The 204,916-nt window shown below is 48.0% G+C and overlaps 1 protein-coding gene across 1 annotated transcript; it reads right to left on the reverse strand.

Annotated features, from left to right (window-relative positions):
• Window positions 1–56,231: 56,231 nt before the first annotated feature.
• On the reverse strand, window positions 56,232–203,621 carry SYT6 (synaptotagmin 6). Its single transcript, XM_074977514.1, has 8 exons — window positions 203,548–203,621; window positions 166,551–166,643; window positions 104,280–104,610; window positions 98,430–98,988; window positions 69,050–69,170; window positions 67,069–67,240; window positions 66,233–66,383; window positions 56,232–57,126 (listed from the first exon to the last, which is right to left on the reverse strand). Exons 3-8 carry the CDS (start codon window positions 104,447–104,449, stop codon window positions 57,055–57,057), a joined length of 1,245 nt encoding a protein of 414 aa, XP_074833615.1. The 5' UTR covers window positions 104,450–104,610; window positions 166,551–166,643; window positions 203,548–203,621; the 3' UTR covers window positions 56,232–57,054.
• Between the last annotated feature and the right edge of the window lie 1,295 nt (window positions 203,622–204,916).

Genomic DNA, 204,916 nt, shown 5'->3' on the forward strand with positions numbered 1-204,916 from the left:
CCCCACCCCAGTGTGGAGGACAGCAGCTAGCATGGGGATAAAAGGGAAATTGGCCATGAGACCCCCCAGTCTGCTAGGAGAAGAGTCAGGGGACCTGTGATGTCCATTCCTCCGTTTGACTAGGGGTCATTCAGCAAAGCACCTCCCACAAGGGCACTGGAGCACAGACAGGCGTGGAGCACACAGTGCAGCCTGAGCTTGTGCACAGCCCCTGGGCTCTTACATCTCCTGCCTAGATTCCTGCTGGCCTCAGGGGTCAGAAACAACCAGCCTGCTCCTGCTGTACTGCAGTGTAAAAACCACATGCCCCTTCAAGACCAGAGCAGGGACTCAAAGGGCAACATGTTCTAATTAGGCTGTGGGCCAGAGCAACAGCTTCAAAGCAAGGCCAGGAAGAATGCCGGCCAAGCTGTTTGTGCTCAGCATGCAGCTGTTTGCACAGTAGGGGTGCAGGAGCCACAGGGGAGGGGACTAGCAGGCTTCCTTGGCTGCTCTGGTGGGATCATCTCACATCAAGGCTTTATCTCCTCCAGTCTTCCCCACCAGTGTGGCTTGGTCAATACTAGGGCAGGTAGCACTGTCCCCACTGCATCATTAAATCTGCTCACGGCATTGGGTGGCACTAGCTGACCCGCGGCTCTCACTGGATGAGCTTCACCGCTGATGGTAAGTAGCAGCTGGGAAAGGCCAGTGCAAACAGCCTGTGGGGCATCATCTCCCCACAGCTGCAGCCAGCTTTAGCATTTCCATGTTTTGGCACGCATCTCGTTGATGGGCCCTGAGCCCAGGGGGCTGTACATGTCACAGCTAAGGGCTGGTGAACTATTTATGGGGAAGAAACACATAGCTGTGTGCAGCTGAAGGGGACAGAAGGGCACCTGGTCATGACCCCAGCCAGGGAATCATAGGCATGATGGTGCACAGGGGTGTGACCAAAGTGAGAGGTGTACCCATTTGCGTCCACTCATGGGTATCTAAGAACATCACAGGCTGCTGGAGCCAGGCAGCTGAAGTGCTGGCCAGTGATCCTGTATTGGCCAGCAAGTGAGAGCTGCCCCACTAGCACATACCCTGAAAGTGTGTGCAGGCATACACACACATTTGCCACACACCACACTAGGAATGCACATGTGCCTCCTGCACTGACTAGGGGATGTGGATCTTTCTCGCTTTCGGAGGAGGTTGATGAGTGCCTTTTCCTGCTCACCATGAGAACTGGAGCACATTACATTACAACTCCTGCACATTTCCTGGAAGGCTGGTGAAATAACCTCTCTCCAGTGTAACCTAGATCCCTAATGAGTAAAGTTTGCAGCAGCTCCCTCCCTTCTGTAGGTGATGGACTCACTGGGGCCACATTTAATTTGTTTGTTTGTACCTATAAAATATAAACCACTTACTCACAGTCTAGTCTTTTGTAATTTCATAAAACGGAATGTGAACTGCAAAATTGCTGACTCTTAAGATCACAATGTAAACCCCTTTTGCATGATTTAAGTATCAAGCACTGAATCTATCCCAGTCAGGAGGTAACAGCTGTTTCTCCTTTGTAGTGTTCTCTTATGATGAAAAACAGTGTGAAAAACACTGATTAGACCGCTTACAAATGTGCTGCAGCTTGTTCATGGCTCACCCATCCCCTCTCTTTTACTGGCAATGACTAACCATAAACCATCAGAGGAGCTGGCCATGTAGTGCTAATTCAAATGGCCAAGAGTTGTTTGATGCCACATAGGAGCCTGGGGGAGTTTGGATTGGATGGGGAGGGGACCAGACTTTTCTGGGCTAGAGTTTCTATTTTTGGAGCTTCACAATAGTCAGACAACTCCTATTGTATCAGACAGGTAGCTGTGTTTGTCTGTAGCTTCGAGAACAACAAGCAGTCTTGTGGCACCTTGTAGATGAACAGATATTTTGGAGCATAAGCTTTCATGGGCAAAGCAAGACCTGCTTCGTCAGATGCATGGGGCGGGGGTGCGTTCAGAGGGGTATTTAAAGAGTGGGGTCTATTCAGCAAGGTGGAAATGGCCCAGTAGCAACAGTACTTATCAAAAGAGGAAAAAACAAGTCAGATCAGACAGGGGGATGTGAGCCTTTGTCAGAGTTTAATGGGGCGCTATTAGCACCCAGAGCAGAGACACTGCCTTTGTCAGCTGCAAACCACTCCCAGTCTCTGTTTAATCCATGGTTAATGGAGTCAAATTTGCAAATAAATTGCAGCTCAGAGATTTCTCTCTCCGTTTGATTTTTTAAAATTTTGTGGTTTCACCCTTAAATCTGCCACTCAGTGTCCAGGGAGATTGAAGTGTTCCCCCACAGGCTTCTGTACATTACCGTTCCTGATGTCTGATTTACGTCCATTTATTCTTTTACGGAGAGACTGTCCAGTTTAGCCAATGTAAATTGCAGTGGGGCATTGCTGGCACATGATGGCATATATTATATTAGTAGATGTGCAGGTAAAGGAGCCCCTGGTGGTAGAGTTGGTGTTAGGTCTTGTACATATTTGTCTCTGTCTAATGTATCTTATTTTATCTTATCTACACGCCTCCAGCTTCCACCCAGGGCACACCACACGATCGATTGTTTACAGCCAGGCACTAAGGTACAACCGTATTTGCTCTGGTCCATCAGACAGAGACAAATATCTACAAGACCTTTACCAAGCTTTCCTCAAACTACAATACACACCTAAGGAAGTGAGGAAACAGATTGACAGAGCCAGACGGGTACCCAGAAGCCACCTGCTACAAGACAGGCCTCGCAAGGAAAACAAGGGAACGCCACTGATCATCACATACAGTCCCCACCTAAGGCCTCTCCAGCGCATCATCAGTGATCTGCAACCCATCCTGAACAATGATCTTTCACTCTCACAGCCCTTGGGAGGCAGGACTGTCCTCGCCTACAGACAGCCTGCCAACCTCAAACAAATCCTCACCAGCCACTACAAATCACAAACCAGTGACTCTAGGCCTGGAACCAGCCCCTGCAACGGTCCTCACTGCCAACTCTGCTCACATATCTACGCCAGTGACATCATCACAGGACCTAACATCAACCACACCTTCAGGGGCTCCTTTACCTGCACATCTACTAATGTAATATAGACCATCATGTGCCAGCAATGCCCCACTGCACTTTACATTGGCCAAACTGGACAGTCTGTCCATAAAAGAATAAATGGACCTAAATCAGACATCAGGAATGGTAATGTACAGAAGCCTGTGGGGGAACTCTTCAGTCTCCCTGGACACTCAGTGGCAGAGTTAAGGGTGACAGTTCTGAAACAACAAAATTTTAAAAATCAAATGGAGAGAGAAATCTCTGAGCTGCAATTTATTTGCAAATTTGACTCCACTAACCATGGATTAAACAGAGACTCGGAGTGGTTCGCAGCTGACAAAGGCAGTTTCTCTGCTCTGGCTGCTAATAGCTCCCCATTAGACTCTGACAAAGGCTCACCTCCCCCTCTCTGGTCTAGCTTGTTTTTTTCCTCTTTTGGTAAGTACTTTTGATACTGGGCCATTTCCACCTTGCTGAATCGACCTTGTCAGCTCTGGCCCTCCCTCTTACCGGGACCCCACCCTTTAAATACCCCTCTGAAACCACTCCCCCCCCCACTCACGCATCTGATGAAGCAGGTCTTTGCCCACGAAAGCTTATGCTCTGAAATATCTGTTAGTCTATAAGTTGCCACAAGACTTCTTGTTGTTCTCGAAACTCCTATTGTGCAACTCTAAAGTGACCACGAGACCACTGATTGAGTCCCCACTCAGAGGGGAGAAACCTGTGCAGCTGAGCTCCAAGGGCCATTGAAAAGAGATCCTGTCTGTAGTAAGCGAAGGGGACAGTCTCAAGAGAGTTTGCACAGCAGCCAGCTCAGTCAAGCGTAGGCAGAGCTGCTGTGCTCTGAGAAGCCTATATCCCTATTAAATTCAGGCCAGCACAGGAGCAGCCAGCCACAGACAGGGAGGGTTGAGTAGCGTGCAGTGTTCAACAGCATCTTAGCTCCTGAGTGCTTCAGGCCAGAGATACTCCTCACCACTCAGAGCCACAGGCCCTGACGGCTTTAGGTGCAAGCATCACACTAAACTCTAGCATGAAGCAGCCTGCAGTGACTCACCCAGCGAGGTGTGTACATGGAAAAGGCGTTAAAGATGCCAGGGTCCCAACTTGTAACAGCTGAGAATCAGTTCAGCAGATACGGCCTCAGTGCTAGGTCCTCTCTGGGAGCTAGAGACCAGCTCAGAGAGCCAAGGGAGAGGAGAGTCTGCTGCACTGTGTGGCTTCATTGTACTGAATCCACAACAGTGTTACCATGCAGTCAGGTACCAGTCTGGCTTGTGTGCTGGAGTGGGCAGGACACTCTGGGCATGGCACGGTCCTGATGTTCTCTTCACCATCCCGAGCTCTCCCTAGCAATCCAGGGGAAAGAAGGGCATCCTAATGCCCAGGGCACAGTCAGCATGGCTATCACTATTCAGAATGGTGGTTTTAGCTGAGCAGCATGGCAGATGGGACAGAGGAGGCCCAAGGGATGGTTGTGGGCAGGGTGGGGCCATTCCATGCACAGGAAATGCTGTATATAGGGCTAGCATAAGGGGTGTGGGAAGAGTGGCACTGGGGGGCACTACAGGATGTGGGGGATGTTTCAGGCTAATAGGTGGAGGAGGAGCCTAAGCTTTTCTCTGGGCTTTGCCACCAACTTGCCATGTGATCTTTCGCTACACAGTCACTTTTACTTTCTCTACTTGGTGTTTCTCTCCATTCCAGCATTCAGGGTAGACCTCACCAGGACAACTCAGCGAACAGCTTGTGCCTAATTAGCCTTGCACACTGGTTCTGCACATACTGCAGGACAATGCGTAAGGTGCCCCACCAGTGTGAAACCGGATGGGCTTCAATGCTAGCCTTGCAATGGCATCTACACGGATATGAGAAAAGGGTATAATATTGGTTGGTTGTATGAAGTGGGCTTAAAATACACACTTCGACTGTAACTGGATGGTGTGAAAAGTTCAACTCATGTTGTGAGTCAAGCAGAAAAATTTTCCAGGTGTGACAGGCTGTGTGAAGTGTCACATTAATTTCCAGATCAGTAGCTTTACAATAGCAGGAATGCAATTGTTAAGAAGCTGCATAGTTGTAAATAAGCAGGCTGACTGATTTCTCTACCTGGAGTTAAAATAGGTGGGAAGTTAGTTTAATTCTGCACCCTCAAACACCAACGTAGAAATGGGCAGAGTTCATCAGATACCATTTTAGTAAAGGTGAATAAAAATCTCTCTCCTTTGGGAGCAAAGTCACCTGTGGAGAAGCCTGCACAGCACTTAAGCATCACTTTTGAATCAGTCTGATGGCGGGATCTAGTTGCCCCTTCTGGCCTTAAAAGCTCTGACTCCATGAACTCTCCCCTCTTTTCCCGATGCTGGCCAACGATGAGAGCACTTTAACAAACAGTGAGCTGGTGCTGTAGAAAAAGTGCCAAAACAGCCGGCTGTTGTGAGCATCCCTGGTGAGCAATCTGCCTAACATCACGGGCCCTACCAAGGTTGAGGAGGAGATTTGTCACACCACCTTTTAGTGTAATCAGCACCATGCACCTTCACGGTCTGCCACAGAAAACACCTGAATGACAAAAACAAAGTCAAACTAAGTTTCTTAAAAAACGAAGTAAAAGGTCTCATCTCCCTTGCCATAACACACTGGTACCATGATGGGATCGTATCCCTTCATCCAGAATAGGAAAATGTACTATGTGTGACTATCCATGTAGCTGTACTGCCAATAATTGCAATCCAGCAGATTAGCAATGGAACAGTGAGGATTTACTGCAGGAAGTTTACAGGGAACTGGAGCAGTGGGTTAAATCCAAAGAGGGAGTAGGAACTCCTCAGAGCTGTATATAAGGAGATAGAGATTGTGTGGGAAGAAACCTCCAGCAATTAGCGCCGGATAAAAAAAAATTTGAAGAAAGAAGCAAAACAATTTTTAATAGAGGAGCTAATCCCAAAAGGGGGCTGATGTAACACAGTTAGATATTCTGTGGAAAATTGTGGGGTTGGGGCTGAAAGAGCAAAAATAAATCTATAAGGTACATCCAAACAATTACAAGGGCAGCCATAAATCTGTCCATGACTGGCTTAGTATGAGGCACAGAGACCCTTACTGTCACCCTCCAAGTTGAGTAGCTTCTTTATATGGTAGTTAGAAGTGATGGTTTCCAGAGAATTTGGGGAAAGAGGCCACGGAGGAGCTCTGTCGCATTACAGAGAGGTAGCTGTGTTAGTCCCTTGTCCAGCACCCTTGGGTTTTGTGTAGAGCATTCTCTAACCCTCCCAAATGCTTACAGAGAATTTATTTTGCACAAACACTTAAAGGCAGCAAAAAGAAAGTGGAAAATCAGCCGCAGCTCACGATTAGCTTATGAAAAGCAGCACTCAGCCAGCACTTCAAAATTTCCAAGTGCTTTACAAACATCAAATAATTAATCCTCACAATAACCTTCTCAGCCCCAGCTTTGCCTGCTGAAAAGCACGTCTACAAAAATCATGTTGTGTCTACAACTGTGTTTTCATTCCAGTAAGCCAATCTGGCTCTGGGGTTACATAGAGCAAACCTACCTTCAAGCACCCTGTGCTGGAAAAAAATCACTACTGCCTTAGAGTGGAAAGAGGCACCCACCATTTGAGAGATAAGAGCAGATGGGACAGATGATGTCAGGTCACACCACTCAGGTTGCCTGGGACTGGACACATCACTTAGCAAGGATCATGTGGATTCTGGAGCCTGGAAGAGCTGTCTTGCTCAGCTACAGTTGGGGTTTTATCATTCAGAAGAAGAGTGGTGAAAAACTTCAAAAGGAAAAGGAAGAAGTATTTTCCTTTGGTTGGTTGATTGCCCCATGTGCTGCATGGCGTTAAACCACTGCCATATTCCCAGGCACTGGATGGGCACCCTCCCACCTTCCATCACGTGACAGAGGCCCCAGGGCCAAGATACGCTCTCCCTGCTGCCTTCCCACTGGTTGTGGGAAAGAAGGGTGTGGGCTGTGCCTGAGCCCCATCAGAGGCAAGAAAAACATCTGGATCTCTTTAAGGTGGACACTTCCCAGAGGCTGTTGCTGAAACTTGTGCTCAGGAGCTGTGCATTGTGGGTGCTGGCTTCTGGGCAGACAAAGATATTGCCCAGGCCAACTGTTGCCCGGACACGTCAAATGAGTGCGGACTAAGGGGAAGGAGGCTGCACGAATGGGGGAGGTTGGTGCTTCCTGCTGAATTTGGTAAGCCCTTTGCGCATTCGCTGGGTGAGCGGGGGACATAGATGGCTGTCCTGCAGGACCCTTGCCAGGACCTCTGAGGAAATCTACAGGGAGGGCTCATGGATACAGTGGAGGAGTCTCTCTCTCTCTCTATCAGAAGAGTAACTGGATTCCATTTGGCTGCTTTCTCCTGGCAATCGCTGCCACAGTGTTGTCCACTGAGTGCATTGTGCTGGATCTGCCCCAAGGGGCACTAAGGCCAGTAAGCTGCTGCCCTCATTTCTTTGAAGTGAGTGATGTCACCTCATGGCACATGGTTAGAGTCTCTCCCCCATTTGGGCTGGCATAAGCAGATCCCATCCCAGCAGCCTAGTTCTTAATTCTCTTTGCCTCTCTGCAGGCTGCAGCGTGTGTGCCTTGCCCTTCAATCTCCATCCTCCCAGAACCTGGGTGGGCCTAAATCACGCAACACATTATGTGACCTCAAAGGAAAGGCAACTCGTGCCAGTCAATGCAAACCAGCCCTTGAGAGCATCAAGACCATGTCGCAGACTCCTGGCTGTGCAGATTCCTTCCTGGTAGTGCCACAGGGCTCCAACAAGGCCATGTCCCAACAGCTGGCCAGACAAAAACTATTGCCACGCTCTGGCGCGTGATACTTTTAGCGCTCGCAGTGTGCAGCCTGCCGGGTTCAGAGTCACAGCTTCATGGGCTCACTGGATCTTTTCCTGCCCATAGTTGCATGGATGCTATCGGTTTTAGTCAGGCTGGAGGCTGGTGTACAGCCAGGGCGTGGCTGTAAGGCCACATTGGAGATATAGGTTTGTTCCACCTCCTGTGGAAGGATGGAGCAGAGAGAGTGGAGGGGGCAGTTCTTGTGCAGAACTCAGAATGGTGCTAATGCATTTAGCAGAGTTGATGAGTTGTTTGCTGCTCTGCGGACATTTGAGTACAGCTCTCATAGCTCCTGGAAGCTTCTTGGTTCATGGCCTTTGGCTCTTGAGCAGCAGAAGAGAGTTATAAATCATGTCCTGTTCAGAGCTAGGGATTGGGGCTTAGGGTTTCTGGCTTCTGTTCTTTCCAGAGCGGCCTTGGGCATGTCACAGCCCCTCTGTGCCTCAGTTTCCCCAGCTGAGAAGGGCTGAGGTGACTCTAACTGTCTAGGTTCATGAAGCCTCCAGACTCCTGAGATGTTCTAGACCTGACCAGGATGCAGAGGAGGATGGTTATTCAAGCATCTGTGACTTGCAAACTGTTACTACTAACTCCCTTGCATGGTGACAAGTGTCAGGGAGGTAGCCGAATTATTCTGTATCTTCAAAAACGAGAAGAAGTCTGGTGGCACCTTATAGACTAATTCCAAAATATCTTTTAGTCTATAAGTTGCCACAAGACTTGTTGTTTACTAACTCTCTAATGGCCCCAGTAGTTAAAAAAGGCAAAAAGCCCCAACAGAGAGGCTGAAAGCAGGAAACTCCAGGCTCAGACTGAAGCAAATGGTAACACCAATATATATCTGATAACTTCTGCCTCTTCAGCTATTTCCCTGGGGAAGCTACAATTCCTATCAGTTTAAGAAGGCCGGTGTGGCACATTTGCTGGCTCATATACTCCTGGCCTCCAGAGCCATCTCACCTGAAATGCTTTGACTGGATGTCTTTCTATGAGGTGATATTTGGCTCCCAGTTCCTGAGCAGAGAGCTCTAACTCATTGTCCCTTTCTGAAGAAGGTGCGTTCCCAATGGCCCTTAGCTAGCCAAGACTTATGTGCATTTTCCCCTTGGAGCTGGTGTTGAATGCAGCAGTTCTTGGGTATCTTTGCATCAGTAAATCAGCCCTACTCACCAGCAGGGGCTAAGCAAACAAAGCGTTTGTTCCACAACTTCTGCAAAAGAGACCTCAACTGCCTTAATCTCAAGAAAAACAACATATAAAAAGAGACAAATATCACTATTAAAAAGGAGATTCTCCCTGCTCATACAATTATCCCCGTGTTGTTTTTCTGCAGCAAGGCAAAGTGGTGGTGCCTTTGGTCACACACTTGTAGTCAGTAATTTTTTTATCCCACCAGAAAGAGTTTCTACTGTAATTCAGTTTGACAGAAAACTATAAAGGACAGGAAAGCTGAGAGAAAAATGCATTTGAATTGCCTGGAGAATACTCAAAACAAGAACAGATTTGTTCATGAAACAGAAAACCAACCAAGGTTCAAAGTGCCTGGATGATGATTCAGAATGAGCATGTTCTTATTTAATGCAGGCTAAAAACACATGCCTGTTTCAAGTATCAACCTGCAATTCTTCAGCAGTTCTTTCACTGGGTTTATGATCTAATTTACCCTCAGACCACTTGATTCTCATTGTAAGTAACAGTGCTTTTTTTTGTGCCAGTACTGAGCACTGGCACCTCAGCAGCTCCAGCCATGGGCTTCACCAAGAGGGAGATGGTGGGGAGCCAGCTGAGTACCAGCTCCTTTTCTTTTTACAAAAAAGACACTGTTAAGTAACACAGTAGGTCTTGTGCAAACAGCAGATTTCATATCCTGTTGATATTTATCAATTTAATTTTTCACCTTTAAATTTCTGTGCCATTGAGGAAAATCAAGGTGGTGCCATTGCTTCAAATTAATAGAATTAGGTAACACAACTGTGATGATCTGGGAAATCTGGTTGATACTATGAGGATATTATGAAATTGCTGTAATATGGACTAACTATATGTAATCCACCATTTGCTGCAAAAGCAGTATCACATACCTCCAAGAGCAGACACAGTGGTGGGTTGCTATAATGCAATGGTCAGGCTCTATACCTCCCTGCAAAGACACTCGTATTTGGAGAAAACGCGTAAGAGCAGAACAAAGACTCCAAGATATGGTACCTTTAAACAACACAACAGTCGGATGCAATGGGAAAAGAACCACAGAGCCACATGGGGTGCTTTAGGCAGGAGTGGGAAGGGACGGGGTGTTTTTGGAGCAGGATGTCCTGTTTAACTGCAGACCAAATAAGATCAAAGAAGGCTTTGTGTTTTGGAACGTAAGTCATGAACTGTAGGGGAAGGGCACCAGAGCCCCAGACGACTCTGACAAGGCTTATGAACTCTGCAAGAGTGGTAAGGAAAATGAGGCAAGGAAAACACAGATGGGTATTTATTATTTCATCTCTCTCTCTCTCTCTCTCATACTGTTCATAAAATCGTAGAATTCTAGAGCTGGAAGGGACCTCAGGAGATCATCTAGTCCAGCCCCTGCCTAAAGCAAGATCAATCCCACCTAAATCATCCCAGCCAGGACTATGCCAAGACAGGACTTAAAAAACCTCTAGGGATGGAGATTCCACCACCTCTCTTGGTAACACGTTCCAGTCCTTCACCACCGTCCTGGTGAAAGAGTTTTTCCTAATATCCAACCTACACCTCTCCCTGTGTATCTTCAGACAATTGCTCCTTGTTCTGTCATCTGTCACCATTGAGAATAGTCTCTCTCCATTCTCTTTAGAGCACCCTTTCAGAAAGCTGAAGACTGCTATCAAATTGCCCCCCAGTTTTCTCTTCTGCAAACTAAATAAGTCCAAATCTCTCAGCCTCTCGTCATAGGTCATGTGCTCCAGACCCCTAATCATTTTCGTTGCCCTCTGCTGAGCCCTCCTCAGTGCGTCCACATCCTTTGGGTACTGGAGGACCCAGAACTGGGTACGATACTCTAGATGAAGCCTCACCAGAGTCGAGTAGAGGGAAATAATAATTTCTCTAGATCTGCTGGAAATGCTTCTCCTAATGCACCCCAATATGCCCTTAGCCTTCTTGGCTACAAGGGCACACTGTTGACTCATAACCAGCCTCTCCTCCACTGTAATGCCTAGGTCCTTTTCTGCTGCACTGCTACTTAGCTAGTCGGTCCCCAGCCTGTAATAGTGCTTGGGATTCTTCCTTGCCAAGTGCAGCACTCTCCGTTTGTCCTTATTGAACCTCATCAAATTTCTTTTGGCACAATCCTCCAATTTGTCTAGGAAACTCTGGACCCTATCCCTACCCTCCCATGTAGCTACCTGACACCCTATTTTAGTATCACATGCAAATTTGCCGAGGGTGCAATCCATCCCCTCATCTAGGTCATTAATAAAGATATTGAACACTACTGGCACTAGAACTGATCCTTGGGGCACTCCACTTGGAACCTACCACCAGCCAGACACTGAGCCATTGACCACTCCTGCTGGGCCTGTCTGGCAAGCCAGTTTTCTATCCACCTTACAGGCCAAGTGAATTCTAGGGACCAAGCCAGAGATGCTGCAGAAGCCTGCAGATGGCCCTAGTTTCAGGAGACGCATATTTGGACCATAGCATCCCAACTGCCAAGAGTTGCCAGACACAAGATCTGCACCTGGAGCCTATGCCTAAAGACCCAAAGCCAGGGGCAATGCTGACTACCACCCTACCTCAGCATGCTAACAGCACCTAGGTTTCAGCATTTGGATTCACTCACTACCATCTGGCAAGTTCCTAGCAGGGGAGAGCATCAGATCTTTGAGGGCATCTTTCTCAGAGGCAGATAAGACTGAGCAGGACAAATGAACCCCTCAAACTCACCTGTAGGTGTTGCAGTCCAACACACACAGACTTCAGCAGGCAGGTAACTTTAAACTGCCCATGGTGCAGGCCCAGATTCCCATATGCAGCTGTGCAATGCTAGGATGAAATATCTTGGGAAGAACAAGCAACTCCATACACTGCCTACTTGCTGCACAGCCTGTTGGAGGACTTAACTCACTTCAGCCCCCGGGGTGCAAAGGTGTTGGGCTGCCCTTCAGCATGGGGGTGATTTACGCCTTACCCAGCACTGCCTGACCTCTGTGTCAAGCTGCCTGAGAAAGCTGGCACAGAAAAGGCAAAGTATTCAAGTCCTATATGAAGTAAGCAAGAGAACGTTGTCTATTTATTAGGGCACAGTCAGTGTCCCTTCTCCTGCCAATGTGTCTGTGACCTAGTGTTCCCCACTCCTTCCCACAGGCAGCAAGGCCAATCACATCCCAGAGTTTTCCAGTCCAAGGCTCCTCTTCTATGGAAGGAATAGAGTAGGGGAAGACACACCAGACATTTGCCCAGCCAACTCTGTTACTATAGTAAGGTGCACAAATAAGTACTGATGCCACTTTCTATCATCTACTCTGACCCTAGGAGAGCACAGGCCAGACACCCTCAGCCACTGCTTCCTGCACCCAGCCTGCCCCTGCATTCTGAGCTGTAGCACTCCCTGTAGCCAGACACCTGGGTGGCAGCAAGGACTCAAATGAGGCAAAGCCCACCAAGCACCTTGGTGCATTTCAGTGGTATATACGGCTCACTTCTGGGGATAAATGCCCTCACTGCTGAAAACTAGCACGCTGGTTTTCATCTGAGTTTGCTGAGCTCCAGCTTCCACATTGGAAGGCCTCAGAAGTAAATGAGCTTTTGAATTACTGGTCTATCTTGAACAAAATAGCTCAGCAGCACAGCAGCCCCCAGGTGGCTGGGGTGAAAGAAGGGTTCTAGCTCGTAGTATTGCTAGTGAGGTGCTAGAAAATCATCTGGGTTCACAGGAGAACAAAGGACAACAACAGAGCTCATTTGGGTATACCCCATCCGCACATCTGTCAGAGCAGTTCCCCTTAGTGCAAGGAAAGTGTCTGATCCAGAGCACTGCTCTGCGCCATTGCCCTAGGAACTAACGGCTCAGTCAAGGCCCTGCATGCAGTTTGTTGGTGCATGAAGTAATTAAATCCCTGCTTTGCACAGCACTGCACTTTAGTGTAATATTATCACTTTCAATAATGAAAGATTAGTGGAAAATATGTTATGTGGCTACCCCAGTTGAGTCTTTATTTTCCTTCTGGTGTGGCAGCTCCTAGTGGTTTAATTGCCAAATATTTTATCTCTAATAAAAGCCTTTGTAAGTAATAATCCCTTTCATCTCTTCTCTGCAAATACTTTCCTTTGGAAGGCTCTCTGCCAAAGCACATTGAGAAATTATTTACTTTAACAGTAGGGGAAGTTCTTCCAGTGTTATTTTTTTCTCATTTTTGTCTAATTTTCAAGCATTTCTTTCCTTACTTCTTTGAAAAGCTCACAAGGGCTCACAGATGAAGTGAAATGGCCTTGCAATGCTGCATTAGAAGGAAGGGAAGCAAAATTAAAAGTAGGCAATTTAAACACATGTATTACAAAGATGCTATTGTAGTGAAACAAGGATGGGGGATAATTTCTCAGTTTAATTCTTCCTTAATGGCTGGTTGGCAAGTATAATCACAGGCTTTTAGCTTCAGATAGGTACTTCTGCCCACATAACATCTGGCTGGAATTACAAAGCAACAATGCAGTCTATCACAGCTCCATACAGCACAAGTGGGAGGATACTCTAGCTCAGGATGAGCTGGTAGGTGTCAGAAGACACTCACTTGGCAGCAGGTTGGGCACAGTACCTTTGCCCTTTTTATAAAGAAAAAAAAGAATAAATCACAAACCCATAAATTCTGCAAGAAAGTTTTTTCACATCCTTCACAAAAGCAGAACTTCAGAGACCTGGGAATCTCTCTCCCTCCAACTTTTTCACACTAGCATGAGCAGAGTTGGAAGTGTCCCCCTCCCACACCTCCATCCCAAGATCTTCTTAGCACGACTGACACACCCATGTCTAAGCCCGGGTTGCTGTGAGGACCATGCTAGGCATCATGCTTGTTAAGACAGATTGCTCCTCAATAAATCTCTGAGCACAAGTCCAGTCAGCCTCAGTTCTGTTATTGCTCATGTGAACAGAAAGCAGAGCCATGTGCAAATGCACGGGTTAAGGAGGTCCCCATCCCACAATGCCCTAGCTACCACAGAAGAGGTCTCTCTGACAATCTATCCAACCTCCATTCCATAGCTCTTTTGCCAAGAGTCATTTTATCAGGGAAAACAGACTGTGTACTTGGGACCTGGCCTCCTGCCATGGATTACCAGGGGCATTTCTCCTTTCAGAGCCACATTCTCCTTCATCTGATGTGAACCAGGGCTTGTTCCTGTAAAAATACCAGCATCAGGCTGCCAGGTGCATTAAAACAGGGCAACTTGCACCCTCCTCCCTCCCCCATTTCAATTTCTGTGAGAAAGTGTGAGCTTGCAGAGCCCCAAGATGAGCCTGTGGCCAAGTTCCACCTCACAGAGAACCTCCCTGGGCCCAGAGAACCTGTTCCAAAACAGGCCTTTGAACGTGAAATAGTATTTGAGCAGCAGTGAACAATTGCCTTTGGTGTGGTCACTGGACCTGCTTGATGCTGAGCAGCAACCCTCCTGTTTGCTCATTAGCTGCATCCACCTATAGCAATGGCTTAGCACAGTGGTTTGCAACTTTGTTGCAATTGTGAACCCCTAAAAATTTTGAATGGCAGCACAGTCCTCTTTGGAAACCTTGCACATTTCCCCTGCACCCATGGGTCTATGAGCCACCAGTTGAGGACCACTGCACAAGAGAGGCCCTGGAGGACTGATCCCCTTCAGCAATAGTTCTTGGGGCTATTCAAGGACCAGACCTGCCAATGGCTGTTTTCCCAAGATGGCTTGCCTTTGCAGGAAAAGCCAGTCTCAGCCCAGCTGTGCTGATATGTGACAGATGAGTGCAGTCTCTGGTATACTCTGAGATCATCTGCACAGTTCAGTGTAGAAGCTCCTCTCCATCCATGCAGCCCAGGACCTCATCTGGTTAGGCAGAAGATCCCCACTCTTAGGGAGAATACAGGGCAATGAGCAACTTTGCAGCAACAGGTTAGGTTCTCAGTCTCTGAGCCGGGGCCAGACCCCTCAGTTTAAAGGGCAGAACCCAGCATCTCATCGCTTCTCAGTCTAAAAAGAACTGTCCCCTATCACAGCCATGTGATGACAGGAGAACAAAGACTTGCTGCTTGTTCCAAGATTGACCTAATGTTGCCCAGACTCTAAGATGTCCCACAGAGTGTTTTATCATCATTGGCAATGTGAGTCCAGAGCAAATGATTAATGGGCCCAAGTTGTTCTATTGTTTAGCTCTTCCTGCATGGAAGTAAGTGGGATCCTTTGATTCTCAGCAGTCAGAGTCTTGCTCACCCACCTCTGGCAATACCTACTCTGCAGGGCTAACAGGAAGACATGCTGGAGCAGAGAGACCCAAAGGACACACAGGAAGCAGATGTGTGGAGTGCAAAGAAGGTATTTAAAATAGTCACTTTCCTGTCAGCACTTGCACTTGGATTTATAGTCTGTAAGAAGGCAGGAGACTTTACAACTGTTTCTTGTCTCATTGGCCTGCTGCCAATTCATCTCGCCTAGGAGTAGTCTGAACTCTGGTGTGCAGTTTTCACCGATGAGAAATTCAAGACCAAGCTGAACATGCTACACTTGCTTATCAAAATTCCCCTGATGCAGCTGGAATTCTCTTATTTGGAGCCAGAGGAAATAGTTGGGAAAATGAGAGGCAGAAAATTGTGGAGATGTAAAAAAGCCTTTCAGCTCTAACGAGAACACTTGCCACATAGCTTGGAGAGGAAGCTGGGCACAGCACATCCACAACTGGGTAGAGACTGGCATTTGCTTCCCTGACGGATTCTTCTCAGCCTTTGACTAGCTCCTCTGCCTGAACCTTTGACTAGCTCCTCCGCCTGAGCTCCCCTGCCCAACCTTCCTCCAGCCACTTCCCAATATTGCATTACTCTTAGCATCCAGCATAACTGGGGCATCTCCCTCCCTTGCTTTCCTCTCTGTTCAGCAGCATCACAGAAACAAGGGTAATACCAGACCGTGTGTGCCTTTCTCCCTCTAACAGCCCCACAGACAGTGCATTCTCTGCCTCCACTGGCCAGGTCCAGCGCTGCACGTTAGAGCTCGGCCGCCCTCATTCAACTTCCCTTCTGTACCCTGAGGTCAGCTGTCATCTGACTGAGAAGAAGAGAAGTGGGTCTTTACCCAGTCTCTATCCCCAGCCTCTGAGCAGCTAAGAATGGTCATCCATTAAATGCTTAACAGTGGTAAGGGCTGCTGGCATGAAGTAAAAGAGTTAACAGCCTGCTGAGACGAGCGAGCAGCACATATCCATGCTAACAGTGGATATGGGCTCCCCTCCCCCTGCAGTCTGAACAAGTAGGATTTGCTAAGGGGTTATGGGGAAAGGAACTTCCACTCCCCATAGACGTCCATGGGTAGAAAGACAGTTGAGCCCCTGCATGTCCTCTCCACAGTGTCTTATACCCCCTGCTCGCTGTGCACGACCACCAGTGTTTCCTCTGCAGGTAGCAGTCTCTGAGTCCACAGCCTATGGCATCATGCGGTCTGCAAACTTGGGTCTACATCACATACTGGCTGGAACAAGAGCTGAGTAGCTAGAAGACCTACAAACTTTTGTTTCTGAATAAATGGAAATATAGATTCTGCAGGAATGGAGGGGGTCCCTGGAAGCTGCAGGGCCATTAGTAGCACAGTCCAGCTCTGTCCCATCGCTGTACATGGCAGGGTTTTGACTTGCCTTCTGGTGTCTTTCTGGTCTTCAGAATGCACTTTTCCATGTCTCTTTGTAAAGAAAGTTTTAAATTCCAAATATTTGCATCCAGAGCTTGTGACCCCATCAAAGAACCATTGCAGTGTGCAGAAGGAAACAATCTTTCATTATTTTTGGACAGTTTCAATTACTTGACTGAGAATTTGTAATGATTTCCATGCTTTTATCACAATGGATTATGCTGCATAAACTGTTTCCAATTTGAGATAACCTAATTGCATCTCTAGTCAGAAACTGACACCAACAGTTAGACAATCCTTGCCATACGGTTTACATTTAATTCTGGAGCAAGGTTTCATGCAAGTTCAATCTGAAGATTTTTATATTTTATTTTTCGTTCAATATTTTCACTTTTGGAAGACATGCGAAAACAATGTTGAACAAGTCATTTTTGGCAGTTGTTTAAAATGTCCCTCCCCTCCCGACAGCTCAGTTCTTCATCTTCATTATGGGGCCTCAAACCCAGTCTCTAGCATCTGGAATTGGTAAACACTTTTTACAGCTCATTTTCTCACAAGCTAAAAGTTCTAAAGGAATCACAATTCTCCCTGCTGTGAGGAGTGTTGAGAGCAAACTCTGGGCCTTCTGTCCCTGTTGTCAGCTCCTAGGCCCTGGCTAAGTCCATTCTTTTTAGCAACAAGACCTTCCTTCTCTACCTGGAACCACCATTCACTTTAGTCCCCTAGGCCTAGCCATGGGCTCTCCAGCACTGCCATGCCTGAATATTCAGGACCCATTGGACTGGCTTTAAAATCGTGAGATTTAAATAAATCATAAATCTTCAGATCGTTTACTGACTCTCTGTTTGTTGAACCTTTCATTTGCACTGAGCACACTGTCAAGTGTTTTATGTACCCCTTGTGTTCCATTAGAAAACCAAACTCAAAGGAAATCCTGACTTTCCCAAGGGGAGAGACCTTCTCGCAGTTCACATACCCATCTCTTGCAAAGTCTGTTCCTGTCCCAGCAACTCTCCTCTGTTCTCAGACCAATAGAAGCCAGGACAAGTCTCTCTCCTGTATCCACCCTTGGCTAATTTGCTCTCTCCTAGGCTAGAGACCAGAGTAGCCCTGAATTATTGTGAGGCTCACCGTCTCTTTGCCAGCAAGCAATGTATAATTCTTTCCCCAGCCAGACTTCTTCCAAACTATATGTTTTTATAAAACAAACTCCTGGTCACAATTGTCCAGTGTGGTCGTGCATCTCTACCAGAACGGTGCTCAGATGCCCAATCTGCTCCTTTGATTTCAAACAGTGCAGCTGCGTGCATGTGCTCTTTTTGGGCAACAGTGTAGACCCTCCAGTTAATCGACACTACAGACCTCGGAGAGCCCCCAAGAACCACAAAGCAAGTGAGGTACAAAGGCACTGAAGCCAGGTTTATTGTCGTTCACGTATGGTCTCCAATGCCCTCGTGAGTCTCCAATACGACTCAACAATTTACACAGGTACATGCATACACCGTGACAATGGACATGACTCAGCTGATGGTAAGGGGGCTCCATCATCTCCTAGCTCACTCGACACAACCCTTGTTACACACACTTTTATACACAGGTATAAACAAGTTACGTATCCAGGTACAACCCCCTCATTGTAATACACTGACACCCCTTAATGTAACTAGATCTAACCATTAACTTGGGGAATAATGGTGGTACCATCAAAACAGTATCCATCATGCTGTCATTAAGACCTGTTCCTCAACTTGGGTTGGAATATACCTGGTGATGAGCTGTTATCTATGGGGAGGGTATGAGGAGTGTGTGGTACTAAGCAGGATGTGTTTATGTGTATCACTAAGTGCTTGACTCTTGGTCCTTTTAGGTGTTTTTATGTGATTTTAGGCCCTGTGATTTATCAGTTCTGTCTCTTGCTGCATTCCTGTGAGCAGAATCTACCCAGCACAGTTTTTGCTTTAACTCACCATTGTTCAGGCTTGAGGCCTTTAGCTTTGCTGTATGTTAACAAAGCATTGACTGTTGTCCTCAGCATTTAGCTTTACATCAAGCCTCTCAATACTACACTCATCCCCACTCTCTGCACACACCATATCCACATGACCACTGGAGAGAATGTCCTCCCCTGATAATGACTATGCAGTGGTGTGTGGCTTCACTCCAGTGTCTGACTGAGTCTGTGAAGTCCCTTGGCAGGGCACCCTAAAAGCTGTCAGAAATTCATACTAATGTTGCTGTGCGGGACAGTACTGCAGAGGAGGGCTCTCACTTATACCAGTTGGAGCTGAATCATCCTGCAATATGGAGGAGTCGGCATTTCCTACACTAGAGTAATGTACTTTCCAGAAGGGACCCTTGTACATCCTATGGGCTGCAATACAGTGGCTTTAACCTGGCAAAACAAAAAAGCAGTCCAGTAGCACTTTAAAGACTAACAAAATAGTTGATTAGGTGATGAGCTTTTGTGGGACAGACCCACTTTTTCAGATCATTGCCATACCAGAACAGACTCAATATTTAAGGCACAGAGAACCAAAAATAGTAATCAAGGTTGACAGATCAGAAAATATTATCAAGGTGAACAAATCATCTGCTCTCTGATTTGTTCACCTTGATAATATTTTTCTGATCTGTCAACCTTGATTACTATTTTTGGCTCTCTGTGCCTTAAATATTGAGTCTGTTCTGGTATGGCTATGGTCTGAAGAAGTGGGTCTGTCCCATGAAAGCTCGCCACCTAGTAAATGATTTTGTTAGTCTTTAAAGGGCTACTGGACTGCTTTTTTGTTTTGATAGTATACAGACTAGCACGGCTATCTCTCTGTTACTATTTAACCTGGCAGTTTACCTTCTCCCAGGCCTGTCTTATTTTGATGCTGGAGAGCCCACACCTCTGCTCTATGCCCCCATCTGTCATCTTGGTGAGAGGCAACGGCCTGGGTTAACCCCTTATGCACTGGAGTTTGTGGCACACCATTATTTGGTCCCAGAATGCTCAGCATGATTGGAAATCAGGCACCAAAGGAAGCCAGAAGCACAGGTTTAACCCAGTGCCCACACCTGTGGAAGGTGGTGGAACATCTGCGAGCAGGAGTTGCCCTCATGCAGAGTGACAGCTGTCTGGCTTCAAGCTGTGTGTCTGCCCCACACAGACCCCCTTCTCCCAGCTCAGCCGCATGAGCACTGAGCTGCACAAGGACTTTGTTCTTTCCAGTTTCTTCTTTTCAGTGAAACCATTTCTTTGGAGATTCTTCTCTTAATACCTTGTAAAGACCCAGCTATGAAAAGCTTAGACCAAAGGCATTTGTAAGCAGAACAGTAACTGTCAATGGATGAGGAAATGTGTTAGATTGATTTAGACAAACATAACTTTTCAATTACCCAGCTCCAAAGCCATGTGTTATGACAGGGCTGGGAATATGCAGAGGTGAGTGCTGCCCGTGAAGAAAGAAATCCCACTGAAGAAAACACAAGTTCTTTTTGCACCAAAACGACATGCAAGTGAAATCAAAGTCAGCTTGTCCATTAACCCGATTGCTGAAAAGCCTCTATCACCAGCTGACCTGTTCTCCTACAGAAATCCCACAGGTGAGAATCAATAAAGGCTAACGCAGGGACTTTGCTTCTCTGGCTACCTAGAGAGTTCCACTATGAAACAGGAAGCCAGGCCAGCTGTGGCCAGCCATATTCTTTAACCTGTAGTGACACTACAGTAATAGAGCTACAGCATGGCCACTCTATACCACCCTGGTTCCAATGATATTTACACTCTTTGCCAGGGCACCGGTTGTTCTTCAGCTGAGAATCAGATCCAAGTTCCTCATCCATGGGACAGAGAGCATCTCTGAGCCAGGCTAGGCAAGTTGGCAGGTAGCCATGCAAGTAGGATTGGGTTACATGCGCTACACAACACGCTGGGCCTTTCTGTAGGGTCCTTTCACAAACACCACAGCTGGGCTGTTTTCAGCCATGTCATCCCTCCAGGCAGATGATTATTGGATGCTCCTTTGACCCTCACTGGCAACTGCCCAACAAAGAATCATGCTACTGCATTGGACATGGTTCCTTCTCAGAGTACCGGGGCACAGAGGTCCCAGGTTGGGCTACTGCCAAAGGCAGAACAGCTGATGAGTTCCTCCCAAAATGGTGTGTGTGCAAGCTGTAGTTGTTACATCATTCTATCATGCCCATGTTCAGAGAGACAGTCCAGCTCTTGGAAGGCAGAGAGCATCCAAGGAAGGCTGCCCATGCCACGTGAGCCCTGCCCTCCTAGGCAATATTGCAAAGGGACCATCATTAATTACAAGACCCTGGAGACTTTCTCTGGTACTGCCTTACAGTGTTCTCTGCTGCCTCTGAGAGGCTGGCCCAAGTGCAGGGTCTGGGCTACGTGGAAAAGGGGAGGGTAAGTCACTATGTCCTTCTGAGGGCCTGGCGCATGTGTTGTTCGCACTGCTACCATTGTACTAAAATATATTCTTTAAAATTCCTGGGGAAAATACCCTAGTTCTTTAACCACCTGAGACAGAGGGAGCTCCTCCTTCTGTTCCTGCGTACCCAGCTGAGTAACTTCACTTGTGCCTCTGGGTCTCTTGTCCTCTGGAGACACTTCAGCCTAGGTCACCTCATTATTCCTCCTAAGGACCCTGTGCATGCTGCTGAGGCCCAAGCAGTCCCCAGCAAGAAGCCCTTCTGGCTGGATGGAACAAGTCACCCCCCCATGCCTGTTAGGGCACACCATTTGGGAGTCTGAAATTTGGCTGCTAGCTGCTAGGAAGAGCTAACAGCATTGGAATGGATTTAGGAGCCCTCTGCTGCATTTATGCAGTAGAGGGAAAAAGGTGTGGACATAGTTAAAATAAAAGGCTCTGGTTGGCTTATATCATGCTCATACTGTTATCATTGATGAGTCTGCATAGTCTCTCTTCACTAGCTGTTGTCTGTTCACTGAAGACAGGGATATTGCTCAGCAAGATGAACTGTCTCCTGACTAGATTATCATTTAAACTCACAGTGAAGAAAGAACTTTAAAAGCAAACAAAACCCAAAACAACCAACTCAGCAGGAGCTGTGCTGCCAACTCTTTGGAAATCCACCATTTCCTCTGGCTGGTGCTCATAAGGGCTCCATGTCTGACATGGGCCATGCTCTGAGGGAAGTCACATATCCCTTCCTAGCACTGCCTACACCAGAAACTACTATCTGCTCTGCTCTGTGTTCGTTTAGGTTCTGGGGGAACACACAGCAAAGTTCCTGGGAAATGAGAGAGCTTTAGGATTCCAGAGAGCAGCCACAGATGGGTGTCCCTCAGACTGAGAAATGTGAAGCAAGCCTAAGGACTGAGCTGGACCACCCATTGGAATGGCATGTTGGGAAAATATGATGGACTCCTTTGTGACACTCCGTGCTGCTACTTGAATGCACAGGGCTGGCGGCAGTGGCTGTAGAAGAGGCACCTTATTAACTTCACAGCTCAAGAAGTGAGAGACGTAGATTCAAGCTACTGTTTACATTCAGCAGAATTCTGTCTCCTGGAAGGGGTCAGCCAGACCAGACATGCTGAAGAAGATTGGTAACAACCAGGGATGACCGAGAGCATGTTTGAGCACAACAGCTGTTTGTCCAAGGGAGAAGTTTATGCCAAAGCTGAAAGCCATCCAGCTCTATGAGTATGAGCTTCCCCAGAGGCCTTATTGCAGAATTGTATATCAGCAGCAAATGCGCAAGTCAAATGCTGCTCCATCCCCTTTGTACACGAGGTATCCTAAAGTGAGAGTGAGGTGTGCTGTTACAGAAGGGCAAAGGGATGGCAAAAGTTAATTTGCCACAAAAGAGTTAATGACACGTGGGAGACATGAGATCTCCAAACAGGAAATCAAGAGAATTAAAAAATTAAACTGAAATTTAAAAAAACCCAGAGGAAAATGAGAACAAAGAAAGAGAAATGTTAATACACGAGCTAATTTGCAATGAAAATCACATCTATGCCTTCTGGGATGATTTTTCTTGATAAATGTTGGTTTCCTGACCATGACTATCTGGCTTCTACAGACTTTTTAGTATTTTTATTTTACTGTGAAACAAAATCACTTGACACTTTGAACCCCAAAGCACCATAACAGGCAAACTGCATGCAACCTGCAGCTGTGTTCTGGAGTGATGTGAATGCAGGTGATCACTCCATGCATTTTTTTGAATTGATAACTGTCACTTTAAATGAAAAACTAGATTAACTCCAGCTGAGCCAACTGAGTTGCAGAGAACAGCGAGAAGTCCTGTGGCACCTTATAGACTAACAGACATTTTGGAGCATAAGCTTTCGGGGGCAAAGACCTGCTTCATCACATGCATCAGTTGCAGAGTTATCTGCAGGCTCCTGATCCCTCACAGTCTCTGTTCAAGCCCTCTTGAGAAACTGAAGGAAGGAATGTAAATTAAATCTACTCTAAGGCGATGAGAGCCAATACATTCTGTAAAACTTTGTTCTCACCAGGCCTGGGTATTGTATCAGGTTGTTTATTAATTGTCCATTTTCCCCCCTTCCACTATTCTAAGTGAGTGAGATAATTCCACAAATATAGTTTTGTGCTTCCATTTACCAAGGTCCAGAGAAACACACAGCTGGAGAAAATGGGAACCACACTAATTAATACTGTGTCACAACCTCTTTTGATACTTCTGTGAACTCTCCATTTCAGGAAACTAACTCGAACATGATGGAGTCCAGGGGGCTTGAGGTCATGGGCAAGGCCAAGGGACTCCTGGAAGTATGAGGGCACTCATTCAGGACATGCCTTCACGGGGGTCGGTACCAGTGCAGTGCAGTTCACAAGCCCATCCATGACCTGGAGACGTGTGTGACGACACCCAACAGCACAGGCTACTTTATCAGCCTGGGACATAGGGCTTATCTACACATAGCGCTAGGTCGATAAGCTGGAGGTCAATTTTCTGGGGTTCAATTTAGTGGGCCCACTGTGAACCCACTAACTTGAACAAGGAGGTTTCCCCCGTTGGCCTTGGTACTCCTCGCAGTTGCAAGGAATAAGGGAAGTGAACAACAGAGTTTCTCCTGTCAGCCTCCTGCTGGGGGGAAGGCAGAGGAATTCGACTTATGCTATTCGCATAGTTGGAGTTGCATCTCTTACGTCGACTTTCTGCCTGAATGCAGACCTGCCCTTTGAGAGACTCCCTGTTTCTGTCCGTGTCCACAGACTCCAAAAAGCAACTTGCTTTTGTTCAATAAAGCAAGTTCTGCCTCCTCTTTATTGCCAGGCCACAGCAGCATTGACACAGCACTCGTGTGCATTGCAGGTGTGGGAACTCAGCAGACAATGTACTTATTCTGAATCCGTGACGAGGAACTCAGATGGGGCTGGCGCTACATGACAGCATGGTGCTGACCACACACAAGTCAAGGCCCTGGCTGCTTGTGCTCATTGAAAACATTGCCATATGTATCATGGATTTGGGTGCTAAACCTGGTGACATGCAGGAAATTGCTTTCCACCTCCTTGAACTCCACTTTTAATGAAAGATGTCTTGGGCTGCCCTGTCTGAAACCTTGAGGTTCACTCTGCTCGCAGAGCAGCAGATGAGATGACTGTATGATCTGTGAGGCCCTGGTATGCATGTTTCCGATAACCATGGGAATTCCTTAGGTTCCATCTTCAATTTTTGCTAGTAAACACAATATTTGCTATCTGAGAATTTTTACACCAGCTCCCTGCAGGCCTTCCATCCCTGCAGCCCCCAATAGGATGTGCTGACTGTGTAGCTTTGCAGAGACATGGGCTGAAAGAACAAATACCACGCTCTCTGATGAAAGAAAGCAACTTTAGCAGCAAACTCCAGGAGCAAACATCCAGCTTTGGCCTGTGGTTGAAGTAGCCAATGCTGTATTGTTCTTCAGATACAATGTGCCCATTCTTTTCTCTTCAGGTGGCAGAAGTTAATTTTACATGGATTGAATCAGAGTTTCTGGTGGCGCAAATAGGTATAGCTCTGCTAGGCTATGGCTACACTTGACCAAAACTTCGAAATGGCCATGCTAATGGCCAAATCAGAGAATACTAATGAGGCGCTGAAATGAATATTCAGGGCTTCAAAAGCAGGCTGCCGGACACTGCACTTCAAAAGTGCCGCGTTTTGCTTGTGCACAGCTCATCTACACAGGGGTCCTTTTCGAAAGGATCCTGCAAACATCAAAATCCCCTATAAGCTGAAAGGAATAAGGGGATTTTGATGTTTGCATGGTCCTTTCGGATAGGACCCCCACGTAGACACGCCACACGCGAGCGAAACATGGCACTTTCGAAGTGCCATGGCCGGCAGCATGCGAATGAGGTGCTGAGTATTCATTTCCGTGCCTCATTAATATTCTCCCATTTGGCCATTAGCATGGCCATTCGAAGTTTTGGCCAAGGGAAGACACGGCCCTAGTGTCACAAATGGTTTGCTTGTTCAGCCACTGTCAATATAAATTTTGGATGCCTCTTTGTTTAGGCCACAGAAGAACTGATACTATTGAATTGTTTCTGGGTGATAGGGAGGGAGTCACTTTCAACAACCTATGGTGAAACCATGCTGCACATTCAACACAACACAGCCCTTATCCTACCACCTAATGTTTGGGCCAAACCAGTGTCAATCTGGAATAACTGTTGACTGCAGTGGTGTCACTCTGGTTTCACACTTGAGTAACAGAACAGAATCTGGCCCTATGAGTTCATTTTATTGCAGCTCTGCAGGCCAGACAGTCAACACAGAACTCCTGTCCAGGAAATTAAGCAATTCAGAGGCTTGACAGAGCAGAGGCACAAGGTCAGAAAAAGCAGAGCACAGGCTAGGGTGACAGTGTACAAAAGCCAAATGGGGCTGCCTCAGGGCCCCAGTATGGCAAACTAATGGGTGACATTGATGAGCTGGTTTGACTCCAACAGACAGTGCACCTTAGAAGAATGCAGAGCTGTCTGGAACAAGCTTTGGTGCAGAGCATGATATCAAAATTAAGCACACAGGAGAGCTCATGTATGATGAGTAGAAGCAGGCAAGTTAGTAAATCCCTCCTTACAGCTCTGATGAAAGTCTCTCTGGACTTCCTATTTCCTTCTTAGCACCCTTCTCTCTCCATGCCACAAGCTAACACTGAAGCTGTGAGTTAAACCCCTTCTTCTGGCGCCAAGACATGGACTTTTTGCCACAATCTTTCAGTTTGGCTGAACTGTAGCAGGAGCTATAGGGGAACACTAAGAGCCTTGTTCTTCTAGATAATAAACTAACACCCCCTGTGGGGATAAGGTGCTTTCCTGCTGCTCTATAGTGCCCCCAGGAACAAACACATCCACCTTTAGTGTGCGTCAAGAAGTCCTGCCGTGAGGCATTGCAGCCTCCAGGCAGCTCTCCAGGGATGATCAAAAGATGTCATTCTTTTTAGTTTGTTACTTACAAATCTATCAAAGGCTGAGCTTCCAATGTAAGTCAAGAACATGTATGGATAATTAACAAGATACAAGGTAAACAAGATGAAGTTTAATAAGGACAAATGCAAAGTGCTTCACTGAGGAAGGAACAATCAGTGTCACACATACAGAATGGGAAAGGACTGCCTAGGAATGAGTACAGCCGAAAGGGATCTCGGGGTTATAGTGGACCACAAGCTAAATATGAGTCAACAGTGTGATGCTCTTGCAAAAAAAGCTAACATGATTCTAGGATGCATTAACAGGTGTGTTGTGAACAAGACACGAGAAGTCATTCTCCCGCTCTACTCTGCGCTGGTTAGGCCTCAGCTGGAGTATTGTGTCCAGTTCTGGGCACCGCAGTTCAGGAAGGATGTGGAGAAATTGGAGAGGGTCCAGAGGAGAGCGACGAGAATGATCAAAGGTCTAGAGAACATGACCTATGAAGAAAGGCTGAAAGAACTGGGCTTGTTTAGTTTGGAAAAGAGAAGATTGAGGGGGGACATCAGAGCAGTTTTCAGGTATCTAAAAGGGTGTCATAAGGCAGAGGGAGGGAACTTGTTCTTCCTTGCCTCTGAGGATAGAACGAGAGGCAATGGACTTAAATTGCAGCAGGGGAGGTTCAGGTTGGACATTAGGAAAAAGTTCCTAACTGTCAGGGTGATCAAACACTGGAAGGAATTGCCAAGGGAGGTGGTAGAATCTCCATCACTGGAGATATTTAAGAAGAGGTTAGATAGATGGCTTTCAGGGATAGTCTAGAAAGCGCTTGGTCCTGCCATGAGGGCAGGGGGCTGGACTCAATGGCCTCTCGCGGTCCCTTCCAGTCCTACTCTTCTATGATTCTAAAATAGAAGAAGGAAATATTATCATGCAGATCCACACATGGAAGGGAGTAATGTAATTTAAAACCAAATCTGGTTTTCATTTGCACATGTACAGATTCTAGATGAATTATTGGGTTTAGAAAAGGACTCTATTTACATCCTGTGGATTTCTGATTGGAGACCATTTAACTCCTCCGCACAGCAATCTGCAGTAGAAAGCCACAGACTCTGTTACAAAAGCTCCCCCCAGGAAGGGAAAGCACAAGCATGGGTTCAGGGAGAGGAACTGTATACTTGGATTCAGAAGGTGGTGTTTCATGTAGAAAAAACATATTTCACTGCTGTCCATTTTTCCTCCTCAATCGCTGACCTGTGGCAGTGCCCCACAGAAGCTGCCCTCCTACCACCCCAGTACATCCCTTGCACAAAAGATCAGCAGCAGCTCAAGGGACAGTCTTTTTCATGTGCATCACAGGAGTCAGAGAGGGAGACACAGACATTCCAGTGGAGATATTGTCACCAGGACTGGAACAGATTTTAGCCCAATGTGAGAGAGAGCGCTAGTTCAATCCCTTAGTGAAGTATACCCAGTGGGCTCATGCCCCACCCAGCGCTCTCACTGGCTGAAACCCAATGTAAATACATCTTGAGAGCCAGCTGCAAGAGTTGAACCAGTGCCCCTTGCCAAGCAACTGCTCACCATTCCCTAGGTTCAGCTTTCTGCTTAAATAGAGTAGAGCGAGGTGAAAACTTTACTGAGCCATTATCTGGAGTATCAGTCATTGTTTTTCTTGTTGCTTATTCAGTATCCAACTGAGACCTAACCCCTGGCAACAAGAAATTAATTTCTTCTCCAGGAAAAGTACTGAAGCAGCCAGTTAACTGCCAGCAATCTGTGGACATTATTGTCTTGTCTGATATTTCTCATACATCTGGCTTGCCTGCTAGCATCTTCTTTTTGTTTGCTAGTGCACCCTCAGAAGTTTCTCCTCCTCCATCAACCATCAGATAAACTCCTGTAATTTGGGCCTTACCCAAAAGAGATTTTCTGGGAGTCACAAGGTTATTTTAGGAGGCTTGTGATATTATCAGTCTCCTGTGCCGCCTTCAGGGCTTGGCAAGCAGAGAGGGGCATCTGCTGACTGTGGCTGTTGGTGAGAATCCTCATAAGGTTGGGAGGTTGTGTGTAGGAGAGAACAGGCCTGTCACCTAGGGCCTTCTGGAGTGTGGCATCCTGGTTAAGAATAGGTTGTAGGTCTTTAAATAATAACAATAATAACCTTTATTAATAAAGACCTTTATTAAAGACCTGAAACCTATCCTTAATCAGGATGCCACAGCTGACATTTTAATGGGGTGGGCCATTCTGTTAATGACTTAACAGTTTGCACTTCTATACTTTGCCAAGGACGGAGGGAGGCACCCAGGACTGCAATGGCAGGTGCTGTGGTGGATAGGAGCAGGTGTAAGGGGGACCATTGCAGCCATCCAGTTGAGCTGTGGCCAGGAGACAGAGTGGGGACTGGGAGGATGGAGGGGGCATTGGGCCAGAGCTGGTTTTCTCCATGGCCAGCCACAGCCGTAGGCATACCCAGCATAGGGCAATACTAAATTTCGGGCATCACGTGCCCCAAATTTAGGGGTGCCCTATACAACTGTGTATGCTATGTATACCTAAGGACAGCCCTGCCTCCCATAGCATAACAGTTGGTTGATCTGTGTGGCAGCTGTAACATCATCCTCTCTATAGAGCCTGCTATTGTTGATGTTGCCCCAGGATGGTGATTCACGTAAGCGGCACCACATGATGCGGCTTGTTCAGAATGTGTCAGTTTTTATATTGATTGTTTACAGGTTTAATTATATTAGATTTCAAATGGTTCCTGCAGGGCACCGAGCACCCTGGCAGGGCAGCATGCTATAAACATCATTGCTGTTGCTAATGAGACGAGGCAGACTTCTGACTTGCTCTCCCTAGCTGAGTGAGCCCATGTTCTCTTTCTTCCCTTGCTTCATTTGTTCAGCCCTATTGTATTGATATAGATGGATTATTGGGGCCCCAGGTGTTCACATACCCCAGTAGCTGTCCAACATTAAACCGGATTGGTCTGGCATTCACTGCACAGAGACAGATACTTGCATGGTTACTTGGTTGCTAATCTCTCCCCAGCACTCTGCTCTCCTCGCCACCCGAGCAAGACATGGCAGGGCAGGGCTGAGAGATGAGAGTTATAAATATGCTGCCCGGATTCAGCTTATCTTTGGAGAAAACATACCAATGAAGATGTACATTTGAAGGGGATTTGTTCAGGTTCTGTCACAGCTGCAGTGCAATGCGATGGATAAATGTGTGGTTCATGTAATTTAATCAAAGGACTAGATAATAACCCTGTTTTCCATCAGACCTGAGTGACAAATATGCTTTCTCAACTGCCTGCAATAGGAAACTGCTTGGAGAATCTCATTATCTGGATCCCTGATTCATATGATTACACCTGAGTCAGTTGCTGATTTACTGTAGCTCTAAATGTTAAAAATCTCAGCATGCGAGGACTCAACAACTAATGCTGTGATCATCTTGAAATGAATGTGACTTAGGGTATCCCATTTGAAGGCTCTTAACACTAGACTGCCAGAGCTCTAGCAAAGGTATCACTGCACTCCTCAGTGCCTGAGCCACAGAAGTGCCAGGACGATCCAGCACTCTAGTCCTGTAGGAGCCACTGCTTGAGCTCTCCAGGGCTGGATTCTGGTGCTGCCCAAGACAGCCACTGTCATAGACATGCGGGGGGAATGTTTCCTCCTCTCGTCCAGTGGGCAAGAATTCCAGGCGTCCCTGGCACCAGGCCTGTGCACCCCTCAGATGCAACATGATGGGCCTCAGCTAAGCTTGGATGGTTACATGTTGCTCTGACCCTGAAGCTGGCAGGGATGCTGGGGTCACGTGTAAATGGGCCTGACTCCCAACCCAGAGGTCACCTTCTCCAGCTGGGCATTGGGCTCCCCTCAGGCACTGGGTGAGAATAGATAAATCATATGTTGGTGACAAAGAGAGTTATTTCAAGCAGGCTTTTAACGATGCATTCGATGTTCTGCTAGTCTACATGATAAGAAATCATAATGGCTGTTGTGTTATTAATTAATGTACCCCACTCTAACAAGCAGTCTCCAAGCACTGGTCTATTCTCTGAAAACATGCCCCATAATTCAGATAAATCTTCAAAATCTAAGTCTGTATCTCCTGGCTTACAGGTGCGCTAATAATTCTTTTGTCTTTCAAAGTGCTTCTGGAAACTATGTAGAGAGATATGTCTATTCTGGGTACTGTGTGCTGAGCTCCTTTTGTATCTTAGCTCATCCCATTGTAACTTAGATCCTCAGCAGAGTCTGGAACTTGTCTTGATTCACAGAGGTTTTTGTAAATCTGAATTAACTGCTACATCCCCTTCGTAAAGGGGCAGAGCCCAGAGACATCTGAATGACCCATCCCAAACTCATCTGTCCATTACAAGTTTAACTCTGTATCAAGGGGACTAATACATTACTGCTTCACTTAACCATTTGTGATTTTGGACCATCATAGCAGCAATCTTGACATTGCCATGACTATCAGTGACGATCTGCTGGCTCCACACAAAGCTGGTTGCGGGGGCAGAGTTGTGAAAGTATTCATCATGAAAGGTGGCAGACACTTCAGCTCATGCGACATTGCCAGGCAAACTCCATCCCCTCAGGTCTGGGAAACGACATCAAAAAGCTCCCTCAACTCCTGCATCTTGCAAGCATCCTACAGGTGATACTGAACATACTAATCCCTCTGGCTTTCCTCTTGTTGGAAAATAAATTATCTTGGCTCATGCTTGCATAATGCCATCGGTATTTCAAAGTGTTTTACTTGAACTTGTGTTTGGGCAGGAGAGAAACCACCACTTTCTGGGCCAGAGTAAGCACCACCTATTAATTCCTCAGGCAAGTTTGAAAAACTGCTACTATTTTGATATGCAGCTTTGTGGTGAGGGCACAATGCTTTGGCCATCTCATCTCCAAACACCATTCACACAAATCAACAGCATTGCAGAGGGGCAGGTTGGCTGCTATAATGAGGCTGGTGCCAGCCTATACAGGCTCTCTAATGTAGGATGTAACAAACACTCATGGTACCATGACAGTTCAACCAAGCTGAGGAACACCCTGTCCCAGCAGCCCCAATGCCATCACTGTTCTCCACAAAGTCAGTGATGTGGGAGGGTCGAGATGAATCAGCCTCCATGGCCCTCAGTCAGTTTTCTCTCTCCTCGCTGTAGGTTCATTGTTGGGGACACACTGTGTCAGATGTTGGAGCAATTGCCCTGTACTGACACAACTACACAAACATGCATGGAAGGGGAGGAAGAGTGCCTCCCCCAGCTCCTCTGTAATGTGTGGCATAGCACATTACAGGATGGGTTTCTGAGCTCAGTTATGCCAGTATAGTCCCACTGGCTTTAATGAAGTCACTCCTGATCTACACAGGTTGGCAAGAACAGAATTAGCACCCAGTCTGAGCCAGAGTCTTCCCAATGTCAGCATGCTGCAGTGACCCACAGCTCCAGCTGACCGGATTTACAACTAAATGGTGGAAAATCCAGGCATGCTGGTCTCAGAGCTGCTCCCCACAGCTGTGTCCTGATAACACCTTAGTGACCGTCTGTGGAGGAGGCTTTGGGACACTCAGACATATAGAGCATACTGATGACTCCCCTTCTCTGCATCATCTGAGGTTTGGTGCTAGGCATAAAGGCAGCATCGCATGGGCAGACCCCCACAAGGGCACTTCCTTGACGAGTAGTTCAGCCACAAACTAAAGAGGCAATGCCCATGGCCAGTGCCCCAAGGCACTGAGTCTCTGTAGGCCCGTGGTCAAAAGTGCAGAGCAGAATAGCTGTTTGCCAGGCTCTCCTGGAATAGCTGGAGAGGTGCATTATCCTAACTGGCTCCCTCGCTCTCAGGGCTCGGAAGAGTTGCCTGCTGGAATATTGTTGTGCAGGTGCCCAACCTCTGGTAGGTACTGAAGAGTGTGTAACTTATGCAAAGCAGCTTGGCACATGTGTGTGCAGAAGGAAAGACACAGACTGATTCCTCAACGTTTTAATACGCTTATGCTTCGCATGAAAAAGCCTCCCGAGGCTCATAAGGGGTTGGCTACCAGAAAGTCCTTTCTCCCTGATGAGAAGGGCTCTCTTTTCATCCCTTCAGCTATAAGTATAGGCATGTTTGCTTGAACTTGGTTTCATTTCTTTTTTTGAATGGAACAGCTCCATCTTCAATGGAACATTCCTGCATTCATGTTTCATCCATTCAATAATAAATGTCAAATGTATAACATTAATTCTCAGCTACTTTCAGTTTGCCTGGGCATGCTGCTCCATGTTGTTTGGGAACTGTTCCTGGCTGGCTCTTCTAGTTATGTCAAGGCAGGACTTCCAGATGTGTCTGTCCTTCCTGGCTGGGACAATTTCAAGGACTCTCAGAGAAACACAATATACTACATAGCATGCCACGTCTCCAATTTGTTTCACTAGTAGTACAGCCAGTCCTAAGTCCCTGACTCCAATGCATGTGAAAATCTGGACAACAACTCCCAGGCCTTCTCCTGGGCCAAGCAAGATGATAGTCAGATGGGAGCTTCCACAGCTTTTCCTCTGAAGATGGATTTTTTGAAGGGTTCACTTAGAATAACGCTTCCCTTTACAGACCCACTGATGCCAGTGTGTGTAGGTAGCATCACCTCTATCCTTCAGGGGTGCTTCCTGTCCTTTTTTCCAGCTATTTGGGAAATTCAGATTTCTGCATCAGCCAAAATCTTAGTTCATGTTGGAAAATAATGCATTGTTTGTATCAGATGTAAAAGCTCATGTCAGCCCCTGGGGCTCAGACAAGCTCCTCTGGGTGCTCTCTGTCAGAGCAAGTGAATGGCAGCCCTCCTGTCTGACCAGACTGGAGACTGGCCAGTGACACTGTGCTTAACTAAACCCCTCACAATATTCTTCCCTCTCTCTTGAAACTTACACCATATTATCATGTGTTGGGGAGCAGAGGCAGCAACATTTCAGCAGTGGGTGAAATGAGCTCTGTACACAAGAGCTTGTAATCAATTTGCAAAATGCCTTGAGCTCTCTGGCTGGATGATGGTAAACCTGAGCCCTTATCAACAGGAAAGGAACAGATCCACCCCGAAATCCACGACAAATGCAGCTGATTAAGGGCAGGTTATATTGAACTCCTGACCTTGGTACTTAGACTTAATTACACTGCGAAGGATAGTCACACACTTTTCCTCTTCTCTAGGTTAAGACCCACCATGCAAGCTCTTTTTTCTGGGTGACTGGTGCTTCTGGGTAAGTGTTGAGAAGTAAAAACAAGAAGAAGTCCTGTGGCACCTTACAGACTAACAGATATTTCAGAATATAAGCTTTTATGGGCACAGACCCGCTTCATCAGAGGTAGTTATCCAACTTGGTGGCAGGACAATGCCTGTCAGGGCTGCAAACATTATTAGTATGAGAGAAAGCGGATGGACAATTCTTTCTGGTCTCTGGCCAAGAGTCCAGGGATGGACAGAGCGCTGCCCAGTCTCCTACCTCTATCCAATTAGCTCTGCCAGAGGGGAACACAATTATCCACATAAACAGGCCTCAGGATGAAAGCAGAGGCCCTGTAGCAGGGCCCAGCACACAGTAATTAGAGCCTTTATTAGATGAAGAAGAGAAATTACACAACAGCCAGAAAGGTCATCTTGATTTTCATAATGACCACTGCCTAGAAAATGCATTTGTGATCTTCTCTAGCAGGCAATGCACAGGCTCAGCTGAACCAATGCCCTGAGTCGGAGCAGGGCCATGGGGCTAAGTGGACAACTTAGCTGAAGAGTGCTGCAGCCACCTTGCAACAGAACTGGTGAGGAGAAGATATGTTGTCAGTGTGAAAATAAATGGGCAGCTAGCGAGGCCTGGGTACGAGAAGGTACTCACTCCAGTAACACTTGTGTTTTCTGTGACATCTGCAGAAAGTGAGCTTAGCAGCTGCTCAAACATACAGCAAGACATCAGTCTCCTCTCTCCAACTGCTAAGAGGAACTCATGCCATTTATTTCCCCACCAAACCCAAGACCACTACACTGTGGAGTAGGAATGAATATGCCCCTCCCACCTCACTTCAGAACATTAGACCTGGCTGTATCTAAGCAACCCACCCTCATTCAGGTGCCACCTACTTGACATCAAAGCCACTGCAGCTGTCAGGGAGCATTGCAGAATCAAGAGTGCTCACCAGTGTTATTCAAGATGCCAGAGTAGAAGTGAGAGGGTTAGGATAGCCCACCAGCTAAACTGACCCCTCCCAGCAGGGAGTGCAGTAACTGTGCCAAATGGAGCCTGGGAGAGTGAATACTGGCCAGCACTGGATGGAGCGTGGGGGAATATAGTAAATCCATGGAGCCACCAAGCCATTCCCCACCATTTGCCTCCTGCCTTATTCACTTGAGCTGAGTTTGGCCTGTAAAATATTTATGGAGAACACCGTGATTGGTGCACAGACCATCATGAACAAGCTATGTTCTGACTAGTTCTGTAGTTGGAATGGCAGATATCCAATCATAGGTCAATAGTGCTACAGTCTGTGAGTGGCCTATTGTCTGAAAAATTTTCATGTGAAACCTTCAAACAACAAACAAACCTCTGTAAAATCTGTGAGTTCTTGATGGGCAGTGTAAGAAGAAAAAGCAAAACTGATTTCATTGGGGTATTCCTTCCACATGGAAACAATAACAGAAGTTAGATATTTGTTGAGAATCTAGCACAATGGGCTTCGATAACTAGGTGCTCTTTCAATACAAACAACATCAAATAGTTCCAAACTCAGATTCAGGTGCTGCCGTTGCATTAGTAGAGGAACAACAGCCACGCCGCTGCAGGCAGCATGTGTATCCACTTATGCTTTGGACCATGTAAAAGAATTTATTTTCCCATGGATAGAAAAAATTAGCAGGAACACTGGTGCCCACTATCATTAAGAATTAAGCATGAAGATCCTTTTTTGTGGGGAGTGAAACCCTCTATGAGAACAACAAGAAGTCCTGTAGCACCTTATAGACTAACAGGTATTTTGGAGCATAAGTTTTCATGGGCAAAGCCCCGCTTCATCAGATGCATGAGTGGGGGAGGGCCAGTTTCAGAGGGGTATTTAAAGAGAGGGAGCCCTAGTAAAAGGGAGGGCCAGAGCTCACAAGGACTGTTCAGTCAGGGTGGAAATGGCCCATTAATCAGTAGTATACATCAAGAATCACCCTCTATGAATGCAGCAAACCCACATGTTGTGGAGTCTGACCTCTAGATTCATTGAGATGTGACCCAACAAGGCTGCCCTAGAGCTGAAAGCCATGCCTGTAAATCTATCTTAACAGTGCAAATGTCAGGCTTAGTGTTTGGGGTTTTTGGCATGTAATAGTTTACTAAGCAGCATATTAACTGAGCACTAAAATCCAGGAGCAAGCCAGCTAAGACTGCAGCATTTGGAGGAATTTGGCAGAGCAATAAGAGAATCCAGTTCCATTTTTAAAAACAAGATTAATTTTATCCCAGAGTATCATCAACAACTGACAATTCAAAAAAGTCATTAGTGCTCTTCTTCCCATCCTTTGTGGCAGGTAGACTCATTTACTAAAGCATTTTTAAATGAAGAGATGTGTGATTGCTAATGGGAGATTAGAAATGAGCTGCTTGCACTGAAAGTAATTCACCACGCAGAAAGTATTTACATATATGAACTGATTACTGGGTTGTATCTCCCATGTATTGGTTTGCTACATGTCTCTCTGAGCCCACAGTGTACAATGCCAACGTGCTGTACAGAGGGCATGGGGGTTCTTCCCTTCCTGGCTGCTCACCCCACAGGACTTGCATCCCTATGACTTGTAGTGGCCCACACCCGCAATCCGAAATTTGAAATCAATGCCCAGGTTTGGGGTCCATCAGGATCTCCCGTTAGTCTCAGAGGGGTAGCCATGTTAATCTGTAGTTTCACAAACAGCAACCTGTCCTATAGCACCTTGAAGACTAACAAATTTAGTCTGCGAATCAGGCATGCTGGGCAGCAGATCAGCCCACAGAACAGCTGGTCCCAGCATGTTTGTCTCCTGAAGTGTGAGAAACCAAAACCAACTCAGGAAGGACACAGTCAAGGGTCAGCCAAGGGAGAGAATGATCTTATGTCTGAGGAGAGGCAGAGGGGAAGGAATTGCTACATCAGAAGCATACCCCATCGGAAACCTGTGAAGACCAGTCATCTTACTTTCCATATGGACTTGGGGGAAGAAGCGTTATGTTGCCAGCTGTGGCACCCCCCACAGCCCTGCCATGTGGCTTTCACAGGGCTAGGATACTGAAGGACTTTCAGGCCAGAAGGGACTACCATGATCACAGAGCCACAATGTCCCCTAATGTCTGCATGGAAGAGTTCATACGCATGTACCAAGCACTAGTGAACACTGTCTCCAATTGTTGTGCATTTCAAACACAGCCCAATGAGAAGTGATTTGGATGCTGCCATCCAGGATGCGAAGGGTGAAGGCTCCATTCTACACCCTGATTATTTCTGTGACATGGCCAGATGTAACATTTCGATAAGCACTGATTCTATAGCATGGCAGCTCTCAGACATGGAAGAATCAGCAAAGCTCTCATGGACTGCATGGGACCTAACTTGCTGTCCATCATCTCCCTCACAAGTTAGCGTTTGGCTGGCACGGCTTAGGTGTCAAGACGACAAAATATGGCGCTTCCTCCTGTCATGAGCATTGGCCTGCTAAACCCAGCATTGTGAGTTCAATCCTTGAGGGGGTTATTTGGGGATCTAGGACACCCAAAAAAAATAAAAAGAAAAAGAGCTGGTGCTTGGTCTTGCCAAGAGGGTAGGGGATGGGACTCCATGACCTCCCGAGGTCCCTCCCAGTTCTGTGAGATGCATATCTCCATATTTACCCTGCTGGGAATGCTGGGGGGCGAGGTCCGGGGAGGGAGATGTTGCTCAGTCAGATGCACTACTGCAGTCAGGGGATAGGCACCATGCAAATTCTTGGGAGGAAACAGTCTCTAACCCTAGGGCTCATAAGCAATCCAAATAGCACAATAAAGGGCATACAACATAGAAGCAAAGTGAACAACACAAGCTCTTTGCAGTTCACCTGGTGCCCTGGCTGAATGTAACTGCTCTGTAAATCTGGAGCATGATGGCATTACAACGGAAGTGCTTCTGAGAGTTAAGGTAATCTCCTGTCTGTGTCCCTACTTGCAGAAAGTCTTGCTCATTATTTCCTGTGATTCTCTTGGCCCAGGACCACACACACAGGCATGCAGCTGGAACTCAGGCAGCCTCTAGTAACTCATCTTCCAGGCTCGCTATGCAGACAAGGGATGGACTCAGGTCAAGAACAGATAGCCTCCCAGCTCTGCTGAGTCCATGTCAAAGGAAAAGCTCTTCTTCAGGAAACTATACTGAGAGATTTATCTAGCCCTGCTTTTCTACTAGCTGTAAACCAAACCCCTATATTATGTATAACTAAGGGGAGTGAGGGAAGAAATGGGCAGTGGGTGCTTGAGGCCAAACTGCAAGCTACAAACTGCTGTTACTGGGGTTTGAATAGCTATGGGTTCATGGGGCAGCCAGATTTATATTTCCACTGGTTGCCAGCTCTCCAGGATTGTTTTGGAGTCTCCAGGAATCAACGATTAATCTTTTAAGGTTGTGTCATGTGAGGAAACCTTTAGGAATACATTCAGTCAAAACTGGCAGCCCTCTTTGGAGTTACCAGGCAGGCGTAACCAGGTACTCAGCAAGGCCCTTGCCCTGCAAGCTGGCTCCGCAAGGCACAGCTCCCAGGCCTGGGGATCCAATTTGTCACATGTAGATTTAATTTTGAACCCCTCTACTTCCCAGCTGCTCCACACTGCTGTTCTCTCCACACTGCTGCCTGCTCTCACATGTAGCACATATTCCCTAGTGCTCCACCCACACATGCACCCTCAAGCACAGGGAAGGTACCCCAGAGCTAGCAACTGTGGTCTGGTAGAGGAGCATGGGGTGAGGCAGCCCTATCATTACCCTTGCCCAGAGATGTGCTCTTAGTTACACACGTTCCATCCGGCTGCCCCCAGATAGTTTGCACTAAAGAACCCCAGCCCCGCAGGTTAAACAGCATGGCTATATCTAGACTAGAGGGATTTGTTGACAGAGTGGCCTTGTCAACAAAACCTACAGAGCATCCAGACTGCTAAGTGCATTCTGTCAACAGTAGGTCTGCAGAGTGCAGCACTTTTGTCAACAGCCATACCCCTCTCATCATGAGGAAGAATGTCACTGCTGATAGAGATCTGTCAATAAAACACTGGTCTACACATTCGAGGGGGCCTTCTGTTGACAGGAAAGGCCTCTGGGATGCTGTGCAACCTTGTCTGCTGTGGTTCCAGGTGGCTGTTTTGTCAACAGAGCGACTGGGCAGTCCAGCCACTCTCTGTCAGAGAAGACTGCTCTTTCCATCTGCCCTGCCGTCTGGATGCACTCTGTCAACAGAAGTTTTGTCTCGAGGTATCTTCCAACACAAACTTCTGCTTTCAAATTGCTGTAATCTAGACATAACCCTTGTGAACAGACCTAATGAAGCAAGAAGCCTCTGTCTCTGCTTTCTCAGAGTGTTCCTGGAGCTAAGCTCTGGTGCATTGAATCCAGTGCTCTAATGTGAGAGCTTCCCTGACACCTGCCTCCTTTCCATTCAGAGTCCCAACCCTGGCCCCTTCTCTAGTCTCCCCTGAACCGAGCTCTTCCCTTAACTCAGTTGGTAAAAGAACCTCTCTAGCAGAGGCTGCAGTGCACAAAAAAACCCCACAGCCCTACCCTCAACCCATCACAGATTGCAAAATGTGCCTTGTGACCCTCCCTATATAAACTGCCCTGCATCCCAGTCTGCAAAACCTGGAACATCCTGCACCTGTGCTGACTTTAACCCAATCCCAGCCATTAACCATTTGCAGCCTGTGCTCCTAATGTACTCTGCACTGTGCCACCCCTTGCTCTCTAGTTCCCTAGGATTTTTACCTGGGCACCTTTCCTCTGATGTACAGGCAATATTAGCAGAGATTGGGCAACCTCTGTTTACGTTACCTCCTCTAATTATCTCATGTTGGTTTGTGAGTCAGTGTCCCAATCCACCTCATTAAGAGACTAAACTTCTGCCCCACTTATAATGCCCATCGTTAGATTCCTAATTACACAGAATAATTGGCTGGATTCCCCATGATTAGGATTCAGCCGGGAAGGGATCCAGCTATCACAGCCCACCTGCTTCTTGTACATTTGACCCAGTTCTCAACAAATATTCCTTCAGCCCTCCCCTACAGAGGAAGCAGGCCCTAGTGGAGGGGTTGGCAACCAAAATATCAAGAACAGCTGTTTTTTCCAATTTGGCAAAAACTTCAATAATTCAAGAGATGCAATGCAGATGAATTCAAGACAGTCCTTAATAAATAATGTCAAACCAGAGTTTTTGTAACCCCTGTTTTAAAAATAGTTCACACACACAATGATTTGTAATGCGATACAGGTTTACTGCAGGATGTTCACATACTTTTTGCATACTCTATTTCCTCACACTTTACTGTGTATGTTTGTACCACTGTCCTCCTGACTGTTACTTGTGAATCTTTTCTCTCTCTGGAGGATGCTGGGGGAGTTATCCCACATTTCGAGATCACACAAATTCTTTGCTACTCAGATGTGAGTTGTTCATTTTTGGGTTTTTAGATGTTCACTGTTTATTGAAAATAATTAGTAGGGTGTTTTTTTTTTCTTTCATTTATAGTGTTGGTAGCCACAAAGAAGTCATTAAAGAGCCATATGTGGCTCCAGAGCTGCAAGTTAAGAGACCGCTGCCCAAGCGGATGGAGTCCCTGAGTTTAGTCACTGAACTCCTGTATGAGCTAGAGCAGGGGTTGGCAACCAAAACAGCAAGAAAAGCCTTTTTTTTAATTTGGTAAAAATTCAATAATTTAAGAGCTGCAATGCCTGTGAATACAAGATGGTCCTTAATAAATAACATGAAATCATATTTTTTGTAACCCTTATTTTCAGAAGAGTGCACACAGTGATTTGTAATGTGATGTGTTTACTGCACGATGTTTACAAAGTTTTAACATATTCTATTTCCTCACAGTTTACATGTGTGTCTTTCTACTATTATATTCCTGACTTTCACTCCCAAACCCACTTTAATTAATGCCAATTTTATTTCACATTTAATTTCAGTTTTCTTTCTTAAAATACACGTTGCCCTTCACAGCAGGAATGCCAAAAGCTTCCTTTTCCTTTTCAAAATCAAGATTTTTATTACAACATGATCAAAACACAGATACAAAGCACAATGCACTGCACATAGTGAAGAGGGAGTTATCCAGTGTTTCAAGATCACGTATCATTTGCAATTTAAATCTGAGTTGTTCACTGTTGGGCTTTTAGACATTCACCGTTTATGGAAAATAATCAGCAGGTTTTTTTACTTTGCAATTATAGTGCCCAAAGGCACAAAGAAGACCTTAAAGAGCCTCATGTGGCTCTGGAGCCACATGTTGAAGACCTCTGAGCTAGAATGAGCTCCTTGCTCTGCTCCCTCTGTACTTGTTTCCCCAAATGTAAAAAGGGAACAGTGACAGTGACCTACCTGTATAAATGAAATGAAATGCATGGATGAAAAAGCCTGCATGTGCAGACATTACTGTAATATTTTTAAGGCACTAGATAAGCCCTTGTGGTTCCTTCCTCAGATGTTCCGATCTCCATCTGAGCTAACTGAGCTCAGATTTCTAGCTTCAAATTGTGAATTAGAGGATCTACTGTTCACTAGCACTGAAGAGTTGATATATTAACACCCAAGCATTACTCTCCCTCTTACCCACTGCCCCAACGCTTATCCAATATAAGCAGTGGAATAGGTCTGCTATTATGGGGAACTTTCCTGGCCTATCCAACACCAGGGCGGAATTGGCGAGTAAAAGGATCTTAATCCTTGTCTTCACTCCCATCACTCAGAGTCCACCTGACCTTGAGGGGTCCTCTTGCTCCCCAGCACAGCTGGGCCCCCTGAGGGCACTGGTCCCCCAATCTCATTGTGGTCATTTAGGACAGTGGCTAGGGTGTCCCCACCGTGTGGTGCTCTCCCTGCCCCAGCCACGTCTCTGACCACTGCTCACTACGCACAGGTCACTGCAAATACGAGTGATTAAGCAGCAACCCAGGAACACTAGGAGGCCATATGGGCCACTTAAAGGGAAACACAGCCTGTCGCCCCTCTGTGGGCCTGGAGCCGCCACAAGCAGCCCTCTCTGGGCGACGGGGGAAGTTCAGCCTGCTCCTCACATGGCCCGGCCCCCGCCCAGGCCCAGGCTGTGCTACAGGGACGCCGAGGGGCAGACACGTGCTCTGGCCGTGGCCACACGCCCTCAGGCGCTAGCTGGCGGGGCCCTTCCCCCACTCAGCCCCGTTGAGGTCACACACACACACACACACACCCCAGTCTGGCCTGTGAGACCCCTTGGCTGGTGGCCAGCCCCTGCGCTGGGCCCTCTGCCCAGGGTCGCCCTCACACCGCCCAGCTGCTCACCGTGCGTGGCTCCGGGCCCGGCTCCTGTCTGCCTGGCTGCAGCTCTGCCTCCAGCGCCGCTCCCTGGGCGGCTCCTCTGGTGCCTCCAGCCGGGCGGCTCCGCTCCCCACCCGGCCCTGCTCCTCGTCCAGCTCTGTGACCGGCCCGGCCCCGCTCCCTGCGTTCCCCTTAGCTCGGCCCTGTGCACACGGAGGACGGGCCCCCTCAGCTCCTGCCTCCCTCATTGGCCTGCTTGCCCTGTCAATCAGAGTGACCTGGACCATTGGCCCAGGGGACCGTCAGTCTCAGGCTCTGGTTTCCCATTGGCCCTGCCCCCATCCTCTGTGTGGAGCAAGAGCCAACTCAACGCCCCGCCCCATGGGTGTCAGTGAAGGGCCCAGTGCCCCCTCCCGCCAAGTCCTCTCATAAGCAACCTGCACACAACCACGTCAGGCACCCTCCGGCCCTGTCCCCCGGCTGTGCCCAGCAGCAGCGCCTCCTGGCAAACGCGGCACACCTGCCATCTTGCTCTAATCTCGGGCACTCAGCTGCTAGGCCTGGAACATTGTCTTGGCCTGCGGCACTAGCTGGACACAGGCTCTGGGGTCGGACTCAGCCCTGAACAGGGATTGTCACTTCATGCTTGGAATGTCCCCAGTGAGCCCCAGGGAAAGGGGGCTGGGCTTTGGCCCCAGTCACAGGAGTGGTGGCTGGGTGACTAAGCCCCTGCCCAGGACAGGCAGTTCTACCCCTTCGGGCAGTTGGGGCCAGCAGCCTTGGTGTCCAGAGGGCTTTGTGAAAAGACCTGTTTTAGGCACTGATGGGGAGATGCGTCAAAGTCTGGTGAGTTCTCACGCTTCTGCTGATCCACTCCCCCTGCCTCACCTGACAGGATGCTGTGTCCCTCCTGCTCAGCACGTTTCCTCAGCTCAGCCTCCGCCTGCCTCAGGCCACAGCTCAGAACTGCTTGGGCAGAGACACGTTTTTCTCAGGATGAACAGAAGCATCTGTTCAGAACGCCTCCCCATGCCTTCCCTCCCATTATGGCAACATGCCAAGCCTTGGCTCCTCATTCACTGAGCCTGACCCTGCTCACACAGAGAGGTGGCTGTGCATGCAAAGAGCCATACACAATCAACCCAAGCAGCAGCACTTCCTCAGCTGGGCCTACTGCATGGCTGCAAAGTGATGGGAGACTGGAGGTAAAGGGTTGGCTATGTTGCACTAGGTCATGCTGGCTAAGGCTGGAAATTTACCAAATTTGCTAATCTGACTCTTCACTCTGGAACAGTGATTGCATTATGAACCGTGGGTGGACATGGTTATTCTGGAATAAACGCTTAATCCACTTCCAACATGGATGATTATTCTGGACAAGCTATATTGGTCAGTCCCAATCGCAGGCAGGCTGTATGTCTTCAACACCCCATGCCAGCTGCATTCCAGTAACTCCCCGCCCCAGCCAGCCTCGCTCAAGTGAGAGTGGCCCCACTGCCAAAGAACACGCAAGTGGCACAGAGAACGTTAGCAGCTAACAAGTTGTTCTAACTCAACCTGCAGCCTACGCCCATGGACAGGCCAGCCAATATGAATTCAAAGCACCACCACACTTGGGAACGTGGACAGGACTTGAATTAGAGCCAACAGTTGAGTTATTCCTCGATTTAACGTCACAGTGAAGACAAGCCCAGGGCGGTTACCGTGGTACCTGAGGTGAGACCTCTTCGAACACTCTAGCTTTAGTCCTCATTGCTATCTTTCCCAAGGGTGGCTGACTGCTCTAGGGACAGATTCCAGGGATTCAGGCAACCCAGAACGTGGAGATGGGACTCAAGGGAAGAAAAACTGGGGGGAAAAAATCTGATATCCAGAAGTGAACTGGACTTGCCACAATTAAAAATCCTCCCTCCTCCAGCTGTTGTTGGCCCTCAGTAGCAGCATTGTTCACTGTCCCAGATCACCTGGGGGGAGGGGCAGAATTTTTTGTTTCACACATGGTATAGATACCTCTGGCCACCATGCTGCTGATGTTCCTTCACACAGCACAGTGATGCCTTGGCCTTGCTGAAATGATTTATCTGTGTTTTCTATTTGTTGGTGAGAGCGTTAATTCAAGTACAGGGCCAGATTCGGCCTGCCAACCTGCTGGATATAGCCTGCAGGGGCACCAGTCAGCTCCCGGCCTGCCCTGTCCCTGCTCATAACATGAGAACGGCCATACTGGGTCAGACCAAAGGGCTGTGCAGCCCAGTATCTTGTCTTCTAACAGAAGCCAATGCCTGATGCCTCAGATGGAGTGAAGAGAAAAAGCAATCACCAAAGCAACCCCTCTCCAGACATCCATTTCCAACCTCTGACAAACGGAGGCTAGAGATACCATTCCTACCTATCCTGGCTAATAGAATTTATCTAGTTTTGTTTTGCACCCTGTTATAGTCTTGGTCTTCACAATCTCCTCTGGCGAGGAGTTCCACAGGCCTACTATGCACTGTGTGATGAAAAACTTACTGTGTTATTTTAAACCTGCTACCCATTAATTTCATTTGGCGACCACTAATTCTTTTGTTATGGGAACAAGTAAATAACTTTTTCTTATTCAAATTTTCCACACCAACCATGAGTCCATAAACCTCTATCATATCCTCCCTTAGTCTCTTTTCTCTAAGCTGAAAAGTCCCAGTCTTTTTAATCTTTCTTCATATGGCTCCTGTTCCAAACCCCAATCATGTTTGTTGCACTTTTCTGAACCTTTGCCAATGCCAATACATCTTTTTCTGAGATGCGGTGACCACAGCTGAATGCAGTATTCCAGATTTGGGCGTACCATGGATTTGTGGAGAGGTAATAAGATATTCTCTGTCTTATTCTCTATCCCTTTTTAAATGATTCCTAGCTTTCTGTTTGCCTCTTTGACTGCTGCAGCACATTGAGTGGATGATTTGAGACAACTATCCACAATGACTTCAAGATCTTGCAATGCTCAGAAAAGCCGACTGGGGGGGCTTGGTGAATGCTGAGAGCCTGGGGGCGGCAGAGAGGATTTCCATACTGCCTCCACCCCAGCAAAATCTTGAAGCTCCATTTGTCCAGTTTCCAAACAGGCAGGATGTGATGTATCCCTCCCCAGACTCGGCATTCAGTTCACAACAGTACACATGGTCCCTGCAGCTGCTCTGAGGACATGCAGGGGCATGGCTGGCATGGACCATGGCTAAGGAACCTGCTGAGCTGCTAGCCTGGAGTTGCCCAGATAAGTGCCTCCTGGCCAGAGCCTGCCTTCATAACCCCAGCCCTGCCCCCTGACCCTGTTTCTGCACCCCAAACCCATGTAACACAAACCCTCTGCACCCCTACCCCTTCTCAGATCTTGCACCCCTTCCAACACCCCTCATCCAGGTCATATCCCCTTCCCTGACTTTGCACCCCAATCACAACCCAAATCCTTGCATTCCTTCCTGCACGCTTGCCTCAGGTCACAACCCCCTCCCAGACCCTGCACCCAATCCCTTACCCAAGGCCAGAACCCAAACCCCTGTCCCCCCTCCTGACCACGGTCCCAGGTCACAATCCCCTGTACACCCTCTTTCACCCCTCCTCCAGATCGGAATCCTCATCTGCCCCATACCACCTCCCAGACGCTGAACAGCAATCCCTTGCCCCAGGTCACCACTCAAAGCCTGCACACCTCTCCTCTCCTAGGTCACAACTCCCTCACAGACCCTGCAACCCTGCCTCCCTCATATACCTCCCTAGGTCAGAATCCTCTCCTGCCCCCATACCCCCTTCTGGACCCTGCACCCCTTTCTGCACTCCATTCCCTTGCCCCAGGTCACAACTGCATCCTATATCCAAACTCCCTCCCAGATCCCATACCCCATCCTGCACCCCAACCCCTTACCACAGGCTCCCTTCTACACACAACCTCCATCCCAGACCCCGCACCTCCCCCATTAATATCAGGAAGCTTGCAGCCCTTGAATGCTTACCAAATTATGGGAGTGGCCCCCATGAAAAATGATTGCTCACTCCTTTTCTTGGGAGTAACTCCAAGTCTGTCCCCTGAATGTCGCAGCACTGTTTGGAAATGAGAGCTGTCTGAAGTCCCTGCTTTGCTAGTGTGCAGGAGCTCTGCAGTTATAATTACTGCCTGTTGTGACTTGGGAGGCCACCTGGTGTTTGGCACTGTCATAGGTATAGGAAATTGAGGTTTCTGTGAGCAGGAATGTAGGATTTCCAGTGGTGGGTGAAGCCCTTAACCCACAGAGTCTGGCATCCTGCCTCCTGTGGTGCCAGACCATCCATTTACTCCATTAACACACTACCTTCTCCACCAGCTCCAGCAACTGAGCTGTACAGTCGGGCAGCTCAGCTTGGGAGGAGTTGAAAAAAAAATCTTCAAAATGCCCCTGTCCAGCTGTATCATGTCTGATGCGCTAGGCAGTGTTTCTTAAACTATGTCCAGTGGAACACTGGTGGTCTGCGAACAACTCACAGGTGTGCTGTGATCATTAGGAAAAATACACTGATGGGAGCTATTTTCTGTTCTTTAAACCAGATACAGTGTTACTTCTTCATTACTTTGACACTTGATTAAATTACTGATTTTTTTTTTTTTTGCTGTATATGTTGATGTTTGGTGTGGATTTTTTTTGATTTTTGTTTTGATCTGACAAAATTTTTGAAGAAAATGTTCATAGGTGTTCTGCATAAAAAAATAATTATTGTTTGGTTTTCTGTGGTCTCCAAAAGTTCACAAAACACTGCTCTAAAGAGGCTGGCTGCTTTACACTTGGGCTCAGCCAGGCATTTCAGCCTCGCTGGCAGAGGATCACAGAGGAACAGGGAGAAATGTAGGTTGTTTGTTTCCATTTTATTTCATACTTGACAAAGCTGCAGGTTAGGCTCATTGCCGTGGGTGTTTTCTATGGTAATGGAACATATACTGTATTAAGACTGACACTGAAATGTATTACGTTTAAGAAATTATATTTTTGAATTTTCCTAGACTGGAATTAGGAGTTAAGTGGAAAAACACACTAGCCAAAGATAGTTGTATGGTTAATGCCCAGTTTTAAAATACTGAGACTCTCTAGAGACACTCATGGAATTGGCACAAAAGTGTACAATTATTTTACACATCTAGTTACAGGAAATAAACATTCCTCATAACACAGCAATTCAAGTAAAATTGCTACTATGAACTGAGGATGTAAGACACAAGAACGCTCTCATGATGTTTAATGCTGTCATGTACTAAGTGCCATTCTCTGCAAATCCAGCCGGACAGTAATGATGATTGACAGCCTGCTTCCCCTAGGGCCACAACCACAAGAAAGTATGACCTTACCACAAAGGAGACCTTAAATGGTGCAAGCAGCCAAGTTTCGTCCCTTTTCAAGGGCAGCATTGCTTCTTGGGCAATAGAACAAGCCTATACATATCCTTCCCTTCTGTAGAATGAGGCATGAACCACTTCAGCCTTAGGTACAGATACAGACAGCAGCTGTTTTCAGCAGGGCCTGTGGATAAGGTGGTGATACAAGACCAAAGCCATTGCTGGGACTGCCTACAGAGCAAATATAAAGGCTAAAGTGAGACCCAGGCCATTGAAGTCCTGACTGAATGCTGGAAATAGTAAGGGCAATTTCATTCCAGCTGCCTCTCATCATGTGCATGGATTGCGGAAAGTGTGACAGCCATGGGCTCTCTGCACAGCATGTGCCCTTTTGATGCATACAGCAAAAAAAGCACAGTCCAACTCACCTGCACACTGTGCCACAGCATTCCCCCATGCTCACAATGCAGCTAAAGCTAAAAGGATTGGACTTCGCATGCTCCATGGCTCTTCTCACCGGGGCGGGCTTTTTCCTTTCCAAGGTTCTGCCTCTGGCCCCTGTAGTTTCTGCTGTGGAACAGATAAGAAACAACCAGAATGTTCCTCAGACAGGGGAAAGTATCTTCCACTCCCTGCTAACGCCAGCAAAGGGCTGAACCATTTTTGGTCACCCTCAGAAAGCTCTCCTGAGCAGAGTGCAAGCTTGGAATACGTCCCTCTGGAAAAGGAAGGGGTCAGAAAGTCAGACAGCAGCAGAGATCAGGGTTCATGACAGAACCTGTCACAGCCTTTAGCTATGAGTTGGCCTCTGCTACCTAAGCGATCAGACTCAAAGATCACAGTGGCCTTCAGTGAACTCGGAGTGGCTTCTGGTAGAATAACATCCAGGTTTCTGGAGAATAGACACCTATGACTGGGCTTCTGTTCTAGTAGAAGTCCATGGGTAACAGACTGCTTAGAGCTCTGCTCTGGCAAAGCTCTGGGCTGGCTTTGGAAACCACCCAGCCCAACCACAACTAAAATAAGCAGTCCTGTAGCACCTTAAAGACTAACAAATGTTTTTATTAGGTAATGAGCTTCCACGGGTAAGACCCACTTCTTCAGAGTCTTACCCACAAAAGCTCATTACCTAATAAATACATTTGTTAGTCTTTAAGGTGCTGCAGGACTGCTTGTTTTTTGTGCAGCTGCTGACTAACAGAGACCTCAACATGTGTAAAAACACTGATTACACACAGGGAAGATTCTCTCTCAAGTTGCCATTCTTGACTATTTCAAAACTTTTCTCGCTGCAAAATTGAGAACGTTAACGTGTGTCAGAGAGCTCATCCCATGCCTGTTTACTGCAGGAGGTGAGCTTTGCACCTTCCTCTGAGGCAGCCAGTGCTACTAGCAGAGCCAGGAGACAGGACTCAATGGCTCCCAGCTCAAATCCAGTCTGGCAGTTTCTCTATTCCTATTGGCTTCAAGGAAAAGCACATGTGCAAAGTGCTTTGCTAGGTCAGGGCCTGGAATCCCAACTGCACAGCCTCTTGTGAGGCACCTGCCTTTTCCTCGCCCCTGACACGGCAAGCAGACTTTGGAACTGTCCCAAATGGGCACTGATGCTGGGCTTGTTCTCACTAACCAGCAGTCCCCAAAGTTGTGTGCAGGGAAGGAGCCGCATTACCAAGACTGCAGCTACAGGGTACTAGATAGTGGGGCATGCAGTCACTGTGTGGCAGTGCTGCAGCTCATCTTTTGTATTGATTGCTTTGGTCTCTCTCACATTACTGTACAGAACTTTCATTTATTTCTTAAGGGCATGTAAAGCCTCTGTGGCTGCTCTGGCTCCTTTTAAAATTTGCCCAGTTCTGTTGTCTAAAATCAGGGCTCAAAGGCTTCCTTGCGACAATAACTTGGAGGACAAGCTTCCAATCCTTGGCAGGTCTTGGGTTATGGGCCTTTAGCAAAGCTTTTTGGCACAGCATCTGTCCTGGAATCTGGCAGCTGGAGGAAGATAGCCAAGCTTCCTTACTAAAAAGGCCAATTTCTTTAAAAAGCAAAAGAAGATACTGTGATGAACTAGTCCTTGGAGGCCCACAGACAGAGACCAACCAGCTAACCCAGTAATTGTCAAACAAGTCTTGTGGATGTGGGGAAGCAGTATAAGCGGTATATCTTGACTTCAGTAAGACTTTGGATACTGTCTCTCATGACCTTCTCATAAACGCACCAGGGAAATGCAGCCCAGATGGTGCTACTGTCAGATGGGTACACAACTGGTGGTTGCAGTCAAGCTGGCAGGACATATCAAGTGGGGGTCCTGTAACAATCTGTCCTGGGTCCCATTCTATTCAATATCATTGTCAATGAGTTGGATAACAGCACCGAAAATTTGCAGACAGTACCAAGCCAGGAGCAATTTCAAGAATTATGATGGACAGGATTAGACTTCAAAAGGATATTGACAAAATTCAAAAATGGGTTGAAATAAATAGGATGAAGTTCAATAAGGACAAATGTAAACTACTACATCTAGGAAGGAATAATCAATTGCACAAATAAAAAATAACTGCCTAGGAAGGAGCACTGCAGAAAAGGACCTCTGGATCGTAGTGGATCACAAGCTAAATAGGAGTCAGCACTGTCTTAGTGTTGAAAAAACAGCAATTGTTCCAAGAGGCTTGAAAGCAAGACAAAGGTATTAATTCTTCTGCTCCACTCAGGACTGATAATGCCTCAGCTGGAGCATTGTGTCCAGGTCTAGGCACCACATTTCAGGCAAGACCTGGACAAATTGCCCCCTCCAGCAGTATCATGTCTCCATGGGAAAGCAAGAAAAAATGTTCAGGGTCTATAAAACCTGGCCTATGAGGGGAAGTTGAAACAACTGGGTTTGTTTAGTCTGGAGAAGAAAAGACTGAAGTGGGCCATGACAACCTTCAGGTATGTGGCTGTTATGTACTATTTTTTCCTCTCAGGCCAGGGTGATTGCTTTTGGCAGCACTGGCTAGTCAGTAGGCCCGCTGGCAGCGCACCCAGTGAGCTGACTAGTGGTCACACAATTACTTGCATGACAGTTCAGGGTGCCAACTAGAAGCCTGGCCACCCAGCTAGGTAGGCAGCAATTGGCTGGGGTGTTCATTCTCTGGTATAAGCAGAGCAATTAGATCTGCTGCTTTGCTGGCATTCTGTCCTAGAGGTTAGCATGCAACCAGCTCAGGCCTCAGAGTAGGGGCTTCATGCCCATCCTGCTTCACAGGGTCCCAGGGACCATGGAAGTGACAGGTGAGCTGACCACAAGGTTAATAGGGAAAGGTGCAGTCTCTGCCTCATGTCCTGGCAGCACAACTGGACCAAAGTCTTGTTTGTATGGGCTGCTGCCTATTGGATCCTGCTGGTGTTGCTCCTTTGCCACTGGGACCTGACTTTCAGTCTCATCATTGAGTGGACCTTCCTCCAGTTTCTCCAAGGGGGTCTTCCATCTCTTGGGACAGTAGACGAAGCTGAGGGCTCAGCTCCCTGCATGAGATATTCTGCTCCTTCCCTGGTCCAGCCCCAACCGAACGTCAGGGCCTTGCTCTTACGCTGCCTGCCCCACCTCGCATGTATGTGTGTGTGTGAAGCAGTAGGCAGGGCTTGTGGTGCTCCCTGGCAGGGAACTAACCCCCTCTGTGGTGGAGGGAAGCCCCACACTGCCTCAGTACTTGTTGGGTAGGAAATTGTTTATCTTATCCATGGAGGACAGGGCAGGAAGCAATTGGTTTAAATTGCAGCAAAGGAGGTTAACGTGAGATAATGAGAAAAACTTACTGTTGGGGTAATTAAGCGCTGGAACAAATTACTTAATGCTACAAAATGTTATGGAATCTCTGTCATTGGAGACAGGTTGGACAAACATCCATCAGGGATATTACAGCTCAATGTTTCTTAAGCTTTCTGAGACCATGGAACACCAAACAATAATATTTTTAATGCAGAGAACCCATGAAAACTTTCTATAAAAAAATTGTTGTCAGACCAAAAGCAAAAAAAAACCAAAAACCAAAAATCCCAAGCAGCAACATATACAGCAAAAACAAACGAGGTAATTGAATCAGGTATCAAAACAATGAAAAAGTAACATACCTGATTTTAAAAATAGAAAATATATACCGAGTGCATGCTACCAAAAAAGTGTCAGGCGCTCGCAGCACACCTACCAGTGTGCTCACGGAACACCAGTGTTCGGCGGAACATAGTTTAAGAACCACTAGTACATATAATACTTAGGCCTGTCTCAGTGCAGGGGACTGGCCCTGCACCCAGTTAATTTCATAAAGCTCACTGGAGTTACTCCAGAACTGCAGCAGGGTTTGAGCTTTGAGCCTTAGTCTTACATACTTCATGGCCCCTTTATAAAGCAGTAGTGTAGCTGCGGAGTCAGGCTTGCAAAGCTGAGTTTGGAATTACATTAGCCGTGCGTCTACACTAGCCGGCTACTTCGAAGTAGCTGGCACAACATTAAAATAGTACACATCGCGTCTACACATGCCATGAGCTATTTCGATGTTGAAATCGACGTTAGGCGGCAAGACGTCGAAATTGCTATTCCTATCTGATGACGGGAATAGTGCCCTACTTCGACGTTCGGCGTCAAAGTAGGGAGCGTGTAGACGAGCCACGTCCCGCTACGTCCAAATAGCGGGGTCCTCCATGGCGGCCATCAGCTGAGGGGTTGAGGGATGCTCTGTCCAGCCCCTGCAGGGCTCTATGGTCACCGCGTGCAGCAGCCTTTAGCCCAAGGCTTCTGGCTGCTGCTGCTGCTGCTGCTGCAGCTGGGGGTCCATGCTGCGTGCATAGGGTCTGCAACTGGTTGTTGCCTCTGTGGATCTCATGCTGTGCAGGCCGAGTGTGTCTGGGAGGGGCCCTTTAAGGGAGCGTCTTGGGGCTTTGCTGGCCCCTTATTTCGATGGGGAGCACTTGTGTGTGTGGACGCGCCGCATTTCCTTCTGGGGCAGCTCCTTTCGACGTTCTCTGGAGCTACTTCGACGTTGAACATTGATGGCACCAGCCCTGAAGGCTGTGTAGACGATACGCATCGAAGTAGCCTATTACAATGTTCTTACGTTGAAATAGGCTACTTTGACGTCGTGTGCTAGTGTAGACACAGCCTAGATGTTCCTTACTCTGATTGTTAGCTGCTTTTAAAAGAGTGTGGTTGTGTGAGGATGAATTAAATCAGCTGTAGTTATTGGACATGGTTCTTGCCACAAAGCACTTGGGAATTGTAGCTGTAACACAGGTGTCTCACTCTCTCCCGTGTGTCTGAACACTAATGTCCCTATACATGGTGCATAATAAAGGCAGCGTTGATGGCAGACCATGTGTGTGAGATGCAAAAACCTATGTTCAGACTGAATGTTTAGATATGCCCAATGTCTTCTTGTGTCTTTCCAGACAGTCCCACAGGTGCAGTTGGTAATTACGCTGCACTGCAACACCACTTCACCTGTTTTCTAACCTTAAGCATGGCTCTGAAGAACGGGAGCCAAAGAGAAGAATGAGTGTGCGGTCAGGCCCAGGGCCTTGGAACATTTGGAAGGGTTTGGTGAGCTTTTTTCCCTACAGGGAGTAAAATTAACCACTTGTGGCTGTAGTGCTGCTTTTGCAAAGGTGCCAGTAACTGGAACATGTACTGTGAAGAGTTGTTGTGCAAAGGGTGGGTGCCATCGGGACAGTTGCCCGAAGGGCTGAAAGGGTAATGCATACTTTGAGGAGTACTTAGCAGAGCTTTGATCCTGTTCCTACTGTGGGGGGCTCATAGAGTGCTGGGCTGGGGGTGTTAGTCAGTAACGAGGCAGCAGCCTTTCAGCACTACTGCTGACTTGCAATAGTGAAAGGAAATTGAATATCTGCATGAAGCAAGGATTAAAAATAGAAGCCAAACCCCACAACTGTTTTGACTAAGTCCCAGCTAATGAGAGACATGACTGAAAGGCAGTGATTTTAGAAGTGGCACCAAGCCCAAGAAGTGAGGCTTAAGGAAGCAAGGATTGAGTGACAGAGTGATTAATACCTTGTTAGATGACAGCATCTTACCATCCATCTGAAGCTGGATGCCTGAAGAAGGGCCTCACCGCTTTTTACCAACAGTGCAGGCAAGCAATGGGAATGGAATGGGGGGTACAGTGGATTGAGCAGGTGCAGTTCATGGGTACATGGGAGTAGGGAGAAGAGGCAGGGCAGTAACAGTCTTGGGGAGGGTGGGGGGAGCCGTGTGAAGTGGGGTCTGGGGGGGAAGGGGTGGCATGGGGGCCTACAGTTCAGGCACCAATAACCCCCTACGTTTAGGAAGATTTCTCCGCTCCTGGTGTAGCCACACCTTCAGTGGCCCCAGAAGGCCCACCAGGGGTTAGCTGCATGCATGTGTTGCAGAAGATGAATATGATCTGAAAGTGGTGAGAGGCACTTTTTTAACCTCTGACAGTGACCGTCAGCAGGATTAATTCAGCTTGCAATGTGGCTTAGAACACAACATGGTCATACTGGGTCAGACCAAAGCTCCATCTATTCCAGTATTCTTTCTGCCAACAGTGGCTGGGGCATTAGGGGAATGAACAGTGCCGGGCAATTTAGCAAGTGATTTACCGGTTGTCCTGTCCCAGTTGGTGGTTCAGGAACAGCCAGACTGTGAGGTTGTGTCTGGCACCATCTTGGCTAATAGCCGTTCAGGGAGCTGTCCTACATGAAGTTATCTAGTTATTTGAAAACCCAGTTATAGTTTTAGCTTTCATATAATCTCCTGACAATGAGTTCCATAGGTTAACTGTGTATATGGTATGACAATACGACTTCCTTCTGTTTAGAACCTGTCATCTTATCATTTCATTATGTGCCCTCCAGTTTTTGTATTATGTCAAACAGTAAACAGTGCTCCCCTGTACCCTTTCTCCACTCCACTTAGGGTTGTATACCCTCCCCCCTCCCTAACTGTCTATTTTCTAGACTGCGTGTTAAGTCAGTCTTTCCACTCTCCATAATGATTCAGCTCATGAGACACTATTCGGATCTATTAAAACACTTTCCTTCTACAATGAAAAAAGATGAAAAAAGAGCCCTCTGTCAGCTTGACAGCAGATCTCTCTCACCAACAGAAGCTGGCCCACTTAAACCTATTATTTGTCAGTCCACTGACACAATTTGTTTTAAAAAGGGTAGCAGTGAAACTGCAGCAGTGGTGCACAATTGAGTGTGGTGACTGGTGCTCTAGACTGTTGTGTCCAGGGAATAGCCTACAACTGCCTTCTGGGCAGTATGTCCTTTTGAATAATGTCCTGAGTATTGTAGAAGGAAAGTGTTTTAATAGATCCGAACATTGTCTCACGAGCTGAATCCTTATAACTGTGTGTCACGACTGACTGATCTGAATATTTTTGACGAATATGTATGTCTTCGCCGAGGGAGAGGGAACCTTTGTTTGGTGAAGCACAAATACCCAACTTCTCATAAGACCTTGTATCTTAAATCTCTACATATGCCACGTGCTACAGGAGCAAGAGCTCAATAAAAATTTTAATTTGGAACACCATTTTTACTGGCCCAGACGTGTTTCTCTTGGGAAAGCACTCACAGTGTCCATGTCCAGATGTCCAGCCACTCAGCGCATACCTAGAAAGACCCTATGTGAGTTAAATTTGACTGGAGACACCCTGGTGAAAATGACACAGTCCAATGATGTTGTCACGAATGGTGTAGCTGTGTTGCTCCCTGAATGCTAGAAGGACAAGGGGCATGAGGTCAGATCTTTTATTATTCCTTCACCAAACAAAGGTTCCCTCTCCCTCAGCGAAGACATACATATTAGTCAAAAATATTCAGATCAGTCAATCGTGACACACAGTAGAAGCTGGTGCGAGTGTGACATTCAGTATAATTGAGTCTGCACTGGAAATTGTGGTTGCTGGGCGTAGTTGCTTGCTAACCTGACTGAACATATATGTACACTGATGATTGGAGAGGAAGGGGATGATTGCCCAAAATTTGTCAACCCTAATTACTATTTTTGGTTCTCTGTGCCTTAAATACTGAGTCTGTTCTGGTCTGGCTGTGGTCTGAAGAAGTGGGTGTGTCCCACGAAAGCTCACCTAATAAATTATTTTGTTAGTCTTTAAAGTGCTACTTTACTGTTTTTTCGTTTTGTTTAATACCAGTGAACCAAACACCATTCATGTATTTAGCAACTTAGAACAGAAGTCTCAGAAAGTCCATTTGCTGATAAATACCAACTGACCTTGTGAGATTCAAAAACACTGTGCACTGAGACACAGTAAAAGCCTTTTCTGGCTCTTGCAGCCAATGGAATTAGCAGCCCTTCATTATGTACACCATTGACTTACTTGGGTTTGAGATTTTAAATACTTTTCTTGTTAAATAGCTGCTTACAATTCATGGAAAAAATGTAAAGTAGGGCTGTCAATCAGTTAACTTGAGACTAATGCAAAATAAATGACCTAAATAAAAGAACTTGTGATTAATTGCGGTTTTAATTGCAATGTTAAATTGGTATCTATTGTTTAAATGTATTATAAATATTTTTGAACATTTCTATATTTTCAAATATTCTGATGTCAGTTACAACACAGAATACAAAGTGTACAGTGCTCTTTTTATGTTACATTACAAATATTTGCCCTGAAAAAAAGGAACAAAGTAATATTTGTTCACTTCACACAAGTGCTGAAGTGTAATCTCTCCATGGTGGAAGTGCAATTTACAAATAGAGGCTTTTTTTATATAACTGCACTCAAAACCAAAACAATGTAAAACTTTAGAGCCTGTGAGTCCACTCAGTCTTAGTTCTTCAGCCAAGTACAAAGACAAACAAGTCTGTTTACATTCACAGAAGATAATGCTGTTTGCTTACTTACAGTTGCACCTGAAAGTGAAAATAGGCATTCACATGCCACTGTTGTAACCAGTGCTGCAAGATACTTACGTACCAAACCCCTAGCTATTCATTTACCCATTTCTGCTTCCACCACTGTTCCACAGGACATGATTCCATCATGAATTTTAATAAATAATTTATGGTTTAATTAAATTGCAATTAAACACAACTTTTAAAAAAAAATCTCACAATTAATTGCAATTATTTTAAAATATTGTTTTAATTTAATGTAAAGCTTTTTTTTATTTAAAAATGTGTTTATATTTTTTGTGCTTCCCCATACTCTCACTGTGTCCTACTATACCCATTTATGAAATAAGATACCGTGTTCATGCAAGACTTTCACCTGCTCCTGAAATGCATTTCCCATCTCACATCACAACCCTGCTTGGGGGAAAACAGTCTTCCTCACTCCACAACAGACAAGTGACATCACGGAGGAATGAGCAGCAGGAACAGACAGGCTCTTAAGTAACTGTGTTCATGCAAATAGTCCTACGGAGACTATAAATACAGAAAATGGGTTGTTATCCCTGAGGAATCAACAAATCATTAGTACATCACAGAAGGAACTCTGGGGGTACGCACAGCACAAACTTTGAACGGCTCATGAACATTTCTACATGAATAAGAAACCTGGAACATGTGGCTGAATTCAGACTGATCACAATAATAAAGAGCTGGTCACGCGACGTCTAATCAGTGCTCCTATTCCTATTTTCCAGGCAGAAAATGCAGCCTCATGCTTCTTTTCCCCCATGCTTCTTTCTCTGGGCATGTCAATGTTGTTCACACAAGCTCCACTACTGGTCCAGCATTTTACAGACCAAGCTTGCAGCTCACGTTTTGTTCCATCTTCTTCCTCTAGCAGCAGATCCATAAAATACAAGTCACACATATTACAACCTTGGGAGACATAACAGACCAAGACAAATCTGACAACAAAGTGTTTCTTCTGCCTGTACCTACACTGGAACAACTAAGCCCAGTGCATCTCACTGCTCCTGCTGCCACTCAGCAACAAGTTGTTCAGACTGTAGGACAAGTGCAAAAGAATTTGTTTAGTCCCATTCTAGTCCACTGCTTTGGTGGCTCACGGTGTGGGGGGTGGCTTGGGAGACGGACATGACCCTTGGCTGTCGAAGCTCGCTGCTCGGCCTTGCCACTGAGGAGAGAGAAAGCAGCACATCATTCTCAGTAAACACTCCCCACCTTCCCTTGTCACAACTGCTGTCTTACTTGCCACAGACTCATAAGCTGCATAATTGGGTTTAGTTTATGACTGATTCCATCATTTGGTCATTAACACCACCTTGGTGGCCGCAATGCCTGCCTGACACTCCCTACGGGAGGTTGCCAGTGCATTTTATTACTTTTATAATCCCGCAGCCCTGAGGCCAAGACTGTGAGCACCATATAAATCACGCCCAAGAACCTTAGCTTGATAAATTTTGCCCTCAATTTACCTTCCCTTTGTTTCCCATTTTTGCATGTAGCTTTTTTAAAATATTGAACTATTGTAAAGTTAATTAAATCACTGAAGTAAAACCAGATAAAGCATCTCCACAGGACCCAGCACCCCAGTACCAGAGTCATTTTTCAAACTGAAAATCAGATCAGACCTGGGATGGATGGGCCAGTTAGGAAGTAGTAAAAACTTCATTGTCAGGGACTTCAGACCATAAATTACTAACAACTGGTCTTGGAATTATTAGTGTAGTTTAAAACCAGTATCACTTGAACTTGAGGTCTCACGAGTCTCTCTCTCTCTCTCTCTTTTTATTGCATGCAAATGACAAATTACATGTATCTCCCAAAGACAGAACAGAACATGATATTTCCTGATGCACCTTCTCCTATCTCCTGTTGCAGTGCCGTCCACACCAAATCAATTCCTCCTCTCCTGAGCCACCAAAGATCTTTATATGCAAGTATTAGTGCTCACTGGGCATGAAATTCACATAACAGAGAAAATTAACCAGCTGATCTGTATCTAAGTGAATGAATCCACCCAAAAGTCACACCCTGACTGGTTCCTTGTTTCAGGTCAAATGTGCAACATGAACGTTACACTGTTTTGGAAGCCCAACGTTCTCAACGATCATCCAAGCACTTCAATCACCCTGTGTCACAGAAAGAGCTTGCACAGAACCTTGAGGAATCTGAGAGGTACAGTCAGTCACTTAAACTCTTGGAATAATGGTGATACTAAATTCCAGAGGAAGTGCTCCTCTGACCCAGTGTAAACCTTGGAAGTGGTTGCATCTTCTGCCACGAAGAAACAAATGTGGTTCCATACCTGGCTGTGGATCTCATGTCCACATAATCTCGCTGCAGCTTTAGCCCCTGACTGTCTGGTAATATATTCCATGCAAAGCGGGTGGAAAGTGGAGGTGCAAGGAGGCAGACAATTCAGATTCACTTTCATTTAATATCCACTGTGCACAGGTATAAATGGTGATCCAAGGTGCAAGTCAGTAGCTGGTCAGCCTTTCACCCATCACTTGCTACCCTGGAGCCAATTACTCTTCCGTATGCAGTTCTCTCATGGATTCTGTTATGCCACCAGCTCAGAGCTATGGACTCTTTGAATAGGATGGCTGGCTCCAAAGTTCCTGTTTCAGGCACATCATTTGAACATGCTCTCTGGCTTTTAAGTGCTCACTCACTAATTCTTCTCTTGTTTTTCACTTCAGAAAATAAATGCTGCTTTGGCCCAGGCCCTTCTCTGAGAAAAATGATTCCTGGGGCATTGCGGTGAGCAACCATAGAGAAATGCTCTAAAACCCTGCTGCCGTGGGTCATTGGCACTAAAAGCCAGAGGGCTGCAGGCAGGACATCAGTGCTGTACAGGCCTTGGGCTGGCGCCTTGCATGAAGGGAATTTCTCAGATTCCCCATGTGTTCTGCAATGGGCACAGTGCACCTACCTGAGAGGATCTGATTTGGTAACTCACAGTTAGGCCTGGCCAGATTGCGAAGTCTCCAGCCAGTTCTGAGTCAGTCACGGGGAAAGACCCATCCTAACTTGGCTCTGCCTTTCCAGGGTACACTCTCAACACTCAGATTAATGTGAAGCTGCTTACCTCAGATATCTGTACAAATATTCATTCTGGGAAGGCAGGAGGCAGAATTGGGGAGTTAAGGGTCGTCGTTTGTTCCTCTTCCAAGAGGATGGACGTTGCTTGTGTTTCCAAAGCAATCCAATGCACAACAAAGTGGGTATTTGATTTAGGATCAGCGGAAAGTACTGCATTACGAACTAAGAATTGTCTCTCGGATCTAGGGTATCTCATTTGTCAGTGCTTTCTGCCTGCTTGTTCACTACAATCCCAAGCTCCAGAGGAAAGCATGATGAAGATGTAATCTCAGTGGTAGAATTACCTATAATAATGGGACATCTGAAGTTAGTCTAGAGATAAGTTTTCAAGGGAGTTGAGGAAGTGCCACTGCAGCTTTTCTCCTGCTTTTACCAGAATAATGTTATCTATTCTTAACTGTGAAAGAAGCTCTAGTGAAACCAGGTTCAAGTGACCTGTGCATCCTGAGAAACCTCAGGGTATCTTCCTTCTCTTAATTAGAGAAGTGAACCATTCCTTTTGTAACAACAGCCAAGTTAGTGTCAGTTATTCGAAGGTCAGACAGAATCAAGAGACTAGAGGAAATTGGCTTTGCATATTCTTCATTATGGGCTTGATCCTGCTACCAGTGAAGCTAACAACTTTTTTCTGGAGAAATTTTAAACAAAGAAATACCCAGTGTTGAATGTTGAAGCTCCCTTGTAACGTTGGAGGCACATTTTATTTGGGCTGGTGATGTTACTTGGTGCTCTGTAAGAGACAAATTCCACTTCCTACTATTCCCTTTAATGTTAATAAAATACACTGATTTTTAAAAATCACTTCCTGTAAAGAGGATCTTTCAGTGCCAAAGTTGACCTGATGTATTGAAGTATTTTGAGGGAGGCTGAACAGCATGAGAAAGGAATTGGAATGGCTGAAGCACATCTAGTACTTCAAGGTAAAGCTCACCAACTGAACTGTCCTGGGAGAAATGGATCAGCGTGTTGGTTCTTTACGCATGTGCTGATGATTGTAGGAATGGTGTTTAGGGTACCAATTAGCACAAAACACTGCAAAGCAGGGTTCTTGGGTTCTATTACCAGCTCTATTGTAGTTGTTAGTGTGAATGTGGACAAGCCCCTGAAATCTGTCTGTGCTCATCCAAAGAAAGACGGATAACATTTCCCTACCTCGGAGGTGACTGTAACTAATTAACTAATTGAAAGTGCTTTGAGATCCTTCAGTGAAAGTCACAAAAGAAGTGAGAGCTTCCCATTTGCTGGGAGAGAAACAAGAGTGAACCCAGCTACACCTCCTGACAATGGTTGGTTGCAGAACATGGCTCTGTGGAAGAGGGAAAGAGAGAGGCTCATACAGACTCAGGCCTGATTCACCGTTCTACTATGCCAGGGATGGGCAGCAACAGCCTTGGAGGAGAGGAAACCTGGTGGGGGAGGGGGAGAGGGGCAAGGAGTGATTAATTCATTTCCTTAAGGAAAGAGTCCTTTCTAGCAGGGAAAATCTCTGATTGCTTATTTGATGCCTATCACCTTGCTCTAAGTGCAAAGTGAGTCATGAATGCTTTTTAAACAAACTTCTCCCCCACTATCCAAACAGGGCTGGTGGGGTGCAGATTAGAAAATGTGTGACAATTAGGAAGAAAGTCCACATTGCCCAGAAAAGAGTGACCTCTTTAGTTCACACATGTGCAGTCAAATTGGGAAAGAAATGGGCATGACCAGGAGCTTTATCTGCAGAGGAGGGAAGGAAAGGCATACAGACCCAAATTGGTTAAATCACTTCAAAGATTTCAATGGTGACACAATTTTCTGTTTTGCAGTTCAGCTCACTTTAAAAAAGAGAGAGAAAGAGAGAATTCAAGCTGTCTGAAATTGGCAAAGAACTGTCACATGACAGATTGTTCCCAGGACGGGGAGGAAAGGAAACAACTGCCCCGGGCCTGCTGATTTTAAAGGGCAAAGGGCTTCCCGGTGACACCACTGATACTGCTGTGGTCAGAGACCTGGGCCCTTTACACCACCAAGAGAGCCCCGCACAGCACACTCCTGGCAGCTCTGAGAGCTACTTGGAGTAGATATGGCAGGCTCCTGATGGTACTGAGGTTGCATGGAGGAAGCTAGCCCCAGTCCTGCCCCTCCCAACCCAATGATCTGCCCCTTCCAGGACACAGAGTTGCTCCTCGCATTGTCAGGAGCCCAGGAAGCCTGTCAGCTCCACAGATTGGTCCATTTCTTTTCAAAGTTGCTGCTCTTCCCCATCATTAGAGGAAACACAACTGGGGGCAGAGAGGCTGGAATCCAGCACTTGCATATTCTAATGGAAGCTTCCTAATAGTGACGTTTCCTGAATAGCCTGGTCATTATTGTTTCACACAATAATGCAAAGTAAACTTGTCCAACCCCAAGGGCAGGACAGGGAGAGTTGCTCTACTGTGACAAGTCACATCACCCAGGTGTTTTCACCAAAGGATCATACAACACAGGTGGGGCGTAGAGAGTACACTGCACAGTGACAGCTGAAACAAGAATACCGAACATTCAGAGTGCCTCAATCTTAAGAAATGGGACTAGAGAGCTGAGCTCCCAGCTTTGCCAAGACTGCACGTGATGAGACCTCAGTCAATCAGCTGCTTCATCAGAAAGCTCAGCTGCCCACATGTGACCTGAAAAGGCAAGTTTGTGGGCCTGCTCTGGGAGGGGCTGCTTGCCAGTTACAGGAGAAACCTTTTGTTTGCTACTCCACCTCACTTTGTGTGAACTGAAGTATGTGAAGGTGACAAGAGATAATGCACAAAATCACACTACAGCCCTTTAAGGCATGTAAGGAAGGGAATGTGCAAGGATGAAGCAGCTAAAGGATTACAACTTGCCACCAGAATTCATCAAGACTTGTATTTTGACTTTAACATCATTAGCCCCCTCTTTTACACAGGGATTGTCTCCTTCTGACCTCCCAGAGACCCTGGGTAGGAAAGCAACTGGCGGTTTCAGCAGGGGAAGGGGAATGGCAGAAGGCCGGGAATGCTCTAGAGGGAGATCAATCAAAGATAACGTGACCCTCAGCTCTTAAAACACTGTAGCTATATTTACTGCAACAGACAAAAACCATTTCCCCAAAAACTGCTGCTTGAGACCCTGGAAAGCTTTTTATTGTATTGTGTTATCTGTTTTCAGATGTGCTCCTGTGCACAAGAGTTACAAATAGGTGGACTAAAAACTAGATACATAAATAAAAAGGACCATTTGCTTGCTAGCTTGGTGCAGTGGGTTGTGTCAGGAGTACAGGATTGGGTGCTTGGCTTTTCTAATTGTTTCTTTGAACTGCTCAGCATTATAGTGAAATGATGCACTTGATTTTTTTGTTTTCAGCATGTGTGTGGCCCAGCATTGGGCTGTAATTTTCATGTTACAGGGCCTTTGTCTCAGGTATATTGTGACTGTTTCTTTTGAATTTCCTTGTACATAATTGAATTTTTCCTTGTTTGTCATCAGAAATTTCATAGGAACTGAGCCTTGAAACTGCAACCCGGGTCTTAAATTTAATGGAACAAAATCATGCCAACTACCAAGTGAGCAATGATTCTATGCTTCTGAGTCAGGTGTGACAGTGGTAACCCGGTGGTGTACAATTGCTACTGATACTGCAGAGCTTAAGCTTCCTGGCTAATGGATCACTGAATGCAGCCCCTAATTCCCAGCCCAGCAGCCAGGAGTAACTCCCATGTTCCTGCCAGAGCAGACAGGAGACAGGGGGACTATGTGGCATGCTCCAGCTTTAGCATGAGTGGTATATTTCAAGGGCCCTACCAAATTTGCCATCCATTTTGGCAATTTCACAGTCCCAGGATTTTAAAAATACCAAATTTCATGATTTCAGCTATTTATGCTCCATCCTTTCCCTGCTCCTGTCCCTCTCCATTCTGCCCCTGCTCTCCCCATACCCTGCCCCTTCCCATGGAAGTGCCTTGGTGCTTCCAGTGCATGCAGGATTGTCCCTCTCCTTTCCTCTGAGCCACCCTTTATGGGTGACAAATCTGAGGGACTGTCTCAGACTGAAGTATCATGAGAGGAGGTTTTGGAACTAACTAATAGGCTAAACAGTCACAAGTCTCCGGGACCAGATGGTATTCACCCAAGGGTTCTGAAAGAACTCAAATGTGAAATTGCGGGACTATTAATGGTGGTTTGTAACCTATCCTTTAAATCAGCTTCGGTACCCAATGATTGGAAGACAGCTAATATAACACCAATATTTAAAAACGGCTCTAAAGGAGACCCTAGCAATTATAGACCGGTAAGTCTAACGTCAGTACCGGGCAAATTAGTAGAAACAATAGTAAAGAATAAAGTTGTCAGACACGTAGAGGAACATGATTTGTTGAGCAAAAGTCAACATGGTTTCTGTAAAGGGAAGTCGTGTCTTACTAATCTATTAGAGTTCTTTGAAGGGGTTAACAAGCATGCGGATGGGGGGATCCAGCAGACATAGTATACTTAGATTTCCAGAAAGCCTTTGACACGGTCCCTCACCAAAGGCTCTTATGTAAATTAGGTGGTCATGGGATAGGAGGAAAGATCCTTTCATGGATTGGGAACCGGTTAAAAGACAGGAAACAAAGAGTAGGAATAAATGGTAAATTTTCTCAACGGAAGGGGATAACTAGTGGCGTTCCCCAAGGGTCAGTCCTGGGACCAATCTTGTTCAACTTATTCGTCAATGATCTAGAGAAGGGGGTAAGCAGTGAGGTGGCAAAGTTTGCAGATGACACCAAACTGTTCAGGATAGTCAAAACCAAAGCAGACTGTGAAGAACTTCAAAAAGATCTCAGCAAACTGAGTGATTGGGCAGCAAAATGGCAAATGAAATTTAATGTGGGTAAGTTAAGTGTAAGGTAAGGCACATTGGGAAAAATAACCCTAATTATACATACAATGTGATGGGGGCAAATTTAGCTACAACAGATCAGGAAAGGGATCTTGGAATTATGGTGGATAGTTCTCTGAAAGCATCCATGCAGTGTGCAGTGGCAGTCAGTAAAGCAAATAGGATGTTAGGAACAATTAAAAAAGGGATAGAAAATAAGAAGAAGAATAACTTACTTCCCCTATATAAAACTGTGGTATGCCCACATGTTGAGTACTGAGTGCAGATGTGGTCTCCTCACCTCAAAAAAGATATACTGGCATTAGAAAAGGTTCAGAAAAGGGCAACTAAAATGATTAAGGATTTGGAAGGGATCCCATATGAGGAGAGGCTAGAGAGACTGGGACTTTTCAGTCTAGAAAAGAGGAGACTGAGGGGCGATATGATAGAGGTATATAACATCATGAATGGTGTGGAGAAAGTGAATACAGAAAAGTTATTTACTTGTTCCCATAATATAAGAACTAGAGGACACCAAATGAAATTAATGGGTAGCAGGTTCAAAACTAATAAAAGAAAGTTTTTCTTCACACAGCGCACAGTCAACCTGTGGAACTCCTTACCAGAGGACGCTGTGAAGGCCAGGACTCTAACAAAGTTTAAAAAAGAGCTCAATGAATATTTGGAGGTTAGGTCCAGAGATGGCTATTAGCAAGGGGTAAGGTATGGTGCCTAGCCTTTTGTCAAAGGTGGGAGATGGATGGCAGGAGACAAATCGCTTGATCATTGTCTTCGGTTCACCTCCTCTGGGGCACCAGGCATTAGCTTCTGTCAGCAGACAGGATACTGGGCTAGATGGACCTTTGGTCTGACCCAGTATGGCCATTCTTATGTTCCTCCCCTCCTCTGGAGTGGTACATCTTGGGTGTAGCATGAGCTAGGAAGTTCATGCTGCTTTTGGGCCACGCTGCTGTGGGGAAGAGGTTATGGGGACTTCCCTGCATGCACTGGAAGCAGTGCAGCACTGATGATGAGTCAGAGGGCTGATACTAGGGTGTATGTATGACCCCTCGTGCACCTCCCATGCGTTGCATATGATGAGTTAGGCTAGGCCCTGCACATTTCTCAGAACAGCTCACCTCACGAAAAGTTACTACTATTGTCATACACAAATTCCATACCCAAGATGCCTCTGTGTCCAATTCTAGTCTGACTTGCATCACTGTTTCACTACTAATTTCATGGGAGTCACTCCTGATTTACAGGATTCTAAAGTGTGTTGGTGACAGAAGATCAGATTTCAAAGCCAGTTTCAGCCCACTGCTGTGATCCATGGAGTCTAGAATCTGACCTCCAGGACAGCTCAATCTCCAACACTTCAGAGGACAACAAAATACTCCTTGGGCTAGTCATTGCGCAGTGCTGCATAACGGGGGAATGTTGCCCTGGCCATGCCCCTGGTCCAGATCCTATCGCCTCTATTGCTTTAGCTGGTATAGCTCTGCATGGCGGCTTTACTGATCATAGTTAAAGTGCAACTGATGCGTCTGGTGCCCTACAGGTAGACAATGGCACCTGTGCCCCCAGAGATTTACTACCCAGATTAAACAGATAGAGAGGAGGCTGCATAAAAAGGGGAAGAAATGGACAATGAGGGAAATTGGCCTGCTTTTCAAAGTTCAGTCATGACATGGAGTGAGGATACAAAGGTGCAGTGAAACCTTCTCATAAGATGTTTGGGGCAGTTACATCTGCTCTGTTTACTCTCAGAAAGGCTCGAGGATGAGTCAACAGAAAAATCTTTAAAGGGCACAAATTAAGCCTAGAAGCATGTGCTGTGCTGGGGCTATTTATTCTGGATCACAGCAACGTTCCTCCTCCCTGACTGTTTTCTCTCAGATAAAAAAGGAAAACCACAAAACCAAACTGCTCTGTAAATGCCACTCCTTTCCACCCCTGCTTGCCTGCCCAAGGACCTATTTTAAGCTATAGTCGAGGTGCTGGTTCTCTGGGGTTCACCTCCGGCAAAAAGCTCATTCAGCCCATCTAAAACTCCCCAGGTAACAGAAGCATTTCACATTCCTTATGTAACCCAGACACCTACTGGCTGTGGTGCACTGTCCTACGTAGTGGCACTAAAATCACTTAGAGGGAGAAAATACAAGTCTTCTCTACAGCCTTAGCAAATAGGCCGCTGGCTTTTATCTCCTGGGGGAGAGGCTCATGTACTTAGCTGCAGAGGTCCCAGATTTGGTTCCACCTATGGTATTATAACTTCTAACAGTTCAGCCATGCAAAGGCAGATGAAGTAAGTGACTTCACGCACCTCCTTGAAGGATTTCTTCACCTCTACTAATGGGTGCCAGTGTGCAATGGGTTTGCGAGGGTATGCCAACATCTCGTTCCAGTGGTCTCGGCCCAGACCCTCTGCGTTGATCCCCACACGGCAAACTCCAATGATCTCATTATGGCCAACTCTGAAAGGCAATGAAAAAGTGGTGTAATTCTCTTGACTTCAAAAGGCAGGTGCACATTGCCTATATGGCCATACTGCCTATAAGTACGGGCAATTTCCTATGGACTGCTAAGACAGTATCTTATTGTCTTGTGCACAATGGGGTCCTGATGGCAGCTAGGTGCTTGGGAGCTATGAAAATAAAAATATACACCATGCTTGTTTTATCCAAGCATGGGTCTTTTGGTATGCTGTATGTGGGCTGACCACTGGACTAGGTCAACAGGCAGGATCCCAATGGACATGTGTTCTCATAACCAAGGAGCAAGTGCTTGGGGCTCACTAATAAACAAATGCCTCAGACACTGACTGCTACACTTTAGGGGTAGCGGTTTGCCCTTGAACAGGGATGGTGGCTCAGATGAAATGCACTCAGTACTCTACAGCTACAAGGCATAATTCCACTCACTGAAGGAGAAAATGACTTAAAAGCAAAGAAAGCGGTTTGCTGTACTCATGCTTCAAGCAGCACACTTATCCATAGCATTAAATATACACACCACTTTGTAATGTATCATTACATGATGCATGTTGACCCAAACCACTTCTGCAATCCAGGCAGCTATACCAAGGTGATTTGTAACAGAGCAGGAAAACTCATGCTGAATGGGATTTTCCCTTCCTTCTGGCATCCAGTGCCCACCCACCTATCATAATCCATGACAGAGATAAGCAGGCTAACTTGATCCATGTTTTCTGGAGGAATGTCAAAGATTATCGCCTCATTGTAAGTAGGATTAAGAGTGTTTTTCTTTATGGTGGTTTTCTTCTTTTTCAGTCTCCGCCCATCACAGAGCAGAGACACCTTCACATATGGATCTGCAGAAGAAGGGAATGAAAAACGTAAGGTTCATGGAGAATCACTGTGTGTTAACAGGAGGTAAATACAATGCACAATCACCTCTATGAGTCTGTAAAATGCTATTCCAAGCAGATAGCTAACTAAGGAACTTCACCCATTTCTTCTACCCACAGATTTCCAATTCCCATCCCACTGCACTAGCTTAAGGCTGAGTAACATAGGCAAGCAGAAAGATGAGATTAAAAAGGGGGGTTAATTTTTGCTGAAAAAAATATTTAAACAACCTGATTTTCCTACAAATTTGTAGGGCCCATAGCACAATGGAATTGAACTGAATCTGAAAACGCAAATGAATGGGCAAATACAGAAACTTCAGAACATTTTCTGAAGCAAAACAACAACTTCAGCTCTTAAAGAATGGAGTAGAAATGTAACATGGCCACCTTTACTGAGTTCTTTTCCTGTCAAAGGTTTCTTTCTCTCACTCTCTCTCAAAACAGACTAATTAGATAAAGCAAAATGCCTCTGTAGCTTAGCCAAAATTGTCCTATTTCTAGGAAAGTTTCCATAATTTGCACATACAAGCTAATTGTCTAAATGACATGGCTGCATGTTGAGGAAATAAATGGCTGGCACAGTAGAGGCCTGACAACAAGAAGTGGAATTTAAAGCCCTTTTTCTCAGTGTGAAAGGGCCTGGGAAAGAGGAGGAGGTAGGGCAGCCATATATCACTTGTTTCGCCAGTGGCTGGTTTTGGCAGAGTGCCTTTTGCTATGCAAATCTCCATGCATTTTGAAGTTCCGGTAAGCAAGCAGCATGTTATCACAGAGCAACTACACTGCTTTCCATCTGAAACTGGGATTCTCAGGCATTTCAACCTGTAGCAAGCTTCATTTGAGCAAAAGTTCTATTCAGAGAGCTCTTTGTTAGTGTTACTGTTTATGAAAAGGATTGCCAGCAGAATTCAGGTATTCCATATAGACCCCTAGCTAAGAAACTGGCTTTCATGTTAAATGCCAGAGTTTGTGCATAGTGAGTTCCAGGCAAGGTTTCAGGTTTTGGAACTATGAACTTACTAAAACCTTGGTCGGTGATCAGATTCACACTTTAGTGCTGGAGGCAGCATGTGTAGCACAGCTATGGGCAATCTAGGCTACTGAGTGGGCTGCATGAGTGGCCCTCCTTCATCTCAATGGGTTGCAAGACTGTCATAACCAAGATGGCCTCTCAGGACAGGGTCGATTTGCTAACTGTGCCCGCTTACCTAGAATTTATGGGGTGGGCTGACTGAACTGTAGCAGTGCTCTGACTGGCTGCAGAGGGAGGGCATGGCTCTCAGTGTTAAAGCTGTGTGCAATCTGCACGCACCCCACTGCATGTGTCCTTGCTCTACTCATGTGTCACTTTATTAATACCCACAGGAAAAAAACCTGCACAGACCTGTTTAGGGTTATGGGCAACAATAATCAAAATGTCTTGTGGGCCACACGCAGAACTCCAATGGGCTGCATTTGGCTCATGGGCTGCAAGATGCCCACCACTGCTGTAGCAGAATTCCTGGTCACATACCTGTGCTCATCATAAATCAGATTATTGAGGCAAAACATCCAGATTCTGGCATCAAGTGGCTAGCTCCCCAGTATCCCAGGAGTTCTGAGAGAAGTTGGAGGCCTGGAGGGATGCGTCCAACCTCCAATCCACCAGTACCCCTCTGTCGCAACTGGTGCTACAGCAGAGCATGTCCCACTGAGAATTAAGACCCATAACTGCTGGGGGAGAGAAAAGGGGATGAATGTCACTAATTCTTTGAGCAACCACACACCTACCTGAGTAACCAGTAATGTCCATAGCTTTAAGATTCCTGCATTTAATGACTGTTAAGGTGAGGCGACCTGCAGTTGGCAAATAACAAAGGGAAAACATGATCTCTCCTAGGTCCACACTTTCCTTTAATAAAAGAAGAGACAGACCATTAGAAGTGTATAAGAACCAGCCAAGCATCAATGTCTGTCCTAGGCATTTTCCGCTTATTTTACCCATCTTTTCTCTGACTCTGCAGAACTGTTCCACTGCTCTCTCACCTCCAAAACATTCTGGTGAACACGTTTTCAATACCAACAGTGCACCAGACTTAGATATCGTGGACTAAAAAGCTTCCTGTTCTCCTGAGTTAATCTCTGTTGGGGAAGTCAGCACTGTTCAAAACACCTAATTTTGCAAATATTCTCTGCTCAGCCTATGTTTCTGGTGAAAACCAGCCAGCTTCCTGCTCAAACTGCAATGAACCCCAAATTTCTCAACCTGAAGAGAAGAAGAAGGGCAAGGCAAATCAACTGTTGTTGAACAGCAATCTTTCAATAGGCAGGCCTCTTTGGACAGCAGGCAGACTTAAGAGTTAGTTTGAATATTGAACAAAGGCTTTTCCTCATCTGAACCACTTTGCTCCCATCCTTGTAGGTTTACCATGTTTGAATGTTCAAAAAAAGAGAACATCCCTGCAAGGGGATGTATCTGCATCAGTACCTACCCATTCATGGCGTATTAATGTGTTATAATATATCTAGTACATTAATACAGTGTGAGTGATACAGACACACACCCTCTCAAAGGTGTCTTCTTTTTATATGGATCTGAAGAAGTAGGTCTGTCCCACGAAAGCTCATCACCGAATAAAACATTCTGTTAGTCTTTAAAGTGCTACATTTCTGCTGGTTTGTTTTGTTGGAGTACAGACTAACACGGCCACCTCTCTGTTACTCTTTTTGTATGGTAGCCCTGCATTCTGTATTGCTAATGGATACAAAAGGGTCAACATTCCTGCCTCCTTTCTTCGCCCCCAAAACACATGCACACACTGTTCACACCCTTACACTGGTTTTTTAGTCTCTTAGCAAAGAGTCAACTCATCTGATTCTGGTAAATACTGCCCAGATAACTGCTGTTCCAGTGTCATATGAATAACTTCCTCTAGGTGAATAACAAGAAGTTTTGTGCCACCTTATAGACTAACAGATGTTTTGGAGCATAAGCTTTCGTGGGCAATGGAACCCCTCCCTTTTTCAGGCACAGCCTCATAAATCTGCCCTGCCACCTAATTACACCATGAAATGAGCCAGGAACTTCTGGACTCCCACAGTTGTGGGGATGCAGGGGCAGGACATTGTGCAGAGGTAACACAATCAGCTTAGGAATCCTCACAGACTGGATTCTAAGTCAGTGGCTCAGAAATCCCATTTTAAACAGATGCTGTAGCTGGGACTCCAGTCGATCGGCTGACAGCAGGGGCAGCCGTTAACAATCTCAGCCCCTGCCAAGCAAGACTTTTGCTGGCTAATATACAGCACCCTAACCGAACAGAGGTGCTGCCTGGGCCCCTAGGCCCCCGCCTCAGACCCTATCAGTACTTATCTGCTTCACGGCAGCAGCCAAGCTCAGGAGCCCATTTTGCTGGGCACCGCCCACACTCCGAGTGAGAGGCGGCGCTCTTCCACGGAGCACAAGGCACACACAGAATGGGAGGGGAAATGATTTGCTCAAGGTCACCCAGCAGCTCAGTGGCAGAGCTGGGAATAGACCCCAAGTCTCTTGACGACTCATCCCGTGCTGTGACCACTCACCTGGGGAAATGCCCATCTCCATGGCAGCGACCCTGGAGGATACAGCTCACTCAGGGCAGGACTGCTGCACACTGTGCTATCTGTCAGTCTCATTAACGGATGTGGCACTCCACTGCAGCCAGCCAGCAAAGCACTAAGCACCCGCACCACAGAAAAGCTTCACCTGTCACACAGGTCCCACACTTTCTGGATGTGACATAAGGTGATTTTCATTCTTCCTCTTTTGGTTCCACTGGGCTGGGATATCATCTTGCTCTAGTGCTGTATCATTCGGAGAACTCCTGTGGGGCACCATGTGCAAACCTGCTATTAGCTGGGACAGGGCTCCTCAGGGAGCCCCAGAACTGCCCTGTGTCAGGGTGGGGGCGCTGCCCACAGAACAACACTGCTCTACCCGGCTCAGCTACTCGCCATCGGCTGCAGATCATAGCACTGCATCTGGTTTGGTTTTATCTGAATGAGCACATTATAAAGTCTGCCTAATACCCAGTATTTCTACAGTGCAGCCCAATTCCCAGTTGGGGTTTTTAGCAGAAAAGTTCATTCTAATCAAGTCTTGTGATCATGCTGCATTATTAATGGCTGTTAGCAGGAAGCCCAGCTCTTTGCAGATAGTGCTTCTACAGGGCCACAGGAAAAGGCTGCCAAGGTGACAATCATAATTCAATCATTTTCATTCATCAGGCTCTGCTCATTCCCTAGGTCTAAGGCCAGGAGCATCCAAATCTCGCTGATTCTGTACTCGTGAAACTGGATGGGAAGAAATCTTCAGGCTATTTCTAGCTAACCCTCACCTGCAGAGCACACAGAGCTTGTTAGCTGCTCTAGGTGTGCAGGGGAAAATGATGTTTTTCAGTAAATACAAGGAAAAGGAGTGAAGATATCTTGCCATTGGAAAAAGTTCAGAAAACAGCAACAAGAATAATTAGGGGTTTGGAATGGAGAGATCAATAAAACTGGGACTTTTCAGCTTGGAAAAGAGATGACTATTGGGGATATGATAAAGGTCTATATAATCATGAGTGGTATGGAAAAAAGTGAATAAAGAAGAGTTACTTACTCCTTCCCATTACACAAGAAAGGGGTCACCAAATGAAATTAATAGAGGGCAGGTTCAAAACACACAAAAGGAAGTATTTTTTCACACAACACAGAGCCAGCTGGTGGAACTCTTTGCCAGGGGATGTTGTGAAGTCCAAGACTAGTTAAAAAAGGAGCTAGACAAAGGATACTGGGCTACATGGCCCTTTAGTATGACGCAGTTTGGCGGTTCTTATGTTACAATATAAGAAAAACGGAGCAAAAAGCCTGCCAAGTACTACAGTTTTCCTCTTACTGCCTTTACATTCCAACCTTCCCTTTCTCTGCTATGGGAATGCCAGGCAGCAAATTTTCCAGTCTGCCAGCCTGCTCGTTGTTTGGCTCACCTTGTCAGTCTGATCATTAAAAAGGAATGCCATGTTTTTGCCTCCCTTTTATCCCAACTAGAGAGGCTTTATGTGACTGGAGAGTAGTAGTAGCTCTGGCAACTCCAGACAGCATGGCTTTGTGTATGTCTGTAGGAAATTTGTGGAGAGAGGTGCCCATATGCTGGTAATGAAGAGGAACATGTACTTGATCCACAGCCTAATGCTTCTGATTTAATTTCTGAAGAGCCACGTGCCTGCAACTTCCAGATTGTAATTAGCTTTTCAAAGGCTCTTGCTCCTTAGTAATGGCGATGGTGGGAGCTAGGGCAGGATCGCTGCAGCAGGAAGCCTGCTGTCTTGGCTTCTTTCTGGAGCTGGCTTACTGGCAGACCTGAGAAGAGCACAGTTATCTTGGAAGCAGCAGAATAGCACTGGCAGAATGGTGACATCTCCTCCTTGAAGGAAGGGACCACTGGCAGACAACAGCTTACTGCTGCCGCCACTAAGACACACCTTATAGGGTTAGACGCCAGGAGCTCAATCTATTACGTAGCTTACCACAGAGGAGGTTATGGGCTGCCTTGAATATAGTCTATTAGCAAACTGACCCAGCCTTACTTGGGTACTTAAGTGAAGTAATGTTTTTTGAACCCAGACCTCCTTCTCCATCCCAGCTCCTGCTGGGCCACGAAAAAAGCTACTGCCTGGCCACAGCTTTTTCCTCCAGCCATGGCTCAGCAGGAGTGGAGGGGAAGAGCGGAGTTGAGGCCACAGCTTTTTCCCAGTTCCTGTCCCAGGGGCAGCAGGGGGACCAGGCCCACATCTTTTTTCCCCGAAACCTAACGTCAATGGCTTTCCCTTGTATGAGAAGGCGGAAGCTACAGCTTCATATCCAAAATATAAAACGATATTACCAAGAAAGCACCAAATCTGCAGAGGCTAGTGTATAACAGAGGTGGCCTCAACAGCCAGCCTTATGGATTGATGGTTCCTAAATGTAGTTCGGAGACAGTGAGTGTGTCTGCTTCCCCACTACTACAATGGGGCCCCATCTCCTAGGGATGTGATGAGGCTTAGTAAGTTATTGTCTGCAGACTGAGAAGAGTTTCCAAGTACTGATTATTCCAAACTTTGAAGTTTGGCTGCCAGAACCTGCATCCATCCCTCCTCCTTTGGATGGCTGCAACCGAAGACTTCGCTAACTTAAATTCTCTTGTCCCTAAAAAACTCGTACAAGGGAAAGGCACTGCTCAGTTTTCTCCCTTCTGAACACAAGCAGCAGGAAGGACACATAAATGTCCACTGCTTCTAAAACTCACTGGGTGCATCTACACTAGCTGGCTACTTCGAAGCAGCAAGCACAACGTCGAAATAGCACGCGTCGCATCTACACGTGCCGTGTGCTATTTCGACGCTGAAATCGATGTTAGGCGGCGAGATGTCGAAATCGCTATTCCCATCTGATGTTCAAGGTCGAAGTAGGGCGTGTGCAGACTATTCGCGTCCCGCTACTTCAAAATAGCAGGGTCCTCCATGACGGCCGTCAGCTGAGGGGTTGAGAGACACTCTGTCCAGCCCTTGCGGGGCTCTATGGTCACTGCGTGCAGCAGCCTGTAGCCCAGGGCTTCTGGCTGCTGCTGCTGCTGCAGCTGGGGGCCCATGCTGCGTGCACAGGGTCTGCAACCGGTTGTCGGCTCTGCGGATCTCGTGCTGTGCAGGTCAAGTGTGTCTGGGAGGGGCCCTTTAAGGGACCGGCTTGGGGCTTTGCTGGCCTCTTATTTCGATGGGGAGCACTTGTGTGTGTAGATGCTCCGCACTTCCTTCTGGGGCAGCTCCTTTCGACGTTCCCCGTCGCTACTTCGACATTGAACATTGATGGCACCAGCCCTGGAGACGTGTAGACGATACATGTCGAAGTAGCCTATTTCTATGTTCTTATGTCGAAATAGGCTACTTCGACGTAGAGTGCTAGTGTAGACGTAGCCACTGTCTGATATTTGTAAAGTAAGTGATGGAGAAACTTGCGGCTGTCCACAGGCAGTGGCCAGCCAGACATTTCTATAGAAACTCTACAACTCAAGGTCTTTGGTGTGGACAGCGAAGTGTTGATGGGAATGTGAGCTTCAGCTGTGCCAATGCAGAACTGGGGTTTGTTCTGAGATATAATGATCCCTTATGGTGGGCATTTCCTTGCTAAGAGGCTCCAAGCACACCTGGACTAGAGGGGTGTGAGGGAACTCAGCACAAACATATCTGGGTTTCCAAATGTGATGGGCCACTGTGCACTCCAGGGTGGCTGTTCTCTTCTTGGAGGTGCCATATTTGTAGCACCCATCCACTGTGCGTATCTGAGAGAAGAGAATTTTGTTGTTCGCTCTGCAGAGCAGCCGTACACTGTGAGAGCACAAGCCTGGGCCCAGAGGTTCTTATGTGAGACTCCAATACCAAAGGCAGCCCTTGACTCCTCCAGACATGAAGGGAGTAAACAGACCCAACCTAAGGGCAGGTCTATACTGTAGGGGAAGGTCGAATTACGGTACAAATTCCAGCTACATTAATTACCTACCTGAAGTCGACATACCTTATTGCGGGCTTCCGTACCATCTCCACTAAGGGAGGTTGAAGGTAGCCTGCGCTCCTGTCAACTTTCCTTGCTCCTAATGGGGCCAGGAGTACTGTGGACGACAGGGACGCCCTGTAAATTCAACTTAGCAGATTTCCACTAGGCATGCTAACTTGAACTCTGGAAGGTCAACTGCAGCAGGGTTGATCTTACCTGTAGTGTAGATGTTCCCTGCGTCGCACTTTCAGTTCAACGGTTCACTGGAGTTGAAGTGGATATATTTGGATGCTCCGGGCAACTGTCCTGATCCCTTTGAGCACATGCAGGACTAGACTCTGGTACCTTTACTCACACTACCTAGCCTTTTACTCCACCAGATGCATTACTGATTTTGGGAGAGTTTTCCTTCAGACTGAAATCTCATGGGCAGCCCTTAGCTGTCAAGAGAGTACAGGGCCTTTCAGTCCATTCAGGACAACATACTACTTGATTTTGACAATATTTGCCCATACTTGAGCTTTTCAGCTGAGCAGTTCAGAGGGGCTTTCTGGGAGACATAGAAAAGTGCACTGTGGGCATAAGTTACAGGAAGGGGTTATTAAGAATGACAAATGCCCAAGGCCGTTGGCTACTCCATGCTTGGATTGTAAAATCTACAAATTACTGCAGATTTCCCTTCTCAACAGCACAGCCTCAAAGCAGCACTGTATGGTGCACAGCTCAAACTACAGTCTGTAAGCAACATGACTTCACTGCTTTATGGGAACGTTGCGGTAGCAGCAACTCCAGAATGTGAATTTACCACCTGCGTTCCATTGTTCCTTTATGTATCATGGAAAAGCCTGATGCCAGACAGGACATCGCCTGGAAGAGATGTGAAAGCGGATGGCCCTTTATTTCGTGCATTTGCTGGGACATGAGTTACTGGGTTTGCTTGAGAGAATACAAACTGTCCAATATATGGCTGATCTTACAATTCCCGCTAAACAGTTACTTCCCTTCGTCCCAGGGGCAACGATGGGCCCAGTTCAGCATGAGAACAAAGAGAGTCAGAGGAGGGCTTCCTGGGAAGATCCACTTTGATTGTGCATTTAAGATTGCACCAAACCCAGGATCCTCACTGAGGGCAAAATTCACCAGGCTTCTGCATTGCTTCTTGTGTAGTCAGTCCACATTCAGCTGTGCCTCGATGCCAGCATACATTTCACCCTGGAGAAAGCTGCCTACACAATCAGCTTCTCTTTTCCTTGGACACCTGTAACACCATCTTTCTGCAGGTCCTTCTTTGAATCTTCAGAAGGAAGAGTTGAGGTTTTCTGCATTTGGCTAGAAGATAGCCCACAACCTCTCTTTTCTCAGTCATGTACAGGGAGTTGTTGGTAAGAGAGCATTTACTGTATCCAACTTAGGTAAGCTCACCTTAACCAGAGCAATGGACTTAACTTACCTTATTCAATGTGTTTATAGAAAGGTGCAATTAAAGTTGACTTAATACTGCCCTTTTTCAAACAAAATCCAGCACATATTATGTGTGTTTTCACATTACAACCTTTCATATCACTGCAGAAGCTGGCACTGTTTGTGGTAAGAGTCAAAATGAGACAAACTGATTGCGTCAGACTGAAGTACAAATTGCAAAAGCATCACTTTCCTGTTTACACAGAATTCTGTGCTAGGATACTGGCCTCTCCGTGTCACAGACCCAGAAAAGCATTCCTTACATCATCATATCAGGACCTCCTCAGCTGCACAGTAAGAACTGACAAGCAGGGTGGAGGGCTGCACTTAGAAAGAAAGTTCTGATGTTCTTTGAAAAGTCACGGAAGAAGTGATTGATTCCTGAAGACCAAAAAAGAGCAAACATAGTGCCCTTCTCTTTAAAGAGAAATAAGGAAGACCCAGGAAACTACAAACCAGCCAGTTTAACTTCTGTGCCAGGAAAGATATTGGAACAAATAATTAAGGAATAAATTTACTGACATCTGGAGGATAATAAGGTGATAAGTAACAGTCAGGGTGGATTTGTAAAGAACAAACCAACAGCTTTCTTTGATAGGATAATAGCCTTGTGGATAATGTGGACGTTTTAGACATGGTATAACTAGACTTTAGTAAAGCATTTGCTACCGTTTCATGTGACCTTATCAATAAACTTGTGAAATACAATGTATATGGGGCTACTGTAAAGTGGGTGCATAATTGGTTGCATAACAGTTCTGAGAGTAGTCATGCTGGAAGGGCATAACAAGTGGAGTTCCACGAAGATCAGTTTTGGGACCAGTTCTGTTCAATATCTTCATCAACAATTTAGATAATAGCACAGAGAGTATGCTTATAAAGTTTGCAGATGATACCAAGCAGTCGGGGAGGGCATTGCAAGTGCTTTGGAGAAGAGGATTATAATTCACAGTTATCTGTACAAACTAGAGAAATGGTCTGAGGTAAAGTAGGATGAAATTCAATATGAACAAAGGAAAAGTATTCAATTTAGGAAAGAATCACTTTCACATATACAAAATGCGATGTGACTACTTAGGAAGGAGTACTGCAGAAAGGCATCAAGGAGTCATAGTGGACCACAAGCTAAATGAGTCGACAGTGTAACACCATTGAAAAAACAAAAACAAAAGCAAATATAATTCTGGGATGCAGCAACAGGAGTGCTGTAAGCAAGACAGAAGAAGTAATTCTTCTGCTCTACTCTGTTCCGATTCGGCCTCAGTTGGAGTATTGTGTTGAGTTCTGCACATCACATTTCAGGAATGATGGGGAGAAACTGAAGACTGCCCAGAGAAAAGCAACAAAAACGATTAAAGGTCTAGAAAACATGAGTTATGTGGGATGACTGACAGTACTGAGTTTGGTTAGTTTGGAAAAGAGAAGACTGAGAGGGGACATGGCAGCAGCTTTCAAGTACCTAGAAGGGTGTTACAAATAGGAGGGAAAAAAATTGTTCTCTTTGACCTCTCATGATAGAACAAGAAACAGTGTGCTTAAGTTGTAGCATGGGAGGGTGGTTAAGCACTGGAATAAATTGCCTATGGCCACTGTGGAACTGGCACCATTAGAGCTATTTCAGAGCAGGTTAGACAAACATTTGTCAGGAATGATCTAGATAGTGTTTGGTCCCACTGTGAGTGCAGGGGACCAGACTTGATGTCCTCTCAAGGTATTCCTATGAGTCTAGTTTTGGAAGTGGGACTCAAAAGAGATTTGGGTTCATGGTAGATGATCAGCTGAACACGAACTTCAAGTGCAATACTGTGCCCAAAAGGACTTTGAACATGAAAATAAGGAAATAATAAATAGGTAAAGGAAGACTGTATTTTCTCTGTATTTGGCACTTGTGCAATCATTGCTGGAATGCTGTGATCGCTGGGATATCCGCAATTCAAGACAAATGTTGAAAAATTGCAGAGTTCAAGAGAGACTTCAAGGCTGGAGTAGGGTTGGAAAGCTTGCATTATACTGAAAGATTAAGGGTGACTGGAACACTATCTACAGGTATCTACATGGTTACCAGAAATTTGAGAATAGAAGGCTCTCCAGTGTAGCAGAGGAAGGTATTACAAGAACCAGTGATGGAGGTTGAAGCTAAACAAGTTAAGACTAGAAATATGGCACAAACGTTTATCAGTGAGGGTAATTTACCATTGGAACAACTTACCAAAGGGTGTGGTGGATGCGTGATCACTGAAAGTCTTTATACCAAGATAGGATGGTCTTCTAAGTGATCTGCTTGCAACAGGGAAGTCGTCTAGCCTATAGTTATGCAGCAGGTCACACTGGTATCACAATGACCCCTGGGAATGAGGGCATGGAACAGACAGTGAGAAGAACCCAGCTGAACAGAGAGAAGGCACACAAAGCCCTCAGCAGCATGATAGGGAACATTCACTCCAATACAAGCCTGGTGCAACATGGGAAAACACTGGGATTGGTGCCAAGGGCTCGGAAGCCGCTTGTTGCTGAATGTGAATCAGCTGGCTAGCAGGATGAAGAACTGAATTCAGAATGGACATTACTCTGAAGTTTCTTGAGTTGTGAGGAGGTGCCGGGGACGACAGAACTGTAAGCAAAGCCTCCAAACAAAGAATTTTGCTTTAGTTTAGAAATCATTCAAGAATTTGCAAGATGGACAGGTGTCAGGCAAACCTTATGATCTGACAGCCCTGAATTTGAACACTCTTCATGCATCCAGCCCTTTGCCTAGAATGAAGAAACAAACATACCTATTATGTACTAAAGCTAATCCCTAAACTCAGATATTTCTGTTCCAGAATCAAGGTCGGAAATGAGTGACAGAGCTCGAACTGGTGTCTGTTAAATGGGTTTTACTCTGGAAGAAAAGATAACATTGGATGAGACATTAATGGATCATTAACCTGACAGAATTCAGTCTCTCCCTCTTGAATTATATAACTGATATACCCAGGAGTTTCACTATTAAGCTAGCCTATTATTCTTTTTTCCTCTATAATTTTGAAATGAATGGCAATATATTATTATGCCTGGCATAATGGAATGTATATCAGTGTGCCCCAGATATGTATTTCCCCTTGCTCTTAAAAGCTGAATATTTGGAACAGAAATAAAAAGTAGCCTGACTCCGATGCTACAGCTCTGAATCACAACTCAGGTTAACCCCTACTTGCCTCCTCAGGCATACGCAAATCCCTTCAGAGCACAACACTCACTTACTACTGTTACAACCAAGGCACTTGTCCTTTCCTGTGCTGTTGCTCATATTGAAATGATATGACATGTAACGCTCAGTGAAGAACATTAGCACAGTTATACGCTGTATACTCAGACTACACCAGCTAATACCAGATCTTCCCTTAATCCCCTGCCAAACTGGTGGCATTTGTTTCCTCTGTTCCCAGAATATAGAGCAGAGACAGGAAAAGACAATACAGAATGTGAGCACTTCAGCTAAGGTCCTGAGTGCAGCACAGAGGTGTGGGCTGCTGTCTGTATAATGCGATAAACAAGGAAGAGCTCCTTTTTACAAGTTGTACCTGCCAAAACTGAGATTCTCTGGTCCAGCAGTCACAGCCCTGCTTGGTACCTCAGTTCCTCTGCCTGTACACTAGGGATAATGACAGCAACCTCCTCGGTAAAGCACTAGGTATTCTCATACACCTGCTCCAAGAATTATCTGGGGGCAGGTCCCTGGCTTGCGTTAAACAGGAGGTCAGACTAGGTGACCCCAAACATCCCCACTGGCCTTGAAATCTATGACATCCACTATCTAGCTAACATCGTTACAGGTAGCAACAGCCCCAGTTTTCTCCACTTCCCCAGAAGTGCTTTGCCCAGGATGCCCACCTCTGGCAGTAACAGCGTGTCAGATATTGCAGTTGATGCAGTATATTTGGGGAGACACTGTATTGAGTATGTATCCTTGGGGGCCAGGGATTGCATATGTGATTGTGTTCTGTGCCATGGGGCAACCAATCACAGCTGCCTTCAGGAACTAAAGCAATGGAAATGTGAAACTCTCACAGTATAACAGCCTCCAAAGAGGCACCACTGCTGGGAAGTTTGCACATTCTCCTTCAAACCAGAGACTGGAAACCAAGGAAGGATTTCTGGCATAAATATGGACTAAGGGCCATACTTTAAATCAAACAAAATGGACAGGGGTTCTGTGGGGCCCCCAGCTTGAAGCAGGGGCTTTGACCTACTCAGGCTCCACATCACTAAGGAGACAAAGCAGATGCTGTTAGCATGAGAACTGGAATTTTTAGTGGTTGTATGCCTGTTCTTTCTAATGCTTTTCCCTTAAGTAAAAAGGTGCTTGCCTAGAAGAAGCTGTTCGGTGACTTGTCACTGCTGGCCTTATGCATTCCTAGACTGTGGACAGAAAGCAGAGCTGAAGCGCTGACCTGTAGGGAGTTTGGCTTGCTGGAGCCATCACAGGCTAAGGCAGGAAACCATGCAGACTGACAACCCTTCTGTCAGAAGATAGAAAGGAAGGTGTCCCCACCCTGTCAGGTGATGGCTGTAGATAAGAGACTGCCTGGGAACCTTGAAGGAGGGAAAACACAGGAGCAGATACCTTAAAATGGTGATAAAAAAGGAGCTTTAAATTGCTATAGTACATATACTCTTTAGCCTCTCCTTGGAGGCTACACTAAGGAGGCCTTGTAGTAGCAGATGCGTTAATGGGTTTGAAGATGTTTAGTAACATCTTGAATGAGGCCATCAAACATCTATAAAACAGTTACAGGTGACAGGCACCAGAACAAATTCAAAGTGTAATCCTAGAGGTCTGCATATGTTCCACAGCCCGTCTCCAGTGCCCTCTGGTCATGCTCTCAAAGGCACTTCCACCTACAGATCTTGTGAACATCTGAATGAAAGAGACCCACCCTTCAGCTAATATTTCACACTCTGGTTTGCATCCTGTGCCAAAATAAAGTGCTACATAAATATTAGCTGAGCCTCAGACCACTTTTGTGAGGTATGTAAGGGATACACCAAATATTAACAAAATGCAGCCACTTCTAGGTGGCACAGATCAGCAGTTTAATAGTCCCCAACTACAAGAATCACTGCAGAAACATGTCTGCATTGTTTTCAATGTTATGTGCATACTAGCTAGGAGGGGATCACATTTTGCAACTGCTAATATAGGTTAGAATAACACTGCGGTGCAAGTCATAGATATGGGACTGTCCTTATAACATCAAGGACATCAGTTGTGCTTATTGCCCAATTCCACATACTGTAATACCATCAACCAAAGCTGGAAGTGACCTCAGCTTCGCTTTTGCTTTTGGAAATCAACACATGTGTAAAGGGATTATGTCCTGTCCTGCTGTATGCAAAAGCCCCAAGCCAGGAGGCGTCTCTCTCAGGAACTTTATGTCAATTACTTTTGCACAGCCCCCACATCTGTAAGCTCAGCAAGCACAGATTTGTTAGTGATTCAGGTTTTCTCAGACCAGACCTATTTTCCTCCATTTGTTGTGTAAATTGTAAGTATACAAACTGCCAGGAGCAGGAGCACAATTACACATCATGGAAGTGCTGAACTAGTCACAGAACATGTGTGGATTAACCTGACGCATGCATACTGGAGTAAATGGGGCCAGAGGAGCTGCACTGAGATAAATGCAGGAGAAAAAAGTAACTAGCTGCAGTAGAAACAGTAGTTAACTGTGCATTAAGTAGCTACATTTTTGCATCAAGTCATTAGTGAAAGCTACTTGTAAGGGCCAAGCAAATTCTGGAATTCCTCTGCCATGCTGGCTCCAGTGGAATCATAAACAGCTGGTTCCTGGAGGAAATGGCAGGTGTTTTGATAAATTACAGTCCTTTTCTCTTCCTGGTTTCTTCTGCCACCAGGTAATCTGTTATCTGCTTCAGCTCTGTCAGGACCAGATTAATGTCTCTCACTGGCCCCTTGGCACTTGGGAAACAGAGAAGAAAAGCAACTAATTATTGCATCACTTACCACTTCTTGCTCCTGTGTTCTACACCAACATTCCAGGGCACCCAGAAACACTCATTGTTCATCAGCCTGCCCTGCCAGATGTGTGTTGTAATTGTAAATCCAAATGCTCACGTACCTTTGAGGCCAGCCCATAATCCCTTCTCCAGCCCTATTGTCTACTCCACCTTCTATATAGGAAAAGGTGTAGAAACAGGGCACTCCAGTTCAGCCAAGAAGAAAAGAGGAATGCACAGTGAATAGGTGCTCTGGGAAGAGCAAGCACAGGAGACATATCCCAGAGTGTGTCATGCAATAACTGCAATTACAGTTAGACATTTTATCACCATTGGTCAAGAAAGGGGGCCAGAGAAAGGTCAGCAAAGGGGAAAGAGTTTAGGAGGCATAATCCAAAGCAATATAATAAGAACATAAGAACATAAGAACATAAGAATGGCCATACTGGGTCAGACCAAAGGTCCATCAAGCCCAGCATCCCATCTGCCAACGGTGGCCAATGCCAGGTGCCCCAGAGAAGGAGAACAGAAGACAATGATCAAGTGATTTATCTCCTGCCATCCATCTCCTGCCCTTGTTATGAAGGCTAGGGCACCATACTTTATCCCTGGCTAATAGCCATTTATGGACCTAACCTGCAAAAATTTATCAAGCTCTTTTTTAAACCCTAATAGAGTCCTGGCCTTCACAGCCTCCTCGGGCAAGGAGTTCCACAGGTTGACTGTGCGCTGTGTGAAGAAAAATTTCCTTTTATTAGTTTTGAACCTACTACCCATCAATTTCATTTGGTGTCCCCTAGTTCTTGTATTATGGGAAAAGGTAAATAATTTTTCTATATTCACTTTCTCCACACCATTCATGATTTTATATACCTCTATCATATCGTCCCTCAATCGCCTTTTTTCCAAACTGAAAAGTCCCAGTCTCTCTAGCCTCTCCCCATATGGGACCCTTTCCAAGCCCCTAATCATCTTAGTCGCCCTTTTCTGAACCTTTTCTAATGCCAATATATCTTTTTTGAGGTGAGGAGACCACATCTGCACGCAGTACTCGAGATGTGGGCGTACCATAGTTTTATATAGGGGAAGTATGATATCTTTTGTCTTATTATCGATCCCTTTTTTAATAATTCCTAACATCCTATTTGCCTTACTAACTGCCGCTGCACACTGCGTGGATGTCTTCAGAGAACTATCCACTATAACTCCAAGATCCCTTTCCTGATCTGTTGTAGCTAAATTTGACCCCATCATGTAGTACGTGTAATTTGGGTTATTTTTTCCAACATGCATTACCTTACACTTACCCACATTAAATTTCATTTGCCATTTAGCTGCCCAATCACTCAGTTTGCTGAGATCTTTTTGTAGTTCTTCACAATCCCTTTTGCTTTTGACTGTCCTGAACAACTTGGTGTCATCTGCAAACTTTGCCACCTCACTGCTTACCTCATTTTCTAGATCATTGATGAACAAGTTGAACAGGATCGGTCCCAGGACTGAGCCCTGGGGAACACCACTAGTTACCCCCCTCCATTGTGAAAATTTACCATTTATTCCAACCCTTTGTTTTCTGTCTTTTAACCAATTCCCGATCCATGAAAGGACCTTTCCTCCTATCCCATGACCACCTAATTTACATAAAAGCCTTTGGTGTGGGACCGTGTCAAAGGCTTTCTGGAAATCTAGATATATTATGTCCACTGGGTGCCCCTTGTCCGCATGTTTATTAACCCCTTCAAAGAATTCTAATAGATTAGACAGAACGGGAATGTTACAGCTCCAGAGCAGCATAATCAAGTGCAGTGAAGAAAATCTAAATGAGCTGAGAATCAGGCCCAGCACGTACAACCCATGGCCCTGTTACACAGCCAGTGGGGTACATGAGATTAAAGAATGCAGTGCATGGAGAGCTAGAAGCTGTAGTAGTGGCCTACCATCACAGAGCCAGTTTGCTCCATCCAAGCATCTGGCTGTCCACCACTGACCTGCACACAGTCTCAGCCTAATCACATTCCTCTCCTGGATTCTACTGAATTAGGATAGAACACAAGACAGATGTAACTAGTTTGCTCAGCCATGACAAGTGCCAGCTTCCCTTCCCAGCACACAGGCTTTGCTCCCCTAATCTAACCCAGTCCTCAGAACTAGAGAGCCAAATCTCTGCCCCTGTGGACTGGAAAAGGCTGTCATTTATAGTAGCTCTGCCTCACAAGACCCAGTCACCTAATCTAGTTGCAGGCTGTACTGAGGTTTTAACCCCATGTTGTGAGTGCTCTGTAACGGAGTGGAGAATTTAGGGTGACCAGATAAGAAATGTGAAAAATCAGGATGGAGAGCAGCAATAGTGTCCTATACAAGACAAAGCCCCTAATATTAGGACATCTGGTTAATCTAGAATGGCTGTATAGATAGGCTAACGTATTTTGGAGCATAAGCTTTCATGGGCAACGACCCGCTTCATCAGATGTATCTGACAAAGCAGGCTTTTGCCCATGAAAACTTATGCTCCAAAATATCTGTTAGTCTATAAGGTGCCACAGGACTTCTTGTTGTTTTTGAAGATACAGACTAACAGGGCTACCTCCCCGATACTTGTATAAATAGGGTGCTAGTGGATGGCGAACAGGAACATGGAGCATAGCTTCTGGGTCTTCTAGGACCCATAACTTCTGTTTTTGTGCACTACAAATGGATTCTTGTATGTAGCTCTTTACACACTGTTCTTGACACCCTTTGCAGGCCCAGCCTGCCCTGTGACTCCTCCTAATAATATAGTCTGGTGTGCAATGTGTTCTGCTTATGGGAATTTAAAAAAAAAAGTGAAACCCCAACTGCTTTTCTAAACACACTGGTATTGCTCAGACGGCACCAAAAACCCCACTCTGAACTAATCAGAAAAATCCCCAGTCCTATTGACCATGGTTAGAAGTTTTTTATTTCATGCATCAGGCATACAATCCATTTTGGATTATATTGTCACCCCACTGCCTTGTGGGTTATCCTGGGAAGGAGAAAGGCTAAGGGAGTAAACCCTGACAGAAAATCCGGAGTGGAGTCTGAAGGCGGTTCGGTGTCAACTTCTGGCACTGTCCCGGCAACTCCTGCAGCTGAGCTGGTACCAGACGTGGAGGTGATCCTCTCCTTTGGACTATATCAGTAAAGCCGAGAGGGGGACACTGGTGTCTGGGCAGCCCAGAGTCTCCATAATAAGTGCCCAGGCTCGCGCCCAGAGAGGTACTCCAGCATCGCTGAACAGCGTTGCATCAACATTGGAGGCAACAGATACCGGTTATAAGCTCTTGCTCGACTGGCGTAGAGAACGAGCGCCAGGGGTTGCCTTCGACAGTGGGAGAGATCCTCGCATCTCACTGGACAGTCACTGCCCGCCTCAAGCTGGGCAGCCCCCAGCCAATAGGGTACTGTCCCGCCACAGTTCACCTGCCTCACTGTGTGCATGAGGCTTAAGGTTCCTGAACCTGACAAGTGACTGAAATTTGGGCACCAGGCAAACCAATAAGAAAATCAACAAGAAATGAGAAACATCAACAATTTAAGCTTGCTTGCTGGAATGTGCGGACCATGCTGACCGTCTTGACTGAAGATCTTCAGGCCATCAATGACACCCGAAAGACCGCTGTCATCAACGAGGAACTGAAGAGGCTCAAAGTTGATATTGCTGCACTGCAAGAGACGCGACTCGCAGATTCGGGATCTCTAAAGGAAAAGGACTACACCTTTTTCTCACAGGGTAAAGCCCAAGAAGAACCCAGAGAGCATGGTGTTGGCTTTGCTGTCAGAAACACCCTTCTACAAATGGTGGATTTAGTCATGGGCGGATCAGAAAGACTTCTTCGGATCACGCTTCAAACTTGCGCCGGTCCTGTCCACCTGATCAGCGCTTATGCTCCAACCCTGTACACCACACCAGAAGTAAAAGACAAGTTCTACGACGTGCTTAGTGCTGCTGTAGCGCAAATACCTGCTCATGAACAACTGTACATCTTGGGTGACTTCAATGCAAGAGTTGGAGCTGATTGGGCCTCATGGCCTTCCTGCTTAGGACACTTCGGTGTGGGAAAAATGAATGACAATGGACAGTGTCTCCCTGAACTGTGCACGTACCACAATCTGTGCATCACGAACACATTCTTCCGAACGAAGCCACAGCACAGAGTGTCGTGGAGACACCCACGCTCGAAGCACTGGCATCAACTAGATGTGGTCATCACTAGGCGTAATAACCTCAGAAACGTCCTTCTGACACGCAGCTATCATAGTGCTGACTGTGATACAGATCACTCGCTAGTTTGCTCCAAGCTCAAGCTGAGACCCAAGAAGCTGTACCGCTCTAAACCTGCTGGAAGGCCCTGCATTGACGTCAGAAAGACGGCAAACTCGGAGAAAGCTGAAAAGTTCAGAGAGACCCTCCAGGAAAATCTGCACAGCGGCCCTGGGGGCGCCGATGAGACATCCAAATGGCAACATCTGAGGGATACAGTTTACAACACGGCCTTGTCGGTGTTTGGAAGAAGAGCTAGAAACACGAACAACTGGTTCGAAGCTAACTCCGATGAGATGATTCCAGTCATTGAAAAGAAGCGCGCTGCACTCCTGGAGTACAAACGCTCACCGAGCCAGAGTACCCAGCAAGCACTTAGAGAGGCCAGAAGAACAGTACAGCAGACAGCCAGGCACTGTGCCAACAACCACTGGCTCCAGCTATGCAGCAGCATTCAGACCTGTGCCGACTTTGGTAATCTCAGAGGAATGTACGAGGGTATGAGGAAGGCATTAGGACCCACCCAGAACAAGATGGCACCTCTGAAATCCAAATCTGGTGAAGTCATTGCTGACAAAGCCAAACAGATGGAGCGCTGGGTTGAGCATTACTCCGAGCTGTACTCACGCGAGAACGTTGTGGTTGACGCAGCCCTCGATGCCGTCGAGCTCCTACCAGTAATGGACGAACTGGATCAAGAACCGACTGTGGATGAACTGAAAAGAGCCATCGACAGCATTGCAGCAGGAAAGGCCCCTGGTCAGGATGGTATGCCACCAGAGGTAATCAAATATGCCGCGGACACACTCCTGGAACCCCTACATGAGCTACTGTGCCTGTGCTGGAAAGAGGGTGAGGTTCCACAGGATATGCGCGACACTAACATTGTAACGTTGTATAAGAACAAAGAAGACAGAAGCGATTGCAACAACTACCGTGGAATCTCCCTCCTAAGCATCACCGGTAAACTGTTCGCTCGCGTCATTCTTGGCAGACTCCAGAAGGTTGCTGAGAAGGTGTACCCCGAATCACAGTGCGGATTCCGCGCAGAGAGGTCTACCGTTGACATGGTCTTCTCTCTAAGGCAGCTGCAGGAGAAGTGCAGGGAGCAAAGAAAGCCACTCTATATTGCCTTCATCGACCTGACCAAGGCCTTTGACTTGGTCAGCAGGGATGGTCTGTTCAAACTGCTCCACAAGATAGGCTGTCCTCCACGGTTACTCAAGATGATCCAGTCGTTCCACGAAGACATGAGAGGAACCATCCAATATGACGGAGCATTATCGGATGCTTTCAGAATCAGGAGCGGCGTCAAACAAGGATGCGTGCTTGCTCTGACATTGTTCGGGATCTTCTTCGCGCTCCTCCTGAAGCATGCCTTTGGATCTTCAACAGAGGGCATCTTGCTGCACACAAGATCTGATGGGAAACTGTTTAACCTTGCAAGGCTGAAAGCTAAGTCTAAGGTGCGAGAAGTCCTCATCAGAGACATGCTGTTCGCAGACGATGATGCTGTAGTGTCTCACACAGAAGACCAGCTTCAAAAACTGTTGGATCAGTTCTCCAAAGCGTGCAAGGACTTTGGGCTTACCATCAGCCTAAAGAAGACAAACGTACTCGGTCAGGATGTTGCTGAATCCCCAGCAATCAGCATTGACAACTATACATTAGAGGTCGTCCGCGAGTCCGTTTACCTCGGGTCCACCATCACTGACACCCTGTCGTTGGACACTGAGCTAAATAGGAGGATCGGAAAAGCGGCCACAACTCTGTCCAAACTCAGCAAGAATGTGTGGAATAACAACAAGCTGTACACTCACACCAAAATGCAAGTCTACAGAGCCTGCATCCTCAGCACCCTCCTTTATGGCAGCGAGACTTGGACCCTGTATGCCCGCCAGGAAAAGAGGCTGAACATCTTCCACTTGCGCTGCCTCAGGCGCATCCTTGGAATATCATGGAAGGACAGAGTGACCAACACCGCCATCCTCGAGCAAGCTGGAATCCCAACCGTGCACACCCTCCTCAGGCAGCGTCGACTCCGCTGGCTTGGCCACGCCCACAGGATGAATGATGGAAGGATTCCAAAAGACATCCTGTATGGCGAGCTAGCCTCTGGCAAAAGACCTCCCGGACGCCCCCAGTTGCGCTACAAAGATGTCTGCAAGAGAGACCTCAGAGAGGCAGACATCGAGCTGGACAACTGGGAAGAACTAGCACATGACCGCAGCAGATGGAGGCAGGGGTTACACAAAGGCCTTCAGAAGGGCGAGATGAAGATCAGACAGCTAGCAGAGGAGAAGCGAGCACACAGAAAGCACAATAAGGACTTGCCAGACACCCACTACATCTGCAAGAGATGCAGCAAGGACTGTCACTCTCGTGTGGGTCTTCATAGTCACAATAGACGCTGTAAATGAAGTCCTCAGTTGAAACTTTAAAGGGCGCGATCCATAGTCTATGCAGACTGAAGGATGCCTAGATACAATCCATTTATCACTAAAGAAGGGGAATCTGGGTCCCTCTACTGTGACATAATTATCACTTGAAATTGCAGTTGTAAGGTTGTGTGTACACTTGCATTTTTCTTTTGAAAGAAGCATGCAAATGAAGGAAATAAAAACGCAAATGAGGTGCAGGTTTACATATCTGGTGCCTCATTTGCATATTCTTCTTTCCAAACAGCCTCTTTTGAAAGAAGAAAAGCAGGGTAGACTCAACTCTTTCGAAAGTAAACCCATCTTCGAAAGAATCCTTCTTCCCTTTTTTATGGGAAGAAGGGTTTTTTCGAAAATTGGGTTTACTTTTGAAAGAGCCACATCTAGGCTACATCTACACGTGAAGCCTACATCGAAATAGCTTATTTCGATGTAGCAACGATGAATAATGTCTACATGTCCTCCAGGGCTGGCAACGTTGATGTTCAACTTCGACGTTGCGCGGCACCACATCGAAATAGGCGCTGCGAGGGAACATCTACATGCCAAAGTAGCACACATCGAAATAAGGGTGCCAGGCACAGCTGCAGACAGGGTCACAGGGCGGACTCAACAGCAAGCCGCTCCCTTAAAGGGCCCCTCCCAGACACAGTTGCACTAAACAACACAAAATACACAGAGCTGACAACTGGTTGCAGACCCTGTGCCTGCAGCAAGGATCCCCAGCTGCCACAGCAGCAGCCAGAAGCCCTGGGCTAAGGGCTGCTGCACACGGTGACCATAGAGCCCCGCAGGGGCTCGAGAGAGAGCATCTCTCAACCCCTCAGCTGATGGTCGCCATGGCAGACCCCGCTATTTCGAAGTTGCGGGACGCGCAACGACTACACGGTCCCTACTTCGACGTTGAACGTCGTAGTAGGGCACTATTCCTATCCCCTCATGGGGTTAGCGACTTCGACGTCTCGCCGCCTAACGTCGAAGTTAACTTCGAAATAGCGCCCGGCGCGTGTAGCCGTGACGGGCGCTATTTCGAAGTTAGTGCCACTACTTCGAAGTAGCGTGCACGTGTAGACACGGCTCTACACTGCTTTTCTTCTTTCAAAAGAATATGCAAATAAGGGACCAGATATGTAAATCTGCACCTTGTTTGCATTTTTATTTCTCTCATTTGTGTGCTTCTTTTGAAAGAAGAATGCAAGTGTAGACACAGCCTTAGTATCCAAGTGACAGAATTAGCAAGAAAAATATATGTGCTGGAGAAAGGTAAAATGCCCATGTGTTAGAGGACTAGGTCTTGTTGATGCATGTAATTTATGCCAAATGATTTCCTGCTTTTTCTCTGGCAAGAGATTAGATATTTATTCCACTTAGATGTGCAGAATACTAATGAGTGATGTCTTTAAGTCTTGGTTGTTGACACTAGACTTCTCTTGACTAGCAAAGAAATCCCAAATCTTTTCAAGCACAGTGTAAAAGAAGCAGTGACAGCTAAATGTTACTTGGACAGAGGGGATATGTGATTAGACTTCAAGAATCTAAAGAATTATTATCACAGAAGATGCAAGTTGTTGTAAAAGAGTTTGATATACTGATCCCACTCAGAGCTTCCTCCGTGATTCCTCTTGCCTTAAAATACCAACTCTCCCAAAGAGCACTGCCTTCCAAATGGACAAATACATCTTAGTCTAATGGCAAGACAAAAACATCTTAGTCCCACTCTCAGCATCAACATTCAGCAATGAGATAGAGCAATACATACTAGAATCCAGTTAAGTGTTTTCACCTGTCTTTAGTACGTACAGACGAGTAATTTGGGAGTTGAATTTGTAGCCTCCCAGAATATTAACAAGGGCACTTATTAAAACTCTGGAGCAATTCACAGCATATCCTGTGCAGCTATTAGAACCCCTGTGGCTTCCAGGTCTTGACTGAAGTCCAACGACTCCCAGCCAGAGAGATGAGGCAGGCAGATAGCCTGAAAATAATAGCTGCTTCTAAGCTAGGTCACTGAGCTCAGAGAGAGAATACGAATGAACAGGGTTGCATAAGTGCTTAGCTTTTTACAGAAATGTTGTAAGTTTCTGTTCCAGTTATCCTGTGCAATATCATCTGCATTCAGCAAAGGCTTAAACTGTCCTGTTAGCAGCTTTACTCTCTCCCTCTGCAATGTAATGCCTCGGTTCTTACTTCCATTAGGTATGCTAATCACCAGTTACAGTTGTATTAGTCATTAGCTCTTGGGAAGAGTCATTCTCTACTTTAATGTTCCCAAGCTCACAAAGTGGTACAGCTGATAATCTACCCCTCTTTTGTCTCCTTTTTCTCTCTTAATGAGGTGAGGACATACAGGGTGGCAGTACCACACATTCTACCGCGCAGAAGTGGTTTTTTATTTCTTTCCACACAGAGGCTATGAAATGATGTGTTCAAGTGGGGTCAGATGAAAATGAATGTTTTGATCAGTTGTGTAATTTACAGCAGATTCCTGAAAGTGGGTTTGAGGGGGAGGGACACTTCCAGAAACAGGAGAAGAGATGATATATATGATCATGTACCTGTTTTACTACAGAACACAGCCAAGACATTCCTACAAACATAAAAATAGGGCTTGTTTTCATCGTATCTCTAACATGAAAGGAATGAGAGCCATTATCAGAGGTGTGCATTCAGGTTCAGATTCACACACTTGCCTCAGGCATAGTCTGCATATTGTGCTTCACATAGGCTACATCTACACTAGCCCCAAACTTCGAAATGGCCATGCAAATGGCCATTTCGAAGTTTACTGATGAAGCGCTGAAATGCATATTCAGCGCTTCATTAACATGTGGGCGGCCGCGGCGCTTCAAAATTGACGTGGCTCACCGCCGCGCGGCTCGTCCCGACAGGGCTCCTTTTCGCAAGGACCCCGGCTACTTCGAAGTCCCCTTATTCCCATGAGCAGATGGCCATTTCAAAGTTTGGGGCTAGTGTAGACACGGCCATAGCGTTCAGCCCCAAACAAGCCTGACTCTTGTAGACTCTATCCATCTGCAGTATACCCTCCGATGGGCTGTTTGGAACAGGACTCTGATTAAAATGTCACTGTTATTGGAGTCCATGCAGCCACTGAGTTCTTACACCTAGTGACAAAGTGACAGAAAACTGAAGTTGGTTTTCTCTCGTGGAAAACTTCACTCAGTTTAATACAAATTAAGCATTTTTGTCAAGAAATCCCAGTGGAGAGGTGTGATTCTTCATTACTCAACAAACATAAGCTCCACAACCCTCCCAAGGCAGTGATGGGATTCCTGGTTGCAATTAAGCATCTGAAGCTAATCTTGCTACCCTATAACAAGAGTGGCCAGCAATCTCCCTTCACTGTTCTGCCCTTTCCTTTGTGAGTCACTGGTGCTGTGATCCCTGGGGGATGTTCTGTTGTGATCCCTGGGGGATGTTCTGTTGAGAATGTAGAATGGGTGACCCACGGTGTGAAATGGGAAAGGATGCGGCAATGTTTGGCTGGACAAAGGGATTCAGGTGCCTGGCTGGCCAGGCAGGGGCCATTCCAGACAGTTGTCTGGCTCCTCTCTCGTGGTTGATTCCAATCAGCACCCCTGGAGTTTAGTGTAATGAGGGCAAGGAGCACGGACTGGAGACCATGTGACGTGGCATATAGCACTGCTAGAGTCACACAGCCATGTAGGCCGGTTCTTCCCAGTTGTGGATGTGCATGGGCCTGGCTTCTCCTCACTGCCAGCATACACAGACAAGATGGGGGAAATGGCTAGAAGCCATTACTGGAAAAAAGTGAGCAAGGCTTTAAATCTTCCACATCACAGGTTGCACATCACTGACATCCTACAGAGGCTGTGAACTGTGATGCATCACACAGCATCTGCTTCTGAAAGTGCCACAGACTGCCGCCGAGCCTGTTCCTCAGAGCACCAACTTCAGCCCTGCTCCCAGCATGGCCTCACTGCCATCAGCTTTACCCCATGGGACATGCTGACTCACTGCATATCTGGCAAAGATGCATCAGAAGTGTCAGAGTACTTCCCTTTTTAATTCCGCTCCCCCAGAGATGGTGCAAGCATCCACTGGCTGTACAAAGCAGCCTCCAACTCAGGTCAGGATGGCCAGAATAGCTGTGGACTGGAAATAATACAAACACATGGCAAGCACAGCTCAGTCATCCCTGTCTAGCAGCAGCTCCCTGCCTGTGATGAGCAATGGGCCTATGGCAGTTTTACGCAGCTCATCAGCAGCACTGATTCTTCACAAAACTTAAACCCCTCAGAAGCCCCTGACCTTGGCCTGGCTCCCTACCAAGAGCTTAGCCTTGTGAGGGCCAGTGACTGCAAGCGAAGGCTTGTACAGAACGTAGGCACACCTGTCGGAGCCCATCTAACCCCACAGACACTTCCAAAGGCAATACTAGACTTAGCAGGGCCTGTTTCTAGGCAAAGGGAGACCTTGAAAGGAAACAGTAACAGACAGATAGCCCTGCTAGTCTATATACTATCAGAACAAAAAAAGCAGTCCAGTAGCACTTTAAAGACTAACAAAATAATTTATTAGGTGATGAGCTTTCATGGGACAGACCCACTTCTTCAGACCATAGCCATACCAGAACAGACTCAATATTTAAGGCACAGAGAACCAAAAACAGTAATCCAGGTTGACAAATCAGAAAAATATTATCCAGGTGAGCAAATCAGAGAGTAGAGGGGCGGGTGGGGGGGAGGAAGTGTTTTAAGAATTAGATTAAACCAAGTATGCAAAAGAGCCCCTATAATGACCTAAAAAATACCCATCCCAGTTCAAACCATGTGTTAATGTGTCAAATTTGAATATAAAAGAGTTCAGCAGCCTCTCTTTCCAGACTGTTGCAAAAATTCCTCTTCAGTAAAATGCAGACTTTCAGGTCATTAACAGTATGGCCCACTCCATTAAAGTGCTGGCTGACAGGTTTGTGGATCAGGAGTGTTTTTATGTCTGTTTTATGCCCATTAATTCTTTGTCTAAGAGAGTTTCAAGTCTGTCCAATATACAAAGCATCTGGGCATTGTTGGCAAATAATGGCTTATACGATGTAAGTTGAGGAATGTGAGAATGTGCCCGTGATTCTGTGAATAACCTGGTTAGGTCCAGTGATGGTATCTCCAGAATAGATATGTGGACAAAGTTGGCAATGGGCTTTGTTGCAAGCAAAAGTTCCAGGACTGGTGTTCCTGAGGTATAGACTGTGGTAGTTGGAGAGAATCCTCATAAGGTTGGGAGGTTGTCCATAGGAGAGACCAGGCCTGCCATCTAGGGCCATCTGGAGTGTGGCATCCTGATTAATGATATGTTGTAGGTCTTTAATAATAAGATGCAGTGGTTTCAGTTGGGAGCTGTAGGTAATGACCAGTGATGTTCTGTTATTGGCTTTTTTGGGCCTATCTTGAGTAGCTGGTCTCTGGGTATTCATCTGGCCCTGTCAATTTGTTTTTTTATTTCTCCTGGTGGGTAGTTCAGGTTTATGAATATTTGGTAAAGATCTTGCAGTTTTTGGTCTCTTTCTGTAGGATCAGAGCAAACGCGATTGTACCTAAGGGCTTGACTGTAAACAATGGATGTAGTTGTGTGTGCAGGATGGAAGCTAGAAGCGTGCAGGTAAATATAGTGATCAGTGGGTTTCCGGCAGAGTGTAGTACCTATCAGGCCATCCTTGATTTGTACTGTAGTGTCCAGGAAATGCCTCTCTCGCATGGAGTAGTCGAGGCATAAATTGATGGTGGGGTGCAGATTGTTCAAGGCTCTGTGGAATTCTTCCAGAGTCTCTATACCATGGGTTCGAATCATAAAGATGTCACTGACATATCGTAAGTAGAGGAGGGGTAATGGGGACGAGAGCTGAGGAATCGTTGTTCCAGGTCAGCCATAAATATATTAGCATATTGTGGGGCCATGCAGGTGCCCACAGCAGTTCCACTAATCTGGAGGTATAAGTTGTCCCCAAATCAGAAATAATTGTGGGTGAGAACAAAGTTACAGAGGTCAGACGCCAGACTGGCTGTGGTGACATCAGGGATGGTATTTCTGCTAGCTTGTAATCCGTCTTCATGTGGAATATTAGTGTACAGAACCTCTACATCCATGGTGGCAAGGATGGTGTTGTCAGGAACTTTTCTGATGTTTTGTAATTTCCTCAGGAAGTCAGTGGTATCTCGGAGATAGCTGGGAGTGTTGGTGGCATAGGGTTTGAGGAGGGAGTCCACATAACTGCATAGTCCGGTGGTAAGAGAGCCAATACCTGAAATGATAGGGTGCCCAGGGTTTCCAGGTTTGTACATTTTGGGAAGTAAATAGAATAATCCAGGTTGGGGCTCAGATGGTGTGTTTGAGTCAATAAGGTCCGAGTAGCAGCAGGGAGTTCCTTCAGTAGTTGTAATTTCTTTTGGAATTCCAAAGTAGGATCAGCAGAGAGAGGTCTGTAAAATTTGGTGTTGGAGAGTTGTCTGGGTGCCTCCTGTTCATAGTCTGACTGATTCATGATGACAACAGCACCCCCTTTGTCAGCTGGTTTGATTATAATGTCTGCATTATTTTTGAGACTCTGGACAGCATAGCTTTCATCATAGTTGAGATTGTGTCTCATTTGGTATTGTTTGTGTATCATGTCAGTCTGAGCACGGCTGTGGAAGCATTGTACATACAGATACAGACTTTCACTACGACCGTCAGCAGGAGTCCACATAGAGTTCTTCTTTTGGTGTTGGAGGGGGCGTCGAGAGAGTCAGAGTGTTGTTCATAGGTGTGTTGGAAGAATTCCTTTAGACAGAGGCAGCGAAAGAAGGCTTCAAGGTCACCACAGATTTGTGTTAGTTCGTGGAGGAAGTGGGGCAGAAGGAAAGACCCCAGGATAAAAAACTGCTGGGCTGAGTTGGTAGCTGGAAAGGTTAACAATATTGTTAGTTGAGCTGTCCGTGTTGTAGTTGAAGTATCCTGAGGTATGAAGTAATTTAGAAAATGTATTCTCTTTTCTTTTTTGTAGGAAGTGGAAGTGTGTTTTATAAATTTCTTGTCTAGTACAAGTAAAGCCTCATTCTGTGGGGTCTTGCGTGGATGCCTGATTGTTGATGAGAATTTCAAGTTCAGAGAGTTCATTTTTAATCATCTTTTGTTTATTGTAAAGGATTTTGATCAAGTGGTTTCTCAGTTTCTTAGAGAGCGTGTGGCATAGATGCTCGCTGTAGTCAGTGTAGTACATTGATTGTAATGGGTTTTTCAAATTTGACACATGAACACATGGTTTGAACTGGGATGGGAATTTTTTAGGTCATTATAGGGGCTCTTCTGCATATTTGGCTTAATCTAATTCTTCACTCCACTCCCCCGTCTTCTGCCCCCTGCTCTCTGATTTGCTCAGCTTAATAATATTTTTCTGATTTGTCCACTTTGGTTACTATATTTGGTTCTCTGTGCCTTAAATATTGAGTCTGTTCCGGTCAGGCTCTGGTCTGAAGAAGTGAGTCTGTCCCACGAAAGCTCATCACCTAATAAATTATTTTGTTAGTCTTTAAAGTGCTACTGGACTGCTTTTTTGTCTTGAAAGGGAAGTTGGCAAGTGATTCCTGTAAAAGGCTAGTGCTGTGTAGGCTCCAGCTGCAGAACTGACTCCAGCAGTGAACCCAAACTATGCCAAATATCAGGGGGCACTCTGAGGGAGCAAGAAGGAACCATTCTCTGGCTCAGCCCCCTCTCCCCTGCCCAGTCCAGGGAGTCTTCACAATAACATCTGGCCAAGCATTCTGTGAAGGTAGAGAGGAATGTGACTCAAAGCCCAGCCCAGACATTACCACGCATGGCTATGAACCAACAGAGTCCAAATGCTTTTGGGGGCCCTCTAACTAATGAATAGTAACAAAGCTTCCCCAGGCAGGGCTCCTTGTAAGAGTTGCCAAAGGCGGTCACAAGTGACCAGTAATTTCAGGTTTCTTAGCCTTGGAGGATCATGAGGTAGGTGAAATCAGATCTCCTGAAGGTGTCTCAAGCTGGGCTGCCAAAAAATGAGGTTCAGGAAATTACCCAGCCGTGTACCTTAAAGAAGAATTCCTGGCTCTCACATGCTGTGCAATGCAGATGCCAAGCAGCTCAGGAAAAGTCCTACTGCGGGAAAGTGCTCTGCACCATATCCCTGTCACAGCCCTGACACTGCCCCAGTATTGCAATCGGTAACAGTATGTCAGTGTCTGCTCCACCTGCACTGTGCACCCTGGAACCCAGCTGGAGGCACCAAGGGTTTAGTAAGGAGGTTACACACAAATGCTGGGGAGCCACCAGTCTGGCAAGGAGCATTTGTTATCAAGCCCACACAGGCAAACAAAGAGCAGGATAATGTGCTTGGCTTGGTCAGTGCAGCACCCAAGTGACTGGTCATTCAGAGACAGCAAAGTGCTGGCCTTTAGTCTCTTTGTGCATTACTCAGAGTGCTATCTTGGAGACAGAGGTTAGAAGACATCTCTGTTTGAACAAAGGAAGCTCCTAAGGGGACCTCCTCTCCCTCTCCTGGCCCTGTGAGAGGCTGCACAGGGCACATACGTGGTACTAGCAGCCCGTTGGCCTGACCGGGAGCACAAAGGAGGTGAGTCAGAAGAGCTCTATTGGGAGGGTGAGTTGCCTGTACATTTTAGACACTGGGCCTTTTCCTCATCTCAGCTCAGCAACAGAGCAGAGTTAGTGGAAACTCAGGATCAATAAGCTCTGTAAACACTGGCAGTAGACTAGCGCTCAGGTTTGTAAGCTACAGTTCATTCATTATATAGCTGCTCCGCAGGGGCGCTATCTGAATGGCTGTACGTTTTCCTTCAGGCATGTTCTGCTTTCCCAGCTACAGGAGCTAACACATTCTTTGCCAAGCCATTGATGGACCTACCCTCCATAAATTTATCTACCTCCTTTTTGAACCCTGTTAAGGACCTGGTCTTCACAACATCCTCTGGCAAAGAGTTCCACAGGCCTGCTCTGCACCGTGTGAAGAAATACTTCCTTTCAATTGTTTTAAATCTGCTCCCTACTAATTGCATTTGGTGCCCCCAAGTTTTTATGTTATGGGAACAAGTAAATAACTTTTCTTCAATTTACTTTTTCAGCGCTAGTCATGATTTTATAGACCTCTATCATACCCTCTCCTTGGTCTCCTCTTTTCTAAACTGAAAAATTCCAGTCTTTTTAATCTATCCTCATAAGGCCCCTTTCCAAACTACTAAACATTTTGCTGCCCTTTTCTGAACTTTTTCTAAAGCCGAGATAAAGTCTATGGCACAGACACTTCATGAGACAAAGATACTCCCTCTCCTGATGAGGGTGGCTAGATAGACTAACTACTTAAATGTCTACAATACTGAAGCACCATATCTGCACAGATCCCTACCCATCCAAAGGCCAGCAGGGCTCCCCTGAAGCAGATACTCACAGTTGTTGCGTACTGAATGTCTTTCCAGATGGAGGTTTCCCGGGAAATGTCTGAGGCCTCAAAGAGGTTCTCCAGGATAACCTCCCCTATCATGTCATGCCTGGAGAATCTGTCGAAGTCAAAGACACTCAGGTGGAGTTTTCTGCTGGTCAGCTCCTCATAGGGCACTGGAAAGTGGAAGGACTCCTCAAAGGTGGGGTTCAGAGTCTTCCTGTGGACACGTGTCTGGAACTTGCGCTTCCTATCAGGCAGGAGATAGATCTTGACGTAGGGGTCTGAGCTGCCACAGAAATCTTTGGCCGGCAGATCAAAGGCCTTGAGGATCCGCACAATCAGCATCTCATTCTCATAGTCATATCTGAGAGTGAAGTTTATTTTCCCACAAGTTTTTGCTGCCTCCTTCTTGGGGTCCTCAGAGTCCACAGATTTTTGCTTATAGAGCTCTGGTTTAATCCTGCCGATACTGGTCGGCTGCTCAGCGTCAAGGGGCGGGTCTGTGCCATAGTCCATGCTGGACACATGCATCTGCCGAGGCAGGTGCCTCTTGAAGGAAATGTGCCTGCAGGGGGAGAGGACAGCTGTATACTGTGCCTGATGCATTCCCTCTGCTCCCTCCCAAGACGAGCCCAAGCAGAGCTGGCAATGGAAGAAGGAGGGGAACATGGTGTCTCATGCTGTCTGTGGGGAACCTCAGAGAGGGTTATGGCTGGGGCATCAGGCTCTCTTACTGGATCAGCAATGGTAACATCCCAGCCTAGACTCCAGAGGGAGCATCTCACACAGACAAGTGCCTACAGAATGAGGAGCCCAGATAATAAGCAGAGGTCTAGGGTCCTTCCACTTCTCATTTGCTCTCCCTCCATACACCTGCTACACAGATGCAAGCAAATACACACTGTGTCCACAGCAGAGCCTACAGGCTGGGAAGACACTGCAGCTCTCTTGTTTTCCATTGCCAGACCCTGGCACTAAACTTCCTTCCTCTCAGAGAACTCACAGCACTATGAAAACAGAATGAGCAAAGTCAGGGCTAGTTAAGAGAACTGCCTCTGGGCCCCTGCTGCACACAAAGGTGCCCAAGAAATGCCAGCTGGGCAGCAGAACACGCAGACCTGGCAGGTTGGGCCCCCATCTTGTATGGAAATTTCTCCAGCCCCAGGGGACCTCAGCACTAAAAGCATTTCATGCTGCTTCAAATGCATTTTTCACATTCCAATACGATGGGAAGTCCAGGTTTCCCAGGACAAGGTTGTCTAAACTGTGGGATCCTATTGGTGCTATTCACATGGTCTTTGCAGGGCTGCAGAATCTGCCCGAGTGAACTGGCTGAATCCCCTCAGCTCTTCCTTTTGCTCTGTAGCTAAAAAGCCTCGAATTCAAGGAGCCCTTGCCTGATCACCCATAACCTGCCTCACTCCCAGAGCTTGGCCTGGTCCACACAATGCTGTGCCTGCCACAGCTGATGCTTCGGTTGCCCTGTGGGGTGTGAGTGGCTGTGTAACAGCACAGCAGGAATTTCTGGGGTGGCAGGCTAGGTTCTGGGGAATCACTTGAGTAGGCACAGCTCATTAGACACTCCCTGAGTGGAGATCGGAGCACCTTTCTGGCAGAGGGCTCTAGGACCTGAGGACTGTGGAGCATCCAAGCCAGAGGGGAAGGCTGACAGAGGGTCATGGAGCTTGGCTTTGAAATTACCCTTTGTTAACAAACCAGGCCCCAAAGAAGATAAATCCTGACTGGAAGTGGTACCGAGAAGGACTACTAAGCCGACAGGGAGAAGGGAGAACTTGACAGAATTAGCTTAGCAGCACAACGGCTGACAGGGATTCAACAGCCCTCTGTAAAGCACATCAGAGGAACCCCAGAGCTGGCAAAATGCTGGTTAAGGGAAGGACAGCTGAGGCACAATAAATAATGACACTCAACTGGCCAAAGTTAATTTGTGACTGGAAATGAGGGGACAGTTCCTCACCATCAGAGGAGTGAGGCTCATGAGCAGCTTCCCAAGAGGAGCAGTGGGCAAACCAGTTCATCAGCTTTACCATGGCTCTCAGGGCTACATTTATGAACCGGGTTACGTGACAGGGCTGCCACCACTGTAGGGGACTGGACTCAGGGACACAGGAGGGTACTTCCAGTCACTAGGCAGAATCTGGCCTCCACAGTGAATGTGTCACGATTGTGTGGAGCTGGGTGGGGATCCCACCTGGCCCCAGGAGAGTGCAGAATGAACCCCGCCATTCGTTCAGATAGCACAGTAAGGCATGCTTTGGAAATGAACCCAACAACAATGTATTCTCCAGCACTTGTCTCTACCCTACCTGCAGCCTCAACACACCCACAGCAGCTCTGTCCTCTACAGAAACCTCTCATATGCCTGATTTGATCATTGAGATGCATTTGTTTAGGGATTCAAGGATACCCTACCATGTAATACTTGCGAGGCAGCCGCCGAGAGGACAGGGCTAGCAGCTTGATCTCTGGTTTTGATGTGCCATTCAGGGGGGCAGAGCTACGCAGCTATGATATGACAGGATTAAGGTGCACAAAAGAACTAGGGCTGCTGCTCACGGAGCCTTCTCCGCTGAGTGAACTTGGAGCCCGGAGGAGTTTGGAGTGGGTACGACAAAGACCAACGTGCTGCACGTCTTTCTTGGAGGTTTGTAAAGGAATTTTTCCATGCAGTTTTGCACATCCCTACATCTGAGGAAGGTGCAAGAGGGAGATGAGTGACAGTAACACACCTTCCCCATTAGCACAAACACCCCTCGGTAACTCATGGTCAGGGAGAAGTTTGCTAATGGAGTTTGCCACAGATTCATGTTTAATTTTTTTCTCTTTTATACCTTGGGGGTGAATTTAATGATACAATGGATGATGAAAAACTAGTGGGGCTGCCATAATGTGGGCAGGCTCAGACAAGCTATTCTCCCACACACTCAGCCTGATGGAGTTTTTACCCTCTCTTGGGCACGACATGCTGGAGAAGCAGAGGTGTGTGTTTGTGCATGCACCGGGAGGAAGGATCCGTGCAAGTGTGCAGTGTTTGTGTGCGGGCAAAGATGTGCCGTGGGTCTGTGTGCCTGAGCTGCCTGAAAAGCAATGTAATTAAGTCACAGTACATGGACAATTCCAGCTGTCACCAGCCAACTTTTAGTTCCTCTTCAAACGTGTGTCCTGTGATCCAGCGCAAGTAGTGTTCTGAGCAACAGCTGCACACCCTGTGGTGCTGCCTGCTGCACTGGGGTTGTGGTCAGCGCTATGGCTGGAACACCTGGACTCTGCTTCCTGCCCTAGTTTCACAGACTCCGGAGGCAGGGAAAATGTTGGATTCTGTGTCAGATCAGCCATCCAAGGCCCGTCTGTCTGATCTCTAACATCAATGACTCTCATGCATAGGGCCTTTGGGCTGTGGCTGGGGCAGCAATAGGACACTGGCATGCAGCTGCTCCTACAGCTAGCCAGCATAAGAACATAAGAATGGCCATACTGGGTCAGACCAAAGGTCCATCCAGCCCAGCATCCCATCTGCCAACGGTGGCCAATGCCAGGTGCCCCAGAGAAGGAGAACAGAAGACAATGATCAAGTGATTTATCTCCTGCCATCCATCTCCTGCCCTTGTTATGAAGGCTAGGGGCACCATACTTTATCCCTGGCTAATAGCCATTTATGGACCTAACCTGCAAAAATTTATCAAGCTCTTTTTTAAACCCTAATAGAGTCCTGGCCTTCACAGCCTCCTCGGGCAAGGAGTTCCACAGGTTGACTGTGCGCTGTGTGAAGAAAAATTTCCTTTTATTAGTTTTGAACCTACTACCCATCAATTTCATTTGGTGTCCCCTAGTTCTTGTATTATGGGAAAAGGTAAATAATTTTTCTATATTCACTTTCTCCACACCATTCATGATTTTATATACCTCTATCATATCGCCCCTCAATCGCCTCTTTTCCAAACTGAAAATTCCCAGTCTCTCTAGCCTCTCCCCATATGGGACCCGTTCCAAGCCCCTAATCATCTTAGTTGCCCTTTTCTGAACCTTTTCTAATGCCAGTATATCTTTTTTGAGGTGAGGAGACCACATCTGCACGCAGTACTCAAGATGTGGGCGTACCATAGTTTTATATAGGGGAAGTATGATATCTTTTGTCTTATTATCGATCCCTTTTTTAATAATTCCTAACATCCTATTTGCCTTACTAACTGCCGCTGCACACTGCGTGGATGTCTTCAGAGAACTATCCACTATAACTCCAAGATCCCTTTCCTGATCTGTCATAGCTAAATTTGACCCCATCATGTAGTACGTGTAATTTGGGTTATTTTTTCCAACATGCATTACCTTACACTTACCCACATTAAATTTCATTTGCCATTTTGCTGCCCAATCACTCAGTTTGCTGAGATCTTTTTGTAGTTCTTCACAATCCCTTTTGCTTTTGACTGTCCTGAACAACTTGGTGTCATCTGCAAACTTGGCCACCTCACTGCTTACCTCATTTTCTAGATCATTGATGAACAAGTTGAACAGGATCGGTCCCAGGACTGACCCCTGGGGAACACCACTAGTTACCCTCCTCCATTGTGAAAATTTACCATTTATTCCCACCCTTTGTTTTCTGTCTTTTAACCAAATTCCTGATCCATGAAAGGATCTTTCCTCCTATCCCATGACCACCTAATTTACATAAAAGCCTTTGGTGTGGGACCGTGTCAAAGGCTTTCTGGAAATCTAGGTATATTATGTCCACTGGGTGCCCCTTGTCTGCATGTTTATTAACCCCTTCAAAGAATTCTAATAGATTAGTTAGACACGACTTCCCTCTGCAGAAACCATGCTGACTTTTGCCCAACAATTCGTGCTCTTCTACGTGCCTTGCAATTTTATTCTTTACTAGTGTTTCTACTAATTTGCCTGGTACTGATGTTAAACTTATCGGTCTATAATTGCCAGGGTCTCCTCTAGAGCCTTTTTTAAATATTGGCGTTATATTGGCCGTCTTCCAGTCATTTGGTACCAAAGTGGATTTAAAGGATAGGTTACAAACCACTGTTAATAACTCTGCAATTTCACATTTGAGTTCTTTCAGAACCCTTGGGTGAATGCCGTCTGGTCCTGGAGACTTGTTACTATTCAGCTTATCAATTAACTCCAAAACCTCCTCTAATGTCACTTCAATCTGAGTGAGTTCCTCAGATTTTTGATATTTGATTGATATTTCAGTTCCACTCACCCAGCAAGTCATGCTATGAGCAAGAGAAGCAAGGAGAGAGCAGAGTCTAGTTTGACAAAGTACTGAGTCACTGATTCTTCCCTCACCACCTCTGTGCTGTCACAAAATTGACGTGGTCACAACATATTGACAGCTTGACACAATGAGGCCAAACCACAGTATCAGGGTTTGAATCTTTTACTTTTAATCAAGAGCTCCTCATAAGACGAGTATAACATGTCATCTGGTTCAAAACCAAGCAAATCTTTGGCAAACACTCCAGTATGGGGATGAGAGTATTTCCTTCAGCCCCACTGGGGTACATCTCTGCCTCAGGCTCTGCAACATAGTGCTTACATGTCAACAGCAAATCGCAGTTAAGAACACAACCAAGGCAAGGCAGTGGCTGGACACTGGATGTCTGTGTTATCGCAGCTTCTCCATAATCAAACAGCATTGAGCCCCGGGTGTAACTAGCCTGTTAGGTGTAAGTTAGACATGTACGCTTAGCTAGAGTTGCTAAGGTAAAGTGAACCCCACTCACTGAAATGAACATGCCATTTCAGCCAAGCATGCACTGCTGGTCTGCAGAGACCCACACTGTCTCCATGTTGCACAGAGCACAGCATAGCACTCACCTGGTGGATGATGTTGGTTCTGTTGTTTGCCTCTGCAGCCGCGTGTGCCGCATGATGTGGTCTTTCATAGACATCTGGACCTCAGCTGGTATATCCGGTGAGGTGTGGCTGATCTTCACAGCTGCTTCCAGGAAGGCAAGTGTGCCCGTGTCCTTTGCCTTGTCGGCCATGGTCTCCTGGTTGTAGGCTGCCTCACTGCGGGAGATGTTAGAAGAAATGGCCTTGTTCCTCCAGGGCACCCAGCACAGCTTCCAAAAGAGAAAGAGAAAAACTGCCACCAAGGCGAGGCCACACACAATAACTATCACTGCAAGGAGGCTGATGGAGAGCTCTAAGGGCAGGAGGGTTGACAGTGACACACAGGGAGCAGGAGGGGCGGGCGGAAGAAGAAGAGAAGAGAAAAGAAAAGATGCTTGTGAGAAAGTTGTAAGATAAAATGAAAAAAAAATGGTCCAAGCTGGCTTGTCTCATCTACCCTGGGCCCTGCAGTTCCACAAGTGACAGGTAAACAATCTCAGTTCCCTGCCGAGTGCTGGACCCAGACAAACTGCCTTGGCAGGACCAAGAAGGGGGCTACAAAGGTGCCAGGCAATGGTCATCTCTGCCTTGAATGGGTCAGAATGCTCGGAATGATTCAGCGGTAAATCCATGTTTGTCTGGTTAACTGACATGATCAGATACTGAGTTCGCTCTTGGGCTTGTATCCCTAAGAGTGGCTTAGCCACAACACTTACCGCAGAACAGCCATGGGACCAACGACCTTAAATAAACTGCCCGGGGGAAACACCTTTCTGCTGGTGTGGCAGAACATGCCTTCCACTGCAAAACACAGGCTCTCCGCTGGGCTCTTAAAAACCCACTACCACAGCTCTGAAAGGAAGGCTGGTTATTGTCCTGTTAAAGCACATCTTCCATCAAGCTGTGCTCATGGAGAATATAAATCCACAGGCTGCTGACACAGTGAAATCAAACAGAGAAGGAGGTTTTACAGACAGCATTGCATGTTCTCCTCTGCATTAAACGACACAGGCAAAGCAAATGGAAAGCTCACACTCTCCTCTAGCACTTTCCCTTATATGTTGTAGGTTTCAAGTTTTAAATCTCTCCTCTGGAGAGAGAAACAGCTCCCAGCAATGGTGGAAGAAACAGAATAGGGGAAGAGAATGTACATGACATGGGGTTTAATGTGATGCACAGTATCTCAGCACAGGATAGTACAGTTTATTTTTACATCACTTTTTGCAGCATAGTAATGGACAATTCATTGTTATAACGTTGTAGGAAGAGTCCTCCCCATCCCCTAGGTCCTAGCATTTGGCACATAGAAAGAGAAGACTGCCCACTCAGCATCGATGTGTGCACTGGGACTTGGTGAGCTGAGCTAGGTCTGAACATGGAGCTGCAGAGAACAGGTCCTGCCATTTTGGATTTGAGTAGGCAACTGCAGCTTTGTTCCCCTGCCTAGCTGAGCGGCTTGTATTTGTGACTACTAAAGCCACACTCCGGGAGCTAGCCAGCATTTGCAGGTGGAAAACAGGCAATGGAGAAAATGTCAAAGCTCCAAAATGTAGTCAGAAGTGCCCGTTGTCCTGTGTCAGTGCAGCCATTGGACTCTGGGCTGACATGCAGAAAATAAAACTCACGCTGTCGCTATTCAAAGCTCTCAAGAACTGGGTGGGCCAAAGTATTGTCCTGGTGTTACAGAGATAAACACCCCCACCAAGAATACCACAGACTAAACAAACCATCAAGTTACTCAAAGGAATATACCAAAAGCATGTGCTGGAAGTTCAGACCAGCTAGTGTGAAGTGGAACTAACCAGACTCAACCAGTGGGGCTAACCAGTAGGGTACCTGCCGACTTTCCCACACAGCACCGCAGGGGGCTCTGAACTCCTTGCCCAGTTCTCTTACACCACACCTGCCTGAGGAAGATCAGCATTCTACTCTGCCGAAGGGGTCAGCGCAATGCAGCCAGGGTGAGTGCAGGAGTGGAGGCAACCCTTGCAACCGCCCCCTCAACTCACGTTGCTTGGGGAAGGGAGGAGCTCTGGGTAAACGGGTGGAGCAGAGGCAGGGTGGGGCCTGCAGCAGGAGGTTGCCCTGGGTTCCATGGCGTAGGACACTGGAGGAGGGGTTGCCCCAGGCCTGCTGCGGATGGCCCTGATGGTGGGTGACTGCAGATAGAATGAGGCACTGAATGAAAAGGCATGAGGACAGCACACAGAGAGAAGCTGGGGCTGATCAGAGCCCTGCTTAGAGTCCCCGTTCAGTGTGTTATTTTGTCTCTCACTGGGCATGCCGCACACAAGAGACTGTTTTCAAACCAGCCCTCTGCAATTCCCAGGGTTAATCCCACCAGGCCTGCCCAGAGAAAGAACACAGAAGGCTGCCAACAAGGGCACCTTGTTGAGTCCAGTGTTGTTACAGGGTTCACAGATTACGGACAAATCTTAGGCCCTCTTCAGGACAGCATTGAAGCATGGACTTGCTTTTAGGTCCATCCTGCAATGCTACTATTTACAGGTCAGCTTGCATTGAGGTGTCTTCTGCCTTCTGTGCTCTGGGATGCACAGTGGCCAGAAAGCAAATAGGAGTCCCAGATGTTCATGAGGAAGGCCTTGGCATCGGGAGGAAGACCAAAGGTGTGTCTGGGCACTCCAGCCACCGTGCACAGGTCAGGGCAGTGATAATTTACACTGGAGCCTGAATCAAAGCACCACAGCTGGCTCCTCACTGAGCAGTCCTCAGGAACTCAGCAACAAGCTGTTAACATAGACAGTCACTAGACAATGATACGCCTGTGTAAATCCCATCAATAGCAGCTGGAATTGGGGCCGCAGAACAGGCTGACCCACTCACCCTGAAGTAAATAGAAGCCTCTCCATGGAGTTCCAGGAAGTTTGGAGCAGGCTGATGTGAAGAGGAATGCACAACTCTTTGACATCTACACTCACTCCTGGCTGTTCGACTGGCTTAGTTAACCACAGCATAAGGGCATGAAAAGAAACCGAGTGTTTCTGTGCTGAGGGAAGCACATAGCAAAATGTTACAATTGATTTAAAAAAAAAAAGCCTATTTTTTGCTGGTCAAGACTGAAGTATGTGAGCATAAATTCATTCATTTGCTATTTTTGTTTCAATCAACATACAGCCTACATCTACACTACAGCGATCTTTCAAAAGAAGTTCTTCCAAAAAAATCATCTTTCAAAAGAGTGCATGCACACACAAAAAAGCAGATTGAAAGATCAATCCACTCTTTCAATAGAGAGCGTCCACACAACCCCCACTCTTCTGAAAGAATGGGACAGGGATTGAAAAATCTGGCACCATGAGGATTGCTATTTCAGAAAAAGGGCCTGCAGAGGGTCTACAAATGCTTATTTTCCCAAAAGAAGCTTTCAAAAGAAGGTACTCTCCCTGTCCTGGGAGCAGAAGAGAGCCTCTGGAAGAAGAGCCCCAACCTTTTGATTTCGGATCTAAAGAGCATATTTTGTGTGCAGATGCTCCATGTGTTCTTTTGAAAAAGGGCCAGATTTTCTGAAAGAACTTGCTAATGGAGATGCAGCCATAGTATATGAGTTTATAATACCTGTTTGCACTATACTTGTATGTAGATAATGCCAACAACTTCTAAAAGGTTCCTAATTCATCCCAAAACTGCAATTTAAAAATAAATCACTCATAATTGGTCATCAGGGAATAGAAGCTGCTCTCATTTGGTCTTTATTTCAGTTGTTATAGAAATAAGCCGTCAAGTATGTCTCACCATAGCCGCGTCTACACGTGCACGCTACTTCGAAGTAGCGGCACTAACTTCGAAATAGCGCCCGTCACGGCTACACGTGTTGGGCGCTATTTCGAAGTTAACTTTGACGTTAGGCGGCGAGACGTCGAAGTCACTAACCCCATGAGGGGATGGGAATAGCGCCCTACTTCGACGTTCAACGTCAAAGTAGGGAACGTGTAGACGATCCGCGTCCCGCAACATCGAAATAGCAGGGTCCTCCATGGCGGCCATCAGCTGAGGGGTTGAGAGACGCTCTCTCTCCAGCCCCTGCGGGGCTCTATGGTCACCGTGTGCAGCAGCCCTTAGCCCAGGGCTTCTGGCTGCTGCTGCTGCAGCTGGGGATCCATGCTGCATGCACAGGGTCTGCAACTAGTTGTTGGCTCTGTGGATCTTGTGCTGTTTAGTGCAAGTGTGTCTGGGAGGGGCCCTTTAAGGGAGCGGCTTGCTGTTGAGTCCGCCCTGTGACCCTGTCTGCAGCTGTTCCTGGCACCCTTATTTCGATGTGTGGTACTTTGGCATGTAGACGTTCCCTCGCAACGCCTATTTCGATGTGGTGCTGCCCAATGTCGACGCTGAATGTCGATGTTGCCAGCCCTGGAGGACGTGTAGACGCTATTTCGATGTAGCGTGCACGTGTAGACGTAGCCCATAAAACACAAGGTCTTCCATGACTTCAGTTCCCTTGGATTTCATGTTTTACTTTAGATCTCATCATAATTGGCTCTTTGATGTTAAAGGCTAGGTAAAACCTATAAAACATGAAGGGGATTTAAATTTTCACCTTGACAAAACACCTGAATCTAAACATGAAGTGAAGAAAAACACTTGGTTGGTGTAATGAGGGGAAGCTGTTCATATCACTTGCCATTTGGGAAGACAGCTGCTATCAGATGTACAGGAGTTTTAAAATCAATTGAAACAAACAAGCAGTAATTCTCAAGCAAGTATCAAACACACAACATGACATCTGGATTTCAATAAGCTAGCTCCATTGTGATAAAGAAACCTCCTGAGGAGATTCAGCTTTTTGTGGTTCCCAGTGTTCCATGTATCCGAACTGTAATAACCTTTAGGAGCTGCACCTCAGTTGAATTACTGCCTAGGAGAGCAGGGAAAATGTCTGAGCTGCCCACAGATAGGCTGCTGTAAAGGAGGCATGTAAAAGCTGCTGTGAGTGAAGGGATAGGGCATGGAAAGAATAAATGCCCACCCCATGCCCTGAATACTGCAAACCTCCTGCCCTCAACTACTCCTTTTGGTAGGGCTGTGAACAATCCATGTCTGAGTTCAGTTTATCTTATTTGAGCCATTGAAACTAGAGCGTAGGGAGAAAGTGTGCATCACGGGCTGGTGAGTGAATGGATTTAGTCTCATTTAATAACAAACAGAATTGCAAAAGACAGATGGTGGAGCTTCCTCAGCTAATCATGTTCTCAACATCATAGAATTCAGCGACACCCGTTTTCTGTATTTTCAGCTAAGTCCTAAATTTTTTTCTTGGGGTTCTCAGTGTCATGAACAGCAGTATAAGAAAGCACAAGGAGTTGGGTTGTTTGAACATGTGTTCTGTTGCTCTATTTCTAGCACTTTCCTTTGCAAATGGTTTTTGAAATGGAGAACAGTTTTCCACTACAGTTCCTTCAAATCTTTAATCAGATGTCTCTAGCCCTATGACTAGAGAGATAACTACAAACACACAGCATATTAGCATCAATGACAAGGAGTTACTATATGGTGCATCCCTGGAAAACATCTTTATTCTTATTATTCCTATGATTAGCAACAATTAGCTTTGATAGATAAATGATAAAAGGACTTTTTTTTGCTGGCTCTGACCTAAGCCTCTAGGGCTGAAACATGGGTATGCATGTCACCCGGCAAGGGGAAAACAGAACCAAGAGAACACATCCTCAGCCAGCTCAGCTGTCCAACTTCATTTGTGAATACCATGACAGGAAGTTTTAAAAGGAAAAGTTACAAAATCCAACAGCCCTGTCTGGCTGCATTCAGGAACAAGCTGTGTTTTGGGTTAACTGTCAGTAATCATCATCACAATCACTCTCTTTCATGTGTTTTCCCTTCCTTTGATTATTTAAACTACAAGAAAAATATGCAGAGCTGCAATGCAGAATCCCTCACAGATGGATGTGGCTGTGTTGCAGAAAACTTCTAAGACATTTCTGTTCATGCCCTACCTAGAATATATAGAACTCACAAATCTGCTAACACACCATAGATGTTAATGAAAAGCTTCAGAAATAACGAATCATCACTTCTGAAAACTTGCTGCCCATTTAAGATGGCTCCAAACCTCTCCTTGCTGAGCTGGTATTCACCAGCTATTGTCAGGATTTAGGAATGCTTTTCTGCATGATCTCCAAAATCCTTCTTCTGGCAGCTCACCTAAAACAAAGGAGGGAGGGACCAGCAGCTTACACATGGGCTGCGTCTACACGTGCACGCTACTTCGAAGTAGCGGCAGTAACTTCGAAATAGCGCCCGTCACGTCTACACGTGTTGGGCGCTATTTCGAAGTTGAAATCGACGTTAGGCGGCGAGACGTCGAAGTCGCTAACCCCATGAGCGGATGGGAATAGCGCCCTACTTCGACGTTCAACATCGAAGTAGGGACGTGTAGACGATCCGCGTCCCGCAACATCGAAATAGTGGGGTCCTCCATGGCGGCCATCAGCTGGGGGGTTGAGAGATACTCTCTCTCCAGCCCTTGCGGGGCTCTGTGGTCACCGTGGGCAGCAGCCCTTAGCCCAGGGCTTCTGGCTGCTGCTGCTGCAGCTGGGGGTCCGTGCTGCATATACAGGGTCTGCAACTAGTTGTTGGCTCTGTGTATCTTGCACTGTTTAATGAAAGTGTGTCTGGGAGGGGCCCTTTAAGGGAGCGACTTGCTGTTGAGTCCGCCCCGTGACCCTGTCTGCAGCTGTGCCTGGCTCCCTTATTTCGATGTGTGCTACTTTGCCGTGTAGACGTTCCCTCGCTGTGCCTATTTCGATGTTGGGCTGAGCAACGTCGAAGTTGAACATCGACGTTGCCAGCCCTGGAGGACGTGTAGACGTTATTCATCGAAATAGACTATTTCGATGTCGCAACATCGAAATAAGCTATTTCGAAGTTGGGTGCACGTGTAGACGTAGCCATGGTGTTACAATAAAAGTGGATAAAACATCAGCTTGTTTGAAGATGACATTGGATTATCTGAGAATAGATTTATCAAACAAACAAAAAAACCCGCACTTATTCAATGGAGTTGGACCGTAACTGAGCCCATCCCATGAGTCGTAAACTGGTACTTTAAAATTTTATTGGCCCATATTCTGTTGGTGTAAGAAACAAGCTTTGAGCTTACCCAGACCTCCTCTTCCGCTCACCTGAAGCAGGAGGAGCATTGATGAAGAGCTCGAGGTAATCTCCAAGCTTGTCTCTCTCCCCTCACAGCAGTTGGCCAGTAAAACATATTCTCTCCCTGCACCTTGTCTGTCTACTAGCCTCTGATCAGCACAGCTACAATACTACGTTACTTCAAAGATATGTAGTGTTGGACAAGGCGTATCTTCAATAAAGTGCTTTAGTTTACAATGGAAAGCAAACCAGAAATTCCTTGACTAAGAGAAACTCCAGGCCAGGCCCTGAGGACAGAGGTTGCTAGGCTCTTCCTATCATTGGAGTAGATGGGTGTGAAGGTTGCTTTGGAGAGGCAATGGGAACAAGAGGTCATTCTAGCTTGGGGAAAGGATCAGCCTGTGTGTTTGTGTCACCCTGCTGTACCCAGCACTTTGGAGCTGCCTGCAGGGGACAGCTGAGGTCTGGAGGTCATCTCCTCCTGACTCAGAAGCTCAGCACACACAGTCCAGCCATTTGCCTTGACAAACAGTTCCCCAGGCACACATGGGAATTCCCCGGAGTCTACCCCTTGTACAGCAGTTACGGTGCAGGCTGCAAAGCCCGCCTGGGGAAATGAGCAGTTCACTGCTTTCCGAGAAATCTGCTCCACAGAGAAATTCACTTTTTCCCCTTCGGAATGACAGTGAATTGTTAATTAAGGCAAACGCCTCATCTGCCGTATTGAAAACTCATTACGGGAGAAAAGCTTATACAGCGTCCCAATAGCCAAACACAACAGATGCTGATAGGAGAACAGCAGGTAAAAGAGACATTCAGACTGGATCACCCCCAGCCAAAAGGTCTCCTGTTCCCAGGGACTTATCTCACTGGAAGAGAGAGCACTTTCTTGGAGAACCTGCAAGGCAGTGCATGCTCTTTAGGGTCATATTTCCTTACTCTTAGGAATGCTACCAAGGGGTCCTAAACTGCAGCTGGTGTCTTGCTACTTCTTGCACCCACTACTCCCTGCCCCTGCCGCCATTTCAGGAGGAGCTGCTGTTCTGGCTTCCCTAACCCTTGGGATCTGCATCCATCGCTGTTGGCCAGGTTACCTGACAGTCTGGCTACCCTCTCCCCATGTTCATACCTTCACCTTGAGGAGATTTCAGGGGGATTTCCACCTCTATAAAAATAAACTACATGTGCACCATACAGTGGCAACCCAAAGTGAGTGTCTACAGCAGCCTCACTGGAGCTGTGATGACTGACCACAGGAGAGAACCATGGACTTTCAATTCCAAGCACAGGCTGCTACCTTGGAGCTAAAGCAGTAACCTGTGGGCAGGCTTTTAGATCCTTCCTGGACTAGCCACTACATGGGGCTACAGCACCCCACGCACCAGGGCAGCAGCTATGGCACCACGATGGTACGATACTGGTACTGAAGATTATACAGTACAAAGCCACCCAAGTTAAATGGTGGAAGAGGAGTGAACACTGGCTAACGGGAAATGTTTACTGGAATGCCTTGAAATGCCTCAGCTGTTTGCTGGAAACATGAGGAAATCTCGCTCACATTTGCTCTGCACCATGGTGGCTATGCTTGGTTTTGAGATGGGGAAGAGGGGGCTTTTACTGGGTGGAGGAGGGCAGGTGGTACAGAAGAAGCTGCTGCTCAATCAGTGTCTGTCACTGTTTATGCAGCAGGAGGAGCAGTTAAAAAGAAACAGAGAATTTGAGTCAATTTTGTCTCTGATCTCCCGCCTTGCATCCTGACGCTACAGAAAACGATGATTCGGACAAGTCCTCTGAGCCAAGGAAGAGCTGCTGGGATCAGCTCAGTGCAGAAACACCACTGGGTGCCCTTGTTTTCGGACAGAAGTAGCTCTCTCTTGGACAGAGCAGGCATGGGAGAGAGGCCAGAGGTACATGCCTCAGGAATGGTGCGTGTTGTGTGAGGGCAGCTAGAGCCACCCTCTGCAGTTGTGGACACGTGTCCCTTTTGCTCTCTCTCTTCAATAGATGCAGCACCATGCTGTGACAGGTGCACAGAGCTCTCGGCAAGCCCCTTGCACACAGGTTGTTGCAGGAGCTGACCCTTTAGGGGCTCTGTTTCTGTACAGCTGCTAGGAAGCTCAAGTTATGCTGAGACCAATGTGTCAAACTGCCCAATACCTCCTGGGGCTGCCTGCACCAGAGACTGATCTCAGAGGGCACATTCTCTCCCCAGAGTCACTTCCAGCCAGACCCAAACCAAACCAGCAACATGAAACACGCATTGCTCTTTGCAGAGGCCGGCATAGCTCTCGTGTCTGCTGCCAAAGAAGCAGCCCAAGTGAAGCAGCTCATTCCAGATAATCCCACAGCGCCAGTGGGCTGGAACCCCAGTACAAAAGTCAATGTAAATTGTTCCTCCAACCCCATGCCAGCACCAGGTGGTCTATCTTGCCCCCTCCCTGACCCTCCCATGTGCAGCCAGTGGCCTTACTGGGAAGCATCGATGGCAGACTGGCATCCCATCCATGTGCTGCCACTCAACCACAGGCTGCCACTGAGCACAAGCCTGACCTTGGCTGCAGCACACAGTCCTAGAAGAGGAATGCCCATTTGGAGACCCTGGCAGAGACGTACCTTAGTCGTTCTTGTGCTGGTGTGAGGAAAAGGGGGTCTGAGATGCCTGCAAAACGCCAAGGGAACAGCAGCAAGTCCAGAGCCCCAGAGCACTCTCTGCTTCCTGGGAAACGGAGCATGTGATGAGCTGATGCTCTAGCATGCCCTGCACAACATCACACTGCCTGGCCGGGTCAGGAACAGCAGTCAGTGTGAGAGTCACACAAGGGGCAGGTCAGAGAATTCCCCCTAGGGAGCAGGAACCTGGCTCTGAAGCTTATGGATCGGACAGCAGCCACCCCCAGGGTCTCAGCTTGGTGGCTGCAACCTCCATCCCCGGTGACATTAGGATAATGTTTGGTTAGAGGCTCATGCACTGAAATGTCCTATAAAGAAAACTCTCTGCCATTGAAACAGACTATAGCATTTAATGAGTTCAAAGCAAAAGAACCCTGGGGTAATGTAACAGGGTTCTAGAGAAAAGGCGTCAGAACCATTTGAACTGAACGAAGGAGCTCTCTTCTCTAGTAACAGAGAGGTGGCCGTGTTAGTCTGTACTGCAACAAAACAAAACAAAGCAGCAGAAATGTAGCACTTTACAGACTAACAAAATGACTTATTCAGTGATGAGCTTTCATGGGACAGACCCACTTCATCAGATCAATTTCATTTCCCGTATCTTCTCTACTTATCTGTAGCCATCCTAGAGAATTATGTTCCTGCCCTTGATTTCTCCAGCAAGCCTACAGTAAAACCAACTGTTCAATCTGTAGAAAAGTTTCCTTTCCCTAGTCCAGCATTTCCCAAAGTGTGGTCCACAGCCCAGCACCGGTCTTTGGACAAAAAAATACCAGTCCTTAGACAATACAACTGTTAAATATATCTGTTAAAATTCTACAGGTTAAATTGTAATTAAGGTAATAACAATAAGTTAGGCACTGAAGTATTTTATATCAAGATTTATATTATTATGTACTATTATTATTGTGAATAAATAATAAACAGTGAAAATTTATTCATTTTTCATTCTTTTTTTTTTTTGCGTTTATATTTTTAGGCCGCAAAAAAGGTACTGAAAAAAAACAGGTTCCAACTATATAAAGTTTGGGAGACCCTGCTCTAGTCCATCGTGTGGGCCTTTTTCCAGGTGGGGTGCCCAGGAGGTTGAGTTGGACCCTACAAACAGACAAGACACTTTGGAGAATTCCACCTTCACACAAAAAGCAAGTCTGTGCCATTTCCAGAGGTAAAGGCCTGGTCTTTGTGTTGGGTTTATCAAGCCCCCTTCCCTCTCTCTCTTTGCCTCTCTTCCCCTGCTCCCCCGCACTCCCCCCATGCCTTCTGAAGCACTGGAAAGCTGCTCATCAGTAAAATGCTTTATTTTAATTTCACCTTGGATGGAAACATGTGAGGAGAATACAGTGTGATTAAAATGAGGTTTTTATGTCCCTGATGATTTTATGCTCCCCAGGTTTGAGTTACCAGTGGAGATAATTAGCAGAGTCCAAACAGAAAAGGAATTAATATGCCTGACAAAGCCCTGATTACACCAGTTTATTCACTGCAAGACAATGCTGGGCTAATTGTGGCAACACTGACGCCTATTACTTTGAAGTAGCTTTCACCATCACTAAGAAGTTTCATAGCTGATTCTTAACCTGATGTGAAGAATTCTACTGACTCTAACACTGGCTACTATAATTTAGCTTTTCACCCAGTCCTCCCTGAGAGAGAAAATAAAATAAATGTGCCAGCTCACACAACACTGTAGAATCTCTGGGTCATTCTGGCCCCATGGGAAGCTGCCTCCCAGGGACTGTGGGGTACCTACTGGCCATGCAACATGCTTTTCCCATTACAGCTGGACTGTGTGAGCACAATGTGCCGAGCACGATGCAGAAACAGTTTGGTTGGTGGCATTATGCTGACTAAACTTTTACCAGTACCACTTTCTAGCTGGCTTGGGCTCCATGTGTTGAGAGAGCAAACAAGCAGCCATCTCCCGAGAATACTCCTCACCTAGTAACCTTGCAAACAGCCTAGAGAGATGGGGAAAAAAAGGCTTTGTCCAGGGAGCAGCTATGGCTGCAGCAGTCCAACTTCAGAGAGTCTGCAGAACTGAGTGGGAGCTGTGCTGGCATGTGAGAGCTGCCTGCTCAGGGGCACCAGACTCCCATTTCCTTTGTGGGGACGTCATAGGACAAGTGAGATGATCTCCAGTAGCTCTTTATTAACACGCAGCCTCAGAGCCCTTTGTTTTGATGTGATTCTAAAGCATTTTGCTGCTTTCAAGTCAACGAGACTGATCAATAAAATCGTTAGCATAAGACAGCACCTTTCAGTCTGCCAACTCTGCAAAGAAGTTAACTAATTAGTCTTCCCAAAAACCTGTCAAGTGACCTTGGACAGCACGCGTCATTACAAAAATCTCAGGAAGTGGGTCAGAACCTTGGCTGCACTGTGCTGATGGGAAAGGGTTCCAATATGGAAGCCAGCTGCCACCACTGCAGACATGGCAGAGCCACGTGGAGTCATGTGAATGCGTCTTGTTCAGCACTTTTCTGGCACAACAGCAGCTAGGAAGAGGAATCAGTACCTCTAGAGCTTTTGGTGGCCAAACTATGGGGGGTTTGAGTGTATGGCTATGAGAGAGGCAAAGATGCTCTTCTGCTATGGCAGCCTATGCGGGACACATGCTGATGGCAATTTGATTCTTTTTCCTAAGTACATCACATCTGAAAAGCTGGATTTTGCAGTCTGGCCAGATGCATTGCTAGGAACCCCAAGCACAGATGGGTTAACCAAAGAGGCTCACGTTGCATTTATCTGGGAAGTAACCCACTTGGGCCTTCCATGAAATCTCAGCTCTTCACAAACCCTGGCCATCTGAGCTCTGCCCTGCAACCTGCACAGAGACCGAAGGAGGTGAGGGAATGTGGGACAAAAGCAGAATTTTAAAAAGAGGAACAGGACAGTAGCCCAAGGAATAGCAATTAGAGAACACATGGGCAATAGGGGGAAGCAAGAAGCCAGCTTGGACTAGCTCTGGAAAGCTCGGGGGCGGGGGTAAAAGCAATAAGAAAGGAAGATCTCTTTTTACCAGGGCATTTAAGAAGAAAATCTTTCACCTTAGCCTCCTGAATGTGGAGTTCCTGCTTCAGGTCCCAGAGGACTTAGTCAGGGTGAGCGGCTTTCTCCATGTCATCTCTCATGGCAGCTGTTTGTTGGCATGAAACTCAGGTGCCAGTCAGCCAGCGGACAGTTCTGTGGTTATGTCCTTGGGCTATTTGTTTCCATTTGGATGGTGTCTTACTGCTTCAGTAACACTTCAGATTAACTGGCCATGTTCTCTGGGTGTCTGTAAGTACAGAAATATCTCCTGAAATGTTCTAGAACTGCAGTCTTATATCTCTTGCGAGGCCTTCCTTGATTCCTTTTGCCCTGGGAGAGTTCACCGTAGAGGAGTTGCTTAGGGATTTTTGACTCCTCCATTCGTATGACATGCCCTGTCCAGCGAAGCTGGGCTTTCAGAATCATGGCTTCGATGCTTGTGGTTCCTGCTCTGTCCAGGACTTCCAGGTTCGTAACTCTGTCCTGCCATCGAATGTGCAGTATTGACCTCAGGCTGCGCATGTGGAAGCGCTCCAGCAGTTTTATATGTTTTCTGTACAAGGTTCAAGTTTCACAGCCATACAGGAAACTAGTCAAGACTACAGTCTTGTACACTTTCAGTTAAGTGGACTGTCGGATATTGTGCTGATTCAACGCTCGCGCTTTCAGACATCCTAGTGCCCGGCTGGCCTGGCAGATTCTGGCATTGATTTTTTTGTCAAGGGAGCCATCATTGGCTATCACACTGCCAAGGTACTTGAACTCCACTACTGTTTTTAACTCTGTTCCTTCACTAAAGATTGAAGCGGGGAGAGCAGCAGATCCTGGAGCAGGTTGAAACAGTACCTCGGTCTTTCCTAGGCTGACGGTCAAACCAAAGAGGCGAGTGGCATCAGCAAACTCGTTGACGACGAGCTGGAGATCAGATTCCTTGTGTGCCATAAGTGCACAGTCGCCAGCAAAAAGGGCTTCCAGGATGAGCCTCTCAGGCGTCTTGGTTTTAGCATTCAGATGATGATGGTCGAAAAGTGACCCATCAAGTCTGTATTGGGCTTCAAAGATGAGCCTCTCAAGCTCCAGGTCCCTAACTGCGTGGCTGAGGACGCACGTGAAAAAGAGGTTGAATAACACTGGGGCCAGCACGCACCCTGGCTTCCCACCATGGGATATCTCAAATGGATCTGAGGACTCGCGATTTCAAAGAACAAAGCCAGTCGTGTCATCGTGGAACAGGCATCTGAGGTTAACGAATCTTCTCAGGCAGCCAAGTTTCGACAGGATAATCCACAGGGCTTCTCTGCTGATGGTGTCAAATGTCTTGGTCAGGTCTATGCAGACAGCGTACAGATCCAAGTTCTGCTCTATGCACTTTTCCTGGACCTGGTGAACAGCAAAGATCATGTCAATGGTGCTGCGGCCTGGGCGAAAACCACACTGTGCCGCTGGTAGGTTCTCCTCTGAGATGCTGGTGATCAGATGGTTGAGGATGACTCAAGCCAAGATTTTCCCAGCAGTACAGAGAAGGGAGATACCCCAGTAATTTCCACAGTCAGCTTTGTTGCCTTTTTTCTTGAAGAGCGATGACTGTGGCATCCTTAAAGTCTTTGGGCATGTTTTCTTCTTCCCAGATGCTGATGAAGATGTTGTGAAAGCCTTCAAGTGACACTGGTCCTGCCACTTTGAAAATTTCAGCAGGGATACTGTCCATCCCAGGGGCTTTGCCAGAGCTGGTCTGGCTGATTGCCTTTTTGACCTCACCCATTGTTGGGGGCAGGTCAAGACTGTCTATTGTGGGTTTCTGAGGGATCTGGTCGCACAGGGTCAACAATGGAGGGTCTGTTGAGAAGGTTGCTGAAGTGCTCTCTCCACCTATTTTTGATGCTGTTCTTCCTCAGAAGGGTCGTGCCATCTACAGACAGGAGAGGTGTAGTATTTGCCTTTGAAGGTCCATGTACAGCTTTGATAGCACTGAAGAACATCTTGGAGTTCTTGGTGTCAGTGTAGTACTGGACTTCATCAGCTTTACTCTCCCACCACTCATCTTGCATTTTTTGAAGTGCCGTTTGCGCCTGGCTCTGAAGGTGTTTGAAACAATCACATTTGGAGATTGAGGACTGATCGTTTTGCCATAGCAGAAATGCGTTCTGTTTTGCCTCTAAGATCTTCATGGTGGTCTTGTCATTTTCATCAAACCAGTCTTGGTGAACTCTCTTTTTCAGTTCTAGTGTTGACTTGACTATCTCCGTCACCAGGGTTTTGAACTGGTCCCACTTTTGTGTTGGGTCTCCAGTCACAGGTCCATGGGACAACAGCACTTCGTCAAGGCAGGCTGAGAATTTCTCACGATGACCAGTATGTTGCAGCTTCCCGATGTTGAAGGAGGGTCTGACAACCTTGAGCTTCTTGCGGTGCAGTGGTGTGATGTGCAGCATACGGACTGATCTGATGAGTCTATGATCAGTCCAGCACTCAGCTCCTCGCATGGCCCTGGTGATCTTAACATCTCGAATGTCCCGCCTGCAACTGATGACATAGTCAATCAGGTGCCACTGTTTTGATCTCGGGTGCATCCATGTGGTCTTGTAATTTATCAGCTTGCCTGAAGAGAGTGTTGGTAACCGGCAGATCATTTTCTGCACACAAGCTCAGCAAAAGGCGGCCATTGGCATTCATGTTACCCATACCATGATGCCCCAGCACCCCTTTCCAGATCCTAAAGTCCTTACTGACCCTGGCGTTGAAGTCACCCAACAGGAGAAGCTTGTCACTAGGAGGAGTTGCTTTCACAAGATGGTCAGGGTCTTCACAGAAACTTTCTTTTGCTTTGTCGCTGCTAGTCAGTGTGGGGGTGTAAGCGCTGATGACTGTAACGTGGCAAGAGGTGTTGAGGGGGAAGTGGAACTTGATCAGACGCTCACCGATGCAAGTTGGTAGGTCAGGAAGCTGGTGCAGAAGTGATGCCTTGATGGCAGGTCCCACTCCACGGATTCTGCCTTCATTTTCTGGCCTGCCTTTCCAGAAGAAGGTGTAACCTCCTTTTGGCTCACAGATGGATCCTTCCTCTGCCAGCCTGGTCTTGCTCAGGGTGGCTATATCAATGTTATAACGTGCCAGTTCTCTTGCTACGAGGGCCATTCTTCTGTCAGGCCTCATAGCATTCTCCCTGTCCAAGAGGGTACAAGGATTCCATGCTGCAAATAGCATCTTTCTTTTAATTGTTTTTTGACCGCTGTGAGGGTAAAACTGCCAGCTGCGGCACGCTGGCCATTTTGGTTGGGACAAGCAATTTTTGGGACACCTTTTCTAGTCCCCTCCCTTATTTTGAGGGGGAGCAGTGCTGTTCCTAAGAAAGGCCTGCTCAGTTACCTCGGATGCTGCTGAACTCCTCTGTCATCCCGGGGTCAGAGTTGAGTGACCAAAGTCCACAGGCCACCTACATGCAGGTTTGGAGCTACGACTCCCAGTGGTCACCTCCACCTGTCGCTTCGCCCCTCCGACATCGTCGTAGGACTTTGAGGTAGACAGAAGTGATGAAAATGTGCAAAGAACCTGTGCGGGAGAATGTTCATAGTGGAAAAGCCATTGCACAGGGGCAGTTCCACTCTCTCGACCTCAGAAGCCTGGTTCCAGCGATACGAAAAGTCATCGCGCTGGGACTTCCTAGGCTGCAGTGGATGGCCATGCCATCTTTGGTGCCTTGTCATGCCCTTCGCTCTCCACAGAGCATTGCAGAACTGCCTTCCTGGTCGTTGGATCTTGCTGTTGATCTCATCCACCCAGTCCACCAGGGACAACTTTGCATGCTGGGATAGGCAATTTCCTATCTCACTGCAGGTTTCAGTCCTGCTGGCTCCCCTCACCTGGTTTAGCCCACTTGTCGAAGTGGTTTATCGGGGTGTGGCCACTGCATGCTGCAGCTTCTTGGAGGCACAGGTAAGAGCTGGGTGCTGGGGGGCACCAAAGGTGCACTAACTGCCCCTAAGAGACACGACAAGTCCCCACACCAGAGGTGCTACCCCTCCCTGGACACCCCACACGCCCCTCTGTGCTATTAAGGCATTAGGAAATGCACTAGTTCCCACTGTCCCACCGGTGGCATAAACTCCATGCAGACCCTAGTCTCTTGTGTCTGGAGTTCATCACTGCGGTTGCCGAGCAGTCACTAATGTAAACCCATTGGCTTACACTGGCCTGCAAAGGAGAATGCTCCCGAGATTTCAGACAATGACAATGCATATTGCTTTTGTTGCTACTTGTAGAGGAGAAGGTAGTGGGGAATTACAGACATCAAGGGACAGGAAGACCGCCTGTCTTGTCTCCCAAGGAGGCTGAAGAGGAGTGCATGGCAGAACAGCACATGCAGTTCCTCTAATGTTCATCACTAGAGAAAAATATTGGCGATAAACAAAACTGTTCCTCGACACACCCTGGCAGTCCTGAGTACTCATTAGCCTGTCACTTTGCTTGGCATTTTTCTGCAGAGATGAAATGCACAGTGCCACTTAAGGAGATGAAATTCACTAGGAGTAAACATTTATGAGACCTAGGGTAGGGGCATCTGCGCTGACGTGTCTGGTACTGCTTGCTCTGCTGATGCTCACACAATGCTGGCTGTTTTGCCGTGCCTCTCCTCTGCTGCTTAAAGGAGAAGTCTGTACCATGGGTGTTCCTCATGTCACTTTTTGTGTGTTCCAGAGGAGGTTTCCTTCCACACACGTATCTGCCATCGTGGCAAGAGGCTGTCTGTTTGCCTGTCTGAGATGGATGTACCATCATGAATTTGCTGGCTGCATCTCCATTTGCCTTGGTTACCAGAATGGTAATGGCAGAGCACCCTACTTCTCGCACTCTGTGGGACGGAGACATGATTGAAGCTGCATTGGCCACATTTTCATTACAAGCCTTTATCTGCAGAGATCATCAATGCTAAGCAAGACTTTGTTCTGGAATTAGTCTGGAGGCTGGGCCAAGAATTAAACAGTTTATGCCAGTCGGAGCATAAGTTTGGAGTTTTTCGAAGGACAGAAGCAACAGACCCTGCCCGCATTTTGCCAGTTCCAGAGCTATGGAGGGGACCTCTGACAGGGTGTACCAATCCCTCACTGAGCAGGGGAGTGGAGGCAAGGCCTGTTGGGTGGAAAAGGCCCCACCCCCAAGGCCCTGCTGGTCATGCTCCAACTGCAGCCCAGGTATAAAGGCTATTGAAGCGTGGCATTGGGGCCTGGCCAGCAGCTGAGAAGGAGCTCTTGGCGGAAGCTGGGAACAGCTGCCCGAGGAGCAGCTGCCACCCATGAACCAGCAGCAGCAGCAGCACCACCAGCAGCCACTGCCACCCAAGGAGCAGTGACAGCAGCAGCTGCAACAATACTCCAGGGTGGTGCAACCAGAGCTGGAGCGATGCAACCACTTGGAGACAGGGTAGGAAGCAGCCCAGGGCAGAAAAGCAGGAGGGAACCCTGGAGCTCAGCGTGTTGCGGTAAGGATCCCTGCTGAGCTGGTGGCTGGGGGTGACACACCCACCACCAACAGGGCCCTGGACTGGAGCTCGGTGGTCAGTGAGGGCCTGAGCTCCCCTATCCCAACCCCTGGGACCCCCCAACAGAAGGGGGAACAGTGACGAGGCTGTTGGGCCTGTGCAGAGGGACTTGGCCACCAAGGCCTGCATACTGTGACTCTGCCACGGAGGCCGAAATAGGCAGCGAAACCTGGGAACTTTGACTGAGCCACGGAGGGCGGACCTTGGCGGTCAGGCTGCACTGCCTCGATGGCGGGGCGAGGTGTACGGACCTTGGCGGTCAGTCTGCGTTCCCCCGATCGTGGGGTTCAGGTGCAAAGGCAGCTTAATTTATAATGGAAACTGACTCAAGTCTGCAGTCTGATTCTTGGGTCCTGGCTGGTGGAGTGAGACAGGGAAGGGTTTAATGGCTGAGTGAAGTGCCAAGGATCATAAGGACTGAGAAGCACAAGGAGTCTGTGCTTGCTGCATGAGTGAAAAGCCTCAGTCTTATCAGGCTCCAGCCAGGAAAAGCACAGCCAGTGAACCCTGGGTTTCTCCAACATGTCTCTGCTAAACAGGAATACCAGACAAGTGGCAGAGTTTGGTGGGGAGCGCTAGGGGGAAGGAGGGGAAACACTGAATGTTCACGTCACCTAGCAGGATGGGAAAATCAAATCACAAGCATCAAATTAGCCAGTCTTTAGACACTTTTAATTGGCAGGACTCTGCCTCTGGCGTGAGCAGAATACGCAGGACAGAGCAGATAATTGCTGGATATTGTTCTCCATGTGATTTGGCTCTGTGGTCTGTCCCTTGGAAACACTGCAGCTACCCGCCCCCCGACTCTTTGCTGTGCATTCCCACCAATCAGTGCTTCCCTTTGTTGTTTTACACACACACAGAGAAAGTGCAATTTACATCTTTCGGCGCAAGACAAAGAGCTTTGTTTCAGTTGTGAATGTCTCCAATATTGCAGGTCATCTGTCTCCCAAAGGCTTGGGGAATAGGCTTCCAGCTTAGGCAGACTGTCTGGCAAAAGAAAAGCAAGCTCCCTTCCTCTTGTCTCCACCAGACGCATGCTGAAGCATTGAAAGGTTACATAACCCTAGTATGTTTACAGGGCCTGTATCAGATCATGGCTGACAAGCCAAAGATTAGCAAGAGAAAGCAATCTCAAATCTGTTCTAACACGAAGCTTCAGGCAACAAAAGGAGAGAGGAGAAAGTTCAGCACTGAGGATGGCATGAAATGTGTCATTTTTTAATCTGACAGCAAGGGTTATAGAAAAGTCACAGGCTAAGTGATAAGCACATGGTCGCAGTTGTGTACAATAAAAACAGAAAGTCCAGTGGCACCTTACAGACTAACCGATATTTTGGAGCCTAAGCTTTCGTGGGCAAAGACATGACATACATCTGACAAAGTGGGTCTTTGCCCACAAAAGCTTAGGCTCCAAAATATTGGTTAGCCTGTAAGGTGCCACAGGACTTCTCGTTGTTTTTGCTGATACAGACTAACACGGCTACCCCTCTGAAACTTGTGTACAATGAAATTCCTTTAAAATACAGAGACAGAAGGGCTCCAAGTGTAGCAGGTCCCTGCCAATTCCTCTTTCCACCCTGTGTGACGTCCCAGGCTGCATCATGGGCTGGGGGGGAGGAGGAGTTGCAATGGATTTGTACTTGAGGCCGTTGACCCACTAGGTAGTAGCTTAGATGAGAGCTAGTGTGCGTGTGTCTACATGAGCTGGGACCACTCCCTGCTTGAAGCTTAGCCACAGCCTTAGCCTCCGTTTCCCATCTGTGAAGTGGGGATGGGACCTTGCCTGTCACACAGCCATGTCGTGAAGATAAATCCCAGAATGACTGTGAAGCAGCAGATACTTCTCGAGCAGAGCTTAGACAAATACCTACCCTGAACCAAGCAGCCAGTTCAATGGGTAGCCACGCTTGCAGAAAGGCAAGGCTCCTACACAAAGAATACAAGGTATGTGTGAATCAAGGAGTCACACTTCCATGCAAGGAACAAGAGGTTACAGTCCTGATAAGGACCCTGCCTTTGCCATCCTGGCAGTTTGGTTGAGGTGTGCAAGAGGAGAGTTTTTAGTTGCAAGATGTAAATTAAACAATATCACCCCATGGCCTCAAAGCCCCACAAACACCTACCAGACCCCAGCCCTGAAAAGCACTCCCTTCCAAACCATGCCAATGCACTGCATACACTTCTTCCTTGCAGAGAGGATGAGACACGAACACCATGTGCCACATCTTACTTAATTCACTCCTGGAAGGTGCTCAGATACAGAGGAATGTGGTGGAAGAACCTCTAGTGAAGGGAAGCAGCTAAATAAAAGGTAAAAGATCCTTCTCCCCAGACCCAGGGAGAACACAATTCCTCAGTGATTTAGGGTGTTTTGTCTTAATCAGCTGCTCTCCAGTGGGTTATAAATCTAGCAGTAACAGTTGCAGCGCTTTGTGCTTAACAGATGCCAATCTAATAAGCTATTATAAACCATGCTGAGCGTAATTATGATGTGGAACTGTGTGCTAACCCCATGACATTTTCTCATAATCTGCTGCAGCAAGATCTCTCAACGAGCCCGTAACACTGCACGTAGAGGGCTGATGCTCTGTCCCTGGCTCAGGTGCAGGGATCGAGATGCAGGTGAACTTCACAACCTTCCTCCTGCAAAATGCCCCATACCCTTTAGAAGGCTCACGCCCCCATGGAGGCTGGTAGCCCTTTAGTCTGTGAACTCTGCTGGAAGAGGAGCACAGCGAGTCTCTCTGCTCAAGCTGTGTGACCTGGCCAGGTGGCCAGAGGACAATTCTGCTACACACTAATTCATGAGGTGTTGAAACCTGTTTCTGTTCCAATGTGGAACAAAAGCAAAACCTTTTGATCATTTTCGCAGAAGAAGCACTTCTGGATCCACCTCGGGTCTCTCTCCCTCTCTCTCTTTGGAGGTGACCAGAGCCCAGGCCCTTGGAAATCTTCCCATTGAAACACAGGCTGCATCTACACTTCCCTTGAAGGTCGACAGCTCTTACGCAATTTTTGGTACACCAACTGTGTACTAAAAATTGACTTTGCAGCTGTTGACTTCTGTGCCTGTCTTCAACGCCAGAAGGTCGACGGGAGCGCTCCTCCCAAGCCGTGTCTACACGTGCACGCTTCTTCGCAGTAGCGGCACTAACTTCGAAATAGCGCCCGTCACGGCTACACGCGTCGGGTGCTATTTCGATGTTAACATCGACGTTAGGCGGCGAGATGTTGAAGCCGCTAACCCCATGAGGGGATGGGAATAGCGCCCTACTTCGAAGTTGAACATCGAAGTAGGGCACGTGTAGCCGATCCGCGTCCCGCAACATCGAAATAGTGGGGTCCGCCACGGCGGCCATCAGCTGAGGGGTTGAGAGACGCTCTCTCTCCAGCCCCTGCGGGGCTCTATGGTCACCGTGTGCAGCAGCCCTTAGCCCAGGGCTTCTGGCTGCTGCTGCTGCAGCTGGGGATCCATGCTGCATGCACAGGGTCTGCAACCAGTTGTCGGCTCTGTGGATCTTGTGTTGTTTAGTGCAAGTGTGTCTGGGAGGGGCCCTTTAAGGGAGCGGCTTGCTGTTGAGTCCGCCCTGTGACCCTGTCTGCAGCTGTGCCTGGCACCCTTATTTCGATGTGTGCTACTTTGGCGTGTAGACGTTCCCTCGCAGCGCCTATTTCGATGTGGTGCTGCGCAACGTCGATGTTGAACGTCGACGTTGCCAGCCCTGGAGGCCGTGTAGACGTTATTCATCGAAATAGCCTATTTCGATGTCACTACATCGAAATAAGCTACTTCGATGTAGGCTTCACGTGTAGACGTAGCCCCACTGACCTTCTTTACTACCATGAGGCTCAGGAGGAGTTCCAGGCTCAGCATTGACCTGAAACATGCCGTTTCACACGTGCACGAAATGGCACTCCTGAAGATCGACCTGCAGCGGTCGATCTTCTCTGGTAAGCGTAGATGTAGCCATAATTTACACCTAATGCAGACTTGCAAAATTCTCTGACTTGGATGGAAGAGCACGACAGCAACGCACTTCACCAAAACTGTGCTGCCTGCTGCCGAGCTGGGAGGAAGCCTGCTGAGACCCACAGTGGGGCAGTGCCTCCCAGTCCTGGCAGGCTGCAGGCTTCACCCAAGGACTTCCCCACAGCTCTGCCATTAACTCTGTTTAAGTGCATGCATTGAAATCCAGCCAATTGCCCTACTCCTGGGCGATGCCCACCGCTTGTAATCTGGACAAGGGACCTCAATGCCAACTTCCCTGGGTGCCCCAGCGAGCTGCAGCAGGCTGGGGCCAGTGCTCATGCCCCTGTCTGGCATGGAGCTTTCCTGGAGAAGTGCTCGGGACAAGGCTGGATTGTGGGTGGACTAGAGCCTCCTGAACTCCTGTGCTCAGGCTCTGGAGCTCACATTTCCAATCAGGCCTGACAAGCAGGGGAGCCATGGCACCATCCACACCTCTAGTGCAATGCCCAGAGGACATAGGAGTCATTGTGGGAGCCCCAGGGGTCTGCACAGGAGCAATCCATGGCTGAGCATCAGGGATAGCAGCCTGCATGTCAGGCTTCCCTGGGAAGCGGTGAAACCCCCACAGCTTGGGACAAAGACCTCATGGGATTCTCCCCTCTACCATCTCCTCCTTTGTGATGGGGCCTGGCTGGAACTGCATGCTGAGGGAACGCTTTTTAACCAAGTGCCAAAGGACAGGGGCTATTCCTGCTCTCAGTGCCTCCCCCAGCGTGGGGGCAAGGCGGAAGATCCAGGAGAGGGGCAGTTTGGTTCCAGGTGAGTTTAGGTCACCATGGAAGCGCCTCTCTTGATTACCAGGCCTGACTCCCTAATGGCATTTGCTGGACTGTGTAAGAGTGACTGACACTCTCTAGCTGTGTCTACACGTGCACACTACTTCAAAGTAGCGGCACTAACTTCGAAATAGCGCCCGTTGCGGCTACACGCGTTGGGCGCTATTTCGAAGTTAACTTCGACGTTAGGCGGTGAGACGTCGAAGTCGCTAACCTCATGAGGGGATCAGAATAGTGCCCTACTTCGACGTTCAACATCGAAGTAGGGACCGTGTAGACGATCCGCGTCCCGCAACGTCGAAATTGCTGGGTCCTCCATGGCAGCCATCAGCTGGGGGGTTGAGAGATGCTCTCTCTCCAGCCCCTGCGGGGCTCTATGGTCACCATGGGCAGCAGCCCTTAGCCCAGGGCTTCTGGCTGCTTCTGCGGCAGCTGGGGATCCATGCTGCAGGCACAGGGTCTGCAACCAGTTGTCAGCTCTGTGTACCTTGTGTTGTTTAGTGCAACTGTGTCTGGGAGGGGCCCTTTAAGGGAGCGGCTTGCTGTTGAGTCCGCCCTGTGACCCTGTCTGCAGCTGTGCCTGGCACCCTTATTTCAATGTGTGCTACTTTGGCGTGTAGACGTACCCTCGCAGCGCCTATTTCGATGTGGTGCCACGCAACGTCGAAGTTGAACATCGACGTTGCCAGCCCTGGAGGACGTGTAGACGTTATTCATCGAAATAGCCTATTTCGATGTTGCTACCGATGTTGGCTTCACGTGTAGACGTAGCCTCTGTGAGCTGCATAGAAGGACGGCCCCAGCCCAGCTCCAGGCCTGCCAGCAGGAATTTCTGTAAATGTGGACTACTCCCATCCACAGCAGACCCTGCCCTTCTTCCTCCACACGGAGCTCTCCAGCTGGCTCTGACCCCCCACTCTTCCCTCCAGCCAGCCTCACCCTGCCTCTCTCCCCCAGCATCTCTGACACCAGCAGCCACACTCATGTGCACCTGGGTCCCTGCTGCCCTTCCCCTCTCCCTCGTCCGACCTATCCTGCATGCTGGGGTCCTGTCTCCTAGATGCCCTCATCCCCACACGTGCACTGGGGCTCTCCTGACAGTGTGCAGGGCAGTTAAGAAGTGTTCCCTCTGAGATGTTCCATCCTTGGACAGGTTGAATTTTCTCTGGACAGGTTAAAATTACTTATGTGAAACAGCAACACAGACGTAGCGTGTGGATGTGTACCGCCAGTACTAACCACATCACAGATATAAATATAGATTGCAAACAGTCCATAGGTCTGGAAGAAGATGTACTCAAATAAGGGGTAATTAAGAAGGAGCGATGCTTACAGTGTTTATTTTATGGAGCTGAATAAGAAGAAACTGGACACTACTCTCAGAATACCTGTATTATCACCTTTTCTAATGCCTCAAGCTGGCAAACACACCACACTGCACAAAGCCACACAAAGCTGAGGTGGAGCACCATGGGGAAGGCCAAGGTGATCGCCTGCAGCTGCTGCTGCTGCTGCCGCCACCGCCACCCATCCCCTGCCCCAGGCTGGTCGGGGAGAGGGTCAGGGTGGAGGCAGAGCAGGAAACGGGGCGGGGGGGAGGCCCCAGGGCTAAGGGGTGCAAACACACACCTTGCATATGCACACACATTGCCACATGCAGCCTGAGCTCTGTGCAAGGACCACTGCTTTCCTTGATCCCGGCTCCCTGCTCTGCACACCCTGCATCGGCCTGCTTGGCAATGCAGCATTTATGGAAACTGTCTTTTTGGTAGACAGACACAGGAGCTGCCTTCAGGCTCAGCTGAGGGAAGGAAAACTTTCCACTCCTGCTCTGTAGGGCTGGCTCCTGTTCCATGTAGCTGCTGTTCCTATTCGCTTGTAACAAAGGCAGAGCTGTGTATCACCTCTCCAGGGTGTTACACAGCAGCGGGACTGCCAGATCCTGGAGAGGTACAGACAGACGCTGAGCTTCCTTTCCCCTTTTCTAAATAGCTCTGTCACTCTGTGCTGAGCACCATAAAATCCCATCCAAAGAAACCTTTCAGCCAGAGACCAGATACAGCATTTTGGCCACTAGGGCAGCTGCTTGTCCCCAGCATACGGACAAACCACACTGTGTTTCAACAGTAAATGTGTTTCCTTGTATCAGCAGCAAACCTGGGTGGAAACTCAGAACAATGCTTTACAGTCCAGGAGGCATGAGGATGCTGGGCTTTCTATGCACTCACTCCTCACCCTGGATTTTCTGTCCGAGCCATGCTTCCGGTAGGTATGTAGAGAACTCAGTTTCTGGCAGCCTGCCTGTACTCTCTGCTGCAGAGTCTTCTCAAATGTTGCCAAACACATGCATACTGTAGCATAACAAATTGAGCTAAATTTCAAGGTGCCATTAACTGGCACCTACCGCTTTCAAATACTTTGCACTCCCTAGAGAGTAACTTCCTCTTTGCATCCCCTGTCTACAATTTCATTCACAAGAGCTCCAAATCTCCCTCCCCACTTCGCCCCCAAAGGATGCCATTTTGCAATGTGTAAGTCTAATTAAAGATACGCCAGGGTGCAAAGAAGAGAGGATTCCTGCCTCCCCCTGAACAACTGCTATTCATTAGTGACTATTAGATTAGTGAGTTCATCAAAGTGAAATGATGACGTTTCTTGCAGACCAGTCTTGTGTATACACAATTCCCAGGTAGAAACAGCACCAAGCATTGCCTCTGACAAGAAGGAACAGGAAAAACATCAAATAGAACAAGGACAGCTGCCAAAAAACGTCAAAGGAGAGCAAGGGTTTTGTAGGGAAAAGACGAAATTGCACCTAAATATGTGAACAGCAAGAAAATGAGCAGGGACAGAAAAGCAAGCAGGAGTTAAACTGTAAAGTTAAATGAAAAATTGTGCCAGACAATGAGCTCCGCTGCTGGTTTTGTTGATGTTTATGTATCTCTCACTGATACATGCAAGCATGTGGGAATGTGGGCATATCTGTGTGCACAGCGGGCAGGAAAGTGCAGCATCTACTACACTGAGACTAGTTTAACAAGCACAGGATACAATGCACAAACAAACAGCTGCAAAGAGAAAATCACCAGCTCCCCAGTTTAATTCTGCCCAACAATGGAGAGGAGGAGAGAAAGGGTTTGCTGTGATATGAATTAGTTAAAATCACATGCTTGATCTCAACACAATCAAGGCAAAATATTTGAAAGCAAAAGGAAATATTTCAAAAATGAAACCCCTGAGACAAACTGTGCTACTGCAGAGGGGGGTTAGCACTACATTTAGAAAGGAAACCAAAATTAAGAAAGCAACTTTGGAAGTATGGACTTACCAGTCTTCTGTTCGTGAGCCTAATTCCTAGCCACCTTCTGCAGCCCACTCCACACACAATTAACACTGGCAGAGATCTGGCTGGCTGTTTCTATGGAGTTTTAGACTGATTCCTGACTATGTATGAGGCTACTGCAGCTGCTCTGGAATAGGCTCTGAGGTACACAGAGAAGTCCACAAACACAATCGGGCTCATTGTACAATTTCAGGAGCGATTCAACCAACAGCAATCAGCCAAATCTAAACCCACATCTGCACCATGAAACACTACCAACAGATGCACGCCACAAGCCTCTGTGTGTGCATGTTATTTACATGTGCAAACAAACTACATGTATTTTGGCAAGTATCAGAGAAGTAGCCGTGTTAGTCTGTATCTTCGAGAACAAGAAGTCCTGTGGCACCTTAGAGACTAACATATTTTGGAACATAAGCTTTCTGACAAAGCGGGTCTTTGCCCACGGAAGCTTACGCTCTAAAATATCTATTAGTTTCTAGGGTGCCACAGGACTTCTTGTTGTACACGGATATTGCTACATATGCAGGTACACATACAAATATGAATATTCACATGTGAATACAGGATTCAATATTGTCTCTATTTGCATGTCTCTGATTTGTGGGTTTAATAGTCTTTTAATGTTGTTTGATTTCACATGTAACCTACAAATGTAACACATGCTATGTTTGAACCTGGGACCTTCAACATCAAAAGAGAGCCCTCTGTTATTTGAACTAAGGGAATAACTCCATCACCTAACACTAGCAGTAGGCTCTTATCCAACATGTGGAGCAGCCAATAAAGGCGAATGCAATGTACATTTCACAACTGCGTTATACAATATGTTTATAAAATTGGTGTCTGTCCATGTGTCTCCCCATCTGCTCTTTGTCTCTAGATCAGGGCAGGCAATAACATAGCAGCAGTTCACCAGGGTCAGCCCCTGAAGGGCTGCCGCCGCTCTACTTACCTGCACCTTTGCTGGTACATGTGCTTGCAGCCCTCATTGGCCACAGACCAACGCTCCTGGCCAATGGGATCTTCAGAGAGAGGCACAGACTGGGACACCATTGGGCAGAAATGGTGAGCTGTGGCCAATGGGAGCTGCAAGTGCCCATACCTGCAGAGGTGCAGGTAAATACAGCACTGGTTGCCTGCCAAAGTGGATCCAGCCTGCTGGTTGATATTTGCCCACCACCACTCTAGATGCTACTCCTCACCCGCCTGAGCACTGGAGATGGAAGTTTAAACAAGGAAGGAAAATTCAGATGAGCTTTGGAGGGTTAGGATTCACTGGGCAAGGCATGCTATTGTGACGTCTTGGATTGAAATCCATTGTTAACAGTTGCTCAAATGAACCCATTATGCCCCATGCACTAATTTGATACACACACCTGCATTTCTGGAGCTGTTGCAAGAAGTACTAAGTGACATCTCAGTTCTATGTAGCTTTCCCAGAAGGTCTCCTACTTCATGTACTGTCTCATGTGACATTTTTTCCCCAAAAATTTCAGAGGCAAATTTTCCACAGAAAACCCCCAAGCAACAAGTATGCCCAGTGGAGTCTCTGCAATACATAGCTATACATGGGACCACATGGCAGCAGAACAGGGACATTCACTTCCAGGTGTTTGTATCAGTAACTGTTGGCCGGCTGTCCAAGGTTTGCTCCCAGTCCCTGGAGCTTCTGCTGGACACCCTCTGGTCTACACACAGGGCGTACCCGTAAACAGGAGCAGGGCCTACGTGGACAAACATGTGCTGGGCCGTCTGTTCTCATTTCTAAGCTCTGCCCATCCTGCCATTTCCTTCCTCCTATCTCCATGTTGGTGTTGTGGGCAGGGGCATGTTTTAACCAGAGTGAGCCTCTGTTGAGTGGGTGCAGGGGAAAAGGGAGTTTTCAGGCAGCTTGGCTGTGTGCTGTACTGGTGCTAGAACTCAACCCTTCTGGGTGGTGACTTCCTTGCAACTATCTCGACAGCACCTCACTATCTCCATGAGGCAGGGACATAGCTAACGTGAGTCATCTGAGGCAAAAGAGCAGCTATTTGGTTTACACTGGGTCATGCCTGCATGAGTGCCTGGGTTGGGACCAGAGCCCAGAGTCCCGGCTCCCAGGCGGCTGCTCTAACCTTCACACCAGATTCCCTCTCAGAGGGAGAGACAGAAACCTGCAGTTTCAGCTGTCTGTTCTTTGCTCTAGCCACCAGACAACGTTTTCCCTATACACACAGCCCCCTGCCAGCGTCTAAGCTAAATAGCCAGTTCGTAGCATGTACTTCCCATTTTATTCCACTGGGTCCCTGTCCAGGACTTGACTCAATTCTCACCCCTTTGGACTCACACTCTCAATGTTCTGATGGGCTTTCCAACTCCTCCCCCTCCTCCTCCACCACATCCATTTGTACTGTCTGCCTCAGACTTGCTGGTGACCCTGCTTTCCCATGGGCAGGCCTGCTGCCAGAAAGCTCCAGGTTATGCAGCAGCATTCTGATGCCTGGGAACCTTGTCAATGTACATTTGTCAAGGCCAGAGAAGAAAGGACTTTGCAGTACTCAAGATACGAGATGATGAGATGCAGGACAAGAGTTCTGGCTGGGAGGGTGGATAGGAAAGACCATGCCTATGCAGGAAGAATTGTCAAGATTTAGACATAACCTGGAGGTGAGAACTCGAGGGATCCACGTCAAATATGATGACCCGGTTATGGGCTTGTCTGCCAAGCAAGAAGATGGCATTGTTCACAGAGACTGAGACAGACAGACAGATACAACAGTTGGGATTTACAGCCTGAACTGGCCCCACTACGGAGCAGAGCCTGCAGGATGTCATGCAGCTCCTGAAAGATGCTGAACTGCTGGTGCACAGCACTGCACAGCATCAGGCCCACTATTGGTTCACTGCTGCAGCTACAGCATCACATGATGTGTTCAGGTTGCAAAAAAGGGTTGTGGTAATAAACCATAAATCAATAGACACTTATTGTCAGCAGAGAATCCACCTCGCAGTCCTCGAGCAGCTTGCTCAGCTCAGCTGCTGAGAGCAGCAAGAGTGCCAGAGACCTTTACAGCCCACAGCCCATTTCAGGAGCACAGCTCTGACTGCATTGTGGCAGGCCCATTTCTGAACACAGCAACCCCGGGGGGACTCGTTGCCACGGTGTACATTCCGCAGCCAGCATTTTCATCAATCAGTGTTCCCCAGGCTGGCAGGAGCTGCCGCAACAAATGCATCGAACACCAGCTGCACAGCTGTGTTTACTGGCAGGAAAACAGGTTAACAGAATAACTGTCTGGCAGGTGTGGGGTGAGCGGCACAGACTTGATACAGACAGGTTTTTTCCAGCTCTGATTGTGACACTGTGAAAGCCCCATTGCAAACAGAGACCGTAACTCCCAGAGGGGGATTTTGATTTAATTCGACAGTCAGCACCCAACGCTGCCTGCTCTTGACACAAGCAAACACACCCCAAACATGTCATGGACCAGGCTGCACAACAGACCCACAGCATCACAAACTCCATGTGCCCCCCAGGCATGCCCCTATCTCCAGCAGGCTTCAAGCCCTCTAGTTAAAAACCTCCAGCCTGGTGCCAGCAAAGCTGTGTTGCTCCCTGGGGTGAATGGCATGACAGCAGTGTAAGGCTGGAGGAGCCTAGTAGGGAGGCTGGCAGGCTAGCCCTGAGCTCCACCACACAAAGAAGGGAGGGCACATAAAGGCCAGGCAAAACCGGGGCCCCTGCCCCTGCGGACACTCCCTGGCAGAGCAGTTCCCTGAGGAAGTTTGGGAGCAGAGGAAAAGGCGAGCCCCCCCGGTGAAACATAGAGAAGTTGCTCACCTGTGTAGTAACGATGGTTCTTCGAGATGTGTCCCTGTGGGTGCTCCACAGTAGGTGTCGGGCTCGCCCTGGCGCCGCAGCTCGGAAAAGCTTCAGCAGTCTCCGTCGGGTCGCGCATGCGCCGATGCACATCAGCTCTTCGCGCGCTTACGGTCACATGTGCGATCCGGTCCCCGCCAGTTCCTGATCAACTGCTCCGGACGCCCCTAAAAAACACACAAACAGAGCTCTGAAGTGGGGAGGAACGGGTGGGTAGTGGAGCACCCACGGGGACACATCTCGAAGAACCATCGTTACTACTCAGGTGAGTAACTTCTCTTTCTTCTTCGAGTGGTCCCCGTGGGGGCTCCACAGTAGGTGACTACCCAGCAGTAACCCCCCCCGAAAAAGGAGGTGGGTACCAGATTTATGCGCAGCTTGCCCGTGAAAGGACTGCTGTCAACAGGCGCATATCCTCATCAAGCATCCTGTGCATGGCGTAGTGCTTGGCAAAGGTGTCATAGGAAGACCACGTTGCCGCTCTGCAGATATCTCTCAGCGCGATGCCTTTGAAGAAGGCCGTTGACGCCGCCATCGCCCTAGTACAGTGGGCTCTTGGCGGAACTGGCAGAGGAGTCTTGCAAATCTCGTAACACAGTCTTATGCAAGACACAATGTGATTTGAAATCCTCTGTGAAGATAGCGCTTCTCCTTTTGACCTGGATGCAATGGACACCAGGAGTCTGTCCGTTTTCTGGAAAGGTTTAGTTCTATCGATGTAGAAAGCCAGTGCCCTTCTTACGTCAAGTAAGTGCAACTGCGCCTCTTCATTTGAGTTGTGAGGCTTAGGATAGAACGAGGGCAGCACTACCGGTTCGTTGATGTGAAAGTCTGAAGAGACCTTCGGAACGAAGGCTGGGTGTAATCGTAAGACCACCGCTTCTTTTGAGAAGATCGTGCAGGGTGGTGTGGACATTATGGCCATGAGTTCGCTCACTCTGCGAGCTGACATGATTGCCAGGAGGAAAGTCGTTTTAATAGTAAGTAGTCGAAGAGGGACCATAGCCAATGGTTCAAAGGGCGGTCCTGAGAGGGTGTGTAGAACTAGGTCTAAACTCCATGACGGCGGTATTGGTTTCCGAGGGGGGTACAGATTCATCAACCCCTTTAGGAAACGCGAGACAACAGGATGGGCACATGTGGTTGATCCATCCTCTTCATGCCGAAACGCTGATATAGCCACCAGATGCACCTTTATAGAGGATAGCGAAAGTCCGTTTTATTTGAGATGTAGCAAATAATCCAAAATCGTAGGTATGGTGGCGTCCTGGGGTATTAGTTGCCTGGAGGAACACCATTCAGAAAAATGCAACCATTTGTGCTGATAAGTCTTTCTGGTGGAAGTTCTCCAACTACATTCAAGGACTTGTATTCCCTCTGAGCATGTAGTCTCTAAGGCGCTTAGCCATGGATGAGCCATGCTTGTAGCCGAAGTCTCTTCGGGTGTGGGTGCAGTATTGACCCCCGAGCCTGAGTGAGAATGTCCAGTACTGTTGGTAGGGGAAATGGTCGATGTTGAGCCATGCGCAAGAGCAATGGGAACCACTGTTGCCGGTCCCAGGTTGGGACTATGAGTATCATGCGTGCTTTCTCCCTTCTGGCCTTCTCCAAGACCTTGTGTATAAGTGTCATGGGAGGGAACGCATAAAGTAGAGGGCCCTTCCATGGGATCATGAAGGCGTCCCCCAAAGACTCCTGTCCCATGCCCGCTCTGGAGCAGTATTGGGGACATTTCTTGTTTTCTCGGGTGGCGAACAAGTCGATTTGGGGAAAACCCCATCTGTGGAACACCTGGTGAAGTAGGTCTGAACGGGTCTGCCACTCGTAAGTGGGCGCAAAGTGTCTGCTGAGTTGGTCCGCCTTGACGTTGCGGACCCCCGGTAGGTATGAAGCCTTTATGATTATATTGTTGGCAATGCACCAGTTCCAGAGTCGGACTGCCTCTGCACAAAGCGTACGAGACCTGGCTCCCCCCTGTCAGTTTATATAAAACGTGGTGGTGGTGTTGTCGGTATTCACGCCGACTATTTTTCCGCGCAGATAATTGTGAAAATGCCTGCACGCATTGAACACTGCCCTGAGCTCTAATATGTTTATGTGCAGTGTCTTCTCTGTGGGGGACCATAATCCTTGAGTGGTTTTGTTGTCCATGTGAGCCCCCCATCCCATATGGGAGGCATCTGTTGTAATGAACACAGTAATTTGCGGTTGGCGGAAGGGCACCCCTGTTAGGAGATTCTTGGGGTTTCCCCACCATGTTAGCGAGCTTCGTGCCTCTGTTGTAAGTGACACCCTCTTGTGGACGGTGTGGATTGAGGGTTTGTATACGGCTGCCAACCAATGCTGCAATCCTCGCATATGCAGCCTGGCGTTTTGCACCACAAACGTGGTGGTTGCCATATGCCCCAACAGTTGTAAGCACGTGAGAACTGGAACAGTGGGGCTGTACGTTAGTAGTTGTATGAGAGATTCGATGGCACGAAAAACGAGCCTCGGGTAAATACACCCCTGACATGACTGAGTCTATCCGAGCCCCTATAAACTCTATATTTTGCGTGGGGTCGGTCTTTGACTTTGAGAAATTGATGATGAGGCCCAGTGAGGTAAATGTTTTTGTGGTGATGTGCATCATCCGTAATACCTCCGCCCGGGAAGTTCCCTTTAGCAGGCAATCGTCCAGGTATGGGAAAATGAAAACGCCCTGTCTGTGTAGGTATGCTGACACCACCGCTAAGGTCTTGGTGAAGACTCTGGGTGCTGAAGAGAGTCCGAATGGGAGGACTCTGTACTGGAAATGATCTGCGCCCACAAGGAACCGGAGGAAATGCCTGTGGGCTGGATGAATTGCGATATGAAAATACGCATCCTGTAAGTCGAGGGCTGCAAACCAATCGCCATGGTCTAGTGCCGTGATTATTGAAGCCATCGTAGTCATTTTGAAGTGCTGTTTGCATAGGTACTGGTTCAGTGCGCGTAGATCCAAAATGGGTCTCCACCCTCCTGTCTTCTTTTCCGTCAGGAAATACCTGGAGTAGAACCCTTTGCCTTGGAATTGTTCCGGTACTCTCTCCACCGCCCCTATGAATAGGAGGTGGTCCACCTCCCGCCTTAATTCCGGTAGGTGAGAGGGGTCTCTGAGAAGGGGTGCGGTGGGAGGATTTGGTGGAGGTAAAGACTGGAAGCGGATCGTGTATCCCGTGTTTACAATCTCCAATACCCACTTGTCCGACGTGATGCTTTTCCATTGTGGGTAAAATGGCTTGAGTCGGTGATGGAACATGTACTGAGATTGGCACTGAGGTACGGTCTTGGCGTTGCAGCCCTCGACACACCTGTCAAACTTGCTGTCTTGCACTTTGCCCTGCGGAGGCGTTGCCCTGCTGAGGCTGGCGCCTAGGGCCCTTATAATGTGTTTGCTGATGACGTCCCTGATCATACCCCCGTTGAAATTGGGTACGTTGCTGTTGGTAACCATAACGGCATTGCTGAGGATAAAATTTCTTCCTTCTGAACGGTGGGGTATATATCCCCAAAGTCTGAAGTGTCGCTCTGGAATCTTTGCTCGAGTGTAGGACTGAGTCAGTCGATTCAGCAAACAATTTTATTTTGTCGAAGGGGAGGTCTGCAATTTTGACCTGTAACTCCTTTGGAATGCCGGATGTGTGAAGCCATGACTCTCTCCGCATTACCACTGCAGTGGCCATGGCGCGGGCCGCTGTGTCCGCCACATCCAGTGCAATCTGCACGCCCGCTCGAGAAGCTGCGTAGCCCTCTTGCACAATTGCCTTAAGAATTGGCCTTTTATCCTCCGGAAGGAAGTCCATGAGGGCAGTAAGCTTGGAATAGTTGTCGAAATTGTGATTCGACAAATGAGCGGCATAGTTGGCCATGCGGAGCAACAGAGTAGAGGAGGAGTAGGCTTTTCTACCCAGAAGATCCAGCTTCTTCATGTCCTTGTCCAATCCCCCACATTTGTACTGGGACGATTTGGACCTGTGTTGGGACGATTCAACCACTAGCGAGTTTGGCTGTGGATGACTAAATAGAAATTCCATACCTTTCGCAGGGACGAAGTACTTTTTGTCCGCTCTTTTGTTGGTAGGAGGAGCGGATGCTGGAGTCTGTCATATATTAGTGGCTGCCTCTATGATTGCATCGTCCAGAGGAAGAGCAATTTTAGAAGAAGATGGAGGCCTGAGGTTTTTAAGGAGTCTGTGGTGTTTCTCCTGCACCTCCGCCACTTGAATATCTTGGGATTGAGCTACTCGTTTGAACAGCTCCTGGAACTGTTTCAGGTCATCTGGGGGACAAATGTCTCCAGGGACCACGGCCTCGTCTGGCGAGGATGAGGAGGCATCACTATGGTATCTCTCCTCCAATTCCTCTGGATCCTGGCTGTATTGATGTGATTGCGTTTGTGGAATTTTGAGATGGGCTTCAATGCCTTTAGACCCAGCCTCTGATTGGGGAACTCGTGGTGTTCCCCCCGGTGGAAGCAGAACACTCTGGCGTTGAGGGGTGGTCGACGGGGATCCATAGTGAGACGTCGACCTCCTATGCTGACACCCTGCATAATGATGGCGGTCGCAGCAACAGGGACAGGGGCCCGGCAATGGAGACCTGGACCATGACCCAAGGATGTAAGGGTGGTGCCTGGAATGTCGAGACCTCCCAGATGATACCGACATACGAGGAGAGCCTCTGTGAGAAGACTCGTAGGGATCTCTGCTAGATGATGGAGAAAAGCGTGCAGACCCCTGGGATGGACTCCGAAGAAAAGGAGAAGGACGTCTGTGGCAGGCTGAAGGTGTTGCTGCCCGTCGAATCTCCGGTGGTGATCGTGGTGACAGAAGCAGCGCAATTACCTCAGGAGAGGGGATGCGGTGCCTGGTCTTCGTTTTAGCCTTTACCCTCTCGGGTGGTCTTGTCGGTGAACTTGGTACCAGAGCAGGTGTCATGCTGATTTCCACTGCTCCCGGTGCCGTTGTTGCCGGTGCCGTCGATCCCGGTGCCGTCGTCCTCGGTGCCGATGTCCTCGGTGTCGTCAATCCCGGTGCCTCTGGGGAAGTCTCGATCGGTGCCGCAGTAGCCGGTGCCGGACTGACTAGTGCCCGCACGGCTCTCGGTGCCGTCTCCCCTGTAGCTGCAGAGCCTTGAGTGGTTGCATGCGCCGCGGCTTTACCAGTGGAGGAAGCCAGCGTGCGTGGGCCCTTTGTTACACTCGTCCCGCTCCTAACAGTAAGGGGCAGGGATTGAGTAGGCGAGGTTCTTCTTTTCTTCTGCGCAGAGGAGGTCAAAGAGGCAGCCTTCCTCTTGTGCGGTCCTGAAGAGCCCTCCGCATGCATTGAAGTGCTTTGTCAACTAACAGCATCTTCAGCCTCATTTCTCTATCTTTTCTAGCTCTATTAGTCAACTTGGAACAATGGGAGCACTTCTGGGGAACGTGCATCTCCCCAAGGCACCGTATGCATCTGCTATGGCCATCCGAAGCAGGCATGGCCTCCCGGCAAGATTCACACTTCTTAAAGCCGGGGGATGGCATTGTTAAAACTTAACTCTGAGTCCTTAGGTGCTAATAGCACACTTAACAGTCTGTTAGGTGATGTTAATAACCGTTGGCCTTTGAAGGCCGACAAACAAAAGCAGCAGGCCCGCCCGGAGGCGGCTGCTGCGGTTTTAAGATAGTCTTTAACTTTTAACAACTTTTAACAGAGTAACTAACTATAATAACTATAGAACTGCTAACTATGAACTGTTAAAAACTATTAACACGAGAAAAAAATAAGATTTGTCTGTCTCAGGCATTGGAGCCAGAGAGGATTCCGTCTGCAGCCGTTAGCGGTTGAGAAGGAACTGGCGGGGACCGGATCGCACACGTGACCGTAAGCGTGTGAAGAGCCTACGCGCATCGGCGCATGCGCGACCCGACGGAGACTGCTGAAGATTTTCCGAGCTGCGGCGCCAGGGCAAGCCCGACACCTACTGTGGAGCACCCACGGGGACCACTCGAAGAAGAAACCCCCATTTCCACACACTTGTGCCTGGCTGCAATTCAGCTGGCCTCTGACAGGCTCTGCCTAGAGCCACTTGGCCTGTCCACTGCATGGCACTTCTGCTCTCCCATGACGGGATTTGCATGCTTCATGTCAGCCATATCACGGGGCATGGTGGGATCTGACTGGAACTGCAGATGGGAACAGCCTGGGCATGAGATACGGTATCCCTGCAGGCACCCCCAGAAGAGCGTCCAAACACACCTCATCCCAGGGTTTGTGTGCATAATCCCCTGTAGGGCACCACTTCAGGGAGTGCAGTCACAGTGGGGGGTGAGAGCTGACTGACCGGTGCTCATGTCATTCTGGGACACCACCCCAAAGCAGGGGGGGCTTTATAAATTCTACAGCATAAGGCACACTGGCTGCAGCTAAATGACCCTGGAGCCCTCCTTTCTCTCAGCTGGACAAGCCATTTTACTGTGGTGTGAGGGAAACAGGACAGGAATGAGACCCCCTTCCCCACAGAAAGCTGCACTCCATGATAGGCATGAGGAAGTTTTGCCCTTCAGCCACTTGCCTGATCAGAAATACACCCTCCTGCCCTCTCTCTGGCACCGAGCTGCCAGCCAGCTCTGGAGAAGAACAACTCCTGGGCACAACAGTAATACAAAAATTTAATACTACTAATAAATGGTGCGTTACGTACCGGTCTGCGGGAGCCTGCAGAGGTGCTGTCTTAAGAGGTGCAGCAGATCCCTGGCTTAGCCAGTGTGAGGGCAGGCAGAAGGAAAACATTGCCACGATGCACAGAATCATGGAAGGATATGGCTGGAAGGGACCTCAGGAGGTCATCTAGTCCAGCCCCCCGCTTCAAGCAGGATCCACCCCAGCTAAGTCATCCCAGCCAGGACCTTGTCCAGCCGGGACTTAAAAACCTCCAGGGATGGAGAATCCACCACCTCTCTAGGCAACGCATTCCAGTGCTTCACCACCCTCCTGGTGAAGTAGTTTTTCCTAATATCCAACCTAATCCTCTTCCTCTTTAACTTCAGACCATTGCTCCTTGTTCTGCCATCTGTCACCACTGAGAACAGTTTCTCTCCATCCTTTTTACAGCTCCCCTTCAGGAAGTTGAAGGCTGCTATTAAATCACCCCTCAGACTTCTCTTCTGTAAACTAAACAAGTCCAAATCCCTCAGCCTCTCCTCATAGGTCATGTGCTCCAGACCCTTAATCATATTTGTTGACCTCCAATGAACCTGCTCCAACACATCCACATCCTTTTTATACTGGATGTCCCAAAACTGGACACAATATTCCAGATGTGGCCTCACCAGTGCTGAATACAGGGGAACAACACTTCTCGAGATCTGCTCGAAATGCTCCTCCTAATGCACCCTAATATGCCATTAGCCTTCTTGGCTACAAGGGCACACTGTTTACTCATATCCAGCCTTTCATCTACCATAACCCCAGCTCCCTTTCTGCTGTACTGCTGCTTAGCCAGTTGTTCCCCAGCCTACAACAATGCTTGGGATTTTTCCATCCCAAGTGCAGGACTCTACACTTCTCCTTGTTGAACCGCATCCGATTTCTTTTGGCCCAATCCTCCAATTTATTCAGGTCACTCTGGACCCTATCTCTACCCTCCAACGTATCTGCCTCCACCCCTAGCTTAGTGTCATCTGCAAATTTGCACTTATTTCTGTTAAGCATTGTCACTTCCAGTCTCACGGACAGGTTGTAATTCTCAGCCTGTACACTCTCCAGGGCAGGGACTCTCCCACTGCACATCTGTTGAGCACCCAGCACAAGATGCTTCAGTCCCAGTTCCAGAGGCATACAAACAACAGTGGAGAGTCTGCACTTCTCTAGGTCTACTTCCCAGTATCTCACAGTGCTCTGCTAACTTTGAGCTTTGCCCTGCCAGAGGAAGGGAGGTAACACAAATATCAGTCAGCTAATGTGCCTATCAAGAGGGCATCCTAGTGCCCCGATAAAGATGAACAGGTATTTTAGGGTTCACTTCTGCCAGAATTCAATGCAGCTGCCCTTGGGAGGACTGATCTGAGCTTTCTGACAGCTCACAGCACAGCAGGATTTCCAGATGGAGCTGCAGGGGGAATCGGAGGCAGGAAAAGCAAAGTGATGATCTCCCTGGCTAAATCCCCATTTTGATCCCTGATTTTGCTGACTGTCTTAATGACCTGTTTGTAGTGCTCACCAGCAACAGCCTGCAGAGCACCTCTGCTGTGTAAATACACTGCAGAAGGGCCTGGGAACACACTGCAGCTGCACTTACCTCTATCCATTGAATAGGGGGAAGCAGCTGATAGAAAATGCTAAGGGCACAGAATGCAAGAGTGTCTGCTCCTACATACTCCAGCACCTTTCACCCACACCCTAAAGCACTTTCACAAAGGACCCTGGCCTCCAAGCCCACCCAACTCCTCTGTGGTTATCCAGAATTAGCACTACCACTTGGGCACCAATCAGTGGGCTCAGTACACATGGCCCTGGCCTGCCTCAGGCAGGGAGTAGGGACCAGTCAGCAGAGGCAGTGGAAGCAGCGGTTAGCGTATGCCCTCTGCTCTTGTTTTGGTCTGCTTAGAAGATCCTTCCCCACAGCCTGGTTCACCAGGCCATAGCTTGGCCCTTAAGCACACTGAACTTGGACCACTCCAATGATTATCCAACAGAGCTTTGAACTCTCGAAGGGGTATAGTGCTGCAAAAAGTTAAAACGGGTCAGACCACAGCAAGGAAAAACTGTGTTTCTCCCCACTTGTAAACTAATGGGGTTCTAGGGGGCTGATGGATAAACATGAGGTAGCTATGTGCTACTGTAACACTAGTCAATAGAATTAACATACAGGTTCATAGCACAAAGCAACAACATACACACACGCGTGCGCACACACACACACGTGTGTGGAGAGTCCAATGCAGCATGCAACCTCTCGTAACATGCACAGGAAGGATCAATTCATTGCAGGGCATGGAGCCAGTGCAAACTCTGCTCCTATGCATGTGGGGAGCATGCTGCTGTGATGGGAAGTGGGGCAGGAGCAGCAGCTGAGTGAAAGGAGTTTGCCTGCTCTGGGGAGCTCTCACCCCTCACCCAGCATCTCCTGCCAATGAGAGCAAAGTCCAAGTCCCCTTTGCCTGCTCACTGCACTGCCCTGGGGACACAGACTTGTTACCTTGCTTTGTGCCAAAGGACCCATTCGCTGCATGGTGCTCTGCTCCAGCAGGAGGCTTCAGGTTCTCTCCTGGCACAGAGCAGCACCAGTCCCCAGAGCCTGCAGCTCAAAAGTGAGTGCAGTTAGTGCTGGGCAAGTCTCAAAGGGCCCCAAGGGCCAAGCGGGGTCAGAGAACTGTCTGCATACTCCTTGGCATAGAAACACTTGTGGGAGTAGCATCCCCAGCACTTCCCAATGCCACTCTGCTTGGAGGCACAAGTGTCACCTGCTGGGCAAGAGGTCAGTAATTCCACATATGGACCAAGCCACAGAAATTTAAACTGTCCCACCCCTGAACTGACTCACTTTGCATTCATTTAGCCAAGTGCTTGTTGTGCTCTACAAAAACACAGAAACTCCTGTAAGCACCTGAAAGAGAGAGGTCATTTCAGGCCTGCCAGCTATCAGTGCAAGTGCTATAGGCAGGAGAAAGATGTAGACAGATATGACGCCTGGCAGAACATTTATGCACAGCATGCACAGTGCACACATGCAAAGCAGGAGACAGGCCATAGAGCCTGACTGCACTGCCTATATGCTGGTGCCTCACAGAGGCTGTGTTAACACAACCCTGTTCAATGAGCGCCTGCCCTGGCCAGCCAGTTCCAAGTCCAGCTTCAGGACCAGTCTGCAAGCCTGGAGGGATCTGAGATGTTCTGGACAAGGATGTATTTATGTAGCAACAAATGCCACGGGGACCCCCAGATACCACCACCATGGAAGTATTAAATAACAACAATAGCAGTGCTTTAAACTCTGATTAATTGTATGAAAGAACAAGAAATAAGGCAGCAAAATACAAACCCTCCATAGGATCATGCCACTTGAATCAATGAATGAATCTGGCCCGAGAAAGCTGTGTAAACTACCTAACAATCTGGGCAGGCTGAGTACTGATGATATAAGAAGAGTCTCTTTATAGCCGGTAAAAGACTCAGCAGCTGACAGACATCGCTGGATATAGATTCTGCACTTTCAGGGTAATGTGCTGCATTCCAAAAAAGGAAATTGCTAAAATACAACATTATAGTCTCAGAAGAGGTTGTGTGGTTGAGCTCCCAAACTGTGGAGATGGGGTGCAAGGATTCCTCTGCAATGAGATGCTGAATCTAGAAACCCCTGGAATAGTAGGTAGGCAGAAAGGTGCAAGAAATTCACCTCACTTCAGGGGTGAAATACTGTAACCCTTTCCTTAGCTGCACTACCAAGGCTCAGCTAGTCTCTGAAATGCCCATGAGTCTCTCTAGTGTGAGCCGGCTGGCAGAAAGAACTGAGCACAGATGTAAAACTACCACTGCATTTGCTATTGCAAGCAAACAGATGAAGTCTATTAAACACCTCATAGATAAACAAACAGATTCCAGCCCTTCCTGTCCTCTTTAAATGGAGGAATGGATAAACACTTTAGGCTACTCTGGTCTTTGAAACCACTTCTGTGTTTGCTACAGGTATCTCACTTGTCAGCATGACAGGGGACTTCCACAGAAACTTGCACACACAAAGCTTCTCTGCTGCAGGGCTTCCCTTCTCCAGTCCCATTCCAGCTATCCTTGCAGCTGGTCTCTCCAGAGCTTCTGACTTGCAACAGTTACTCGGAATTTCCTGGCAGAACATGACAGCAGAACTACAGGGTGTGTCTAAATGGCAACACATACACAGATATGGAGATAACCCGTGGACAGAGGTGCAGCCCCTCAGCTCCTTGCTAGGGCACTTCCAGTGCTGCTTGTTAGACAGCTGGGCCAACTCCACTCCCTTTTTCCCACACCAGCCTGCCTTGGCTTTGCTGCATGGTAGTTCTCTTACCTATAGGAAGAGTTCAGGGCAGGAGTTACTGTACCTGGTTCCGAGATACTCAGACGCTGGTCGGAGGGCAGGAGGAGGAACTCTCTGCAGGTGTCCAGATCCAGGCTGGGCAGGCTTTTCTTTCGGCACAGGCCAGCAACAATCTGAACTGCCTTCTGACACCGGCTGTCCTCCTTGGTGGCACTCATCTCCCAAAGTGCATCCTTCGCTTTCCCCCGAACTAGCTGTCTAGGAAAATCCAACTAGGGAAAGAATGTATTTATCTCCAGGAAAACAGTGACATCCACTCCGCCCCCTGGTGCTCCTCCGCTGAGCCCAGCTGCACACAGCCCCTTCTCCGAGTTAGGGCTTGACTGCCAGAGGGCAGCTTCCTGCAACCCAGGCAGCTTGTGCTCTCTACTGCCAAGGCTGTGCCAGACAAGGAACCTCCTACCAAATTCAGTCTGATACCTTCCACGCTACATTGTAAAGCTGCAGCCCAGAGCGTGCTTTTTAACTCATTACTTGCCGCACCTTCTCTCTCAGCATTTGAGGAGACATCTCCCCTGCCCAGGGGCAAAGCTCAAAACCCAAGTGCTTCTCTGCAGAAAACTGAGCATTGGAATCCTCCAGCTAGGAACAGCTTGTCACCACAAAGAGAGGAAAGCAGAGAGAGTGCTGTATGCACGCTGCTTCCAGCCGCAGAAAGCAACACACAGAGAAAAACAGGTTTAGCAGCATAACCGTGCCAGGCTGTGGACAGCGACAGGGACTGGGGCCGTTGTGCTCTGTACTGAGATGATTTCTTTTTAAGATATGGTATCGCTTTTGGATGCTTCATGTAATTAACAGACAGGTCATGCGGCATGACAGAGCTACTCTGTGAAATAGAAAACACATTTGTCAGGCAGGAGTACAGAAGCAGATCACATAATGATGTAATTACAATTATCCTCAGTGGACTCATTTTTTTGCTGCTTCTGATGCGGAGCCTCTAGTGCAAACATAAATGAAGGTGCTGGAGAGAGAAGCAAAGTTAAGCTGGCTGGTGTGCTAAACCCACATCTCCCACTAGGAACAGGAAGTGTATATGCCTCTATGCCACTGAACTTGTCCTCTCTGGTAAGTACTTGCTATAGCTCTCTGAGCAACAGCACAATGCGAGCCCCAGCACAGGGCTCTGCAAATGCCCACACACACGTCAGACACCTGAGCAGCAGTATTTCCTCACTCAGCAAACTAAAAGATATACTCTCACCAAGTATAAGGGGCTGCAATGCCCCTTCCTGGGGACACAGATAAATTGGCATCATTCTGGCAAATGACACTACAGTTGGACCAAGGTGGGTTGCATGTCAGGCAAGCATTATTACACATACAAAATACACCTGCAGTGGCAAGGCAGTCTGGCAATGCAACAGAGCCTAGGAACACGTGGCCAGTGCAATGTAGGTCAGACAATATGGTCACACCACTCCCCTGTGGCGTTACAAATCTACAAAATGAAAATAAACCTGAACTGTCCTACCCCGTGGTGGGGCTGGAGAACAACATAGCCACAAGCACATGGTCATGGGCAAACATCCTGGGCCGTAGGCACAGGAATAAAGAGTTTATCTTACGGTTCACAAAGATTATCATCATGTGACAGATAACACAGGGGCCAAGCACCCTCCATTGCTTGTCATATGACAGATCACCCAGACCCCACTCCATGGTCTGTCATGTGACTGATCACACATCCCATCATGTGTCAAGATCCCATATACCCTTCCCACTTTACTGACCTGACATGTGACAGATCACACAGTCTCCTTCCCCTTGTCCCCCAGCCTGCCACTGTGTCTCCCTTACACAGGCCTTTAAGTCCAAGCTTCCATTAGTGCAGCTGACCCGGGCCCAGTGTGTCCTTAGTCCCTGTGCTCTGTATCAGCATTGCTGACTCCCACCCAATTGCTTATGCTCCTGAAGTGCCAGGCAGCTGTGTGCACTAAGCCCCAGCAGACTTTGTATGGCCTAGGTGTAAGCCTTAAAACTGTCTGTATCTAGGGCTCTACCTGCTCCTGTCACTGGAGTATCTGGACTCACTATCTTTAATGGATATAACCACCTGCTGTGAGTCAGGTGCAGCTATTACCCAGTGCAGAGGGAAACAAGCTGTAGAGACTAAGGGAGGTGTCATGTGACGCACCACCAGGCCTGCCTGCAGGCCTCAGAAAGCAAGAATGGAAACTTCCATGCCTGCTATACTGTCTGGCACAGCCTTGAACTCTGCAGGTGTAACAGCAGGTGAGCTTGAGCATCCCTGACAGGTCTCACTGGCCACAGCCCCGTATCTGTAAGTGAAAGCAGAGAGCTGAAGCAAACAGCCCTGACCCCTGCTTTCCCGGTGGGAAGGGAGAAGTGGTGCTGAGCCACTGGGCACACACACACACTGGTAAACAACTAAGATATAAAGATTCGGGGAGCCCCGCCCCTAGCTGAGTCTCACCAGGGACTTCCAGCCTCACAGTTGCCCCAGATTCCCCCAGCTGAAGCCACATCTGCTGCAGCCCTGGTGTGAGCTATTCCCAGATCGGCACTCCCCGTGGCAGAAAGGACATAAGCATTCCAGGGAGCCGTTTACTTCTTTTAGTACGGTCCTGTCACGCTTGTCGCTTGCTGAAGTGCACCCTGTGAAGTGCACTAGCAGGGGAGCAGTAAGCTTAAAAAAGTACATTACCCTAACTGGCTCTGTGTTGAAGCAAATCCCATAATCCTGTCCCTCTTTGGCTTTGAGAGCTGACAAGTGGTACCCAAGACCACCTGGGAGCATGCTGCACAGCTACTGAACTAGTGCTCTCCCTTCTAGCCCCTCACTCGTGGTGGATGGTTGCCTTCGCTTGCCACCACCCTGGGGTGGATGATTGCACGAGTGGAGGGAGGAATATGGAGTCTCCCCATTATTATTGCCTCAGCTGCTCTGTGGTGGAGCTTTCAGCTGGACGGTCAGGCCCCACAGTGCTGGCCGCTGCCTAGAAAGATGTAAAGGACATTTCCTGCCCCAAAAAGCTCATGGGTTCTCAGACAGAAGATAACAGGTGGAAACAGACAGACAGACAGACAGTGGCAGAGGACAGCATGGGCTGGGTACAAAATAAGGAACTCTGGCAGTTCTTAGCCAGTCAGAAGCAATGATCAGAGTTTGTCAGGAAGGCGTCACCTGTGCACATTATGTCAGAGGGAAGATCTGAAGGGGACTGAAGAAGGACAAGGGGGTGACTGCAGATTTCAACTGGGAGCTTTTTTCTCATCTGAGCCATCCTTGGAGAGAGCCTGACAGCTTTTCTTCTCCCGGACCTAGTAAAGCTGGTGCTGGATGGGATGAGACATACAGCAGGCTGGCAGGGTGCCCTACACCTGCTCTAGAATGAACCTTTCTTGAGGCCTGGCCTAAAGAAGAAAGTTACATTGGTTTTAAAATCCATTTAGTTAAACCAGTGCAAACTGTGTGGACACACTAATTCCAATTTAAGAGTGGCTTGTTACTTTAGCTTAAACTTGTTCCCACCCCACCAGCCAGGAGGCCACCCTCCAGCAGCAAGAGGAGAGCGGGGGGTTACAATCCCCTGACACACACATCCGGGCTTGGATAGAAGTTCTGTCATTTGGAACATTTATTGTATTTTTTCACTGGGCTGAGTAAAACATTGGAAAACAGGCCACACCTGCTCTGGCCCCTGGACAGGACCATTTCATTTCCTAACTTCTCTCATCCTCTGTCTCAAGGACAAATGAAGCTATCTGCTGATAGGGGCCCCGTAGAAAAGGCAGGAAGTGCCCAATGCTGTCAGGCCACTGGGGAGCTCGTGGACTGGGGAGTTCCTGGCCTAGAAAAATCCTTGCTTATTGCAGAAAAGTTGGCATTTGCAAACTCCTGTAAACCTACCAGAAAAAAAACAAGCACAAACCCTTTCACTTTCCAATTCAAGAGCAGCTCCTGGGGGATGCCCAACTATTTCATACATCAAAAATGCCATCAGAGTTAACGAGATTCCCAGAGTGAAAGGACACATACAAATCAGGCTGCCTTAGAGCATAGTCAAGTCCATTAAACTGGACAGTTAATCCCCAGCATGGCAGGTTAACAACTCCCTCAAAGCCATGCCATATGGGGTCTATAACAGCAGTGAAAACAGCCTCAGACTGAGGTGCATGGGCCAACCAAGTGCTGCAAGAGACACTGGCTGTGAGCTTCGCATGTAACTGTGCTCAGGATTGTCAGGGGTGCATTGTTCCCTGCTACACATTTAAAGCATGTGGCACCGTCACGAATAACTCCATCCATGTGGAGAGCTACCATCTCACCATGGCAACGTGATACCACGTTCCAAGTGCCCTGCCTGTGCACTCGCTGCTAAGACTGTGGTACAGTGCTTAGCAGCTAGCATACTTCATAGAGCAACGAAGGGTCCTGTGGCACCTTATAGACTAACAGAAAAGTTTAGAGCATGAGCTTTCGTGAGTTAACTCACTTCTTCAGATGCATCTGAAGAAGTGAGTTAACTCACGAAAGCTCATGCTCTAAACTTTTCTGTTAGTCTATAAGGTGCCACAGGACCCTTCGTTGCTCTACAGATCCAGACTAACACGGCTACCCCTCTGATACTTCATAGAGCAAGACACTAAGCACTTCTCAGGTCATAATCCCAGTTGCCTTGACAACACGAAGGACTCTGTTTATTGAGAGGCAGAGTCCTGTGGCTAGCCACACACAGACACTGCTAATTAGCTCAGCCTCCCAGCTGGAGCAGCACCACTGCCAAGGGCTCCAGGAATAGACGCAAGATCAGGGACATGTCAGGAAGAGTTTGCCACGAGCAAAGGTAAGACAGGATGTTACTGGCACCAGTGACCTGCCAGGGTCTCTCAGGAGCACATGGAACTCTGTAAACCACAAAGGGAGCCCAAACTTTGTAACACCGGACACCTCACTGGCACTCTGCCAGCAGCGTTAACAGTCCATGTAATTTGCATTGAAGTTTACGTAACAGCCTCCCTAAGCCTCGTCTTTATTAGCCTGTTGGAAACTGCACATTACCCACACAGCTTGTCTGTGTAACCAAGTGTTCCTGCTCCCAGAGCCCTACCACCACTCCCCAGGCTTTGCAGCATGACATTCATTAGACTGTATGCTCTTTTGGGCAGCTCTTGCTTTCCTAGGCAAGTGCACAGTGCCAAACACAGGAGCCCTGACCCAGATAAGGGGTTCACTCCCCTCCCCACCAACCTTGATAAATTAACAATAAAGTTCTCTCCCAGCAGGGCTGCCCATTCAGCATGGGATGCTCTCAGTGCTGCATTGGGGTGTACTGCTGTTTTCCATGCTATTGGGCATATGCCTGGGGATGGAAGTGGAGAGGCGCAAGAAAGTGAAACCAAATACTGACCTGAAGAAGTGGGTCTGTCCCACGAAAGCTCATCACCGAATAAACCATTTTGTTAGTCTTTAAACTGCTACTGATTCAGGGGGGACATGATAGCGGTTTTCAGACATCTTAAAGGGTGTCATAAGGAGGAGGGAGAAAACTTGTTCTTCTTGGCCTCTGAGGAGAGAACAAGAGGCAATGGACTTAAGCTGCAGCAAGGGAAGTTTAGGTTGGACATTAGGAAAAAGTTCCTAACTGTCAGGGTGGTCAAGTACTGGAATAAGTTGCCAAGGGAGGTTGTGGAATCTCCCTCGCTGGAGATATTTAAGAACAGATTAGATAGATGTCTATCAGCGATGGTGTAGATAGTGGTCGGTCCTGCCGTCGGGGCAGGGGACTGGACTCGATGGCCTCTCGAGGCCCCTTCCGGTCCTAGTGTTCTATGATTCTATGATTCTACTGGACTGCTGGCTTGTTTTGTTAGAATAGAGACTAACACAGCCACCTCTCTGTTACAAACACACTGTGTAAGGAAAGGGTTAGAAGAACTGCCACCCACTTTCTGGTCTCCTGCTTTGTGACAGGATAGTGCAGGATGGGACAGGGTCTCAGAAAATGGTTCTGCATTGCAACCAGCCAGAGACCCACTGGCTTTCAAAGCCTCCACAAGACAATGTGCACACCACAGGGCATGTCAGCAAGTCTGTGGCTCAGAGCTGTCTCTCTTCGATGAATGGTGGCTGTGCCTCCAGGGCGTGCAGGGCTCAGCCCTCATCATTTTAAAGGACACAAACATGAGTTGTACTTGGTTTTCTTTGCTGGCTGTGCCATCGCAGGGCTGCAGCAGACAGGGTATACGTATGACCACAGAGCTGGCTGCAGTAGAAGGAAACGAGACAATATAGACTTGTTATAATCCATCTGCACTCAGTACTCGATCCCTCTCCATTAGCAGCTCTCCTCTCTTCCTTCTGAGTCAATGGCTTCCACACACTTGATGTCTTTCCATTAGTGGGCTAGCACCTTATACTCTCCTTAGTGCTCAAGTGGACATGGGCCGGTAGCCTTTGCATCAGTTATTATTGCTAGCAATCCCAGAATCTGGAGCATCATGTAGACAAGTAATTAGGGCAGGGGTCAGGGAACATTCTCTGGGGCTTCCAGGAAAACACTACGCTCTCCAGGTTGATCTGAGCTACACACCACCACCCTGGAGCAGCACGGCACGGCAGAGGTGGAACATGTGTTGGCCTTGTCAGTTGTCAACTAGATCTATGGGTTTTAGGCCTAAGGCTAGATTTTGCTCTGAAGCCATTTTAAACAAGAGCTGCAGTATCCAACCTTAAGTTACATCTTGTGCTATTCATGAGCTCCTGTGCAACTGAGGAGGAGGAAAAGAGGCAGACTGTGCTTTAGTTCAGTGGTGGGCAACCTGCAGCCTGAGGGCCACAAGCGTCCCATTGGGCTTCTACATGTGGGCCACCAAACATTTTGTTTACTGGGCTCATGCACACTGGTTTCTCCCTGTGTCTGTTTTTAACTACTGGTATTACTGAAGAGACTCACACATAAACCCAGGGCACGTGAAGTGAGGTGTGTGCTGACTGCACACAACGTAGACTGTGAGAGCCATATGCTCCCTCTGCATCCAATCAAAGCACTGCTGTGGTACAGTTGGTCCACTCCGCAAATTCTAGGTACACAAACGCAGTTAGCACAACTACGCTATCCCGGAACAGCATCTTGGTTTCAACAGTCCTGCAGGCCACTAAGATGGAGGACGGCCACTCATGCTGCCCACTCACTAGCCTAGATTGCCCAGTGCTGCCTTAGTGAATGCATCCCAAGGCAACTGGGGCCCCTTCCCAGTGACACGGATGAGTGTCTCACATGTCCTTTTCTTAGTTTGTTTCTGGGAAAGAAGAGGTTGTACCCACGCGGGAACGTAAGAACAACCTACTTGGTGACCACACTGGAAAATCCTGCCCTTTTCTTTCAAACCTTGCCATACCTACCTCACCTCTGCATCTGTCCCAGCTCTTTCCCAGCAGCCCCCAGGATTAAGTCAGCTTCCAGCTGCGTGCAATGGCTGAAGGCACAATGAATGCTCTCTGAAAGAGACATTCAGACATTCCCTGGAGCACTAGGCAAAGCAGGGCAGGGGGCTGGACTTGATGACCTTTCAAGGTCCTTTCCAATCCTAATGTTCTGTGACAGCATCCAGACACTGCCACATTCCCACAAACCCCCCCAGCCCAATACTGTTGCTGCAGCAGAACCCAGACCTGTTCTCCCAAGCCAAGCTTCCCTTCTATAAGGTAAACCATGACATGGTATCAGATGTCCTCCCCAGTCCAATGTATGAGCCCAGCAGATATCTTCTCTGGCACTGCATTGTTCCCAGCCCTGGTGTGAGGTATTCCAGGATCAAGGATTTAACACATCTCTCAAACACAAAGTGAAAACTGCCTAGTGGACCCAGGTAACCTACAGAAATACTCCGTATGCAACTGTCAGATCATCAGATAATTTTAAAATAATCTCTGCAGACAGGGCTGCAAAGTGACTAATGAAAAAAAAGCTCTGGATGTAACTTGCACTGGGTATAGGGCTGCACAAAAGACTAAAGACAGCCATATTCATAATATTGCCAGAGAGAACAGGCTCACATGACTGGAGTTTTTCTTCCTTAAAATAATACAGGAAAAATAAAGCACAAATCATACAATGAACTTTTGAAAGAGTATACAGGCAACACAGAACCAGTGATCACACACGATGGCAGTCACAGCCAGTCCTACTTAGAGTTCATTATCATCGACACCTTGCAGTGTATGTTTCCTGGTACAGTTGAGGAAAAACAAGCAGTGGTTACAAAACCCACCAGAACAAGTTGTACTCTTGTTACCTCCCACTCTGACCAGTACGGCTTTATATTTTGAATATTAATGAAGGAGCACTTTTAAGAAGCATGTTGCTGGCACTCTCAGCTGACAGGTCACCATCTCATCCCGCCCAGACAGCTGTGTGAGGCACCATCACTGATTCAGTCCCAGGTGCTGCCTCTCTGGACGTTGCTGGGGAGGCCCCTGAGCCTCCCTGCAAAGCTTGTTTGTACATAACAAGACTTTGACCAAACAGGTCTGAGTGCAAAGTGACAGGACAAAGCATGACTCCTGCATTGGAACGGAGGCCCAAAGGGCTAGGGAGACCAGGAAGAGACTCCTGGGGCATGATGAGTCAGAGATAACCTGAGCAGATGGGTGGGCAACATCCTTCTCTGTCTGAGATGCCCTAGGGCACATGCTGGCACCCCTGTCCATTCCAAGTACCACAGAGTCATGTTTCAACAGCTTCCAGGGCATACAATGATGGGAAAGAACAGTAAGTTTCTTTCCTGCATCACCTACATTTCCAATGCAGCTAATGCCATCCCATATTGTTTACAAGACACAGGGTGTGGCTACACTAGCACCCCCCTTTTGAAAGGGGGATGCTAATGAGACACTTGGGGATATGCTAATGAGGCACTGCATATTCACTGCAGTGCCTCATTAGTATACCCCGAAGTGTCTCATTAGCACCCCCCTTTTGAAAGGGGGCTGCTAACGGAGACATAGCCACAATGGCACAAGATGTGTTTGGTATGTGTCAGTACTCTTCAGGTGTAAGGGATCTTGTCACCAACATGGGACAGGAATGGCTTCCTGCGTGGGAAGCCATTCATGACATATATTTGTCCACCTCATGCTGAGTTTCTTCAAGAAAACATCATATTTTGTTTGCCTTTGGATTACAATTTCTTTGAAGCTGAATTTCTAAACTATCAGAGGATGGAGAGGGAATGGCAGGGTTTGGTTCTGCCAGTTCTTACTAGTATTGTAATATTGTTGATTCTCTCCATTAATATGGTAATTGGAAATGGCTCCAAAATGATTCATCACTTCTGACAGTGAAAAACTACTCTGATCTGGGTCTTTTGGCAAGATCAACGTGCCATCTGCGTATAAAGGGAACATGCATTTATGTGCACTTACAGATACAGCTTGGATATGCAGATGTGCTGGGGTGGCCCCTGCCTGGCTCAAAAAAAGAGATGAAACCAACATCCTCACTTAATCCCATCATTTGGCAAGTGGGAGGAAATTACTGCATTTCTCTCACTGGACCCTGAGCTTGAACCCAGGAAAGAATCCTCATCCATTAGACACTGTGGAGTTTGGAGCCAAAGCTGACATGGGAGAACAGAATGTTTAAATATACATCCCTGTGCTCTGCTCTGGTCTGGATTGCAGCGGAGAGCAGGGCTCCCTGTCAGCTGAGAGCTTAGTCGGCTTCCCAGGAGAGATTCAGGTGCTTCCCAGCTGACTGGTCGAGCTCTCACAGCTGTCCACACACAGCGGCCTGTGTTTCTATTGCTGGGGCACATCAGCACCTGACTCAGTTGCCTTAACAAAATTTATTCTGCAAATGAATGCAAAGAAACTAGAGGACTACAATGGAGAGTGATGTTCCTCTGACTGCTCAGGCACAGCAAGCTTGGCTGGAGTGTAAGTGTTCACCATGTATTCCCTCTCATCCCAGAGGTACTGGTCGCAGCTGAGTTTTACACTTTGAGCCAGGATTCACCCTCTTAGCTGGGCATGCACAAACAATCTGTCTTTTTGGACTGATGATGAGCTGGGTCCACTGTGCCAACAGCTTACAAAAGCCTTATGAAATCTCTACTTACTACACAAAACAATACTAAATACACAAAGGAAAAGCCACGCCCCCCAGCCTCCATGCCAGGGAACATTTTCACCTACTACCCACTGTCTGCCCTCTCCATGTTGATTTAAATGAGAGCAGTTCTCTTTCTAGTCCAATGCCTCTGCTTAGACCTCTTGGCTTCTAGCAATGTAAAAAAAAAACAAAAAAAACCTGGTGGGGAAAAAAAAACATGTATTCCTAACAGCTGTAGCCTAAAGTGACAGCATCTTGATTGTGCTGCAAGCAAATGGTTAGAGGTGCTCTTTGCCAAAAAACATCTCACTTATTTTCTCTGCATGGCAGGTGTGGAAATGGAACAGCTGTAAAGGCCAGAGTGGTGGGGGGGCAAGTGAGCCCCTTAGGCAGAACTCCACTTCTTAGTCGGGGAGGAAAGGTCATTCAGGCCTTATTTCTTTGGCTCAGTGAGTGCAGACAGAATTAATGTCAGTGGTCTTTGGCTCCCCCCACCTCCTAGGGGCAGAGAGATGCCTGGAGGATGGATTGGGATTTGGTAATGAGAGTTTGGGGAAATTATGGGAGCAGGTCACTTACCCAGTCCCATGGCTACTTCCTGGAGAATGACGAAGTGGGTTAGTTCCAAATGATTTAATTTTTGAATTTAACTAATCAAATCAGTTTGGACCTCATTGTGGTCTAAATTCTTCCTCCATGAGGCTGTAGCAGGCCCAAAGGTTGCTGTGCTGCTCTCAGAAGGATTCAACCAGCCTTACATAAATATTAATGCCACACAGTAATGGTTCCCTTGTTCTGAAACACATTGCTAAGCTGCTGCTTTTATGGTCTCATTTCATCCCCCCACCCCCTCTCTCTCACAGCCAGCAGACAACATTACCAGAACTGCTGCCTAATTTGTTTTATCAAGGTAACACTTCTGACAGCCAGGTTTTATTGGTTGTGGACAGAACATGGAAGATAGATTATTACTTTATTACTAAATACAAACTGTAAAACTTTGTTTGCCAGTCTCCCCAAGCTGCTATAACTCAGGAAGAGCAAAGTTGTCAAGTCCTCTGACTCTCTTCAGTAGCAGTAAATCTCTTGAGAGCAACAAAAGATTTTAGCCAATGATTCCATCAATGTCTTATGTATTAAGCCCACCACCAAACTCACCCATGCTTAGCTCTGCTAATCTGGGAGGCTAATTGGCAAATCAAGGCCACATTTCAGTGAAAAGCTCTCCTCAGAGTGCAACAATGGTCACATGAGAAAAGAGACTATCTGCTGCATGAAGAATAGGATATACAAGCACATGGAAGGAGTGAGAATGCCATTATAGCTAAGCAGGAGGGATACTCTCACCTCAGACATTGTGTTCAATTCTGTTGTTCAGAAGATAAAGTGCAAAGAGAAAGGGTTCAAAGGTAGGTAATGAAAATGATTGTGGACCTGGGAAGACTTCTAGAGAAGGGTCAACTGAAAAGAGTCGCGATATTTAGTTCGGTGAGAAGGGGAGAAAGGGCACATAATGGAGAGAGCAGGACAGAAATGGTGAGCCTGCCCACCGTCGCAGCACAAGGAGAAGGGGATTGGGATTGAAAGGCAACAAACTGAAAACCCAGTGAAGGAAATTCTTTTGTGTACAAAGGACAAATAAGGTGTGGAACTCACTGCCACTAGATAGCCCTATAGCCAAGAAGAGAGCAGTATTCAGAAAAAAAACTGGACATATCTATGACCAAATCAAAAATTTCACAGCTTTTTGAGCCATGATACAGGTGCACAAGGTCTATCTACCCTCCCTGCTTCAGAGCCTACACAAGCACAAATGGCTGGTGTTGGGCCAATAGCTGTACCCTGGGCAAGTTATTCCACAATTATCTATAGGAAGATTCTTGCCCCTTCTTCTCTTGCACCTGGAGAGCTGGACTACAGCCTGGCTAGCATGGCAATGCCTGTGCTTCTCTGTTTCTCTTCCTTGAAGAGCGCTAAGAAAACCGACAAGAGCCAAGGTGTTCAGACGTGGGCGTGACCCACCATTCTATGACACCAATGAGTAGTTTTTTGGCTTGGTTCTCTCCCCCTCTCTGGTGGGTTTCAGATGACCCAGCTCTCCTTCCTGCCTCAGGATTTGTCCATGGTACTGAACGCCCAGCTGGTGTGCCACACAGCAAACCTGGGCACATGCTCAGGCACCAGGTGTGTCTTCACACTGTGGGGTAGTCAGCCATACCTAGGCCATCTGCACCTCCCGTATTTCATTCAGCAGATACGGGTAACACTACCAGGCCGGGAATGCAGGCGAACAGCGCTGGCACACTACAGAGGGGAGCATTTGAACCTCAAACTACAATATTTTCGGCACAGCAAAGAAGACCAGCAGAGCATGTTTCTATCTGACTCCAGAGCCAAGAACAACAAACAGACAAAGGAGGGGCCACTATCTTTCCCTGCCATGTTTATGAAATGTGGGCCACCTTCTAGTTATTTTTCCACCACTCTTCCATTTCCAGCGGAAACTCAAAGAATGAAAAGAACTCTGCTGCTACTAAAGCCAACACAGAAATACCGGCACAAACCCTGAACTGCCGAGAAAGTTGCATTTAACTTCCCTTAACATTTCCCTGGGAAAAGCAAGCTGGGAGTCTTTGCCACCCTTACTTTGTCAGCCTCCAAGAGGATCCTGGAGCTGAGAATTCCTGCTTTCCTCTCTGCTCCTGAACTGCACACACTTGCAGGACTTGGGGCAGGTATGCAAAGTGACATTCAAAATCATCCTCTCATGCAAACAGAATCATCTCACGTAGTCATCTGCTCACCAGGGTCACTGCAGGCAGTAGAGCTCACCTGACTGGCAGGTTCCTCGGGAGTTCCAGCTTTAGTGCAGGTCCTTCCTGCCCAGTCCTCCCCTGCCCAACTCACATGTTCCAGCACGAACAGGTATTCCACAGATCCGGAGCTGCACTGTTACCATCATGTTTAATGCTTCTCACATTTCAGAATCCATTCCCTCTAGGACTCTACATTCCATGTGGGGTTCCCCACTCAATGTGGGGGCCCATAGGGAGAGCAGCACCCCAGCAGATAGGAACATGGCAGATTCTGATCAAAAGGCATTTCCTGGGCTTATACCCTATCCCTATCCACTCCTCTCAAAAAGAAAGCGTTTGTAAAAATGCCTGATAAACTATGTTCAGTTGCATGATATTCTTCAAAAACAGCTGGGCTTCTGGCTTTGCACCAGTTCAGTTAAGATTCCTGTGTGTTACTAATACACAGAGACTCAAGAGTAATCTTTATTTCCCCTTGAAGAAAAGGTCATGCCTAAGTAGTGTTGAGGGAACACTGCTCCTAAGTAAATCCAGCATCATTTTATTTAAGGTGACTTCTCTTTGGAAGCACGCAGGACAGATTTCCCACCAGAGGCTCTCTGTCCACCTGCATCTGTGGGAGACGAAAGGACAAGCTTCAGTAGATATGAAAAGTTTAGAGCTGATAACATTCCCAGGGTGACCATTCACCGACATTTAGTGGCATGCCCATCTCTACTCCTGGCATCGTGGCAGCCACATAATATTCCCATGGAAAGATCTGAATTCAAATCAAGCGCTCTTTGGCATCACAGGGACTGGAATCACCGGCAGAGCAGCATCACCATCCATGTCTGGTCAGCCCCAGAATTTACATTCAGAGAAAACCATTTGGAAGCATCATTGCCAACTTTCAAAGGAACAGGAACATTTTTAAACTCTCTCTCTAATAGCAGCACAGAAGAGCAGCTTTGAGGAGCCATATTTGCAAGAAGTGATGAAGCCAAAGCTTCTGATTTGAGCACTACATCATGCTGGGAACAATTTCCAGATATAACAATTCCTTTGGGAAGCCCTGAGCTGTAGCTTTGACTGCACATCCCGTTATCAAGCCCCAGCAAGCCCTGTTGAGTCTTAGGAAGGGTTTCAAACCAGCCACACATGCTGCTCTGGGGTTTATTTCCACCCTGGGGTTAGGAACGTAGGAATTGCCAGGCACCCAAAGCCCATCTAGCACCGTCTCCTGCCTCCAACAATGGCCAGAAGCAGCAGGAGCAGAGCCCTCCCTATGCCCAAAGCTCCATCTAGACCCACCGTCTGTGTTACTGTTGTCACGCTATCAGTGCTACCAGAATCCAAGGGCCATAGCTGGGTGGTTGCACTTGGGCATAATCTCACTCTCCAACAAGGGTTATTAAAAATTTCTAAGGAAACTGCTGTCTTGGCAATATACCCATTGCATCCTTCCCACGTCCTTTGTGTGCATCTATTAGACAGAACTCCTTTAGGCAAGGGCTGTGCTTTCCTTTCTGCCTGGAAAGTGCCTAGCCCATTGTGAGTGCTACCAGAAACAAATACATCCTGAATGGCTCTAGCACACAGTGGTGGGCCTGGCGTAAGCTGGTGACAATCAGTTCCTTTGAAGATGAACCCTCAGACTAAGCAGTATTACTTATGTGTGATGTCTGCATCTGATGGGGAAAGGGAGAGAGGTCAGACCTGATTTTAACTGTGTAAATTAGGAGTAGCCACACTGAAGCCAATGGACCCTGGACAAGATTGGTGCATGTGAGATCACAATGCAAAGCCACCACTTACTACATTCAGCTTTACGATCCAGCACAGCCCCATTCCATTCCCTGACTTTTGTCAAGATGGCGATGGGATTTCTCCAAAAATCCACACATGTGAAGGTGCCAGTGTGTAGGCAGATCTCTCCACCCATGCAAAGAACACCAGGAATGTCCATTCCATAGGGCAGCTTGGGCACCAGCACAGACCCCACCTAGAATCACAGGCTGGAAGGGACCTCAGGAGGTCATCTAGTCCAGCCCCCTGCTTCAAGCAGGATCAACCCCAGCTCAGTCATCCCAGCCAGGACCTTGTCAAGCTGGGACTTAAAAACCTCGAGGGGTGGAGCATCCACCACCTCTCTAGGCAATGCATTCCAGTGCTTCACCACCCTCCTGGGGAAGTACTTTTTCCTAATATCCAACCTACTCTTCTCCTTCTGTAACTTCAGACCATTGCTCCTTGTTCTGTTATCCGTCACCACTGACACCTGATGACTCTTCACTCTGCTAGACCACAGTCCTTCCACTGACCACCAGGAGGAGAGGCAGAAGGAATCTCACCTACCTGAGCATGGAACACGGGCCCCAAACAGAAATGGCACAGTCTGCCAGTTTACCAGCTTCTACCCACTAATCAAGCCACCTGGTCAATACCTGGGATGATGCAGGAGTTAAAGCTGTTTCTATCTCTACCTTTGTTGCCCACAACTCCTGTTAGGCTCTAATTCCAGTTTCCATGGAAATGGCTATAGTGTAGGACTGACCAAAACCAGGACCAGTGTTGGAGAAAGTGCCTGGGTAAAAGTTTTTCTTGCCTGTCTTTCTGCCCAGCTGCCACTCTGTAGTGTGGGGCCTGACAGCTGTTAATCTTAGTTTTAGGCTGAGCCCTAGAAGGGCCAGTTCTGGCAAGCAGCCAACAGATTAGGGGGACCAAAGATCTGAAAATGAGTCATGTGTTAATTTCAGCCCCTTTGATGCCCCAGAGCCTTCAGCAACCTGTTATGAGCTTGAAGCTCCAAGCTGGCAGAGGTGCTGCTATCGAAGTGGGGAAAGGATCTTCTTGTTGATCGGTTTCAGTCCGCAGCCCATCTCTGCAGCAGTTCAGTGCCAGGGAACTGCCCTGATATCAAACCATTTAACAAAGGAGAGAGAAGTTGATGCAAGGAAGGGAAGAGGGGGGCAATTGCTGGCTCATAGTTCTCAAGGAGGAGACGGACTCAGGAACTGGCCAAACAGAAGTGCCTTATCCTCTGCCCCATCACCCCAACCAATCCAAGCACAGTCTCTGTCATTGCAGGGGCATTCCAACTACATGTGCAACCTTCCCACTCTGTGTTCCCCACCTCACCACAGCACACTTCGCTTTTGGAAACTCGCTGCAGTCAAAAGGACTTTCACTGACCTCGGAGGATACATAGCAATAGGTTTGGTTTCAATAGAGCAGAACGATCATTTCTCAAGGAAGTGGCAGCTCATTCAGTAACAGATCAAGGGGGCATACCCTCAGCACATGTCAGCCCAAGTACATTGTTCTATTACCTACAATGGAGGGCTGCCAAATCACCGTCTCAGACAGATGCACTGAGATACTCCTCTGTGGGAGGCCAATCGCCATGTGCCTCACGCAGACAGGGCTGGATGGGGAGGGCTCACCCCAGCAGCCCAGGGTGACAACATCTCCAGATCCAGTAGTAATATGATTGAATTATTCTCCATGCATGCTCATTTCTAATGAACAGCAGCAAATAAGGCAGCCAGACAAAGCCAGACTCTGCTCTGACATTAAAAGGCCGCCGGCATGGATCTTGAAGAGGATTAGATCGGGTGTAACTGGCTGGAAGAGTGAGCTGATTTGACATATCCATGGCCAGCCAGCAGCATGCTGTGTGTTGTATCACTTGATGTAGAATGGGGCTGGCAGAACCTGGGTCAACAAAGAGATGTTCCCACTGCACAGGGCACCATGCTCGGGAGAAAACCTCTTCAGGGAAAGGTGCTGGGCACATGTTCTAATGAATCCTATGTTCAGCAGAGGAGAAAGGTTACTCACACAAGCTATGCATCAGGGATGCTCTGCAATGGCTGCAGGAAGCACAGGATGCCAGGAGACTTTCTGGAGCTCCAACTAATCATAAAGGAATGACAAACTCTTTGGCCTCATTGACTTGGCTGCCCCCTGCCCAATATGCTGTCTTTCCAAAAGGGATTCAGCCCCGTTTCTTTGTTTGAGTAGAAATCCCCGTTCTTTTGCATTTCACAAGTTCTGCTGGTGCCCAGTGGAACAGACACAGGCCATAACAACAGAGGAGCTGATAGTAGCAAAATTCTAGCCCTCTCCAACGATTAGCACCATTTATTATCTGTGCAATAGTAGTGAGGGCTCTGAGCAGGCTGGGGCTCATGAAGACAGATACTATTCTTGGATAGGAAGAGGACTGTGTCAGTAGAGAAAAAGAGGGAGATTCTGAAAGGAACCCAGGTCTGTTTAGAGCCTCATTAGCTTCCCAGAGGCCTGCGTGCTCCTGGCACTGACAATTTGAAAGTCAAGAGGAGTGGGGAGGCTTGGTGCCCTGGAAAAATCACCTTCAAGGAGACTAAATGAGGATATTGGGCAATCAATGGAGGAACAATATGTGCCTACTTTCTAGATGAGGCAGAACTAAGATCCAGGGCTAACTTAGTAACATGCTCAAGCCTCACTCTAAAGGATGGACTAACACAGGATTCAGTAATGTGACTCAACTCTTGTGTCCAGAGACAGACATGAACAAGTTTGTTCTCCTTGTTCCCAAGAGGCAGGGCACAGGTGACTCAGTTCCCACTGGATGGCTATAACATTGCATCAGAGGCAAGGGTCTGACTCTGACCTCAGCTGGAGTAGTGGGTGCTAAGCACTTCCAGCACCTAAGTCCTTCTGTCCAAGAGCCAGCATCAGCCACGCATTAGATCCCAGGGGTTTTGGTTTTCCAGGCCCATGCTCAGGCCCTGCCTGTCTCAACATCACAGCTAGCATGCGTTCTCTCTAGAGTGGCTTGGCAAGATTTCTCACTGCATTGAGTTCTGGCTGCTCTCCTGATGCAAAGGAAGGCTGCTGAAATCCCAACATTCATTCAAATGACAGCGCTGAAGAGGCCCCGTCTGAGCACTGAAGACTTAATCTCGGATTTGTGCAGAATTAAATCAAAACTTCTGCAAACATGAGAGTGCAACACAGCTGCCTAGCACACAAAAGTGACTCCAGGCTCAGGTGCAAAGGAGCTTGATCATTGCAGGTGTTGGCACTGAATGTCTGAGTGGCATTTGTACCTCCATGGACTCGTCTCAGGCACTGCAGAGAGAGCCTAAGGAGGGAGCAGTAACCCAACCCCCATACTTGCTGGGAGCCAAAGCAATGCACTGCACCAGACCCAAAAATTTGCCACTGCATACTTGTTCAACAGCACTTTGCAACTTTGCAGCTGGGGCTCTCCAGGTACTTTACAAAGGGTGGGGAGGAACGAGCATCCTCTCCACTGGACAGAAGAAGAAACTGAGGCATGGGGCAGTAATGTGACTTGCCTCAGGTCACCCAGCAGGCCAGCCACAGAGCTATGCATAGATCCCTAGTGTCCTGAGCCCAGCTGCAGGCTGTGCCGGTCTCTTGACCACAGCCTGGAGGGGAATGGTGAGTCCCACATGAATCCTCCATTGTTCCATCTCATCATGGGGCTTGTAAGTACCTAGATGGCAGGTCAGTCTGCTGCTGCTAGAACTGTTGGTACCACACCATCCCTGGGGGTGAGTGGAGGAGGCACATCTCTGTCCAGCAAAAAGACTCTGCCTGCCCAGCCCTGACAAGAGCCCAGGTGGGGCAGGAGGCCCAGAAGTCACAGACATACAACTCGGGCACTACTGAGATGCTTCAGGTCTGTGTATATTTGGGCTTGTTGCTGCAAAGCTGGAATTTCTCTGTCAGCCCTACCTCTCCCAGGCTCTGCACAAACCAGCTGCCTCCGAATCCCACCAGATGCTGGGATGCCAGAGAGAGGTGGATGCCAGAGAGGTTCTACTCATCAGTTTCATGGATTTGAGAGTGGCGGTTGTATGTGGGGGGTGAGCCATGAGCTGAGTATCTGAGACCCCAGTGCTGGTAGGAGATGCCTGTCCAGACTGGGTGGTAGCCGTGGGTTGCCTGTGGGTGAGAGGATGTTGGCGGTTCCTGTGCCATTCACCCTAGGTGAGATGGGCTGTGCAGAGGGTGAGCGCTGAGCCAGCCCCTCAGACAGGCCAAGCAATGGCCAAACAGCTGTTAGGGCAGAGTTGCACAAGGCCCTGACTTGAGGGCCAGCCCCACCCTTCCCCAAGCCTCCCACTGCTTGGCCTGTCTGAGGGGCTGGCTCTCCTGCTCTGAACCACTACTCCTCAGAGCGCGGAGTCTGGGGACACAACAGGAGTGTACGCGTGGGGAAGCTGGGGCTCAGGCCCAGAGAGGCAGACACAGGAGACCATGAGCACTGGAGCAGCCTGTGGCCAGATGCTGGGGGCAAGTGTGAACCTACAGAGTGCCTCATGGTCAGATGGGTTCAGTGTCTTTGTGTTGCCCATACCTGAACACAGACTGTGAACTCAGCGCTCACCCTCTGCACAGCCCATCTCACCTAGGGTGAAGGGCACAGGAAGCGCCAACCTCCTCTCACCCACAGGCAACCCACGGCTACCACCCAGTCTGGACAGGTATCTCCTACCAGCACTGGGGTCTCAGATACTCAGCTCATGGCTCACCCCCCATATGACCGCCACTCTCAAATCCATGAAACTGATGAGAAAACCCTTCCCATCAACCCCACCTCCAGGGGTAATTAATAACACAAATGCTGAACACTAAGATTCCAGCCTCAAAAACAAGTTGCGTGTTAATTTATGCTGCTGCAAATACTCAGTGTGCCTGGAACGGATCCAGGACAAACTTCTGTAGGAGTATGGTTTGGCTGGGTTTGCTACTGGGAGCCATGGAGAGAGACTTGGATTGCTGATGCCAAAAGGCCCACTTCCCAAGTCTTGGAGGCCACAGGCCTGCCCCTGTAGAAGTAGATGTGTCCCCAGGGGCTAGCACACGAAAAGGGTCACTTTCAACAGACTTGTAACAGGCTGGGGTGCAGACTCGACTCTGTAGATCTATGACAAATGTGGAACTTACAACAACACAACATTGCTTCCTAAGACTGAACACTTGTTCACATACGAAAAAAAGAGAACTTGGAAAACTGCAGAACAGCACCACTGCCACTTGCCGTAATAATATATTTTCAAAATATACAAATCATTTTTCTTCTATGAAATGATAAATAAATTACCCAGTATGGTGCTTGCCTTTGATTTCATGATCTGTGCACGCAAACAGGACAAGCTACTGGCTACAAAAGAATTATTCTCCTCTGAATGCTCCATATTGTCATTCTCTGTTATCTTCACTTTACCTGGTGTACTGATCTGATTAAAACTAAACTTGCAAGACAATCTGTCTTCACTGACAACAAGAAGCCCTGTGGCACCTTAAAGACTAACAGATATTTTGGAGCATAAGCTTCTCGGATACTTGTCTTCACTGAGTGGCTGATACTTCACCATTTACAGAGGGGAAACACAGAGTGAATTATTAGGTATTTAGAGGATTTGTGGCCTGTGACGTATTCATTATTTGCTGTTTACTCAAGTTGCCAGTACCTCTGGCTCTCACTGGCCATTTGGAGACCCCTAGGAATGTTGCTCTTTATGCAGTAGTATGTCCTCAATGGAAAACTGTGACAAGCAAACCACGAGCCAAAATGGATCCATATGCAAAGAAAAATTCAGACTCAGGGAACCTCGGCACCACTGGAGAGAAGGCAAAAGGGGTAATTAGGGGTCATTAGAGACAAACTACACTAAGACACTTGGCTTTAGAGGCATCTCTCTTCCTTTGTTTTACGAAGTTACTATATGAAATAAATAGTCCAGACCTGCAAAGAGATGCCTATAAAACTGCTGCAATCACTCACCTGGTCTTTCTGTCCACACAGCATGCTTCTCTTCTTAAAAAGCACATGGTGCTGTGGAACAGCTGAGTTGGTGTCCTCACAGGAGGTCACAAGTAGCGCACAATACACTTACTTCATGGCTTTTAGCCCAAGGGCTTTGGCTGGAACTTCTTCTCTCTTGTTCACTGGCTGAACTCCACAGGTCTCTCTCAGCTCTATGACCTTCCTGAAAAGAATATGCCGTAACTGAGATATATTTCACGCAATATGACTTATGTAAGACACCACCACAGAGTTTGCCTATTGCTCATTCACTATAAAAGAGTTCAAGGAGCATTGCCGCACAGCAAGGCTCTCGCTCACTGAATGCGCAGGCCACAACTCCCACCATTTTACTGTACCACTATTGTAGTGGACACAATTGTGTGACAATTCATTCCCGAATTTTCATCATTCCCAGAATGCAGGGTAGCAAAAATATCTGATTGACGAGGGTAGGAGATACAAACTACCTACAGAGAGACTTGTATATTTTATAGTGATAATAAAATTATGTATAATTATGCAAATACCTTAGGAAAAAATAAAACTGCAATTAAAACTTTACATAGATAAGAAGTTGTTTGCAGTGGTTGTGATAAATGTGGCACTGCAGCTTGCATGGATAGCACAAGTGAAGATCAAGTGATAAGTAATGTAAGCTGAAAAGCGGGAAGCATAACAAAAATAGATAACCATAACTTTAAATGGGCACGGGTCAGAAAACAGCCAGCTATTCATTTAAAAGATGAAATGACAAAACTGCAAATCCAGCAGAGTCTCCTTAGAGCCCCTCTCCTAGCAGGGGGAAGTTTGCTTTGGGGACTACAAATCAATTTTCTTGTAAGTAATTGTAAATTTCCCTGAAGCACTCATTAAAGTGACAGACTGGATTCTTACAATGTGAACTTAATGGGTTCTGTCTGTGCTGTGCGTCTGTTCCAGACTTATAGCTCCTATGGCTCCTTCTTTTGCAAACATACTAGGACAAAGAGCAAAGGAGAAATGATCTACATTTGAGGCCTGCTGAGAGGGGGTTATCCCCTGGCCGGGAGAGAAGCACACACACCAGACAGCGCTTATCAATTTGCACAGACTCAGTCCAGCCAGTATATTCTGTTTTCAAAAGCCAGAACAGCTCCCCTGGCCATGTACTTCCGCAGGTCCTTTATTCAGCCCCATTCTCCTGAGCAGGCAGCTGCAGCTGTGCTTAACCAGATTAGAGTTGCTGTTTTCCAGTCCTATCCTGCTGCTGCTGCTGAAGTCAACAATGAGAACTCCTACTGACTCTCCCCTTGCAGGAGCTGCGTGCAGGAGAATGACTGCAGGATTTTGCCTCACACTATCCCAAACACAAGACTTTACCATCAGTTGCTGTAGGAAGGTGGTGGCTCAGGAGGATGCTGATAGCTTTGAGTTTATTTAAGTGACCATGGAATACATCACCAAAATACAGTGGTAGAACTTGGGCAAAAAACACTAACTAGCTGCTATCACTTATCATCCTACTCTTACTGTATCATCCTCATCATCAACCATGGGCTCAGTGCCCATTGGTGTCCAAAGCCTCCCTCACTATTTCCTTTCATCTTTCCCTGTCCAGTGCAGAGTGTCTTAGTTTCTGCAGTCTAGCTCTGCAGCAGTCTATTATATCATCTACCCATTCTGTGTGGGGTCTGCCTCTTCTATTCGAACTGTCCATTATGCTGAATACCAGGGTCTTGGCTTTTTGTTCATTGTTCATTCAGCAGATAAGGCCAAATAGCTGTAACTTCCATTGTATGACCTCCTGCAGTAGGTTCTCTTTCAGCTGTCTCTTGCTAAATAATTCCTCATTGGTGACCTCATCCATCCTATTCTCAGGATCGTTCTATAGCAACTCCTCTCGAATGCCAATATTCTTCTCTTTGAATCTTTCGTTATCACCCATGTCTCACATCCATACAACGTGCTGCTGATTACACATGTTTAAGACACTCAGCTTCATTCCCGAGCTAATCACTTTGCTTTTCCAGGTCTTATCCGTCACCTTCAAACTTGCTCTTGCTTTCCCTATTCTAGTCGCTATTTCCTTCTTACAGTCTACATCTTATGTCACATTGCTCCCCAGATACGTGAACTTCTCTGCATTCTTTAGTTCGATCCCATCTACACTGATCCTCCTTCCTACTTCCTTATCTGCAAATACCATTGTTTTCATTCTATCAATGTTTATGATCAGGCTGTATCACTTCCCTTCCTCGTTTCGCACCTGCACTATTCTCGCTAGCTTCTCCTCATCTTCCTCAATGATAACTATGTCATCTGTGAACCTCAAGTTGGTGATTCTCATCCCATGCACAGGCACCCCTTCTACCTTTCCTTGATCTTGTCCATTGCTCTCTCTTTGTGTGTGATGAAGACACTGGGTGATAACTGATCTCCTTGTCTCATACCTCTACTCGTTCTAAACCAACTTCCCAACTCTGCACTTTCTCACCGCTGCCTCCACATTGTCACTAATATCCTTCGACAACCGTATCAGTCTGCTATCCACTCCATACAACTCCAACGCTGCCCAAGTCACTTTCTGATATATACTGTCAAATGTCTTCTGAAAATCAAGGAAGCAATTGTAGATGTTCTTGGTCTTTAGTTGAGCTTTCTCCATTATCAGTCTTAGTTCCAATATCTGCTGTATGGTACTTCTGTCTTTCCTGAATCCTGCCTGGTCATCTGCTAGATGTTCTTCTATCTGTGATCTCAATCTCTCCATCAGTATCATCATCAGCACCTTGCCTAGGTGACTTGTTAGGGCAATTGTTCTGTAGTTCTTGCACTCCAATGCCCCTCCTTTCTTGTGCATTGTCACTAGCATGGATCTTGTCCATTCCTTAGGTGTCTGCCCTTGTTTCCACGCTATATTACACACATGGTGTATTTCCTGAATTGTACTTTCTCCTCCATATTTGATCATCTCTCCTGTGATCTTATTTCCAGGGCTCTTGTTGTTCTTTAGTGGTTTCACTGCTCTTTCTACTTCCGCCTTCAACATATCAGTCTCACTCTCGATGCTTGGAGATTTCAGTTCTTTGACCAGTCCCCCTGAGACACTTGGGTCCAACTGTGCTGTATATAGACCAGTGCAATATCTTGTCTGTTGTATTTCTTTTTAGTGACAGGTCCCAGAGGTGCGATACCGCGAAGGATGAAAGACAAAGACGAACATAGACAGCAGGGGGCCAACAGTTCTATTGTCTGAAGGCCCTGAGTTTATTATTGTCACAGCTTTTATAACCAAGTGAGAGCACATTATTATGAGAAAAGCAGTCAGCTACAATAGCTACAATAACTGGCTCAGCACTACTATCTCTAAAAAAGCCACATCAACCCTCCCAGTCCTTGAACATGAACTCTCAAAAACACCTAATCAAAACAACACAGCTCCTGGCGGCTTGCCTACACGAGAGCAGGTGTTCCGTCTAGATGCCAAGAGCCCAGCCAGGCCTGGGAAACATGTAGGAGGGAGAAGGCAAAACTCCTTCACTTGTCCATCACTGCACAACCTCCTCCTTGTTCATGAGCACCTCGTCATTCTCATCTTTGATCGCCATCTGCTTTAGCTACCACTTTCTATTAATATTCCTGATCATCTTATACACATCCCTAGGCTTACATTCATCATAATACCTCTCTATATCATCACACTGCTTCTGTAACCATTTTGCCTTAACCATTCTGGCCCCTTAACTTGTTGCATTTCACTCTATATTGCTCTTCTACCCTCTTGGAAACATCCCTTCTGATCTTCAGTGCTCTCTTCTCTTGGACCAATTGCAGTGTCTCCTGCATAATCCCCTTCTTATTGATTTTCTCTTCTTCTGGAACCATCTGCTCAATTGCCTCTTCTATTGCTGTGGCTATCCCTTTGATTCTGTCATCGAAGTCTTTCTCTGTGCCTGCTTTGCTAATCGTCTCTTTGAACGCTACTCTATACACATTCCCTATCTCCTCCTTGACTGGCCTGGCCACGTCTCTTCTTTTCTTGAACTGTGTCTTATACTTTCTCTTAGTTTCATCTTGATGCTCACAATCACTAGATTGTGGTATGAGTCTGTATGTACTCCTTGGAAATGTCAGCATTGCTGTACTGATGTTACCCAGCTTATCATCAAGATCATGTCTATCACGTTTTTGGAATTCCCAATGTTTGATCACCATGTCCACTTCCTACAGTACTTTTGTTGGAATCTCGTGTTGCAGATCACTATCTTCTGCTCCGCATCAAACTCTAGTGGTTTCTCACTTCATTCATTTCTTTCTCCACATCCAAACCTTCCCATGATTTCTCCCAACCTTCATTATCTGTTCCAACCTTCGCATTCCAATCTCCACCAATGATCAACACATCTCTCTTCGGTATCTCCTCCAGCATCTTTGTCAAGTCTCTATAGAATAGCTTGATCTCTTCCTCCGTACTGCCCACCGTGGGTGCATACACTTAAACGACTGAGATGTTGAATGGTTTTGCTTCAAATCTCACAACCATCATTCTTGCACTCACCAATTTGTATCCTAACAGTGCTCCTCTAGCTCTTTTGCTAAGAAGGAATCCAGCTCCAGCTTCATTCTTCGTTTCATTCCCCAACCACATGACTCTGCAACTGCACACCTTTCCTGATGCCATCCAACACATCTCCACTAGTCCAAATATATCTCATCGTTATCTCTCCATGGCCTTTCAAAGAAACTCTAACTTTCCAGTCACCCACAGTGTTTGGATGTTCCACATTCCAACTGATAGTATACGATAGCTGTAATTTTCTTTCGGTAGCTCTTACCGTATGAGGATCATCAAAACCTCTTACAATACATACTCAATGGAGTTCACATGCTGAAAGAAATCTTTCCTTATCCACCTGACTTTCAAACAAGCCCCACCGTGCTCATCACCCAGCCTTGCCATGCTCATCACAGACCAGATGCGTCAACTTAAAGGGACACCAGACTCTGCCGGAAGAAATCCAAAAGCTGTGGGCTTATCACTGTTGCTACGATGGCTGATACCCACACAACATACCTTCCAAGATCCATGAAAACCATGAATTCAATAGAGCCACTGGTTTTATGGTTCATTACAGTTTGTAATAAAAGCCACCACTTGCTATACTTTAATTACCTGCTTGCCCTACATCATGTATAAGTCTCTTCTCTTTAGCAATCCAGCTCTCAATTGCCCTCTTCATTTTAAGAGGTCACATGTTTACCTCTGTGCTTAAAGAATCTGCCTAACTTGTACATTGCTCAGACACTTCAGTTTCCCTCCCCAAACCTTAAGAAGAGCGCTGTGATGCTCGAAAGCTTGTCACTTCCACCAACAGACATTCCCCCACATACCTCATCTCTTTCACATGAGAATATTTTATGAATGTGCACAGTAATAGACAGAGTACCTTATGGTTATGGGGGGTCAAACACGTGTCTCTGGCACAGTCTGATAAAAGAAACCTTGACCAGGCCACCATAACAACAATGCTTTTGTTAGTCCACTCTGACGAAGGCACATGGTTTTCCCCACTTCAGAGAGATGGCAAACCCATCATTTTTCTTCCAGGTTATAAGAGGACAATCTGAAAGTAATGGAGCAGGCAGTAATATTTCTGTACAATCAAGACTTTCATTTCTAGGCACAACTCCAATAATGGCTACAATTATATGAAAACTAACACTTCCCCAGTAACAGAGTCCATCTTTCCTTCATCCATCGTTTCTCCATAATAAGTCAGAACTGGCCAAGCCTACATCTCCTGGTTTAGCAGGCACTTTACAGCATGTCTGCCAGCATTTTTGTGGTTTTGTGACAGTATTATGTTAATTTAGCTAGTGTTAGTGACACAGTGAATTTTGTGTTGTAGTTGCTGTTAAATCAGAAGCAGTATGTCTCACAAATGCAGCAGTACATTTCCATTCTACCCATCTATCATATCTCAACCCACTTCACTTGTAATTTAACAGGGAATTTTATGTTCACATATATCTCGTGCTCTGAGATACATACTAATTGGTTCAGTGATATTTAGAGAAGTTTACTAAGCTCATGGTTTCATTTATTGTGTGATGGTTTAACATTCTTGAATGAACAAAGCCCCTAATTATAAAATATCAAAATAGAAGGAACTCCAGTAGTTTATTTTTTCTCTTATGGCAGCGTTTTCCAAAGCGTGGCATGCGTACCACTGGTGGTAAGCAAAGGATTTCAAGGGGTACATGGCAGAAAATAAAATACTAAAAATCAGGAGATAAGCACTCAGACAGCACTTGGAGAGGGGGTATGCCAATATGGCCAAAGTCCCAAAAGGGTTAAGCAAATGATTTAAGTTTAGGAAACACTGTCTAACAGCATAAAGACAGATCCCTCCACAAGCTGACCAAGGTTGCTATAGCCAGTCTTCTACTGCTCACATAAAGGGATAGATGCATCTCCCACATTGGCTGTCACTGGGAGCCCTGCCTGTGTAGAGGCAATAGATCTAGTCCCATATTAATGTTACAGGTTTGTCTTAAACATCTGACATAATAAGATCGTCTTCCTGGTAAGCAACATTCCATCTCTTTCCCTATAGAGTTAGGAAGCTTATGGCATCGGTTATTCCACCAATCAAAAAACAAAACATGACTCTGGCTTTTAAAAGATCCAGCTCTGCAACATAAGCCCCAGAAACTGAGGGGACTTGACAGCCACAGGACCAGCCCTAAATCTCATTTTATCAGCCTTCACTTGGCAGCTCAGCTAAAGGGCATGCTGTCCTGAAAGTGGTCACAGTGTCCAAATAAACACCAGCAGATCTTAAATTGGTACAATTTTCCAGAATGAGAGTGGAGGAGGAGGAGCAGGGGAAGAAGCAAAGAGAGAGATGCACATACTTAGACAGATCCCCACTTCTTCAGGTAACCACCATGCCTGATCTGCAGCCTTGGAGTAGCTTCCTCACTAGCTCAGTGCTGGTGCAATGTCTTCTCTAAAAATGCTGAGAACAAAAGATTCTTCTGGGGATTTAGGAACTGAGATTCCTTTTTTGGTTCAAGGACAAGCAACTTCAGTAGATTTTAAGGAAGCAGCTTGCCACACTCCAGGACCATGGTGGTGCCAAGGCTGGTGATTCAGTCCAAGAGCACTCAGTACCTGGACAAGGCGGATTATTTGCACTGTGGCAGCAAATGGAAGCACCAGGCCACAATGTGTTGGGCCCTGTCCAGGCAAGGATGGCCCCCAGAGCATGCAGTCAGAGAGAGATGGCGGACAGCCCAGGAGAACACAGTGCAGAGAGTAGCGATTTGCCAGCATCACAAGAGTCTTTATGGCATCTCATCTCACCTTAGCATATCCCTGCTGTCATGGGACTTGGCTGCTCTTGATTTAGCAACCTCCTAAATACTCTTGTTACCTGCTTTCCCCAACACTATGCAATCTTGTCACTTCCAGTAAGTGATGCCCTGTCTCTGGGAAGCAGCAGGTAGGCCTAGCTACCAATGGTGTCTGTAATTTTTTTCCATCCATGGGCCAAATAAAGTTTGTTATGTGCACCAAGGCATATGCAGATGTGCACCACCAATAGAAATACATGCTGCCAGCTGTTGGTGCTCTGCTCATCAGCTGTGTAGCTGACTTCCTAGAAAGAAGTACTGCAAAAAGGGATCTAGGGAGCATAGTGGACCACAAGATAAATCTGTCAAGTATCAGAGAGGCAGACGTGTTAGTCTGTATCTTAGAGAACAACAAGAGCCGTGTCTACACGTGCACGCTACTTCGAAGTAGCGGCACTAACTTCGAAATAGCGCCCGTCACGGCTACACGCGTCGGGCGCTATTTCAAAGTTAACTTCGATGTTAGGCGGCGAGATGTCGAAGTCGCTAACCCCATGAGGGGATAGGAATAGCGCCCTACTTCGACGTTCAACGTCAAAGTAGGGACCGTGTAGTCGTTGCGCGTCCTGCAACGTCGAAATTGCGGGGTCCTCCATGGCGGCCATCAGCTGAGGGGTTGAGAGATGCTCTCTGCAGCCCCTCAGCTCAATGGTGGCTGCGTGGAGCGGCCCCTTAAAGGTCCCCTCCCCCTCCCTTCCTGTGCAGGAAGCTGAGAGCACGTGCAGGCAGCAGCCCAGACATGCGGCCAGCCTGCACGTCCCTCAGCAGCCACAGGACCCTCAATGGCCGCCCGGCAGCCCCCCCAGCGCCCCCAGGGGACACCCCTCCAAGGGGAGCCAGGGCAGCCAGCCCAGCCAGGTGGGCAGCCAGGCTGGGAAGCGGCAGCGGGGCCCCTCCTGGACGGAGGCCGAGCTGCAGGACCTGCTGGGGCTCTGGAGCGAGGAGGAGGTGCTCCAGGTAATGGGGAGCAAGAGGCGGAACGCGGATGCGTTCGCTCGGCTGGCCGAGGGCCTGGCTGCCCGGGGTCACCCTGCCCGCACTCCTGATCACGTCAGGAGTAAGGTGAAGGAGCTGCGGCAGGGTTACTCCCAGGCCCGGGATGCGGCCGGCCGATCTGGGGCCGCCCCCGTCACTTGCCCCTTTTACAGGGAGCTCAGGGACATCCTGAGCCCCCGGCACACCTCCTCCCCTCCGGTCGCCCTTGATACTTCGGCCGACGAGCCCCAGCAGGCCCTGCAGCCGGAGTCCGCCCCAGAGGTAAGCCCCGCACCCCGGGGGCCCCCCCCAGAGCCCACTCCCGGGCCATCGCGGCAGGAGGAGGAGGAGGGGGGGGGGGGCTCCTCCTCCGCAGAATCCAGGCTGCAGATCCTCCTCCTGCCATCCCGGAGCAGCAGCCGGGCCTCCGCCCCCTGGGGATCTCCGGACCGTGGGAGTGGACCGACAGGTATGTACCCCCCTCTGGTGGACACCCCTGGGCTTGAGGGGCGGGGGTAATAGATATGTGTCCAGGGCCCCCCACATGCTCACATGGCCATGTCCCCAAGGACAGCAGGGCCATGTCCCCCACAGCAGTGCATCAGCCCCTGCCCCCCCCCCACCCCGCACGACAGTGCCATGCCCCATCCCCGGGGCAGGGGGGAGCGGAACCTCGAGGGGCCCCCGGGAGGAGGGGGTGGGACACCCCGCAGCAGCAGCAGCAGCAGCAGCAGCATGTGATGGAGTGGGGGGAGTGCAAAAGGGAGACTCAGGCTAGATATGAGCAACAAGAGCCGAATAGCTCCCAGGGGCAAAGGATGATCATGGGGCTACAACTGGCATGTGACACCTCTGCCCTGAACAAAGAGGAGGGAGGAGCCGTTCTGGCTTTGAATGGGGGGGGGGGCCGCAGGTAGAGGCTAGGGGAAGGGAGAGCTGGAAGGCAGCCAGCCTGAGGAGGGGGAAAGCTACACCCCAGAGGGGCACCCTTTGGGGTCTTCTCCCCAGGACGGGTTGGAAGGACTGTCTCTTCTGACAGCTGGTGCTGTCACTCCTGGGAGAAACTGGGCATCTGTGGCCTAAGAAACCTCTCCTGTCAGACCCTGCGGAGTGAAGTGAGAGTCGCTCCCACCAGGGGACGGGGTGCAGTGCAGGGGGACCCCTGAACCCCATCCATCACAGCAGCATCTCCCGGGGACGGGGATGGGGAACCTGCAGCACAGGGCTGGGGGGACAAAGGCCACGGCTCGGGGCCCACACTAACGCCTGTCTCCATTCTTCTTCCCCCCCTCCTCTCCTGTGTCCCGCCCCTGCACCATCAGAAGGGCTGGAAGAGAGCGCCGGCGAGGCGTCACTCATCCCGGAGACCCCTCCGGGGCCATCGCTCCAGGCAAGTCCCTCGGCCGAGGACCGACTGGTCCCACGGCGGGCTAGACGGCGGACCCCGCGCCACCACCAGCCGACGGCAACAGACCCCCAGCTGCTGGCCATCCACCGTCGGCAGCTGGAGGTTGCGGAGCAGCACCTGCACCTGCAGGAGCGGGAGCTGGCCTGGCGCCAAGAGGCATGGGGGGCCTACATGGAGACTTTCAACCGCCTGGTGGACTACCTGGCCCCCCATGCCGCGCCGGCCGCCGCAGCGTCCACCCTGCCTGCTCCACCCGCCGCACCACCAGCTGCTCCGCACGTCGCCGTCCCGTCCGCCGTCGCCCCGTCACCCACTGCCGAGGGCCGGAGCGCCGAGGGACCCCTGGAGCCAGCTGAGACTTGCCGGGCATATCTTCCGGTCCGCCCCGCCCCCAGCCAGCCCCAGACAGGGCTGCGGCCGCAGCAGGGCTCCTGGCCGCCCATGCCCAGTGCCGGACTTTAGGGGCGAGGGGCCCGGGACATGGCCCCCCCCCTTGTATATAGTTGGGACTTATTAATTTGTGCCCCCCGTTTGCCCCATCCCCCTCATGTAAATAGTTCTCCCCTTTATCATCCCTGGTTTTCTTTTTGTTAGTGAACAAACTTTTTTATTACTACTGTTTTATTTGTACATATTACTTTGGTTCCACACATTGTATATAGTTTGTTCTTGTTTTATTTAGAGTTAAAAAAAAAAGTTCTAAAAGAAAAAGCAGTTTAAGTTCAGCCACAAGTGCGTGCTGTCATTTGTCCAGGAAAAGTGGGAGGGGGGTGCGGTTGGGTGCTCCATGCTGTGGGCGTTGGGGCAGGGAGTGTGGTGGAGGAAGGGGTGGGCAGTGGGGGGCCTGGCAGAGTTCACCCCACAGCCTCATCATCAAAGTGGGCCCGCAGGGCCTCCCGGACCTGGGTCCCTTCGGGGTCCACCTGCCGACTGGGGGCAGCGGGTGGCTGCACGTCGGCCCTGCCGGCCTCCACAACCCAGCCCTGGAAAAAGGCCTCCCCCTTGCTCTCCACCAAATTGTGCAGGGCACAGCAGGCACCCACAATCAGGGGGATGTTGTTGGGGCCCGCATCCAGGCGGGTCAGGAGACATCTCCAGTGTCCTTTCAGGCGGCCAAATGAGCGCTCCACCACCTGGCGCGCGTGGTTCAGGCGCTGGCTGAAGCACTCCTGGCTAGCGGAGAGACGGCCCGTGTACGGGTGCATGAGCCACGGCCGGAGGGGGTAGGCCGCATCTGCGATGATGCAGAGGGGCATGGTTGTGTCCCCCAGAGGGATCTCCCGCTGGGGGATGTAGGTCTCCGCCTCCAGCCCGCGGCACAAGCCCGAGTTCCGGAAAACCCGGGCGTCGTGGGTGCTGCCAGGCCAGCCCACATAAATGTCCTGGAAACGGCCCCGGCTGTCCACCAAGGCCTGGAGGACCACTGAGTGGTAGCCCTTGCGAATGATGTAGCGTCCTCCACTGTGATGTGGGGCGCGGATGGGGATGTGAGTCCCATCCAGAGCCCCGAAGCAATTGGGGAAGCCCAGCGTGGCAAAGCCCGCGATGGTGGCATCTGGGTCCCCCAGCCTCATGAGCCTGTGCAGGAGCATGGCATTGATGGCACGCACAACCTGCAGGGGAAGCACATGGGAGAGCACCAATGAGGGGTGAGCAGGGTGTGTGTGGCCCTCCCCTCCCCTGCCCTGCCCTCCCCCCGTGGGTTCTCTTACCTCCATGAGGACAGCCCCGATGGTGGCCTTGCCGACACCAAACTGCTGTCCCATGGATCGGTAGCTGTCTGGTGTGGCCAGCTTCCAGACAGCGATGCCGACCCGTTTCTCCACAGGGAGGGCACGCCGCACGGCGGTGTCCTGGTGCCTGAGTGGGGGGGTGAGCCACTGGCACAGCTCCATAAATGTCTGCCGGCTCATCCTGAAGTTACTGAGCCAGCGGTCGTCGTCCCACTCCCCAAGCACCAGCCGCTCCCACCAGTCGGTGCTGGTGGGGTAGCTCCACAGCCGCCGGTGTGTGAGGCGGGGGTGGGGGCGGGGTGCTGCAGGGTTGGGGGTTGAGCCCTGCTGCCCTGGGGGCAGCTCCTCCTCCGGTGTAGCAAGGAGGTGCTCAGCTGCCTCCCGCATGGCATGGATCAGGGAAAGCCCTGCTCCTGCCGGGAGGGCTGGGTGGACCTCTGGCTGCTGCTGCTGCTGCTGCTGCTGCTGCTGCTGCTGGGGGTCCATGCCTGCGTCGCCCGGGGTCTGTGTGCCTATGGCTCCTCAGACCGCATGCTGTACAGGCTGAGTGTGTCTGGGAGGGGCCCTTTAAGGGAGAGGCTAGCTGTTGCCCTGGAAGCGCTAGTCTGCCCTGTGACCCTGTCTGCAGCTGTGCCTGGCATCCCTATTTCAATGTGTGCTACTTTGGCGTGTGGACATTCCCTCGCAGCGCCTATTTCGATGTGGTGCTGCGCAACGTCGAAGTTGAACGTTGACGTTGCCAGCCCTGGAGGACGTGTAGACGTTACTCATCGAAATAGCCTATTTCGATGTCGCTATTTCAATGTAGGCTTCACGTGTAGACGTAGCCAAGAAGTCCTGTGGCACCTTATAGACCTACAGCTATTTTGGAGCATAAGTTTTCGTAGGCCAATGCACGTACAACTGGCTCTGCCCACAAGACTGATAAGGAGACTCTGCAGTGGCGGTTCTCAATAGGTCAGCCCTGAATAGCAACGACTTGCTGTACAGAGTTTCTTCAGTTAATAGCGACAGAGCATCACCTAATAAAATATTCTGTTAGTCTTTAAAGTGCTACGTGACTGGTTTGGTTTTTTTTTGTTTTTCTTTGGTTAATTGACTCTTCTATAGGACACACATGGGATTTTACCCTCCCTGGTCCCCATTTACTCCAAGGTCATGGATAATCCTATTTAAAGGAGTTTCCTGCCATGTACATGGTAAGGAAGTTTGCTGTTACTGGGAGTCTACACTGTATGGTCCTTTGGAAGAGTGAAAGTAGAACGACTTTCCAGCTTTTTCCAATTCTATATGCCAGAGGCATGGAAAAGAGGTGATTTACTCTACAGTTTGAAACATCTGGGGGTCTCTGCTCTCACTAGCCAGCGCAGGAAGTGGAGAGCCTGAAGGACTGTACATGCTACTGCATGAGCACTAACCTCCTCATGTTAAGCTGGCTAACCATGAACAATGTGCATGGTGCTGCACAAGCCAGAGAACGAAGCACACCCATGCCCTTACGAGTGTACAGGACAAGAGAGAGACGTGAAGGAAGGATGCAGATACTCTGGAAGTCAGTTGAAGAATCAACTCATCCCCTTCCTCATAAATTTCCTTGCCCAAGTGATTCACTTAATTTCAAACCCCAAAGTATCACAGGCGGCAGGGAGAACTCCCAGGACACTGTAGCAGAGCCACCTGGTCTGCTCTGTGTCTCCAGGCTATGTCAGACCCAGCGAGAGCCGGCATTCAACTCCTGGTCAACAGCCAGGGTGTGGTAGCACAAAAGGAGACTCTACGGCAAAGTCCTCCTGGGACTCAGTGGCCTTTCTGCTCACCTCCCTCGTTGGCACTGATGCCCCTGCTCAGGAAGAAACACTGAGACAGGGAAGGTGTTTATTGTAATGTAACTCCAGAAGAACAGGGGACATTTATCAACAGGGAAGGTGTCGCAGCAGGATGAGAGAGCTCAAACTCCAAGGTGGCTGCAGCAGTCACTCCACCTTCTCTGGCCCTAGAACTAACCAGTCACTTACTCTGTACAGAGACCATACCAGAAAGCATGATGTCATGGCCAGTTTTGCCTCAGGCCCAGCCAACTCTCACATCGGCACCTGCCCTGGGGAAGGAGCACAGCAGCCGGCTCAGCAGTGACTTTCCTGAGGCCTTTCAAGGCCTTCAGCCTCATGTTTCATGCCCTGCAGTGCACCTGAGTCATAAAAATGGCGGTCTAGAAAAGTGGATACTGACTTGCAATGCAGGCCCAGGAAAGCCAGCTCCTCTCCCTGCACCACAACTCAGGTCCTAAAATCCCTCAGCCTGGCTTATCGCCTTCATGTCCCCAGGAGCACACTCCCTGAGATACCTTATAGACTAGCAGATATTTTGGGAACATAAAGTTTTGTGGGCAAAGACCCACTTCGACGAACACGAAATGGGTCATTGCCCATGAAAGTTTATGCTCCCAAATTATCTGTTAGTCTATAAGGTCCCACAGGTCTTCTAGTTGTTTTTGAAGATACAAACTCACTCAGCTACCCCTCCGATACTCCCTGAGATGGCATTCACAAGCCCTGCTAGGCAAAGGGGAGCATGCCATAAACACCCAGGCCAACTCACCTGTCACCAGGCAGCTCTTCCACAGAGCAGAGGTTCTGCCGCGTGGTAGTGACAGGGGAAATATTCTCTCTTCCCCGTCTGGCTCCTGGCTCCTCTTGGGTGGAGTCCCGGGGCCCTGCTGATGTTCTGCATTGCTCTGATTTTTCCAACAATGTTATTTGCAGAAAGTCAGCCCCAGAACTGCGGGAGCGTGAGAACACTCCCTTAAACTGGGGAGACCCCACTGTTGAGTTGGAGGAATTTCTTTGAGCAGCCTGTCATGAATTATGAATCCCTGACCTTTCCCAGCTTAATTAACACTGCAGGGCAAGGAGGGATACAGCTCGAGCACAGCTGGGTGCACCAGGCTCTTGAGGAGTCCAAGAGTTCGCTGCAGCTGGGGCTGTTTGGAGTTCGGAGCTTCCACTTTCATCTGTGCTTAGTGGCAAGGTAAGGGATTTGGAGAGCTCAGCTGCGCTAGGAAACCGACCACTAGTATTCAGGTCACACACAGGGCACTGGCAACAGGTGGTTGGCTGTTTGACCTTTGGGAGAAGACTCACTGCTGATTCCCAGCCCACCTCCACTCTCTTGCCTTGGCTCACACCACAGGGATGAGGCCATTTCAATCAGAATAACTTTGTGCAGTTTGAGGTTGGTAAATGCAAGTCCCTCCAGGAGTCACAGCAGCACAAGCCTCTCCAGCCCAACTGAGGAACAGAGCCACCTCCATCAGCACAGAGCACCTCTTCTTCAAAGAGCAGGAGCCTCTTTCCACTTGAGGGCCCTTTGTCACATCCATTTGCATTCGCTAGACCACATGCATTAAGCTGAGAGGCAATGCAGGGAGGACCCTGGGCAGGCCTGGCTTCTGCTCCCAGCTGGGGGACCTTGGCTGAGCATATCCCCTCTCTGGACCTCTCTTTTCCCTCCTGTCTTGTCTGCTGAAGTCAGGTGCTCTGGATGTTTGTGCAGCACCCAGCACACCCCATCCCAACAGGAATTCTTGGCGCGACTGGCTGGGCTATGTAGATGACTGGATGGACTGACTTGGCTGCTGGCCATAGGGTCTCTGGGCTGTAATCTGGAGTGGGAGGGCTCAGGTCCCGTCCGAGCCCCTGGCCAGGGTGGCATAAGTCCCAAGGCGGGGACAAGGAATCGGAAAGTCCAGGCAAAAGTGAGAGAACAAGGGGAAAGACTTGAGAGTCAAAGGCTCTCATGAGGACATAGGACTGTTTATGCTGGACCATCAGTTATCCCAGCAGGGCTGGACCACCTCACACCCTGGCCAGAGAGCTGAGTTGTGGGAAGAGAGACCCCTGCGACAGAAAGACTGCCAGTAGGGGGAGCCATGCGGTGAGAATTGCTATGACACACAAGGCAGTGCCAAGCACATGCCCCTTCACATGCTATATATGGCTAATGTCAGGAAAGCACAATTACCACCCTGTTTGGCAGGTGGTTGTTTGAGCTGAGTTACAAGAGCAGAGGGGAGATAACAGAGCCAGGCACACAGCAAGCAAGAAGGTAGCTAAGATTATCTGACCAGAAACAAAAGCCTGAACCCTGGTGGTTACACACCAGCCAACTCAATATCTACCATTGTGCATGCATGCACGCACGCACACAAATTTCCCTACTTTAACAACAGGGCACAACCCTGTTGGCTTGCGGGGCATAGCTACTCTTGCAGAAAGGAGCCACGCTGGAAGAAGCATTCACACCACAGACCGTAAGTCCGTTGTGTTGTGTGGCTTTGAAAACGGTGGTTTCTCTCTCCCATGCCCTGTCACTGGCAGACTTCTCTGCGTGCAGTACTTTGCTCTGCGATGTTGAGGCTCCTCGCTGCCCAGCATTTGAGTTTAACATGGATGTCTTCTGGGTGTCAGCACCCCTATACCCTGCCAAGGACATGAATAGACTGCCCTGTATATAGGGGCAGAGAGCTCTGTGTGGCAAGCCCCAGGCTGGGAATTGTGGGGGTGGATTCCTTGGCAAAGAAGTCAGACATCTGTGCTTGTCATGACTTTGCTGGCCTTATGCATCTCTTGGAGAAGGATGCTTATTAGCACTGCCGCTGCCAGATGGGAACCCCTGGCTTCACAGCAGAGGCTGGAACATCTCCAGACCTGTTCCTCCTTCCACCATTCCCTTCTGGGAAAAGTATAAGGAGCAGTGGAAAGCCAGACCCACTGTAGCATCCTGCAACAGGGAGGCTCTGAAGACAGATACAGGACACATCGCTTCTTCAAGAGCGGACATCTGTGGAAACCTGGATCTCAAACAGGAAGAAACCTGACTACCAGAAGGGAAGGATACTAACAACACCTCCTGTTTGCCATGGTGATAACAATCAGGGGAAGGAAGGCAAAATATGGAAAGAATGCATCAACAAGATATAGCTACACCTGATGTATTCACTCCAGCATGACCTCAGGATACTTAACGGACTGACTGCAGCAATCTTGGAGCCAGTAGTGATTGTCTTTGAGAACTCCTGGAATGTGGGTGAAGTGCCACAGGACTGGATAAGGGTAGACCATAGCACCTCGCCTTAGAAAGGGAACAAAGTGGACAATAGCCCAGCTAGCCTAACTTTGAGACCTAGAACCCTACTTAAACTAATTAGTGAACAATTGGTAAGCACTTGGAGGTTAACAGGGTTATGATGAATAGCCAGCATGGATTTTCCAAGAACAAATCACGTAAAACCAATCTAATTTCTTTCTTTGGCAGGGAATTCCACAAACTGAAATTTGGTAAAAACTAGTGCGAAGCACTTCAATGAGGAAGGAGAAAATCTAATGCATAACTATATATGGGGAATAATGACTAGGGCTACGTCTACACGTGCCCCAAACTTCGAAATGGCCACGCAAATGGCCATTTCAAAGTTTACTAATGAAGCGCTGAAATGCATATTCAGCGCTTCATTAGCATGCGGGCGGCAGCGGCACTTCGAAATTGACGCGGCTTGCCGCCGCGTGTCTCGTCCAGACGGGGCTCCTTTTCGAAAGGACCCTGCCTACTTTGAAGTCCCCTTAGTCCCATGAGCTGATTACCTTTGAACTGTATTACCTTTTTGACTCCATATTTAATTTATGATCCACTCTTATCCTCAAAGGCTGTTCAGCAGTACTGCCACTTAGGCCGTGTCTACACGTGCCCCAAACTTCGAAATGGCTCATGGGAATAAGGGGACTTTGAAGTAGGCAGGGTCCTTTCGAAAAGGAGCCCTGTCTGGACGAGACGCGCGGCAGCAAGCCGTGTCAATTTTGAAGTGGCATTTGCGTGGCCATTTCGAAGTTTGGGGCACGTGTAGACATGGCCTAAGTGGCAGTATTGCTGAACAGCCTTTGAGGATAAGAGTGGATCATAAATTGAATATGGAGTCAAAAAGGTAATACAGTTGTGAAAACGACTAATATTCTGATGTGGATGAACAAGGATATTGTAAGACAGATACGGGAGGTCATTGTCCCCCTCCACTTGATACTGGTGAGAACTCAGTTGGAGAACTGCTTCCAGTTCTGGGTGCCACATTTTATGAACATGTGGACTAATCAGAGAAAGTCCTGTGAAGAGCAACAAAATGATCAAAGATTTAGAACACCTGACTGATAAGGAATGGTTAAAACCTCGGTATGTTTCATCTTGAGAAAAGGAAGCTGAGTGGAGATCTAATAGCAGTCTTCTGATGTGTTAAGGACTGTTATAAAGAGAATGGTGATGAGTTATTCTCCATCTCACTGAAGGCAGGACAAGAAGTAATGCATTTACCTTGAGAGAAGAGAGATTTAGATTAGATGTTAGGAAAAGCTTTGAAACAATAATGGCAGTTTAGCTCTGGAACAGGCATCTAATGACAGCTGTGGAATCGCCATCATTGGGGATGTGACAGAACAGGCTGGACAAACACAGGTCACAATGGACTAGGTTTACTTGGTTCTGCCTGAGCACAGGGTGCTGAGCTTGCTAAGGGCTTGACAGCCCTTCCAGACTGATGTTTCTATGTTCTGACTGCACTAGAACATCTCAGGGGGACATTCCCCCTCCTACTTGCCCCCGGGTCTGCTCCCACCTGAAGGGACAGGGGAAATTTTCATGGTGCTTTACAGCTGAACATTCAAACTACATTGTAAACCTGGGAGAAGCGCCAGGCTGCAATTGGAGAGGAGCATCTGAGAGTCTCATTCAATCTTCTTCTCACCCCTCTGTCCAATATCTTCATATACACAGAAAGGCTCCTAATTTATCTCAAATGGGAGAAAAATTCTTCCCATTAATTCCAGACTCTGGTGACTCAGCTCAGTCTCCAAGTGCTCCTGCCTGGGATGTGCAAACAAGAAAGAGCATACAGGAGACAGAAATTATAGCCCATCTTGTTATCCATTCCATATTTCAGCAGAGCACATTGGAGCACATTATCCAGCAGCCTTTCAGTGCAACAACAGACTTTGAAAAGCAGGCTGCTGCTTCAAGGTGGGGATTTTTTGAGCTTTTCAATTTAAAGCAAGAGATTAAATGAAACATAATGCTGTAAAAGGCCAAGCAACTTTCAAAGAGTGAATTTCTCCAAATGCAAAGGACTGGGAGAAGTCCTGGGTTTTGGAGAGAACAGGCTGGTCACCAAGGAAGGCTCATGTTCTGAATTCAGGTCCCTAGGAACAACTCTACAGATTTTGTTATCCTCACATGCATCCTCTGAGATGCCACCTACCAGATTAGACAAGGGCAGAGAAGGACAGAGCAAATGCATGACGCTCAGGAGCACAGCAGGACAGAGCTGTGTTGCCAAGGGCTCTTTTGGACCAGAACTGACTTTCCTCTCAAACTATGGGCTTGTCTACACTAGCTCCCTACTTCGAAGGGAGCATGGTAAAGCAGGGTGTTGGGAGTTTATTAATGAAGTGCTGCGGTGCATATGCAAATTTTTGAGGAGTAAAGGGACTTTGAAGTACCCCGGGCACTTCAAAGTACCAGCAGGTGAGCCGCGGCTAGACGCAAGCCAGCACTTCGAAGTTTAACACTTCGCATTGCCGCCGGGGGGGGGCGGGAGATGGGATTTGCTTAATGAAGTGCTGCATATGCACTGCAGCACTTCACTAATAAACTCCCAACACCCTACTTGCCACACCCCCTTCGAAGTAGGGAGATAGTGTAGACAAGCCCTAAGACAGCAGCCTGAAAAGAGATCAGCTGGGTTGCTCCTCTTCTGCTTCCTGATCTAATCTTGCTCTCTCCACATTTGGAGAGATGTCCTGGCCCTTGAGCTTGAGTGTGAGAGCCTCCTCCACACTAGGCTTGTAGATGATCTCCCTGTCTCTCAGCCAGCCTTCAGCCCATGCTTACAGATAAGACAGTGGCTCCCAGATGACACCGTTGCTTTTGAACTCACATTTATCCCATGCACTTGCCATGAGTCTCCATGATTTCAGTGGGTACTGCACCCTGCAGAGGAGCTGGAAGCTCCTCTCTGCCTCCTTCTGGCAGCATCCCTAGCCTATACCCTTCTGCTCTCATGAACAGGAAGTGTCAGAGCTTCTGGTGAACACTGAACCAAGCCTGGCCCAGGAGCATAACTGTGTCAGGGACTGCCTGTTATTAACAAAAATGAGGCAGTTGAGGGAATATTTTTATTGGACCAGCTTCTGTTGGGGCGAAAGGCAATTTCTGCCCACCCAGTGCTCTCCCTCAGGTCTGGGAAAGGGGCAGAGTGTCACAGCTAAATACAAACTGTGACAGATTGGTTAGCGTAAGTGGCTGGCCCATGTTGTGTAGTTCCCTTTGTGGTGAAGTGGTCAGTAAATACCCCTGCCAACAGAGAAAACAGGGGGGGCTCGCCGGGTTACAGACAGTTGTGATAAGCCATCAATCCGGCACCTGTTCAGTTAATGATTTTTAGTATCTCGCAAACTTATGAATTTAAGCTCCCAGGTCCTTTTTTCAAAGATGATGTGCAAGTGGATTCTGAGGATAAGGACTGAGAGACCAGCTATGGAGCGACTGTGGTGTGAAAAGTGTTTACTCACAGTTGACAGGTAGGTTTTGTCTCATCTCTTTCCTGTGCCATCACTGTAGTCATGAAGCCATGTCTGCTCCTTGCACCCTGCTCTGGAGAAAAGGTGCAAAAGCAAGTTGCTGGAGAAGTCAAACTTCTCTCCCCACCCCTATAACTTGGTGCCTTTCTCCATATGGTATTGATTCCAATACTGACAGCAGCCTGAAACAGGGATATGACCAACTGTAAAAGAAGAGCTGAGGTTATTCTAATAAGAGCAGGACGTGGCATCTGGAGCCCACTGTGGATGAATAAATACACCCTAAATAAACTCCTCCACTTTTTTCTATAGTTATTTGTTCAAAATTAAATCTGCAAGAGTTTTGCCAGCAGGCAGATTTCCAGGGCCTCTCAGGAGCAGGCCAGGGTAATGTTTCCCTGGTGTGTGTTAAGACAGGTTTGTTAGTGTGATTTCATGTCTTCCAGAGAAAACTTTCCATGCAGCAACTACAAAGATCACTGCATTGCAGGACTACAGATGCTGCTGTTCCCAGCTTGAGTGGTGGCTGGCTAGAGACAATGCAGTGATGTGAAACATATGTAGTGAGTGGAAGGCATCAAATGTCTCCAGGAACCGGTGTTGGCCTTTGGAAGGAAGATTTATTGGGGAACAACAGAAAAACATAAATTAGGTTCTTGGTGCTATGAAGATATACGACACACATCCTTCTTCATGCCATGGCTAGGCTTCGGGAATAGAGATGATTGTTAAACATTTAAAATTCAGGGGAATGAGATGCAAAGATTGTTTCTTTGGAGCCCAGCAAAGTGGGACTGTTGCAGGTGTCTCAGATGAGGCTAAGGCAATCTGACCCACTGAGCTTAGAAGCCAATGCAGATCATGATCTGAAGGAAGTTACACTCACCCCAGCATGCACCACATGAGCAGTGAACACCAAAACAAACCATCCCCCTCACTCGACTGCAAATCAGCTCTCTTGGACACACCTTTCCCTACACCAAGACAGCACTCCCAGAAGAAGAAGTCCCACTGCTGCACCCCTCATGGCAACGCAGCAAGGGAATTGTATGTAACAAAGCCAGCGAGTGACAAGAACACCACAGGGCCATCACAGGAGGCAATGGCACAGGTTCTCATGCAATCAGGCATCATTACACTATCTAAGGTCAATAAACATAGGTCAGAGAAAATACTAATTCCAGTGATGTTATTTTGCAGCAAGTGACTTTCACTGCATCATTAAAAGGAAGCTAGTGTCACTGCTCTCTTGGGGATAAAAATTGAACAATTCACAGGAAATGCACTGAACTTTTCATGCCAGGAAACAAAGATGTTTGTGGAGAGGTGACCCTGTGGCTAGTGGAGTGGCAAACCATACTGGTGAGGTCATAACTGACAGTATGGGGGACTCGGGCTGAAGTTGAGTAGCAGGAACCATCTGTTCCTTTGTGAAAATCAGCTGGTTACTATTGTAACCTCACAAAACTGCAAACATGCAAATTCCAGCATTAACAAAGACTCAAAAAGGCTTGAGAATTTTAAAAATAGTCATTTCATGAAATAGGTAATAATTGCAATCACCTGCTAACATGCTCCCACGGAATGGCACACTGGCATCACTCAGATCCATTGTTCATAGGCTTCCTTAACCCACTAACCAATAATAGCCTGATAAAGCCTTCTCAGCCCTGTAGTTCTTTCCACTACATGTGCTGGTCACACTACAGGAGCTCGCACGACCCTCAGGTGGCACGAATGGAGAAATTAGCTTCTACAATATAAAGAATAACTGATGGATAGTCTGATATGAAAACACCCCAGAACATGGGGCAGGAGTTATTTTAGGGAAGATCCAAACCATTCACCCCCTCAGGGGAGCCAGGGATTGGGCAAATCCCAGCACCTCTCTGACACACCTTCCCCATGGGGAGAGTTGGGCCCATGAGATGAATCACCTGCACCCCAGTGGGGAGCAAGGAGGGGACAGCTCACACTGGTTCAAACAAAGAAGACACTCAGGGCTGTTATTATACACTCATCCCCAGCTACACAGAGCCTCTATTTTATTGCAGCCACACTGATGGGCCCCACGTCACAGACATGTAGCAAGAAAAAGTCCCTGCCCCAAACAGCTTCCAGGCCATATAGCCAGGAAGACAGACAGAAAAAGGGTGGGAAGGAGGGAGGGAAAATGTAATCCTTGCTGTACAGATGGGGAACTGAAACCCAGAGATATTAAGTGACTTGTCCATCATCACACTGAGAGTTTCTGACAGAGCCAGGAGTAGAACACAGGGAAATACATACGAGAGATCTCAGAGTCACACAGCTGGAGAAAAATAGTACAAGTAGAGCTGCAGCTTTCACCACCTTCTCCCCACAACCATCTCAATAGGAGACACTCTGCATCTCCTTTCCCATCCCTCCCAACACCTGGCTCAGCAATGACAAGCACCAAACCTTCCAGTGTGCATAGAGCTGCAGCTGTGGTTCTCGCACAGTGCCTGGTGCTCAAGGTTACCACAGAAAGTTGTTGGGGTGTCCACAAGACTGATGCTGCAGTGTGTGCCTGTGGCCACTCTGTCAGGAAAGCAGGGCGCGCTGTGGCAGCCTGCCATACTCAGTGCTGTAAAATCAACACAGAATGTTGGCCCCTGTCCCCAAAGAGCTCCCAGGCAAAAGCTCTGTCCTTTCTGTAGTGTCAACTTGAGGGATAGCTGCAGTATTGCCTCTCCTTCCCTCAACAATCACTCTCTAGCTCCACCATTACATTTCTTTAAACTCCAGCCAGCCAGCCCCCCGAGGGCATGGGGAGTTACAGCGCAAGTGCTGCTGGTGCCCAAGCTAGCATTGATCTGGCCTGCAATGCTCATGCCATTGCTCCATGCTGCTCCGGTGCTGGCTGCAAGGGGCCACCAGGTGAGTGAAGAGAACCTGAGTGAATACTGCAGTGCTGAACCTCAGCCAGGCTCAGTGGGATTTGGTTCTAAGTCACTGATTCAGGTGTTGTCCCTATACTCAGAGCAGACACTGCTCCCTGCCCTCACAGACTGCTGCCCCTTTACACACTGCAGATCAGACCTGTGGCCAGCAGGAGAGGCACTGAGCCAGGTGCAAGGCGGCATTCCCATATCTGCTGTTTGTGCTGGTAATTGCCTGCTGCCCAAGGCTAATGTACCATTACATCTCAACTGCCTGTTCCTAATACACAAAATCGCTTTGGTCTCAGGGCCAAGTGACCCAGGAAATCATTGCAAATTATCAGAGGCAATTCTTCGGTGCAGCATTTTGTCACACCATGTGCTACAGAGCAGGAAGTAAAACGCACACATGCTGAAAGAATCCTGGTCAGCAGGCCAGGCTGGGATGAACCTCAACTTTGTATATGGATGCACCGATGAGCAGGTGCCATGTTCTGTGTGAGCCTTTGTTACAGTATCACCTAGAGCCTACCTCAGAGATCCAGACTCTGTTATCCTGTGCACTGTTCACACTTTGAAAGTCAGTCCCTGTCCTCAGAAAAAGCAAGGAGGGAGAGTATGTTCCTGCAGCAATCAGACAGACGGGGGAACTAAGGCACACAGCCATGGTAACTTGCCCACTCACACAAAGTTCTTGGCAAAATTGGGAGCTAAACTCAGAACCCCTGCATCCCAGTTGAGCATCCATAGATTCAGATGGGCCTTCCTGAATCCCTGCGTGACTGACTCACTGAGTTAACAGGGGTGCTTTGGCACCTGTCAAAGGACATTCCCTTGCCAAGCAGGGCAAAAGAGTAACAGATATGGGCCAGAGCATTTCCCTTGGCTCACCCCACAGCCTACCCCTCGTGTGTGCTGAGGACATGCTTCAATTCACAGTTGTTTTAGGATGGGGTTTTTAAAGGCTCAGCATTGACCCTACTCTGCTCCAGGTGACTTCAGCCAGGTGCTTTGGGAAAATCCATTATTCACCTCATAGCCCCTAATGAGTACTCTCCCCAGCAGGAATACGGAGCTCTGTTCCCGCCTGGCTGGGGGTTTTTATGGGCTTGAGGCCATGTGGCAGAGCTAGAATCCCTCCTCTTGCAGCCTGAGTCTCACAGGAACTTCAAAACCACAGCACAGGTCACCATCAAAAGAAAAGCATGCTGCAATTACTGCACAGGCTGCAAGGTAGGCCGGTGGGCATGGCTAGGTAATAGCTTGAATGTGAGCAGGCCAGGCAGAGGTGGCTATCATTCAGGATTCTAGGACTTCCCTGGGCCAATCTAACAAGAGAAGCTCATGGAAAGAGCAAACAGCCAGGCAGCACAACAGCTTCTCAGACAAAATGTGGAAAAACAAGGGGGTGCAGCAGCTGGCTTCAAAGAGCCTGTCTCCAACAGGTTGTAAACTGTGTTTAGTCAAAGCTGGGGTTCTCCAGAGCAAAGGACTACAAACTATTATAAAGTGTCCTAAGAGTGGGTAGGGAGAAGCTGGGGGCTCCACTGGAGACTGAAGCAGCGAGCCAGGGAAGGCAAGCTGCAGGGAGACACCTGCTGAGCAGTCAGGTGTCCAGGCTGGCTTGTTCTAAGATGTTTTCTCTGAACTGCTGTGGTTCTAAGCTAATGCTGCTTTGCTGGAAGGAGGCTGCTTGGTCACTGGTAACCCCTGTCATTGCCCCACAGAACCCGGACACAGCCCAAGCCTGCTGAGGCCATTACAGCTACTACACAGGGGATGCAGCTCAAGCTCCAGTGGGAGAATGGCGTTACTCCACTCAGAGCTGTCTGACAAGAGCTGATGGGCTGACACATACAGGAGGGGAGAGAGGCCCATCCCTGCCCCACAGTAACCATGAGAGCAGGTATCTGAACTGGGCTGATTTTAAAGAGTTCTCTTTCTGGTCTCCATACACGCCTGCAACAGGAACTCCTGCAACCCACCGGGAGATGACAAGGCAGCCCCGCAAACGGCAGCCATGGGCACCACCTAGTGTGTGCTGCAGAGAACACACTTGCTGTTTTGCTTGGCATTTCAGTCTTCAGTTCCAGGAGTGCTTGGCTCCCAGGCCTATTTGCTCCATTACGTGAGCATGGGTACATCAGACCAGATTGGGACAGGCCTGCAGACATACTGGTAATGATCCCCAAACCCTTCCAGCTGTCAGACTCTGAGTTTGTTTGACAAGGGTTGGAAAGGTCTGTGCCGCAACCTTCCTGCACAGAATTTTCTGGCACCAAATGGCATGGGTGCTCAGGAGCAGCCAGGCAGGACTGGAAATAGCTACCTCCATGGTACAGCCTCAGGGTGCACCAGCAAAAGCCCAGCTCACAACCCTGTCCTGTGTGCCTCAAAACTAGGAGATCGTGAGGTGGGTGTAGGAAAACAAAGGCAGAGTTAGAAGGAATTTAATACCAAACTTGTCCCATATTGGTCGCTGCTCTCGCTCATTTCAGAAAGTGAACAGATACATCTCCCAGTCCCTCTACTGCACCCCTAACAAGGTCACATGGTAGTCATATTGCTTGGCTATTGTGCACATTCACAATATTGAAGCTGTTGGTAAGCAAGTTTTCAGTAATAGAAAACTTCAAACCCTGTGACCTCAGCACTTTGTTAGTGCACCCACTTGGGGCTGGGGACAGTTGCTCTGTGCCTGCTCAGCACACAGGTGTAGCACTCACTTTGGTGGGCCTGGCAGGGAGCACTAGTGAGAAGTCGTGGATTATTTCCAGCCCACCCAGCAGTTCTGTGCACAGCACAGCCTCTGTTGCACCTCTGGCATCCTTGCTCAGCTGATTGCCTCTTACAGTCCTGATGTAAACGGCCCCACAGTCCCTCTGAGCTAACCTGGGCTGCAGTGCAGTCGTGCCTACTTGCAGCCCTTTTGCATTGAGCTAAGTGCTCTCCCAAGCACACAGAATGGCCCAGCAGCACTCTGGGGTGATCTTTTGCACAAAAGAAGCATAGAGCTGTTTGGTGGGCACAGAGGAGCTTAGCAGGAAAGGCAGAGCAATAGAAATACCCACAGTCCTTGAAGCACGACAGCTCCTGCTATGGGGAAACATGGTGTAACAGGGCTCCTAGCAAGTCGGGCTCTGTAAAGTCAGAACATATATCTGCAAGCACAGGGCTCTAAGAGCATCAGCCTGGGACCAGTCAGCTAAGCTAGAGCACCTCTTCCTTTCCCTCTCCACAGAACCTTGGGCTAGGGACAGTAACCCTGCTCTTCCTTTCAGGAGCCTGCCCTTCCCACCCCACCCTGTGTCTGCCACTCCATTCTTCCTACAGTGGTTCTTTACAACTTTGCAAGCACTCAGAGCTCCCAGCAGTGCCCAGGATACCCAAGCTAATGCACAGCATCTTGGCAGCCAGCCCAGAGACCCAGAAAGGTCCATTTCTCTGACCCTGCAGGCACAATGCTGCACGTGTCCCAAACAAAAGCCAGTTAGCAGTTAGTATGTATAACTAGCTGTATCCATCACTGCAGAGACACAGGCAGGTTGTCTCTTCTGCTTCCAGAGCATGGAGCAGCTCAGGCCCCGCATAGGAAAAATCTGTCTTAGCTCTTCTCATTCCCAACATCGTAGCAGCTCTCCAGGGCCGGCATCTTGAACTCGTTCTTCAAGCAGACAGTTGTGTGCAGTTTAATACTACATATTAGACAAACGCCCCCACCTCCCGTGCCCCCAGAATCCATCCCAGCATGGCCCCCTCTCCTAGCTGAGACGTGCAGGATGAGCCAGCTTGTGGCAGCTCAAAAATCCCAGCATGGCCCCTGGCAAGCACCAACAAAAGGCCACAGAAAGGGTCTTGGCTGCCCCATGTAGGCATCAAGGGCCCAGATGTCCAAAGTGGCCCCAGCTTCTTCTGGGACACCAGTGTGAGACCTGCTCCCTGGGGCACTGAATGAGCAACCACAGATCCAGCTGAGTCAGTGAGAGCCACTGGGGCACAATCCCTCTGACACTCAGGCCCCAGGCAGCTTTGCTGAGGTGTCCAAATTACGAGCCCACTTTGAAAAGTGTTGGCCCCTGGGCCTGAGCCTGCCCACTGCCAGGCCCCTACCGCCTGAGAGCTGCTCTTCCACCTAAGCTGAGCCCCTGGCCCAGAGCCACTCACAGGGTAGCAGTTACTTTGATTGCAGAAGGGTTATTTTTATTCTGCTAAAATGTATGTACTGGGAGGAAACCCCTAGCTCTCCAAATTCATCTCTCGGCTCTACCCAGGCTTTACAATCCAGAACACCCATAAGAGTAAGAATAATTCCTTCTCTCCAAATCCCACATGCTCCCTTGGAAGCAGCTGGGGTAATTTCTTCTCACTGAGCCTGCAAAAGCCTGGAGAGAAGTTTCAAACATTACACGTCTGGGCTGTTATTGTCGGAGCCTATATCACACCTGCTTTCAGGCAGAGCTGGCAGCAGATGCACCCTGGAGTGCAGACAGGAATTTGCCACTATGGTCCACTGAGAAACCATTTTCCATTTCTCAAGCACTTCCTCTAAACTCCCTGATCTTGGGCATGGGTGGACAGGAAGGACAGTTGTCCTCTTGGGTCTATCCAGGTTAGCACGCATGGCATGCGTTCATATGTATATGTGTGGGCACTTGTGTTTCTGTGAGGGTGTGCTTCGGGGGACAAATGGGCTGGCCACAGCCCACACTCTGCCAGCTCTATGGATAAATTGAGACCCTGTCTCCAAGACGGTCAGCAGCTCCTGCCCCTAAATTCATTGCAGGAACAAGAAAGTTCTTTAGGAAGCTATGACTGTGCTGGGCCAGATCCGATATAAAATGATGGGGTTACATATAAAATGATGAGGTCTGACTTAGCTGTTACCACTCAAGAAAGATCTTGGAGTCATTGTGGATAGTTCTCTGAAGACATCCACTCGGTGTGCAGCAGCAATCTAAAAAGCTAACAAAATGTTGGGAATCGTTAAGAAAGGAATAGACAATAATACAGAAAATGTCATATTACCTTTATATCAATCCATGGTACATCCACATCTGGAATGCTATGTACAGATGTGGTCGCCCCATCTCAAAAAAGATATATTGAAATTGGAAAAGGTTCAGAAAAGGGCAATAAAAATGATTAAGGGTATGGAGCATCTGCCATATGAGGAGAGATTAATGAGACGGAATTTTTAGTTTGGAAAAAAGACGATTAAGGGGGCATATGATAGAGGTATGACTGGTGTGGAGAAAACAGATAAGGAATTGTCATCTATACAACACAAGAACTAGGGGTCACCAAATGAAATTAATAGGCAGCAAGTTTAAAACAAACAATACGAAATATTTTTTCACACAACGCACAGTTAACCTGTGGAACTCCTTGCCTGAGAACGTCGTGAAGGCCAAGACTACAGTAAAATTTAAAAAAGAACCAGATAAATTCTTGGGGGATAGGTCCATCAATGGCTATTAGCCAGGATGGGCATTGACAGTGTCCCCGGCCTCTGTTTGCAAAAGACTGGAAATGGGTGACACGGAATTGATCACTTGATGATTACTCATTCTGTTCATTCTCTCTGGGGCACCTGGCATTGGCCACTGTCAGAAGACAAGATACTAGGCTTGATGGGCCTACAGTCTAACTCAGTATGGCTGTTCTTCCGTTCTTATAACAGCAACGAAGGGTCCTGTGGCACCTTACAGACTAACAGAAAAGTTTTGAGCATGAGCTTTCGTGAGCACAGACTCACTTCATCAGATGCTGGTCTGATACAGGTCTGATGAAGTGAGTCTGTGCTCACGAAAGCTCATGCTCAAAACTTTTCTGTTAGTCTATAAGGTGCCACAGGACCCTTCGTTGCTGTTACAGATCCAGACTAACACAGCTACCCCTCCGATACTTGACTTCCGTTCTTATGATACTCAACGGGCCACCTGCCAGCAATACCCAGTGAGTGTGTCCTGCTGCTAGCAGAACAGGAGAGGTTCCAAACCAACACAAGAGGAGTCCAATGGGCAGCATCAAAGACAGAAGAGAAGAAGGTCTCCCATTGGCCTGGTTTCTAATACATCATTTAGGTGCTGGAGGCAGAGGTCAGAAGAACTTAAAGCCGCAACAAGGATTCCAGACTCTGCCTTGAACTCTGCAGGATGTGCCTCTCCCAATGAGGTCGCAACCGAAGGTTAAGGGAATTGGCAGAAACCTATTCCTCCACCACAGGCATTAAGATTCCAAACACTGGCTGCTCGTGCTCATCTGTGACAGCAGCCTGACAACCTCCCACCTCAAGAACACAGCCAGCCCTGTAATCCAGCATCCAGACATTTGGGGGTGTTATATCTTATCTCACTGCTCACCCATCCATTCACTTTGTGTCACAGCCCTTCGGGAATGCCAATGGAAAACTAACCTTTTCTCATCCACTGGAACTTTAACAATAACTCTCACCACTGCCTGAAGTCATACAAGTCCTTTTAGACCTACACATGTAGTCTTCAACAATGCAACTTTAACTCTTGTCAAGCTGGGAAAGCCCAGTGGATTTTACAAGAAGATACCAATGAACATTTAGTAAAAGATCATCCAACACAGAGGATCCCTGGCTTCAATTTCCCACGAAGCTTATGGGCAACTCTAAAGCCCATCAGCACCAGTCATGGCATATGAGGACCCTTGCTGCACAGATGGAAAATTAAAAACTGTCTAGTACCCAGAACACACCATGGAAGATGTAACAACTTAGTGCCTGCTTCACAAATAGAAAGGAGACATCACAGCAACATACTCTACTACTCCAGACACAACTGTCTTTTGAAACCATCGGAATGTAAATCTGAAGGTGTTGCTCTCCATTTACATCAGCCGCACGTAGAAGAATTCCAATAAACTACCTCATCCCAATAAACTAGTCTGTTCCAGGTTCCCAAGGCCAGAGGTGGGGGATCAGTCCATTCAGGGACAGTATTTTCCCTTGATTTCCTCTGCTTTGTCTCCAGGCCAGCAGCTCCCTTTCTGTGCATGGCATCTGCCTTCAGCACCATGTTCCCTTAGACCTGGCATATCTTCTAAGTGTTTCCAGCTTCATGCAACAGCAGTGGTGCTCTTTTCTCCCTACCAATGCTACCTTCATCATTTCCCAGCCCTCTGAGAACTCTCAACACAGACACGCCTTTCTGATTCTTTTTTACAGCCCATCCTTTGATAGTCACTTCTACACTGTCTATGCTCTTCTAGCCACATGTACACTTCCCTTCTTCACACACATTCACGCTAAGTAGGAAATATAGCAGCCCTCCCCCCTAAGCTAGCTGTAAGCAAAAATACTGCTTACCAAGGCTGTGATTTTTATAGCATCTTAGAAATGTCCCCTCTAGATCCTGGTCAGAAATAAGCCTGGAAGAGCCCTCCTTTGTGGATCCACGCTGTGTTTTACACTAAGCCCAGGGCATATTAGGAATTAAGTTTGTGGATACACAGAAGCACAAGCTTGCAGTTAGGTACCTTGGCATAGAGCACAAGTGCCTTCATACATCAAGTCCCTGAGTATGTAGAACATGTGGTTTTTCTTTGCTATTGTCTTCCATCCTATGCCAGACCACTGAGCTGTGCTAAGTGATCACAGGGATCTAGGCTTGGGGAAGAGAGCTTCCTGCCCCAGATGCTGCACAGTGAAGCAATCATGCTGTATGCACCGTGCAGACACCATGCAGTGAGGAGCAGGTCACCTGCCCTTGGCTTTTGTAGGGAAATGTAGTGAGGCTGCTTCCACCTCATGTCCTGTGCCCTGCATATCCTAGGCTGCTGCCTTGTCCTCTCCACTCAGAGCAAAGATCTGCTGCTGCTGCTTGTTGCTGCCCATTTCTCATCGCCCCCTCAGTTCACTGTCCATCTCTTTCTTCCTGTCAGTGCTAGTGCCCTTCCAGCTCTCTTCTTGGCCAGATTCCCTTCTTTCACCAGCCCCTAGTCCCTGGCACAGCCCACTCAACTGCCGCTGTCCTGTTCTTCAACTTCAGTTCTCCAGCACCAACCCTTCAGTCTGGGCCACTAAGTGCCTTGTGCTGCTGTTGAGCCTCCCAGCACTAGTGCCCCCCATTGCTCCTCATTGCTCTGCATTTCCTGGGGGTGAGCTGCCTGAAAGAGCAAACATGGGTACCCACAGGTGGGGCACAGGAGTATCCACGTGTATATTCTGTTCACTTCTCCACATGGGGAGTTCACTCCAAATCCACCACAGTCACCAGGACTGAGGGAGAGATGTTAACTTTTAATTGGCAAGCCTCACCCCAAACAGATAAGGCTTACAGTTACACTTAATTATTAGGAGCTGGAACAGTTCCCCGCCTGCCAGGGGAAAGCTGTTGCTCCAGCCCTGCAGAGCTGCTGTGGACAGGGGTGTTCCAGCTGGGCCAGAGTAGCCACCACAGAGGTGACCTGGGGGATGGGAGGCTGGGAAGGGCAGCTCCAGAGCATACTGCTGCTAACAGGGGCTGCTCCAGCTTGGCTGAAGTGCCCTGCCGCACTGGAGCACCCCTGCCCACAGTGCTCCTGAGCTGGGCTGCTGTGGATGGGGACTGATCTCACCATCCTGGAGCACCCCTCACCGCAGAAGTGGGTTGTGGGCAGGGATGTTCCAGCTGGGCCAGAGCAGCCTCAGTCCTTGGCACACTGCCAGCAGGGACATTCCAGCTCAGCCAGATCAGCCCACCTCTTCGGCGGTGGGGGGCACTCCACCCCAGCTGGGCTGGAGCAGCCTTCCCAGCAGCCCCCTCCCAGCCATTTCATTGGTTATTCAGTTAACTTAGCATTTAATGGGGTAACTAAATTAAATGGGATTTTACACGCCCAGGCTGAGGAGCCTCCTGACTTCACCCTGTTTGTCATTCTGCCACATTTCATGGGACTACATGCAAAAAAGACTGAGATTGCAGAGACTGTTTAGCACCAGCTCAGCTCTGGCAGGGTGCCAGAGGCAGTTAGGCTCCCCATATCATTGTATTACTAATCATCGACTCATTCTGAACTAAAGGCCACCAATGAAATGTGCTCATCCTCCTCATGGACCACCACAGACTCAGAGCCAGCACTGCTCAAATATGTAATGAGCTATTGGCAGGAAAAGATTCAGGGCCAGTCTGTGAACCCTGCATTATGTGGATCTAGGTTGTGTAGTATATACACACACATACTATACATACATATCCATATAAAACCACACACACACACACACACACACATATTACTCATACGTATTAAATTGTCAGGGCTTGTCCCCAGGGTTCAATCATAAAACTACATTGAACCGGGTATGGGACCCTGAGGGAATGGGCAGGGCAGGAGGTGTTGCCTCAGAGAAGGGGTGGGGCCCAGGTGTTTGTGCTACTGGAAAATTGGCAACCCTGCACTGGGTGGTTTGTTTGCGGTCTCCTGTGCCAAATGTCTGCAGAGCTGGGACAGCACACACACTGCTGATAGATATTTGCCTGTGTAAGGAACAATCTGATTTTGATCACCACAGAGAAAAAGTCAGTGTGATCAATGAGGCCCTTTCTATCTCTGAAGTCTTGTGCCCTCAGCACTCTATTTGCACCAGACCACTCCCCCTTGGAATGGGGACATAGGCAGAGAGGCCAATAGAAACCCTCACTGTTCTTGAATTTCGGTAAAATCTCCATAGCTCTCATTTATGGCACTGTTACTACTCTTTTCATCTTCTTCAGCAAGCCTCAAAAGTTCCTCAAAGAGGCTGCAAAACAGTAAGGCATCAGAAAGAGTGAAAATAGAATGTTCTATAGGTTGTTAGCATTTGATTGTGGCCTTTTATGGTCCCCAAGTTTAAAAATTGACATGAAAAAGCCAATATCGTAAATATACAAAACCCGTTACTTCATGCAACGTAGCAAGTTATTATCGCTTAAACATTCCTACCGGCCAATAACTAAATAATATTCATTCTGTCTAGTACACTGGGATTGCCTGTTTGAGTTCTCTTTTCAATTAAGCAATAAATCTCAAGTCTGATTAGCTGTTTTTCTTAAGTAGAAAACACTGATATGAATCATATTAATATACTGTCTCTCTCCTATACATATTTGCTTATTACTAACACTAACAATAATTTACGAATTAAAACCACAATATAAGGGACAGGTGAGTGAGTAGCCAATGGACACAAAGAATGCCTTCTCTAGCAGTTTATTTCATAACAAAGCCTCTTTATTTCAGTGTGAATAGCAGTTGATGCATTTTGGTTGCCTGTTATCCCGAAGCTCAACTGTTTCTAGTGTTCAAATAGCTGAGGCACCCTCGTGTAATCAATCAGCAATGTCAGTGCACCTGTACAGAGATTATACACTTTTAATGGTTTTCGGTTCACCCTACTGTACTTCATGTTTGCCAGTCTCTTCCGCGCAAGAAAAGGCTTTATAAATGACAGCTAGACCCTTGCTAAAATTCTCCCTTGAAACATGTGGATTGAAAACATGCAGAATTGAAGGGCATTTTACTCATCTACCTCATCTCTTCTTGACTAAACTAGTTCCTCAGATGATGTAAACCAGCGTAGCTTCATTGACTGCCACATCAGTTAACTCCATGTGAGATTCTTGAGCAGCATGGTTAGCTTTGGTTACTTTGATTCCACATACAGCACTAAGTAGCTATGTTTGTCCAGTGGAGAAATCCTAGTGAATTTAACTGGGATAAAGCCAAGAAGTTTCTGCAGGCGCTTATCAGAGCTCCAGGGAGTATGCTCAACAGTGTAAGTTAAAAGGTGCTAGAGGCCAAGAGAATGAAGCCAAAGCAGCTGCCATGGGCAGCAGAGAAAACCAGAAGCAAAGCAGCATACGGAACCAAACTGAAAGGGCAGGGAAATGGAAGGAGTTGGAAAATCCTGGAATGTGGCCAGCGTTAGGGCACCAGTGTTAGAGCCTCTAACTGAGAAATGTGCTCTGTAGCAAGGGGGTCACATCTGTGGGGCTGTGTGAGATTAACAGAACACAATCAGGTTTCATAGCACAAGGCATTCTTAAATGTTGGTCATGTCCTTGCCCCAAAGAGCTGTCAGTTCACAGCCCTGAGCCTGCAATGCTCACTCAGGTACCATGCTGATGTGTGCAGCATACAAACAGTTAGGTAAACGTAGTGCCGCTTTAGGCGGGAATGCTCAGATCCTGCAGCCCTTAATCCCCAGTCAGGAAAAAAGGTACCCTACATGAAAGACAGTAGAGGAAAGAGAGAAGATGTTCTCTCAAAACTAAAGAAAAAAAAAACAGCTCTCCTGCCATGCCATGGCTCCCAGTGTTTCACACTAAAAGTGAACCTCTGCAGCAACTTTAGTTCTACCCAACACATAGCAAAATCCAACAACTGGGTTAAATAAATGTTCTACTCCAACAAAGGCTATACAAGCAGCTCCAGAAGACATCCAGCATCCTGCATGCAGTGACAGACGTAAAACGTCAAATACTGAAAACCAGTTCTGTCTAAAATGTATTAGCTGTTTTCCTCCCCAGAGCAAGCAGGGGGCTGCTGGCCTCCTCACCCCAACCAACTACTGTTATAGTTACTGAGGTCCCTGGTCTCCCTACATTAATCTGTCTGTAATGTTTTCTCTCTGACAGGGCAGTGATTTTTCTCTCATATAAAATCCCAGTTTCAGAGCTGGGTAAAATATTAATGAGAGAGGCTTTGCTGCCTGCATGTTTTCTGACAATAATTCTTTTAAACTTTCTGAAAAATATTTCAAAGTTTCTAAAACTTTTCAAGGGGTGAGGAAGGCAGCTAATTTTCAATTATCACTGTTACACCAAATAGTCATGGCATTTCCACATTTTCACATTTCTTCCAACTAACTAACATTCTTTAGCTTTCATTTAAATGACTTTTGGCCAGATTCCTCCAAGGTCCATACATTAGTAATGTTATAAATTACCCAAAGGCCACAAAGACATAAATCACTGCTCAAACCAGAGAAAACACCAGAACAGTCAATAGGGCTGATTTCTACCATCTCTTTGGTCTGCATCCTTGAAAAGAAACCCAGAAGAGCAACAGATCACACAGGAGATTAAGAGCACAGAGGATTTATCAAACTTGCAGCATGGTGGGGAGCCAGCCTGGCATGAAATACTCTGTACCCACAAAGCTGACAACAAGGCAGGCCAGTGCTCTGGCAAAAGGGTGTTTAAGAATGAAGTGAGCGCATGACCTGTAATGTTATTTACATAATCCAGGGAGGAAGCAGTGCTATTCAGTCCTGAAAGCTGACTAGAGGAAGCCTGACATTTTCAGAAGTGTTGGTTGATTTGACACCGAGCCCAATTTTATTTCCTATATCCACAATGATGTTCCTTTGCAGGGGAAAGTCTCCCAGTGTCACAACTGCATATTTTAATTAATTTCCCTCTTTTTGCTGCTCTTTGTTGGAGAACATTAATTTCTGGTCTGACAACAAATAGTAAAAATTCCAGCCCAACAACTTGTGTGTATAACTCCAAGAGCTCTCATGCAGTCAGACATTAAGGCCATGTTTACACTTGGCCAAAATTTCGAAAGGGCCATGTTAATGGCCAAATTGAGGAATATTAATGAGGCACTGAATGTAGCACGCTGCGAGCCACAGCACTTCGGAAGTGCCGCATTTCGCTCACGCGTGGCTTGTCTACATGGGGCCCTTTTCAAAAGGACACCGCAAACATTGAAATCCCCTTAGTCCTATCAGCTGATAGGGGATGTTGATGTTTGCGGGGTCCTTTTGAAAAGGGCCTCGTGTAGATGAGCTGCGCGCGACCAAAGGCAGCACTTTCCTGTGCTGCGGCCGGCAGCATGCTAATGAGGCACTGAATATTCATTTCAGCAGCTCATTAGTATTCTCCAATTTGGCCATTAGCATGGCCCTTTCGAAATTTTGGCCAAGTGTTGACACAACCCAGGTGTCAGGATCTGGGACCTCAACCAGTATCAAAATAGGGGCAGGTCTGAGGAAGATGTCTCTCTTCCTACCAGAGTTCCATGCTCCAGGGGAAACAGGACAAAGTTAGTGAGAATAAAAATTACCGCTGCTTTGTTCATTTAAAAAGGCCTAAAGCAGGGGTGGGGAACCTTTTTATGGGTCAAGGACCACTGGAAAAAAAAAAATCAGTCATGGGCCACACAAACATGAGAACCAAAAAAACTCCAAAACAAAAAATCTCCAAATCTCACTGACATGGCCCCTGATTGAGAAGTTGAAAAAAAATAAACTTCCCTCACAGTGCAGCCCCATTGGGGCAGGGGCACATGGACCTTGGTTCAGGGCTTTCTCCCAGGCAGGATTAACTCTTCTGGGGGCCTAGGGCTAATAGATTTTGTGGGTCTTCCAGGCTCTGAAGTGGGGCCAAATATTACAGGTTCAGTGTGTGGGTACAGAAAGGGGTCTGGGCAGGAGTTAGAGCGCAGGAGCAAGTTAGTGGTATCAGGGGGAGGTAAGAGAGGGGTGCATGAGGACAATGGAGGGCCCTTACATGGTGCATTTCTCAGGTGCACACTTGACTGTCTGCCCCCAGCCACTCCAAGGCACTGCACCCTGCTGCTCCAGGCCAAAAGCCTCAAGGCCAGCGCATCCCTACCCTGCCATTCCCCAAGCCAGGGGATGGGGAAAGGTAGCCTGCAGAACTACTTCCTCCTCCTGCCCACCCTTGGCCTAAAGGGAAGAGCCAGCTCACTACTTCCAGGAGCTGCTGGGCTGAGCAGACGGGTCTCACACGACTTTTCTTCACCCTTCCCCGGGGTCTTGTACTGTACACAGAGCTGATGGGCCAAGCGCAGGCAACGCCACCTGTATTGGCGCTGGCTCCCAGCAGCACGTCTGACACCGCAGAGCGGAGGTTTCCAGCGTTCCCACACCCGCAGCCCCACCCTACACCTTAGGGTCATGATCCGCTCCGGGGGGCTGTCAGGCTGCGGTCTTCGTTCCCACCCTTCTGCGCCCCAGAGAGGAGTCAGGCGGGGCGGGCACCGCTCTGCTCGGCTCCTCTCGTGTCTGCCTGCCCCCCCCACGCCCTCCTACCTTGTCCTCTCAACTGCTCGCTTGACCTCGCCTCGCGACCAGGCGCGGGGACGCCCCTCCGCGGCGGGTGTTCGCCGCAGGCCACAGCGGCGTTGGCGGGGCCGGGCTTTGGCCGCTCGGTGGGAGAGCTGACGGGCATCTCTCACGGCCCAAACGGGCGAGCAGCTCCGGACAGCGCCCTCCGGCGCGAGCACAGCCTGGCCCCTTGGGGCAAGGCTCATGCCGCTCCCCAGGGTGCGGCACACAACAGGGCCGGCCCCTGACACTCCCCCCGAAGCGCGGCCCAGCCTCGACGCCGTCCCACCGCCAGGCGCCAGAGATCCGGCCCGAGGGGCGCAGAGCTGCCTTACCCCAGGGGCCACAAGAAAGGGCAGGGCCAATGGGAAACCAGAGCCTGAGACTGACGGTCCCCTGGGCCAATGGTCCAGGTCACTCTGATTGACAGGGCGAGCAGGCCAATGAGGGAGGCAGGAGCTGAGGGGGCCCGTCCTCCGTGTGCACAGGGCCGAGCTAAGGGGAACGCAGGGAGCGGGGCCGGGCCGGTCACAGAGCTGGACGAGGAGCAGGGCCGGGTGGGGAGCGGAGCCGCCCGGCTGGAGGCACCAGAGGAGCCGCCCAGGGAGCGGCGCTGGAGGCAGAGCTGCAGCCAGGCTGACAGGAGCCGGGCCCGGAGCCACGCACGGTGAGCAGCTGGGCGGTGTGAGGGCGACCCTGGGCAGAGGGCCCAGCGCAGGGGCTGGCCACCAGCCAAGGGGTCTCACAGGCCAGACTGGGCGGGGGTGACCTCAACGGGGCTGAGTGGGGGAAGGGCCCCGCCAGCTAGCGCCTGAGGGCGTGTGGCCACGGCCAGAGCACGTGTCTGCCCCTCGGCGTCCCTGTAGCACAGCCTGGGCCTGGGCGGGGGCCGGGCCATGTGAGGAGCAGGCTGAACTTCCCCCGTCGCCCAGAGAGGGCTGCTTGTGGCGGCTCCAGGCCCACAGAGGGGTGACAGGCTGTGTTTCCCTTTAAGTGGCCCATATGGCCTCCTAGTGTTCCTGGGTTGCTGCTTAATCACTCGTATTTGCAATGACCTGTGCGTAGTGAGCAGTGGTCAGAGACGTGGCTGGGGCAGGGAGAGCACCACACGGTGGGGACACCCTAGCCACTGTCCTAAATGACCACAATGAGACTGAAGAGTTAAAGATTTCCAGCATCTAGTAGGGCTCCAGCATTACCATATCCAGCAAGCATTATCTGCTCTCAGTGGTCAGTGCATGTCTTGCAGTCAGTATACTGCATGCACAATGCACTGGGGTGCTGCATTTCAGGGTTTTGTTCTGTTTTCTAAATCTGTGATTTTTCTTCATTGTTCAACACCCCAAAGGTTATG

This window comes from Carettochelys insculpta, chromosome 26 (genome assembly GCF_033958435.1).
Source record: "Carettochelys insculpta isolate YL-2023 chromosome 26, ASM3395843v1, whole genome shotgun sequence".
Lineage (NCBI taxonomy): Eukaryota > Metazoa > Chordata > Testudines > Carettochelyidae > Carettochelys > Carettochelys insculpta.

Bases quoted from the DNA above. Each gene is read 5' to 3' on its own strand.
- SYT6 (XM_074977514.1), bottom strand. From the start codon at position 104,449: ATGGCCGACAAGGCAAAGGACACGGGCACACTTGCCTTCCTGGAAGCA. The intron at 69,171-98,429 runs GTGAGTATCTGC...CTTTTATTAAAG, and splicing joins ACATTCAGTACGCAACAACT to GAAAGTGTGGACCTAGGAGA. The intron at 57,127-66,232 runs GTGCGTGAAGTC...CTCTCTCCTCAG, and splicing joins TGAAGAAATCCTTCAAGGAG to TGGCAAGGCCGAGCAGCGAG.